Source organism: Pinus tabuliformis, chromosome 9, assembly GCF_031772625.1.
Source record: "Pinus tabuliformis cultivar Carrire ecotype Pingquan chromosome 9, CPIR1, whole genome shotgun sequence".
NCBI lineage: Eukaryota > Viridiplantae > Streptophyta > Pinopsida > Pinales > Pinaceae > Pinus > Pinus tabuliformis.
The window spans coordinates 1,620,958,877-1,621,247,234 of NC_142307.1; the positions used below are offsets into that span (position 1 = coordinate 1,620,958,877).

At 38.9% G+C, this 288,358-nt stretch overlaps 1 protein-coding gene across 2 annotated transcripts; it reads left to right on the plus strand.

Moving 5' to 3' along the window:
* The first annotated feature begins 28,893 nt into the window (after positions 1–28,893).
* Positions 28,894–218,979, plus strand: LOC149155011 (ubiquitin family protein). 2 transcript variants are annotated; one of them, XR_016263238.1, is made up of 8 exons: positions 28,894–29,303; positions 37,408–37,540; positions 134,318–134,397; positions 134,649–134,727; positions 134,839–134,948; positions 135,074–135,138; positions 186,911–187,217; positions 218,391–218,979. XR_016263238.1 is itself a non-coding variant. In XM_089442756.1 (7 exons), the coding sequence occupies exons 1-7, from the start codon at positions 29,214–29,216 to the stop codon at positions 218,482–218,484; spliced, it is 651 nt and encodes a 216-aa protein (XP_089298882.1). In that variant the 5' UTR covers positions 28,897–29,213; the 3' UTR covers positions 218,485–218,979. The 2 variants fall into 2 exon arrangements, 1 of the variants encoding a protein (XP_089298882.1); XM_089442756.1 differs by lacking the exon at positions 186,911–187,217 and having other exon boundaries at positions 28,897–29,303.
* The last annotated feature ends 69,379 nt before the right edge of the window (positions 218,980–288,358 follow it).

Below are 288,358 nucleotides of genomic sequence, written 5' to 3' on the forward strand. Positions count from 1 at the left end.
AAATTTCGCTGAGCACTTCTTTGACATGCTAGAGAGCTTTAGAAGGGTTGTGATGTGTTCAAATTTGAACACTGTGTGCCATAATTCCATAATATATTGTTGATTTATTATTTAATATTGATCCTCCTGTAGTAGGGAGCAGGTCCCTAGATTATCTCCTCCTCCAAATCTTCATAATATGCCCAATATTCTCACAATATTCCACAAAAATAAATAATATTAGGCACAAATATGCAATTATCCATAAACCTTCCTAATGAACATATTAAAGTTAAAAATACATTATCTAATGCAAAAAGAGAGGTTTAATGTGTTGAAGGATGGTGAGATGGGCCTTAATTTATGTCTAATTTAGAGGCCCATCAACAAGGTTGGCATGTATATCGAGATATCTATGAATTCCAAGATGTTTTTCTCCTGAATATTCTGATATATCAATATGACAACTTATCATGCCATTTTAGTCATGAGAAACCAATCACCACTTGATGTGTGGCAAATGCTAATGTGTCCCCTACTAGATGGCATGACTAGCGAGTGCCACATATCACTCATACTTGATCACTTAACATGTCAAATATGATGTTTTCGGGTGACACATGCCATACGCGCGACACTACCATGTCATCCTTCATTTTTTTATTACCACATTACCTATTTTCTTAGTTAAATGGTTAGTTGCCACTTGTCCTATGCCTATGTTATCATAGTAGTTTTTGAGGGGCTCCCGTAATGGTTTTAGAATTTCTTGCTAGGGGGCCTAGACCCAATTTACTTCCAACATGTGGGCTAGGTATTTTACCACCTAGTATTCATTTCAAACCCCCTCCCCCATTATAAATTGAGCTAGTAGGGGTGCAACCGTTCAAGGCTATCGATCCAACATGCCATGAGAAAATGAACACACTCATTATACCTTCGATTAACAAAAAAGAGACCGTCAATTGATGACCCATTTCCAGGGGTCATGCCATATTGGCCCTTTCCATAATGCTACATTATAGAAACTTTCGGGACCCAATATGCTGATAGACTTTTTCCGACTAGCACTCGGTCCTGGCTCCAATGGGGCCATGTGACTAGGGGGCGATATTGGGCTAGCAAAACTCTTTCCCAACACTTCACTAAACAAAAAGGGGAACTCCATCCCTAGAATCCCAAATATTTTCTATGTGAAGGGGCTAAGTCCCCAAATTTCCTAGGCCACTTAAATTTGTTCTTTAGATTTCCACCAACTTAAGAGTTTAAACGGTGAACTCTTCCATATTTATTATCAAATGTTATAAGAAAGCCTTGGCTTCTTGAATCTCTCCTTTCTAATCAAAGATTCCACTTTTACTTTTGGGTCCCATTATTAACAGAACCTTCTAATCCTCTTAGCAATCATAGGGCTTCCCTAGCCTCTCTAGGGCAATCTGGGCTTACTAATCCTAAACTCATAGAGCACTGGTAAATAACCAAAACTAAAAAATAACTAGGACTCCAGACTTATCAATCTTTTGAAACATACCATACATAACATGGATATATAAATAAATTCAAGCATGCTTATAATAATCACATAGTTAGTGTAGCCAAGGATAACCTCTCAAATCATGAAGATACAACACATGAAATTCTCATTTAACATAGATTAAAGGTTCCCATTTCACACAACATTCATATTTATCAAGGAACTCCTCTTAATAGTCACGTGGGACTTGCTAGCTACTCAACACGCTACTCATGCATAATCATTATGAAAGCACTATAATTATCATCCTACCAAGGCACACATACACAATGAATCTATCATATCACTTGAACAAGAAGCATTGAACAACATTTGCATTTCATATGCAAGAGATAAAATACACTTATTTGTTGTTCTTAAAATTGTTGGAAACTGAAGAAGGGACCACCACTCTCCACCCAACTGTAGGCATAACTACACTACAAATTTCTTGCAGCTAACCACACTTTAGTTGGATTCAATTTTCTGAAGGATTCTTTACTCAGGGTTTTTATGCCAAGGGTTCCATTTAGGGTATAGAGAATGAAAGTCAATCACCTACATTGGCTACAGGATAGGGATGCTACCACTCAAGCACTAAGTCTAGGATAATACACAACAAAATATGGTCATTGAGGGCCTACACAACATAAAGAGAGACCCATTCACTGCTCTTTATGGTTTCCTTGGTGATCATCCCTCTTTCTAGTGCTTCACATGCACAAACACAATAAAAGGGGTTGAGTTCTTCTTGGTCTGCCCAACTTAGGCAAAAGGTGCTCTCACTGGTTTTATCAACTATTGCACTTCAATCCTAGATTATGTGATCCAATGTCTAAACACAGGTTTACAGGGTTATAGGTTCACAATGGGTCTAGATTTGCACAGTTCGGGTGTTTGTCTTCAATATGCTACCATACTTTCCTTTGACTTCCAAAACTAACTCAATAACTCTCTTTTCTTTCTTTGTATTAGCACTATTTTATGCCTAAGGAGTTTGGTGTCTCCTTCTCGAGTTGCAAAGTCAATCAGGACTTTGTTGCAAGGTACGTAGCCCATGCTTGGGCGACTGTCGTACATCCTCCCTTTTTCTCTCATAACTGCTTTGAGAAATTGGTAGCTCAATAATAACATCATGGGGTTAGAACATTAAAATTAGGGAAGATTGGAAAACTTCCCAATCTCCCTCACGGGCTTCCTAAACAAGCCATCCTTCTAGAAATTAGGATTCATATAGGAATGTTTGTATTCAACTTTAGTAGTTTCACAGTTAAAACAAAATATATATTTACATCAAATTGTCTTGGCAGTTAGCCATGCTAACTCTCCAGTATTATCATCCTTTAATTACTTTACAAAACTTGGGGATTAGAAAAAGGGATGTTACATGGGGTTCTAAATTGGTGACCATTATGTAAGGAGTGCCTTAATAATATACCCATTCACCAACTGTTTTCAATTAATTTTGGTAAATTTTTTGTTTTACATTTGGCAAATTGAACCTGTTTTAAGGATTGGGTGGTGTTCAAAATTAAACATTAATTAATTTTAATTAATATTTATTTATTTATTAAATTTTGACTTAAAAAAATGATTGTAATGAAGAAAAAAATTCCTAAATTTTTTAGGATAGTTAAATATGTTGTTTTAATGATTTTCGATATCAAGTGAGCTCTACACAAGTAGAAGTAACCACATTTAGGATTTGACTTGAATACCACTTGCTATTTACAACCCACTTCCACTTGAGTTAATTCATTAAGTTAATGACTCTTATTATCTATTACATTGATTATTATTTTCACTTGAACACCCACACAATACATTCCACGAAAGAGGAAGATATTAAACAAGTCTACATATTCATCTATGAAAGGAGGCCAATTAAACCCACATATTTATCTAATAACTAATAACATGTTATGTTATTAGTCCCTGCCTCGCCTCGCAGGGACTATAGTAATTGCCTTGGATTGACATGTGTTGTCTTTCAATATTTTCCTAAGTTTATTACAATTTTATCCAAAGTTTGGAGCAAATGCTTAATATTCTTACTTTCCGTAAATTCAAAAGAAAAAATCTAATTTTCTCGCAATCTTATTTCTAATTTTCAATTGGTTGAGCGAGATTTGATGGGACATAATTCCCCCGGTGGAGGGTGTTTTATTTTTGGTATTTGTTAATGCTTGAAAATTAATTTTAAAATTGAAAAAGGCTAATTTTGTGTGTGGCCATTCCATCGTGAGTGCTTTGAGACTGACAGTGTTATGCTACTGCACTACCCAATGATGTCAAAAATGACGCAGTTGCAGGTCCTTCACGTAAACGAGGAGGGGGGAGAGGGAGGGGGCTACCAACACGGTTGCAGGTCCTTTACATAGGCGAGGGGAGGGTTGTTTGTGTGGAGCGTTCACTATGTGGAGGAAGCTCAAATGTTAAGTAGGCCAAGAATTTGACTTGAGCTTTAAATTCTATGCCACTTCTAAAACATAATCAACTGAGTTTTCATAACTATATAATACATAATTAACTGTGTGTGTTGGGACTCTAACATGGGTATAAAGGATCGGTCCCAATATACTTTTTAGATAACTAGAAGCTCATTCGATCAGTTCTTTCTTTTCCTCATCCATCCCATCCTTCGAGATACGAGATCTAAGTTGCTCATTCGTTTGGTACTGTCGCTCGGGTAATCAATGGATTCATGCCTCATTAACACCGTAGATTAAGTAGAGATTTAATGTACCAGAATGATACCCTCTACTGTGTTAATTTTATACCATATTACGCGCTTTGTAAAGTTTTGCAGCCTGCCACTAATCTTTTATAGGTCTGATCAAATGCTTCAAGAATCAAACGTTGTCAATTTAGATCAGAAGCTCCTCGCATCTTTTAACAATCTTTCATTTTTTCTTTTTGGTCTCTGTAGCATAATTTACATCTCAAGCACATAAAGCACAACAAAACAAAACGTTATTTATAAAATTGAGTCATTATAGAGCAAGCAAAGCAACGCAAAGCATTCAGTATTAAACTGAATCGCTAGAGAGCAAGCAAAGCAACTAGAACCAAAGAATTGAATGACTGTGAGTTCACTTTACTGGCTGCTCTGATTTTTACAGGGTTATGTTTGCTACTTTGTATACACCATACATGATCAATGCGAGTAGAACCCATCACTCTTGCACGTTATTTTATAGGGTTCCATGTGTCCATAGACGTGTCGTGTTATTGTATGCATATACATTCTCAATGCGAGTCGAACCCATAAAACTTCCATAAACTTACTTTCCTGTATGCACAATATACATGCTCAATGTGAATCAAAGCCATTGCCTCTATCATGTTATCGTATGCATATCGTGCCCATGTTATTGTATGCATGTGGACAATTGGAGTAGAACACATCACCTCTTCTCAAGTTATTATGTGCATGTACATGATCCATGGGAACCACACCCATCACCTCTTCTCATGTTATCCTACACCTATACATGCTCAATCGGAGTGGATTCCATCAGAAACCCATAAGCTTGTTTTATTGTATGCATATACATGATCATTGGGAGTCGAAGCCACCCACCTCTTCTCATGATATTAGGCTCAGTGCAAGTTGAACCCATCAAGAGTCTATAAATTTGTTTTATTGTGTGCATATACATGATCAATGGGAATTGAACCCATCACCTCTTACCGCGATTTGTTATCTAGAAGTTTGCGGGAGTTGGAACTTGGACTTGTTTGTGGTAGTCACAATGTGAACAAAACCATGATTTCAAGGAAACTTTGAAGTCATTGAAATTTAGAATTCAATAGTTGTGCCACTCTCTCAAAGTCATCGCATTGTGCGAAGGTTAGACTTTGTGCGGAGGTCCTCTGCACAAGGACCTTCGCACAATGAACTTCCTCGATAACGACATGTATTTCCATAATCAATTGCGATTTGTCTTCAACTGAAATTTTTACAATGCAAGTTATTTCTCTATGAACAAGAACACCATTATTCACTCCCACCAGCAAATTCGCACATCATGGAAAAATAAGTTCCCCGTTCAAAGATCAATAAGTCACTAGAAAATTGAAATGAAAATATTCCTTATGTTGAGCACAACATATCAAAATGAAAATTGTAGTGTGAATGTCTTTTAGGCATAGATACCACCATTTACTCTACAACAAACATTTTACTTTGTCGACCACATAATTAAATGCTTGCGTCGATAGATTTTCCTCTGTAATTGAAGCAGTCCATAAAGCAAAGCCTTCGCAATAGGTGGGCAACCTAGTACATAGATGTCAACAAGAATAATTTGATCATAACAAAATATCAGTAATGACAATAACCTCCACTATTTGTACAACTACCCATGGAAATAACCCAGTGTGGGTTTGACATTTGATCATAAACCTTGTGGAGAGTCGATGCCATCCTATTCGTAAGAGTTCTGGCAAAGATCATGCAGTCAAACTACCTTGGACTGGGCTTGAAAATTATTCCAAACTTGTTTAAATCATAGTGAGTTGCACCAATGTGCATCATCTCCACCACACAACATGCAAGGCCAAATGTCATAGGCCAAATGGATCCCTTCCTCGCCCAATTCACAAGGGCATCAAGCTTCGATATCATATACTATGTTGGCTTCGAAATCCTTATGGCCGAAGGGTTGTATGGAGTCGGAGCAGAAAACAAGGATGAACCTGTCACTTTGGGCATAGTCGGTGCAACTGTATGCAACATTCTTAATGATGAAATGATCCAAATTTATGAAGGAACAAAACGAATTATAGATATAAACAAAAACACAAAGCTACAACAAAAACAAAACTTCAATTCATTCATAATAAAGTATTGGAAATTGTTTACATGCATAATGGAAATAAACTAGCTCAAGCAATGGTAGCTTATCTCTGAGAAGAGATTGTAGAATTTCCTTGCAAATTCACACTGCTAATTGTAATTTACTAAAACAATCGACTTGAATCTGCTCTACTCATCAGTGGAAATAATTAAACGATCACGAAATCACAAAGCATATAAGAAAAAGAATTCAATCAACACATCACACAATGATTTCCTGGGGAAAACCACAGCTAAAAACCCTTGCTATTTGGATATTGCATTAGTCAGAAAATATGACAAGATTACAATGATTTTCTCAAGCTCGAGCAACCTTTGCACTATCTCTATCTTTCTCATTACTTCCTAGGTTGACTTTGGCCAACACTTAGCCAATTTCCTAGCCTTCCAAGCTCCTACTTCCTTGGTTGTTCAATGAAGAATTAAGCCCCTATTTAATAGGAATTTTCATCCATTGCATTGCACAGTTCCTTTAGGATCTTCCTCTGATTGCATGCACTATATGTAAAATTCATATAATTATACAACTGATAGCACACTGCCCTTGAAATCTAATCTCAACTAGATAACTCTCAAACCTGACATGCATGAGTTATTTATGAGTGAATCATCAGTTAACTGGTTGAACACATGAAGCAACACCCCACTGTTTGACCTCCTACTAGTTACTCCATCAGTTGGAACTAGTTTAACTGACTTTAGCTCAGTTAAACTGAATTGATTAATTGCAACTCAAATAAACTCAACCAGGGCTCCTATAAAGCAGGAGACACTCTATATGACTCAAGTTAGACCCTCAACTCGAATAAACTAAACCAACTAAGTCAAATTAACTTAGTTAACTTGTACAAGTTGTCTTGTGATGTGGAATTACAATTTTTCTCCTAATTTAATTCAAGGGAAAATTAAATCAAGATTTTTCTTGTTGCATTTTCAACACTCCCTCTCAATAAGAAAGGAATTCACATTTACCTTGATCTAGCACTTTTGGAATGTACTGCATGCAACACTTCTCACTGTTGTTATTGCTATTGCAACATCTGCAACTGAAAATGATCTGAATGGAAAAATTAGTTTTGTTGTGCTAAATTCCTCTTCAGATATTGTAAAAGTGCTTAAGGATTCATGAGGTTAATTGCAAGTTTTATCATGAGTGTTTGAGTGTTTTTATGTCAATTTCATGTACAAATTAATATAAACAAATGACTGAACAACAAAATATAGCATACATGAACATCACCAAAACAGTATCACAACAGCACATGATGAAGGAGTTCACCCCGCCTGGGCTATGTCTCCTTGGTCCAGCTTCCAATGGCTTGACCCTCTCTATTATGCTCAAAAGTGTGAATACATCAGTTTATAAATGCTCAAATAGCTCTGAAACCTGCTCCAATGGCTCTAGAATGCCCAAAAATGACTATCTAGCCTTTTTCTGCTCCTGAATTGGTCAAAAAACTAAAGAAGTTATGGCTTCCCCTAGCTCTTGCACTATTCGCTCTACAAATTTCCCCAAATCCGGCACTGGTCCTATAATTTCGCCCCAAATTGTGCTAATTGAGTGCCATTTTGCCCAAAATCTGACGCATTTTGTGGGTGCCTTAATTCGGCCTCTAAGGCCTTAACTCTGAAAAACATGGTCGTGTGGAGGCCACATGCCCAAGGGCCAAGGATAACCACCTACCCCCGCCGACCAAGCCCCCAATCCTCCGTCCACAGTCATGTTGAATGCATGCGCCCAGGGGTTGGCCCCTTTTTCGGATGTTGCACCACTTAAGGTTTAAATATATGCAACATATCAATATATAATAAGACATATAGTGGCACATTGGTAGTTGGCAAGGTTTTTTGGATAGAGGTCTAGTGTTCGACCCCCACCCAGTCCATTCGGCCCTTAACAATATTTTTGGTTGCCCCCATGCTGCCACGTGGTAGCCTGTGGTTGGCCACCAATCCACTAATGAAATTCACCCAAATCAAAACCAATGAAACCTTGTCACTTGGCACTACCTGATTCGCTGGAGAAAACACAGTTAGTTGCCACATCACCTTCCACGTCAGCCTGCCACATCAGCAGTACAGATTGTTGACTAGGTTGTCACAATTTTGCCAAATTCACATGTTTTGGAAAACGAGCAAAATATGTTTCTGGGAGCATACGGAGTCTGTTTAGCGCGAAATGAGTTGCGTCGGATTTAGGATGACAAGAACTACGCGGTCGTTTAGGTTCCACACCGATCTGAAAACTTTGAATTTTGAGCAAATTTTTAAGCACCTTATTAGAAAAGCATAAAAAAAAAAAACTAAATCAATTGTGTTTGTAACTATCTACTAGGAGAACTGTGTTGTTGCTAACTTTGCTACTAAGCCTCCTACTCTGCTATCAACACTGCTTTGCACTCCTCAATATCTAACTAGCATCGATCCTCCCCCTACTGAATACCATGGGGCCCCATAACAAGGTAATGATCCATGAGATAAAAAACACCTCAATGGATCATGCCCAAATTTCTGCACCCTTGGGACTATTGCTTCACATCGCCCCACCTCTCACTTGGAGGTATGGTTGCATGTGCTTCCTCTGCCCACTTGGCTTGGAATTTCCCCCTACTAGAGGCATCTCCTTGAGTGGATGTCTCCACTTGGCATCCTCTCTGCTTCTCCAGTTCTAGCTACTCCACAACTTGTTGAGGCTGCTTCTGAGGCTGCATGTTGAGAGGTAATTCATTCTCCCTCTCAAACACCAAATCTCTAACATTTTCCTTGCTCCTCAAGGCTTTCCATGCATATTTTACCTCAAGTGCATACAGGTTCTTGACTCGCACACTGATCTGTTTCACCTATCCTATGGCGATGTGTCAATGAAAACCTTTCCTTTACTAAATATCACATCGTAGCCATGGTCTTCTAATACCGCGACAGGAATAATATTCTTCTTTAGTCATAGAACATACATCACATCTGTCAGTCTGAGAGGGGAGCCAGACTCCCTCTGAAAAGTAACTATACTGATATCGGTCGCGCTATACCTTCCATCATCTCCAGCTCAATGTTCTGCTTGAGGTCTTTCTCCTCCAAGTCACTGAAGAGATATTTATTCTCCATCGTATGGAACGAGGCACCGCCGTCAAGATACCACATGCTTCCCATTATTGTGCTTTTCATGCATGCAATGAGAGTAAAATCAAGTTCGAATTGTGAAACTAGAGTTTCATCTGTCGTTGCTACTGCATGCTCCTTTTTGCTTACTTTCTTCTATGGACATTTCATGGCATAGTGCTCGAATTCATGATAGTGACAACACTTGATGTTGGACAAGTCTTTCTTCTTGCCCTCCTCGCCTTGGGACTTCTTTCCCTTAGCTTTCTTTTCTTTGCTAACTAATGCAAAATCCTCTTTCACTTCTTTGGATAAGGTCCCATCTCTGATGCTTCGTCGAATCTCTTCTTGCACCAAGTTGGACCACAAAAGCTACCACTCTGGAAACTTCTCCCCCCATTTACAGAATCTTAGTAGTTGTGCAAACTCTTTGGAAAGCCTAGAAGTGTTATGCTGACTAGATCATCTTCAGAAACTGTAACACCAACACTTCTAAGCTCATCTCAACACTAGGTGAACTTGGTCAAGCACTTTGCTATTGTGTCGCCCTTCTCCATCTTGATTTTCCTAAGTTTGTCCTTTAGTTCCAGCTTCATGTGGTGACTGGTGTATTGAAATAGGTCTATCAAGGCCTTCCACGTTGCATATGGAGTCTCATTACCGTGGAGGTTTGAGACAATATGATCTTGAACTCCTTCAAGTATAATCCTTCTTGCCTTTGCAACACATTTTATCCACTCTGTCAGATCTTGAGCATCAGCTATTGGAGGCTTAGGAATATCTTTGTCTATGAATTCCTTAAGCTCATTGTCTTCCAACACTGCCTCCATCATGTCCTTCCAAGCAATATAGTTTGAACTACCATCAAGGGCATATTCAAGTCTCAATCCGTAGAACGACATCCTGCTGGCTTTGAAGTATGATACTGCAAATTCGATTTCACCTGCAAAATACAAACTCATATTCTCCTCTTCTAGAGTGATTTCTGCTCTGATACCATGTAGAAATTCCTTGTAGATTCAAACTGCTAATTGTAATTTACTAAAACAATAGACTTGAATCTACTCTACTCATCAATGGAAACAATTAAACGATCACGAAGCATACAAGAGAAAGAATTCAATCAACATATTACACAATGATTTCCTGGGGAAAGCCACAACTAAAAACCCCTACTATTTGTATATTGCAGTAGTTGGAAAATATGAAGAGATTACAATGCTTTTCTCAAGCCTGAGCAACCTCTACACTATCTCTATCTGCCTCACTGCTTCCTAGGTTGATTATGGCCAACACTTAGCCAATTTCCTAACCTTCCAAGCTCCTACTTCCTTGCGCTTTTCAATGAGGAACTAGGCCCCTATTTAATAGGAATTTTCCTCCATTGGATTGCACGATTCCTTTAGGCTCTTCCTCTGACTACATGCACCATTTGTACAATTTGGATAATTATACAACTGATAGTATACTTCCCTTGAATTCCAATCTCAATTGGGTAACTATCAGATCTAACATGCATGAGTTATTTATGAGTGAACCATCAGTTACCTAGTTGAATACATAAAGCAACACCCCACTATTTGACCTCCTACTGGTTCCTCCATGAGTTGGAACTAGTTTAAATGACTTTAACTCAGTTAAACTGAATTAATTAAATACAAATCAAAATAAACTCAACCAGGGTTCCTATAAAGTAGGAGACACTCTACATGACCCAATTTGGACCCTCAACTAGAATTAATTGAACCAACTAAGTCAAATTAACTTATTTAACTCATACAAGTTGTCTTGTGATGCTGAATTATATTTCTTCTCCTAATTTAATTCAAGGGAAAATTAAACCAAGATTTTTCTTGTTGCATTTTCAACAGAGATGTGGTGGCTACATGCCTTTTGAACTATGTTACAATGAGATATGTAAACCATTTTATTATTGAGAAATAATTGAAAACACTAAACATCCAATAACCTAACCCTAGGAGATGAAGCGCCAAAATTTTGTGGGCCCCGTTAGGGTTAGTTGGTACACCAACTTCCGGGTCGTAACTTTGGCATACAATCTTCGTTTGACACATACGATACCTCGTTAGAAATATTTATTTGAGGACTACAAATTTCAACTAAAAACCCATTACATGAACCTTGGGTTTTCCCATTTTCCAAAAACAACGTCATTTAGGGCCTCAAAATGACTTCGGAAGTTTAGAACCTGAAAAAATACCAAAAATAGTAAGTGTGCTACAATTAAGGAAACTTAAAGAAATAGTGGTGGAGGTCCAACTGGAATAGGTCGGTGGCCACCAATATCCACTCGGACCATTCCTCCCCCTTTAGGAAGCAATGGACCCCATTGTATTGAGTGCCTCCATGAGATGGGAAAACTTCTGCTGAACTTGGTACCGGGAGAGCCATTTACCTTGATGCAAGAGTTAGTCAGCTTTGACAACCCAATACAGTTGGATCTTCTGTTGGCGAGTGGTCTTGATCTGTGTGTCTATGATCCAATTAGTTGTGGCTCGTTCCATGCAATTTGGGTTGAGCTCTATTGGTGTTGGTTATTCAGTAATGTCTAAAGTGTCCAACGGTGGTGGAAAGTATGGCCGGCGGTCCACATTGAAAAATGGGTGCAGTCCAAGGAATGAGGGAATGTTAAGCTCAGAAGAATTATCTCCCACAACCTTGGTGATGGTGTAAGGCCCATATCAGAGTGGTCAGAGCTTCTTATGGGCTTCAACAAAGGTGTTCTTTCTGCAAATGAAACCAAACATTGTCGCCCACCTAAAACTTATGTGGCACTTGATGTTGATCATGTCATTGCTTGTAGTTGGTATTGAACTTAACCAAGATCTCATGAACCTGTTGGTGGATGTGCTGGATGCATTTAATAAACTTGGTTGCTTTATCAACCTCATAATGTACATGTGCATATTCTGCTTGTGTAGTCGCACGAGGCATGGCAACATCAATCAAACACAATGGTTGAAATTTCAGACCCACTTGAAAGGGACTACGTCCAGTCGAGTTATGGAGAGATATGTTATAATTATGTTTCACATAGGGAAGACTCTCATCCTAGGTTTGTGGACGCTTGGAGTTGTACATGCGAAGTACATGCACTATAATTTTGTTGAAAACCTTTGTCCGACCATCAGTCTAGGGATGGAATGTAGTTGACTTAGTAAGCTTGGTGTCCAATAATGTCCAGAGGCTCGACCAGAATGTGCTAAGGAACTTGCTATCCAGATTTGATATAATGGTCTATGAGATCCCAAAATGTACCCACATTCGTTCAAAAAAGAGTTTGGTAGTGTCCTTTGTTGTGATACTCTTCTTACAGGTCGCCAATATAGCCATCTTAGAAAATTTGTCCACGACCACAAATACACAGTCATTACCATGCTTGGTAGAAGGGAGTCTAGACAGATAGTCCATGGAGATGGGTTCCTAGGGCTGGATGGGTGTAGGAAGAGGAGTGTACATGCCTTGCTTCTTGATGGTTGGATTGGCGATAACACAGGCAATGCAGGATCTGATATATTTTCCAACATGTTATCAGAGTTTTGGCCAATAAAAATATTTTTGTAGTACGACCACAATTCTCTCCACACCAAAGTATCTTGCAACCCGACTGTAGTGCGCCTCCCAAATCAGCTTGGAACTCTCCCTTGAAGGAACACAAAGGTGGCCCAAGTAGCATAATAATGTGTCATGGAGGTGGAAATCTAAAACTTGCTTGCCACCCACTAGAATTTGGTATGTGGGGGCGAACTCTGGATCATTTTTGTACAGTTGCGACCATCCAGATGTCTCGTGGCCATAAGAGTTGAGAACAATAGTTAGAGCTGCAACCAAGGGCTGACTGAGGCAATTTGCAACATGATTAGTGTTGCACTGTTTGTATTAAATTTTCAAGTGTAATTGTCGCATATATGTAGACCACTTCTAATGGTGATAGTTCTGCAACTTCCCTTATGTCTGTATAAACTAAAGTGGTTGGTGATCTTTGAGGATAACCGTCTCTTTCCCTATAATGTAATGCTTCCATTGTTGGCAACTCTGCATGATAAAATTCATCTCTTTATCATAGGTGGGGTACTTATGAATTGTATCGAAAAGTGTCTGACTATGATAGGCCATTGGATGCCCTTGCTAAGTGAGGACTATGCCAATAGCACAATCAGAGGCGTCTATTTCAATTTTAAATGGTTGTTATAGGTTTGGCAATGTGAGTATAGTTGTAGAGTAGAGGCAATGCTTCATCTCAACGAACACCTTTTGTTGGGACTCGGTCCAGGAGAACTTTGCTTTCGCTCTGCCCTTGGTAACTTGACTCAAAGGTGAAGTGATATGGAAAAATCCCAACATGAACCTTCGATAAAAATTGGCAAGACCCAAAAAGATGTGAAGCTTTGTTAGAGTGGTTGGGGTTGTCCAATCCCAAATGACTTGGATCTTAGCCAGATCCACATTCACGCCTTGCTCATTTATGATGTAACCCATATATCAGACCTAACTCATGCCAAAGGTGCATTTCTCCAAGTTGGCACATAGTTTGTTCTGCCTCGAGGTTTGAAGGACATATCGAATGTGTTGTAAGTGCTATTCCCAACTCTTGGTGAATATGAGGATGTCATCCATATATACGACCACGAATGAGTTGGTGAAGTGCCACAAGATGTCATCCATCAGCCTTGTAAAATGTGTAGGGGCATTTTCCAACCCAAAAGGCATGACAAACCATTCAAAAAGGCCCTCCTTGGATTTGAAGGTGGTATTCCATACATTTGTGGGCTCTATTGAAACCTGGTGATAGCCAAGAATTCGAATCAATCTTACTGAAATATTTGACTCCCTTGAGTTGTTCGATAAGGTCATCAATCCATGGGATTGGATACTTGTTCCTAATAGTGATTTTTTTCACTGCCCAATAATCAATGTAGAGCCTCCAGGTCTCACCATTCTTCTCTACCATTACAATCGAGCTCCCACATGATGAGGAGCTTGGTCAGATGTGCCCTTTTTGCAGCAGCTCCTGGATATACCGCTTGATCTCTTCATTTTCCATAATGGAGTGGTGATATATCAACCCATTGGGTAGAGGTGCTCCAGGAGTCAGATCAATGGAATGCTTTACCTAATAATGCAAGGGTACCCCTATGGGTGAGGAGAAGATGTCCTTGTATTCTTCCACAACCTTATCCACCTACTTCTACTACGTGGAATAACCCTTCATGGGGGCCATGGATGTGGACACAATCGTCCCTTTACGTTGAGAGAGAATCAGAAAGAAAACAAAGTTTCCGGTCTAGGAGATGATCTTACTGCATTTCTTAGCAGAGATCAAAGAGATGGCAATAGGCGAGGCTACTTATGGTATCTTGTGTAACTTATTGCCCAAAGTAATAATAATAGTGCAAGGCTTGGACTCATACACAACATGACGCTTCCACAAGTATGGTTGGCCAAATAATACATCACAAACTTCAAGAGTAGTAACATCACACAGTACCTCATCCATGAAGCGTTTGATTTTGTAGGGAAGACGACACTAATGCCTTATGCAGAGATCTCATCCTTGGTGGAGCCACCTAATTATGTATGGTTGCGAGTGTGGTGTGGTTGGTAGGCCCAGTCACTTAATGAAATTTGTTGAGATGAGGTTCTTTTGGCTCCCGTTATCAATAATGAACTACAATGGAGACCCTTTCACCAATGTCTGTGAGCGGAAGAGATGCTACCCTTCCTCTGGATCTTCGAAGTTGATCTTCTGGACCTTGATGGTGGCAATGGTGGCATTAGGCTCTACCTCAATAATTTACTTCCCCTTGTCATTCCCCTTGTCAAGGTTTGACTCGAAGTCGGAACATGCATCCGACTCGAAGGCTTCAACTCAGCCACTAGTGACTGCTTAACATGACACTCACTTGTGTTATGAGTGGAACTCATGTGGAACTCACACCACTTCTCTGTGTCCTTCTTCGTCTTTGTTGTGCTATTCTTTGTTGGTGGCTTCGATGGGTTATTCTGGGTCATTGTGCCTTGGATTTGTACTTTGTTCAGTGGTTTGGGGGTGCCTTTTCCTTGCTTCAGATTCACAGATCAAAAGTCTCACTTCTTCTATTTAAATTGTTGCTTGATCTTGACAACGTATTGGTAGGTGGCACAAAGCGGGGAGATGTCCAGGAACTCCATATCGTCCTGGATGTATTTTTGTAGATAGTCACGGTACTTGAGTTCCTGATGCCGCTAAGAATCCTTGATACCCAACTTCATGTGAAGGATATGAAAAATATTTGTGAACTTTGGCACGTCTTGGTCCCTTCCTTGCCACAATGTGGTCCATTTTATGTACTTATCTTCATAGCTCCCAACAGGGTGATACTTTTCCTCACTGGAAACTCAGAAATAATTCCAAGTGGGTGCAGATGAAAATAGTGAGGGTTCCCTCTCGTCCCTCTACTCACAGTAGGTTTCCCACCAATCCTTGACATGGGGGGTGGCTTTGAGGAGTGCAAAAGTAATATTTTCCCTATTGGAAAAATCATGAATTGAAAAATATCCTTCCAATAGATTTAACCATTTATCTACGACATTTGCATTTATCTGGCCTTCAAATATGGGAATGTCAAAGTTGACTTGTACCTTAAAGGGAGTGGTGCCTCCAAGGTGGCTGTTGGATGAAAATGCATCACCTGTGGGCATTTGCTGAAGGATCTGGGCAAAGTTATCCATCATCTCATGCCTTTGTCACTCGAGGGCTTCTTTGAGCAATATTTTGAAAGGATCTCCTGTTCCCTCACCTTTCTTTTCTTCCGCCAAGGGAGGCCATCGGGGTCAGCGAGGCCAATCTTTCAAAGGTTCAACCAGTTCAAGCCCTAATTCCTTATACCTTGACCTCATTGGGGACATGCACAGAAAAATAGAGAAAGCGCAGACTTCTCTAATACCACTTGTGAAGGAACATAATGAAATATAGATATAAACATAAACAAAGAGATACAGTGAAAACAAAATTCCAATTGATTAACAACAAAGTATTGAAAATTGTTTACATGCAGAATGGAAATAAACTAGCTCGGGTGATGGTAGCTTATCTCTGAGAAGAGATGTGGCGGCTACATGGATTCTGAACTATGTTAAAATGAGGCTCATAGTATTTTTTTATTATTAGAAATAAGGAAAAACCCTAAACATCCAAAAACCTAACCCTAGGAGATGAAGTGCCAAAAGTTTGTGGGTCCTGTTGGGGTTTATTGGTACACCAACTTCCTGGGGTCATAACTTTGGCATACGATCTTTGTTTGACGTGTATGATACCTCGTTAGAAAGATATATCCAAGGACTACAAATTTCAACTGCAATCCCTTATCATAAATGTTGGTTTGCTCATTTTCCAAAAAAAAATGTTGTTTAGGGCCTCAAAACAGCTCCGGAAGTTCAACACCCAAAAAACTGCCAAAAATAGTAAACTGCGTTGCAATTGAGGGAACTAAAAGAAACAATGGTGGGGGTCCAAGTGGAATGGGCGAGTGGCCATCAATATTCACTTGGATCACGAAACCGTACCTAGTCGAGTAGTTCTAGGAAATAATGTCATTTAAATCTCCTATTTATCTCTACAAAAATGAAACCCTGCACGTTTGAGAAGTAGATATGTAACTTTGTTATAGCGTTGAACCTAAGAGGAAGGAGAAACTCTCTAGATTTGTTCGTTAGATTTTGAAATATGGGGATGTATCTTCCACTGAAAATTGTGGCGATTTGTTCTACACTCAAAATTGTCGTGATTTGCTCTTTAGACTTTTACGAGAGTTGGAACTTGGACCCATTTGTGGTAGAGTCACAATGTGAACAAAACCATGATTTCGATGAAACTTTGAAGTCATCGAGGTTATTTGTTGAAGAATGTAACTAGTGTCGTTCTTCATAATTGTATTTGTCAAAAGAAAGAAAAAGAATTTTTTATTGTAAAAGAGATTGACTTATTAAAGCATGGGTTACATGTTTGGGTCAATGGTAAATATGTCAATAGGTCAAATGCCTCCATTGAAGGCTTCTAGGGTTAATTCATAAGTCCTTGTCCATGTCATAAAATTGTAAGACCCTTATTTGGCTTTGTAAAATTGCAAAAGAAACAAATTTTGTAAGACTAGCCTCCTCCACCAAGTCGGCTTGGTCTCCTCATCAAGTCGGCCTCATAAAAGGAAACCACCACCTTGAAGAAGACTATTAATAGGTGCATTCGACCATTTGAAGAAGTGAATAAAGAAAGTTTGGTTTGAAATCATTGAAGGAAAGAAAGGAGGGTGAAATACATACTTTGAAGGACTTCTTATCGTGAATAAGATTAAGTAAGGAAGTAAGAAGGGCCGAAAATATCTGTAGTGGAATCACGATGATTGCAAGGCCAAGCATGTCTGTCATGGAATCACGAAATTGCAGAACATAAAACTATGAAATTCTAGGACCAAGAAGTTAGTGCGAGCTCCATAAATTACAAGGTAGACCGATATTTATGTTAAGGAGAAGAGTTGTGTTGAATTAGACTGAAATTGGACTTGAGAGGTTGACTTGGTGGAGTGAAGGAAGTCATTTGTCTTAGTCAATGGATCTTGAATGTCTCAATCTGATTTGAATCTATCAGTGGAAGAGTTTGATTGGGCTTTCCCCTTCATAGGGGTTTTTCCCTGGTTGAGTGCCTACATCTTGTGTTCCTTGTTTTGTTCGTGATCTTCATTGTTTGAAATTTATCTTGATGATAAGAATATAATAATTTGAAAGAAGAATTAATCATAAGAAAATGTCAAATTATAAGAGAAATCAAGCTAAAGAATCTAAAATACACAACGCCCTATATTTCTCAACATGGTATCAGAGTTAAGTCTGTAGCATAAGGGCATCGAAGATCACTCTTGTGTGAAGAAGAAAGGGACTTATATCCCTTCCTTAAAGGATGAACTCTTAGAAGGGGAATCCAAGCCCTAAAAGAGCTCATTTTTTAACATAACTACAAGCCTATATATTTGTATAAAGTTGCAGACCTGAGCAAGGATAACAAAGAAATTTGAAACACTAAAAGGATCAAAGTCTCGAGCATAGATATTATGATTGAAAAAGATCTGAACTCTTTGTGCCACCTCAAAAAGCTAAATTCCCTGCAATTTTTTGGATGACCAATTTTATAGTCAAAGAGTCTCTTGAAGTTATAATAAGGAACCGAGACTCAGAGCATAAGTGTGTTTGGAAGAAAACATCTACAAAAGAATAGACACCATAGAACTTGCACATAGAACAATCACCATATATGAAGTTAATTTTAGTTCTTGTATCTATCCTATACAATGGAATAAAGGTCGAATATTGGTATATTGTAACATTTATATATACAGAGGAAGGAGCCTATAAAGTGGAAGACAGGTCGATTATAAGACATGTTTATGTCAACACAAAGAGTAGTCTATAGCAACTCTTCTTTGGAAGGCCTGTGGTGAAATTACAATCAACAAAAGGAATTTATATTGTGAGGATCTAACCAAAGGACCATAGAAATCATTAAAAGGCAACCAAATTTCAAGAATAGAAGCAAAAGGATAAGTCTATTTAAGAATGGCTCATTATAAAAGACTAGTGGAGAATCTTATTGAAACAATTATGAAATTGAAGCAAAAGGAAACTACAAATTGCAATATTTCTGAAGGCAACCCTCTTACCTTAGCATCTTGTCATGACATCTTCAAGATCCAGCTTAAAGGATCAAGGTAAGTAGTTGTAAGGTATGTATAATCACTTTTCTTATAGAGTTTGACTTAACTTCATTAAGGTTTTTTATTCTAGGGTTTGTAACCTTTTGATAAATGTTAAAATTCTCATAACCTCTTATCCTATAACCCAAGCTTGTTATTTTAGAAAGAAATTGGAAACCCTAGGTTTTGTCAAGTAAATGTTGCAGGTACATAAAGAATTATTGATCTTGTGTCATACTTCACGATAAGAGGGAGCTCTTCAAAAAGATGCTTTCACATTCTCACAAAAGCTAAGTATCATTTTTATTTATTTATTTATCTTTATCTTTGTTACTTAATCATTATTCTTTCTCTTGTATCTTCCTTGGAAAAACTAAGAATACAGGTATAAAGATTATAACTAAATTCAAAGGGAGATTTCAAGAAAGAAAATATAAAGAAGCCCTTTATGCTCCATAATGTTTGTAAGAAAAGAAACTCAAGGTATGTCTAAGACCACACAATTTGTAGCTAAAACTTCTTCATTAAAAGGTACGATTATTTTGAAATTTGCCTTGTATTACTAACTTTCTTATGTCTAGGGTTTTGAATCATAAAGATTCTTGTTAGAGTGATTAATCTCTAGATTGAATCTACCCTCATCACACTATCTTTTTCCATTTTTTTTCATTTTGGTGAAACCTTGAACTTTAGGGTTCACTATAAAACCCTATCCTTTTGATGCTTATGGTTTGTTGATAAATGATCATATGATAAAATCCTACTCTTTTAATGTTTATGGTTTGGTAATATCATAACCCTAATCTTTTAGGGTTTGTTATTGACGTTTAGAATATATAATGAAACCCTAGATTCTTAGGGTTTGGTAAATTAGGGTTTATGAACAAGACCCTTGTAATAGTTAAATGTAAGGTCCTAGGAATGAAACTCTAGGTATATGTGCTTCCATATAATTGAAACCCTAGTCTGGTCAAATTGTTGAAGTTTGATGTGTGTGTATAGGCTTTACGATAAAAACACTAGTAAGAGATTGATATAAGGAAATACTAACTAAACCCTAGATATGAAATGCTAACTTGATTGTTGATATACATGATTTAGTTTTATTGATGAAATCTAGGGTTTGTAACAAAACCCTAGTAGAATTCGACATAAAATTCTAGGGCATAATATTGAAATCCATAGATGTAAAATGCTCTCGCTATGTTTGGAATTGATTGGTGATATCTTAGGTTTAATTTTGATGGAATCTCGTGTTTGTGATAAAACCCTAGCAAAATTTGTTGTAAGAATCGAGGGTGTGAAAGTGGTAACCTTTGTTAATTGAAAATCCAAGTATAGTTTGATTTCTTATTTTGTAACCCTAAATGCTCCCATTAATAATGCTAACCCTATATTGATGCTCTTGTATATAAATATTTGTGCTTGGTTATACTTGTTGCTAAAGATTTGCACGTACATAGTCTTCAAGATGTTGAATATATTTGGTGATGACTTGATGATGATGTTGAACATGATGAAAAGAGGGAGTTGTAAAAATCTTGGTGATATTGAAGCATACATCACTGATGACCTTGTTGCCAAGTGAAAATAGAAGAAATGTTGTTCCAAAGGGTTGGATTTCTCCGATGATATGATGATGCGAAAAGAAAAAGAATGTGTGGTTGAAGTTGAGGAATTTATCCGTAATAAAAGCTTGGATAAATAAAATATATGCATCTCCTTAGTTGAGAGGGAGCTTGTTTGAAGAAAAGTAAAACTCCTCCATAGTTGAAAACATTATGTGAAGGCCATTATGATGTTTAAGATCAGAGAATAGCTAAATAATTACAGATGATTAATCATTTATATTCATGAAGTTGTAAACGAATTGGGTGCTTTGAAAAGTGTTGAGTCTGAGTTTGGTGTTGCGGGAAAATTGAAGAAGGAAGCTTTCAATGAGATGTATTTGGATAATACATTAAGAAATATCAAAATGATTGAGGACCCCAAAGGTTTGTGCTAAACATATATGTACATATACATTGAAAGTTTATTATTGATTGGGGTTCTGATTGTGCATGATATCTCCATAAGAAGGTTGAACATTTGAAGCATGCTTGGATTGGTGGATATATATGGTTCAATTGATAAGGAGAGATGAAGCTTCTTGGGGCGACAAGATGCTTGGGAGCACATCTGGTTGGCCTGTAATGATGTCTAGATCCCGAAGTAGAGAGGGTGGTGTTGGTATTGGAGCTATGACCTTGGATACACACCTAGATCCTTGGGTTGGTGTTAGTGTGGAAGCCTAATGGTACCTAAAGTAGCTAAAGCTTGGAACACACCTTAGTCCCACCTGATTAGATATCTTGGTCAAGTATCTACTTTGTAGCAATGCGTGTGTTGTGACTCTTTGTAGAACATATCATTTTGAGATCATCCTTGTACCTATGTATATATGTAATTATGAATACCTCCCTAGTTAAGAGGGAGTGTTGAAGAATGTGACTAGTGTCAGTCTTCATAATTATATTTGCCAAAAAAAGAAAAAGGAATTTGTATTGCAAAAGAAATTGACTTATTAAAGCATGAGTTACATGCTTGGGTCAATGTTCAATATGTCAATAGGTCAAATGCGTCCATTGAATGCTTCTAGGGTTGAGTCATAAGTTCTTGTCCATGTCATAAAATTGTAAGACCCTTCTTGGGCTTTGTAAAATTCTAAAAGAAACAAATTTTGTAAGACTAGCCTCCTCCACCAAGTCAGCCTGCTCTCCTCATCAAGTCGGCCTCATAAAAGGAAACCACCACCTTGAATAAGAATATTAATAGAAGTGCATTTGACCATATGAAGAAGTTAATAAAGCAAGTTTGATTTGAAATGGTTGAAGGAAAGAAAGGAGTGTGAAATATATACTTAGAAGGACATTTTATCATGAATACAATCAAGTAAGGAAGTAAGAAGGGTCGAAAATCTATGTAGTAGAATCACGATGATTATAGTGTTGAGAATGTTTACCATAGAACTACAAAATTGTGGAACATAGAACTATGAATTGCAAGACCAAGAAGATAGTGCGAGCTCCAGAAATTACAGGGCAGGCCAAGATTTCTGTTAAGAATAAGAGTTGTGTTTACTTAGATTGAAATTAGACTTGAGAGGTTGACTTGGTGGAGTGAAAGAAGTCATTTGTCTTAGTCTTGGGTATTGGTTGTCTCAATTTGATTTGAATCTACTAGTGGAAGAGTTTGACTGGGTTTTCCCCGTCATAGGGGTTTTGCCCTGGCTGATTGCCAATATCTTGTGTTCCTTGTTGTGTTCACGATCTTCATTGTTTGGCATTTATCTTGATGATTAATAATTTGAAAGAAGAACTAATCACAAGAAAATGTCAAAGTATAAGATAAATCAAGCTAAAGAATCTAAAATACATAATGCCCTATATTTCTCAAGATTATCAAGGAAGTTCATTGTGCGGAGGTCCTTGTGCAGAGGAGCTCCACATAATGAAACCTCCACACAAAGTCTTTTGACCGTTTTCCGGTTGTGAATCTGTCGACATTTTAACATGTTTTCCAACTATCACATGACAAAGTTGTTCAATTAATTAGTCGTTTAATTAATGAACAAATCATTTAAATACACAGAATTGTCAAAACCTTCCAAGACTCCTCAGAGCCATGATGCACATTCTTGTGACCCACTTTCCAATAAGGATTACATTGCCATGACCATATAGAAATTGTAAAAAAGATACAGAAACTGGTCTGGTCATTGATCTTTTGCATAAACCATAGGTACAATTTGTTATAATGTTAGTATCCAATGAATATTATCATCACGACATGGCGAAGTTTTATGAATTTAACCTAAGTGAATGAGTATCATGTTTAATGGCACGACATATTTTCTATTTTTAGTTAACCACTATTGCACTCGACTCTTTAAAACTTTATGCTTTTCAAACGATTAACAAATTTCAAGTCATTGAATAACTATAAAACTTCAAACTTTTGACTTATGACGGGAAGGGCTGGCTCTTTCGATGTGCAAACTTTGTTAACAACGAGCTACAACTTCTTTGCTACACAAATTTTGCACAACTGACGCGTTTACAAACTCTCAACAAACTCGATTTAAGTTGTTTGTGAGCTCTTTTGTTGTGCACCTGCTCGTTTCTTCCTCCAGACATCGACTCCTTCGCACACAACATTTTGTGATCCATTAGCGTTGTTAGTTACACATTGAAAAATAAAGTTCTTATCGATGTGGACATCAGATTTTTAATTGAAAAATAAAGTTCTTGTCGATGTGGACAACAGATTTCTAATATTCTTGTATGCTGCGAGCTTTGTTCCATCTCTTAACCAGAAGTTCCAATGTAGGCTCCACTCCTCGTGTGAGCAACTCCACTTTGAATATTGGTTGCAATAGTGGTGTTATTGTTGTCTGGAACTTTTAGAGGATTAAGCACAACATATGTGCCTTCGTTTACTTTATGCTTTATTCGTAACATTTTTACACGGAAAATCCTTATGTACTTTATTCGTAACATTTTTACACAGAAAATCCTTATGAAATGAGCATAGGCAATATTTCAGCAGGAAAAAAAAGCCTGTTTTATATTACATAAAAACATTACATATTTCAGATGATAGGGCTATCAAAGCCACTTTGTTCCATAATACTATCTATATTTAGCATGTACATATAACCCCATATTTACATATATACCATATACAAAAAGGAGAGCAAAAGCATATGAAAATACTTATCTCTTATTACCGTGTTTTGCCCATGAAACAATGTAGATTAATGCTACCCGGGTAGGAGAAGGCATCCAACTTCGATAGTATTTGTCATCATATTTATTTGGATGTGTAGTCCTTCTGATGAATCCAACAAGCCCTTCTTTGACATCCTGTTTGCATTCTGGTTGTAGTCCCGACCAATATGTTGTATGGTAGATTCTTGGAATGTGGTCCATAGCTTTTCAATTCGACGTAGCCAACCTTGTAGTGTATTCTATTGAATCTTGTTTTTTCCGATGATATGATCAATGATACAACAGGAATCCCCATAAATATGTATATGAGAGATGTCCATGTATTCTGTGAACCAGAGTAATCCCCACAATGTGATGGCTTCTGCTTTCATGCTTGATCCCCCTCCCACATGCCAGTGTATCCAAAACTCTTGGTCTTCAGAGAACCTAATCCAAACACCATAGCCGTACCTCCCTCCTTGTGATGCCCCATCAAAAAATCTTGCTAGGAAAGCAGTGCGTGGATCCGCCCCCTTGTCAGCCTTATCCTAGTGCGAGCTGCCCTTGTCATTATCAACACTGATCCATCAATTTATGTGAGTAAGTACCATATCTTCTTTCACCTTAACATTTCCGAATATATGTTGATTGCGCCATTTCCAAATCTCCTAGAAAACTACCAAGGAAAGCATCCTCCATCTGTGACATTGAATGCTCCACCATTTTAAACAGTTAGTTATGTTATTGTATTGCACATATGGAATGTTCATGTTAGTAGAAAAATGTTTCCATATGTGGACAGAACAAGGGCATTCCAGAAAAAGATGATTGCTATCTTCCCCCTCATTCCAACATAGGTAGTAGATCCCCGGCCCTTGTCAATTTCTCTTTTGTAGGTTGTCTCAGGTAAGGTTTTTATTTTGCCATGACAACCACAGGAACATGATGAGCTTGGAAGGCATTTTTGTATGCTAGAATTTGTAAAACCAACATCTTTCAGTGAGTTGTAGATTCCTCATGCATAGGTTGAAATAGGTATTCACTACCTCGATCTCCCCAATTTTTTTTATTCCTAGCCCAAGTGATCTGATCACCCCTACTGTAATGGCAAAAACCAACATTCCTCATCATTTCAGTGATTCGCACCCATTCCAGTGCCAATTGTCCAGGGTAATATTTCATTATAGGAAAAAATACTAATATTTTATTATTAATAAGCTTACAAAATTTACAACATATGAAATTCACACTGTGTCAACAACCATGCCATGGATAGTGCCTCACGACACTATTCCATGACAACGACGTGTAGTGGCAACACGCTGCCTTGATTCCTAGTTCTTGGCGGGCTCTTGGACTTGGCTTCATTCGATTGACATTTTACAATAATCAAGAACCACTGAGAAATTCAATGGGTATTGTCTGTTTAATCTCCGTGTTTCTATTGAGAGTGGTAATTTGGGTTGAGTAAGATGGGGCGCGTGGAGATAACATTTGGCAGCTTTGATGATGCATTCAAGTTCTAAGTGATGAAGACATATGTTGCAAAGTTTATCTCCACTTTGCTCTTCGTCTTTGTTGATGTCTGATCTATCATGGCTTACAATTCATTCTCTTTTCTATTGCACTTATTTTCTTGCACCCTCCTTAACGAAATTTGAAACATTTCTGATCACTTTCGAACTCGCCCAAGGTTGCACATCATGCTCCTCTGTGGTGTTTTTAATTGTATCACTTAATTTTATTGGGAAGCGTGTGTGGAGGAAGTTGTGCGGAGGTGGTTGTGTAGTGGAAGCAGGTGTGGAGGAAGCGTGTGCATAGGTGGTTGTGCAGAGGAAACATGTCGGGAGGAGACCGTGTAGAGGAAGCATGTAAGAAGGAAGTTGTGAGGAGGGAGTGTGTGCGGAGGAAGCATGTGCAGAGATGGAAATGCGAAATTTGGCTTTCATTAATTAGTGGTAGAGGCAAGGAGAAAAGTGTGAAGAGGAGGCTGTGCAGAGGAAGTGTGGAGGAAGCATGTGCAAGAATGCAAAATTTTGCTTTCATTAATTAGCGATATGCAGAATTTTGCTTTCATTAATTAGCGACAACGGTAGAGGCAAAGACTATACTACATTGCAACAAGCAAAAATGTAGAATACAAATTATTTGTAAAAAAGAGAGAAAAATTGAAATATTTAACATAATTTCACATGCCTAAGTTCCAAGGGTTTAATTCATCACATCTAGGGGTTATAAGGATCTTTGAAATGACCTCAAATTTTCTAAAATTCTAAAATGATTTGAAACTATGTATTTTATAAGTTTTTTTATTTTTATTTATTTTTTAATATGAAAGGAAATAAGATTTTTCAAACTATATGGATAAAAAATATCATTCATAGACACATTTGTATTGGTTTTAATTAATCATAATATGAATAGAAATACTAATAATTTTATGAACATATTACTTACATAAATAGCATAATATGCGAAGGAAGGTGCGTAACCAATATAAAATTATTTACGGGTTAGGAAAATAAGATTTTAAAAATTTAAAAATTATTTAAAAATTTCAAATATTTTAGGGAGTAGGATAAATAGTTTATATAAGCAAAATAAGATTTTAAAATTTTAAAAAATATTCTAAGAATCTAAATATATTAATCAATAAATCTAATTTGTCATAAGATCTAAAGGTATCTAGTATGAGTGAAAGTTTATCCCATTAAAAATTTATGGGTGGTAATATGATATTTTTTGAATAAGCATAATGAGATAGCTTGCATTCGTACATAATAATGAATGACGATTCTCTCTCTACTAGTTTAACAGTTAAGGTATTATAGATTCTCTCATTGTTTAAAAAATAGTCCTACATAAGGGAAAATCTATGCATTAAAGTAGTGCTCTCTCTAGAGAGGTGGTAAGGTAGTGGGTCTTAAAATGTATAATTGATATTAATGTGTCACACCAACATTACAAATTGACATGTACATGAAAGAACAAACTCTAGGAATAAGATAAATATAGTTTGTCATAAGACCTAGTACGATTTGGTACGGAGTAGGATAAATATAGTTTGTAATAAGACCTAGTATTATTTGGTAGGAATGAAAGGCTGCCCCTTATGAACTACGAACAAATTATTCCAAGTAGTATGACTGTTTTTAGATAATAGTGATGAGGCAATCTACATCCATAAATAATACTCAATGATAATTATCGTTGACTATTTTTTTTATTATATAAATAGAGCGACTATTTTGTATTATATTATAAAGTTGGAAAAACATGGGCAGTACCATTTACATTCAAGATTTTCATGAGCCATATCAAAAAGCCAAAGTAGCCATTTCCTATCTTTCTTATTGTTGCGGGCCTTCTTTTCTAAATTGGTACATTGAAACTGTCCAAATATCTTACAAAATTTCCCCAATAGTAGTTTACACCTACAAAACATAAAAATAAATCTTAGTTTGCCTTAGAGGGGCTTGGGTCCATGTCGAGATTTCCTTCCTGTGGTACCTTGTTTCCAAGGGTTGCAAAGATCTCACCTTCTGTTTTGTAGTGCCTTTCTGTCTGCATATTCGTACCTGGTTCCAACAAGCCTTGTTCTTTCTCCTCATCTGATTCCCAATCCACAACCTGGTTTCTTATCTTCATCATTAATAACTCTGACTCCAATTATAGTAGGCGTCACTCCATTTGTGCACTAAGCCATTCCAATTGTGCTTCGTCGCCTTTGCCCTGTCAACCTTCTCCTTTTCCAACAGTTCCAATCTCCTATCTAGCATTCTGTACATCCCCAGTAGATTCTTAAAAACCTTCTCTGACAGCGTCCTCCAATGCTTGAATTCTTCGGCTATATCTCTATCTGCCATCTCTACCAACGACCACTTCCACAACAAGGTTCTCCACTCTACAACCAACCAGTTGGGCTCTGTCTCAAGTTGTCGTCCAATATTTATTGCCTCCCCTTCTTCCCGAGAGGAGGATTCTCCATCTACCAACATTAATTCCATCTAAGAGAGAGCTGTCACTCCTAATCCCCCGAGTGATGAGTCGAGCTTTGAGCAACGAGAGTTCTTATGAACATTAATGTGATTTGCTTTGATGAACTCCATCTCCCACATGTGCTAAACTTGAGAGGACTACCAAGCTTTTAATTTGGGTCACCTTCTCTTACTGTTAATCCAGGTGTATATCCACTGTGCATGCAATGCCACATGTGGTAGACAAGCTGAGCTATGAACTGTCTTCTCGATCTTTCATTTATGTGATGTAGTGTTTCTAGCGGGTTGATTGCTTTGGTTCCCATTAATTCTACTGTCAGAGAATGTGATTCATTCGAGTTCCCAAAAATCTTTATTTATTGAGTTGGGTTATGGTATTGGCCCAGATCTCTTTTCGCCATCCTGCAATATTATTACTCCTTGTTCTACGCGCTTTTCGCCATCCTGCAATATTATTACTCCTTGTTCTACGCGTGTACCTTGGTTTACCAGTGTGTTTGCCTTCGTGTCAAAGCATATAAGGACAAAGATGAAGTGGATATTTTCAAATTGTGCCACCAACAATGTTATTCTCCAGACAATTGGAGGGAAGTTAGGTTGTGGTCTTGAAGTCGCCTTTAATCCCTACCTAATTATCATCATCGAAACCCTTAGAATCATAAAATTTTTGATTCCTTGATCTTTTACAAATTCTAAACCTTTCTATAATGCCTAGAACTTTGCCTAGTTGGTTGTTGCACATCCTAAACCCCATAGGAAAGTGTATTCCATTTGTTCTTCGAGGCTTTGTAATGCTCCTCCCATAATCCTCTACTAATTTACTCATTAAATAATAATAAAATTTCCTATTATTTTTATTTAAATAATAATTCCAAATTAATATCATTCCAAGCAAAGTGTTATACTAGTAGACTAATGAGTGCAATTGATATCAGTGTCACGCCAACCTACACCAATTGATTTACTCTACACACATACATTGTAGCTAGGGCTGTTACCTCCCCCCAAGAAGACGGGTGTTGCCATGGTCTCCACTCTAAAAGTATAAACATAGAGAAGCGTCCCGAAATTAGAAACATTCAAAATTTCAAAACGCCAGATCCGACTTACTGGAGCAGCTTGATACCACATCGAAACCAGCGTAATTTAACACCAAATCAGAGTTACTCGACCAGCCTGACAACACATCGAAACAAGCGGAATTGACATTTAAGATTCGAGTTCTGCTGTAAGAAACAGAACAGGAGTTAGCTCCGAGAGTCAGTGATCGATATGGAGGAGGAGACGAAGAAGGTTACAATTAATATAAAGAAGATGGGATCAGCTCGGCCTCGTCAATTGCAGATACCCTCAACAATTAAGGTAAGCATTCCCGTTTTATTCTAATGTACATTCTCTCCACGTGCCTTCAATTTCATTATTCCTCACGGCCCCTTCGAATCTTGAATTCGCAGCCCCTCTCACAGAGATCTTTATGGTAGAGTTTAGAAGCCAATTCCGTCCTTTCAACCTTGCTAGCCTGCTGAAGTTCATTCTCAGCAGTTTGCCCATATAATTCTCTATTCATTTTCTATAACTGACTTTTAAATTTGGAGCGTTGTTTCACAGTAGTTCTTATTTATAAATTTTTAGTATAAAGGGTGTCCTAAAGATTACCAGAAATATTTATAACCCATTTCGCCCTAATTTCTTGAAACCAACCTCGACCAACAGACAACTCCGCAAGCTTCTTCTCAAATGTTGATGCCCCCAATTACAACAAACACGGGCTAAATATCTGAATGCTCAAAGTTTCTGCATAATTCACGAAAAAGAAAAAAGGAAAAAGAAAAAAAGAAAGACAAAAAGAACAGGAGATTTTTGTTTTGGGTTCAATGGACCCGAAGAGGATGGACGCCACTTAATCTGTTGACCCAGCAAGCCAACTGATAACAAAGACACGCATAGATGTTCAGCATAACGAGAATACACAGATGAAATTGGCATTGAATAATTAAATTTATTTGAAACAGTCAAGGGGGCTTGTTTGATCAATGAAAGTAGGTGCTGTTAATGCCCACATCAGGGTTGATGTGTTTGCTCCTTGAGGCTTGCTGGTGCTGGTGCTTATGGTTGCCGTCAGGGCCAGGCGCAAGTCCTGGGCAACTTTAATGGAATAGATACCCTGATTACGGCCTTTTAGCAGAAAGCTTCTGATTAACTGGCTACATTATTGCAATACTCTTGGAATAGGCAAACACAAAGTTGCCGAGTCGGGGTAGAAGGAAGCTTTAAAAACAAATTATTTGAAAGACAATAATAGTTCTCCGAAACAGGACCGGCACAATTAGATTGAGTAATGCTCCAACACAATATAAGACTGATAGTAAGATGATGCCATACACTGTGAATCAAAGATGCACGGTATTTTATGCTTTGGTTTTTCGAGTCAAACTGCGTTAAAGTTTTTTAGAGCTTCCGACTATTTGAGTAATCACATTTCCCATCTTCAGGGGAACAGTGGAAACATATGCTTACATCAAAAACTTGAAAGTGATGCAAAGCTGTAAATAGATATTGATTAAGGGTTTGAACCTTGTGCTGAAAAATTAAATTAATTTTTTATTTTTATAGGGTTGGTTTGACGAGGAAAAGCTTGGTTAAATACAACAAAAAAATGGGGGAAGGGTAAGGAATTTGATTGGTTCTGGGGGTGAATTCCATTTAAAAGCCTAAAAGCTGTGAAGAAGGGAGAGGGAAGAGAAACTTAGAAATAAATATTTATTGAGGGGGTGGGGGCAGTGGGTTGGATGGAATTATAGTTGAAAACCGATTAAAACGATTACTTGTGGGAACTGCTGACGGGAAAGAAGGCAGGAAGGGTTATTTTTTTCTCCAGTAGATCGTAGACACATGAGAGCAAGGAGGTTCTTGTATAAGGGGGGTCCTTAACTTATACTGGCGGATGAAGGATCTGATCACTGGAATGGTGGTACCAGAGTGGCTTAACTTGTTCATTGATACGGGTCACAAACGGTCTAAAGAAATCCTTAATTATGTAAAGGAGACGGTGTGATGGAAAGGAAAAACTTTGGGGGCAAGAAAAGATAAGAGCGCATAGATTTGGCAGAATGGAGAGGTAGGCGGAACATGGAAATGTTTTCTATCACTCAAAACTTTATTCTTCAGTGCATAGGGATCAAATGAAAGGATATGTAGGAGAAGGGAGCAGCCTCAAGCAGAACAATTCCAGGGAGGGAGGTGGGACACCAGCTCTATAGCCTTATAGAGTCAGGCTGGAAGACCAGATCTCAGGTACAAGTTTTGACGATCCCCCTGTACTACTTATTGTTGGAGAATCTAGTAGGGCAGCTATTTAAACAATTCTCCTTATCCTTAATAATTGCTTGTGAACTTTAGTTATCTTGTTATTGTTCTTTGTTAGATTTTTTCATCAAACAATTATCAAGAGCATAAACCATGAAGATCATAAAACAATAGACACAAGAATTAGGCTCCACTCTAGGGCAAAACCCCTCCAAGGGGGAAAACCTAGTAAGAATCTTTTCTCTTCTTATAGAATCAGTTCAAATGAGAAATCCAAGACCCAAAGACCAAAGTCAACCTCCTCCAAGCACCAAGTCAGCCCTCCAATAGGATCTCTTCCAAACAAGACAAAAATCTCCTCAAGTCAATGTAGTCAAACTCATCCAAAGATAGTCAAACCTTAGACTTCGACCCCTGCAATAGAAGTTTCAGCCTCCCTGTAATAGAATTTTGGACCTGCAATTATGTCTGCAACTTCGGCCTCCTGCAATCCTGAAATTTTCGCACGTGTGAAATCTTCTAGGGCAGATTTTCTTCGTTTTGACCTTTCCTTCTTTTCTACTAGACCTTTGACTTATTCTTTGTCTTCTTCACTACTTTTTCTTCCTTCTTCTTGTAAAGATCGAACTGCAGAAGTTTGTCCAAATGAATTGAACTCATCTCCTTTATATAGCCTTCACATGTGGTTGAATAGGCCTCTCCTAGGCCAACTTATCACTGGCAGGGCCAACCTGTGCTTGGAGGTCTTTTTGACTTTCCAGACACGATTTTTATTTTTATTTTTTATGTTACAACTTTCCCAAATGTGTCTTATAAAATTGATATTGATTCTCTTGACTCATGACAATAATTCTTATGACATGAAAAACCCTAGAAGCATGAAGAACATGCTTAACCTAGTTGACCAATCAAAAGAAGCATGAAACCCATGCTTGAAAATAATAATTTTTCTTTATCTTTTGTTTGTTACATAAGATATACATAATGACATGAGTACAATGACAATTATGAAGACTGAAACTAGTTACATTTTCCAACACTCCCTCTTAACTAGGGAGGTATTCATAATTGTACAACTGGTACAAGGATATTCTCAAATTGAAGAGTTCTCATAAGAAGAGTCGGATTGATAAGCCATCTTTAAGAATCAACTTCATAACCAACCTTGTCAACATAGTAAGACCTTAACTTGACAAGCTTTATTTAGAGCATAATGCTGGGAGGTTTTACATGAGACACCACACTACCTCTTAAGGTACATACCCCATCCGGATGTTCACTAGGTATGTCCTTTTTGGACTATTCTTATCTTGGATTCCTGATCTTCAAAGAGTATCGGTCTTCTTCGACCACTCTTATCTTGGATACCCTCAAAGAGTGTCGGTCGACTTCCTATCTTGGATTCTTTATCCTCAAGGAATATCAATCAAAGTATAGTGCATGACACATGGAGAATATGATGTCCAATATCACTCCCTCTCAACTAGTGAGGAGATCCTCATTCCCTTTTGATTAGGGAATAGATCCTTGCTCCTTAACTTCCAAGGAGGCTTTTAACTCCCTCTCAAACATAGAGGAGAATTCTTACTTCCTTTAAATTGGAAAGTCACAAGCTTTTTAGCTAAAGAGCTTGTTTTCATAAATACATCAACGACCAGTTCTTCATGGATGTCTTCAAGTACTAGCTGCATCGTTCCTCCTTTTCCTTTGCATCTCATCATATTGAGCTTCTATCCTCCTAGATGTTATGGAGCCATCTTCTTTCCTTTAATCTTGTGATAGGGTTCATGCCATCAATCTTTTATATTACTTTCCTCTAGTCATCATCAATAAAGGCATTATATTGAGCCCACCAAAGTAAGGCTAATCATAGCTCCCTCTAAACATGAAAGTGATCTTCATTGTTATCGAAACATGAGCATTAGGTTATCTTCTTATATTGCTACCTTTCAATCCCAAGATGATGTAGACATCTTGACCACATTACCAAAGCCATCCACTCAATCCATATGTTCTTTGAATTGAGTTCAAAACCAATATTTGTATTTGCCTCAATTGTTATTTTTGTAACATTCCTTCAAGTAGCAGGACTATATACCAACTAGATAACCAATACCAAGAATATCAATATCATAATTACCTCATTATGATGGCCTTTCATCAGAATATCAGATTCTGCTTACTTATTTCTTTTGAGATCAACATCTTTTCGTATGGTCCTTCTTCATTTTGTACAAGAATCCTTCTCCATGCATTCACTTTTAATCATGGTGCCCATGGAACAAACAAAGCTACAATATCTTCCTTGGAGTTGTCATTATCAACTCTCTTTCTTAATGTAGGAGACCATATTTGATGTTGATTTATGCCATACTATTTTGCGAGAGAGTCTTGATATTTAGTTATGCCAAATTTCTTCTTCTAAGCATCGAGTACCCATATGGAAGACTTGTCGAGCACATTCTTATAACCAACTCTTTTTGCAAGATTCTTGTAGGTATGAACTCTACCTTCTAGAGAAGAGTTATTTAAAAACATGCATACGTCTGCTTCCATACAACCATCTAGCCATCTTTTGAATGAACTTGCTTCCATCCTTATCAAAGATAAGTTTCCTTCATAAGAGGGGAAAGACTTTAATTCTGCGTTTCAAACTGTCATTCGACCATCAGCATGCCTTCATCCTTCAAGACTACTATTTCCATACTAGATGGAATACATACTAGTCATGTCATAATGCTTCTTTTAAGAACCTTCCTAAATGATGGTTCTTATTGGAGGATCTTGATGATCCTTCTTTGCAAGATGACTACCTCTAACATTATGTTAGAAAATGCTTGGATGAACTATAATGTGCAATATGGTCAATCTTCTCATTCTTGTAAGCTAGATGATTCCTTCCAAAGCAATTTGATCACGTAGATTCTAATTCCTCTACTATTATATGCTTCTTTCTATGATGCCATGCTTTACAAAAAAACAAGACTCTTCTACAGTATGCAACGGTGTATGCTACTCTACTTTCTAATAAAAGAAAGACAAATTGCAAATGAACATGATAGTGATGGAGTTTCCTTTCGTAGTAAAGACCTTGGGCTCTTCTCTTTTCAGATTCTTCTTAGGTTCTCCCTTTTCTTCAGCTATGTGAGCTTCATTCCTTTCCTTTCTTTTGTTGTTTTTCTTGTTTGGACAATCCCTCTTAAAATGTCCATACTCATTGCATCCAAAGCATTGAATCTTGGGCATATCTTGTTTCCCTTTGGACTTTCCAAACTTCCCTTTCTTCTTCTTCTTGGATTTTACGACAAAGGCTTGAGACTTCTCATTACAGTGTCATCCTTTGCCTTCAATCTTGTTTCTTCCAAGACACATTGAGCCCATAGTTCATCAAAAGGAGTAGTATCTTTTCTTGAGTAGACACTAGTTGCAAAACTGCTCCATTCTAGTGGCAAAGCATTTAGTACACAAGTGGTCATCTCTGAATCGGAGATGACTTCCCCAAGCCCTTGCAACTGGTCCCTTAATTGTGAGATCTTCATGAGATATGTGGCCATATCTTCATTCTTTGATATCCTTGTTTTATATAGTTGATTTCTCAAGGATATTTTCTGACCTGATGTACTTATAGAGTACAATTTCACCAACTTATCATAAATTGTTTTAGATGACTTCAAATCCACAACAAAGGCACTGAGATGATCCTTTATGGATTCAATAAGAATCCTTTATGGATTCAATAAGAATCCTTTGTGCCCTCACTTCTCCCTTCTTGTATCTTGTTAATTCTTGAGTCTCATTTTTTGTGAGCACCAAATCAATCCTCTTCTTCCATGCTAAAAAGTTTGCTGATCCATAAAGTTTATTTCTCTCCCTGCAAAACGTAGCCATTTGATCTATGTATTGAGACATGGAAAATACTATGGTAATTACTTGTCAAACGAGTGTTCTTGTTGATGATGCCTACAATTACTTTGATGCTTTCAAAGCCTTTCAGGAGGCTTCAAAGATGTCCTAGAGTGATGACTTCTAGGATGCCAAAATACTTGATGCTTCCTTCAAAGATGTCTTCCAATGAGCCTTCAAATTGATGACCTTTCAAGAGATAGATTAAAAACCTTCAATGGAGAAGTTGCAATTGTTCCTTTAAAATGATGGAGTGCACTAGAGAGCCTTCAACAAGAGCTTGTAATCTTCTTCCTTAAATGAGAGTTTGATTTTTCTTCCTTAAGCCTTCCTTTGATGAGAGCTTGATGTAGTATCCTTTGAGCCTTTCCTTGTGTCCTTCTCTTATGTTCCTTCTTGCAAATAATGTCCTTCAATGAATGTCTTCTACTTATGCCAACAACAATGATCTTCAAGCTGCCTTCTTCTCACCTAAGCTCTGATACCATGTTGGAGAATCTAGTAGGGCAACTATTTAAACAATTCTCCTTATCCTTAATAATTGCTTGTGAACTTTAGTTATCTTCTTATTGTTCTTTGTTAGATCTTTTCATCGAATAATTATCGAGAGCATAAACCATGGATATCATAAAACAATAGGCACAAGAATTAGGCTCCACTCTAGGGCAAAAGCCCTCCAAAGGGGAAAACCCAGTAAGAATCTCTTCCCTTCTTATAGAATCAGTTCAAATGAGAAATCCAAGACCCAAAGACCAAAGTCAACCTCCTCCAAGCACCAAGTCAGCCCTCCAATACGATCTCTTTCAAACAAGACAAATTTCTCTTCAAGTCAACATAGTCAAACTCTTCCAAAGATAGTCAAACCTTAGACTTCAGCCTCCTACAATCCTGAAATTTTCGTACATGTGAAATCTTCTAGGGCATATTTTCTTCATTTTGACCTTTCCTTCTTTTCTATTAGACCTTTGACTTCTTCCTTGTCTTCTTTGCTGATTTTTCTTCCTTCTTCTTCTAGATTTCGAACTGCAGAAGTGTGTCCAAATCAATCGAACTCATCTCCTTTATATACCCTTCACATGTGGTCGAATAGGCCTCTCCTAGGCCGACTTATCACTAGCAAGGCTGACTTGTGCTTGGAGGTCTTTTTGATTTTCTAGACACAAAAATAAATTATTTTTCATGTTACAATTATGAAGCCCGGAACTAGTTACATTTTCCAACACTTACAACACTTTTGCTAAAGCTAGATGGTAAATTTTGAGAATGCACACATTTCTGAATACTAGCAACATAGATTTTATTATATACAAAGTCTCTTTTTTCCCAGGTAAAATATCCAAGGGAAACTCCTCAGGCACTTCCCTTCCTTCCAAGGATCGTACTTAGGTTAAATCCTAGTTTTTTAAGGGCACAAGACCAAGTCAACAACTCATGAATAGATCAGATCATATATAGCTTATCAACAATTGACTCACTAAGAGAAAACATGTTACAAGGCCAGGTCAACCACTCATGAATAGATCATATATAGCTTATCAACAATTGGCTCACTACCAGCAAACATGTTACAAAGTGGGGTTTGAACAGTTGAACCTAGGTGGGGAAGGTAACAACTTTTTCTCACAGCCACTCAAGCTAAATCCAATTGACATGTACAAAGTCTTACTGTATAAGTATAGCAGACTAACATAAAAAGCTATCTCTCAGCAACAGCAGGAGATTTGAGTGAGAACTTAAAGCTAATCAGATTGGCCATTTTATATCATACTCTGGGAAAAGTTGCAGCCCTTTCCTGCATGTAAAGCTGTGTTATTTGTTAATTTAAATTCTTTTTATATACTCTAAAAGAACACTTAAAGCACAGTCATAAAGACCCAGCTGAAAAAAATGAGTCATATCAAACTTTTACAAGATATTCAAATTAACAAGTTGCAGACTCCAGAGATACTGTAATAGCATTTAAATGTTTCATGCATACCTTAGAAGTTCGCACTTATACACTCTTATAGTGAAAACCGGGAGCATAATGATTAATCTGCCAATCTATTTGATAATTCTAAATTTTGGGCTAAAATATTATGGATTTTATAGCATAATAGTAAATAATTAGAAAGTATTAAAAATTAGTCTAGACGGTATTTTGGAATAATAATGATAAAATTCCACCAAATACATAGAAAAAATTATAAAGATAGTAAATCTTATAGATGGAATAAATAATATTTTCTTGTTCAATACGTTTTTGAAATTTTTCTAGGTATCAGACTTGCGAAGGTTGGTTGGATCAGAGGTCAATTTGCCAGTGGAACGTCTGAAGCTTTTCTTACATGGCGCAGTTTTACAGGACATAAAAAGTGGATGTGAAATGCATGCCAACCTTAATGAGGGTGGTATGTACAAAGTCATTATTTATCTGTTTACACTCTTGGAAAGCGTATCTCTTTTCATAGAATAAATAGAAATAAACTTGATATCCTAGTTATTAAATTTCCCTTTTGTCATGCTCGTTGCTCATGAAGTACTTTGTGCCTTTTTGGAACTGTCACCATGTCAAAGCTTTCCTTAATGAGGGTGGTATGTACAAAGTCATTATTTATCTGTTTACACTCTTGGAAAGCGTATCTCTTTTCATAGAATAAATAGAAATAAACTTGATATCCTAGTTATTAAATTTCCCTTTTGTCATGCTCGTTGCTCATGAAGTACTTTGTGCCTTTTTTGGAACTGTCGCCATGTCAAAGCTTTCTGGGATTATTTACAAGATCTTCACCCGTTTCTCTTCAAGCCCCGTGACTTGGGAAGTGGCTAACATTGGTGATATTTGTTGTTCTTGATCCAGTTTCACTGTTTTTGTTGACTTGTGCATATTTCCCAGATTAAGATCTCAGTTACTAGTTTAAATCGCAAATGAAATTCTCCATAATTCAGAATCAATTATTTAAGATTTTTTTTTCTGAACTTCTACCCAGTGTAAACTCCATTGAACTGTTAACAATTAAGGGTTCTAACAATTGCTGTACTCACAAAGTTGACTAGTTCAATTTTTTGTAGTATTGCATTTTTCCTTTTAACAATGGTATTGGCTCTTTAAAATTTTATTTCAAACAAGTTTACCATGTAATGATACTGCTTGCACATGGGATGTTTAGTGCGCATGGGAAGATTTTCATGTTGTCTTCATATCATCTAAAGGTTGCAGCTTCCTTCAAAAGATCAACTAGCATCCATTTGTGCTTTAGTCCTATATAGAGAATGCCATCAATAGTGTTTTGGACTGGATGAAACTCCTAAAGCCTAGTTATGGTGGTTGTATTGATTCTTGAGTATGTTGTCGCCTGAAGTGTACACTCAAAGTGACAATCTTGAGAGTAGGGGCTGTCACTTTGATCCCTACTCACTCCGTTTAAGCTATCTCCTAAAAGCAGGCTAAGGGGGTAGTCCCTGAACACAGAATGATGAGGAACCTGTTGAAAATCAACAAGTCTAGGAGATACAAATGAATGTCCTAGCAACTTGGTTTAAATTATATGGCAAGTAAGATTAATAAGCACATACAATTAGATTGTTTGAGATATATTAGTGATAAACCAGTGCCTTAGAATTGAGAAATACTTGTACAACAAAGATCAATATGTCAAGTTACTGGATAGACAAGCGCTGCAAGGATGATATGCAAGATCAATCATAGATGAAATGCAAGATCTAACTGATTCTAATCTAAAGTGAAATGCAAAATCTTGGTTATTTTTAGTTAGATGCCTAATCTAAGTGAGAGCCTTCACCTCAATTGTTTTGAAGCAAGTCTCGCACAAAATTGTAGAAAGAAGTCCAGGGGAAGGAGGCTAAGGCCTCATTAACGATACCTACCTTGGAGTTCTAACGATCTAGATGCCTCTGTTCCTACAAGGGATTGCCCGCTAGAGAACTGCAAGGTCACTTGTTTTAACCTTATGCAAGGGTCAAGTGTCGCAAATTGGGAGAGAAGGTGGCCCTAAGTTTCTATCAACCAAGCTTATGCTTGGAGGTAAATTTTAATTATGCACTTCTAATCTAGGATGAGAATGCAATAGTTGAGCCAATTAGAGATTCGCTTCAATGAGATTACAATTATACTTAAATGCCTCAAACCAATTGTAACCTAGATAAGATAATTTTATTAATGTCCAACAAATGACCATAATAGATCAACGGGACTGTCGGTTACAATGATTACATCATGCCAAGCCGGTGGACCAAACGGTCCCCTTTAACATTTCTTTTAAAAAGCAGAAAATACATCTATAATCTAAGTAAATGTAAATGTAGAAGCTAGAAGTTGTCGGCTTCGAAACAAAGCATTGCGATGAAGCAGAGAAGGAGAAGAAGAAGAAGGAGCGATGAAGAAGGGAAGGAGTCTCCTGCACAGTTCCTACTCCTAACATCCGAGGTCGAGAGAAGAAAACTGAGAGAAGCTTGTCAAAGTCTGTTGTCCTGTGGGCATACTGGGCTGTCGCTGCTGTCGCCTGGAGGTTCTAGGGCGCCTCCTAGGGGTGGATCCAATCCTAGAGCACTGGTGTAGTCTAGTGGGTCGGCCCCCTCGGGACCGCACTGATCTGGTCTCAGCGTCTGCGGGTCGGTCAATGGTTCTTTTGGTGCCCCGCGCTGATGGTAGTGCCCTAAAGAAGTCTGTGATCTTCTGCGTGGTGTCCGATTTGGTGGGGGGCTGAAGAAAACAGGACCAAAATCTGAAGGCCTCCTGGAGATAAAGTGCAAGGCATCTTTGATCAACATATCTGAGGAATCTGGTCAAAGTCTGAGAAGACCTGAAGAGACAATGGTGTTGGCATTATGATACTTATGTTGTACTTGATGGCAACCCACTCATCTAAGATGATAAATTATAGTGCAGCAAAGTTCACGCACTTTCATGAAGATAAAAGTTTCTTTCATGTAGAGAAAAGTTCACGCACTTTTATGCAGAGAAAAGTTTATTTCATGTAGAGAAAAGTTCACGCACTTTTATGCAGATAAAAGTTTATTTCATGTAGAAAAAAGTTCACACACTTTTATGCAGAGAAAAGTTTATTTCATGTAGAGAAAGGTTCATGCACTTTTATGCAGAGAAAAGTTTATTTCATGTAGAGAAAAGTTCACGCACTTTTATGAAGAGAAAAGTTTATTTCATGGAGAGAAAAGTTCAAACTTCACGCACTTTTATGCAGAGAAAAGTTTATTTCATGTAGAAAAAAGGTTTGATCTCACGCACTTTTATGGTTGGTTCATGGTATTAGTTCGACAGTTTTTGATCCTATGGTTTTGGCCCGTGGTATTGCATCCAAAAGTGTTGATCTCACGCACTTTCATGGTTGGTTCATGGTATTAGTTCGACAGTTTTTGATCCTATGGTTTTGGCCCGTGGTATTGCATCCAAAAGTGTTGATCTCACGCACTTTCATGGTTGGTTCATGGTATTAGTCCAACAGTTTTTTGATCCTATGGTTTTGGACCGTGGTATTGTGGAAGGCCTAAGACTATAAAAGAGGAAGGAGATCATTTGGCAAAGCATCATCGAATGAATTGAATATCTAATAAGTGCTAGATCTGAAATATTTGTGATTGGGTTATGGTGCAGATCTGGATCTGAATGAAGGAGGAACCTTAGCGCATAAAGAAGGATAAGTTCTTTTGATGGGTCATAATCTTTATGCTTGAATAATAGTATCTTTGCATGTTTTTGATCTGTTATATGAGGCGCATGCTTGATCTATAAATCTGACAATCTGGGTTAATTAGTGTCTGAATATTTGAAAGAAGGAATTATCCTTTATAGAAGAAAAGAATATGATCATTGATACTCTACAATTTCAAATTGATGAAAAAGAAAAATATCTTGAAAAGTTAGAAGGTGAAATTGTTGGCCTTAGAAAAGAAATTGAGAAAACAAAGGCTATTAATCTTAAGTTTGTCAAAGGATCTGAAACTCTGGATGAGATCATCAATGTACAACGTTCTCCGCTAAACAAGACAGGTCTGGGGTATAATGGAGAAACATCTCAAGCATCCACCTCAAAGAGTTATCTTGATGCAGCAAGAAGGAATGAGCAAAAGCACAATGGAGATCACCAGGTAAAGCAGGGATGAATTACATCAAGAACGAACAAAGACTATCAGGTAAACCAGGGGCAATCTGTCTTAAGGATGAACAAAAGCTACAACCAGCCACAGGTAAAATCTTCTCAATTTGCTTCAAGAATGGATGACAATATAAATTACAATCATTTGGCCGGTAGATTTGATAATCGCAGAAGTTTCTTCAATGGGCAATGTTTCTCTTGCCATAACTGTGGTCACAAAGCAGCTCAATGTGTTGCATATAAAACAATCATGACTAGAGAAGCTCAAAAACAAAGAAGTATGATCGGGATTACAAAAAGGACCTATAACAACTTTTCGGCTCTTGAAAATGAAGTTGAATGTTCTATTTGCAATAACTTTGGTCATGAAGATTCTGAATGCAGGAGCAGGTTTCAGCAGACAAAGGAACAAGCCTCAAGCACCAAAACATGGAGAATAAAGGAACCACAAACATAAAGATGTGGGATAGCATTTTATGCAGAAGGACAAGAAAATCTATGGTACATTGACAGTGGATGCTCGAAACATATGATAGGTGATAAAGAAAAACTTGAATCATATTCTGCTTTAGAAAAGGGAAAGAAAGTTTCTTTTGGAAATGATACTCCTGCAGCTATAAAAGGAAAAGGCACTGCTCAGTTAAAAGAAAAGGTCAAAGCTGGAAATGTTTTGTATGTTGATGGATTGAAGCATAATCTTCTAAGTGTCAGCCAGATGTGTGATCAAGGAACCGAGGTGATATTTAGATCAAACGGATGTCGTGTTCGTGATCTTGATACAGGTGAAACAGTGATCAAAGGTAGAAGAACTCCAAATAATCTATACATATTTGAAGAAGGACAACAACAATGCTATTTGAGCAAGGATGATGAACACTGGTTATGGCACCGGAGGTTGGGGCATCTAAGCTTTTCACAAATAAGGAAAGCATGCAAATATCAGGCTGTTCGTGGTCTTCCAGATATCAAAATTCCAGACAACACCATATGCAAATCATGTCAGTTTGGAAAGCAAACCAGAACTAACTTTCCAGAGAAGGAAGGATCAGCTAGCATGCCTCTTGAGCTAGTCCATACAGATGTATGTGGTCCATTTAGGAAAAGGACACCTCGAGGAGAAGAATACTTGATATTATTCATTGACGATTTCTCCAGGTTTGTTTGGTTAGGACTTATGAAGCACAAAGACGAAGCATTCGAGAAATTCAAATCCTTCAAAGCCTTGGTTGAAAATGAATCAGGTTACAAAATTAAGTGCCTCAGGTCTGACAGAGGTGGGGAGTTTACCTCAAATGAATTTTTCGATTTCTGTGAAGAACATGGGATAAGAAGGGAATTCTCTACAGCTAGAACTCCTCAGCAAAATGGAGTGGTGGAAAGGATGAACAAAACAGTCCAACAAATGGCCCGTGCTATGCTTGATGAGTCCGGAACTCCCGCAACTTTCTGGGGTGAAGCTGCATATGCTGCGGTTGTTATTCTCAACAAAACAAATGTCCGAGTGAACAGCACTCAAACTCCTCATGAGCTCTGGTATGGTGAGACTCCTTCGGTAAAGCACTTCAAAATCTTTGGGAGCAAATGCTATATTAAGAATACTGATGAGCAACTTGGCAAACTTGAACCTAGAGCAGATGAAGGCATTCTTCTTGGTTATTCTCCACACAGCAAAGCATATAAATGCTACAATAAAAGACTTGGAAGAATTGTTGACAGCATTGATGTAGTGGTTGATGAAAAGGGATACATTCCTAGGCAAGTAAATCATGAAAATATCGAAGAAGATGAAGACTACCCTCAAAGACAGAATGATGAAGAAGAAGAACCTCAAGAAGCACCAGAGGAACAGATAAGGGTAGAAGAGAAGACTCCATCCCGGTACATTCAGAAGAATCATCCAGAATCTCATATTTTGGGGTAGAAAGAAGCAGGTGTACAAACAAGAAGAACAATTGCAGAAGCTTCAAGCTATTTGGCATTACTCTCCTCCACTGAACCACAAAATGTAAAAGAGGCATGCAAAGATGAATGTTGGGTCAAAGCAATGGATGAAGAACTTGAGCAGATAGAAAAGAACAACACTTGGGAGTTGGTTCCTAGACCAAAGGATAAGAATGTTATAGGGACAAAACGGGTCTTCAAAAATAAGTTGAATGAAAATGGGGAAGTAATTAGAAACAAGGCAAGACTTGTTTGTAAAGGGTATGCGCAGCAAGAAGGAATAGATTTTGAGGAAACTTTTGCTCCTGTTGCAAGACTTGAGGCCATCCGAATGTTCCTTGCTCTCTCAAGCTTTCAAAAGTTCAAAGTATTTCAAATGGACGTGAAATCAGCCTTTCTGAATGGAGACTTAGAAGAAGAAGTATACATTGAGCAGCCAGATGGTTTCATTCTTGGAAATGATCCAAATCTTGTATGCAGACTGAAAAAGGCTCTCTATGGTCTTAAACAAGCTCCAAGGGCTTGGTACTATTGTTTGGACAAATATCTTCATCAACAAGGTTTTTCAAAAGGATCAGCAGATAGCAATCTTTATATAAAAATTGAAAATGACAAATTGCTAATACTTGTTGTGTATGTAGATGACATTATCTTTGGCAGCAATGAAGAATCTATGAGTCAAAGCTTTGCCTTGGTGATGCAGAAAGAATTCGAAATGTCCTTGCTTGGAGAATTGACATATGTTCTTGGCCTGCAAATCCAACAAAAGGAAGGAGGGATCTTCTTGTCTCAAACCAAGTATCTCAAGCAGATTTTGAAGAAATATGGCATGGAAGATGCAAAACCAGTATGTACACCCATGGTCACAGGATGTAGCCTCAGTGCAAATGATGAATCAGCAGCAGTACATCAACCAACCTACAGATCTATGATTGGAAGTCTACTTTATTTGACAGGTACCCGACCAGACATCATGCATGCAGTGGGAATAGTTGGAAGATTTCAGGCAAATCCAAAGGAAACTCATCTTCAGGCAGTAAAGAGAATCTTCAAATATCTTCAAGGGACTCAAAATTATGGCTTATGGTATCCTAGAGATACAGATCTCACACTTCATGCTTATACTGATGCAGATTGGGCCGGAAGCGTGGATGACAGGAAGAGAACAAGTGGTGGTGCATTCTTTATGGGTTCCAGATTAGTATCTTGGTTCAGCAAGAAACAGAGTTCGATTGCCTTGTCTACAGCTGAAGCAGAATATGTTGCTGCTGCATCTTGCTGCACTCAACTCCTTTGGATGATGCAGACCTTGCAGGATTTTCAAATCACTTGTACACCACCCATCTCCATCTTATGTGATAATACAAGTGCAATCAGCATTTCAAAGAACCCAGTCATGCATTCAAAAACCAAGCACATACCAATCAAGTATCACTTTCTCCGGGAACAAGTGCTTGAACAAAAGGTCAAGTTGGAGTATGTTCCTTCTAAGGAACAGGTTGCTGATATACTCACCAAACCATTGCCTAGGGAGACCTTTGAATACCTCAGGCAAAAGCTGGGGGTTGTTGATGCATCATCTTGTTGTTGAATCTCTTCTGATTGTTGGTTGTACGCAAGGTTCATCTGAAGTATATGCGTACATGTGCTGGGTTGCGGATTGGTCAAAGATCGAATGGCACAGGTTCAGGGGGAGCATATCATGCATTGTTGGCATTATGGAGGAAGTACAGAAGGAGATCATGGATGCTGGTCTGAATATTGCTGCAGTACGTCTCTATCTCTCTTTCATGGTCATTTATGGTGTTTGATGGATTATGGTTCTTCTTTGCAGATCTGGTTTATAGTCAGGGGGAGCATGTTCTTAGGGGAAGCATAACCCTTTGCCCTTGATGTCAAAGGGGGAGAGTGATTGGTTGTTGTTGCCATCAAGTCCAAAGGGGGAGATTGTTGGCATTATGATACATATGTTGTACTTGATGGCAACCCACTCATCTAAGATGATAAATTATAGTGCAGCAAAGTTCACGCACTTTCATGAAGATAAAAGTTTCTTTCATGTAGAGAAAAGTTCACGCACTTTTATGCAGAGAAAAGTTTATTTCATGTAGAGAAAAGTTCACGCACTTTTATGCAGAGAAAAGTTTATTTCATGTAGAGAAAGGTTCACGCACTTTTATGCAGAGAAAAGTTTATTTCATGTAGTGAAAAGTTCACGCACTTTTATTCAAAGAAAAGTTTATTTCATGTAGAGAAAAGTTCACACACTTTTATGAAGAGAAAAGTTTATTTCATGGAGAGAAAAGTTCACGCACTTTTATGCAGAGAAAAGTTTATTTCATGTAGAAAAAAGGTTTGATCTCACGCACTTTCATGGTTGGTTCATGGTATTAGTTCGACAGTTTTTGATCCTATGGTTTTGGCCCGTGGTATTGCATCCAAAAGTGTTGATCTCTCACGCACTTTCATGGTTGGTTCATGGTATTAGTTCGACAGTTTTTGATCCTATGGTTTTGGCCCGTGGTATTGCATCCAAAAGTGTTGATCTCACGCACTTTCATGGTTGGTTCATGGTATTAGTCCAACAGTTTTTTGATCCTATGGTTTTGGACCGTGGTATTGTGGAAGGCCTAAGACTATAAAAGAGGAAGGAGATCATTTGGCAAAGCATCATCGAATGAATTGAATATCTAATAAGTGCTAGATCTGAAATATTTGTGATTGGGTTATGGTGCAGATTTGGATCTGAATGAAGGAGGAACCTTAGCGCATAAAGAAGGATAAGTTCTTTTGATGGGTCATAATCTTTATGCTTGAATAATAGTATCTTTGCATGTTTTTGATCTGTTATATGAAGCGCATGCTTGATCTATAAATCTGACAATCTGGGTTAATTAGTGTCTGAATATTTGAAAGAAGGAATTATCCTTTATAGATCTGCACGCAGGTTTCAGGTTGTTGAAGTAGCGTATATCTTTAAATTATGATCTAGCTGCCTCTGTCTATTGCTGCAGTATTCTGGGTTCAGAATTTGGTGTGTGGTTACTGTTACTGTGTTCTGGGTACAGCTGTCAGAGAAGTGTTTACTTGATTCAATGGTAATTGGGAAAAGGAGATTGTTTGATGCAGATATACTTGATGATTGATTGATGTTCATGGATCCAGTCTGAAAATTCATGAAACGTGGTCCCTGGAAGAAAGAGAAGGTTGTAGCCTTCAGTAGGCCAGCACCTACGTACTAGTATCTTGGCTAGTACAAGAGCTAAGAGGGTTGTAGCTCTCTGCAGGTTGTAGCCTGCGTACTGGTAAAGGACTGCACTAGTACAAAATCATTGTAAAAGGAGTTTCTTATTAAAAGAAGATAGAGACATATTGCAGCAGGTGGTTTTAACCCACATTGGGTTTCCACCTTATATCTGGTGTTCTTTTGTGTGACTATTTGCTTTTCTTGTTCCTGCTCATTATTTTATGATACTGACATACAAAGTAATGATCAATATTTGAAGATTTATTCAAAGTATAAATAAGGAAGATATATTGAAAAGAATTTGATAATACTGATTCACCCCCCCTCTCAGTATTATTTCCAACAAATGGAAACGACCTCGAATCTCGTAGTAAGCAGGGCATTCGAAGATGAAGTGTGTCTCTGTCTCTATCTCCTGTAAGTGACAGAGCTAGCAAATCCTATCCGCCCTATCGATGTGGTGATCTGTCTCCACCCGAAGTCTATGAGACCCAACTCTGAGTTGCCCGAGGGGGATTCTAAGGGCATGCATCCAATGCTGGAACGTGTACTGGGGTCTGATGATGAGCCCATCCCTAATCTCAAGGCAATGCTCTGCGTAGAAGGCCATTTTTGGACTCAACCCATTGGGAGGATTGGTCCATGTAGTCTGAATGTATCGTCTGTAAATATCCTCCTTAATGATTGGGAAGGAGGTGGCCTGGAGCATTCAGAGAGTACTGAAAAGGAGGGAGATGGTCATCCTGGATTCCTGAAGCCTCCAGAAGCTCTGTCACACGGGTATACCAACATTTGGATTGGCTTGTCTGCATATGGGCGATGTTCTCCGAGGAGCAATATGCTAAATATGGGTATCTGTCACGACCCTTCCTTGTGTTTGCTAGGCCTCGGAGCCTGTGTAGGAGCGACACTAACCTGAATATCACCTCTAGGCGGAAAGGTTGAGCCCCGAACTCTGCTAGAATGATGTTATGAGGAACTGTCTGCTTGCACCTAATGAAACGACGCAAAAGGGGGGTCTGGACCTGCTCCGCTGAGGCCCAATCTGACTCTAGGAGAGAGGGACCCCAAATCTCTGAGCCATAAAGCATTGTGGGGTGAATCAAAATGTCCATGATGCTCATTTTGGACGAGATGTCCTGGAAATGGTGCCGGAAACACTGCGTCTCTAGAACGGCTAGGGAGCCATACCCTTTGTTGATCCGAGGCTGAAGGGCTGGCCGCAGGCTGAAGTGAGGCCCTGAAAACTGAACTCCCAAATATGTATAGGTGCTGACAATCTCGATCTCTTCTCCTCTAAATAGGAAGTGGAAGTCTGAGGTTTTCTTGACTCCATTGAAGATAATCACTTTGGTTTTACCCAAGTTCACAGTTAGATGCCTCCGGTCACATGTTACCTTTCAACACAAGATTACAAGAATGCCAAATGCAATGAATGAAACACCCCAAGATTATTCAATGAAGCAATACTATTACAGTGGTTTTAATATGCTTATTAGAATAACTCTTACACACATAATGTAGCATTTAGGAACAGAAGGAACTTCAAGATTTTACAAGCACAACAAGATGAGCACGATGAGATTGCTAACAATGATTAAACAATGCAATGCAACAAGAACTAATCATGCAATGATACTTCTAACAAGAGAGAAACACAAGAAATAAGGTTAGTGATCTAACAAGCTATCCTCAAGATAAGAGAGAAACCAATGCAATCTACTATCTAATACACTTCTTAGCACACAATGGTCAAAAGATGAATGCACCAGACCTTGAGAGATATTATTGTCAATTAGATCAGCCCACTGTCAACAAGAGATCAGTCACAAATGAAAAAGCACAAGAGCTAGAACAATGATTAGGACTTTGTAGTTAATGTGTGATGTCTTTAGGTGTTTTTAGGCTTATTATTGTTAGATTTTAATGTGATTAGACCACTTTATGCTTTACTTTAGATCTGATTGTTACGACAACCAACAAACAGGCTATGGTGGGAAAAGGAACAAGGCCTCAAAGCCTTGCGGACTTCCTCCAATGAATGATACACCAAGTAAGGAACCCAAGAGCAATTGAAGTATGCAATATAACTCCTCCAAACTCAAATGCGAAATCTGCAACCACAAGTGTCGGCTTCAGAAATGACAAGATCAGACCTTCAAACCCTAAAAAATTGTTTTTGGACCCCAAACAAGTAGTGAAGCCCTTCCAAAACACCTGCAACCACAAAAATGTTAGCCCTAAACTATTTATAACAATGAATTGGATCTCCAATTGCGTGCGACCAAGGCTAGGAAGGCTCTCTAGCCTTGTGGCTAAGGTGAAAAGGGCCTTTAGGCCTTGCGGCCAAGGCTAGAAGGCTAGATTGATGGGTCAACAAGAGACCAAGCTCACAATCCCTTTCTCAAATGAATGCTAGGCCTGTAAAACCAATGATTAGTCCTCAAAAATAAGTATTTCAAGCCTTTATGGATAAAAAATTTGCAATGACAAACTTTCAATGAGAAAAACACTTGAAACCCTTGCAAAAAAAAGTGATTAAGCCTGCAACAAAGGTTAGACCAGAGAAGAAACAAATGCAATGAATTTGTGGTACCTCCAACCCTTGCATCTAGGTTAGAGGACATCTATTAGGCCTGCAACTAAGCCTAGTGAGCTTCAAAATGCCAGCGGATACCTTCAAAAAGCAATCAATTCAGATTTAAGCCACGAAAATATGATTATATCCACAAATACTTGTTTGCAAAACCTTCACATGATAAACCTTTGTGAAAACCCTGATTTTGCAGTGAAATTATCCCTTCTAGGGTTTGCAACCTCCACAAAATGGCTGAGTATGATAGATCTTGGCCTCTAGAGGCTAGATCTGGCCTCAAAACTTGAACGACCTCTTCCATCAGCTGGATGACTTCCCTGAAGTGTGATTCAATGCCCAAACTATAGTTGTTAGGGTAGGTGAGGGCTTGCTCCTTCCATGAATTCGAATTAGCCTTTGATCTTATGATGGAACACCTGCAAAGTCACAAAAGGCTAGGCTTCCTCCAATATTTATAGATAAAATTCAAATTTGAAAAATAAAACCCCTTTAATTATTTACACTATTAAAAATAAAATACAAGGGTTAGTAAAAAAAATTACAAAATTATGTACAATATTCACAAAATAACAATTACAAGCTCTAATAAGCAAATCTAACTTTATTGCACAATTAAATTTGAAAATAATTTGAGGAAGATAAATTTTTAATGAAATTCCATGGCCAAGTTACTGCATACAACTCGTTAGATAAGCCTTGGGAAATTTAACATTATGGGCTTTTAAACTTGTTGTCTTGGGAGTTGGCTGGTCCAACTGAAGACTTCCTCTCACGCCCAAGATCTGAATATCAAATAATCTCTACACTTTTGAAATGAAGTTATTAGATCACAAGGGGCCAAATACACATTAAAACCCCCAAGATCTAGAGATACTTGCTAGATTGAGTGAGTTAGTACGCTTTTCTAAACCCAGTACCTAATGCAAGATACCTATGCAAATAGGTAATTCAACTACTGGCAAATAAATAATAATTAAGAACTATATTCAGTAGAGCATTAGAGCACGATTCAGAACAACATTACCACAAGAAGCAGAAAAGGAACACCATTGCAAGATAAACCCCCAAAGACTTCTAATATTATTATTGCAAAATAGAAATTACATCCAACAACTTGACTCACAACTTGCTTCAGATTTTTCGTTACAAGACCAGAAGATATCACATCACATCCTCCATATGAGGAGCCTTAGGCTTCCTTATATAGAAAAATGAGAGTTCTAGATCCCCTCCAAGTGGAAAAATGGCTAGTTTGCCCTGATCCAAGGCTTGATCCTTGTCAAATTAATTTTATCCTTTTACAATTGCTGCACAAATCTCCAAAGAATTTGATACCCTTGAAAAATGAGTTGGATGGGTCAAAATCGAACTTCCTGGTGCTTTTGATCCCTTGGAGAATCTTCAAAAAATAGAATTGTCATAACTTGTGCAATTAAATCAACCACCTGGTCCAAGAAATTCGATTTGTTGGAAAAAATAGTCTTTCGTGTCCAAGGAATTTTTGAATCGGGACATTCTTCCTTGGAAATGAGGCCTTTTTAATTTTGACTTGATTTTTCCCTTTTGAAAAAGGTCCTCAATAATTTCTTGACGATTTTTTCCACTTGGAGAGATTATTTTTTTCTCTCATTTTATTTTTTTGACAATTTCTAGCTATCTTTATTTTTATTTTTTGTTTTTGCCCAAAATTAAATAAAGAGACTCAAGAGGGGATTACACATATTTTTCCACCCTCTAAGTGGGTCTAAAAAATATTTTGGCAATGGTGTCTAACTATGAGTAACCATTCACCAAAAATATTCCTAGACAACACTTTTACATCAAGATATTACAATAATCACCCATAGAAGGGGAATTTTACAATAGACACAACCTCTTAGACTCAACCAAATTCTGCGACACAAGACACATGATCTAGTATGATAAAAATACATAGACTCAATAACACTAGGACTCACCTAAGACCTTACCAGAGAATTCCACTCTAGCTTTGGGGGATGCTTGGGAGAAAAACTCTGCTAATTATTCGTGTTTAAAAACACAAATAATTAGGGAGGTTAAAAAACTCCCTAGAGTGAAACCCTTTGTTAAGAATCAAAGGCTTACCTAGGTGTTGTTACATGGCTTAATAGTCATACTAGAATCATTTTTACAATAATTTTGCAGAATTTGGGATTACAATGATGACAATGATTTAAGAATTTTTATCCATTTCTAAATACTTTGCGTCTTGTAACTGTTGGCACAAGTGTGGTCAATTGAGTAGACACTGTTAACGCTTAAATTGGCATCCTTTGCGAAAGTCCCGACAGTGGTGCTATGAGGGTAAACTACTTGGGAAACATACTGCTGTCACCTCGACATGGTTTCTCCTTTACTTTAGGGCAGCTCCTTGAAGCCATTGAGGGGTATCCCAAACTGTGAAACGAACTTGTAAAGTATATCGTTGCAAACACTAAACAATTCACTTCACCAACAAACACCTCAATACAAGTTAGATAGACTAGTGCCAATCAAGTGATAGAATGCCTTTCGAATATTCACCAAGAAGTTACGGCATCAAGCACCACCTAATAATGAGGGTTAGGAGCTAATTTAAGAGTGTTTAAATCTGACATATGATATGCTACAGCGGAAATATATATCAACACTTTGAAATTACTCTAGAGAATAAATACTGTTTACCATACAAGAGTGAAGATTATTGCACAAATAAATGGAAAATGATGTTCTAAGATTAGTATTACCTCTTGATTGTGTGTTGTAAATTGGTCGAGCTTGGTGCTGTCCAAACTTTCTAGAATCTAGATTTATGACAGAAAACGTAGGAAATGCAGATTTTGGACGAGGAAAAGCCATTCAAGAGTGCCTAAAAGCACTTTTAATGTTTGATCTTGGGTGCCTTGACTAGGGAAATGAAATATACATGTAAAACAGCCCAGCAATGATAAAATGCTAGTTCTAATATGAAAATGTGAACAGTGAGATTAACACAAACTTGTATATAGAGGGTGTGAATTTCCATAGGGTCCACTTGAAATTCTCCAAATTAAAATATAAGCAATGCAAACCACTTAGGAGACAAATTTCACTGTTTGATATTGCTACATAACCTTGAATAACAATCCAACATTGAAATATGAGCCCAGGTAGGGTTAGAATGTCCCTTTATGGTTTAAACCCTAGCGTTAGGGTTTCACCAAATCTGATTTATATTGCTGCAATTAATTTCCAGATTTAGTAATACCTTAAAATTAGCCCACAAATAGATAGAATAGACCTTTAAACATAAATGTATGGGGCTACTTTGCCCAAATAGGGTTAGAAATCAATAATTTACTGCAAACCCTTGGACAAATTTGCCTAGAAAATAAAAATAATCTGTTAATTTGTTTTAGACAATGAATAAATATTTTCTGTCAGTTTATCTTGTATATTTTTTAATGTATTTTTGTATTAGATATGACATAAAAGAAAAGATTTGAGTTTTCAAAGTTTTTGGTTTGCTATTGGTAGTAATTTTAAATGCCTTATCTCCAGGGCTTATGGGTTCAAGTAAGATTTCCCTCCTAGGTTGGTATTTCTATGCTTATGGATTAGAGTGAGGGATAAGAGTACAAAGAGACCAAGTAATTCCTTGTTTAATCAAGACAAGCTATGAAAACCAAGGCCCTATAAGAAGGGTTTCCTTAAAGGGAATAACCTTCATCAACAATTGTTAAAATTGGCAACTAGGGCCAAACACCATGTGGGTCATCTTATTTATGGCAGCTGATATTTTTCTTGGATCCCTCTCATCGAGAGGTGTAGGATTGATCTAAAGATCATCCGATTCCGATAAATATTCATCGAGATATGAATTTATTTGTGTTATGGGACAATTCGTCAAGGTTGGCCAGCAACCAAATACCCCCCCCACATGTGCTCAACGTTTTAGTATAAAAGGAGGTGACTTGATAGTCATTTGAACACACACTTCACTCTTGATTTCCCTCCACTTGTTTTGGGTTTTAGTGGAAGAGAAATCTAAGAGGAGGAAGCCCTAGATGTAGGAGGAAAGGAGCCTTAGCATGAAGCCTAAACGCAGTCTTACGATGCCCTAGCTAATCCCAGTCATGCCCTAATCTATACACTGTTTTGGAAGGGTTTGAGACAACCCTTAGATGTAGGAGGCCCTCATACGCTGCCCTAACCTGGCTGTCTAAAGGATGTCAAACCATAGTCTTAGCAAGGGAGATCTAAGGCCTATACACGCTGCCCTAGCCGCAGGTCTATCATGCCCTAGCTGCAGCAAGTAGAGGCAATCTTGCGTGGGAGAAAGAGGTTTGTTTTAGGGTCGAGTTTGTTGTAAGGGAGGCCGAGGTAACTCCCTAGAGGGCCGAGATAAGGGCAGACTGTTTCAGCCTGCGTGGAGGTGTTCTTGGGTGCAAAACTCTTGGTGAAGCGCAGTGTAGGCTGCTGTGGGTAGGCCGCAAGCCCTATGAGCTATTTGGAAGGCAATGTAGGGTGTATTGAGGGCTGTCTATGCCCAGAACAACAGTGAAGGGAGCCACCACTTCTCCAAGGGTAGGCCGCAACTAAGGAGGGCTGTCTTGGTGACTGATTAGGGGCTATTACAGCAGTCAAATATACCCTAACCAGTCACAGTCATAACAACAACAAACACAGACTTAGACACCACTTATTCGCTGTAAGTTAACAGTTCTGAGAAGGCATTTTCGGTGCACATCTTGGCCACAGTCCTGAAGATCACCCACGCTGAAAGGAGAGGTCTCTTCAGATGTTTTATGAGGAGATCCTAATCGCTGTCACAAGAGGTTCTTATCAACAGTTTAGAAGGGCTATACTACGTTGGCTAAAGGAACTGCTACAACAATGAGGAACCTCCCTATCATGATGAGAAGAAGCTCCTATAACACAGATCAACATTGTACATGTTGATGACAGTCTTGTGTGTATCCTAAGACTATGGGATCATAGTCCATCTTGCTGCTGGGCTAGGCCATAGGCCATAGCTAGCAGCTAAAGCAGTGTGACAACATGACAGAAGTAATGGTGCAACATGGTGTAGATCAGCATTGTTGGACATGGTGCAGCAATGGTACATGGGACAACAATGTTACATGATGCAGTACAGTGACGGGTACAGTCATGATTAGTGAAGCATGATGAAATGCAGCATAGTGATGATGGGTGCAACATGGTGCGGCACAATGGGGTGCAACATGATGAGTTGCAACAGAATGAGAGGTGTAGCATGGAGATGGAGTCACCTTGGAGAATCAATTGAAGCTGCATGTCTTCAACTGAGTTCAACGACTTCATGTATCATCTTCTTAAAGATGATCTATGCTTCTATTTAGATAAGTCAAAGTGTTGACTTCTGTTGTAAATGTACTATCTCTCTCTCCCTCTGCTGAACTATTGAAGAACATATAAAAAGAATTGATCAAGAGTTTCCCCACATTGGGGTTTGTCCCTGGCTAGTGTGACATCTCGTGTCCTCTTGTTTTGGCTTGTTTTCTGCAATTTATGTTTATGTTCTATCTGCAATTTACTATTATGCTGATGTGATTGCTAATCTGGAAAAGATATTGAGCTAACTGTGAAAATTGAAATAAATTGCTCTAAGCATAGAACATACCTAAAGTTAACAACAATGGAATGGAATATAATATCACAACCGTTGTCAAGGAGCATAGAGCTAAGCAAAACAAGAGAGTAAGCACTCAACACGCCAAGGAGAATATGTGAGTAACAATCCCTAGTTGTCCTCCCAAGTGACAAAGCCTTGCCACTCAATGAATTGATCTTGCTAGCTAATAGAAGCCTTGAATCATCCACGACAATGTCTTTAGTAACCCAAGAGAATAGCTAAAGTTATAGAGAGTTCAAGGGAGTTGACACGAAAAAATCCAATAAAGATCTTCCATTAATGCTTAGAAAATGTTCTTCAACAGTCCGCAACAATTTCGAATGAGAAGAGGGCCTTTATTTATAGATGAGGCTTACAACTCCTCATTCTTTATTTCTTAATTTTAGCCTAAGGAATTAGTCAAGACTCAAAAGTGACTGGTCATCCACACAGATAAGGAGACTAAGTCAAACATAATAATATGATGCTTTTACATGCATTAAAAAACACGTGTAAGAGAGGTGATGAATGCGACATCCTCCAAAATATCTCCATAAAAGCCTTAAATAATGCTCATTAATGTCCAAAATATATCTCATTTGAATGCCCATGCCCATACAAGTCAATCTTAAAAGAGGATCAATTTGCTTTAGGAGTGCAACATTCCACTTGTAATGTGCTTGGGATGCCTCCTTTAGGTGCAAGTAATGCCCCTCTGCCCACTTTGTTGAGAAATCTAGAGCATAACAATTAGGAGATTTCTCTTATAGAGATAACTACTTGTGAATGCTTTTTACTTCTTTAGATTATGATCTTCTCTTTACTTAGATTATTATTGTGTTCTTCTTCATCAAACAGTTACCAATGTGTTAAATAATAAAGAGACAAGAGACACATAATGTAGGCGATCAACCAAGGCCAAAACCTCTGCCACTTGAGAGGAAAACCCAAACAAATTCTTCTTCTTATAGAGACTTCAATTGACGAATACCAAGACCAAGACCCTTGACCTATTTGCCACTCCAAGGCCAAGACACAAAGCTTCCTCTTCTTCCTTGGGTCAACGATAGTCAAACTGTTTATTACTTCCTCCTACTCGGCTACCTTGCGGTGTTAGGATAGATTTGCAACTTTCGGACTTGATTCAGAAACCCTTAGCACATGTGGATGACCAACTTTGACCCTTGATTATCCTCGCTCTAGAAGGAGACTTCTTCTTGACAATTCGGCTTGAGATCTTCCTTGTTCTTTACCCAAAAACTGTCTTCACAATGTGGCTGTGGTAACTCGTTCTTCCTATAGTAGGTAGCAGTAAATTCTCGCACATGTGGAGTGTACTTAACCCAAAAAGCAGACCCAAAAACATTACCAAAGACTTCACTCTTCCTTTCTTACTCTTCGTTGATCATGAGGCTCCTTTCCTAGTGATTCTCGCACTTCTTATTGCAAACTTCTCCTTGACTGAAATACTGAGTTCCAAATGGAGGCTGAGCTGCCTATTTATAGTGGTTTTCCCATCAAATAAGTCGACTTGAGATGTGGGTGTAGGTTCATCACTTCATCTTGAGGCTGACTTGTTGGAGGTTCTTTTGCTTGGTCTTGGAGGGCCTTTTTACTCTTTTAATAACTTATACAAATATGTAACATGCCCAAGAAGGGTCCTTCATACATGACATTGACTCAATTTGACTTTATGACCAATCCTAAGGGCTCACAATGGGAGCCATAACTAAAAATAAAATTCATTGCTCATGAAACCCATGAGACAAGCATTAAGAATAATTTTATTTTTCTTCTTTACATTAAATACATAAAATCACAATTACACATGACATTATGAAGACCGAACCTAGTTACATTTTTCAACACTCCCTCTTAACTAGGGAGGTATTCATAATGGTACTTGGTCATACTCAATCTAAAGAATTCTCACAAGGAGAGTCGGATTGGTAACCCATTTGTATAGCATCATATCAACCAACATTGTCACCTAGCAAGGCCTTGACTAGCAACTCTATCTCTCCACAAGATCTGAGCTCAATGCTTGCGAGACCAATGATGTATAGACACCCTCATCATTGTCTCTCTCGGAACATACCCCGTCGAGGTTCTCTCAGAGTATGTTCCATTAGGACCATTCTTATTTTGGATTCCCAGTCCTCAAAGAATATTTGTCCTCTACCACTACTCTTATCTTGGATGCCCTAACTCATCCTCAAAGAGTATCGAATGCCAAATGTTTACCCAATCCTCCATGACGTGTCTATCTCTCCCTCTTAATTAGGGAGGATATATCTATTCCAATGAAGAAATGTACTCACTCCTACGTAGGGAATGTACTTAAGCTCCCTCTTGGCTTAGGAATTGGCTTCCTGTTGATTTCTGGTAGCATTAGATGTGCTCTAAAAGAAGATGAGGATCAAGCCAAAATGATCTAAGTCATTGATTAGAAGTTAATCTGGGCTGTTGGTTGTCTAACAAAAAGATATAAGAAGAGGCTTGAGGGGCACTTGGAGAACACACAGAGAGGAGATCAAAAGTTTGATTTTCTGAAGCAGAGCAGCTGTCAGAGAGATTTTCGATAGTGATCTTTTGCAAATAGGGGTTGGGATAGTATCCGAAGGGAAATATTTCCCGATTGGAGAATACTTAGCAGAGAAGAGAGAGAGAGATCTAGGGGAGGCAGTGCAGAGCCACGTAGAGGCAACACAGAAGCCTTGAGGTAGTCTGAAATTTGCTCTAGGGTTCGATTTTTGTAGCTGGATGTCGGGGTGTGAGACCGGGAGAGTAGAAGTCAGAATCTCAGAGGCAAATCGATCGACCGAGAAGAGTGACGCAGGTCCTAGACAGTGTGATGCTGGGCTGACGCAGACACTGCGCAGAAGCAACATAGAGGCAGCGAGGGGCTATTCATTCAAGGGTTGGATCAGCCAGGACTTCCAGTGATAGTGTGAGGTAATCTCACAAATCTCTTTGTTAGTGATATTCTCTGTAACTGGTTTGCCGGGAAGGCATCAAGAGATTGTATTAAGAAATTACTATTGCATAATAATAAAACCCTCAGAGCTGCTGCACCAATTTTCCGCATTGTGTTTTTCTAGGGACATTTGTCCAAAAATAACTGTGTCAGTGTGTAGATGTGTTGTATCTCTTTCCTGTTCAATTTCTTGTTTCCGCTTATAATTTAAATGGTGTGGACTGCAGTGTATTAGTTTCGATATTTATTGTAGGAAACAGTAAGTAACTTGATTAAAAAATTAACAAGTAGGAGAAACTTAATCAGTTGCTACAATAGAAATTTGGGCATCCAAATTTTCACATGGTATCAGAGTTGCAGGTGAAGCAAGAGAGCAGAGCCGGAAGAATCCAACACTGAAGAGGAGGGTTGAAGAGCTGTGTAGGCAGCAAATCGAATCCCTAGAGGGATTGCGCAGTCCAGGCCAGGAGGGAAATTTTTTCGAGGAAGGGCTCTCTCTAAGTGAGTCAACAGAGAGGTAAGACTTCCAGATCGAAGTTTGCCAGTGTCAGAGGGAGCAACACAATAGCTTCAGTGAAGAGGAGGTTTCTAGTGAGACACAGTTTTCTGCAGGCAGTTGTTGGGCAGAAAGACGTCAGAGGGAAGAGAGAGACACGGTTGAGGGAATTCTTCCTCAGAGGACTTCCAGCCAAGGAGTTCGAATTCTCATTTGTTGAGCAGCAGCGGAGAGGGGCAGATCTACAAGCTCCAACAGGGAGTGCGTAGACCAGTCTAGTGCTACGCAAAGGAGAGAGGAGGCTATTTGACTTTTTCGTTTGGCAGGGATGGCAGCCAATGGGTTGAGAGATCAGGATCAGTTGGATGGTGCATCCAACTATGTGATCTAGAAGGCAAGGATGTCGTGCCTTCTGGATGAGCATTTTCTCAAGACCTATGTCGACAACGTGGTAGTTGTGCCCATACATCTAGATCCGCTCAAAAAGTAAAAGGGAGAGATGGCGAAGACAAAGCGAATGATCCTCAATGGAGTGAAAGATCATGTCGTCTGTCACATCGCTGGCAGAGGGGATGTCAAAGAGATGTGGGATGCATTGTCGACGCTGTATCAAGGATCTTTCGAGCAAAAGATGAGATCTCTGCAGATGCAGAAGGGGGAGCGCATTGATCCGTTCCTCACTAAGCTTCAGGAGACTCGAGATGAGCTGGCAGCTGTGGGGTCAACACCTCAAGGTTCCGAGATGGTAAGACTGGTCCTAAATTCAGTATCTGAGGAGTGGCAAGTCTTTGTCCAGAGTATCCTAGGCAGGGCGACTTTGCCAAACTGGGATGAAATGTGGGCAACTCTTAAGCAAGAGGAGCTGAGGAGAGACTTCGTCAAGTGTAAACTTGATGGATGCTGAAATTTGATGACTATAAAAAGTTTCCAACAATCCCAACCCGATTTTAATTTCACCTTATCACTCCTATTCAATTAAATGCCCTTTCCCATAAACATACATTCAACATATAGAATTCTGGAAATGAAATTTTCAGATTAAAACACATGGGATTGTCAACACATGCTGAAAATAAATAAGGACATAACCAGACCAGCAGCACACATAAAAATACACAAATTTTTGGTCAGCTTAGACCCAGGGAAAACCCCTTCAATCTTCTCCGGGGAAAACTTGTTAGAGAGCTCTTCAAATTTATCTATCTTTCAAGTTCAGGAAAAATACATTTTGCAGACAAAACAAAATAGTAAAATACTACTTATCTCTTCAGCCCAAAACTCCTTGAAAACTGTGCCCACTTCGCCTCGATTTTCGTGCCCACTTGAAGATGAAAATATGTAATGTATGGATACGACTGTATGGACTATATGGATTTCTGTACTGTTGTACGGTTTTTTTAATTTTTTTTTCAAAAACTTCTATTGAATGGCGTGCAGCTCACAACATCCAATACTATTCGTATTGTACCTTCTGCTGTCTTCTAAACCTTGATTTCCATGCTCAGCTTTGCCCATAATCACTCTTTCAATTTGCTGCAACAAATTTCTCCTTCAGAACTTTTTTCCAGCTCTCAGCCTCCTTTCTCCAATTTGTTCATGAAGAATGAATGCAATCTTTCATTTCTTTTCCCCCTTTTGTTTCCCTAAATGACTTTTGGGCAACCCTAAGATCTAATGGCTCAGATTCATTTAGATCAAGGGATGAGAATAAATGTGCATTTAATTCTCACTTTCTATTTTTTAACTTACCCATTAAATAAAGTACCCACATTGTACTTTATGTCAAGTCACTTTTCACTTTATAATTTAACATTGACTTTACCACCTATAAAGTCACTTTCACTTTATAAAGTCACACTTAGGAAAATAATTATTTTGGACACTTTTGCCTTGGTAGAGACTAACCCATGGGAAACCACTTGTCCAAGGCACATTAAAAATCAACAACGGAAGCAGCAACAGTGGGTCAAAGCCCAAGGAGGAGGAAGATAATGCAGCGCTCATATCAAGGAACAACAGGAGCAACGAAAAAAGAAGAAAGATGTTTCGAAAATCAAATGCTTCAGGTGTGGTGAATTTGGTCACTACGCAACATAGTGTCCTCTCAGGAAGAAGGACAAAGATGAGAAGCATGATCCGAAGGTTGCAGCCACGAAGATCAAGGAGGATGAGTTTTCCATGACAACCGAGATACCTCCAGGAGGGAGGTGGGCTGATTTAGAGCTGTAGTTCGAAAGAGCTACAGATGGGTAGGATCCTTGAGGAGTCCACCTCTCGGATCAATTCCTTGCTACAGGAGCCCAAATAAGAAGTAGCAGGATGGACCAATGTCAGTTGGTGCAGAGGAGTGAGTTGCAGTGGCAAGGAGCACCGGAGACAGAGGCTTTAGAGGGTCAGTGTAGAGACTAGCAGCAGTCGGACTCCAACAACGTGATGCATCATACTTAACACTTGTTCAGTAATTTGGGATGCTTTTCCATTGTTGATGCAGTAGCAACAATAGTTGGAGAAGATTGCAGTGCAGATGCAGTAGCAGTAACAGTTGGAGAAGATTGCAGTGCAGATGCAGTATTGGCAGTGGCAGTGCTAGCAGCAACACGGATGCAGAATTAAGAGGGAGTTGCAGAACATATACAATGTTGATAGTGGCAGGGTCATCAACAGTACAGATTCAACATTTGTGCAGTAGTTGGTGGGTAGAGATGTTAGACATCAGCAACGCAGAAGGAGATTTTATAGAACAGAGTCATGCTTCAGCAGGGTGCATTTCTAGAGCACATTCCTCACTAAGGAGTGTTGATTTCCAGTAGCATCAAATGTGCTCTAAGTCTCAAAATTTGCAGGGAGGCTTAGACACATGCATTCTCCAATACCCATAAATCGTTTTGGAAAATTCCACTCGGAGACAGTTTTATTAAAATAATTAATTATTTTTAATGGGACCCTAAGTCTAAACTTAGGAAATTAAAATAATTAATGGGTATTAATCTAAACTGTGGGTGTAACTTCTAGAAGAAGACGAGGATCAAGCCAAAATGATCTAAGCCATTGATTAGAAGTTAATCTGGGCCGTTGGTTGTCCAACAGAAAGATATAAGAAGAGGCTTGAGGGGCACTTGGAGAACACACAGAGAGGAGATCAAAAGTTCGATTTTCTGAAGCAGAGCAGCTGTCGGAGAGATTTTCGATAGTGATCTTTTGCAGAGAGGGGCAGGGATAGTATCCGAAGGGAAATCTTTCCCGGTCGGAGAATACTCAGCAGAGAAGAGAGAGAGATCTAGGAGAGGCTGCGCAGAGCCAGAGAGGCTGACATAGAGCCACGCAAAGGCAGCGCAAAAGCCTTGGGGGAATCCGAAATTTGCTGGAGGGTTCGATTTCTGTAGCTCGAAGCCGGGGTATGAGATCGGGACAACAAAAGTCAAAATCTCAGAGGCAAATCGATCAGTCGGGAAGAGTGATGTAGGTCCTAGACAGTGTGACGTTGGGCTGACGCAGACACTGCGTAGAGGCAGCTAGGGGCTGTTCATTCAAGGGTTGGATCAGCCAAGAATTCCAGTGATAGTGTGAGGTAATCTCACAAATCTCTCTGTCAGTGATATTCTCTGTAACTGGTTTGCCATGAAGGCATCCAAAGATTGTATTCAAAAATTACTATTGCATAATAATAAAACCCTCAGACTGTTGCATCGGTTTTCCCGCATTGGGTTTTTCAGGGGACATGTGTCCAAAAATAATTGTGTAGATGTGTTGCACCTATTTCATGTTCAATTTCTTGTTTCCGCTTATAATTTAAATGGTGTAGACTGCAGTGTATTAGTTTTGATATTTACTGTAGGAAATAACAAGTAGGAGAAACTTAATCAGTTGCTGCAGTAGAAATTTGGGCATCCAAATTTTCACACTTCCAAGTTTCTACCAAGTTAGAAACTTGTTTCCCAGGCTCCCTCTTAGCTAGGGACCTACAACAACTCCTTAGGTGGAGATGATGGGACAACTAGCTGCTTGAAGAACTCCTCCTCACGATGTCATGAACTTCTTTTCTTTATTCAGGAGTCTTCATGTTTTGGGACTTCTTTGTAGGGCACAAACCATCCATCACTTTCATCCATGAGTCAATCATGTAATTATTCCTTTCATTGGAAAGTGACCCATCAGTTCCTATCCGACCTTCCTTCATGCCATGCTGCCTTCTTCATGCCATGTTTCCTTAAGGATCTTTCATCCTACTACATGGTCATCAGGGGTGGAAGATATCCATAAATCTTCCCTTGGCAGCCCTGCATAAGCCCATCCAGATATCATTCAAAAATAAAGGAATGAACATTAAATCAAAATTACCTTTGTGATGGTCTTTCATCATGACATCTTCTAGTTCGCATCAACATCCTGCATACATATTGACACATCTCCAAAAGATATATACTGTCAAGGGTCTCTTTCTTTTTCAGACTTCATCAAAGTCTTCATATCTTTCATGGAGATATCCTAGTCAAATCTCTCAGTCCTTGGATGTTGATTGCCTTTTCCATAGTTGCATATTTCATGATCTCTTCCTTTCTTTCTTCACACATTTCCTTCTAGGAACTTCCAGTCATAGTTCCTCCAATTTTGTCAACCACCTCATATATCATATGAGGACATATTATGTTGATTTCATCTAGACAATGTGTGACCTATGCCTTCCTGCATCCTTTCAAGGGAGGAGATCCTTTCTTTTGATCATGCTCTTGAGATAGAACATTTATCCATGATACTTGCAACCATATGACATGACTCTACAATATCAAACACAAGCATACATACCTCATTTTTCCTTTAGGTCATCTTAGACTTCCTTTCAACAGCTTCCTTGATTGAAAGAACTTCAATCCTTGATCTGCTTCACCTCTTTTGTCATCATACCATCATCCCATGAATTCCACAAGTTGGAATTCTTGATGAAACCCTTGCTTCCTTTTGATTGGTGAACCTTTTGACGAAGATTCCAATAGAGGATCTTGAGCATCCTCACACAGTAAATGTTTCCTTTTGACTGATGTATGATAAGGTTTGTATTAGATGGTTTTTTCTTCCTTTTCCCATAAGTACCACTTATGTTTCTGATGAGGTTTGTCAAGAGCTATATCTTTCCATGGGTGACTGCCATAGACTTCCGCTATCTTTCATGCTTCTCTATGATGAAGTCACGAGCTCTTGCATTTAATGCTTTTAGTGATTCATGATAGCCATATCTTACAATAGAAAACTTGAAAACAAGAACTTGAAAAGAACTAGCTGAGGGAGACTATATCAATCATAATGAGATTTTTTTCTTCCTCTTTCTTGGACTTCTTCTTTTCAGCTTCCTCCACTTCTTCGGTGATATGGGCTTCTTCTGTATCTCTTTTGTTATTGTCCTTCTTGAGCGTAGGACAATCTCTTTTGTAATGCCCATATTCTTGACATCCATAGCATTGAATATTAGCCATGTTCCTTTTCTTTTTCTGAGGACCAAACTTTCCAAAATTTCCCTTTCTTTTTGTCATTGTAGCATATGCTTGATTTTGCTCACCTGATCCTACATCAAATTTTGCCTTTAGCCTGGATTCTTCAATCTTGCATAGTGACCATAGATCCTGGAATGGAGTAGCTTCTTTCTTCCCATAAATACTTGAAGTAAAGTTACCCCACTCCTCTGGTAGTGCATTTAGTACTACTATAGTCATTTCTCTATTAGACATGACTTCTCCTAGATCTTGAAGTTGATCCCTGATTTCAGATATCCTCATAAAGTATGAGGCTATTCCTTCTTCTTTTGACATCTTTAGCTTGTAGAGTTCTTGCCTTAATGAGATGACTTCTCCTGCAGTGCTTACAGAATACAACTCTACCAGTTTGTCATATATTTCTTTTGAAGTTTCGAGTTTTGATACATATGGAATGAGGGGATCCTTGATGGATTCTATGAGAATCCTTTGAGCGCTCACTTTCCCTTTCATAAACCTTGCAAGTGCTTGAGCATCTTCCTTTGGAGGTTTGGTGATTGAGCCCTTAACATGTTCCATAACCTCATTCTCAATGAGATTTAGATCTGTCCTTTTCTTCCATGCAAGAAAGTTTGAAGCCCCAACCAATTTGTTCCTTTCCTTGCAAAAAGACATTTTGACAGATTCAAACATAAATATACTTGTGAAGATGCTTCTTCCACTTGTTACCTTCTTGGATTTGATGATGATATAGATAATAGAGAGCTTCTCCTTGAAGAAGATAGATCTCTTCAAGAATGATCTTTGAGTTCAGAGAGAGAGAGATCACCTTAGATTTTGATAATGATGTCCTTGTTGATGATGACTTTTGATGATGTTTTTGATGCTCCTTGGATGATCTTCTTTAAGGATAAGGAGGTCCTTACTTCAACGAGAGGGAGATTGCTTTAGAATCTTTTGAAGATGATGACAACGTCCTTTGCTTCCCTTGAATGAATAAACTTCAAGCTACCTTGATTTGTGGATCTCTTCAAGTTGATGAGGGTCTTTGTGGTCTTTTGATGCTCACTGGAGGTTCCTTAGACTTCCTTTTGACGTAGACCTTTTCTTCGATCTAGGGTTTTGTCACTTCCTTGTAGATCTTTACTTTGCTGGTGATCTTCTTAGATTTGCTTTGATGTCTTTCTTGGGATTTGATCCTTAAGTGTCCCTTGATAAGATGCCTTTCCTTGACTTTGTCACCTTAGCTTTGATACCATGTTGAGAAATCAAGAGCATAACAATTAGGAGATTTCTCTTGTAGAGATAACTATTTGTGAATGCTTTTTACTGCTTTTGATTAGGATGTTCTCTTTGTTTAGATTATTATTGTGTTCTTCTTCATTAAATAGTTACTAATGCATTAAACAATAAAGAGACAAGAGACACAGAATGTAGGCGATCAGCCAGGGCCAAAACCTTTCCCATTTGAGAGGAAAACCCAAATGAATTCTTCTTCTTATAGAGACTTCAATTGACGAATACCAAGACCAAGACCCTTGACCTATTTGCCACTCCAAGACCAAGACACAAAGCTTCCTCTTCTTCCTTGGGTCAACGATAGTCAAACTCCTTGTTACTTCCTCCTACTCGACTACCTTGCAGTGTTAGGACAAATATACATCTTTCGACCTTGATTCAGAAACCCTTAGCACACATGGATGACCAACTTTGACCCTTGATTATCTTCTCTCTAGAAGGAGACTTCTTGACAATTCGACTTGAGATCTTCCTTGTTCTTTACCCAAAAACTGTCTTCACAATGTGACTGTGGTAACTCGTTCTTCCTACAGTAGGTAGCAATAGATTCTCGCATGTGTGGAGTGTACTTAACCCAAAAACAGACCCAAAAACATTACCAAAGACTTCACTCTTCCTTTCTTACTCTTCGCTGGTCATGAGGCTCCTTTCCTAGTGATTCTCACACTTCTTATTGCAGACTTCTCCTTGACCGAATTTCTGAGTTCCAAATGGAGGTCGAGCTGCATATTTATAGTGGTTTGCCCATCAAATAAGCCGACTTGAGCTGTGGGTGAGCCGACATGTCCTTTGGTGTAAGTTCATCATTTCATCTTGAGGCCGGCTTGCTGGAGGTTCTTTTGCTTGGTCTTGGAGGGCCTTTTTACTCTTTTAATAACTTATACAAATATGTAACATGCCCAAGAAGGGTCCTTCATACATGACATTGACTCAATTTGACTTTATGACCAATCCTAAGGGCTCACAATGGGAGCCATAACTAAAAATAAAATTCCTTGCTCATGAAACCCATGAGACAAGCATTAATAATAATTTTATTTTTCTTCTTTACATTAAATACATAAAATCACAATTACACATGACATTATGAAGACCGAACCTAGTTACATTTTTCAACACACTTGACTCCAATGTTTAGCTAGAATAGTTCCAATGACTTCTCCACAAGTGAAATAGATCCCTCTTTAGGTGGACAACTTTCCTTTTTGGCCAGTTAGTCTTCAAATAATGATTGAGTCATCTTTTCATCACCAAACCTCATTAAGTGAGTGCCATGTTGTTTAATTGAGCCAACACTTCATCCAAGTGTGATCCACATCATCATATTAACTTGAAAATTTGAAATTACCCCCACAACTGTCATAGAAGCCCATAGTGTGGGTCAGCCCTCTATATTAATGAAAATAAGCTCAAATACGCCAAAAAGAGGAGATCATAGCATGTGCAAGGTGGTCCATGTGGATGCAACTAGCTCATCTATGCCTTGGACAATGTGACCAATGCCTAAAGAAACATGATATTCCTTGAAAACTGTGAGATTGACTTGGGGAGCGTGAACTTGGGTGAACATGAGTAGAATCACCGCTAAGGACTTATCTCTAAAGTATGGAAAATACATGAGAATAGAGAGGGTCCATATGGGGAAAATAGGTGTGCTAAGCCATGGGTGTGACAACCCTTACAAAGGGCAATCACCTTTTGCATAGAAATAAGGTGAGTAACTAGGGCTCTTGTAAATCACGTGTCTTGGTAGATCCATTCCAAGATGCCCGAATACCTACCCTAGACATAGATGCCCGACATGATGGGATTACCACCAAGGGATAGTCAGTCAGAGCAATTAAACTAAGCACCTTGAGATGGGGACTCAAAGGACTTGCCAATGCCATGACCGTCCACCATAGCAGATCTTGGACACCACTAGACAACACTTTACATCAAGTCATCCCACAAGGCCACATGCATAGAAATCATCATACTTTTGGCTCGTTAGCATGGTGAAATCTCGTGAATTTTTTTAGGGCACATTATAGAGGATTTGAAGTGTAATAGACACAATATAGTAACTCAAATTCTCTTCATTGTACTTTTGGAGAAAGTGCCTTCTAAATTTCTGCCATGTTGGCACCAAACAATTTTTTTCCTTGTCCATTCTCAAAAGTATTGTGGACATGTTACTGACTGATTTAGCAGTCTCATCAAGGTCATCATGAGGTCCTAGGCAGTACCACACAGGACAAGTGCCCACTCTTTAAGCCTAACTATTGCGAAAGGCCATTGTAGGTTTCCCTACATACACAAGTATCTCCAAAAAAATGTTTACACTAGTGCCTAATATATGCATCTAAGGTAGAGGTAGGATAAAATATTTTAACCTTAATAATCTATAAATAAAAATATAATGCAGAAATGATGTAGTTCATCAAATAAAATCAATCAAACTTTAAGACTTTTACCTCTAAATTAACACAGAAAGAGTAATAAATATCCTTACCAAGTATATGATGTTTTCCATGTTTTTGTCCTTGGATAAGTGGTTGTAACTTGTATGTCATCAATTTCCTTGCTATCCTGTAGCTTCAAATCTGCAAAAAAAGTGTAGAAAACAGCAAGCTAATTGCCTTTTAGGGCCACCCACAAAAGTAGAAACACCTCAGATTGGTGGATCTATGGGTGAAAAGGTTTGGGCAGCAAATGTATGTATTATGAAGATATTGACAACGCAAAACTTTAGATCAACAAGTATAAATGGATTGCCGACAAGCTGAAAATCACTTGCAGTGCTTTGGGGTTAAATTCCCCTTTGAGTTAAGACCCAGAAAACATTCCAGCAAGCAAAATAAGCTTGTAATGACTGAAAATCACTTGTTTTTACTTCATAGATTTAAAAATAATGCAATAATATGAAATCTGAAATAACACAAAGGGTTTAAGGAGTGATTATAAGCTTGTAATGGCTGAAAATCACTTGTTTTTACTCCATAAATTTAAAAATAATGCAATAATATGAAATCTGGAATAACATAAAGGGTTTAAGAAATTAGTTATGTATGGTAAATTTGTCGGATCTGCTGTAGAAACTGATGTAATAAATTGCAGATATGCAAAACTTCTCACAATAACCTTGTGAAAATTTGAAATATTAAATATTAATGCATAAAATGAGGAGGTAAATTATCTTGAGGTGTGGAATATATCTAACAGTTAAATCCTCAGGATCTACTAGCTACTAGCTATCAAGATCTAAATTTATGCATAGGCTAGGATTTTATTCTATTTTTGTATTTTCTATTTTTACATGATGGAACAGTAAAGAGATTAAGAATTTTAAATAAATTTGGTTACTATAGTGAGCCTTACCTTTGCATTGCATACCTTCCACAACCTGGATTGCAATCATAACTCCCTCTAAATCAGCTTTTCCTTTGGACTAGAAATTGGGATAGGATTCAAGAGACTATCTTGATTCTCACCCGATCTAGCCTAGAATGTCAACATAAGCTCCTCAATTCCACTATGAAGATCTCCTCATTTGAGATTTTTCAAACCACTAAAACAATTGTAGCACCAATAGGATCACGCCCTTGCTGAAGAAACCCCTTAAAATAGGTTTCAATATATTTAGGACTAGGAAAGGGTGAGGTGAAGGCTTGGGCATAGATCTCCCCTTCCATGTGACTTGTAGCCCCTCAATGGATTGGCCTAACAGCTTTGTGGTAACAAAGAGCACCTATGTCTATTCTATGAAAGATAAATATTATAGCACAACACTGAGAAAAAGGAGCATAGAAAATTCAATTCACACAGTATTTGCACATGAAAAGTTTCTGTTATGGCATCAAATGATCTCACAATTCAATAAAAACTAATGGGAGGAGGACCTGACCTTTTATAATCTTTCTTATAACTGCTAGATAACAGCTAATTTGACTCTTTTCCAAAATAATATTATTTGACTTGTTATCCACATGTTGGAGACTAAGTCACTTTTTACAATAATAATTTTTTTGCATTAAAAATTCACCCACAAGAGGGGTTCGATTTGCTTGATGAGAGAAAACGACTAGTTTGTGTCCACAAAAGGTCCAATGTTCAACATGACCTTTTGACCATCTTCAATGTCCTCTTGAGCACCAATGGTTAGTTTCCACCCACACGTGTGGCTTGGATGAGTGATTTGTTAGATATATGATGCTTTTGACGATTTGACAAATTTGACTCATGGGTTTTGTTTGGAAGAAAATTTACAAATTTTTGATGTAAAATTTGTCTGTGCATGTCAAGTATTGACCCTGATTTTCCACCTTTTGTCCCCATGTGCCAGTTTGCATTTGTTTTGATCAGTTCTAAAAACTACCTTAAGGAGAAAATGCCCTACCAACTTTGTCCAACATTTTGCCTGAGGGAGGTAGGCCATGTCACGAGGATTCCAACGAGCTATCACTTGCCCAATTTGGACCTAGGATGTTACCTATAGGTTCACTTGAATCTTGCCTCGTGTGAGCTGGAAATGAGGTTGATTTTTTGCTTGCATGGGAATGATAAATCCAACATTGGGCTACTTTTGGGCTTGATAAAGGTTGCACGTGAGAAAGAATTCTCCATGCATGTCATACAATGTAGAATATGGTCCATGCAACGTAAATGTAGTTTGCCACCTTTTTACTCATGTACACGTCCCTTTTGCAAGCTGCATTATGCAATAAACATCACTCTTTTACCAAAATTTCAACGTGGCATGTCAAGTAGGCATCGTGATATCATTTTGAACCGCTGTTGAATTGTGGTCTTGGGAGCCCTGTGTACTGGCATACGTGCAATGCCCCCATAAAATATGGAGTGCTGTGAATTGTGAGATTGCCATGTTGAGAAACTAAAATATACTGTACCATGTCCGAAACGATGCATACAGAGTCCAGACTCTATGGCACAACCATGTAAAAAAGACATAGGCGCATAAGACATGGGATGGACTGGACCCCTCCAACTACAATCACCCTTACAAAACCAATGGCTCCCCTAAACCAGGTGTCCCAATAGATCCATTTCAAGGTCTCCGAACCTATCTAGGATGGAAGGATTTAAGAGTGGGGGCTAAAGGGACTAGTTATGACCGACCATCATAGGCTTAGGATACTGTAATACATAACTTCACATGGCCTACAAGTTTTACTTGCATCTTTTTGGACTTACAATGTGTTGTCAAAAATGAAAATGACTGTATGGACCCCTGCTGAAATGTGGGGTAACAGGTTCCTTTTATATTTTCAATAGTTGCACATTCCTAAAACTTCTTGTCTTATCCATTGGCCTTTTCCAATTCCTCAATATTTTTGAATAGACTAGAGGAAATTGAGTTTATAACTAACGGCTTGAGCTTGAGTTCATTATTGACAAGTGTGTGACAAATATTTCTCTGTATTCCCATGTCACTCAGTATCTCCATATTCAACTTGCTAGAATGATTTACTCTTGATTTCTAGATTTATTAGTTGCACTAGCCACATCACATAACTAATAGCCAAGCTCAACCATACGGTTTTTGTGTCCAAAGTACAATTTAAGACATATGTTGGTTCTTTCATCATTGGACAATGCTATCATCTTCCCTCTTTGTCATTGAACAATATGATCATTTGCCCGCTTCGTCATTGAACAATACGATTATCTGTCCACTTCGTCATTTTTAAATCTTTTAGTTTTCAATATGAATAGCTATTTTATGCACAAACACTGTGCTGCAGTCATGGTGCTTGAATTAGAATTGGAGATAAAACCATGGATGAAAATGCCATTTTCCCCACAGTTGGTCAAATGGTTTTTTCATTTTACAGAAAAGATTTATCCTAAATTAGCCTTCAAAGTTTGATCAAACAATTTGAATCATTTATAGTAATAGTATTTGAACAAAAAATTTGAGTCATTTATACTAATAGTATTTGACCAAACAATTTGAATAATTTATAGCAATATTAAGAGTAGCTGTCCTGATGATGAAATTGCAAAATGGCATTATATTTGATTGTAATTTCCCACTTAATCTATCAAGATAGTAGACGCTTCTGGCTAGATTTAACGTTGACATTTTTCCTACTTTTTACATTAGATATAAAAAACTTGGCTTCCTTGGGATGCTTGGAATTTTGGTCCTACTTTGCAAATACAAAGCTTTTATTATTAAAACAAAACATGAAATATTTTACTGGTGGATGATCTGCTGAGGACTCGGGGGTATGATGCTTTTGTTAAGGTGGTATGGATGTTCGTTATAGGCATCCATGTTACTCTTGAACCTTGCCTTTCCTTTGGGCGATCCCCTCCACTTTGATATGTCCTAGTTTCAATATCCACTTTTTCAGGTAAGAGAGATCCATGGAAACTGTTGAGTTTCATATTTTGAAAATGTCTTTAACATTTATATTTTTCTAGCATTAGTGCAAATCCTTGTAGTTGTTGTCCTGAACTTTGACTCCATATGGTAATAGAAAATGTCCAAATGCTTAAGGATCCTCAATACTTGCAGTTGGGGAATCAGATCTGGAAACCGTAGGTCCACAGGTGTGGAGATCAAAAAATAATGAGGGGATCAATTGGAACCATGCAGCTAATCCAAAACCCTGCCAATAAAAGAGACAAACAACACTAAAACAGTGCATTGGAGCTGTGGAGAAGATCAAGTGCACAAGTGAGAGAAAAACCAGCCAAAGAAGAAGAATGCACCAACACTATGTATGGGTGCCTGTAGGATTAAACACCTTACTAAGAGCCAACAAGCTCGATGATCAAAGAAGATAATACAAATGAAGCTTGAATGGTGTGTTTATACCATTCAGGTAGGTAGGGTGCTTTCCCCAGGGAGGGGTTATAGGCCCACTATCAAAGTTGACTAAGTTGGCCTTAGCCACAGCCCAGTAATATAATAAATGAATAAAATATGGCACAGCCATGATTACAATTAGTCTTGCAAAAATCGTGAAATTATCATTGACATCATGATATATCGTGATGTCCCCTAGTCAATGATAATATCGCCCCTAGTCAATGATAATATCACCACAAAATATTGTGATATTTTCTGCTCTCCAAAATATTGTGATGTTTTCAAAAAATTGAGATATTATTGTGAGTTGATAGAAAATATCGCCCGTGTCATGGACAATTTGCCTTAAACTAGTTTTTTCACTTTTTTTCCTACTCATTTTCAAATTAGATGAGGGTGTTTGAGAGCAAAGGAGGTCTCCACAAATTTTCTGAGTTAAAGACTAAAAATAGAGTGTTTTCATTTGCCATCATCAATTTATTTTGGAGTGGGGATTGATTCCCATCAGCTGTTTTTGTATTTGCAGGTATATGTAACAATTTCAACATGTTTTTCCTTTGTTTTGAGATTTTTGATAAGTTTTGCAGTATCCCTCTGTTAAATTATGGTATGTTCTATGCTTAGAGCAGTTTACTTATTTTTTTTCTTATTATCCACAGATTAGCAATCACATATACATTAAGTAAAGTGCAGATAGAACATTAAATGATCAACAGAAAACAAGCCAAGACAAGAGACACAAGATGTGGTGGCTAGCCAGTGACAAACCCCAATGCGGGGAAACCCTTTGATCAAATCTTCTTTTATCTTCAATAGTTCAGCAGAGAGAAATAGTACAAAATCTGAATTTTGTAATTTTATATCAACAGCAGCAAACCCTAGATCAGCAAAGTCAAACTTGGTCAAACTAGTTGAAATTGACCTCTAAAATATTTGGTCAATTTCCGGTCAACTTGTCCTCGAACAGCCTGAAGAAACAGCCCTTGAACAGCCCCAAAAGTTCAGTCAATTTGTAGATTTCTGAAGTCAACTTGCAGCCCTAAACTAGGGCAGTTAACACCGGTTAAACCAAAGGTTAGATCACCTTGATTTTCATGCTAAAAATTGCGGCTTGCCTAGGAGAGGCAACCACACCCAATCCGCACTTTTGGAAGGTCAACGCTGGTTAAAGAGATGACCTACTGCCCTAGCGTCCTTTCTGCGTCTTCCTTGCCCTAGGACGTCTTTCTTTCAGTCACATGTGTGAGAGAGAGAGGCTCCTTTTATGTGTAGGAGAGAGAGAGAGAAGATGAGTGAATTGAATTGTCCAAATGAGGAGAATGCTCCTTGTATTTATATGCAAACGTTGAGGTTGAATAGACATGACTGTTGGGCTTCTGAGCTTACATAAGTTCGCTGGCCGGCCTTGACAATCTGTCCATAATCAAAATAAATTCACATCTCCATAAATACTTATTGGAATCGGATGATCTTTAGATCAATCCTACACCTCTCGATGAGAGGAATCTAGGAAAAATATCAGAAGCCATAAATAAGGTGATCCACATGGAGTTTGGCCCTAGTTGCCAATTTTAACACTCCCTCTCAACTAGGGAGAACTTCATCTGCAATCTGTCAGACTGTTGCTGCTATCCATCCATCAAATGCACTGTCCTGTACAGCTTGACCCTACTCTGCTCTGCTCTGCTCGAACTATGAAGAAGAAGAAATGATCGAGGATGTATCATACCATCCTCCACTGACCTGAAGTCAGTGTCAGAGTGTGAAACACTCTCACTGATCCCAGATCAATGGAGGTCATCCTAGCATAGGGAGTACAGTAGATACAGTGATGCGTCCATCGATAGTACTACTATGGTCCCTATCCTCATTTCCCTGCTCATTGATCAGATGAGAGGTACTTCCCATGAGTCCCAGACTGCATGGGTAGGATGCCTCGACAGGAGAATTAATCATCCTGTCCACAGGAGAACGAATCATCCTGTCCAGTGGATGCCACGGAGAACGAATCATCTTGGCCTATAGGAGAACTAATCATCCTGCTCCACAGTCGCCACGGAGAACGAATCATCCTGGCCCACAGGAGAACTAATCATCCTGTTGCACAGTTGCCACGGGGTGTCACAGGGAAGGTTGAACCTTTACCCTGTACATAGTGCACCACCAGGAGATGGTGAGTCGCCTTGTGATCACATGTTGCTCCAAGAAGTACCTCACGTCCCCTCAGAGCTCCCAGAGCTCAATACATCATACTCGACCCTCATAAGAGGGTCTCTGAACGACACCAAGTCGTTCTCGGAAAGTCAGGAATTTGACCTTTCCTAGGGACTTTGTCAAAATGTCGGTGACCTTTTCATCTGTACCGATATGTTCGAGCCTTATTGCTCCTCGCTGCACCATATCTCGAATATAGTGGTACCTGATATTGATATGCTTGGAGCGATCATGAAATACAGGATTCTCTGATAAATGGATCTCGCTCTGGTTGTCACACAAAATCACGGTGGTATCCAATGTAAAGCCAAACAGCTCACTGAAGAGCTTTCGCAACTAGACTGCCTCACAGGAGGCCATGCTAGTAGTAATGTACTCTGCCTCGGTGGTGCTCAAAGCCACTGACTTCTGCTTCCTGCTCATTCAGGATATCGAGGCAGATCCCAAAAACAACACCCGAAAGTGCTCTTTTGGTGCACCACACTGCCTGCCCAATCAGCATTCGTATACCCAAGTAGTCTCACATCTCCGGCAGTGTATCTCAACCCATGAGTCATTGTGCCACGAAGATATGTCAACAGATTCTTGGCACCAATCCAATGTGAGTGGTGAGGCTCAACCATATGTTGACTCAATGTGTTGACTGCAAAGCATATATTCGGACGGGAGTTCACCAAGAACATTAATGCTTCGACGAGTTGATGATACTCGATAGCATTTCTTAAAACAGGTCCGGCAGCACTACCGCTTAACTTCTTGAAGTCAAGCTCCATCGGGGTAGTTACGGGCTTGCAGTCCACCATGCCAAATCTCTCCGATATCTTCACCACATATTTTCCTTGAGATAGGAAAATCTGCCCTGGTTTCTGCCAGACTTCCAGTCCTAGGAAATAGCGCATAAGTCCTAGGTCTTTCATCTCGAACTCAAAAGCAAGCTCCTGCTTACATTCGTGAATGAGAGGGTCTGCACCTGTTAGAAAGAGGTCGTAAACATATAGCACCAGTATGAGAGGCTTGTCATTTATAACCTTGAAGTAAAGGTTAGGGTCGGCTTCACTCCTAGTGAATCCTAGCTTCATCAAGTAGCTATCGATCCTCGCATACCATGCTTGGGGTGCTTGCTTTAGCCCATAGAGGGCCTTCTTCAACTTGCACACATGAGATTCTCGATCATAAATTTCAAATCCTTCGGGTTGCTCCACATAGACCTCTTTGATCGAACCATGTAAGAACGCAGTCTTGACATCCATCTGATGTTGTTTCCATCCTTGCGAAGCAACAAGGGCTATGATCGAGCGGATGGTGGTATATCGGGCAACAGGTGCAAATATTTTGTCATATTCTATACCTTCCTTTTGGGAGAAGCCACGAGTGACAAAACGAGCCTTATACTTTTCTGCACTTCCATCAACTGCATGCTTTATCTTGTAAAGCCATTTTGAAGTGACAACTGCTTTGTCCTGGGGTCTGGGGACCACATCCCAAACATCGTTTTTCATAATGGACTCATATTCCTCGGTCATAGCATCCTTCCATACTTGATGCTTGACGACATCTGTGAATGACAAAGGCTCATTTTGGATGATCGTGCTCATGATGGTCAGGTATCCCTGATACCTGTTCAGCTTCTTACTTTCACGGAAGGTTCCTCGGGGTGCAATGTGTCCTTCAGCATCATCAAGTGTCCCCCTAAGCCATGAAGGCCTCTTCCTAGAAGAGGAAGGCTCTTGCGAAGGAGGATCAATAGGATCCAGCGGTTCTTCCACATCAGGCATTGTCTCATCTTCTTTTTCCTTCGGTTCCTCGGTGTCAGCTTCTTTAGATCCCCTTAAAGTAGGAAGATTGTCTACCTTGCTAAGAGCCATATCTTCGTCAAAGGTGACATCATGACTAATCTTGACTTCCCTTTGACCAACTACATAGATTCTATAGCCCTTAGTATTTTCGCTATAGCCCACGAAGATTCCTTTCTTTCCAGATGCACCCAATTTATTCCTTTTTTCTTTAGGCACATGAAAATATACAGGGCTTCCAAAAATTCTAAAATGAGATACGTCAGGTTTCTTACTGGTGAACATTTCTTCGGGAGTCTTGGAACCCAATGCTTGATGAGGGCATCGGTTTTGTACATATACGGCGGTATTTGCAGCTTCGGCCCATAGAAACTTCAGAAGTCTTTGATCATGGAGCATAGCACGGACAGCTTCCACAATTGTATGATTCTTCCTTTCCGCCACACCATTCTGTTCAAGAGTATATGGCGTAGTAGTCTCCCTCTTAATGCCAACCTCTTTGCAAAAGTCATAAAACTCATTGGATTCATATTTAGTCCCATTATCAGTCCTTAAGGTCTTGATCTTCTTTTCGGTTTGATTCTCGATCAAGGCTTTGAAGTGTCGAAACCAGGAAAACACTTCATCCTTCTTTTTCAAGAAGTATATCCAAGTCTTGCGAGAATAATCATCTATAAAAGTGAGGTAATATAAATATCCTCCCAAGGAGTTCATAGGCATCATACCGGATATGTCTGAGTGAACCAACTGCAATATATCGGAGGTCTTGCTTTGGCTTGAGGGGAATGGTCCCCTTTTGAGCTTTCCTTCGGCACATCCTGGACATACACCTTCTTGCTCTAATCTGAACTTGGGCATCCCAGTCACCATTTTCCTTACATCGGGTAGAGCTTTATAATGAAGGTGAGCAAACCTCCGATGCCATAGTTCGGATTGAAGAGATGTGTCACAAGACATGACACCCAGCGGACTTCCTCCGACCTGATATAATGAATCAACTCGAAACCCAAGAGTAAAAGCATCTTTAAAGTTCTTTTTCCATACACGTACCTTGCCATTGCTGAAGGCCACCTTGTAGCCTTTGTCTTCCATTGCCGAAATGGACACCAGGTTCTTTTTGAGATCAGGTACATATAATACATCTTGTAAGTGGATGGTATTACCCTGATTCAATTGAAGAGTGACATTTCCTACGCCTTTCACGGGATATTTTGAATTATCTCCAAGAACAATTTCCAGGTTGGTTTCCTTCTCTATCAGATTATAGAGAGCTTCTTTGTAACCAGTGAAGTGCCTTGAGGCACCACTATCAATAAGCCAATTTCCCAGCGAGTCCGGGGGAGTAGTAGTAGATAGAGCTGTTGGTAGATAATATTCATCTTGCTTATTGTTAACAATGTTAGATTCATACTTGGAATTTCTTGCCTTCTTGAATGGTTGTCCTCTTCCTTGATTTCCGACACTTCTTTTACCTCTGCCATTTGACCTGCCATTCCTTTGATTGCCTTGAGAGGGATTTTGATCATCGTCCCGGTGTGAGTCCCTTTTATCAGGGCACTCCCTTGCATAGTGACTAGTTTTATTGCAATTGTAACATTGTCCTTTTCTACCACCCTTTGGTCCAGCCTTTCCTTTGAATTTAGCCCCGGAATTGTTTCTTCTTTTAGTATGAGAAGAAAAGGCAGAGGGATGACCTTTAAGTATGGGCATTTCTTGCTCTTCCATCCTCGTTTCTTATTGAATGCATCTGGCCATTAATTCCTCAAATCCAGGAATTATGTTATTGTTGAGAAGAGTAGTCTTGAATATATACCATTCAGATGGTAGTCCTCCAAGAGTTGTGAGTGTCATTGCATTGTCAGGAATTACTTCCCCAATAGATAGGAGATCGTTCTTGATCTCGGTGATCCTTAAGAAATATGCTTGCATTCTCTCATCTTTGCCCTTCTTAATTTCCTTCAACTCATTTCTAAGAAACAAGACTTGATTTGCATCATTAACTTTAAATAAACTCACCAGTGTATCATAAATTTCCTTCGAGGTGTTCAGCTCGGAAACATAAGCCACCAAGCGCTTGTCGATAGAGTCCTGGATTATCTTCCTTGCTTTGACTTCTCCCTTGGTCCATTCATTCCTAGCAGTAGCGGATGCATTTGATGGAGGCTCAACAATTCCGCCTCTCACATGGTCCAACACTTCCTGTTCTTCTAATGTTAGATCGAGAGACATCTTCCATCCGTGATAGTCAGACTTCTCACGGAGTTTGTTTTCAACAGGGAAGTGTGTTGAGGACACCATGATTTATTTCAAATAGCCTTGCCAACCTTCTCTTCAGTGATTGCTCTTACTCTTGCTCTTGCTTGGGCTTCGTCTTCACCTCACCTTTGATACCATGTTAAATTATGGTATGTTCTATGCTTAGAGCAGTTTACTTATTTTTCTTCTTATTATCCACAGATTAACAATCACATATACATTAAGTAAAGTGCAGATAGAACATTAAATGATCAACAGAAAACAAGCCAAGACAAGAGACACAAGATGTGGCGGCTAGCCAGGGACAAACCCCAATGCGGGGAAACCCTTTGATCAAATCTTCTTTTATCTTCAATAGTTCAGCAGAGAGAAATAATACAAAATCTGAATTCTGTAATTTTATATCAGTAGCAGCAAACCCTAGATCAACAAAGTCAAACTTGGTCAAACTAGTTGAAATTGACCTCTAAAATACTTGGTCAATTTCCGGTCAACTTGTCCTCGAACAGCCTGAAGAAACAACCCCAAAAGTTCAGTGAATTTGCAGATTTCTGAAGTCAACTTGTAGCCTTAAACTAGGGCAATCAACACCGGTCAAACCAGAGGTCAGATCACCTCGATTTTCGTGCCAAAAATTGCGGCTTGCCTAGGAGAGGAAACCACCCCCAATGCACACTCTTGGAAGGTCAACGCTTGGTCAACGCTGGTCAAAGAGATGACCTACTGCCCTAGCGTCCTTTCTGCGTCTTCCTTGCTCTAAGACGTCTTCCTTTCAGCCACACGTGTGAGAGAGACAGAGGCTCCTTTTATGCGTAGGAGAGAGAGAGAGAGAGAAGATGAGTGAATTGAATTGTTCAAATGAGGAGAATGCTCCTTTTATTTATATGCAAACGTTGAGGTTGAATATGCATGACTGTTGGGCTTCTGAGCCTACATAAGTTCGCTGGCCGACCTTGACAATTTGTCCATAATCAAAATAAATTCACATCTCCATAAATACTTATCGGAATCGGATGATCTTTAAATCAATCCTACACCTCTCGATGAGAGGAATCTAGGAAAAATATTAGAAGCCATAAATAAGGTGATCCACATGGAGTTTGGCCCTAGTTGCCAATTTTAACACCCTCAATTTTCTTTCTTTTTTGCTGATTTTTAGTGGATTGTGGGAGATCTACCATGCATTTAGAATCTAGATCAATTTTTTTTGCAATATTTTTGTTTTGATTCTTGAATCTTGATTTTCATTTTTTTCTCTTGGGTTTACTCATTACTAGCAAAAAATGCCAAAAGCTTTGGACCTAAGTTACCAAGATACGGATACGGATCTGTTGCTTTTTTGAAAAGCTAGGATCTAGATACGGTGAGGATACGGCAAGTACAAAAAAAGGTAATAATATTTTTCATATTTTAAAAAACATAGTTCTATATCAAAACCATTTCTTTTTAACATGGTCGTTTACTATTATATTATAAAAACTTCAGCAGAGGAACAAGTCCTGTTACATATATTGGAGGAAGCGAAGCTGAATGGATCCAAAACGGGCACGCAGTCCCTTGATCCGATTCACTAGACTTGAGATTTAAGACTTGGAAGAAATAACGGCTATATTGCCGTATGAACTGTCCTAAGAGCAAGCAGTATTTACAGGGCATAAGAGTTTTACATAAATTGATTCACTGAGTCATCGGGCGGTGGCTCTTTTTTGTCACTGTTCTTTGTAGAGGCCTCCCCTTGCATGCTTTGGGTCATAGTTTTTATGTGGTTGATGGCTTCTTCCAGGTGGTTGCACTTCTCTTTGAGGCTTTCTATTTCCGCCCTCTGTTTTTCCAGCTTTTTCCTCTTGGATTTGCTATCTGCCTGAACTTCTTCTTTGAGCTCATTGAAGTGCTTGACAAAACGAGCAATCATGAAGCAGTGCGCTTTACAAAGAGTGCAGCTGTTGTTGGTGATGACACGGTCGAGAGGATTTTCAGACATTGTTGACGAGCCTTTAATAGTCTTGGATAACTTGGAGCAGAGCTTAAAAGATATGCTGCAGAGGGGAGAGGAAAGGATGACAGCAGTTTTAGAGGGAGCAGACAGGCGGATCAAGTGACTGGGAGAGGGGCAGATCAGGGAAAGGCTCGAGGCTCCACAGAGGGAGCAACTTCTACGAATGGGAACAGAGAAGATGACGTGAGGATGGAGACAAATATACAGGGAAGCTGAGAGCTGAGGAGCGGTGGCTGACGAGGTTGTGAGAATTTGATACAAATAGACAGTAAAACAGTTAGAGAGAAAGACAATACAGTCCCGAAAGATATTATCAATACCTTGCCTGGCAGAGATTGAAGAGCTTCTTCGACTGAGGAGCACTGAGAGCGAACTGGACCAACTGGTGTTCGATCTTTTGGCCACCTGAGACGATCAGTAGGAGGCACGACTGAAGCACAAACCTTTCCCAAGATGACAGAGCGAGTTTGAAGCACTGAACTGGCTGATCTGAGGCACCTCCTGCTGTATATAAACCAACTCAGTAAACGGGGCCTCTGAATGCGTATCGTGCTGGTCAGAGATTTGCCTGTCCCAAATGTCACTTCGAGAATTTCTTGAGCAACCTTTGAGGATTGCTAAGTGACCGGTGCCTAACTTCTGATTGCTTTTGTCACGGGACTCTTCCCAGTCCATTATCCAGTGTAGATTTTCCATGGTCCTGTAGATTTCGCTGACAGAGATTTTGATGTGATGATGGACTTTGTCAGTGGGGAGGGAATCAGATGCCCAAAAGCAAGAGTGAATGGGGAGGGCAGACTTATTGGTGAGTTGACTGATGTAGTCTTGAGTCTCGGGCTCGACTGAGGAGGGAGCCGACTTATGGAATTGGTTTATCATAAGTGTGATCGTTCTCACGGACCTGTCCTGAGGGTCTGTTGACTGCGCTGTTGGCTAGGGAATCCGCCCTGATGTTGTGGTTTCTCATGACATGCTTGTATTGGATGTTCCCCAGCTGATTTGAATTATCCTTGATCCTGTGCTTGATTCTGTTGAGGGCCTGTTTCTTGAAATCTCCCCCTGATGCCATAGCTGCAATCACGATTGTCGAATCACCAATTATGATTGGATTTTTGACTTGTAATTTTTTCAAGATGCAGGTACCTAGAAGGAGACTATAGGCCTCTGCCATATTGTTCGTCATGTTTCCCAATCCCCATTCATAGGTGATGATAACTTGCCCATTTTGGTCTGAGATTATACCCCCTGCCCCTGCTTGTCCAGGGTTGTTTTTGGATGCGCCATCGAACTGGAGAGTGAAATTCTTTTGCTCTTGTATCCACTGTTCAATGTCTTCTTGGGATCCCCTGAGTTTCCAATTTTTTTCCCTTTACCTGCATTTGCTGGAGTCTGCTTATTCTCGGAATAGACCAATTGAAATTTGTTGTACCATTCTTCCTCTTCCTTTTGCCAAGTGGAATGATCGGTTTTTGTGATTGTGTTGGCACTTATCATTTCAGCAACTAGGCCCAGGGTTTTGGCCAGAGTGCGAGCTGGGTTTGGAGTTTGGTTTTTAAAGATGCAGTTGTTCCTAGTGAGCCATATTTGCCAACATAGAGCAGAAGGGATACATTTCCAAAGGCGAGTGATGTTGGATTTGCCTTTTCTTGCATGGGGGTAGCTTTTCTCCCAGTTTCTGTTGAGGGTTGTGAGCTGATTGAAATTTTCTCTGGAGGGCCTCAGAGGGCTGATAATTTGGTTCCAGCAGTGTTGAGCAAAAGGGCAATCTAGGAAAAGGTGCTGACTGCTCTCCTCCTCCGAGCAGCAGAGACAACAAATTGAGGGACCATGGATCCCTTTTTTTTGAGATTTTCAGCAGTGAGGATCTTCCCTTTAAGGAGGGTCCACACAAATTTTTTTATCTTTGGGAGGCATTCGGTTTTCCACACTGTTGATCGAAGATTCCAGTTGTCTAGATTGTTGCTAGAATGGAGGAGTTTATACCCATCTTTTACAGTGAACTGACCTCCGCTAGGATCCCAGATGAAGCTGTCCTGAACAATTTTATTTAAAGGAGCTGCTCCCTTCAGCGTTTTCTTGAGATCTGCCCAATGCCTATTAAGGTGGTTTGGGAGGGGAAGATCCCTCCAAGCAGACCAACAGTTGTGATCCCAAACCGAGATATCAAATAAGGAATGCAAGTTTTTTGCCTCCATCCATAATTTCAGGGGTCTGAACTGCTGGAGGAGGTTTCTTGGCTCCGATCCCATAATTCTATCAGTCCAAAGATTTATTTCTTTTCCATTTCCAGGTGACTTTGAGATATGGTTTTTGATTTGGGGGATGACTTTTTTGATAAGTCTCCAAACCGGGGTGCATGGTCTTTCCACTATCAAATCGTTGAGAACCTTGGAGTACTGCCCATTTAGGTATTTTCTTTTGAGAGCCTCAACCCACCAGCTGCCTTTTTCTATTAGCATTCTCCACACCAATTTGAAGCCCATCGCTTTATTGGTAAGGCTCAGAATTTTGATTGCTATGCCCCCTTTTTCAAAAGGGAGGGTTACCTGATCCCAGCGAACCAAGCTGAACTTTTTTGTGTCTTGTTTCCCTCCCTGCCAGAGAAAGCCTCTCATGATTAACTCTAAATGTTTGTGAATACTGGCTGGGGCCAGAGTAACAGCATATTGATAAATGGGGAGGGCTGAGAGTAGAGCCTTTATGAGGGTGGTCCTTCCCGCAAGATTCAGCCATGACAGCCCCCAACTGTGGAGAAGCCCTCTCATTTTTTCAATCTGTTTATTCCAGATCTCAGATTTGACTACTTCTTTTGCCAAGGGAAGGCCAAGATATGAAAAGTAGCTCCAGTTTCTTTGGGCTGGGATATCCATGATTAAAGAGATTCTTTGCATGACTTGGAGAGAGACATTCCAAGTGTATATTCTGCACTTATTGTTGTTTAGCAATCCCCCTGAGACAGCCAAGAAGGTGTCCAGGGTTCTCTTGAATCTCCTTGCGATTAAGCTTGAGGCGCCACCTATTAAGAGTGTATCATCGGCAAAGAGCGAGTGATTTATTTCTTTTATTCCTCTCGCTATGCTGATCCCTGTTATCTCCTTTTGCCTCCTTAGGTTTTCCAGATGTATACTTAAGGTTTCTGCCATGATGATATAGAGGAAGGGTGAGAGGGGGCAACCTTGTCTCAATCCTCTGGAGCTTCGGAAGTAGCGGCTGGGCCTGCCATTGATTAGGGGAGTTGTCCAAGGATTTGAGATACATTCCATAATGATGCTTATGAACTTGTTGGATATTCCAAACTTTCGGAGGACAACAGCTAAGAATTGGTGGTTGACCTTGTCAAGTTTTATGATCATACCTCTTTCCTTTCTATGGAAACTGCTGTGGATTGCTTCTTGGATCAGAATAACATTGTCCGTTATTTGTCTTTTAGGAACGAATCCTCCTTGGTTCTCTGAGATAAGGGAGGGCAGAAGCTTTTTCAGTCTATTAGCCAGGATTTTGGTAACTATTTTGTAGGAGACATTGCAGAGGGAAATGGGTCTGAAGCGATCAAAGGAGAGGGGGTTAGGGTCCTTGGGGATAAGCGCCAAGTGGGAGGATTTAGTGTAATCACCCATCTTGGTTTTTTTGAAAATGTTTTTGACCATCCTTACAAAGTCTTTCTTTATAATATCCCAGTGAGTCCGGTAGAAAGCAGATGTGAAACCATCAGGTCCGGGGGCCTTGTCCGGCTGCATGCTGAAGACGGCTTCCCTTATTTCTTCCTCCGATACCTCCTGCTCCAGCTCGCTGTTTTGACGCTCATTGATTTTAGAATCGACTGGTTTTAGAAAGTCCACGCTGTCCATATACTGAGGGTCTGCAGATAATAGACTTTTGAAGTGATTGTGGGCAACTTCTTTGATTTCCTCTTGCTCTCTTAATTCTTTCCCTTCAACAGTGATTTTATCAATTTGATTTCCTGCTCTTCTGAGCTTGAGGTTATTATGGAAGAACGAGGTGTTCTTATCTCCCGCCCTGAGCCAGAGACACCTCGATTTTTGTCTCAGCTCCTCTTCCTCTTCTCTGTTCTGCTTGTATAGTTCCCTGAACATTTCATTTTCCTGAGATTGCTCTTCCTTTGAGATTTGTTGATCCTCCTTTTCCTGATTCCATTTTTCTAGTTTTCTGTGTAGCTCGATTCTTTTGTTTTTCTCTAATATTGCATTCTCTTTTGCCCACTGTTTGATTGTTGTCCTTAGGGATTTTAATTTGAATTCCCAGACATAGTGAGGGGAGCCAATGACTTCCGTCTCCCAGCTTTCCTTGATGATCGTGCGAAAGTCCTCCCTGCTATCCCAAATTTTATTGTATTTGAACGGGATTGGGTCGAGATTTCCTATTCTGTCTAGAATCAAGACCACAGGCTTGTGATCTGATGCTGTGGCATGGACGATCTTACTTTTTATTGAGGAGAAACCTGCAGCTATTCTTTCATGAATCAAGATCCTGTCCAGTCTCTCTTTGATGTTATGAATTCCTGCTCTCTTATTGCTCCATGTGAATTTACCATTGCAAGGTGGAAAGTCGATGAGTTTATGGGTTTCTATTATTGTTTCCAAAGCATCTCTTGAAGGGTCAGCAAGGAATTTCCCTCCGATTTTTTCTTCAATGTTCCTTATTAAGTTTAAGTCCCCACCCAAAACTATGTTCCTGTTTTGGCAAGCCAGCAGCTCCGAATTGATAGATTCCCAACAGTATGCTTTATCCCTATAGTGATTTGGAGCATAGATGTTGAGCACTGTAAATTCTTCTTTTGTGAGTTTGTTTTTGAGGTCAGTTCTGACCCACCAGTAGGTTGAATTTTGTCTGATGAGGTCCCATTTTCTCTTATTCCATAGTGTACCTATTCCTCCTGAGGCACCCAATGAATCTGTTGCTGTTCCTGCAAAGCTTTTGTATCTTTTTGTAAAAGTTTGAAAGTCTTGGTTGGACATTTTGGTCTCTTGGATTAGGAAAACATCTGGTTGCTCTTGACTGATTAAATCCCGGGCTGCATTGGATTTTAGAGAGGAGCCCAGTCCCCTACAATTCCAAGAGACCCATATCATTACTTACTGGTTTTTTGGTGAGCCCCGCTCTTCTCCTTTGTCTTTTCCCCGCTTCCTTTTTGCTTGTCCAAAAAAGAGTCCATCGGTTGTTGTGTGCCTGTGGCCATTTCTTTAGCTGCTGTTTCGTCTCTTATTTCTTTATTTGATTTCCTGCCTGCTTTTTTCGGTGGGTCAGAGGTGTAACTTGCTTCTTTGAGTTTGTTTCTTGTTAGGATACGCTCAATAGTAGGGGGAGGGGAGGGGAGGGGCTGAGAAGGGGAAGGGAGAACTGCTAGAGCAGTAACTGAGGGAGAGGAAGGGCGGGAGGAGGGGTCTTCATCTGCCAGGGATTCAAAGGGGTTGGAGGAGGAGGGGATAGGCTGAGTTAGGATGGGAGGGGGAGCGAGGGGGGCAACTTGGGGTTTCGGGGGGGGGGGCGGTTTGGGTTTAGGGCAGACTGAATGGGGTTTGATTTCTTTTTTTTTACTTGCTCCCATGTGCCTTCGCTAGCTTCAGCGTTTTCATTCATTTCATTTACTTTTAGCTTACTACACCTATTAGTAAAATGACCATATTCATGGCATACCTTACATTTGAACGGAATTTGTTCGTAGTCCAGCTGTTGGATATGTGTCCATTGGTCCACTTTGATCTTGATAGCTTCCGACAGGCCTTTTCCTAAGTCGACTTCAACACAGATCCTTGCACAAGCATGCATGTTATCCTTTGGTTCACATCTGTCAATGTATTTTCCCACTGCGTTCCCAATAGCTTTAACCGATTCATCCCCCCAGCAGTGCAGGGGGAGGTGAGGCAGGCGAACCCAGACCGGAACAACACTTGGGATATCCATTTCCGGGTCGAAGTCAGGGGACCATCTGTTCAGGTAAAGACCTCTCGAGTCCATGAAGTAGGGACCGTTTCTGAAGATGAGATTCCGGTCTTCTTTGGTTTCGAAGAGGAAAGTGTAGTAGCCCCTTCCACAGAATCTTATGGCGATTTTCCCTTGAATGTTCGCGTTCCAGTTACGCTCCACCCATTTCTGAACCGCTCTGGGAGAAGGCCAGAGACTAGTAAAATGACCTACTAAACCTCTCTCAGCCAAAGAGATCGCTGCCTTCCTTGGGAGACTAGGAGGAAGAGAGATTTCCGGATGTCAGCCAACTTCTTAACAAACTTGGATGCTGTAGGTCGGATTCTTGAGGAGTTGTTTTCGGAAATGAGAGCAGCAAAAATTTCCGCCTGTTTTTCATTGTCTTGCTGAGAAGGAACAGTCCCAGCCATGGGTGAGGTAGAGGGAGCTCAGACTCGAAACTCACTAGGGGAGGGCGAGGACCGAAAGCTGGAAAGGATAGGGAGGGAGAAGGCGGCCCCGCAGCAGGGGCTGCCGGGTAGGAAACCTGTGGAGGTCCTCAGGAGGAATGCGAAGGGCGAGAGCACAAGAAAAAGGAAAAGGAGCGTGGTTAGTAGCCAGGGGGCGGGCAGGAGAGGGCCCAGCAGCAGGGCTGCCAGGCGGGGGGCCTGCGGGAGGCCAGACGAGGGCCGCAGAGAGCAGGGGAGTAGAAGCGCGGGAGCTCATGTTCAAAAAAAAAAAATTCTATATCAAAACCATTACTAAGTCACAACATTAGAATTAAATCATTAAATAATTTATGAATCTAAACACTGAAATAATGCATGTTGCCTCATACAAAAATGATAGCAATAATACAAAAATGTGTGCCTCATGAATGGCCACTCTATTAATATGATAATATAAAGTAGGTGCATACTAACACACCTATTTTAGTTTGCCCAGTGAGATGGGCCTTCACCCTAGTGTATGAGCCATTTGGAATGCTATTGCTTTCACTACATCTCCATTTGTATGAACCATCCCCAACATTTTTGCCAAGAATTTCCACATACTATCACAAAGGAGATTTTGGGTCTTTATTGATATTTGTTCCTTCACTCTGCTTTATAATTAGATATAAATTAAAACCATACAAAAGTAGCAATATATGTTTTTTAATCTCAAATTAAATCTTAATTAATTAATATATAAAACTATAAATTAAAACATTAATATAAGTTAAATATTAATAAAACTATATATAAATTAAATATATGTTTTAAAATTATAAATTACACATTAATAAATTAAATGTGTATAAATTAAATACTAATAATATTTAATTTATAATATAAATTAATATTATAAATATAAATTAAATATATTACTATTTAATATATTAAATAATAATGTTAACATTTAATTTTTAATATTATATTTGATTTATAATTAACATTATAAGTTAATTTAAATGAAATATTAATAATTCTATATGTTGAATATAATAAAAAATTAATTAAAATTATTAAAAAAACGTAATAAAAAACCTTCCGCCAATGCCTATGCCCTCTCCAGCCGGCGTCACCATCGTTGTGCTGCCCACAACCCCAACCAAGCGACCGTTGTGCTGCTGACCATGTGACGCGCTGCTGACACCCCGACCACGCAACGTCTCAGTTACACCTCTTGCATTGTGTTGCCGCCCCAACCACGCGACGTCTAACAGTGGCTCGATCAACCAACCTCCCGCAGTTCGCTGTGAACGCCCATTCCGTCTTCAAAACCACCGAAATCTGCCACCAAACTAGTTAAATCGTCTCCAAAACACAGGGCAAGGTTCCGTTTGACGCTGAAACGCCACCTTGGTGGATCATACACGATTCGGGCGGATTCGGATCGGATGCAGGGATTCGTGTTTCCTTCTCTTTACCCCCGCAGATTTGGTAACATAGCTTTGGACCCTATGTGGGAATATGGTGATATCAATTATGTGCACAATAGACAAATGTTCAATTGCAGGTTGTTTGGGAATGAAATGATGGGGGAAATCAGCTAGTTGAAAAACTGCCTTACACAAATTCCAGGGCATGAAGTGGGAATATGTTTAGCTGCAACCTCAAAATTATTCCTATTGCCAATAAATCGCCTAAAGATATGAGTAAAAGGAGAGATGGTAGGGAAGTTGTGAGAATTGAGGTTGCAGAAGGTGCAGTTGCAAGATTCAGGGGGCAAGCAAGGATAGCTTTTCTTCAGCTTCATGTTCTACAATGCCCTCAACGACCTCACCTTTGTTGAAAATAATAGCGAGAAAGGGTTCCTTGATTTGTGCCTTAATCAAAGGAACCACAACAAGTTTTTCCTTGAGCATGCACGAGTTCCTATGAGTTAGGAGCTAATTCCTAAAAACTAGGATGAATTCCTAAAAGTTAGGAGTGCAAGAAGCAGTTGACTAGTGCTAATTAGTGGAAGGATGAGTTTATTGCCTTCTAGTGCGAGTTATTTTGGATAAATGCCGAGTTGATTGAGTCAGGTTCCTAAATTATAGGAAGGGTGAGTTAACACAACTAGTGAGCTTTTGTTAACTAGTCAATCAACAGTTCGACTTTCCTCAAATAGAACTTGCCAGTAATAGCCTAATCGAAGTGCTTATAAGGAGGAACAAAGGCACGTTTTGATCATTATGTTGTGAGCACGACTTGGTGAGACAAGACAATAGAGCTCATGGGTTTATGAGAAGGTTGCACACGTTTGTGTGTGGAGCTTGTGAGAGGTAGAGTGTGCAAGAGAAGCTTGTGCATAGATTGATAGAGGACAATGGAGATCAACAACCTTGCAAGGGTTTTAAGCTTAGATCAAGCAGGAAAGGCAAGTGTGTTTTTCAGGTTGAAACAGTTGTATTTGTAAGAGATCAATTGTTTAGGTCTATCAATAAAATTCTCAATCAAGCAAAGGGTTTTCCTAGTTGGGTTCCCTAGAAAAATATTGTGTTTTGCTACTGTGTGACTGTGATTGATTTTCGTTCCTATTCCACTGCAAAGTTTAGTAGAGAAATTTTGTGTCTATATGAAAAGAAAATGTTTTTCAGATTGTTCATATTAGCAGATCAAAATTTTGTGGATTTTCTACATGGTTTCAGAGTTGGGATCAAAATAACGACCAACACCAAGTTGAGAAATCCATCCAAGTGCTTTTCGTCCAAGAGGAAAAAGAAGTCTGAGGTGCCGCATGTCAAGGAACCAAGGTGGAAAGTGAGGGAGGGCGAAGTTAATGGTTCTTCCTCCAAGTCTAATCTGGCCAAGTTGAACTGAGTTACCTTGCAGAGTTCTGGGCATGTGCTTTGAAGGTTGATCTCTATGAATATGGTGCTCAGAACAATGAAGTTTCAAGGCTGCTATAGGCATCTTGAAGAAGGATGTTGACTTGTCTTCTAAGGTGACAAAAGCTAGGAGATGGAGGAGCTGTTCTTAAAGGGTTTAGGACAACAGGCCCTGATGCCCTATTTAGGTTTTTTTCTTAATGTATGTACAATCACCATATATGAACCCTTAAGTTTGTCCAAGCAGTGCATGTAAGGGGACAAAAGTAGGATGTAATGTCTATGGCCGTAACGCTATCATAATGTGAGGATAAGTGGGCAGAATCAAGCAAACTTTGAAGGTTTATGCAGGTCTGTACATGGAGGTTTGAACAACAGTGACCAGAGCTCTAGTTTAGTGGATACGTAATAGACTTATTAGTGATAAGAGGGTTGTGCATGTTTACCCTAAGTTCTAAGCATTAAGGAGCCAGATTGTGGGCATAATATTATGCCCTAGATCAGTCAAGGAATTGACTGTGGGGGCAATTTTGGAGGCCCTGAGGAGAGTGACAATAGGGCTGATGTGTCACAGTCACATGGTAGATTTGTGTGCCCTAGGAGCAACATTCTGGAGCAGCCAAAATCTTGACAAGTGGGTAGTCTTTGAAGTCCTCGTGTACAGTGATCATTGAAGGACTAATGAGCTATTAGGATGCAGAGATGTGGAGCCCTAGTTCAGAGGTTGCAGATGGCCAAACCACTGATAAGAGGGCAGATCCAAAAGACCCAATGAGCAAACTTCTTAGTGGAGCTAGAGGCCGACTAGTGGGACAAATCAGTGCGCCAAAGTTCAGTGACACAAAAGGTGCTGTGATCATTGATAGTGGTAGATTGTGGACTCACAAAACATGGTGGGAAATAATAGGTCTTTAATGTAGGTTCCGCATAGGAAAGCAGGGAAGCCTTTTGGTTAAGAGGGAGCAGCTGCAACAACGGAGAACTTGGTAGTGCAGGAGACAGATCTAGATGGACGCGGTTCTTCTAGGAACACCTTCTTCGCTAAGAGGGAATGTTGACAATAATAACGAGAAAGAGTTCCTTGATTTGTGCCTTAATCGAAGGAACCACAACGAGTTTTTCCTTGAGCATGCACGAGTTCCTATGAGTTAGGAGCTAATTCCTAAAAAGTAGGACAAATTCCTAAAATTTAGGGTGAATTCCTAAAAGTTAGGAGTGCAAGAAGTAGTTGACTAGTGCTAATTAGTGGAAGGCCGAGTTTATTGCCTTCTAGTGCGAGTTATTTTGGGTAAAGGTTGATTTGATTGAGTCAGGCTCCTAAATTATAGGAAGGACGAGTTAACACAAACAATGAGCTTTTGTTAACTAGTCAATCATTAGTTTGACTTTCCTCAAATAGAACTTGCCAGTAATAGCCTAATCGAAGTGCTTATAAGGAGTAATGAAGGCACGTTTTGATCATTGTCTTGTGAGCACGAGTTGATGAGACAAGACAATAGAGCTCACAGGTTTGTGAGAAGGTTGCACAGGTTTGTGTGGAGCTTGTGAGGGGTAGCATGTGCAAGAGAAGCTTGTGCATAGATTGATAGAGGGCAACAGAGATCAATAGCCTGGCAAAGCTTAGATCAAGCAAGAAAGACAAGTGTGTTTTTTAGATTGAAACAGTTGTATTTGTAAGAGATCAATTGCTCATTTTCTATCAATAAAATTCTCAATCAAGCAGAGGGTTTTCCCAGTTGGGATCCCTAGAAAAATATTGTTTTTTGCTACTGTGTGACTGTGATTTATTTCTGTTCCTATTCCGCTACAAAATTTAGTAGAGAAATTTTGTGTCTATATGAAAAGAAAGTGTTTTCCAGATTGTTCATATTAGTAGATCAAAATTTTGTGGATTCTCTACAGTCTTTTTTTGTTCCTAGAACCATAGGTGGTGCACAACCTTTTGTTAAGTTAATGGTTAAAAGCAGTGTTGATAATATCGGTATCGGGAAAATATCGGCGAGGGTCCAGAAAATATCTTATCGGCAATATCGGCGAAAATATCGGCAAAATATCGGCAAATATCGGCAAGCATAAAAAATGCATAATATATTCATTTTTTTTAGATTTTTAAACATATAAAGCAATAACAACATCAAATAAACACATTGGCACATAAATATGAAGAAAACACTGATTTATATGATGTCAAATAGAAATGATACATCAAAGGCGATACCAAATCCTGCTGATCCCTGATAATTGTCCATTCAAGGACTCAAATGTGGAGAACCAATACAAAATAACATCACATATATAAAAGTATCTCATCATCATGAGTTATATATAGCACAAGAAGTAAAACTAGCAGCTATCTATCTGAAATCACTGCCCTCTCCCCCTTTTACAGGAAAACATGATGGGCTGTTTGCCAGGCTTGCCCCTAGTAGTAGGAGGCCCTAACCCTGCCTCTGCACCTAATGTCAAATAATGAGTGCTAGGTATGGGGCTATGCTCTCCTATATCTATAGCAGATGGTGTTGATGTTGATGCTCCCGCAATGTCCTCCTCCTCCTCCTCCTGCTCCTCCTCTGAGTCTTGCTGCTCCTCTGACTCCGAGTCCTCCTCTTGCTGCCCCTGCTCTAATGGATCATCTACCACTGGCTCTAACCATGAAGGTGACTCCTCCAAGAGGGGCTCCTCAGACTCCACCCTCCACGGAGACAATACATCAATATTGTCTAAGCTAAGTCACATGACACGAGGACACGAGACACGGAGGATACGTAAATACGAGTATTCAATATGAAACACAATGACTTGGAAACAAGACACGGGGGACACGTTTTATATATAAAATATATATATATATATACCAAAATATACTTTTTTATCCATATTAAATTGCAGGTTGCAGCTTATCTAATCAAATTAAAATACAATTACTTCTCAAAGTTCATAGTTCACTTTAAAAAGATAAATAGAATCAAAATTTACTATTTAGAAATTAGAATGTGATATGCTTGGTCTTGATTCTTGAATATTCAATGTTCATTGTTCATGTACAACTTACAAGCACATAAGAAAATAACTAAAGTCTAATCCTATTGATTTCCTCTGCCCCTCTTGCGAGAAAATGCCACAGCTTTCCCTTTCCCTCTAGATGTAAATGTTGGTGTTGGTGGAGTTGGCAGTGGAGTTTGCTATGCTCTAGAAGCTGAAGAACTAGAAGTAGGAGCTATAGGAGGTAGACCACGTCCTCTACTGGTGGCAGGGGTAGCCCGGGCAGGTGGTTTCACCTGGAAACATTACAATCTCCCAATCCTGAAATCCTAAAAAACTGATAAGTCTGCTGCATTTTGAATGAAATCTAAAATTCTACTTTCTCCATATGAAATCCAATGAGGCCGGAACCACTCTCAAACATCCTGAGTCATTTCATGGTAATGTTAAAAATTTAAGTAAAAGGATGAAAATGAAGATTAAGGAGAATGTCACTTTTACTTTAAGAATTTAACATTACCATGAATAGCATATCAATTCTAGGGCCTAGAACGCTCAAACCCTCCTTGGCAGCAACCACATAGCTCTCCCCTTCCTTCTCCAGCAATCAAAAATGAAAATGATATGAAAAAAAACCAAAATCGGATTTTTATAGGCTGTGCAGAAATTTTTTAAAGTCACCGGGCGATATTTTCGATTGTCGCGCGATATTTTCCGAAATATCGGCGATATTTCGGAAATCTCGCGATATTTTCAAAAGCCGAAAATATCGCGATATTTTGTCGGCGATATATCGGCTCGCCGAAAATATCGCGATATTTCCGAATATCGCCGATATCTCGGCGATATTATCAACACTGGTTAAAAGAAAGAGGAAGCAAGAAGCTGACAAGGTTGTGGGTAGATATTTTCCATGGAGTGACATTCCTTTCAGCATTGCTAAGAACAACCCACTCTACTAGTCTGTGTTTGATGTTGTTGCTATTGTTGGCCCAAGGTATAAGGCCCCTACCATCATGAGTTGAGAGGGCCTATCCTTCAAAATGAAAAGCTTGATTGGATTCATAGAATGGAGAAACTTAAACAATCATGGGAAGTTGCTAGATGCATCATGACATCAAATCATTGGACTAATTAGAAGGGAAGGACCCTTCACAATATCTTGGTTAATTGTTCCGGGGGACAATTTTTATTAGATTTATTGACACATTTCCACATTTTAAAGGTGCGACATTATTATGTGACTTGTTAAATGTGTTCATTCAAGAGATATGTTTACAAAATGTTGTCCAAGTCATAATGGATAATGTTGCTAATTTTGTCGCTATTGCTAGGTTGCTTATGCTGAGGTATCAAACCTTGTTTTGGACTCCTTGTGTGGCACATTGCATTGATTTGATTTTAGAGGATATGGGCAATGTTACTCACCAAAAGTGGGTAACCCATAATTTTCTCCTATCTCGGACAACCAGCTGGCTAGCAGTCCTACATATTGCTCAACAATGATGATATGCCACATTCCTCCACCATTTGCAAGGGTCATACACCTCTCGCCAACCAACATTCCTCTTGAATGAAGGTGGGTGTCATGAATATAATTCATATAAAAATAATAAATAAAAATAAAAATATAATAAATTAATAATAATAACTAATAATTAATTAACTAATGGTTAGTTAGTTAGTAATGAAGAGGCATGTCTTAGAGACATGACTATTCATGAAAGGGTACTTGCCTAGGATATATAAGCATGCCCTCATTCTCATTTGTAATTATCTCATTTCTTACATCAATTCAATATACAATATTCAATATACAGTTACATGTCTTACAATGAACATTTACATCTTTGAAGTATTTTAAAGATTTTCGCTGCGTATACGACTTTTTGTCGTTACATTGGTATCAAAGCCACATTGGCAGATCCCGACCTTTGGCCATCAACTTGTCGTCGCAACTAATCATTTCACTACACGAGTTGGAGTTTCTCCATTTTTGGTGAGGCCCTTGGCCACTTAAAAAAAAAGGAATTGGAAAAAAGACTATAAAAGAAAAGAGTAAATAATTTTTTTTGTTTAATTAAAATAATAATAATAATAATAATAAAGCCTTTGGCCATTGACATTTCAATGGTTCTAGTAAAAAAATAGTTAGATGTAAATTTTGAAAGAGAACATTCATATGTATAAAAAGGTTCTACATTATTGATAAAAAGTGCATGATAAAGTCATAAGGGAATCTTTTAAAATATCTTTAGAACTATATGTAAGAGAAGTAAGAGTAGATAAGATTATCTTGATTCTTCATTAAGTGGTTTACAAGCTCGTGGTTTTAGCAACCCATGGTATTTTCAAGGTAAAAGAAGAACAAAAGGAATACAAAATCTCTTTATGTGAATCTCTTTATGGAGAAAATTAACCGAGTCAAAGGTACATAAGTGGACATATATTTTATATTATGTCCCAAAGAGGTGAATAACCACGTCTCACTAGGGTTGTAACTTTTTAAAAAGAAAAAAAAAGGATTATAAATATATATAGGAAAAAAGTTTATAAAAAAAATAAAACAAAATAAAGTAAAAAAAATTATAAAAAAACAGAGTTTAAGAAAAAAACAATTGTTGAGAATATATATATATTAAAAAAATTAAATTACCAAGGAAGGTTATCAAGTCAAGAAAAATGGAGCCTAATTCGAAAATAATGAAGGAAGTAGTCAAGACAAAGTCCCACACAACAATCACTATTTTGGACTAAATGTCCAAGTTGTCTAGATGAAATTGGATATACATATATTAAAAAAGGTGCAATTTACGTTGTCCAAGATGTGGAGGATTATTTAGTACAGAAAAACATCAAGACAATGAGTAGATGCAAATAAAAAGATTGAAGGAAGAAATCGCAAAACTTCAACAAATGAATGAATGATCAAAGAAGAAATATAAAGATCTCGAAGATTGGTTTCATGAAAAACCAACAGAAAACAATGAAGAAATTTGGCATCTAATGGACCACAATGAGAAATTACTTTCATAGATAAAAAAGTGCAAGGTTAAGAAACAAATACTAAAACAAGAAAAAGAAAGTTTTGATAAGGAACTAAAGGAGAATCTATCAGAAAAAGAAAAAGAAAAATTGTGCCTAAAAACCCTTAATAAAAAATTATTAGAGCAAATAAAAAATTTAAAAGATAAAGAGAAAGATACTAAGGACAAAGTCAACGATTCAGAAAATGACGAACTTTCACATCTAAGGAATCATAACCAAGCCTTATTTACGCAAATAAAGAAGCTTAAAAGTGACAAGAAATCACTAAATGACAAGTTAGAACAACTTCAAGAAGTAGTATCGAAGTCTCCAGTCGTTTCAGTCCAAGTTGAAGATAAAGAAACAAATACTGATCCAGTCAAAATTGTAACTCAAGTAGAGGATAAACCTACTGAAGTGAAGACACATGCAGAAGTTGCAGTTCAAACGATGGACATTCCAAATGATGATTCAATAGCCAACTCAACAACAACAATGCCTGAAGGAAATTAGGAAACAACCACTAACATGATAAGGGAAAGTCCAACCAGAAGAACTATTTATCAACATCCGAATCACAAGAGCAGACTTTCCAATCAATCTACGTACCAATGTCACTCTGAACATAAACAACAAATTTATGTTCCTAAGAATACTGAAGTTTGCAAAATCTAGTCCTACAATAACTATTCATCACAAATTTTCAGAGATCAGAAGATTCCACAGAAGATTAATCTAGGATGGTCCAATATGTTCTCACTACGACAATTTTGTCTATCACTCAGAGTATCATATTATCTTGTATCAACGAAGATGAAAGTTCAGAGATGAGAAGATATTTTGAGTAAGCTTTGAGGACAAAGCTTCTTGAAGAGAGAGATAATGTTATGAATATAATTCATATAAAAATAATAAATATAAATATAAATATAATAAAAATAAATAATAATTAATAACTAATGGTTAGTTAGTTAGTAATGAAGAGGCATGTCTTAGAGACACGACCATTCTGTAGAAATTTCTCATTTCCCACCCCGGTTTTCAGTTTCTCCTTATTTCTCCCATATAGTTAAATGCCCTTTCCCATAACCATACATTTAACAAGCTGGAAAAAATAAATTTGCTGAAAACACAAATTCTGGAAATTTTACAGAATGCTGGAAATTTCAGAAATAAAAATCAGCAGTAATAAACAGCCTTTAAAACACATTTAAACACTGAGATTTTTGGTCAATGTGACCCTGGAAAAACCCCCCACAACTCTTGGGGAAAACCAGTTTGAGAGCTCTTCTTTATTTCTAGAAAATGCCCTTTTACAGTAGGAGAAATGTTCAGCAAAAAATCAGCAAACAGACTTTTACAACTTATCTCAGCCTTGCTGAAACTCAGCCTTGCTGATACACCACTGCTGATACTCCGCAGCTGTTGCTGTTACACCGCGGCTGTTGCTGTTACACCGCTGCTGTTGCTGTTACACCGCGGCTGTTGCTGTTACACCGCTTTCAGCTGCTGAAACTCCGCTCTCAGCTGCTGAAACTCCACTCTGCTGAAACTCCGCTTTCAGCTGTCCAGAAATCTCCCTTGCTCTCTTGCTCTCCTTCTCTCAATATTCTCATGAAAGAATGAATGATATTTTTCCTCCTTTTCCTCCCTTAACCCAACCCTAAGTGACTTTTGGGTGATCCCTAAATCCAATGGCTGGAATAGATTTAGATCAATGGCTGAGATTAAATGCTCATTTTTTTTTTTCCGGAGGAAAAAAGCGAACTTTTTTATAAGAAATAAAAAAGTTACAAGCATATGAGTTAACATTCAGAGATTAAATGCTCATTTAAATCTCACTTTCTATTTTTTAATTCACCCCACTTTAATAAAGACCCACTTAGTCATTTATTTCCAAAGTCACTTTTCCTTTCTAATTTTTCATTGACTTTATAAAAGTCACTTTAAAATTAGACTTAGTAACTTTATCACTTAAAGTCACTTTTAAATTAGATTTAACTTTATAAAAATTATAAAGTTACTTTAGGAGAAAAATTAAATTCTTTTGGACACTTTTCCCTAGGCCAAAGATCAAAGCCTAAGGGAACCACCTGTCCTCCGGTACCAAATTTCAACACTCCCTCTTACCGAGGAAGGTGTTCCTCACCACACCCATCTTGTCTCTGAAGTAGACATGCTTGCCCCGTGGTAAGGCTTTGGTAAGAATATCTGCAACCTGCTCATCAGTGGAAATATACTCAAGCTTCACAGCTCCCTTCTGAACATAGTCTCTGATGAAATGATATCTGATCCCGATATGCTTTGACCTGTCATGAAATACTGGATTCTCCGTGAGTTTAATGCAACTCTGATTATCACAGTAAATCACTGAAGGTCTCAACGGCTGACCAAATAAGCCAAACAACATCTTGCGAAGCTAGATGGCCTCACAACTAGCTAGACTGGCTGCCATATACTCTGCTTCCGCTGAACTCAGTGCTACTGACTGCTGCTTCCGGCTGAACCATGACACTACTGCTGAACCCAACCCAAAACAACACCCTGAAGTGCTCTTCCTATCAGAAGCACAACCTGCCCAATCAGAATCAGCGTATCCTGCCAATCTCACTCCATCTCCCTGCCTGTAGTCCAGACCATAATCCACTGTCCCCTGCAAGTACCGCAAAATGTGTTTTGCAGCCACCTAGTGAACCTTCCTAGGCTCACAAATAAACTGACTCATCGTGTTGACTGCAAAACAGATATCTGGTCTAGTGTTGACCAAATACATCAAGGAACCAATCAGCTGCCTGTACAATGTGGGATCCACCAACTCGGAATCCGAAGCATGAAGCTTCTTCCAGTTGGTGATCATCGGTGTCGACATGGGTCTACAATCCTCCATGTGGAATCTGCTAAGGATGTCCACAATATACTTCCCCTGCCCCAGGAAGAAATGCCCCTCCTCCTGCCACACCTCCAAACCCAAAAAGTAATGCATCAGGTCGATGTCCTTCATCTCAAACTCCGCCGCAAGATCTCTCTTGCAGTGCTCTATGAGTCTCTCTGCACCTGTAATGACCAAGTCATCCACATACAGCACCATAATGAGAGGCTCCTCACCAATCACAATAAAGTAAAGGTTCGGATCTGCCTCACTCTTTGTGAAACCCATCCCCTGCAAATATGTATCTATCCTGGAGTACCAAGCTCTGGGAGCTTGCTTCAGGCCATAAAGGGCCTTCTTCAGTCTGCACACATGGGACTCCTTCCCATGCACCTCAAAGCCCTGTGGCTGCTCAATGTACACCTCCTCCTGTATGAAGCCATTGAGAAATGCGGTCTTCACATCCATCTGGTGGATCTTCCAACCCATCTCTGCTGCTATCGATATAATGGAGCGTATCGAAGTATATCGAGCCACGGGAGCGAAGGTCTCCTCATAATCAACTCCCTCTACCTGGGAGAACCCTCTAGCCACAAACCTTGCTTTGAATTTCTCAATGCTGCCATCTGCAGCATGCTTTACCTTGTAAAGCCATCTGGAAGTAACCACGGATTTGCCCTCAGGCCTCGGCACCACCTCCCAAACATCATTCTTCATGATAGAAGAATACTCCTCCTGCATGGCCTCTCTCCAGACCTGCTGGCTAGCTGCCTCCTCATAGCTAGAAGGCTCAGAGTCAAGGATGCTGGTAACCATCGCCATATAGCTACAAAACCTCTCAGGTGGTCTACTCTCTCTGACCGGCCTCTTCGGCTCAGCAACAGATGTAGCATCTCTCAAGGTGTCCTGAAGCCACTTGGGCTTCCTCTTCCCTGAGCATGCTTCTCCCATAGGAGAATGAAACTCCTCCTCCTCATCACCATCAGTAGCCTGAAGTCCTGACTGTCTGTCTGCTGTCCTCCTGCCTGCACCTGAACCTGTAGAAGCTGAGGTACCGTGTGAACTGTCCATCAGTGGACTCCCTAGTGAACTGCTCTGCATGCTGCCCGGAGCACCACCCCTCTGGCTCGGCGAGCCACTGCTCACTGATGGACCTGACATCCTCATAGATGTACCTCCGGATCCTCCTGATCCCTGCCCACTGGATCCCTGCGACTGACTCAACTGCTGCTGAGGGTTTGGCTGATCCAGATACTCTAACTCCCGTGACCTCCTGAAGGCCCTGTCCTCCTCGAACTTCACATCCCGTCTGACAACAACTCTCCTCTATGCAGGAATGTAAATCCGAAAGGCCTTTGAGGTTTCACTGTAGCCCACAAAGATACCCTTCTCTGCGGTGGGCTCTAGTTTGGTCCTCTTCTCCTTGGGTATATAGGAGTATGCAATGCATCCAAAGATATGAAGATGACCAAGATCAGGCTTCTTCCCAGAGAAAGCCTCCTCCGGAGTCATGTGCCCCAAGGCACGATGCGGACTCCTGTTCTGCAAGTAAACAGCTGTGTTGCAGGCCTCTGCCCACAAGAACAATGGCAACCCCTGATCATGTAACATGGCTTTGGCAGCCCCTATGATGGATCTGTTCTTCCTCTCCGCAACCCCGTTCTGCTGGGGGTTGTAAGGAACAGTGAACTCCCTCCTAATGCCTGCCTCCGCACAATAGTCAACAAACTCTCCAAGGGTGTACTCTCCTCCATTGTCCGACCTCAGGGACTTGATCTTCCGACCTGTCTGTGTCTCCACAAGAGCTCTAAACTCCTGAAACCGCTTGAAGACCTCACTCTTGGTCTTCAAAAAATAAATCCAGGTCCTCCTGGAGTGATCATCAATGAATAAAACATAGTACTCATATCCACTCAAGGAAACATGAGACATCCGACCGCTCACATCAGAATGAATCAAATCAAGTATCCCAGTCGCTCTGCTGTCACTGCTGGGAAAAGGGGATTTGGCAAACTTGCCCATCGCACAACCTCTGCAAGTATCAAAGTGATCAGTACTGAAATCTGGCACACCTGTAGTGATCTCCCGCAATGTCCTCAAGGCTCCATGATACATATGTCCCATCCTGCGGTGCCAAATCTCACACAGCTCAGAACTGCTAGCTCTGCTGTCGGCACTACTGCTCAATGCCAAAAGGGGCTGGAATGCAAACTTGTACACCTTTGCATGGCGTACACCTATCACTCTAGCTGAATCAGCTGGAGTGCCCCTGGGATACATCAACACCTGTCCTCCCCTGAACAGTACCTCATATCCTCTGTCCTCCAAAGCTGAGACGGTTATGAGGTTCTTCCTCATCCCTGGCACATAAAGAACCTCTGACACCTTCAAGGGAGGTTTGGACTCCCTCTGAAATGTCACTGTCCCCACCCCGACTGCTCTAACAACTCTGTCATCACCGAGAACTACCTCAATATCAGTGCCACTCTCTGAAAGCTCTGAGAAGTACTCACGGACTCCTGTCATATGACTCGAAGCCCCACTGTCCACATACCAGATACCTGAAGATGCTCCGCTAATCGAGGGAAAAGCATGCTCCCTCTGAACCTGTGTGGCAGGTGATCCTGCACTAGAGGACTCACATGTAGTGAACGCAAACTCCCGGTCAAAACGACCTGCAAAGTCCTCAATCTCTGCTGAAGCTGCCACGTCCTGGTTCTTCCCCTTCTTCTTCTTCTTCTCCGGACACACAACTGCATAGTGTCCCATCTTCTGACAATTCCAACACTTCACCTTGGAATAGTCCTTCTGTGTGTTCCCCTGTTTACCTTTACCTTTGCCTTTGCCCCCACCACCGCTTGTGGAAGCCTGCTTCTTCCCTTTGCCTTTCTTGCCTCCTGCCACCAGTGCTACGTCCTCATCCTGCTCAACTGGCTTGGCTTCCCCAAGCTGTCCTTTCCTGATCTCTGTCTGAATGCAATCATCCCAAAACCTCTCCCATGTGGGAAGGGTCTCACGTGCACAAACCCCATCAGCAAAGTTCAACCATGAACGGGGGAGGCCATTCACTGCAATTCGCACCAACTCAGTGGGTGAAATGGCCTCTCCAATCGCTGCCAACTCATCTCTCACATTAGTAATCTTTGTGAGATATCCAGCTGCACTATCATTACCCATCTTAATGTTCTTCAGCTTCTCCTTCAGGACCATTTTTCGGTTCTCATTGGTACTCTGGTAGAGATTGGACAATGCTGTCCACATCTCATGGGCATTGCTCTTTCCTCTCACATGAGGAATGCAATGGTCTTTGATTCCGTCTAGAATCAGCCTCTTACCCTTGTTGTTCTTTTTATTATAAGCAGCCAACTGAGTAGCATCAGTAGGCACAACAACAGGGTTCTGTGTGGTATGCACCATGATATCCCAGACTTCTGCCTCCTCAAAGATACTCTGCATTCTCTCCTTCCAAACGCTGTAATTTGTATGCCCATCCAGCCTATCCTCTACCCTCAATCCCAATGACATCTTGCTGTCCTAAAACTGAAAAATAGCACTGCTGTGGTAAAGATAAAACTGCTGTTTATGAAAAATCAGCTTGTTGGAATTTTCTGAGTGAAAAATCAGCAACTGTAATTTTTCCTTTTGCTGTCCCAGACTGCCCTTCAACACTCAAGCTCTGATACCATGTAGAAATTTCTCATTTCCCACCCCGGTTTTCAGTTTCTCCTTATTTCTCCCATATAGTTAAATGCCCTTTCCCATAACCATACATTTAACAAGCTGGAAAAAATAAATTTGCTGAAAACACAAATTCTGGAAATTTTACAGAATGCTGGAAATTTCAGAAATAAAAATCAGCAGTAATAAACAGCCTTTAAAACACATTTAAACACTGAGATTTTTGGTCAATGTGACCCTGGAAAAACCCCCTACAACTCTTGGGGAAAACCAGTTTGAGAGCTCTTCTTTATTTCTGGAAAATGCCTTTTTACAGTAGGAGAAATGTTCAGCAAAAAATCAGCAAACAGACTTTTACAACTTATCTCAGCCTTGCTGATACACCACTGCTGATACTCCGCAGCTGTTGCTGTTACACCGCGGCTGTTGCTGTTACACCGCTGCTGTTGCTGTTACACCGCGGCTGTTGCTGTTACACCGCGGCTGTTGCTGTTACACCGCTTTCAGCTGCTGAAACTCCGCTCTCAGCTGCTGAAACTCCACTCTGCTGAAACTCCGCTTTCAGCTGCTGAAACTCCGCTTTCAGCTGTCCAGAAATCTCCCTTGCTCTCTTGCTCTCCTTCTCTCAATCTGCTCATGAAAGAATGAATGATCTTTTTCCTCCTTTTCCTCCCTTAACCCAACCCTAAGTGACTTTTGGGTGATCCCTAAATCCAATGGCTGAAATAGATTTAGATCAATGGCTGAGATTAAATGCTCATTTAAATCTCACTTTCTATTTTTTAATTCACCCCACTTTAATAAAGACCCACTTAGTCATTTATTTCCAAAGTCACTTTTCCTTTCTAATTTTTCATTGACTTTATAAAAGTCACTTTAAAATTAGACTTAGTAACTTTATCACTTAAAGTCACTTTTAAATTAAATTTAACTTTATAAAAATTATAAAGTTACTTTAGGAGAAAAATTAAATTCTTTTGGACACTTTTCCCTAAGCCAAAGATCAAAGCCTAAGGGAACCACCTGTCCTCTGGTACCAAATTTCAACACATTCATGAAAGGGTATTTGCCTAGGGTATATAAGCAGGCCCTTATTCTCATTTGTAATCATCTCATATCTTACATCAATTCAATATACAATATTCAATATACAATTACATGTCTTATAATGGACATTTACGTCTTTGAAGTATTTTAAAGATTTCTGCTGCGTATTCGACTTTTGGTCGTTACAGTGGGCTACCACTCGGCAGGTAATTTAACCATTGCAATCAAGTGCTTTTACGTATTGATTTGGGCATTTTAATGTGGATAAAGGGGTGATTTGGTATTTGATCGATCTTGACTGTAAGCTTGTTCTCTCACCTTACTAGGGGGTTTAGTCTTTAGCCCTGGTCCAGTGGGACCTCCTCTAAGGCCTTAGGGATATAGGAGGGGCATTATTTCGGAAACTTGGATTGAAGTAGCATGTCTATAACCATTCCATACTTACCACTTTTCACAAGATATCACATCCATCCTTTGGGTTAAATGTCATTGGTTCATTGGGATATGGCACTCATACATCCACATCCTTGAGTTAGGGCCATAAAAATTTGCCCTGGAGGTTGATGCAGCTACAAGAAAGATAAAATCATAACATGGCTGCAACAAAAGAAAAAGAAAAAGTTAAAATGCAAAAGATGGACGAGACATAATTGGCGTGTGGGAAAAAGTCTAACATGAGCTCTACCCCGCTCATTATCCATGACTCAGTTCTTGAGCACTAGATGTTTGATCTCATAATAAGGAACCCTTGCATGTCCCAACCCCGATGAGCAATAAACTGACTAATCCTTAAGGGGTAAATAAATGTTATATCATAAAAAGTAAGCTTGGACACTTAAGCTACGCTCCATATCAAAGCACTATCAAAAAGAAGTAAAAGGTGCACCAAAGGGGTGGAAAAAGCAGGCCGATGAAAGGGCTAATTCATGCTTCCATGATTGCTCCCTCCATTACATCTATACACTTAGGATGTGGACCTACACTAGTTGGTTCCATGGCCATGGCACTTAGCCATGAAGTCTTCCCCCTTCGTTACCATTTATCGTCACTAAGACTTGGATTGAAGGTTGATCTCGGAAATGTCACCTCCCCTTAAGGGCTAGAAGAACTTAATAGGGTTGATTACCTAGCCACCTCTAAAAAGTTAGGGAACACTTTCATGGGACTTGGTCTAGTTAGATATTTGAAGGTGATCCCAATTTGAAGTATCACTATGCCCTTAGCAATTAAGTATGGTCCACTATGATACATATATGGTCATTGTCTCTCATGAGTGGTTGCTTTCACTTGAGTTCAAGATGGTGTTGTCAGGAGGTTTTTCACAGAGCAACAGAGGCCTTGAGGGCACACCTATTCCAATCCTACTCCACACGATGCGCATGATGTACTACACTTTTCGAGAGCAAGATGACCTTGTAGATGTAGCGTTGCCCTTCCACAACTCAACGTTGGGCACTTTGATAATTCTGATAGTTGATTGATACCTACAACACCCTCAGATGCCAAAACATTGAGCTCACTTTGCTTAGCATTGGAGATTCTTGACAATGTACCCAACAGACTCATCATGCCCCCAGGCTGGCCTTGATACTGTTTTATGGGCATGCCTTGATTCAAAGTTCAGATGATGATGATTAGGGAGGGCTTGTACTACCTCATGAAGCCCAAACATTGGAGAGAGATTGCACCATGTTGTCTTGATGGCACCCAAGGAGAAGATGCAAGGTACCTAGAGCTGGATTTTGGACAAATGGAGATGTTTTGAGGCTTGATTTGAAGATTCTTCCATAATTGATGGTTGATCATGATGGTTAGAGATGCATCTAGCCCATATTTTGCACTTTTGGAGCCTTATTAGCCCTAAAAGGGCATGGCGTCATGTTTAGAGAGGGGTTTTGGCTCACATGTGTGGGCATTTAGTGGCTAATTTTGTTTTATTGAGCTATTGGGTTAGCTTGTAATCCACTTCATGTTCACTCAAAATCAAACTTGTTATAGGGATTTTAGTTGGATTAATGGATGCGATGGACCTCATATAAAAGAAAGAACACTCCATTCTTATTGTTCATGATCATTTGTGGATTTCGGCATCCTTTACAAAACTCGAATTAGCCTTTTTGCTACTCGCTAGTTGTGGATATGTGATCTTTTTGGAGCTATTGCTATTTGAGACTAATTTGTGTATTGGAGATGTCTTTTTAGGATTGAAAGAACGCAATTTCTTGGAAAAATTGAGTATAATGGCAGATTTTTAATGGTTTTTCATGTGATGAATGTAAAGGTTTTTCTATTGTTCCATGTCTAAATGCATATTTTTATTTGAAAATCTTGCTTGATCATTGCATGTCAAATTTATTTTCCTTGAATGCCATAAAAGACCTCCTAGAGAGCTTTCTTCTACTTAATTTCTCCCTTCATAAAAAAATAACTAATGTTTGCAAGTGAAAGCTAGGGTTTTCCCCCTTACTCCATGCATAGATTTGATATCTCTTAAATTTAGCCCCAAAGACTCTATCACCCAAGTAGTGAAAGGCGCTGTGAATCCTTGTGGTGTTTAAAACTCATAAAATATTTATCTTTTTCTTCTTATCTATTTTTCCCAAGCCCTTTAAGTCGAGCCGCTAAGGCTAGGGAATAGGGTTGAATTCAACTAGGCCCTCTATTTATTGAGACTTTTGTAATATGATCTCACCTTGAATGATCCTCTAAACTCAAAATCTAGCTCTTTTCATGGTGAAATTTGTTCTAATAGGGCTGATGTCATCCACCCTAGGAAATTTGTGCCCTAGTTAAACCCTAATCTTAATTAAGGCTTCAACTTGGGGCTTGATTTGAAGGTTTTCCATCCCTTTTTGTTGGTTTCATCATTAGCAAACCTTTTCTTTGTACTTGTATGCCTAGACATTCCTTTATTGAAATATATCTTAAAGACCTAGGTGTCAAATGCCCCTTTTGAAGGCTTTGTATATGGTATGCTGCTCTCACACATTGAGAATTGTGCCTTTGTCCACTAAAGAAGTACCTTTCTTAGCCTTTGTCCTATATCACCTTGAGCCAATTGACTTAGAACATCTTTTAGGTGAACACTGGGAAGCCTCTCGTTTGGTGAAATTCCACTAAAGAGTAGAAGGTGGATTGCTGAGGTGATAGTGGCAGCCTACCTTATTGTTGCCTCTAGGTCTGGCCCTTGCCTTGTGAGGTATCTCACAAGGCCTGCTAGATTTTGAGGCAACAGGCAAACTTTTTTATATTAAGAATTTTGTTGAATTGTCTAGGAGCATCACAAAATTTATATATAATTTGCATTTGTGCTTAGATTGATGAGAAAGTTCACAAATAACAATGAGTTGGTGTGTGTTGTATTTTGCTGTAAATTCATCTCTTCAGTCTCTTCTGACTTGTATATGGGATGTGAAGAGGATGTTCCGTTGAGATGAGTGGCATGCTTTTCATTTAGCACTAAACTGGAAGAGGAGGCCATATGCAGGCTAGTGTATTACTGGGAGAGTTTATGGGTGGGAGTGTAGGAGGTGTGTGGCATTAGCAAACCTTTGGTAAAGGTTCTTTGGTTAGTTGATGGAGATAATCTTGCAATGGGCTACTTGTATAAGGCTATAGATAAGTTCAAAGAATCCATCCATGCCTATTATGAAGGCAAGGCGGATGAGAGATGATAAATGATTATTGATATCGACGGTGATTGATGAGTGATGGAAGAATAGAATCCATCACCCCATTCATGTTGCATGGATCTACCTCAACCCGATGTTCTCTTACTTCTTTGGTTTTAGATTTGATGCTGAGGTTATGGATGAATTCCTCACATGTGTTCAGAGGATTGTGCCAAGTACATAAGAATGTGTAGAGATTTCTAAAAAAATGGGAATACATAGAATGGCCGCTACATTTGTCTTTGACATGGCTGTTCAAGGCAAGACAACCAAAATGTCAGATAAGCTTCATTTTGTTTCAAATCTCAATGTCTCTTCTTCCTTTGTTTCAAGTTTCAATGTCTTCTTTTATTTGTTGTGGATGCTTAGTGGACAAACTATGGCTCAAGACTGCCCAATATACAAAAAAATGCGAGTCAGGTGCTTAGCCAAACATGTAGCTCTTTAGAATGTTAGTGCAGCTGGAGTGTGTTTGAAAAAATACACACCAAGAAGCGCGACAGGTTAAAAATTTTCAGATTAAATTTGGAATTCTTCATAAATTATGATTTTATGCCTCATCACCTTCTAAATTATGTAATGTAATCTATAGTTTATGACCCTTGTACAGGTTGGAATTGCAATGCCTTAGTGATATGGTCTAATGTTTATTGCAATCTTCAATTGTGGGTGAGGCAGCTATAGAAAACACCTAGCATCGAGGCCATTTTGTTTTGATGAGATTGGAATCGCTATTGCATGGAGGGCTTGTTTGCACCTGACAATGTACCTCGAAAAAATGATAATTTTTTTAAATCAAATTGATAAATTTCAGCTGTAAACTTTAGAAGAAATATATCTTATACAGTCACTACAGATCCTCCTCTCATTTTGGATCCATGCATGCCAATCCTAGGGGGTGTCCCTGCCCTTCTATGCATTGAACTTTATCTTTAAATCTGCAAAAAATAAGTTACAAAACACAAGAATTCTGTGTTTGACAGTCACAAAATCACCAAAGAAAATTCGCAAATAGTTAAAATTCGATTGATAGAAATTCCCTTGAGAAATAGATACTAGAAGTGGGAATGTTGATAAGGAAGAGGCACTTGTAGATGATTTAATATAAGTCAAAATACAGGGCAAAAACAATGCTTTGGGTTTGCAATTAAAATTCAGAGATTAGCAAGATGGAAAAGCTGAAAATCAAGCATAAAACATCTTTATTTTGCATTAATTAAATAGTTGGTGGCACTGTAGAGACCAAACACAAAACTAATTTGCTGACAAATCCTTGTTGGACGAGAAAATGTATTAGAAATGAGAGAGTGAATGCTGTAACATGCTGTTGCTCTGATAGGAAAATCGTGTCCTTTGGAATGATAAGCCCTAGGCAAGCTCGAGTTGTCCTCATGCGAGTTCTAGAGGAAAGCTGGGAGTGGAGTGGAGTGAATGGGAGAGAGAGGTAGTTTGGATAAATGAGTGGAGATTGAACTCAAAGGAGAAGTGAGGTCAAACTAGTTAAGAATGAGTTACCATAAGTGAAGTGGCGAGAAGTGGAGTAAGGTGAGTTATGAGAGAGAGAGTTGCACGAGAGAGGAAAGACGAGTGATCAAAAAAGGAGGGTGATTTAAGTGCACATGTTTCAGTCAACTTGGCATGTGACCTAATTAGTTGAAAGAATCTTCCTTGAGATTATCACCACCTACCACCTAGCCTTCCAACTGATACATGCACTCTAGTTATTTCAATTTAACTAAATGCATGCATGCCAATCACATTAACACTTGTGTGTACCTCAAAACACCAAATGCCTTTCCTTGAAGTGGTCATGTGTCGCCGTAGGAAAGATGCCACATGTCACATTTTCAGGTTGCTAGATGTCACTCATGTCTGGCAATTGCTAAAAATAGAAACTCCTTAAATACCCCCCCGATATTATATTCATCGGACTCAATTTTTCGAGGGGAATCCAAAGGTGCATTCAAAATTGACAAGCAAGTACCCTTGTCTCGTACTCCAATAACAAATCTCTCTATTCGTGTAACTTGTCTCTAGAAATAGATACAATCAATTAGAGGACCTTGTGCTTGGAACTTTGTAATGCAAACCAGTGATGATAATATCGGTGAGATATCACCAATAATATTTTCAGCGAGTCGAAGTATTGCCGAGAAAATATCGCGATATTTCCGAGATGTCGCCGATATCTCGGCAAATATCGTGCGGCGATCGAAAATATCGCCGGGTAGGCTAGGCCGCGGCTAGAAAAAGGGAAATTTGTCTTTTTTTTTTTCATTTCTGCTTCTGAGTGTTGGAGAAGGAAGGGGAAGAGTTTTGTGGTGGTTGTCAAGGAGGGATTGAGGATCAAACAATGATTATCACCACCAACTAAGATTTTTTTGTGGATCAAAGATTGAAGAACAATGAGACAAACTTCATTTCTTCCATTAACAGGTATGTTCTTAAAAACTCTTATGTTAATGATTTTTTCATAGATTTAGGGTTATGCTTGCTTGCCTCTTTGCCTACCAACATTTTGTTTCTTTGTTTTTTTTTTTCCATTTGCTATGGTTTTCATGCCCATGAGCTAATGCAAGGGTTTTCTCCATATTTGGATAGCAAGCTTCATTTTTTTTTTCAACTTTCTTATGCACCCTCTTATTGCCATTTTTCATCAACATTGCAAAATGCAAATAATGTAGTAATTTTTTTTAAATGAGGTGGTTATTACTTATTATTTTTTGAGTTGGGGGGGTTTAATGCCATTTTTTTTTTTTTTTTGTGCCCTAGATTTGAATTAGTTCACTACAAATGTCAAATATGCCAAAATCCTTGGACCCATTTTGGGAGTATGGGGAGCCTTTTGGTGGGGCAAATTGGGCACATATATCATGCAAATTGTGTGGGACTAAGATGTCAGGAGGGGCTACGCGATTGTATGGTTTCTAGTGCGGAAGTTATACAAAAAGCTCTTGAAGCAATCGCTAAACAAGATAGAAAGATAGCTGCTCGAGAGAGGGCATTGGTCTCAGATAGGTAGCTGCTAGTTTTATTTGTTTTGCTACATATAAGTTTATAACTTATGATGATGAGATACTTTTATATATGTGATGTTATTTTGTTTGAGTCCTTGATTGGACAATTATCAAGGATCAGCAAGATTTGGTATCACCTTTGAAGTTTGATGTATCATTTCTATTTGACATCATATATATCAATGCTTTCTTCATATTTATGTGCCAATGTGTTTAGTTCATGTTGTTATTGCTTTATATGTTTACAAATCTGAAAAAAAATGAATATATTATGCATTTTTTATGCTCGCTGATATTTGCCGATATTTCGCTGATATTTTCACTGATATTGCTGATAAGATGTTTTCTGGACCCTCGACGATATTTTGCCGATACTGATATTATCAACACTGATGCAAACAACCCTTGACTCATATGCCAATGCCTGAAATCCATCACTAGTCACCAGCAAGATGATCCAAGTTGGCCCTTAACCCTTTAAATTTCTTAGGAAGTAGATCATGTTTTTAGTGCTGAGATCAAGATGCATGTCATGGACTTGGCCCATGATTGGTTATAGGAGGAGGCCTAGTTGGAGGTAGTTGGGGAGAGTACTATAGAGGAAGAGGATGTTCTAGAGAAGATACCTTACAAGAGGTGGCTATTGATACTAGGAGTTCGCCAACACCTTCATTGACTTACACACCACTTGTTGGACTTGGTAATAACACGAATAGAGGATGTTAGAGTCTAGCTTCTCCTTTTTCTAGAATACATTAGAGTCTTGCGCTAGCCCCAAGGCCTTCTTCATCTAGAGGAACAACCATTACCAGAGCCTTTGGGTCTGTGAAAGGGGCAAATGATTAGTTTATTTATCAAATTTCATTGTAGATGACTCATGATGGTGAGATGCATTTATTATATTTTTTTGATAATATTTTGAGGCTTAGGAGTGAAGACTTAGGACACATTTTAGCATTGACATGTGATGTATAATTAGACATCTTATACATCTTATATATCATTTTTTTCATATTTATGTGGCAATGCATTTATTTGATGTTGTTGTTGCTTTAAATGTTTAAAAATTGAAAAAATGAATATGTTTTTTTTTTTAAAGTTTGTTGATATTTACCAAAGTTGCAAACATCATGTTGACAAATATCATTCAGGGCCCATAAAACAACTTATTGGCATCATCCAGGAAAATTTTGAAAAATATCGTTAGACCTGAAAAATACAAAAATATTCATTTTTAATTTTTTCTTAAACATCTAAAGAAACCCCCTTTGTTGCCCCACATATTGACATGAGTGGTAAACATGATCTTGTGTAGATTGGATCGTTTTAGAATCTAGCCTTCTAAATGTTGGAATGTTGGTGGCGGTTGCTTTAAAGGTGTATCTTTTTCTTCATAGATCGTCATTATGGTGGTCACATTTTAGTCACTTTCATTTAGTGTTGCAAGGTTAACCTCTAACATGGTGATGCATTTAGTTGGTTCCATTCATATCCACGTCATTTCCATAGTTTTGCCTAGGAAAATTGCCTATTGCAAGCATATTATGACTTTTTCATAGGTAAATCCACTTTACATATACATTTTTACCACTTCTCACCATTTTTCCTAGGTGATTTGTTTATCACATCACATCTTAATCCTTTTCCTTAGGTAAAGTCTTCAATTACACCCAAGGCTGTGTGGGAGCGCCCCCCTGAATCCGCTCTTGAAGCGTGCTCCTAGCGGGAGCGACCCTGGGAGCATGCTCCTTGCCAATTTGGGAACGATCGCTCCTGTATCGCTCCCCTTCGCTCCAAGAGCAAATTTTAAGTGTGGGGAGCGATTTCTCCCACAAAAAAAAATGCTCCTAATTGGAGGAGAATTTTTTTTGGAGGGAAAAGGAGGGGCCAAAAGAATAAAAGGCCTCCTCCCCTCCCACATTGTATCATTTTCATGAGCTTGAGAGAGATTGAGAGGGTTTGAGCTTGAGGAGCTTGAGAGAAAGGAAGATTGAGAGGGTTTGAGCTTGAGGAGCTTGCAAGGGAGATTGAAGGCTGCCATTTGAGAGAGCTTGGGAGATTGAAGGCACCACCATTGGAGAGCCAAAGTGGTAGGGTCTAATCCCATTCTTTTTTTTTCCATGTAGCATTTGTTTTTTTTATATGTTGAATGAAAGATGTTCCTTTTCCCTACACTTTCCTAATTCCCATTCCTCCTTCATTTTATTGTAGGCAAGAAACTCAAACTTCACCAAACATGATGGGTATATGGCTTAGCCTTCTCTTGTTGGTTCCTTTTTTTGTTATGATGATGGTGGTGGGGAGTAGAAGAAGAAGAAGTGATGAAGATGATGAAGAAGTGGGTAGTGGTGGATTAGGAAACCCTGGAGAAGAGGAGTACCAAGAGGAAGAGGAGGAGGAGGATAATGAGAGTGGAGATGATGATGGAAAGAAAACCAAGGTAGACCAAACTCCCTTGTGGAAATATGTTACTAGGCTTGCAAGAGGGAAAGGGGGTGGAACCACTAAATTTACATGCCCACATTGCAAAATCACTTACACAGGTTCATATACTCGTGCCAGAAGGCATCACTGTGAGAAAATGGCATGGGATGGAACTAAGCAAATAGGAATCAAAACCTGTCTAAGTGTGTCAACACAACAAAGAGCCAAATACGTAACGCAAGAGGAGGGAGCCCAATACAAATATAAAAGATCAAACGGTGAAGTTGAACATGAAACGACTAGTCCACATAGAGTAAGAACTCCATCAACATCCACCCATGGTCATGGATATTGAGCCACAGGGACAAACATCTCTCTAAGGCGTAGAACAATATCAGAATTCCTTGATCAAGGGTGTAGGGATGACGTGGATGCAAAAGTTTTCCGGTTTCTCTTTACATACGGGATCATTTGAGGAAATTTGGTTTTTAAAAGTTAACATTGAATTTCCATGTCATAATGTGTAAGCCAATACAAATCCTTTAAAATTTAAAAGAGATACAGGTGTGGTTAGTCATCGACAATTTTATTAATAATATAATTTATCTACTTTAAGCGTGAATGGTGCCCAAGTGACCCAAAACTATATTAAATATTTAACATAAAATTAATATCTTAATATATAAAAGTTAGAATATCAAGAATATTTTTAATGAAGGGTAAATCATGGGTTGTGTGTTTCTAATGATACATAAATCATGGGCTGTTAAATAAATAAATTTAAATATAAATCTTAAATTTAAATTATCTTTTTTAATTTAAATTTATTCTTGTGTTAATAAATTAATTTAAATATAAAATATAAATATATAGTTATTTTAATAAAAGTACATTAATTTGGGTAATTTAATTTAAAATTTAGATTTACTTTTTTAATTTTGATTTTATTAATTCTTGTGCTAATAAATTAATTTAAATTTAAAACATATATACACAGTTATTTTTGATAAAAGTGACATTTATTTGCATAATTTAAATTTAAATTTACTTTTTTAGTTAAATTTTATTAAATCTTGTGCTAATAAATTAATATATGTGTGTGTTTGTGCGCGCGTTGGTAAATGTGACATTTATTTGGGTAATTTTGATAAAAGTAAAATAATAAAAGTTGACATTGAATTTCCATGTCATAATGTGTAACCCAATCAAAATCCTTTAAAATTTAAAAGAGATACAGGTGTGGTTAGGCACCGACTATTTTTTTAATAATATAATTTATCTACTTTAAGCGTGAATGGTGCCCAAGTGACCCAAAACTATATTAAATATTTAACATAAAATTAATATCTTGATATATAGAAGTTAGAATATCGAGAATATTTTTAATGAAGGGTAAATCATGGGTTGAGTGTGTTTTTAATGATGCGTAAATCATGGGCTGTTAAATAAATAAATTTAAATATAAATATAAATTTATTTTAAATTTTAAATTAACTTTTTTAATTTAAATTTATTAAATCTTGTGTTAATAAATTAATTTAAATATAAAATATAAATATATAGTTATTTTAATAATAGTACATTAATTTGGGTAATTTAATTTAGAATTTAGATTTACTTTTTGAATTTTAATTTTATTAATTCTTGTGCTAATAAATTAATTTAAATTTAAAATATATATACAGTTATTTTTGATAAAAGTGATGTTTATTTGCATAATTTAAATTTAAATTTATTTTTTTAGTTTAAATTTTGTTAAATCTTGTGCTAATAAATTTATATGTGTGTGTGTGTGTGTGCGCGTTGGTAAATGTGACATTTATTTGGGTAATTTTGATAAAAGTAAAATGATAAAAATGATATATTAAAAAATTGTTTACATGACATTATTTTATTAATTTTTTCTTAGATGGCTATTTTTGGGTTGAAATTTCTTCTAATGTACCATTCAATGTTCTTTGCTCACCTTATTGGCATGAAATGGTTGCTGCTATCAATGATGCCCCTAAAGGATACATGAGCCCTGGGTATGACAAAGTTAGAACTGTGGGACTTGATCATGGAAAGCCAAAATAACAAATGCTTTGGGTAAATTCACAAATGCTTGGAATGAATATGGGGTATCCATTGTATTTGATGGCTAGACAAATGTAAAAGGCAAGCCATTGATAAATGTTCTTGGTGTGTCTGCTATTGGTGCAGTCTTCCTTTCATCACATGATTACTCAAAAAAGTTCAAGATTGCCATCAACATTGCACAACCATTAATTCAAACAATTAAAAGTATTGTGCCATACAATGTCATCACTCATAATGCTTCTCATTGTAAGGCAACAGGAGCAATCATTGAGGATAAATACCCCAACATATTTTGGTCTAGGTGTTTGGTTCACACAATGAACCTTTTGATGCATGACATTATTAAGATGAAGGAACCTCAATATAGATGGATTGGTGATTTGTGCAAGAGAGGCAATAAAATGATAAAATTTATTGCCAATCATAGCAATACAACAGGGCTTTTCCGCAGTGAATCAAGGTTGGAGCTATTGAAGATTGCGAAGACTAGATTTGCTAGCTATTACCTCACCTTCAGGCGCCTTTTGAAGGTAAGAGAGTCATTGGCTAGCATGGTATCAAGTCCACATTGGCAGGTATTAAAGGACAGGGCTGCAACTGCAACTGATAGGGAAGATTTTGAAGAGGTGGAGCACATCACTCTTGATGGTCAGTTATGGGCAAGTTTAAGGGATGTTTTGCAATACACTAAGCCCATTTATAACATGATTCCTTTTGCAGATACAGATGCATCGGTGATTGGGGAGGTGTATGAGCGGATGGATAACATGTCGGGGCAAATAAAGATATTTTTCAGGCGAAAGATCCCATCTTGTATGATGATATTCACAAATATGTGTGTGCACAGTGGGATAAATTTAATGTTCCACTACATGCCTTGGCGTATATTCTTATGCCAAAATGCTACTCTCCATCTTGGTTGGGCAAACCTACACCTGGGGGTGGGGTTAGGATCAAACCCCATACAGATCTAGAGTTACAAGTTGGGTATATGGCAACATTAGACAAGCTGGTCCCTAATAGGAAGGAGTGTGCTAGATTGTGTGGAGAATTAGGCAAATACTTCAGTCAAACTGGAGTGTTTGGTTCTTTGCATGCAATTGAAGATAAGGACAAAATGAATCCTATTGAATGGTGGAACATGTATGGCTCCAAGGGACCTTTGGCAAAATTGGCCGTAAAAGTGCTTTCATAGGTTGTTAATACTTCTTTTGCAGAGAGGTGTTGGAGCACCTATAGCTTCACCCATAATGTGAGAAGAAATTGCGTCAATGAAAATGAGGCAGAAAGCTTGGTTTTTGTGCACTACAACTTGAGGTTGTTGACACATTATTATGAGTGAGCTTGTGTTGATAGATCATATATGACTTGTGACAACAACCCAGAGGAGGATAATTTGGAGGATGGAGCTATACATTTAGAAGAATTGCAAGCAAAGCTTTTGAAAGATGATGATGAAGTAACAACAACAACAACCATGCCACTCCCATCATCCACTAGCAGTGCTCAAGCTACACCAACTTTGCCTTTGTTGCCACCTCCATTTGTAGCGTTGCTTGGAGGTCATGTGCCTTCTGGTTCTGGACGTGGTCGTCCCACTATGCGGGAGGAGAGTTCCGTTGCTCATGGATTACGAGAAAAGAAATTAGAAGCTTTTGGTAGAAAGAAGAAATTTATAGTATAGATTTACATGTCTTTTCATGTTTGTACTTTGTAGTACTTTTTATAACTATTGACTCTTTCATATTTATTATGGCATTTTTTGTTAAGAATATATGACAATTTAAGTTTGAAGTTTGAAGTTGGCATTTATAACTCATTGGTAATGAATTATGAATATGATACATCATGAAATGTTTCATTTTCATGTTTGAAACTTTGATATTCTTTGTTATAGTTTGGTTATAGGTAGTGGTTTCAATTACAACTTTAGTGATGACAAATGTTATATATTGAATTTTGGAACTTTGAAACTTTAAGGTTGATGAGAATCGAGATGTTGCAACTTGTGGACGTGTGGTTGATGAAGTATAATTACTAGATGAATGATGTTATATGGTATAATCCATGTTTTTATGTTTTTTATCACTAATTCATCATTCTACATGCTTTTGTTGACATATATGCATCAAAATATATATTATATAAAAGTCGCACCCAAAATCGCTTCCGAATCGGAAGCTTTTGAAAATGTCGCTCACTGCTCCCGCTCTTCGCTTTTGCCCCTGCTCCCAATCATAGCTCTTAGTTTACAAACAGTGTTTTAAATTGAATTTTGGGACAGATTGGTTTTTACATTATCAGAACTGTTATTGTGCATATTGTTATTTTTTGTAGCATCGGATGTGTTCTAGCCATGAAATTTTATGGAGAGGCTAGAATACATGAGATCTCCAAAACTCATAAATCGTTTTTGGAAATTCCACGTAGAAGTGTCTCAATTAGATTATTAATTGATTTTTAAATATTTCCTAAGTCTAAACTTAGGGAATATGGTTAATTAATCAGTATTTGAGATAAGGTGTTGGGTCCCTATAATACTAGTGATTATCCCATTACTATTGTAGTTATACCTCTTATTTATATTGTTATGCCCCATTGCCCCCATATTGTTATTAATGTGCCCATAGAATCCCTCTATTGTTATTTTTGTGGCTTTATATTATTATTGTTAGGTCGGTTGGATTATATTGTGACTCCTTAGACTCCTATATATAGAAAGGAGGTTTTGTCATTTGTATCATCGAAGAATTGTTCATTTATGTAATGTAAAGGAGGTTTCCCCCTCGAAGAGGCTGAATTCTAAGGCGTTGATCTATCTTTTCTTGAGCTGGTTTCATAACATTTGGTATCAGAGCTTTGGATTCTAGGGTTTCGCTGCTCCAAACAGGTCATCGTGGCATTTTCGCTATAACTTTTTTTCTGTGACGTTTCAGAAGTCGCAAAAAAAACCCATTTGAGAAGAAATCACGCTGAACCTTGGGTCCGAATTTCAGAGCTTTTCACGTGATATTTTCGGAGATATGATCTGAGGAAGTTGGTCTTTTTGCAGACTCTTGAATTACACTCAAAACAGGTAACCTGGGGAAAATCGTCATAACTTTCTTTCTGAGCATCGGATTGAAATTTCGTAAGAAGGTATAGAAAGAGGACGGACTGTAGTTTTCTTTTATATATTTTTCAGAGTCAATGGTTGAAACAGTGACACGTGGCACTTCATACAAGTTCGCTCTACTGAACTAGTCTATAATCAGGTCACTGCGGGAGATTGTGCATAACTATTTCTTGGAGAATCCAATTTGGATCAGACTAGTGGCATTGGAAAGAGGACATAGAAGGCTACTACAAGTCACAATTTCAGAACTGGATGATTCGAAATTTCAGAGATACATCAGATTCAATATCAGGCTTCTACAAAGTAAAAAAAGGTGTGTAGTTTTTTTTTTTTTAATTTTTGCATAAGCTTGGTTTGAAGGAATTCAAAGGGCATAGTAAAGCATTATTATCGGTAACTGATGCCCCGAGGAAAGAAAATGCAAACACCTAGTAAGGAACCTGAAAGCTCTAGCATGACTCATGAAGAAGAGGAAGAAATGCTACATGATATATCAAAATTACAAGAACAAGTGCAACAAATGTCACGCTCACAAAAGCTAACAGATGCTAAGATAAATGGCGTGGAATCTAAGATAAAGGGCATGGAAGCTAAGATGGATGATCTGAAGACAGATTTGAAGACAGACATGGCAGATTTGAAGACAGATTTGACAAATTTTCTACAAGAAATACTTACTAATGGTGAAAAGGTTGTAAAGGAAACTCATGATGTGAACAAAAGAAATGTTAATCATGATTCCATAGACTCTAATGTTGGATCGAAGACCCACCATATTCCAAAAATCGATATGAGGAAGTTTGATGGCAAGGATCCCGCCACATGGATATTACAGATGGAGCAGTTCTTCGATCTCAATAATGTGCAAAACACACAAAAGGTACGTATGGCAACTTTATATTTGGAACCAAATCAGTTTGTATGGTATCAATGGCTTTGCTCTCGTAAACAATTTATCACTTGGGCAATTTTTACGGAAGAATTGATAGCACATTATGAGGATACAAAAAGCAACACTTTTTTTAGCCAATTGATAAGTCTCAAACAAAAGGGTTCAATAATGGAGCACATTGAGGAGTTCCAAAAATTGAACATAAGGGTAAAAGATATTCCAGAGGAGCATAGGATTGATGTGTTCATAGGGTCTTTAAAGGATAATATCCAACATGATGTTCGACTTTGGGAACCTGATTCATTAGAGAAGGCATTCAGGTTAGCAAGAAAAATGGAAAGCAAAATTATGGCAACCAGGAAGCATACCACTCACAACTATAAAGACGGAAGTGCAGTTGCCCCTAGTCTTCCACAACCTATAAGGTTGACACCACAACAATTGGAAGAAAAAAGAGCAAAAGGGCTTTGTTACAGTTGTGATAGCAAATACACTAAAGGTCATAAGTGTGCTGAGAAGAAATTATTCTACATAGATTGTGAAGAGGAAGAAGAAAAGGAGCAAGAAAGGTCAAAAGAACAGGATATGCTCCAGGAACAAAGCCTAGATGAAGAAAAAATAAATCCGACCATATCTTGTAATGCATTGGCAGGAATTACCACTCCTCAAACCATCAAGATAGAAGGACAAATCAAGAAGAAAAAGGTGATAGTGTTGATTGATTCAGGAAGCACCCACAATTTTATTCATTGTAGGGTAGCAAAAGAATTGAATTGCTTCCTATATCCAGCACCAGAGTGTCAAGTGATGATTGCAAATGGAGGAACAATAAATTGCTCTGGAAAGTGCCATAATATCAAGCTATCCATGGGAGAATATGTATTGACTAGCCCAATGCTTTCCATTCCAATGGGAGGTGCTGATGTTGTACTAGGAGTCCAATGGCTACAATCCTTGGGTACAATAGCTTTTAATTTTCAAGAACTTTTCATCAAATTTTCTATGGAAGGAAAGGAAGTTGAATTAAGGGGTATTGCAGGGAAACCAGGAAAGATAATCAGCTCTAATGGTATGACAAAGCTTCTAAAAAAGGAGCAAAGAGGTGTAATTGCACAATTATGTTCGCTAGATGTTTCCACATTAGAATCATCTATTTCTCCAGATCTCCAAAAAGTCCTGGACAATCATTCCAAGGTATTTGAGACTCCCAAAGGTCTCCCACCTATGCGTGATCATGATCATGCTATTCATCTGATTCCAGGAAGTGTTCCTCCAAACATCAGGCCGTACAGATATCCCTATGTCCAAAAAAGTGAAATTGAACGTATGGTTGCAGAAATGCTAGAGGCTGGTATAATTCAACCGAGTCAAAGTTCTTTCTCTGCTCCAGTAGTATTGGTGCACAAGAAGGATGGATCATGGCGCATGTGTCCGGATTATAGGGAGCTCAACAAGCTCACTATTAAAGATAAGTTCCCCATTCCTGTCATTGATGAATTACTGGATGAATTGCATGGATCAATTTACTTCACCAAGTTGGATCTTCGTTCGGGATATCATCAAATCAGAATGAAGATTGAAGACATTCCGAAAACAACATTTAGAACTCATGAGGGTCATTATGAATTTTTGGTCATGCCTTTTGGCCTTACCAATGCACCTTCAACATTTCAAGGTTTGATGAATTCAATTTTCAAACCATTCCTTAGAAAATTTGTGTTAGTATTTTTTGATGATATACTAATCTACAACAAGTCTTGGAAGGATCATGTTGAACATGTTGACAGGGTGCTACAACTATTGGAGGAGAAACAATTATATGCAAAAAGATCCAAATGTTTCTTTGGAGTCCAGGAGGTGGAATATTTGGGTCATATTGTATCTCATGAAGGAGTTAAGGTAGACCCTAGCAAAATTAAAGCCATTAAGGAATGGAAAATCCCCACATCCATAAAGCATTTGCGCGGATTTCTTGGGTTGACAGGGTATTATCGCAAGTTTGTTAAGAATTATGGGAGAATAGCAGCACCTCTAACAACATTATTGAAGAAAGATGCATTTTCATGGACTCCGGAAGCAACAAAGGCCTTTGAACATCTTAAAGAGGCAATGTGCCAAGCACCGGTCTTAGCTACACCGGACTTCACAAAAACCTTTATTGTGGAATGTGATGCTTCAGGAAATGGAATTGGTGCTGTTCTAATGCAAGATGAAAGACCCATTGCTTTTGAAAGTCGTCCAATCAAGGGAAAGTTTTTAAGCAAAGCTATTTATGAGAAGGAAATGTTGGCAATACTCCATGCACTTAAGAAATGGCGACCCTACCTAATGGGAAGACACTTCAAGGTAAAAACGGATCATGATAGCCTTAAATACTTTTTAGAACAAAGATTATCCTCTGAAGAGCAACAAAAGTGGGTCACAAAGATGTTGGGTTATGACTTTGAAATCATCTACAAAAAAGGGAAGCAAAATGTGGTGGCAGATGCACTCTCAAGAAAGGATGAGGATGTGGAAGCATTGTTGTGCGCTATTTCTATTATCCAACCAGATTGGATAAATGAAGCAAGGGAGGAATGGAAGAATGACGAAGAAGTGTGGGCACTTATTCGAAAGCTACAACAAGATTCCAGTACGTCTGATACATTTAGCTGGAAAAATGATTCGTTATGGTACAAAGATCGCTTATACCTCTGTAAGAATTCCCAGCTAAAACAAAAGATTCTTATGGAATTGCACACTTCTCCCTTAGGAGGGCACTCAGGATTTTTAAAAACTTACCACAGGGTTAAGAAGGAATTTTTTTGGGATGGCCTTAAATCAGATATTCAAAAGTTTGTGGCAGAATGTTTGGTTTGCCAACAAAATAAAGTTGAAACAATTAAGACACCGGGTCTATTACAACCTTTATCCATTCCAAGCCAACGTTGGGAGGAGGTTTCAATGGATTTTATCACAGGTTTACCCAAGTTAGAGGGAAAGAGTGTCATCATGGTGGTAGTTGACAGACTTACCAAGTATGCACACTTTTGTGCATTATCACATCCAATTAAAGCCAGTACAGTTTCTACTGCATTTATGGAAACAATTCAAAAGCTACATGGAAACCCAAAGATTATTGTAAGTGACAGAGATCCCATTTTCACTGGAAATTTTTGGACAGAATTATTTTCTTGTCTTGGTACTCAGTTAGCTCATAGCTCATCTTATCATCCTCAATCTGATGGGCAAACTGAGATAGTAAACAAATGTTTGGAAGGATATCTTCGTTGCTTTGTATCTGATAAACAGACACAATGGGTCAAATGGTTGCCTCTGGCTGAATGGTGGTATAACACTTCCTTTCATACAACAACAAAAATGACCCCATTTATGGCACTTTATGGGTATCAACCACCATCCATCACATCATATTTAAGAGAAAATTCTAAGGTTCAGGCAGTGGAACATCACATCGAACATCAACAACAAGTCCTCCAACTCTTAAAGGATAACCTCGTGTTGGCACAGAATAGAATGAAACAACAGGCAGATCAACATCGCAGTGAAAGAAGTTTTGATGTAGGTGATTGGGTATTCCTACGGCTACAACCATATAAGCAAATGTCCCTCAAGCAAGCTAAGAAGGATAATAAATTATCACCAAAGTATTATGGTCCGTACAAGGTGTTGCAAAAGATTGGTACTATGGCATACAAATTGGAGCTTCCTGTAGCTTCTCGATTGCACCCAGTTTTCCATGTTTCATGCTTAAAGAAGGTTATAGGTGACAAGCTCCCAGTTCAAACAATATTGCCAGAACTTGACGAGGAAGGAAAAATTATATTGGAACCGGAAGCAGTTATAGAAACAAGAACTCGACAGCTACGAAATCGATCAATTTCAGAGTACCTTATCAAGTGGAAGAACTTATCCGCTGAAGATTCCACATGGGAGGATGAGAATTTTATGCAGAAGTATCCAGAACTACTCAAGCGTTGAGAACAACACTTTTTGGAAGGAGAGGGGCATGTTGGGTCCCTATAATACTAGTGATTATCCCATTACTATTGTAGTTATACCCCTTATTTATATTGTTATGCCCCCATTGCCCCCATATTGTTATTAATGTGCCCATAGAATCCCTCTATTGTTATTTTTGTGGTTTTATATTATTATTGTTAGGTCGGCTGGATTATATTGTGACTCCTTAGACTCCTATATATAGAAAGGAGGTTTTGTCATTTGTATCATCGAAGAATTGTTCATTTATGTAATGTAAAGGAGGTTGCTCCCTCGAAGAGGCTGAATTCTAAGGCGTTGATCTATCTTTTCTTGAGCTGGTTTCATAACATAAGGTGTGAATCATCTAAGAAATGATCCTTGCCATTGATTAAGTTTTAATCTTGGCTGTTGGTGCTCCAACAATGAATTATAAAAAAAAGTTGATGTGGTGATGGAGATCATTTAGTGCAGATATTTAGTTGCTCAAGCAGTGCGATTTTCTTAGTAGCAACAACTCAGCGGAGAAGATAGAGCTAGAGGGTGATTAGCAAGTGGAAGAGGAGAGCAGTAGTATCCTGGGAGGAAGTTTTTCATTTCTCTGAAGAGTCGAAGGAGGGAAGGCCGAAATCTTCAGAGAGCCAGCGTAAGCACTGCGCAAAGGGTGACACAAGCATCTCATCATAGAGGCTGGGGATGCTATTTCAGAGGCAGAAAATCGTTGTGGGGTGAGGACAAATTATCACAATATTTTTGCCACTACTTTCTTCAGATTAGATTGCTAGCTAGGTATCTAAATTATTGTACTCATAATTGCTACTGAACATTAATAATAAAACCCTTATCTGCTGCACCGGTTTTCCCAAGTTGTTTTTTTTCAGGGACAATTGTCCAAAAATAACTGTGTCAAATTTATTGTGTGTATGCTAGAATTTCTCAGTTTCCAACATTTTATTTTCCATAGTATTTTTATGGTGAAAATTGTAGTTGTGATTTTATTCATTATTTACCGTAGCAAATAAATTGCATAATTAATTTTTGAGTGAGAAGAATAATTTCCAGTAGCTGCAATAGATAAAATTTCACATGGTATCAGAGCATTTAAAGCTCTCGTGGAGAATGCGACGGGGAAGAAGATCAAGGTGCTTTGCTCAGATAATGGTGGAGAACATATTGATAAAGACTTCATAGATTTCTGTGCGAAGGCATCGAGAGAGAATGGACAACTCGATATAATCCATAGCAGAATGGTGTAGCGGAGCAGAAAAACAGAACCATTGTTGGGGCTGCAAAGGTTATGTTATATGACTAGGATTTACCCAGATTTATATGGGAAGAAGCATGTAACACGACAGTGTATATTCAGAACAGGACTCCTCATAGAGCATTGGGGAAGAAAATACCAGAAGGAGTCTTCACAGGGAAGAAGCCAGATGCTAGCCACCTCAAAATTTTTGGCCGCATTGCTTATTTTCACATGCCAGATGATAAAAGGACCAAACTAGATTAGACTGTAGAGAAGGGGTTTCTCGTTGGGTACAACGAAACCTCAAAAGTATTCAGAATGTAGATTTCTAGCAATAGGAAGATAGTAGTAAGGCGAGACGTGAAGTTCATGGAGGATCAAGCTTTTAGGAGGTCTCGTGAAATGCCTGTAGGTGATCAAAATGTGTCAGTAGAACCTCCTTTAGTCCAGCAGCATGGGCAGCCAGTGGGACAAGCAGGGGGACAATCACAAAGGTCAAGTACTATGACCAGTACCAGTGTTTCCTTAGGTGCACGAAATCTAGGGAGTTCTCAGCAGATGGAGCAGTAGAGACAAGATGAGGAAAACTTGGCAGAACCTCCCACGACTAGTGGTCAAGGCAGCAGAGAGGCTCGTTAGACATTAAGAGATGCAGAGGAGTTTATTGGAACTCCTAGGACGAGCAAGAGACAACGCAGACAGCCTGACAGGGACCAAGCATTGGTAGCTCAGATTGCAGAACCCTCTAGCTTTCAGGGGGCCGCGCAACATCAAGTCTGGATAGATGCCATGGTAGAAGAGTATAGCTCTATCATGACGAATGATGTTTGGGAGGTAGTGGCCAAGCCAGAAGACAGATCAGTTGTAGGTTCAAGGTGGATCTATAAAATCAAATATGCGGAAAAGTACAAGGCTAGGTTCATGGCAAAGGGGTATGCACAAAAGGAAATGATAGATTATGAGGAAACCTTTGCCCCAGTTGCCAGATACACTTTTATCCGGTCAGTTATATCTCTAGCAGCTCATATGGGATGGCAGATTCACCAGATGGACATGAAGACAACCTTCTTGAACGAGGAGATAGAGGAGGAAGTGTACATAGAACAACCCGAGGGCTTTGAGAGTCAGGAGAGGCGCACACGTGTGCAAATTGAAGAAGGATCTATACGGGCTCAAATAGTCTCCCAGGCTTGTAGCAGATGGGGTTTGTCAAGAGTGACGTAGATCCCAACCTTTACTATTTGATGGTAGAGGATGAGCCCCTCATTCTAGTTTTATATGTGGATGATCTATTTTTGACAAGATCATCAGGGCTTATAGAGGATTACAAGAGGAACTTGGCAGCATAATTTGACAAGAAGGATTTGGGGTTGATGCACTATTTCCTAGGATTAGAGGTATGGTAGAAGGATGGGGATTTCTTCCATGGGCAAGGAAGATACACTACAGACATTCTGAAGAGGTTCAAAATGCAGGATTGCAGACCCATGTCTACACCCATGATTACCAACTAGAAGAAGATAGGTGCATCAAATGACAAGGATGTCGATCCCACCTTGTATAAACAACTCTTTGGGTCTCTCATGTATCTAGTCAACACTAGGCCAGATATTTGCTTCACAGTCAATACCCTTAGTCAGTTCATGGTAGAACCAAAAAGGGTACATTGGGCAGCAACGAGGCATATTCTGAGGTACATTTGCGGCACAGTCGAGTATGGGTTGAAATATACTCAAGAGGATGCCATTAGACTTTGTGGGTACACAGATGCAAATTGGGCAGGCAGTTCAGTGGATAGGAAAAGTACCTCCGGGTACTGCTTCAGTGTTGGATCAGGGATGGTGTCTTGGTGTAGTAGGAAGCAGAAGTCAGTAGCACTGAGTTCTGTAGAAGCAGAGTATATGGCAGCCAACACAGGTACATGCGAAGCTATATGGCTTCGGAAACTGCTAGTAAGCTTGTTCAGGCAGAGGATGGAGGCGTCCAGTGTCTATTGTGATAATCATAGTTGCATAAAGCTCTCTGAGAATCCAGTGTTTCATGACAGGTCGAAGCACATCGATATTTGGTGTCACTTCATCAGAGATTGTGTACAACGAGGAGCAGTCTAGCTACAGTATGTTCCCATAGAAGAGCAAGTTGTAGATATACTCACAAAAGCTCTAAGGAGAGCTAAGTTCATCTACTTTAGAGAACAAATGGGTATGGTGGAGAACTCGTTTCAGTAGCAGGATAAGCTATTTTGGATGTTGTAGTTGCAGCAACAACAAATGAGAGGGAGTTGCAATGTTGACGACAATATGGCAGGGTTAGCAGCAATACAAATGCAACATATATAAGAGTTGCTCAGTAGTTGGTGGGTAGCAGCAGCCAGACATCAGTAATGTAACAGGAGATGATGCAGAGACAGAGTGTTGCTACATGAAGCAACAACGCTTATAAAAGCATAAAAACATAGATTGAACCATATAACAACAATCATCTAGAAGTTATAATCTTCATCAACCACATCCACACGTAAGTAACATGCAACATATTGAGTCTCATGATTCATTAATCTTAAAGTTTCAAGCTTTCAAAGTTCAATATATAACATTTATCATCATTGATCACCAAAGTTGTACTTGTAAGCTAAGTGTCACCATTACAACAAAGAATATCTAACATGAAATGAAATGTTATAAAATGAAATGAAATGAAACAACTTTCAACTTTCACGAAGCATCATATTCATAATTCATTACCAATGAGTTATAATTGCCAACTTCAAACTTCAAACTTAAATTGTCATATATTGTTTACAAAAAATATCATAATAAATATGAAAGAGTTAACAAACTACTAGAAACTAGAAAAGACAAGTAAATCTATTATCTACAGCTTCCTCTTGCCGCCACGAGAAATGTCTAATTTCTGAGCAGGTCGTGGTACTGGTGGTCTTCTAGGAGTCTCCTCCTGCATAGTTGCACAACTAGAACCAGAAGGCACATGCCCTCCACGTGAGGATGTAGATGGAGGCGGCGACAACAAAGGAACAATAGTTGGAACTCGAGCACTGGCATTGCTATTGGATGGTGGGGGTGGCATGGTTGTTGTTGCTTCATCATCATCTCTCAAAAGTTCTGCTTCCAATTCTTCAAGATGTATAGTGGCATCCTCCAAATTATTGTCCTCTGGGTGGTTGTCCCAAATTTTATATGTTGGATCCTCATAAGTCCGATCACAATAATGACTCAACAACCTCAAGTTATAGTGCACATAAAACAAGCTTGCTACCCGGTTTTCATTGAGTCTGTTTCTTCTCACATTACGTATGAAGCTGTAGGTGCTCCAACACCTCTGTGCAGAAGAAGTATTTACAACTTGTGAGAGAACTTTTTTGCCAATTTTGGCAAAAGTCCCATGCCGCCATATGCTTCCCACCATGTGAGAGCATCAAATTTGTCTCTATCTTCCATTGCATGCGAAGAACCAAACAAACAAGTGCAATTGAAGTATCTGCCTAATTCAAGATGTAGATTAGCACACTCCTCCCTATCAGGGACTAGCTTATCTAATGCTTTCATATATCCCTCTTGTACCTCTGGATTTGTATGGGGTTTGGCCCTAACCCTACTCCAGGTGCAGGTTTTCCCAACTAAGATGGAGAGTAGTATTTTGGCATAAGGATATACTGTTGATTTGGGGTAGCATCGGATGTGCTCTAGACCTCAAATTTTGTAGGGAGGCTTGGGCACATGTATTCTAAAGAACCCATAGAGCGTTTTGGGAAATTCGACCCAAAAATGATTTCATTAAAATAATTAATATTTTTTAATGAGACCCTAAGTCTAAACTTAGGAAATTAAAAATATTAATGGGTATTAATCTAATTGTGTGTGTAACTTCTAAAAGAAGACAAGGATCAAGCTAAAATGATCTTAGCCATTGATTAGCTTCTAATCTGGGTCGTTGAATGTCAACGAGAAGATTATTTAAGGGACAACAAATATCGAAACAAATACACTGCAACCTTCACAAAATAAATATTGCGGAAGAAATAAAAATGCTGGAAGAATAGATGCACACACACACAAATAAACAGTTATTTTTGGATTAAGTTTCCGGAAAAACCCAACTCGAGAAAACCAATGCAGCAACTGAGGGTTTTAATATTGTGCAGTAATAAATCTGAGTACAAGACTATTGGGTCTCCAATCTAGCAATCCATATAGAGAAATGACTAACAATAAATCTAGTGAGAAAAATCTCACTCCCACAGGCGATCGACACTGACCTTGGCTCAAGTTGAGCTGCTCTTTGCTGCCTCTGCGCAGTCACTGCGTCAGCCTACACAGTGCTGCGTCCTCACAACTCAGAATTTCTTTCCCTCTCGCTATCTGATCAACTGCTGTCTGGAAGATGGATCCTCTTGGCCTTCAGACTCTCTCTCTGGCTTCTGGCATTGAATCACTGCTTCTCCCCAACAAAATACGAAATCCCCTTTGAAGCATTGCACTGCCTCTACGTGGCTCTGCGCTGCCCCTTTGTGGCATTCACTGCCTCTCTGCAGTGCACTCACTGGTACTGGAAAAAATTCCTTCGGCCTTACTATCCCTGCCCCTCTCACTGCTTCGAGCTCACTAGCTTTTTCTCTGGCAACGCAGCGCTGCTACTTTGGAAATCGATCTGCTAGTGAAATCGAATTGCTGGTGTGTGTTCTGCGAGCCCCATTGAGTTTCTTCTTATAATCTCTCGTTGAGACATCAACGACCACGATTGAAACTTAATCGATGGCTAAGATTAACTAGAACTCAATCCATGTCTTTTTCTAGAAGATTCTCACCATGACTTAATTAATACCCTTTAATTAATCATATTTCCTAAGTTTAGATTTATGAAATATTAAAAACTGATTAATTATTTAATTATGTTGTCTCTAGGTGGAATTTCTAGAAACGATTTTTGGATTTTGGAGAATACATGTATTCTAGCCTCTCCACCAAATTTCGTGGCTAGAACACATCCAATGCTACAAAAACTAACACTCCCTCTTAGTGAGGAATGTGTTCTAGCGCTGCAACCCACTGAAGCAACACCTTGTTTTTGCACCACCTCTTGTCACGCTGCTGATGTCTAGCTGCTGCTGCCCACCAACTACTGCGCAAATCTGATATACGTTGCATCTGTGTTGCTGCTGGCCCTGCTGAACTGCTGCCAACACTGCATCTACACTGCAACTCCCTCTCCATCTGTTACTACTGCAATTGCAACAACTGCAACTGAAAAACATCCAAAATACTGAATCAACTGTGATCAGTATGATGCATCTATCTCTCGAGTCTCTGACTGCTGCTAGTCTCTGCATTGTCACTAAAGCCTTTGCGCTGCTGCTGACTCTTCTTTGTGCCAACTGTACTGCTGCCAATTCGTCACTACGCTGCCTAGTATCTAACACTACTAGCCACTGCATCTGTCACTTTGGCATCTGACTGCACCATCTGACACTGTTCCATCCGGCCACTGACATACTGTGGACTCCTGTAGCAAGGTTCTGATTCAAGAGGTGGCCCTCCTCAAGAATCTTGCCCATCCTGTAGCTCTATGGGGCTAAAAAACCAAATCACCCGACCTCACTCTTCGAGGTATATCGGTGATCATGGCAAACTCTTCCTGAGAGGACACTGGGTGCTACAGTGCCCAAGCTCACCACATCTGAAGCATTTGACCTTGGAAATGTCCTTCCTCTTGCGCTGCTCTTGTTGCCCTTTTGATACAAGGGCCACATTCTCCTCTTCCTTCACTCGCTTCGTCCCACTGCTGGTGCTAGTGCCACTGATGGTGCTCTTCACCAAATCTCACCTCATCTCTTCCTGCTGCAGATCAACTGACATTCGATACCACTTTGACAACTTGTCTCTGCCAAAAATACTCTGGACGAAGACCTACTAGTCTTCGGAAACGCTGTTTAGAGCTAACCGTACAAATTATGTAGGTTGGGGTGCTGACCCTACTATAGACAACTGGTCTTGGACATCTTGAATCCTAGTGAGAAAGGGGTCTATGCTCTCCCCTTTCTGCATCCTTGTGCATCTCAACTTCTCTTCAAGATACATCTTCCGCTGCTTCGAAGATCCCTGGTATAGCGTAGCGAGAGCTTCCCACATTTGCTTGGCAGTATCTTTGCCAGCTATGTGAGACACCACATGATCTCAAACCCCATCGAGAATAAGCCTCTTTGCTTTCGCCATGTCCTTCTTGTAGGACTTCAGCTGATCTGCATCCATGGGTACAACTACCACGTTATCGATGTAGGCTTTGAGATTGTATTCATCTAGATGACATGAAATTCTTGCTTTCCAGATCACGTAGTTGGAGGCTCTGTCCAACCGATCCTGATCTCTCAGCCTTGCTGATGCCATCTCTGCAAAAAGTCGAACTCCTCTTCTCTTGTGCGCAGTTGCTGACCGACTCTACGCACTCTCTGCTGGAGTGGGAAAATCTGCTCACAACTACTGCTGCTCTGCAATGAAAAATCAAAATTTTGGACTAAAAGTTCCCTGTGGAAAGAATTCCCTCAGTGTGTGCTCTTGCTTCATCCTGACGCTATTCTGTACCAGCAAACTGCTGCAAAATAACTGTGTCCCAGTTGAAGATATGCTCTGCAAGGAAAACACTACTTCTCCCTCTGCCTTTGGTAATCTTTGATTTGGAAAATTTATTCTTTGTCGACCCTCTCAAAGAAATAAATTTTTCCTCAAAAATTGACCCTCCCGGCCAAAGAGACTGCACAGCCCCTGGGGTTTCGAACAACTGCTTACGTAGTGCTTTGAAGCTCCTTCTTCTAGCCTGCAACTAAGCTCTCTGATTTCAACCTGTGCTCTGATACCATGCGAAAATTCGGCTAACCCCGAATCCTATTGCAACAACTGATGTTATTTCTTCTATTTGTTAATTTAATTAACCAAATTATTTGCTGTGTGCTACGACAAATATCGAAACAAATACATTGCAACCTTCACAAGTTCACAAAATAAATACTGTGGAAGAAATAAAAATGTTGGAAGAATAGATGCGCACACACACACAAATACATAGTTATTTTTGGATTAAATCCTTAGAAAAACCCAAATTTTAATATTATGTAGTAGTAAATCTGAGTACAAGACTATGGATGCTCCAATCTAGCAATCCATACAGAGAAATGGTTGACAATAAATCTAGTGAGAAAAATCTCACTCCCATAGGCTATCTGACACTGACCTTGGCTCAAGTTGAGCTACTCTTTACTACCTCTGCGCAGTGACTGTGTCAGCCTACACAGTACTGTGTCAGCCTACACAGTACTGTGTCCTCACAACTCAGAACTGCTTTCCCTCTTACTATCTGATCAGTTGCTGTCTGGAAGATGGATCCTCCTGGCCTCCGAACTCTCTCTTTGGCTTCTGACACTGAATCACTGCTTCTCCCCAACAAAATATGGAATCCCCTCTAAAGCACTGCGCTACCTCTGCGTGGATCTACGCTGCCTCTCTATGGCACTTACTGCCTCTCTGCAGTGCACTCACCGGAACCGGAAAAAATTCCTCCGGCCTTACTGTCCCTGCCCCTCTCTCACTGCTTCGATCTCTCTAGCTCTCTCTCCGACAACTCAATGTTGCTACTCAGGAAATCGATTTGCCAGTGAAATTGAACTGCTGGTTTGTGTTCTTCAAGCCCCATCGAGTTTCTTCATATAATCTTTCGTTGAGACATCAATGACCACGATTAAAACTTAATCGATGGCTAAGATTAACTAGAACTAGATCCAAGTCTTTTTCTAGAAGATTCTCACCATGACTTAATTAATACCCTTTAATTAATCATATTTTCTAAGTTTAGACTTAAGAAATATTAAAAACTGATTAATTGTTTTAATTAAGTCATCTCTAGGTGGAATTTTCAGAAACGATTTCTGGGTTTTGGAGAATACATGTATTCTAACCTCTCTACTAAATTTCGTGGCTAGAACACATCCGATGCTACAAAAACTAACATATACCAGCCCCCTTTGTGCTATTCTAGCCCTCAGATATCATTCTCGGATCTGTTCCTTCAATCCTACGAGCAACTACAGTCAACAGCTCGGCCTGCGGCCCTCAGCCTTCAGCCTTGCAGCCCTCGACCCTGCCTCAAAACCATAAATCAGTCCTGCTTGTGGGTGGTCCTTACTAGGTGTACACTGCTACAGACCTACCCATAATCTTATCAACTAGACCTTCAACAGTTCACTCACTGGGACTGGAAAAAATTCCTCTGGCCTTACCATCCCTGCCCCTCTCTCATTGCTTCGAGCTCACTAGCTCTCTCTCCGGCAACTCAACGCTGCTACTTAGGAAATCGATCTACCAGTGAAATCGAACTGCTGGTGTGTGTTCTCCAAGCCCCATTGAGTTTCTTCTTATAATCTCTCGTTGAGACATCAACGACCACGATTAAAACTTAATCGATGGCTAAGATTAACTAGAACTTGATCCAAGTCTTTTTCTAGAAGATTCTCACCATGACTTAATTAATACCCTTTAATTAATCATATTTCCTAAGTTTAGACTTAGGAAATATTAAAAACTGATTAATTATTTTAATTAAGTCATTTCTAGGTGGAATTTCCAGAAACGATTTTTGGGTTTTGGAGAATACATGTATTCTAGCCTCTTCACCAAATTTCGTGGCTAGAACACATCCGATGCTACAAAAACTAACATATACCAGCCCCCTTTTAGCTGTTCTAGCCCTTGGATATCATTCTCAGATCTGTTCCTTCAATCCTGCGAGCAACTACAACAGCAGCTCGGCCTGCGGCCCTCAGCCTTCAGTCCTGCTCAGCACTACCTCAAAACCATAAATCGGTCCTGCTAGCGGGTGGTCCTTTCCAGGTGTACACTGCTACAGACCTACCCACAATCTTATCAACTGGACCTTCAACAGATCTTTGAGGTGCTCGGCCTACCAAAACAGGTCTGCGGCCTGATCTCTAGCAGTCTAAGTCACAGGACACGTCCTCCAAGGTCCCGTGTCCCGTATTTTACGTGTCGGACACGAAAACGGCCCTAAAATGTGTCGAAAACGTTTTTCATCGTGTCCTGTAAAATGTAAAACGTATTCGCCGGTTTTCGTCGTGTCCTGCATCTGATTCCGTTGATAGAAAACATTGCCTGCATAAGCTGCAATTTTTTTTGAAATAAACAAATAATTTTTGAGTGGGGCAGCTTAATGATCAAGTCTAGGCCCTAGTATTGATATGCTATTCATGGTAATGTTAAATTCTTAAAGTAAAAGTGACATTCTCCTTAATCTTCATTTTCATCCTTTTACTTAAATTTTTAACATTACCATGAAATGACTTAGGATGTTTGAGAGTGGTTCTGGTCTCATTGGATTTCATATGGAGAAAGTAAAATTTTAGATTTTATTCAAAATGCAACAGACTTATCAGTTTTTTCAGGATTTCAGGATTGGGAGATTGTAATGTTTCCAGGTGACACCACCTGCTCGTGCTACCCCTGCCACCAGTAGAGGACGTGGTCTACCTCCTATAGCTCCTACTTCTAGTTCTTTAGCTTCTAGAGCATAGCAAACTCCACTGCCAACTCCACCAGCACTAGCATCTACATCTAGAGGGAAAGGGAAAGCTGTGGCATTTTCTCGCAAGAGGGGTAGAGGAAATCAATAGGATTAGACTTTAGTTATTTTCTTATGTGCTTGTAAGTTGTACATGAACAATGAACATTGAATATTCAAGAATCAAGACCAAGCATATCACATTCTAATTTCTAAATAGTAAATTTTGATTCTATTTATTTTTTTAAAGTGAACTATGAACTTTGAGAAGTAATTATATTTTAATTTGATTAGATAAGCTGCAACCTGCAATTTAATATGGATAAAAAACTATATTTCGGTGTGTATATATATATATATATATATTTATTAAATATATATAAAACGTGTCCCCCGTGTCCTGTTTCCAGGTCGCTGCGTTTCGTATTGAATACTCGTATTTACGTGTCCTTCGTGTCTCGTGTCCTCGTGTCATGTGACTTAGCTAGCAGTGTATCTGCTTCCAGCCTTACTCGGTCCTCCTCCCACAGAAATAACTCCTGAACTTGGCTCCTAGTCTTGGCTGCGACTCTCCTCTCTAAGACTGTCTGCAGCTAGGTCCTTTAGCCTCTTCTCTCCACAAGCTCAAAGCCCTCAAACTTGTGATTAGGCCTCTCCATTGGCCTTCTATTTATACTTTTGTGTGAGTGTCTTGGGGTTCTTCTTTGTCCTTCAAGGAACCCTCACTTAACCACTCAACAACAAATTATAATTTAATATTAATTACCTTGGGTTCCAAGCCCACAACTTTGGGTCCAAAACCCCAACACTTGGGTACTTTGCCCAACAAACTCCTTTTTTGTGGGTTTTCTCCACTCGGAAATACCTTCTGAGCTACCTAAATTTCAACACTAGTTTATACCATTAATACATTACATTTTTTTCACCAAGGGAATCCTTTCAGGGAAACCCGCAGATGCTTCCCCATATTTGTGGATGGCATCCCTAGTGAATGCATCACGTAGACTAGTGCACCTCACTTAGGGTGACTAAAACTGGCCTCCTGCTGGCATAGAACTATCGAAATGCCCAGCAACATTGTCAACAACTGGTTGAATTAACCTCGCCAGCTACGATTGATACATTTATATATGGTGGATCACTTTAGTCTTTGAGCATGAACACTGAATACTACTTGAAATTTGAAATCAGGTCTATATTTGTAGAGTCTTGACCTAACTACAACAATAAAGGGCTAGATGAGAAGAGGGATTCGTTCTTAGATTGAAAAAGCATTTCATTAGTATTATTTTCACATCCAAGGTTTATTCTAGTGAATATGTTAATTGCATATTCTGTGATTGTGCTTGAGGCATACCCTATATGCAGATGAAAGTGTGTTTGTTTGAGGCTAAGCAATTTCTTTAGTTTACTGTTTATGTTACTTAGTTGAAGTTACATGGATTTAGTTTGCTGATTATGCCTTGTGTCCTTGAATAATGATGGTTAGCAGACTCCTTGTTGGCTGTTGTCGCACCTAAGCCACCTGCAAAACATATACAGGATAGAGAGGCAGATGATGAAGATGACTTGGTGAGGTTTGATTTATTTACTACAAGTTTTAAGCTATGTATTAAGTAGATTTGTCGAACAGCAGAAGCTTGATGAAGAAATTGCTATGTTTTGGGTTCATGAATTTCAATCCCTTCTGTTCTTTTTCTTTCTAGAAATGAACAACTATTCCTTGTCGCAATATACGTGGTCGTGCAGAGGAGTTAAGTTATGAAGCATTCATGAATTTAGTAGATGCTAATAAATTCTCAATTTTTTCTATGGAACTCTAGCGATTTAAGCTTCCAGAAACAGCACCCCAGTGGGAAAAGAATCTTGTTTTTCTTTTGCAAAGCAAATTGAGAGTACCAGGTATTGATGTGCATCTTTTCTCCAACTACAGAGATTATGTTGGCATTCTTGGTTGTCACATAAGAATGTGACAGAGTAACCTTGTTTTTTTACAATTACTTTGGTGAGTAGATGTCCTGTTGATGGCAATTTTCTCTGTTAGTCTGAAGACATGGGCATTGATTTTCCTGTGGTTTATCGTGGCACCTGTTGCATATAGATGGGATCTAGGACCTATATATGTAAGTTTTGAGCCCAACATAATTCTTTAGATTTCATATTCAAATTCATATATGAAACTTTCCAATCTTGTTCATATATATATATAGACTAACAATGAAATAGTTTCTTTTACTGTCTGTTACAGATTCTTACTACAGCATTCTCTTTGATATTCTTTAATCTTGGGCAGCGCAGACAAGGGGATGCCAGGTACTATATGATAATCCATGTTAAGAGACCAGTGGTTCATCACATTCTTCTACATATAACAGACATGCTATTGCATCTGCCATCGTCCAGTCTTCTATCTAAGCAATTAAACATTGTATTAAGCATTATCATACTAAGATTCAATGCATAATAGGCTGCAATCATTTTCATTCTATTAATATAAATGCTTGAAATGATAGAAACTGTAGCTTGATAAATTTACAAGCTTACTTTTCACACCATGTTTATGAGATGATCTAGTTATAACCTCTTCAGAGAATTATGGAGGATCCTCTCATTGGTTTATAATGAATTATATACTATGGATATATCAGAATATTTTCTTAATGGGAATTAATGTCCTTTATTGATCCACTATTTAAGAACTTGTGACATCCTTGTCGCAGCCAACTACCCAGTAAGTGTTTCCAGGTCCTTAATGTAGTCAACACAAGTATAGTCGGGAGGATTCCAATATATATATATATATCTATGTTGCATGGGGACCCGTCCCCACCAAAATTCATGGCGTTTCTTACGTCCCAACGATCCAGGTACTTTGGAGCTCGTCAGAAATGTCCCCAATTGGCCGGGGACTCCATCGGGGACTTCCAGGCCGTCCCTCGAAAAATTGGGGACTTTTCAGGGTACTTTAGGACGCCCCACAATATCAAGCACATTAAACTTAAAAAAATAAAAAATAAAAAATAAATTTTAAAACCTAAGTCTTAAACTTTGAAGTCAAAAAATTTAGAAACAAATTTTGAAACCTAAACCCTATCGCAACTTAAAGTTATCGACTAAACTAAACCTATCACATACACATTAAACTAAACCTATCGCATACACATTAAACTAAACCTATCACATACTACACAAAACACTACACGGGGACGACGAAGGTATACACTATTACAAAGAAACAACAACGAAGGTAAACACAGGTTGCGAAGGTTGCAAGTAAACACTGAGCTTGAGCAAAGGTTGCATGTAAACACAATTTGCAAGGGTTGCAGGTAAGAGTTGAGCGAACTCTGAGACGACGAGCAAAGGTAAACGTTGAACTGATAACAGCATTCACAAAACACTACACGGGGACGACGAAGGTATACACTATTTCAAAGACACAACAATGAAGGTAAACACAGGTTGCGAAGGTTGCAAGTAAACACTAAGCTTGAGCGAAGGTTGCAGGTAAACACAGTTTGCGAGGGTTGCAGGTAAGAGTTGAGTGAAGTCTGAGACGACGAGCAAAGGTAAATGTTGAACAGAGAACACCATTCACAAGGACAAAGGTAAACAAATTTGAGAGAACTCGAGTGAAGGTCGTAGGTGAGGTAAGAGTCAAGCGACAGGGTGAAGTCTGAGACTCTTAACTTGGGATTTATAATTAAATTTTATTGAATTATTCATGTTTACAATTTACAATCACTACACTCCATGAATTAATTTGTCTTCAATTTGAACTTGTCTCTTTCTCCATGTTTGTGACAAACCTTTTCTTAGCATGAATCTTTGAAATTTCCTTATGCCATAATCACCATGACTTTAATTCCATGTTAAATATATGCAAGAGACAAGCACGAGAGACTATATGATATATCAATGTGCTACTAAATTACTAGTGGTGTTGTCTATATACATAGCAAGTTCCATTATTCATTTTAGGAACCAATCAACTAATTCCTTGGATACATTAACATAAACATCATTTATTATATATAATTTATTTCACTTTATGACATTATTACTTTTATACATAACATTTGTTACTCCTGAAATTAACATTACAATGGCTAACTCATCTTTAATGCTTAATGCTATAAGGTAAATAGACGGGATGGTAATACTTTTTGTGCTCTGTAAATAATAGTGATTCTGAATGATTATGATATACATTACACTGATGACAAGTCCCGCAAGGATCTTAATTTCTAGACTCTTCATTTGGGATTTATAATTAAATTTTGATGGCTTTTTCATGTTTATTGTGTTATTAAATTTTACTTTTAGTCTTTAAAGTTTAATTGCTACTTAAATTTTGAAATGTTTCATCATGCATGATAGAATGATTATGTAGACAGTAGTAGATTGTAGGTTGTAGCAAACTAATAGTACTTCTTAAGTTCTTGACAATGGGCAATGATGAGGAGATTTGTTTTTGTGATGCACAATGATGATTAGATAATATTAGACTTTAGTATTTTATTTTGTAATTTGAATTTCAAAATTAGTAATAGTTGTAATTTTTATATTTTAATTTATCATTTATGTTTATGCTGAATTACTAAATTTTATTTTAATTTTAATTTTTTAATAAATATAACAATTAGTTGCCACACTTGTGGTCCCCAACCCGCCATCCCCTGAAAATTTGTAGGTGCACTCTAGCCGTCCCAAAAACTCATCTGCCCATACCCCTCGTCTGCTCGTCCCCACTGCCAGTGCAACATATATATCTATCTCTCTCTCTCTCTCTATATATATATATATAGATATAGCCCCCAAGGAAATTCTCATGGGAAACCTAAGGGATGCTTCCTCACAATCATGGATTGCATCCCTAGTAAACCCATAGGCGTGGACTAGTGTGCCTCACATAGGGGGAATTTGAATGTGGCACCTACAGCCATGGAACTAGCTAAATACCTAGCAACATTGGCAAATAAGAAGTTGAGCAAATTTTTTGGGCTGAGAGGCTTTCAATTGGACAAGTCTAAGTTGTTTTTTATGTTTAGTGGTATAGGTCATTACTGTCCTTTTGATTATTGTTGTGCTCGTTATTGTTAATGAAGTGTTGCCATTATGTCATTGCAATTGTCAACATCATCATTCTTATTATTGTTCTTAATGAGTCCGTACATTAATATTTGGACTTTGCGTGGCTGTTTCCAACAGTCGAATGTTTTGTATGAAAATCATGCGTCATGAAAACTATGTGAATTAATGCTAATTTTTTGTTCATAAAAGAAGGGAAGATAAAGACATGTGAAGGCAATCAAGTAAAGACAAAAACATGACAAACTTTGGAAGATGTAAAAGAAATTTATTATAACTGTTACAGCAAAATCTAGCAGCCTAGTTCAAAGCCTTGCTAGGAAACCTAGGTCTTAGGGTAACAAATAGATCAGTAACAATTGTGACCTCAATGGCCCTTTTCCTGTTATTCCATGGTCAGATGTTATCTCCACAAAGGAGGCTTCCTTGGCAAGGCTTAGAGGATAGATGACCTAGGGTTACTAAGACAAATGATTCTCTAAGAATCTTGCTAACAATATCAGCTAGAAAGATTTTCAATAAAAGAAGGCTCAAGGGTGATAAGAGGTTAATGGTTATGGAAGAAGGTATTGGCAAAGCCTTGGATGCCAGGATAGGATTTACAAATGTCCAAGTACACTTTCAACCAACCCCAGTAAACTAAGAAAAGGCTTTTATAAGTTAGGGTTTCCACAGTGGGCAGATTTATAGCATGCAAGGCCATACAACAACCAAGAGATAGCCTACAAAGGATAAGTTAAACAAAGGGTTGAAGGATATTAGAGAGCTAAACAAGGGATAGGTCAACAAGAAGCTTTTAATGGCTGAATATGCATAAAAAGACAACATAAACCTATGATGTCAACCCTAAATTTGATAGTAAAACATTGAATAAATGATAGGTTTTGCTTTTAAAAGATTAATCAATGCAATCCCTACCTAAAGGACAGTAACATATAGGAATAAAAATGCTATTAAATGTAGATTTTGACCAAATCCTAACCCTAACTACCACGACAAAGAGAAAGAGAGAAATTAAGAGTGATCAACAAAACAATACTAGTGCCTTAATTCAATTGGGCAATGGAGTCATTAGGTCGAGGTCAAAGTAGGAGGACCTTGGATGAAGAAGGGTGGAAGACAATTTGCTTCCCTCATAAACCCTAGCCACTTCTTTAATAGGAGGTTTAAGGTCAAAGGATGCATGAAAAGAAGTTCCTTTGATGAATTATTGAATGACAAATTTTGCATAAATTTATAGAAACAAGAGTTTGTAAAAGATATTGCACTTTTTAATATGGCTCAGAAATTACATGCAAAATGGAAGAAAATAGCATTAAATTTACAGCATCTTAGATGAAAGTATTTATTGATGTCAAATAGTGAATTGGTCGTTGTTGAGTAATGTTGTCATTGTTGTCAAAGCCCAAATATTAGGGATGATGCCCTAGCTTTGGGATGATCAAAGCATGTGATAATACTTCAAGAAGCCCTAATGAGCAAAAGGGTTTAAGCCCTTAAATGCAAGATTGACATACAAAAGAAAATCAATGAAAAGGTGGTCAAAACCAAAACAAATTCAAGGGAGGAATATATCATCACGTAGCCCCCATCAAGACCTTTCCAATGGTATATGGCACTCCCTCTAACTCCTCATAGTTGAAGAGAAATGATTTTTGGATTTTTGATGCTCCATTTGGATACCCTATCTTTGAATGCATTTTTACTCCATTTACCTAGGTCAAATGAACATATAACATACATGGTGGTAAAGCTTATCCAAAGACTTTTCCAACGGTATATGGAACTCCCTCTAACTCCTCACGGTTGAGGAGAAATGATTTTTGAATATTCCCTATACATTTTGCCCGTTGCACAAGCCAGTCTAGCCAGTGGACAAGTCGGCCTAGTTTAGGCCCCAAATGCACTATATATAGGTGTGAGGTGATCCAAATTGGATCCATGAAAAATTCTCAGAGTTCGATGACTGTATCAAATCATGACAGACTTTAAGAAACTTGTGAACACGAGCTATCAGGAAGGACCTCTGGACGGTGGCAGTTTGTAGCTAGCAAGGAACGACGAGGACCTCGGTCAAAGCGCGCTAATCGAGGCCCATGGAGACCGCGCAGGACGCAAACTAGCAGTGAGGAAGTTCGGATCAGAAAATGGAGGCCATTTCTGATCCGCGATTAGCAAAACCCCTCAAAATGGATTGGCCCCAAGCGCTCGGTCATAAGGGAAAGTCGAAAACTGTGGGAAAAGCGCTGAAATGACAGGCGGTTCCCGCGCTCCAAAATCGACGGAATATCGGAGGCGTTCTGGGCGATAAGCGGAATTGTCAAGAGACCCAGTGATGCCATACAGCGAACGACGCGTGTCCGGCAGATGAGAGAGAAAACCACCTCTCATCGTGGGCTAACGTCCGAGCAAGTCAACCGCGTGATAAGAGCGAACACCGTAGGATCTGGGGGCTCCAGATCTAACGACGGAGATTGCACCCGATGTATGACCAGATCTGGAGGGAGAATTAAGCTGCGGCATATAAAAGATTGAAGTCCGATTTGACCGCTGAGTTGGCGGATGAATCATTACATAGAGTAACCAAAATACCGAACCGTTTGAGGAAAGAGCTGGCGCAGTTCGTAAGAGGACAAGTGGCCACTTCCCTGTAAGACGTTACACAGTGGCGATGACGCAGAGGCAGGGAACTCCAAGCAAACAGTAGCAGGCGATCCGAAGAGGCGGAAGAGGAAGCGAGCAGTCATAATACAGATTGGCTTTAAGCCATGAACAGACAGAGAACGAAAAAAGAGAGTGAAGCGAGAAGACAGTGAAAAGAGAAGACAGTCGAGAAGGAGACAAAGAAAACACAGAGACAGAAGCAGAGAACAGAGAGCCGAGCTGACCTGCAGAGTTAAGGCAACATCGAGTAGACAGAACTAGGCTTGAGAGGTTCAAGCAATCCCAGAGAGGATATTTGTCGGGAACTGAGTACCAAATTGGGCTCATCCCACTAAGACCAGTTGAGGTTGAGACTTAGTAAGAGGGAGTTTGTGCACTCTAGTGGCTTGGGGAATCCAAGAACCACCCTACTAAGCATCATATGTTCCAGGAGACTCAATTCGAGCTCCTCTTTGTAAAAACTCTATTCAAAGACACAATGAAAGAAGGCCACCACTGAAAGCTAGACCGGAGACGTAGCCCAGGAGGATTGGGTGAACTCCTTATTAAATTTTGTTGTGTTCTGTTTTGCTTGCTGTGTTTCTCTTACTGTTTTCCAGTGTCTGTGTATTTTGCAATCTTATCGATCCGTTGCCTAAGATAACATAGACACACACCAACACATGAGTCTGTAATACCTTCATTCATTAATTTAATTAACTGAGATCATTCACTAGTGATTTTCAGATCATGAGGAGGAGGCATTTTAGCAATTCACTTAAGGAAAATCTGGATCTATTGAAACAAGCGAAGAAAGGAAGTGTTTCTGGGGTTCATATCTCATGAACCGGAAGTGAGGAGAGGCCGGATTAGGAAGGAATTTTGGCACAATTTTTGAAGTTCTTTTTGGCATCATTCTTGTAGAAGTTTGGAGCAGATCTTGCAATTATCCTTGGAGAATTTTGGGGCAGATGTTGAAGTCATTCTTATAGAAGTTTGGAGTGAACCCTGATGTCATCCTTGTTGAAGTCTTGAAGCATATCCGAGTTACCTTTTGACGCAGATCAATAGTCTTTTCGAGGCAGAGTTTCTGAGGAAGATTTGAGCTACTAAAAGCACAATCCAAGGTCTGTTCTAAGGCATATCTAAAGCAGTTGATTGAAGGTATGAATTAGAATCTATTTTGTTGCATTGGAGGTTAGAGTTACAATGGCATACTTATTAGAGTAGATCTGAAGTTGAATATGTTTAGGCAGAGATAACAATGATTGTATATTGTTGTATTTGGGTCACTATCCCTGGTACGAGAGCCCAAGAGTTTTTTTCTTTCTTTTATTGTTGAGGGTGGCAGGGTGGTGCTAGGGAAGGAAGTTGTAGCTTCCTTCAGGAGGTTGTCGCCTCCTTCCAGTGTGAGCTAGTAAATCTAGGGTTGTAGCCCTTCCAGACGTAGTTGGTAAACTGAAAGTTGTAGCTTCCCTCAAATATAAATAAATTGTTTATATATATATATATATATCCTATGTTCCTTTGATGTGATGTTATTGGTTAATGCTCTTGATACTATATTGTAAGTTAATGTGAAACATGATTCACGCTCCCTCTAAGTGTTTCCAACAATTGATATTAGAGCAGGTTACCCTCTAATAGTCTAATCACTGGAGGGAAGATCGTGAACAAATATGGATCATATGGAAGGCATCTCTTCAAGGACAATTCTGGTGTTTGATGGAAATGATTATCCACTATGGAGCAATTGCATGGAAACCTACTTGAAGGCTTTAGGAGTGGATGTTTGGCTCTCCATTGTAAATGGCTACAAAGTTCCTAAAAATGCTCCAGCTGATCCTCACGACAATAAGTTGTTCAATTGTAATTCAAAAGCTCTTCATGCCATCACAGGTGGATTGTCAAGAACCATCAAGTCCAAGATAATGTCCTGCACCACAACCAAAGAAGTTTGGGATAAACTTAAAACTCTATATGAGGTGATGATAAGGTCAAGCAGGTCAAACTTAAAAAATATAGAGCTCAGTTTGAAAACCTGAAAATGTATGAAAAAGAAGATATTGTGACCTATTTTCTTAGAGTAGATGAAGTTGTCAACTCCATCAGAGCATTAGGAGAAGAATTTAAAGATCCTTTGGTTAAAAAAAGGTCCTGAGATCGCTTCCCTTGAGATACAACGCCAAGGTATCTGCATATAGAAGAAACCAAGGACTTGACCAAGATGAAAATGGAAGAATTACATAACACGCTTACTGTTGAAGAAAGTGTAACTAGGATCGGTCTTCATAAATGTACTTTTGATATTTGTATTTATTCAAGAAAAGAAATATTATTTTTGTTATATTTATCAATGAGTTTCTTGCTCATTGAAATAGGTCTAGCACATGTTAAAGTGCTATAGGTGAGTCAAAGAGTCAAAAGAAAATGTTGAAGACCTTAAGGGCATGTTACACCATGTATATATTTGTATAAGAGTCAAAGAATATCTCTCCAAGCAAAGTCAAAGTCCTCTCCATGCAACGACATCATCAAAGAAGCAATTCTGATGCAAAAGAAGTGAAGTCGGCCTCAAGTCAGCCTAAAGGAGGGACAATCCTCTATATATAGAGGCTGTCCACTCCTCCAACGACAAGCCTACAATACCTATAAAATCAGCGAGAAGGAAGACGAGTTAAGGGTGAAGGGAAAGCGAGTTTAAGGAGCCTCTAGTGCAGCGAAGAAGGAGAAGTCTAACCAAAGTTGAAGGGACTGTTTTTAGGGTGAAAAACAGTCACACGTGCAAGAAAAGAAGGGCAGTCTGTGGTCATAATAACAACATGATCACAGTGATATATATCTTTTCGTTTGGGCTAGTAACTTAGACCTGTAAGGCCTCCTACTCAAGCGAAGAAGAGGGTCTCTCAAGCGAAGGAGAAAGGAGCCAAAAGTATAAGGGAAACCTCCCACACGTGCGAGAAACTAGGGCTGCAGTGCTGTCACATCAAGTCTGCAACTACACATCAAGAAGAAGCTCAGTTGGACAAGAGAAGGAAAGTATCTTCATAGGTGAAGGATCTCACTAAGGATCAAAGATAAGTCTCTCTTCTAGAGCTCACATAACAAGGTCTATCACTAGTTGCCAAAAGAAGGAGGACAAAGTGCCGAGGAACGAAGTGCCGGAAGGAGGAGGACGAAGTGCCGGAGACAAAGTGCAGGAAGAAGGAAGGACTTGACTTGTGCTTGGAGGATATTCTTGTCAAGGGTCTAGGGTTGTCATTGATCAATAAGAAGCTTCAATAAGAGAGATTTACGAAAGTGTTTTCCTCTCTAAGAGAGAGAGGTTTTTCCCTGACAGGGAGCCAACATCTTGTGTTCTTGTTCTTATGTTTTTGGTAGTAGTTTGATGAAGTAAACACACATGCATTTATAATAATAAGAAGAAGATTAAGCTAACAAGATAAATTGTAAAAGAGCTTCACAAATTGTTATCAAGTCAAGAAGAACCCTACTATACCTAATTTCCCTAGATTCTTCAACACTTATAACATACAAAATGAGAATATATACAAAAGACGGACAATCAAACAGAGAAGCAACCTTTAAAGACACAAAGAAGAGAAGAAATAAAGAACTCAAGCTAGAAGACACACACGACGATGAATCAGATATAGAAGAAGAAAATTTCATCAGGAAGCTTAAAAGAGGAACCGTAAAAAACAAAGGTAAGTTACCTTTTAAATGTTTCAACTGTGGTAGAAAAGGTCTATATGCTAAGAGATGTTCTTTCAAGGAAAATAAAATCTTCTAGAAGAAAAATCTTTATTCTAAACAAGACAACAACTCTTTAGATGAAAGTGATACAAAGGAACCAGATCAGATGCAAGAGAAGCTGTCTTCATAACCCAAGAACGTCAAGATAATGATTGTGATGACGAAGAGGTCAATGCTTCAGACGATGAAGAACCAAATATGGGAATAGATTCTTTTTGGGGACTCATAAAATATTCAAAGACTGAACAGGAAGATGAAGATCTTCAAGAAAAATTGAAGAATAATGAAAAGGAAAATAGCAAGCTTAGAAATAAAAATAGAGAATTGAAAAGCCTGCTTGAAAAATGTGATGAAATTATCTCCTTAAAGGTCCAACTTGAAGAAGCAAATAGAGTTGAGGAAGTAATAAAGACTCAAATGATGAAGAAAGAAGATTGTAAGAAGTTGGAAGAGGAAATTGTGACATTGAGGGCTGAAGTTGATAAACTCAAAAGGAATTTGAACAACTTGCTAGTATTGGATAATATTCTCAATTGTCAAAGATCACCAGACAATAAAACAGGTCTTGGCTATACAGGTGCATCTTCAAGCAATGAGGACAAAATCTCCAAGGAAGAAACTAAAAGAAGTCATGTTGATGATTCCAAGAACACCCATCACAAGGATCAACAATGGATTGAACCTCCTCCAAGGCAAAATAACTTCAGAAGATCATCCTACTCTCCCAGGTATGAAAATATCTTTCTTGGTCATTGTTACTCTTGTGGAAATTTTGGGCATAAAGCAATTCATTGTAAAATCAATACAAGATGCAATTATGCAAGGAGCATGAATGATTATGGATTTAGATCTAGAAATGTCCATGGATCTACCAACAGAAACTACAATCCATTTGAACCACTAATGAATCAAAACATTGTATGCTACAAGTGCAATAATCTTGGTCACAAGGCACGGGATTGTAGGCTTGTGAAAGAGAATGCTCCAATCATGTAGACAGAGAAGCCAACTATGACACGGGAGAAGAGAAAGAAAGAAAATTTCAATCTAGCATTGATCACTGAAGATAAAGAAGATGAATGGTACATAGAGAGTGGATGCCTTGACACATATGACTTGAGATCAAAAAAAATTTGTCAACCAAAAGCGACAGTGTTGCGTTTGGAGATAACTCTTCTATCAAGATATTTGGAAAAGCTATAGCAAGTTTTGTAAGCAAACATATGAAATTACAAAATGTTTTGATAGTTAAGGATTTGAAGCACAATCTTCTCAGTGTTGGCAAGATGTGTGATCAAGGGTATAGTCTCTTGTTTGACTCCCGGAAGTTCGAAATCAGAGAAGAAGACTTACGAAGATTGGTTACAATAGCCACAAGAAGACCAAACAACATAAATGTTCTAGACCAAGCAGGGCGAAAGAAAATTGCAGCGAAGCAAAGGAGCTGAAAGCACAACAAAGAAGGAAAGGACAAGAAGACAGATGTAGTGTTGAGTGCCATATGTTCAGGGGGGACAACCCCAAAGACATAAGTCACCCTTTGCCATTGAGGTCAAAGGGTGAATGGGTAATTGTTGAGTAATGCTATCATTTATGTCAAAGCCCTAATCTTAGGGATGATGCCCTAGCTTTGGGATGATCAAAGCATGTGATAATAGTTCAAGAAGCCCTAAAGAGCAAAGGGGTTTAAACTTGAAGCCCTTGAATGCAAAATTGTCAGTCAAAAGAAAATCAAGGAAAAGGTGGTCAAAACCAAAGCAAATTCAAGGAATGACTATACCATCACGTAGCCCTCATCAAGACCTTTCCAATGGTATATGCGACTCCCTTTAACTCCTCACAGTTGAAGAGAAATGATTTTTGGAGTTTTGATGCTCCATTTGGATACCCTATCTTTGAATGCATTTTTACTCCATTTACTTAAATCAAATGGAGGTATAACATACATGGTTGGAAAGCTTATTCCAAGACCTTTCCAATGGTATATGGAGCTCCTTGTAACTCATGTTTGGGGAGAAATGATTTTCTGAATATTCACTATACATTTTGCTAGTTGCATAAGATAGTCCACCAGTGGGCAAGTCAGCCTAGTCTAGACCCCGAATGCACTCTATATAGGCGGTGAGAAGGAGGCATTTTAGCAATTCACTCAAGGAAAATTCAGATTTCTTGAAACAAGCATAGAAAAGAAGTGTTAGAAAAGAAGTGTTTTTGAAGTTCATAGCTCATGAACTAGAAGTGAGGAGAGGTTGGATTGGGGAGGTTATCTATGTTGGTGTGTCTACCAACAACACTCAACCTCGACTGTTTGCAAACCTACACTGGCTAATCTGACGTGCTAGCGGCTCCTTATGTGCGTTTCTCTATGTGTGGCTTAGAGCTTACTCGATCGACGACTGCACGTGAACTATGCACCGCCGTTGCCCCCACCTTGCCCCACGGTTGCCCGTCATTTCCTTTGCCCCAACCAGCTGTTGTGCTCTCAACCCCACGATGCTTTGCGATGGGTCCTGTTGGCAGTGATATGGCTCCTCCTAGCACCCACAACTAGTGTTATTAAGACTGAATCGATTGGTCTGACTGTTTTAAGGAAAAAATCGGTTTAGACCGGTGCTTTGAACCATTTTTGGCTAGTTCAATACCGAACCGGCTGATGCTGTACCAGGTTAGTAAAGCCATGTAGAACGCAGCAAGCAGGGTCTGTCTTGCTCTTTTTCTTTTAATTTTTGTCTTAGCTGGGGACTAGCCCACAATAGGTGCCTAATATTAATCTTAAGGCCCTACTATTGCTATGAAATTCATGGTAATGTTAAATTATTAAAGTAAAAGTGATATTCTCCTTTATCTTAAAGGATGCTTGAGAGTGGTTCCGACCTCATTGGGTTTCATATGGAGAAAGTAGAATTTTAGATCTCACTCAAAATCCAGCAGGCTTAACAATTTTTCAGGATTAGGGGGATTGCAATGTTTCTTTTCGATTTTTTCATGTATGAGGGTATTGAACCAACATTTAATTAAGAGCACCAATCTCTCTATGTACCTTGATGTTAGTGGCATTATTTATTGAACTCCTCTATCATGATCCTACTAAAAATGTACCCATAACTCAAACATAATCTTGAATTGACATGCTAAGCATTTTTTTATCTTATTTTAATGCTTAGAGGGTGATATTGATGACAAAGATCCCAATATAGGCAACTATTTTGATGATATGTAGGTATTTGTTGTAGCATGATTTTTTTTGGATGCTAGAGGCCATTTAGGTCTAGAGAAGAAAGCATAAAGAAGCTCAAATGTAGAGGATTCTATGCAGAGTACTGCTTCATCATTAGGTACACTTTCATTATGTTTATTTACTTCGCTATTATTGCTCTTGCTCTTGTTATGGGGTCTACAAGTACATTAGATGGATGTAAGGACTTAGCCCTCATACGGAGATTGAGGAGGATGCAGAAACATCCCTTGATTAGATTGGCACTTGAAATGGACAAGAGCCTAGATCTTGAAGGAAGGATTGCAGTCTTCCAGGCTAATGATTGTGACTGAAGAGGCGTCCTATTTAGAGGGAGTAGACCTGTCAGGTTGAATGTAATAGTTTGATGAGATGATGAAAGCAATGTGTTCTTCATGCAAGGACCATTCAAGATGACAAGATGCAATAGTGTTAGATGCTTCCGCGATATTAAGTTCAACAGTGATAAGGAACATGCTCTCAGAGGGAGAAGACTATGATAAGATCCTAGCACCTGTTGCCAAATGTACTATTATCAGATGTATGTGAAATTGGCTTCCTCTATGATGTATTTAAGGAGGAAGCATACTTAGAGCTACCTCAGGGATTTGAGGTGCATGAGTAGGAGACCCGTGTTTGTGGGTTGAAATAATTCCTCTGGGCTTGGTATACTTGGATTCATGGACATCTGATGTAGACTCCAACCTCTTCAAGGTTGAAGGTATGTCTTTGATATTTGGTTTTATATACTAATAATTTACTTCTGACAGGGTCAGATCATCTCCATGTTTTTATCTATAAATTTAATTTTGATGTAGGATCCAAAAGTATAAGACGGCCCAGTCAAAAGATGCATCACTTGGGCAACCCTTCAATCACTATATATTGCCATTTGACCTCATCACTTGGAGCAATTTGGATCACCCACAAGATCATTTGATTTTTGCTCACAAGTGTGAAAGAGAGGGAGTCAAGAAGACCGAAATTTGATCTGTGTTGACCAAGCCTCTTTCTGATTTGTTTGACCAAGTTCTGGGTAGTGTTGACAAAGACTTTCTGGGTAGTTTGACCACAGTTGACTAGGGTTTTTGAGGCAATTGAAGGAGGCTGAAATTCGATCGCTTGACTAGATTTTGACTAGGTTGCAGGAGGTCGAAAATGTGGTTTGTTTGACTAGGTTTGACTCATTGGATATTGTGGTTAGTTTGACCTAGTTTGATTGGAAAAATCAGATTGTATCTCTTGTTGAATTGGACAATTTCTCTAAGAAAAGGTTGTTGGGTTTTTCCCTAGTTAGGGTTTTCCCAGGGTAAAAATTTGTGTGTCTTGTGTTTGGTTGTCTCTTCATGATCCCACTATAATTATTGTTTTACTGTTGAGATTTTCTATGTGTAATTGCTTAATGATGCATGTGACATAAATGAATGAAGAAATCATTGGAAGTAATTATCAGATTAGAATATCATGAAAAATCAACATGGTATTAGAGCTAGGTTGAAGAGCAGCCTTGAAGAAGCCAAGTTTGAGAAAGCTTGTTTCAAGTTATTCTACTAGGGCTTGCTCGCATTAGCCCTCCTCATTTCAAGAGATCAGTCACACAAGAAACCTCAGACTGTTTAGAAGAAGGCTGTTTGAATTTTGTTGTTTGCTGTTTGAGGTTGAAGAAGGATGAAATTCTGTGACAGGGGGCTGAGAAGGCCTCAGTTTAACTGCGAGGGGCCAAGAAGGCCTTAGGGCTAGTTGCAGGGGCCTGAAAGGTCTAAGGAGTTGAGTAAACTAGGTCGTAGTCCTAGAAAGGACCAAGAGGCTTCAAACCCTTGGCAATACAGGACCATGATGCCTCAGAAATGATGGATAGAAGTTGCAAATGATAATTTTTGGTTTGAAAAGGTTATTCAACTGCTCTTACCATTGTTTGAAGGAGAAGCTTGGAGTATTGGCTATAAATATTGCTAAATTTGAAGCAGACTTTGAAGTTGACCTTTGAGGTCACTTGTTGAGACAGGATTGGACATTGGACACACTTGTTTCAAGTGTCATTAACTGATAGGGCATTCATAAGCTATAGGGAAGAAGAGGCCAAGTTCCTCATCAGTTTTGGAGACTGAAATCCTCTTGTAAAGGCCGAGTCATTTTCAGAACTGAAGGACAAATTGTTGCTATTGCTACAATATTTTTGAGGAGGCAAAGCTACTTGGTTTGGAAGGAGGGCTGAGAGCAATCATCTAAAATCTATTGAGTATTTTGTTTGTGCCCTAGAAGAGGGCCAAAACCTCTAATCTATGAACAAAACCTATGGACAAAATTTGCTAATGACTCTTCTATAAAGGAAGTCTGGATCATGTTCGTGCCACTTGATTATTGTTACTTTCATTAAGTATACTTTGGAGATTTGTAGCTATGTTTTGACGTGCAATATTTTGTCCTCGTTGATGATAGTTGGAGGGTGTTGTTTCTTTACAGTGCTAGGCAGTAAAGTTGTAGAATACAACCCCTAGAAAGGCTATAATGGACCATTGATATTTATACATTTTCTTAGACTGATACCAAGATGGAACACCATTGATTGATTGATGACATGATGGATTTCATCACATATGCAGAGGCATGGGGACTCTATGGCACATTCTTTTCCACTTATGGTTTTGGACATTTGGACATAAAATTGATGAATTATTTCATCTATATTGGCTACAACAAGAAAATTTGCACATGACAGTTTGTTGGACTTACAAAAGGTGTAGATGAAATTTGGAAATATTAGGGTTTGTAAACCTTAGAAGACTAGAAGTCTTGGATGAGAAAGCCATAGGGTTTGTGGATAAAACCTTAGAGCTAGACCTAGATTGATGTTTCTGTTGAAAGAAGAAACCCTAGCTCATGCCAAAAAGGAAAGGAAAGCAACATGTTGATGATGAGGATGAGGATGAACATTTCTAGCTTGATGAGATTGCAGATGGATTTCAATGATTTCTGCAAGAAGGCAAGGATCAAGAGGGAGTTGACAAATCCCTCCAATCCTCAGATCAAAAGATAAGTACTCTATGTCTTTCTTCCTTGTTCATTGCTTTAATTTTGGTTAGCCTCTTGTCTTTGTATCTTTTTCTTGGTTATAATCATTTCTTCCATGACCTCCTAATGAGGGTTGCAAGTACATCGTGAAGGTTGCCCAGGCTTTGGCAACAAATGGAAACATCAAGAAGAACGAAGCAAAGTTTTTGACAAGACGTCTCTCCTAAGATCAAGCATAAACTCAACTGGAGTGGTTTGTTTACAAGAGGGGGAAATTGTACTAACATCTAGAACCGTGCTAGATGACCAGAAGAGCTCCTAGTTTAGAGGGAGCAGGCATGCCAACAAGTTTGAAGGATGCCATAATGAAGGAAATTGCGCTGAGACCTGAAGGGAAGTTAGTGGAGACTTCCAAGTGGATCTACAAGATCAAGCATACGATAGATGGTAGCATAGAGAAGTATAAAGCGAGATTCATGGCAAGATGGTTCTCCTAGAAAAGGGGAGGGGACCATGAAGTGACATTTGTTCCAATTGCAAAGTACACTACTATTAGAATTATTATTTCTATTACTTTTGTTATGGATTGGAGATTGCATCAGATGGATGTAAAGGCCGTTCTCCTCAATGGTGTGATCGAGGAAGAAGTGTACATAGAACTACCTCAAGGCTTTGAGGTACATGAAAAGGAATTTCATGTCTACAGACTAAAGAAAGCTTTGTATGGACCTTGGGCATGATATTTTCAGATTGATGGATCCCTGATGAGACTTGGTTGATCTTGTTATTAAATGACTTGTTTTTGACAGGAGTAGGAGAACTCATGTGATCGAGGGAGCAACAATGGCAAGAGGATTATCTTCCGTGATAAAGGGAGCAATCAAGCCCTACTTCAATGTCCGAGGGAGTTGACCTTTGAGTTCGGGATGAAGGATCTTGGTTGGATACTTTACTTCTTGGGACTAGAAGTGTGGCAGAAACCGGGTGAGATCTTACTTGGTCAAAGGAAGTATATTATTACGATCGTTTAGAAATTTGGGATGATGGACAACAGTCCATGGCCACTCCCATGGTAACCAATCTAAAGAAGCTAAGTGTTAGAGGGAATAACCAGGATTGCCACAACAAGATTTGTTTCATTGTTAAAGGGAGCACCCTGTCAGGGTGACCTGAAAGCAACTGTGGTGATGGATCCAGTGAAGGAAGCTGATCAGTTTATGGTTGAGTCGAGGCATGCGACACAACATATGTTGAGGTACCGATATGGTATAGTTGGATATGGATTGAGATATGTCTCAAATGATGAAGTACATTTGTAGGGACATACAAACTCAAATTGGGCAGAGTGCTGAAGACAAGAAGAGCACATCATGATGATGATTCAGCTTGGACTCTGCTATGATATCTTGGATGGGCATGAAGTAGACATCTGTTGCACTCAGTGTTAGAAAATCTGAAAGGCAGAAAGATTTTCTTATACTTGATAGTTACTTGTGATGTTCTTGATTTCTTGTTAGGTTTCTTTATATCTTCTTTCTTTTAGTTCATCAAGAAATTACCAAAGTAATAGCACATAAATCAATGGACACTAGATATAGGCTCATAGCCAGGGAAAAACCTCTCTAGGGGGAAAACCCGTTAGTAATTCTTCCTTCAATAGTTTTCTGAGATATTCCTAGACTCTAGACGTTGATACACTCTTTCCTCCACACCAAGTCAACCTTCTTCTTCTCTTGCAAATGATGCTACTTGACTTGGCAGCAGCAACAACAGTAGCAACACTTTCTTCAACCTAGCAACTTCGACCTAGCTTTGGAGACTACGATCTTCACTGAAAGACTTTGATCTTCTCTCAGAAACTTCAATCTTGGCCCAATTCAGCTTCTTGGGGTAGCAACTTCCAACACCAAAGACTTTGAACTTAGTAGCAACAACATGCAACAACAGGCTACGACATCAACTAGAGAACTTCGATATTCCAAACCAGGGCACGAGAGAGAGAGAGAGATAGATGCACCAAAATTTTGATTTTCCTTCCTTCTCTTAGACCCAACTCGCACTCCTTTTTCCTTCTTTCCTCCACTTCGCACTTTTTCCCAGCTTCAAGAGATATCAACTTGTGTGTTGTGAGTGTGCTTCAAATGGAATTCGAATTGCTTCATTTATAGTCCTTTGGTGAGGTCGTATAACCCTCTTTGAGGTCGACTTGATCATCTTAAGGCCGACTTGGTGTGGAGGCAACATAATTCATATTTGACTCAATACTTAACCTTTTTACATGATTCAAAAGCCCAAGAAGGGTCTCTTTAAAAGTACAATGACTCTATTAACTCAGAATAAATCCTAGAAGTCCTCATTGGGGACTTTGACCTAAAACATGATGACCCAAGCATGAAACCCATGCTTTAATATGCCATAATAATAATAATACAAATTCTTTTCTTTATTATTTTGACAAGTACATTACATGATGACTCAAATACATTTAATGAAGACTGAACCTAGTTACATTTTCCAACACTTTGGACTGTAGCAGTTGAGTACATTGCAACTTGTTTGGCAAATTAAGAAGCAGTATGGCTTCAGAAGCTACTCGCATGATTGCTTCATCAGGTACAAGAGCCGATTGTGATGACAGGTCAAATCACATTGAGATCATGGTACCACTACACTTGGGACATGGTACAGAAGGGAGTAGTGAGGCTCCAATACATTTCTACAAATGAGCAGGTTGTTGACATTCTCTCAAAGCCTTTGTTTCGGGATGAAGTTTGTTTACTTAAGGGACACGCTTGGAGTGGTTGAGAATGGGCGGTGAATATTGAGCGGGGGGTGAATCTAAGACAATACATGAGCTTTTAGGTGGAAACCCTTATGGGAGAAAAACCATCGAACACTTCTTATAGGTCTTCAAAAATTTACATCAATTAGGAAGCTCCAACTTCCAAGATTCTCAACATCAACTGAAGGAGGCTCCAACCCCCTGGTTTACAGGCTCCAACCTGAAGGACGCTCCAACACCCTGATTTACTAGCTCCAACTGGAAGGACACTCCAACGCACTGGTTTACCAACTCCAACTGGAAGGATGCTTCAATGCCCTACGCAGGCTCCAACCTGCCATAACACCACCTTGCCACCCTAAAGTGTTCTCAAGCTTCGACCTAAAAGAGACTCCAATCTCCTGCTTTGCACCACCCTGCCGCCCTTCAATTCACCATAACGGACCACATTTCACAATTTTCAGACCAGATCCACCTGTGCTCAATATCAAAATATCAAAGCAAACTGTTGTCTATGTCGATCTACGATACTTTAACTAGGTCATCAACTTCCTCTGCTCAAACCCTAGCAACATAAGTAACTCTATCAAGTCCATTGCCACAACAACTTTTCTTAAGTCATATACACTAACAAACCCTAGTCGAATACACAACCATACATAAACTGATCAATCATCATAACAAACTCCGACTCCTTAGCCGTGCAACAAATTTTATTGTACAATGCTTTCTTGCTAGCGAAACCCTAACAATGTCTTAACAATACTTTGACAAATATATTTAGCTCACTGACTTATCTTCCCTTATGCATGTCAAACCATTATCAACAGGTCCTAATACAAGCTCTTTGCTTCAGTGCAATAGTTAATTGTTGGTACGTACATTGACACTCACCTGTAGTAGCATACATCAAAGTGAAGGGTCCCTGTAATGTACAGACTCTAGCAGTGGCAACATATAGCTTTTTTGCTGATTTTTTCAATCTTAGTCATAGATATCAAACGAGCTACACAAATACTTTCACAATAATGCAAGGCTCATGGCAGAACACTGTCAGTGACAGGAATTCTGTCCTTGCTGTCCAATATTTTGTCCTCGTGATATTAGCATACCCATGTTACTGTAACAATGATACACATGTAGACACTTTGAAGATCTATTTGATGCTTCAACACACATGTCTTCTGATGGAATATCCCTGCTATGTTTGGTCCATAAACCTATGACACTAGCAACCCTTGCATTATCAAATAATTTTGTCAACAAACCCGACCACAATAAGCTTCCATCTTCTATCATCAAGATGCACTGATCAATCCCTGCAAAACATTGTCAGACAAATTCTGTATGCACAACAACACTATCATTAGTTCAACCCTATAGAGTATAATGCTACAACCACCAACACAATGGATAACAATACATTGTGCTTTGCTCTCTGTAATATCATATTTGACAAACTCAACTAGCATATAACCAAAACTCCACTTATCAAACACAATCATTCTCTGCTTGGAAGCTGTAACTCGCTTTCTACTCAAACTCAACTAGCATATAACCAAAACTCCACTTACCAACCACAATCAATCTTTGCTTGGAAAGCCCACCCTGGCAGCTCAAAACTATGATGCACAACAACAATCTAGCGCATGACAATTCCGAAGCCCAAGAAGGGTCTTTTTGAATGTACAATGACTCTATAAACTCAATATAAATCCTAGAAGTACACAATGGGGACTTTGAATAATATAATGATGACCCAAGCATGAAATCCATGCTTTAATAAGTCATTGTTACAATAATAATATTTTTTTTTCTTTATTCTTTTGACAAGTACATTTCATGATGACTCAAACACACTAAATGAAGACTGAACCTAGTTACATTTTTCAACAATTGGCCATGTGAGCATCAAGTTTGGGGGTGGGCCCCCTGTCAAGGATTACCCAACCATATTGCCAAGGCTTACTTGGCTAGTGGGTTGAGTGAGTGCCTCATAGCATCCAACATGTACCTTTACCATTCTATAGCATGTGATGACATGTGGGAATGGTAAATGGGCCCAGGGTTTCACTATTTGTCAGGGGGTACCTAACATGGTTCCAAGTGACGACTTGGTGGGTTGGTGAAACAAGGACTAGTCTTGTGTCAGGGGGTACCTGACCAGCCAATGGGTAATTGGCTTGTGGGTGACTAGATCCTTTGCAAAGGAGATGTGACTAGTGGGTAACTAGATCCCTTTGCATGATGTTGATGCAAGATGCTTTCCACGTGGGTCTGGAATAAAACATGAAATGGATGGATACATTAACATAAATAGCTCATTCAAACTTTTCTTAGGATGGAGAAATTTTTCAACAAGAGAACATCTGAAGAAGTCAAGGCGAATACCTCCCTAGCTAAGAGGGAGTGTTGAATTTTGATAGCTGTGGTCAATATTCTTCAATTATAATAGCCCACAAAAATAAAAGAGAATGAAAATTTTAATTTGGATTCAAGTTAGCCTTGAAAAGAAAATTAATTGGAGGGAAATTTAAATTAAATTTAAAATTTGATTTTCATGTAGGCTCCAAAAATATAAGTCAGCCCAGTCAAAAGACACATCACTTGGGCAACCCTTCAATCACTATATATTGCCATTCGACCTCATTACCTACAACATCATCTGATTTCTGTTCACAAGTGCGAAGGGGAGAGAGATAGTCAAGAAGACTGAAATTTGACTTCTGTTGACCAAGCATTTTTCTGATTTGTTTGACCAAGTTTTGGGCAACGTTGAACAAGACTTTCTGGGCAGTTTGACCGCAGTGGACTAGGGTTTTTGAGGCAGTTGCATGAGGCCGAAAATGTGGTCTGTTTGACCAGGTTTGATTGGAAAAGTCAGATTGTATCTCTTGTTGAATTGGACAATTTCTCTAAGAAAAGGTTGTTGGGTTTTTCCATAGTTAGGGTTTTCCCAGGGTAAAAATTTGTGTCTCGTGTTTGGCTCACTTCATGATCCCATTGTCATTATCTTTTTACTGTTGAGATTTTCTATGCATAATTGCTTAATGATGTATGTGACATAAATTAATGAAGAAATCATTGGAAGTAATTATTAGATTAGAAGATCAAGAAAAATCAACAAGTAGTACAGTGAAAACAGTAAGATCATAAAGAGACAACAATGCACAATAGAGACATCAAATTTTCCTTGGGAAACCCTAACTTGGGAGAAAACCCAACAACTTTTCTTCTAGGAGAAATTGTTCTTCAAAAAGGTTCACGATTACATAAATTGTCTAGAAATTTGTGCCAAAAACCAAGTCCAAAATACCAGTCAAACCTAGTCAAATACCAACCAGTCAATGCTGGTCAAACCACCCAAGAATAGAGAAGTCAACGTTGGTCAATTATTAGAATTTTGGTCTGTGGGCAAGCTCAGGCTTGTGGTCAAAGGCCTGCGGTCAACTTCGGCCTATGGTCAAAGTTCGAATTGTGGTCAATGGTCAACTCGACCAAACTTGAGCTCGGTCAAACCTTAGAAAACCTTTTTCAAACTTTAGATAATTCACTCTTCTTTTGTTCACACGTGCAATTGTCTTGTGTAGAAGATGTGTTGATGAGTGAGTGGTCGAAATGAGGATGTCTCTTTGTGTATTGATACTTGTGTAATGGGTGGGTTTTGACCAAGGGTCACACCCTTTCATGGTGGGGCCGACTTGACTACATAAAAATTCAACACTCCAAGGGTGATGTCATCATCCAAAAGGTGTATCTCTCCACAAAGAGGTGCAAAGGACAACCTAAAGGATGTATCTTATCCCATAAATCATGGATTTCCACCCAAATGAGGTGGCACATCATCAACATAGCTCTCCAAAGCCCATGTCATCTTTCATGTTGTCATAAAACGAAGAACTAGGATGTCCTCTAGCTAAGGCATGATGTCATCAATGTAGGAGCGTCTACCCTTCCAAAGGGATGCCAAGTGATTAACATTGTCAATCACCATCAAGCGAAGTGCAATGCACATCAAGAATGTACAATGCCAGCCTACAGGTGTCCAATCATTTTAAGGGTGCAACATATCTCAAGTCAACATCCTAGCACCAAATTTCAACATCCAACAATATGTAGTTGGAAGCAAGTCACATGGTTTGTGCTAAGTCCTCATCAAGGCCAATGCTTCTCAAATGAGCTCCAATGTCCTCCATCAAGTGTCTTGCGTCATCATGAAGTGTGGTTGGACATGCTTTACAAAGTGTTGGAGGAACCTCACGTACCCCTCAAGGAACCCTCACTACACCTATAGGAATAGTCTAACAGGTATTGAAGGAACCAAATGATATCAACATCACAAGTACAAGAATCATAAAAGCATCAAGGTGGACCACATTCAATATTAAAGCCATCAAAGTAATTCACACAATTATCATCTTCAAATGTCCAACTAGCTTATGATTGTGCACAAGTTACCACACTTAGGCATGGAACGGTTATCACATTGTTGATTTTTAAGTAGCTTGGGAGGTACTCCAAGCTCCAGGGTTCAGTGTTTGGAGGTTGGAGCACCACAATAGGTCATTGTGGGCTTGGAACCCAAGGTTGGGGTTTTGCACCCATCGATGTTTGGGCCTGTTGACCATTACCGGTCAACTACCCATGCAGTACGCCCCCTTTTCTTTGCAAAAAGGGGCAACACTTGATCGACGGGTCCGTGCCATCCTGCAGTCATCAGCAGCTTGATCATTTTAATTGTAAACCCAGTCTGCATGTATGAATTGTAAATAATCTTAGCAGATATGAGTCGTTTATGTAAAATTGCCTAGGTGGACCTAACTTTCTAATGATAATCTACGTCCCGGAAGGTTTTTCGTCTCACCGATCTATGATCGGCAGAGTTTTCCTTCAGCCTAACCCCAAAGCCGGGATGCATTTTGTTATTAGAACTTTAGGAGAATCCTAGTGTGTTAATCTGCTAGATTATAGTTGTGTCGCAGAACTGGGTGATTTATGAGGGTCTATGATAAAGGGGTTTTCCCCCTTAAGATGTAAATTGTAAAAGTCATGATGTAATGTGTCTTGAGGGTTGGAAAATGTTTTAAATCCCCTCATGAGTCCTAAGTCCTAGGTCCTAGTTGATGTTTCCAAAGGCTTAGTTCAATGATCCATTTAAGAAAATAAACAAAATAATAAAATAAATAAAAATTAAAAAATTAAAAAATTAAATAAATAAAAAATAATAAAAAAATTATAAAATAAAGCAAAAACCCTAAATAATAAAATAATAATATTTTGAGTGAATGCATGCAAAGTATTACTTTTAATAATAAGTTAACAATTTTGACGGATGAGATTAAGAGATGTCTTGATCCTCATCGACGGTCGAGATCATTTCGACATGGATCACTCGAACTAGCCGTTGGGATCATTTCCTTTAAATAGGGTCTTAGGGGGTCATTTCAGATCAATTGGATCTGTGAGTCTGGTACTGAAGAAGCTCTCTTGTAATCTGTTTTCTGGTTAATAAAAGAAGACTTTGGGGTCCAAATCTAGCTGGTGTTACTCTCTGGAAATGCTGTGAGATTGCTTAATTTTCTGCATATTTTATTTTTCAGCCATTAATAATAGCTTATTGTAGAGTATTGTGAGTACAGGTATCTTGTTCACTTGCTAGGGTTTGAGTGGTGTTAGGGTTTCTGAAGTAATGGCAGGTATCTCCATTACTTTTTGAAATCTAGCAGCATTTTTGCCCTCTTTACTGATGGTTGAAGTGAGCTGTGCAGGAAAACTTTTACTGAAGAAGATTGCCGGGCATTAGGGGAAGTTCTCAGCTGAACCAGCCAACTCCCGCAAGCATTTTTTGCTGAGCCCAATTGGATTTGATCCTGGGTCTATCATTCAGTTTATTTTTCTTAATTTGCATGAGAGATTTTCTGAAGTTCTTCACAGTGAAAACCTGAAATTTTTATTCTTTAAAATATTTCTGTGCTTATTGGTGAATCTGGCTGTTAAGGGGCCAAAATTTGTGCATTAATCAGTTTTTCTAGGGTTTCGATTTTTGCTTTATACAGTTGTTATTAGAATTTAGGGTTTTTAGGTTAGTTTCTGACATTTTAGGCTTTCTTTTCTTTTTTGCAGGTACAGGGTTAGCTTTTCGGTAGCAAGGGTTTTGCAGAGGCTGCAAAGTATACATTAATCCTGGGCTAAAATTTTGGGGCGATCCATTCATATATCGGTGCATTGGCTGAGTAATCCCTGTCAACAGAAAAAGGTTCTCTCTGCGTATGCACAAGGAATCATTCCCATCTGCCATCAAACGAAACTGCTGAATGCATTAAGGAAAAAGCACGTGAGGGCATTGATCTATACTGATTAAATCCTTTGACGTTTCGAAATCATGTGAACCGTGGGCGTATCCCTTTTACTGTTCTGCCCTCAGAGATCAGCTGCCACATGCGTTTTCAGAAATCGCATATTTTTGTGAACTGAAGCACAGTCGCATTTCTGGGGTCTCATGCATGATCCTGCCCATAGTATCACTTCTATTTACCTCAGCGTGATCCTGTGTTGAATGTGTCGGCAAAATTTCATATACGATAGTATATTGCAGGAGACAGCGTGAGTGAAACACGCGGATGGGTCAAGCAATTCACGAGTGGTGAGGTAGTAGATCTAATCGTTCCAAGCCCTCAGATTTCTGGATAATCGATGAACATTTTCCTCCATCAAAAGGTATAAATCGAATATGTCAGTGCCTGTATCCACGCTGTTCTCCGGTTGACCTGCGTACAAGCGAAGCAAAACCACTGTAAGCCAATAAATCTGTGTATCAACGGGTCAGAAAACGATTCAAGTCCAGTCATCTTCTTCACGTATGCTTGCGTGTTATCGGTAAGATCGATTTTATTTTTCCCTGTCGCCGTCTTATGCTATTGCATCACGTATTTCAGTGATTTCAGGGTTACAATTTTTCTTTTCGCCGTAAGTGTATCACATTATGCACAGTGGATTGTTTTGCAGCGTTTTATTTGGTTATATTTTAGTTACTTAGGTTATACATTTTATTTAGATTAGATAGTTCCGTCGTTAATTTTAGATTTAGGTTTCGTTGAGTTGCAAATAGATTTTAAATTTTATCATTTTAGATTCTAGTTTTAGGATATGTATATATTTGTATAGTTAATTCTTAGGTTATGTTTGATTTTATTTTTTTTAGATTTTAAATTAAATAAAAGTAGATTTACGTTTCGTTTTCATTTTTTAGTTTTAGTTTCATTTAGTTAAATGTATATATGCCTTAGGGTTTAATTTTTTTATTTAACAAAAAAAAAAAATTTTGAAAAGCATCGTGGATTTTTTTGCCAGTTTCAGTCTTGGCTCGGGAATTACCTTGGTCTCATCTTTATGCTGAGGTTGAAAATTTTAACGAGGGAATTAGTGTTTAATCTGATTAAATTTTCATCTGGTGATTAATTGCATGAATGTGGTTATTCAAGGTACTTTATCTCTCGAAATCTTAATTTGTTGGAGTATCACTAAGTCATTAAGCATTTTTCTCGTATTTGATAAAAGTTAATTTTCGCTTCAGGCTTTGGTCATAAATGATTGCTCCTAATGAGATCATATTTTTGCAACATCTGGTAATTAAACGATTAAACATTTGCCCCACAAGGCACTGGTCTTTTAACTTCTAAATCCATCTAGTGCTTATCATATCGTGTCTCCCAACCAACTGGTCGGCAGTTGGTCTCCATCATTTCATAGGGTCTACCCCCCTTAGCCGCGGGAGATAGGCTTAAACGGAGGGATCGGGGATCAGAGTGACAGCCCCCGGTCTGATGGTTGTCGTGTCAATCCGCGCGACAACATTTTTTGGCGCCGTTGCCGGGGAAATTGTTTTCTCGGCGTTTCAACGACAATCTTCCTTCTCATTCTTATCTTTTCATCTGGCCTGGCAATGCCAACATTTTTTGGCGCCGTTGCCGGGTACAAAGTTTTTCTGTTCCTGGAGTTTCATCGACATTCATCTTCTCATCTTTCTCATCTCTCATTTGAGCTGGCAGATTCGACCTTTTGGAGTTATCATTTGGATCTTTTATTGCCTTATTTTCGTCATATCATCATCATCTCTTCGGTGTGTTTCTTGTTTGGGTGGCGACTCCATTTTCTCATTTTTCCCAAACAAGAGCCCTTCTTTATATCTGCTTGTTGTTTGTTTTCTGGATCTTAGAATCAGATTCATTGTTCAAGTGGCGACTCCACTTCTTTCATCTATTGATTTTCTTGAGCAGAGATCTCGTTTTATCATCCATTTAATCCCTTATTGTTCATCTTGGATTATTCATTTAAACCATGTCGTTTTACTGACCGTCTCCATGATTTTCCAGAGGAAGCCATTTCTAAGTTACCTATTTTCTCGGGTGGTGATTCAATCGCTGTTAGAAGGCATCTAGGCTTGTTTACTCGCATAATGATCATATATTGTAGACCCCCTCAGTTTAATCATGAAGATATCAAAATGCGTCTATTTGTCCTTTCTTTAGAAGATGATGCTTTGAATTGGTTTAACAATTTTCCTAAGGATTCTTTCACTTCTTTACAAGACATTGTCAATGCTTTTAAAGATAGATATGGTTATCCAAACAGCTTGCCTTCTGCCCCTAAAATTGTGCAAAAGAAAGAAAGTAATCTTATAAAAGGTCCAGCTGTTGAAGAAAGTTTTCAAGATCAGAATGTGTCATCCACCGGAAATATCGCAGACCAAGTTCATGATAGTGGAAAATCAGGGACAAATGACAATGAAAAGGAGGAGCAAAAGCAAATTATACAAGATCTAATGACGCTGGTGAAAAATATGGAGAGCAATCAAAATAATTACGTTAATGATGTCAAAACTTTATGCACCCACCTGGAAAAACGTAATAGGGAGATGGAGATCATGCAAAATCAGCATACTAAAGAAATTGAGGCCATGAAGACTAATCATGAAACAGAAATTAGATTCATGCAAAGCAAAATGTCAGGCTTAGAAGAAAATATGATGACCATGAAAGCTGATCATGATAGGGAAATTGATTCCATGCAAAACAAGTTATTAACTATGGATGAAGAAATGACTATCATGACGTTCAATCATAATAATCAGTTGGCTAACATGCAAGGAAATCATAGAGAAGAAATAAATTCCATGCAGCATTGCTTGATGGACATAAAGGAAAAGAATGATAAAGTAATAAAAGATATGGAAGAACACAATGCCAGGCAAATCAGTGATATAGAGGTTGAACACTCTAGTCAGATGGATGCCATTAAAATACAAGTTCAAAAGTTTCAACAATGGTCAGAGGATAAGAGAAACCAGGAGACATCAATAGATCAGGAGCCTTCTCATTTATCGCAACAAGTTCCATCTTATTATGAGGAGGTCATTGGTTCGATTGAAAGGTGGTTAATTGAAGGTGATCCAGATAAAATTAAAAATGATAAAGATCAGATGCAGGATAAGGAAAGACATGTCACGCATATCTCACATACTTCATCTGATAGCTTTGAAACAGAAAGTTACATGTCATCAGTAATACAGCCTGCCACAAAGAAAAAGCGCAAGAGAAAGAAAATGAGAAGAAGATTTGATGCATCAGACGGTCGTGAGCAGCTTGATTTTCGGATAGGAAAAAATCCTACCATATGCAGAATTGGACATGGCACATCCGACAAGCAGCCGACAGATTTGCCTGAAAGTAGGCAAATGCTCAGTATACACTATATTGAACACATCTGATGCCATGGGGCATCCTTTGTATTGTATTTCTAACCCTACTTGTCATTTCAGCATTTTCATTTCGGTTTTAGGATTAGATCTGCTTTTTTAGATAGTTAATAAATGAAGAGCTTTTATTTATCCTATGCTTAATGTATATGATGATTTTTGGATGGACGCTACTTATTTTTGTGTTGTATGGATGCAGATTCTGGATTCTCACATTCCTACAGAGCAGCAACGTGTCCCCAAGTAGAGCCAGATGTTGACCATTACCGGTCAACTACCCATGCAGTACACCCCCTTTTCTTTGCAAAAAGGGGCAGCACTTGATCGACGTGTCCGTGCCATCCTGCAGTCATCAGCAGCTTGATCATTTTAATTGTAAACCCAGTCTGCATGTATGAATTGTAAATAATCTTAGCAGATATGAGTCGTTTATGTAAAATTGCCTAGGTGGACCTAACTTTCTAATGATAATCTACGTCCCGGAAGGTTTTTCGTCTCACCGATCTATGATCGACAGAGTTTTCCTTCAGCCTGACCCCAAAGCCGGGATGCATTTTGTTATTAGAACTTTAGGAGAATCCTAGTGTGTTAATCTGCTAGATTATAGTTGTGTCGCAGAACTGGGTGATTTATGAGGGTCTATGATAAAGGGGTTTTCCCCCTTAAGATGTAAATTGTAAAAGTCATGATGTAATGTGTCTTGAGGGTTGGAAAATGTTTTAAATCCCCTCATGAGTCCTAAGTCCTAGGTCCTAGGTGATGTTTCCAAAGGCTTAGTTCAATGATCCATTTAAGAAAATAAACAAAATAATAAAATAAATAAAAATTAAAAAATTAAATAAATAAAAAATAATAAAAAAATTATAAAATAAAGCAAAAACCCTAAATAATAAAATAATAATATTTTGAGTGAATGCATGCAAAGTATTATTTTTAATAATAAGTTAACAATTTCGACGGATGAGATTAAGAGATGTTTTGATCCTCATCGACGGTCGAGATCATTTCGACATGGATCACTCGAACTAGCCGTTGGGATCATTTCCTTTAAATAGGGTCTTAGGGGGTCATTTCAGATCAATTGGATCTGTGAGTCTGGTACTGAAGAAGCTCTCTTGTAATCTGTTTTCTGGTTAATAAAAGAAGACTTTGGGGTCCAAATCTAGCTGGTGTTACTCTCTGGAAATGCTGTGAGATTGTTTAATTTTCTGCATATTTTATTTTTCAGCCATTAATAATAGCTTATTGTAGAGTATTGTGAGTACAGGTATCTTGTTCACTTGCTAGGGTTTGAGTGGTGTTAGGGTTTCTGAAGTAATGGCAGGTATCGCCATTACTTTTTGAAATCTAGCAGCATTTTTGCCCTCTTTATTGATGGTTGAAGTGAGCTGTGCAGGAAAACTCTTACTGAAGAAGATTGCCGGGCGTTAGGGGAAGTTCTCAGCTGAACCAGCCAACTCCCGCAAGCATTTTTTTGCTGAGCCCAATTGGATTTGATCCTGGGTCTATCATTCAGTTTATTTTTCTTAATTTGCATGAGAGATTTTCTGAAGTTCTTCACAGTGAAAACCTGAAATTTTTATTCTTTAAAATATTTCTGTGCTTATTGGTGAATCTGGCTGTTAAGGGGCCAAAATTTGTACATTAATCAGTTGTTCTAGGGTTTCGATTTTTGCTTTATACAGTTATTAGAATTTAGGGTTTTTAGGTTAGTTTCTGGCATTTTAGGCTTTCTTTTCTTTTTTGCAGGTACATGGTTAGCTTTTCGGTAGCAAGGGTTTTGTAGAGGCTGTAAAGTATACATTAATCCTGGGCTAAAATTTTGGGGCGATCCATTCATATATCGGTGCATTGGCTGAGTAATCCCTGTCAACAGAAAAAGGTTCTCTCTGCGTATGCACAAGGAATCATTCCCATCTGCCATCAAACGAAACTGCTGAATGCATTAAGGAAAAAGCACGTGAGGGCATTGATCTATACTGATTAAATCCTTTGACGTTTCGAAATCATGTGAACCGTGGGCGTATCCCTTTTACTGTTCTGCCCTCAGAGATCAGCTGCCACATGCGTTTTCAGAAATCGCATATTTTTGTGAACTGAAGCACAGTCGCATTTCTGGGGTCTCATGCATGATCCTGCCCATAGTATCACTTCTATTTACCTCAGCGTGATCCTGTGTTGAATGTGTCGGCAAAATTTCATATACGATAGTATATTGCAGGAGACAGCGTGAGTGAAACACGCGGATGGGTCAAGCAATTCACGAGTGGTGAGGTAGCAGATCTAATCGTTCCAAGCCCTCAGATTTCTGGATAAGCGATGAACATTTTCCTCCATCAAAAGGTATAAGTCGAATATGTCAGTGCCTGTATCCACGCTGTTCTCCGGTTGACCTGCGTACAAGCGAAGCAAAACACACTGTAAGCCAAGAAATCTGTGTATCAACGGCTCAGAAAACGATTCAAGTCCAGTCATCTTCTTCACGTATGCTTGCGTGTTATCGGTAAGATCGATTTTATTTTTCCCTGTCGCCGTCTTATGCTATTGCATCACGTATTTCAGTGATTTTAGGGTTACGATTTTTCTTTTCGCCGTAAGTGTATCACATTATGCACAGTGGATTGTTTTACAGCCTTTTATTTGGTTATATTTTAGTTACTTTAGGTTATACATTTTATTTAGATTAGATAGTTCCGTCGTTAATTTTAGACTTAGGTTTCGTTGAGTTGCAAATAGATTTTAAATTTTATCATTTTAGATTCTAGTTTTAGGATATGTATATATTTGTATAGTTAATTCTTAGGTTATGTTTGATTTTATTTTTTTTAGATTTTAAATTAAATAAAAGTAGATTTACGTTTCGTTTTCATTTTTTAGTTTTAGTTTCATTTAGTTAAATGTATATATGCCTTAGGGTTTAATTTTTTTATTTAAATTTTTTTTTTTTTTTTGAAAAGCATCGTAGATTTTTTTGCCAGTTTCAGTCTTGGCTCGGGAATTACCTTGGTCTCATCTTTACGCTGAGGTTGAAAATTTTAACGAGGGAATTAGTGTTTAATCTGATTAAATTTTCATCTGGTGATTAATTGCATGAATGTGGTTATTCAAGGTACTTTATCTATCGAAATCTTAATTTGCTGGAGTATCACTAAGTCATTAAGCATTTTTCTCGTATTTGATAAAAGTTAATTTTCGCTTCAGGCTTTGGTGATAAATGATTGCTCCTAATGAGATCATATTTTTGCATCATCTGGTAATTAAACGATTAAACATTTGCCCCACAAGGCACTGGTCTTTTAACTTCTAAATCCATCTAGTGCTTATCATATCGTGTCTCCCAACCAACTGGTCGGCAGTTGGTCTCCATCATTTCATAGGGTCTACCCCCCTTAGCCGCAGGAGACAGGCTTAAACGGAGGGATCGGGGATCAGAGTGTCAGCCCCCGGTCTGAGGGTTGTCGTGTCAATCCGCGCGACAACACGGCCAAAACCATGAGGGATTTTCTACATGTGAGTGGAGATGATAGATGATGGCAATGATAGTCCAATGCAACGAAAATTATTGAAATCTGAGTTGTAGAAGATGAGTATTGGATTTTTTAATGAAGTTGTGGGTTAATGTGGCACCAAATGGAGGTATGCTTGACTTTTTTGGAGTGCCACAAGTCATGTCTTAACACCGCATGAGATTGTATATATAGAAGTGATGTTGGAGGTAATTCCTCCATATCCAAGAGCATCAAGTCTCATCTAATACATCGCTGGGGTAGCCGCATGAGTAGAAGACCTAAACGTGGGAGAGAAAAGCCATTTTAGGGCTATTTTGGGTCTCACTATAAGTCCAACTCATTGCAGGAAGGAGGACTCATTGCAAGAGAGTGTTGAGGGTTGTTTTGGGTGCGGTTTTGAGTGTTAGACCTCTATTTTGTTGAGCCACAGAAATCCATTCATCACAGGCAGCTGAAATACCCATTTGAGCAGCCAACAAGGGAGCCACAGTCATGTTCTGAGATTGGGAGATAGGTCGAGTATGTTGTGAGCGCTGGAAGGTCTTAACTTGGGTACATTTCTCCTGAGACAGGTAGCGTTGAAGGGATGAAAGAAGATAGAGGTAAGCCACAGATGTTAAGGAAGGTTTTGGAGGCAATTAGAGGAGCTGAAGTAGGCTGTTGTTACCCCTAACCAGAACCAAAACTGACAGCAATGAATAGACCTACAAACAAGGTATGTATTGATGAAGTATTTGTTGATTTGATGCTAGGGATGGTGTCCTAGTGTGGACATAATTGTTTGCAGCCTGTGGGAGCCAATTGGAAGGCTTGACTTGGTGGTTGGGTGCCTTTCTTGGGAGCAGATTTCACAGTGGAGTTTTGACAGTTGTATTGGGCATCATTGGTTGGAGGGCAATGTGTTGGTGTCCAAAGTAGCCCTAGATCAACGTGACAAGAAGGACATTGACAACTGTGCGTTGGGTGAAGGATTGAGCCTAATGTGTAGCTCTTTGATGGACGAAAGAAGCTACTAGATTGGCAGATTGGAGCTCAGGTATTGGCCAACCTAGAGGAGTAGATTGGATCAGCTTGTGTTCATTGTAGCAGTGATAGGTGGCAACCCTCTTGGAGTCTCTATGTGTTCTTTCTTGATGGACTAAACGACAGCTAGAGAGCAAATCGAAAGCGAAGAACCGACAGGACGAGATACGACATAGAGGTTGTGATTGTGCACTAGAGTAGCAAGATTGTCATTGTATCTTGTATTCTTGTACTTGTGGATATTTGAGGGCCATTATCCCTTGTATGAGAGCCCTAGATTGTTGTATTATATGTTGATAATATAACGGAGTTGGGTTACGTATATTGTTGTTATTGTTTTATTGTGCACGTGATACTGCATTATATTATTCCATTGTGTAAAACAATTTTGTTGAGATTCTTGGTTTGGTAGCGTCATAGATTTAAGATTCTATCCTAGACACCAGGGTTGTGGAAATTCAACACACATGACCTTATTAAGTGCTTTCAACTTGAAGGGGAGGAACGATTCCTAGGCTGACTCTTTCAAACTATAGGTGCAAATGAGAGGTGTTATGCCTTGGTGTTTACTTCATGAAAGGTACCATAGTCTTATATTAGGCTATGCAAACCATCATCCATGATTGCCTTTGTCGAGGGTGTTGATTTTTCCACGACACTTAATAATCGGGTTTGAGTCTAAGATCACATTCACAAACACACTCAAATGCCACAACACAAGCACTTTGCACAACAAAAAGTATAAAGCAGTGAATCAATCTCGTGCACATGACAATTTTTTTAACCCAAAACTTGTTATATTACAAATCTTAATACGACAAACTCAGGGCTCTTGTATAAGGGGTCATGGCCCTTACATACAACCCTGATACAAGGCACAACTAGGGCTTGGTATCAACAACTATGAATGCAAATGTTTCCCTGAACAAAGTACTCTTGACTTACTTGCTGAAGGAGCTTACTCAACCCTTTTGGTCCATGTACCTTGAACACGTGTGGCAAGTCCTTTGCCTCCTCTTATGCTGATCACTACAACTTCTGCAACTTTAGAAAACTGGCATCTCCATTCGTCCAATCTGCCACTATCAATCCTCTTTGCTGCTCCAAAGATGACTTAACTTAGGCTCATCAAACTGCCCTCTAGCTGCTCTCCTGCTCCACCAAGATAGTCAACTCATAGGGTCTTCAACAAACTGCACACTAGCGTTGATATGGCTCCTACAACATCACTGCTCTTAGGGACTTCCACATCTGCCCTCTTATCAATGATTTGCACCATCAAATCATTGAACTAGGGTTACGACAAACTGCCCACTAACCATCTTCCTACAACTCCTAAGAAGACAAAACTTAGTGCTTCTTGCATTTCCCACTTACAACCACTATACATCCCTCAAGATGGTTGATTTAGGGCACTTTGGATAACCCACACAACAGTGACAAGACTACCATCTGCCACTGTACTTAGGGCTTCCAAGTCCACTTTCCAATACACTTGGAACAACCCTCTAATACACTTCTTCTTCAACTGTAACAATTCACTTCTACCCTGCCTTTTTGTGCTCTTCTTGTCCTGAGATCTGCGGCTTAAACACTGTACAATATCTAAGACAAACATTGGCCTAAACACAGGTCAATAACAGTCCCATCTCACTGTACTCTTTTTGCCTTATCATAGAGATTATCCAGCGCTCGGTCCTCTCCATAGGGCATATACATGAGCAAGCTATGTTGCATGGGTTCACGAACCCGGGGGTCGGGTTCTCAAACCCGTCCCGGGTTCTCATCCCCAAGTACTGGATTCGGTTACGGGTTCTTCTTAAATGAACCCATGAGAATCGGGTTCTTCGTTAAAAAAATTTGGGTGCGTTTGACTTGTAACTTCTAGGGTACGCCGAACCTTGATAAAGGGGATGTGGAACCCCAAAATCAGGTTCTTTAGGGTTATTTGTTTAATGATTTTTGAAATAAAATTTTAAATAAAAAAAATCGTGGAAAGTCAAATGACAAAAGGTGAATACATAACCCATAAAACCTAAAATTGGTTCACTCTTCGACAACAACATTTTAGTCTTTGATGACGACATTTCGGTTGAGATAGTGAGCATTCGGTTTGATTGACGAGCATTCCAAAAGCTACATAATGTATCAAAAGACCGTGACATTCGATTGAGACATCGAGCATTCAGTTTGTCAACAAGCATTGAGACGACGGGCATTCCCTGGAGTGTTTGGGGCATTCGATGGTGTGTGTGCAGGTGACTGGAGGTTCCCACATAGACGCAATCCACAAAGACGCAATCCTTGTTTGAAGATTCATGGGTAGCTCTTGAAGTTTCATAGTGCGGCATGAATTAAAATTTAAAATTCAATTCTAATTTCTGCGTGTTCACTGTTCAGTTTTTGCATAACAAAATTAATAAATTACAATTTAATTCTAAATAGTAAATCGACCCATGATGTCAAAGATGGGAAAGCTTCCTTATGACGAGTATTAGAATCTTGAAGCAACCACAATAAACAATCCACTGCCATTTATTGCGATTCCAAACTCTTGATTTTCTACTCAAAATAGGAGTAATCTCCACATTCTCTCATGGCTAACCCCTCGCACACAAGACATCACTTGCTTTTCTAATCACTCTTTTTAACTGTTTTTTTTTTGCCAAGAATGTGACTTTTGGCCTTCTCTTTCTATACTAGAGTTTTGGGCAAAATTGGCTTGGGGCCATATTCACAAGTAAATCAAACTCATTTTCTTTGACCTTTTTTACCCTAGTTAACTTTAGTAGTAATTTTTCAGGTAATTTCCTCTTTCCCAAGGCTTCCTAAGCACTAGATTTCCCCTTCTTCTTCCTTATTGTCTTACCCTATAACGAATTAGTGTTTAGTTTGCTAGTCATCTAAGGAACTGAGAGATACTCTAATTTTTATTTGTGGCTATGACAACTGATTGGCTGCCTGCTGCATGCCCATTTTTAATCATAAATAGCCAGGAAATTGTTGCATTTTTTGTGACAATAAAGAAATCTATTTCAATGAAAACTTATAGAAGGAATATGCAATTTCAATTTGTTTTATGACACCTCTTCAATTTAAAGTGCAAACTCGTAGAGATGAAAAGGGACAGAGCGTTTCACAATTCGTACAGATATCATGTGGAGTTGATAACTGTGTTGTTTATGGCAAAATTGTGTTATGTAAACTTCATAATTTAGGCACCCGTAGTATCTGTGGCTATTGTGTAATATCACAATTACTTTGACAGATATGTGAAATTCAAATTATTTTATTTGTAGTAGTTCTAGTCATAGAGAAATCTTTACTTGTAGCTTCTTGTTGTCCATTAAAATTTAAAATTTATTATTTAACTGTTTAACCTCTATTAACATAAATTTTACTTTGAACTTTGTTAAACATATTGTCTTCCAAAATTTGCAAAATAAAAAATGTCTTCATCAAATCCACAATATTCACTTTGGAAATATGTGGATAGGCAAAAACCTCCAAAGGGTGTTGGGGGGCATCAACAATAAAATGCAATTTCTTTTAGCTTGAATGGAAAGGGAGCTATAATAGAGTTAAATCTTATTTTATGCAGATACCAAGGAAGGGTGTTGATGCTTGCATTGGAGACCCAGATGATCCCACTAGACTCCCTAGTGCACAAAGAGAGAAACAAAGGGGTGATGGTAAATAGGCAATAAAATCTCCTAGCCATGTTGATGAAAATGACGACTCCAGTGAGGAAGAATTACCTTCTAATGATGAAGTTCAAGTGGGTGATGAGCATGTGTCATCTAGAGCATCAAAAAACACTACCACTCAAGCATGCAAGAAGCCTAAACTGGGTGGCCTTTATGACATGTTTGATGTGAAAGGTAGGGAGGGTGTTGATCTTGCAATAGCAAGATTTTTTCTTGCATGTGGCATTCCTTTCAATGCAGCTCGTTCTCCCTATTTTGAGCAAATGGTTCGTGTTATTAATGATGACCTTTCAGGGTATAAAATCCCTGGTTATGAGAAGCTTTGAATTGTGTTGGTGGACAAGAAGAAAGCCCGTCTTGATAAGACAATGGCATCCTTGAAGACATTTTGTAGTGTAGATGGATGCTCAATTGCCATGTATGGATGGACTGATTGTAGGAATCGTCCATTGATAAACATCATTGTCTCTTCTTTGTTTGGTCCTTATTTTTTTAGGGAATTGATTATTTTGGTCAAGAAAATGACACTATGTTCTTGAAAGACCAATTATGTCATGCCATTGTAGAGGTGGGGCCATCCAATGTTGTTCAAGTTATTAGCTCCAATGTGCAAAGCAACAAGGGCAATGGTTCAGAAGGAGTACAAGTTAGTGACAAGTTTCAACTTTCAAGTTTGATTTATTTTATATTTAAATTACATGAATTACATTTTTAATTTTGAGTACAAGTTTGATTTGTTTTCTAATTTTTAACAATAAACATTTTGATTTATTAATATTTTAATTTTGTCCTTGATGTACCCAAGCATATTTTTTGGACACCATGTGCAGTGCATTCTTTGAATAATGCATTGAAGGACATTGAGAAAATTGAATGGATTCAAGCATTAATTGAAAATGGCCGCAAAATTCAAATGTTTATATGCAACCATCATCAATCACAAGCCATTTACCGCAAGCATGCCAAAATGGAGCTTCTTAAACCAACAAATACCAGATTTGCAACTTACTACATTTTACTTAGGTGACTTGTGGAGATGAAGGAGGCTTTATCTGCCACAGTTGTCAGTGACATGTGGGACCAGTGGAAGTTATCTACCTCAGATGCAGCTTTGGAGGTGAAGAGGTTGATTTTGGATGATCATTTTTGGGTTGATGCCAAATTTGTTGTGGAAATTATAGAACCAATTTGTGATATGATCCGCTATGCAAACACAGATGGTCCATGTTTAGGTGAGATTTATGAGAACATGGACTCCATGTGTGAGAGGATCCAAATCATCACAGATAGGAAGGATCCTACTTTATGGCCACAACTGAAAGAGTTTATACATGGGCGGTGGAATAAACTGAACACCCCTCTTCATATGTCAACTTATGCAGTTAATCCAAAATGGTATGATCCCACAACAAGAAGGAGGCCTCCTTCCCAAGATAGAGAGGTGTTCAAGGGGTTCTTGACTGCTGCCAAGAAAATTTATGGTTGTACACAAGAAGCCTCTGACATACGATCTCAGTTTGCCCAATTTTTACGAGGTCAAGGTGTTTTTGGTTCATATGCATCTTTGGCCAATAGACGCAAGAAGAAGGATCCAATTGATTGGTGGTGGCTTCATGGTGTTGATGCTCTTGACTTGCAACAATTTTCCATAGTTACTTGGACAGGTAGCTAGTTTGGAGTTGCTCTTCTTATTTCTCAATTAAATTTTTGTATTAAATTTTCATTTTAGTTTTTATTTTTAAAATTTTAATTAATTTAATGGGCTTCCCCTAATATTCTTGAGTTGCAGTAACTTTCCATATGGTTACTTGGACAGGTAGCTAGTTTGGAGTTCCTCATCTTATTTCTCAATTAATTTTCTGTATTAAATTTTCATTTTCATTTTAGTTTTTATTTTTAAATTTTAATTAATTTAATGGGCTTCCCCTAATATTCCAGGTAGCTAGTTCTTCATCTCGTGAGAGGAATTGGAGTACTTATGCCTTTATCCATTCAGTAAAGAGAAATAGGTTGGGCTCAAAGAAGGCAGAGAACTTACTGTACATTCATAGCACACTTTGTCTCATATCTCGAAAAGACCCTGGGTACAAGGAGGGTCCTTTCAAGAGATGAGACCAATACACAGATGATGCTATGTTTGTGGACGAGGCGATACAACCAGATGGCCTTATTGAGCTACCTCTAGTTGCTATGGATGAGCAAGAGCCTCAAAATGAGAGTGATTACTACCTGAAGAGCATGCTGACTGAAGATCTAAGTGACGCTAATGACATGGATGCTGATAATATGGCTTGAGGAAGCCATTGTTCACTATTTTATAATTTAGTATTTTGAAATTTCCTAGTTTATGTTTGGAGATGCCTTAAGGCAAATTTTGAATGTAGTATGACAATGGACGTATATCGTGATACTTATTAATATGTAAATGCTAAACTCCAATTTTCACTTGATATCAAGCTAGACATTTTGTAATTTCAATGTGAAAGTTGAATGTTCAATGATGTACATGTTTAAATCTTTAAAGTTTAAATCATAAATATTTTAGTTTTCTTGTTTAAAGTTGGTAAATATACAAATTCATATATATATATATACACCCTTGACGAACCCACACACCATGTTTCAAAAAATGACGTCCCCGTCCCCATCCCCAACCCCATCCCTAACCCTGTCCCTGCGTTTCTTGGCAACATAGTGAGCAAGCAAACACTGACATTCTAGGGCAGATTCTCTTGACTGTTAGGCATAATATGTGTTGAAAATGTAACTAGTTTTGGTCTTCATAATTGTTGTACTCATTTCAATATGTATCCTATGTAACAAACAAGAAAAGAAAAGAGAAAATTATTATTATTAAAGCATGGGCTTCATGCTCATTATTGATGGCCTTTTAGGTAAAAGCATGTTCTTTGTGCTTCTAGGGTTTGTTAGGTGTTAGGATTTATTGTCATGAGTCAAAGGAATCAACATCATGTTTATAAGACCCTTCCACGACAAAATATATTTGTAAAAATAATTATTTTTGAGCCTAGAAAGTGCTAGAAGCTCCAAAGTACAAGTTGGCCCTAGGAACATCAAGTCAGTCTAAAGGAGGGAATTCGACCCCTTGAGAAGGCTATATAAAGAAGTAGTTTGACCTCATTTGGAGTCACTCACTCACACAAGTTCGATCTATCAAGAAAGGGTTCGATCTGAAGCTAGGAGAAGCAGAAAAGAAGAGCGAAGGTCTTGGAGAAGGAAGAATGACAAAAGTTATTGTTTCTGGGCTTTATGTCTCTCACATGTGTGAAGATCTAGGGTTTCTGGTGTTGTAGAAAGAGGTCGAAGTTGCAAGTCCGAGTTGTAGTAGGACCAGGTGCAAAATCTTGTAGCTGGGAGGGAGAAAACCCTATATTGACCTTGTTGACCTTGGGAGAGTTGTTTTGCTCTAGGAAGGTTTCAGGAGGAGGCTAGATTAGGGTTTCCAAGAGACGCTGCAAGGCCAAAATTGCAGGGTTGAAGTTGTAGGACAAGTTGCAATATCGAAGTTGTAGTGTGTAGTAGTTTGGTGCAGAATTTGGAAGGAGTTAAGGGTTGACATGGTACTAGGAGAAGGACTTGGTCTAGTGTTTGGCTCTTTGTATCTCATTTGAAACAAATTCTAAGAAGACAAGTTTTTTTAGGTTTTCCCCTTGGAGGGGTTTTTCTGTTAAAATTGGCAACTAGGGCCAAACTGCATGTGGGTCAGCTTATTTATGGCAGTTGATATTTTTATTGGATCCCTCTCATCGAGAGGTGTAGGATTGGTTTAAAGATCATCCGATTCCGATAAGTATTCATGGAGTTATGAATTTATTTTGATTATGGAATTATTATCAAGCCAACCAGCAACTTGAGTAGGCTCAAAAGCCCAATAGACATGCCTATTCATCATCTACATTTTAGTATAAATATAGAGGACTTCAAGTCATTTCAACACACACTTGGGATCTCTTCCTCTCTCTACTTGTCTTTGGGTTTTAATAGGAGAGATCCTAAGGGATAACGCTGACCTGATCCAGAAAGTCGGAAAAGCCGAAACTGTCAGAAAAGCCGGAACTGTCGGAAAAGCCGGAATTGCCGAAAAAGCCGAAAAAGTTGGAACTGCTGACACTGCCAGAAAAGCCGGAACTGCCAGAAAAGCCGGAAAAGTTGGAACTGTTGGAAAAGTCGGAACTACCGGAAAAGCGGGAAAAGCTAGAATTGTCAGAAAAGCCAGAACTGTCGGAAAAGTTGAAAAAGCCAGAACTGTCGGAAAAGTCGGAAAAACCGGAACTGTCGGAAAAGTTGAAAAAGCCAGAACTGTCGAAAAAGCTGGAACTGCTGGAAAAGTAGGAAAAGCTGAAACTGCCGGAAAAGTCAGAAAAGCCGGAACTGCCAGAAAAGTCGGAAAAGCCGGAAAAACTGGAACCGTCGAAAAAGCCAAAATTGTCAGGAAAGCCAGAACTGCCGGAAAAGCCAGAACTGCCGGAAGAGCCAGAACTGTCGGAACTATCAGAACTGCTAGGAACAACCGGAACTGCCGGGAAGGCAACATGGTGCAGCAATGGCACATAATGTAGTACAGTGATGATGGGTGTAGCATGGTGCAGTGCGGTGAGGTGCAACATGATGACGAAATGCAACACAACGATAGGTGAAGGAGTCACTTTGTAGAATTAGTTGAAGCAACATGTCTTCCACTGATCTCATGTGTCATCTTCTTAGAGATGATCTATGCTCTTATTTAGATAAGTCAAAGTGTTGACTTCTATTGTAAATGTACTATCTCTCTCTTTTTCTCTGCTGAAATTTGAAAAACATAAAAGAAGAGTTGATCAAGGGTTTCCCCACATTGTGGGGTTTGTCCCTGGCTAGTGCCACATCTTGTGTCCTCTTGTCTTGGCTTGTCTTCTGCGATTTATATTTATGTTCTATCTGCAGTTTACTTTAATGCTGATGTGATTGCTAATCTGGAAAAAATAATGAGCTAACTGTGAAAATTGAAATAAATTGCTCTAGCATAGAACATACCTAAAATTAACATTTTCCCTGCCTGAGAGCCTAATATCTGTGTCCTCTATTGTTGCAGTTCATGTTCTTTATATTTGTTTGATGAAAGATCTAACTAAAAGAATACAAGAAAGCTAATAAGTTCACAAGCAAATATTAAGATTAAGGAAAATAAGATTAATAGTTTCCACTATTGATTTTCCAACATGGAATCAGAGCTAAGGTGAACAAGGAAGGCAACTGGAAGGACACTAAAAGGAGTTAGTTGTCAAGGGGAAGGGAAAAGAAAACTCTGAAGAAGAAGACTTCAAGAATGATTTAAGACTCATGAAAAACCGAGAAGTAGGGTTTCTACAATGAAAGAAATCAAGTCTACAAGCTCGCATCAAAAGAAGATTTGAAAGGAAGAGTGTTGATCTCTCTCTGAAAGAAGATCTATTTGGAAGGAATCATGGAAGTTGTTCTCTGAAGACTCTTCAAGAATCTTGAAGGCATCAAAGAAGGTGGAAGACATCATCAAGGAGAATCACGATCTCAAGTAGGTAACATTGTATTACATCATGCTTGAATCTTCAAGTCATATGGGTTCTTTCTGCAAAGAGAGAAACAAGTTCATTGGGGCATCAAACTATCTAGCATGGAAGAAAATAATTGACTTGATACTCATAGAACAAGAAGTAATGGAATATGTTACTAGGGAAATTATTGAACCTAAAAAAGATAAGACACAAGAACTAGCAAAGTACAAGAAAGGGAAGTAAGAGCTCAAAGGATCATAGTTGAATCAATTAAGGATTCTCTTATTCCATTTGTTGCAAATTTGAAGACTTCCAAGGTCATGTATGACAAGCTAGTGAATTTGTATTCGGTAAGTACAACAGGTCAAAAGATGTCGTTGAGGAACAAGCTGTACAAAATGAAGAAATCAAAGGATGAGGATGTGGCATCCTTTCTCATGAGAGTCTCTCAACTAAGAGACCATCTGCAAGGACTTGGGGAAACAATCACTGATCCTGAAGTAACCATCTATGCATATTGGAAGAGTCAAGGGTCAAGGTCAAGGATGATATTGGATCAGAGGAGCAATCTCAAGCCTTTCTAGTACGAGTCAAGAAGCTGAAGAAGGGGAAGTTTGGTAAGTCCAAGAAGAAAGACATGTCCAAAGTGTTTTGGATGCAATGAATTTGGACACTTTAAGAGGGATTATCAAAACAAGCGGAACAACAAGAGAAAAGAAAGGAGTGAAGCTCATGTAGCCGAAATAGTGGGAGAACCTGGGAAGAAGGCAAAGAAGGAAGAAGTGAAGGATCTTTACTACTAAAGAAGGTTCACTGGCTATCAGGTACTTTATGAAGACTAATATTTCCTTTAGGATAATATGTTTTGCATAACATCACAGAAAGAAGCCTATGATAGCAGCATGTCTAGAATTTACATGATAAGTTGCTTTGAAGCGATAATCTAGATAGATGTATAGATAGACCATTTTTTCGTAAAGCTCATCCATTGTCTAACATTATGTTAGAAGTTGTCATTTTGCTTAGTTGAATAATCATGATTTAGGAAAGATCATCATTTTGGAAGATCTTTGTAAAAGCATCATGACAAGGTTAGTAGACATTCCATGTAATGTGGAATCATTACTGGTAAAATGGATGAAAGAATGCAATGGGTCAGGATACTGGCTCTTTGTGAGATATATGAATAGCTGGATGATTGCATGAAAGCATAAGAATGCACGATGGATAGAAAACTTTGGATAAGATTCATATAGAATCTTGTGAAGAGAAAGCTGGTCATAAAAATATGCTTAGGTATATGGATATTTGATAAGATTTGACTTAAGGATGTATAAAGAATTTAAGACTTTCTCTAGAATATATATACAATAATGATTAACATCTAGTATGGTCTCCGGAAAGAAAAGTTGTAACTTGGTAATCAAGTTCGATCCTTTGGCACTTTGATGCATAAAGGAAGATTCATATGGAGATGGATCATAAGGTTGTTGATGGAATGAGAAGGTCATCATGATGAGGTAAGTCTAATTTGTTTATGATTTGGTTATCTGGTTAACATATTATTTTTCTACTTGGAGAATGTTGCAGGAATATATGATGGCAGTTGAGGCAAGTTCAACTGTATGGATACAAGATATTGAGAGAAGCTTGATATCTGGTACCTGGAAACTGTGAATGCAAGATATGGACATCTTGGGATTAAAAGGTAGCATTGTGAGAAGATAACCTGAAGGTCAAAGAAGATGACTTTCATAAGGAATTCATGGTCAACTTGAAGTTTAGGAAGGCTTAGTGTAATGCCTTCATGTCGAAGAAGAAAGTGATGAGCAAGAAGATTGGCCTGGAACCTGTCACAAGATTGAAGAGAGAAGGTGGCTTCATGATACCTTGAAAGAAAGAAAGCTCGATGATATAGAGGAAAGGGGGAGACAGGCACCTAAGGAGAATTGGTAGCTGATACTTTTATGAAGACAAGTTGTAAGGCTTGTGATAGTGACTTCCCAAATAGAAAGGAAGTCGTAAATATCCTCCGGATTTAATTGTTGAAGAATCTAGGGCAATTTAACATTAATGATTCTTCCTTCTATGATAACTGCTTAGGATTTCTTTTGCTTACTTGAGTTAACTTCTTTATGTTAGTGTGTTCTTCAATCATCAAATGATTATCAAAACAAGAAGATCAACAAAATGCAAGTACACAAGATTTAGGCTCTAAGCTAGAGAAAAACCTCTCCTCTTGAGAGGAAAACCCTTCAATCTCTTCTTATAGATATTTAATTGACGAATGCCAAGACCCTTGACAAAGATACTTGACACAACATTACCTTCAAGACACTTGTCACTATCTCATGCACTCTTCGGCCTTCATATCACGGTCTTCTTTGAACTGTATCACTTCAGTCCTTCTCCTTCACACTGTTATGTCACTGTCACTTGGAGATTCTCGGTCTCCTTTTTCTTCACAGTCCTATACACAGTCCTCAGCTTCTAGTGATATCTTCCTCCGGTCCAAGAGAGCCTCCTCTGACCTTGGCCTTTTGTTCAACGATTAATATAACCCTTAATTGTAATAACACTGTCTTGTGACAATAGTCGTTCCTTCGTTAATGTGACGATTATAAGATAGACTTAGCCCGAGAACTTCTTGAGATATGTACACACTTCCTTGCTGTAATAGTCCTTCTCTTCTTCGTTGTTGGATTAGAGAAGTCCGAGATTACTTGTCGTTTATGAGGTGAGGTCACTCCATATATATAGTGACTTATGTTTGCAATTTAGGCTAACATGAGATCCTCGAAATAAGCCGACATTTCCTTGAGGAGAATACTGTCTTCCTTTTAGCCGACTGCAAGAGGGATAGTGACAATGTCTTGGAGTGCAATTTTGACATGTGTAACATGACTTCATGACTTCTCTATTATATTTATGACAAGACAACAAATCCTAAAGACATCAAGAAGAAGTCTTTGACCTATGAAAAACACTTCTTGCTCATGAAACCCATGATGCAAGGAATACAATAAATATATTTGTTTCTTCTTTACATAAAATCATAATTACAAGTCATAATGAAGACCGAACCTAGTTACACTTTCTTCAATCCTCCCTCTTAACTAGGGAGGTATTCATAAATGGTACATGGCTATTCTCAATACTGAAGAGATCTCATAAGAAGAGTTAGACTAGTGAGGCATCTGTATAGCATCATTATAACCAACATTGTTACATAGCAAGGCCTTGACTAACAACTCTATCTCTCAATAGATCAGAGCACAATGTTGGCGAGATTAATGATTATAGACACCTTCATCATTGTCTCTCAAGGTAGGTACCCAACTAGGTGTTCACCGAGTATGACCTTCTAGGACTATTCTTATCTTGGGTCCCCAGGCCTCAAAGAATATTTGTCCTCGTCTACTCTTATCTTGGATGCCCTACACATCCTCAAAGAGTATCAGATGCCAGATGATTACTGAATCCTGCATTCTTTCTTCCAAAATGAAGACAAGAATGATGTGTCTATCTCTCCCTCTCAACTAGGGAAGATATGTCAACTAATCCAAGCTTGTTTCTAAAATACACAAGCTTCTTATTGGGAATATATTTTGTCAGAATATTAACAATTTGATTATCTATGGGGATATATTCCAGCTTCAACACAACATCTTGCACTAGCTTTCGAATGTAGTGGTACTTGTTGTTTATGTGCTTCGTTTTCCCATGAAATATCGGGTCCTCAGATAGTCTTATACAACTGGTATTATCACAACGTATTATGGTAGGGTCCAACGGTCTTGCAAACAGATCAGATAACATCTTTCTTAACCAGATTGCTTCCCTGCTTACTTCATAGTCTACAATGTACTCGGCTTCAATACTACTTAATGCTACTGTCTCTTGCTTTCTGCTCATCCAAGAGACCATGGAGGATCCCAGGCTAAAACATCCTCCTGTAGTGCTTCTTCCATCCTTCTCACTACCTCCCCAATTGGAATCAGTAAATCCTTCTAGATGAACATCTTTTCCTTTTTCGTACTTTAGGCAATAGTGGATGGTTCCCTATAGATATCTCAGTATGTGCTTGGAAGCTATCCAATGATCATGTCTTGGCTCTATTTGAAACTGACTGAGAACATTCACTGCAAAACATATGTCTGGCCGAGTATTCACCAGATACATCAGAGAGCCAATTAGTTGTCTGTACTTAGTAGGATCCACTATACTGGATTCATAATTTCTTAATATTTTCAAGTTTGTGATCATCGGAGTTGTCATGGGTTTGCATTCCATCATATCAAATTTCTTTAGTAACTCAATCACATACTTTCCTTGTCCTAGGTAGATTTCATTCGGTTCCTGCCAGACTTCCAGTCCCAGATAATAGTGCATAAGTCCTAGATCCTTCATATCAAATTCAATTGCCAACAATTTCTTACATTCTTGAATTCTTTCTTCAACTCCAATTATTAGAAGATCATCTACATATAGAAGAATGATGACAGGTTCATCATTTTCTACTTTGATGTAGAGATTGGGATCTATCGTGCTTTTTTTGAAACCCAACCTTTGCAAGTATGCATCCATTCTGGCATACCATGCCCTAGGAGCTTGCTTGAGGCCATAAAGTGCCTTCTTCAATCTGCAAACATGAGTTTCTCTATCCTTTACTTTGAATCCCAATGGTTGTTCTATGTAGACTTCTTCATCTATGGTACCATTCAGGAATGCTGTTTTGACATCCATTTGATGCACCTTCCATCCCATTGATGCTGCCAGAGATATCAGAGATCGGATCGTGGTATACCTTGCTGTGGGAGCAAAGGTTTCTTCATAGTCAATGCCTTCTTCCTGAGAGAAGCCTCATGCCACAAATATTGCCTTGAATTTATCAATGCTTCCATCTGCAGCATGCTTGATCTTATATAGCCACTTAGAGGTTACCACTGATTTGTCTTCCGGTCTTGGGACAATTTCCCAAACTCCATTCTTCATAATAAATTGGTATTCCTCATTCATTGCATTCTTCCATTCTTGATGTTTGGCTGCTTCTTCAAAAGTGGAAGGTTCATCTTCAATGAGCTTTGATATGTATGCTGCATATCCTGAGTATCTTTTTGGTTTCTTGCTTTCCCTGAATATTCTACTTGCAGTGTGACCTTCTGCTTCTTGAAGTGTAGAAGTTAACCAGTTAGGTCTCTTTCTTCCTTCAGGGAGAGTGATTGGTTCACTGGGACCTTCTTCTTCATGATGAGAGACTTCTCCTTCCTTAGTAACTTCTTCCTCAAATATAGGAAGATCCTCCTCATCAGAATCGGATGGGAGATCCTTGGATTTCTTGAAGGCAATGCTTTCATCAAAAATTACATCTTTGCTTACTTCTATTTGATGTCCTCTAAGTTGCAGGAAACGTGCCCTAGGGGTCCGTTTCCGGCCGGAAACGAAACGGAAACGCGTTTCCGTGCACCGTACGGCCTGGAAACGCGTTTCCGGCCGTACAGGCACGTTTCCCGAAATGGAAACTTGCCCGTACGGCCGGAAACGCGTTTCCAGGCCATACGGGCCCCGTTTCCCCAAAAAAATGAATTGTTTTTTAATTTTTTTTTTTTTTTTCTAATTAGTTTTTAAATTTTTTTAGGGTTTCTAAGCTGTTCTAGAAGCTGTTTTAGGGTTTCTAAGCTGTGACTTGTCTCTATATATATATATATTATTATATATATTCGCGTTTCCCCGTTTCCAAAATTTGGGGAGGTCGCGTTTCGTTTCGCTTCCCCGTTTCGTTTCGCTTCCGCGTTTCCCCGTTTCGTGCAACTTAGGATGTCCTTCTTTTATGTAGATCCTGTAGGCTTTGGAAGAGTTGCTATATCCAACGAAGATTCCTTTCTTGCTTGCGGGATCTAGCTTCTTTCTTTTGTCCTTGGGAATGTGAATATATACAGGACACCGAAATATCCAAAGATGATCAATATTATGTTTCTTCCCAGTGAAGACTTCCTCTGGAGTTATATTGCCAAGTGACCTGTGAGGACTTCTATTTTTGATGTACACTGTAGTCTTCATTGCTTCCCCAAAAATTTTGGTAGATCTTGATCATGGATCCTAGCGTTGACACTTTCTTCTATAGCTCTATTCATTCGTTCAGCTACTCCATTATGTTCGGGATTGTATGGAACTATAAGCTCCCTCTTAATCCCAACCTCCTTACAGAAAGCAATGAGTTCTTTGGAAGTATATTCGCCTCCATTATCTGATCTTAGAATCTTTATCTTTCTTTCCGTAAGATTTTCTACCTTTGCCTTGAATTCTTGAAATTTTGTGAATACTTCGTCCTTGGTTTTAAGTAGATAAACCCAAGTTTTCCTTGAATGATCATCAATGAAGGTAACATAATATAGATGACCTCCAAGAGATTTAGACATGGGACCACATACATCAGAGTGGATGAGATCTAAAATCTCTTGAGCTCTAGATGTACTATTTGCAAATGGTTTCTTTGCATTCTTTCCCAGGGCACAACCTTTGCAAACTCCTTCATGATCTTCTTTAAGATTTGGTATTCCATTTACAATGGAGTTTAGAGTTGGTAAAATCTTGTAATGGAGATGGCCCAATCTTCTATGCCATAGTTCACACGGATTTATCTCAATGTGGACAAGTGCTTGACTTAGAGGAGATGAGAGTTTGTATAGTCTTCCTTCTCGAACTCCAATAGTTCTAGCTTTTTCAATGCTTGAATCTTTAGCCCAAACTACTACTTTACCATCTATAAAAGCAACTCTATCTCCTTTTTCTTTTAATGATGAAACATAAATAAGATTTTTGCACAAACCTGGAACATATAGGATGTTATTGAGATGAATATTACCTCCACCTTCTAGCTCAAGTGATGTAGACCCAATGCCTTTTACTGGATAGCTCTTGTTGTCACCAAGCTCCACCGAGTATGAAGATTTTCCTTTGGATAGAGTTTTGAGTTGCTTGTGATATCCAGTCATGTGCCTTGAAGCTCCACTATCTATTACCCATATGTTCTCATCTTGAAATGTTCTTGTGAGAGCTGAGAACAATCCTTCATTCTTTGAAGATTTGAGATCTTGGGAAGAGAAGAGTTTATTCCATATTGCTTTGAAGTTTTGCTTGATTAGGCTAGCCTTTTCATAATATAGTTGACTTTCTTCATGCCCTGTATGAACCATAGCTCTGATACCATGTTGAAGAATCTAGGGCAATTTAACATTAATGATTCTTCCTTCTATGATAACTGCTTGAGATGTCTTTTGCTTACTTGAGTTAACTTCTTTATGTTAGTGTGTTCTTCAATCATCAAATGGTTATCAAAACAAGAAGACCAACAAAATGCAAGTAATGTAGGCTCCAAGCCAGGGCAAAACCTCTATGTTAGTGTGTTCTTCAATCATCAAATGGTTATCAAAACAAGAAGATCAACAAAATGCAAGTAATGTAGGCTCCAAGCCAGGGCAAAACCTCTCTTCTTGAGAGGAAAACTCTTCAATCTCTTCTTATAGATATTTAATTGACGAATACCAAGACCCTTGACAAAGATAATTGACACAAGATTACCTTCAAGACACTTGTCACTATCTCATGTGCTCTTCGACCTTCATATCACCATCTTCCTTCTTCGCATTGTATCACTTCAGTCCTTCTCCTTCGCGCTGTTATGTCATTGTCACTTGGAGATTTTCGGTCTCCCTTTTCATCGCAGTCCTATACACAGTCCTCGACTTCCACTAATCTCTTCCTTCGGTCCAAGAGAGCCTCTCTGACCTTGGTCTATTGTTCAACGATTAATATAACCCTTAACTGTAACAACATTGTCTTCTGACAGTCTTCGGTCCTTCGCTAATGTGACGATGATAAGACAGACTTAGCTCGTGAACTTCTTGAGATATGTACACACTTCCTTACTGTAATACTCCTTCTCTTCTTCACTGTTGGATCAGAGATGTCTGAGCTTACTTGTCGTTTATGAGGTGACTTGTCGTTTATGAGGTGAGGTCACTCCAGAGTCCATATATATAGTGACTTATGTTTGCAATTTAGGTTGACATGAGATCCTGGAAATAAGCCGACATTTCCTTGAGGACAATACTGTCTTCCTTTTAGCTGACTGCAAGAGGGAAAGTGATAATGTCTTAGAGTGCAATTTTGACATGTGTAACATGATTTCATGACTTCTCTATTATATTTCTGACAAGACAACAAATTCTAAAGACATCAAGAAGAAGTCTTTGACCTTTGAAAAACACTCCTTGCTCATGAAACCCATGATGCAAGGAATACAATATATATATTTGTTTCTTCTTTACATAAAATCATAATTACAAGTCATAATGAAGACCGAACCTATTTACACTTTCTTCAACATTAGGAGGGAGCAAAGGAGTCTCCTTGAATAGGAGCAAGGTTCTATTCTCAAGATTAAGGGAGAATAGGGATGTCCTCTCGATTTGAGAGGGAGCGATGTTGGACATCACATGTGCATTCTCCTCTTCATGTGATGAAGAGATAATGGCGAAGGATTGGATAAGTCTTTGTGGCTTCCTTGAGGATATAAAATCCAAGAAATAAAAGGTACCGAAACTCTTTGCGGATGGGACAGGTATCCAAGAGAAGAGTGGTTGAAGAGGACCGATATTCTTTGAGGACTCATGATTAGAGATCCAAGGTAAGAATAGCCCTAAAAGGACATACCTTGTAGTCATCTAGATGGGTATGCACCTTGTAGAGGTAGTGCAGTATCATATGTCAAGCCTCCTAGCATAATGCTCTTGATTAAAGTAGAGCTTGTCTAGTTAAGCCTCAGGGACAATGCTGGTCACAATGATGATTCTTACATTATGGCTTATTAATTCGACTCTTCTTTTGAGAACTCTTCAGTTTGAGATATGTTGTACTCGTTGTACAATTATGAATACCTCCCTAGTTAAGAGGGAGTGTTGAAAATGTAACTAGTTTCGGTCTTCATAACTGTTGTACTCATTTCAATATGTATCCTATGTAACAAACAAAAAAAGAAAATAAAAAGTTATTATTATTAAAGCATGGGTTTCATGCTCATTATTGATGGTCTTTTAGGTAAAAGCATGTTCTTCATGCTTCTAGGGTTTGTTAGGTCTTAGGATTTATTTCCACAAGTCAAAGGAGTCAACATCATGATTTATTGTGATATGAAATAGAGATTTAGGCCTCTCGGCCCCTCCTCCTTTAGACACCTCGATGAACCATACTACAACCCTCTCTTTGCGAGGTAAACCAGGCGTTTCGGCCACTCTGTTCATGCCCAAAATAGGCCTGCGATATTCCTTCCATAGTCCAGCGAAACCTTAGGAGAACTCAACTACTTTAGTATAGAAAGAGACCTCCTTAAGTGCCTAGCAAACTTGGACAAAGACCTTCCTCTATTGCTACGGCTTCATGAGGTTTCTTCGCTTGGCATCCTAAGATGATGTCCCACTTGGATGGATGATCAAATGAGCCTCATCTCTTCCTTTCTTATAGTATTCTATGAGGGCAACTACTAGCCCTCAAGGGACATGACATAAACCCTAGCCAACTTGAGTTTTCTTCATGAAACCCTAACTAACATTAGGATTTTTTTTTTCATTTGATCTTGCCACAACATCGAACCCTTAGGTGCCCCTCTTGATTTTGATGGTTAAAAAATTATTTGTTCACTTGGTTTCGTGCCCACAACTTTGGGTGCAAAACCCACTTGTTTACATTACCCACAAAACCCTTGAGGGTCAACTTTTCCCAAACCCAGTACCCTACGGTTGTGGAAGTACCTCGCAAGCTACATAAATCAGCAGATGGAGCACTCAACTGCTTGAGTTACCTTCATTTGCCTTTGTTTTCCAAGCCCCGAATCTTACTTTTTTATTTCTTGCTTTGATATGGCTTGTTTAGCAAGTTGTATTGATTTATTAAGTAATAATAATAATATAATTGCCCTTTAATGATGGTTACTTTATCACTTCATCAGAGTCGGAATGTTTTATGAGATTTCCTTTTACTTTGATAGGTGTACCGTGTGATATGGATGGATACTCTCGGGGACGAGTGGCTATATAAGAGGGGGTAGAGCTCAAGCTAAAATTGGCTTTTGCTTGCTTTACATCCCTTGCCATTCTTTTGCATTTTGACATTTGGCTCATGCTTTTTCTTTTCTTACAGTTGCATCAACCTCAGGTATATTCAACCCCTTCTTCTCATAGGACAAGGCCAACAAGGAACCAATACGAGCAACTGACAACAACTAATCAAAAGGTGGGACAACAGACAATTGGGAATGATCACAAGAATACGTATGAATAACATGGAGCACTACTGTAAGATTCCTCTTTGGAAAATGTCTGAGTTTTAGTTTGTTTTCAGTGTGGTATGTCCTCAATCAAATGGGGTTTCTCTGATGTAGGTGAGTTTTATGAATCTATTCTGTTCATACTGTTTTAAAAAATTCCCATAAGCCACAACAGTCTCCAAACAAATAGTTTTGTGAACTCATTCATAATGTCAGGAATTTAATACACTGAAAAATAGACAAGAGAAGCTACAGGAAGGCGTTTTTTTTTATTTAACAGTTTGAATATACAGAGGACAAACTTGAAAGGTAAAACCTGGTTATGAGGAAATCACTTAGAATAAATTCAGGCAGGGACTCTCAGACTCCGAAACGCTGGCCCAACACTGCCTCAGGATATAAACTTCCCATGAAACAGAGGTACAGGCTCCCTACTTGCAACGACCATGCATCACCAGCAGACCATATCATCAACTGTCATTAAGGTATACACTGCCATTAAAGTGAGTCTCCAACACGATGGAACACCAGTAATAAACCTCGGATCTTAACCAAATACATAGCAAAGTGTACAATGCTGGCCTCCTAGACTTATATCAGTCAACAATATACTATTTTGTGGCCCCCACAGTGTAAGAATAATCTCCCCGCATTAGTGTAATCACAACCACATTCCATAGAGGTGATACATTTGACCAAAGTCCCAGTTGATTCTCTGGGCTTGCCCCAAATCTGATTATTTGGCATCCACACACCAAGAGTAGGCCCCACGTCCAGCAGAAGAGTGTACGACCTGGGTATGACAGAGAATGGGTCCCAGAAATAGCACGTTCAGCTTAGTCTCCTACATGAAGTCCATAAAATACAGGAAACTTGTTCAACAGTTGAAATAGCTCGTGGTTTTGTCCAGGTGCTCGAGTTGCTCTTCCCAAGAGGAAATTCGAGCCATTTCCCTTCACAATTTAATGACCATGCTGACAGTAATGCTCCCCGGACTCAAACTTGACCTCTGTTTGCTCTTGAATTCGATTTCCAAGGCTCCAAAACGGAGCTTGTTCTCTCAGACTGTAATGAAGCTTACCTACCTGCAAAATGATATAGAGAATATCCAATAAGTTCTTAAAATCAACTGATAACACATGAGTACTTCATTTTTTTTTTTTTTGTAAATTTTGTTCCCCATTGAAGCTCAATGTTGAAATTTGAGTCATTTTACTCTCAAACCCAAACTAGGGTGTCTAGTTTCAACACCAAAGTTTGCTATGACTGCTAGGGTTTCAAAACCCTAAACTTCTCCTTCAAACTCTTTCCAAGATGCCTTTCACCAAAACTCCCCAATGCACAAATGAGGAGAGTCTCCTCATTTTCCTTCTTTTATGAGTTTAGGGTTGCCTTTTCACCTTCCCTTTTTATTAAATCAACTTTTATAAAGTCACTTTATGATATTTCACTTTTATAAGTTAAAGTGAGTTTCACTTGCCTAGGGAGTATCACCCTTTCTCCTTTTTGGACTTTATAATGTTTTCCTTAGGCAATTTAAGTCCCCTTTATTAAATATTTCCTCGCTTTAGCCTATGGAAACCACTTTAGGCTAGTGGACTTCGTCATAAGCTTCCTAAGTGGTCGGGGACATTACAATCCTCCTCGCCCAAGATTGCTTGTCCTCAAGCAATTTCAATTCTGGATGTTTGAGCACTTGTTCACCCTACCAGGTTGAATCTTGTACTGGTAAATCTTTCCACTTTATCAAGAACTCCTTGATTGTTCTGTTCCGTAGCTTCCTCTCTCGTGTATCTAGGATCTTTTCAAGAACCAAGACCAATTCTCCTTCCTCATCCAACGGTGGAAGTTCTGTGGAAACAACAACGTGCTGCCCCAAGGCCTTTTTAAGGCACGAGACATGAAAGACGTGAATTTTACATCCTTCTGGAAGCTCAAGTTCATAGGCCACTTCTCCTACTCGTCTCAAAATCTTGAATGGCCCGTAGAACCTAGGTTTCAACTTTTCCGCCCCTTTGGTTTTCAATGATGACTATCTGTGGGGCTGAAGACGGAGGTATACCATATCTCCCACTTCAAAGTTGCGCTCCACCATATGCCTGTCTGCATACAATTTCTATTGATTTTGAGCTATATGTAGATTGTCCTTGAGGACTTTTAAAATGTCTTGGCTCTCCTAGATCCAATCTTTGGCCAGTGGTGCCCAACTGTCCCCAAATATCCTGTTTGCAAAAGTTGGGGTGTCATATCCATATAATGCTTTGAAGGGAGTCATGCCAATGGACATGTGGAAAGTGGTATTGTAGCAATGTTCTCCCAGATGCAACCACTTCACCCATGTCTTTTGTTGGTCGGTCACGTAATTTTTGAGATAGCCTTCCAACCACTTGTTGACTATCTCTGTCTGCCCGTTAGTCTGTGTGTGGTAGCTAGTGCTCAAAGTTAGCTTAGTCCCCACAAGTTTGAAAAGATCTTGTCAGAAGATGCCCATAAACCTGTTATCTCTATCACTGGCAATGGTTTTCAGCAACCCATGCAATCTGAAGACCTCCTTGAAGAATAACTCGACCACCTTTGAAGCTGAATATTTTGGCAATATGGCAAAAAAGGGGCAAATTTTGTGAGCTGATCTACCACCAGATATATGCAATCCTTGCACTGTACTAGAGATAAGCAGTGATAAAGTCCATGGAAATGCTCTCCCACTTCTGCTCCAGGATGGGGAGGGGCTGCAACAAACCTGTTGTATGGGTGTGCTTTGTCTTGTTTTACTGGCAAGCATTACACTCCTTCACAAATTTTAACACATCCATCTTGAGGCCTTTCCAGGTGAACCTCTCCCTAATTTTCCTGTTGGTCTTTAGATATCTCAGATGTCCTGCCAATGGTGAGCTATGAGTTGCCTACATGATTCTCTCTGAGTTTCAATTCCGGCACAAGATAAATCCAGTCCTTATAGTAAATAATGTCATTCATAACCTGATACCTAGGCTTTAGAAAATGCGTGTTCCAAGAGCTAAGCTGTGCGGGTAAAAAGGAGAGGAGGTTTTTGATATCGACATCACAGTTCAATCCTTCCAGAACCTCACAAGCAAATTTATTCGTTGAATATTCTACTAGCAACAATGACTTACGATCTTTAGTCATCTCTATGAGTGAGAAAGTGGGTGGCATTCTCGATAGGGCATCAACCACTATGTTATTCTTGCCCTTGACGTACTCTATCTCAAAGTCGTAAGCCTGCAACTTACTTATCCACTTTTGCTGCCTCTCACTCAATTCTTTTTGCCCCATGATGTACTTTAGGTTGTTATGGTTTGTTTTTATCTTAAATCTACTCCCCACCAGATACTGCTTGAATTTGGCCAATGCATGCATTATGGCCAACATTTCCTTGTCATATATCAAATAGTGCAACTCATAATCTCTAAGATTGCGACTTTCGAATGCTATGGGGTGCTGATTCTGCATAAGAACTGCTCCTATTCTTGTCCCTGAAGCGTCGCATTCCAGCACGAATGGCTAGGTGAAATCAGGTAAAGCAAGCACAGGGAAAGTGCTCATCACCTCCTTCATCCTCTTGAATGTTTCCAGTGCTTTCTCCGACCAGCTGAAGTCTCCCTTTTTATTGAGATCTGTAAGAGGAGCTATTAACTTTGAAAACCCCTTTACAAATTTCTTGTAGTAAGTGCAAAGACCAAGGAAGCTCTTCAGCTTTGTGACATTCTTCAGGGTGAGCCAGTCGATGATTGCCCGAATTTTTCTTGATGCACCCGCACCCCTTGATGACCAATCACATGCCCGAGATAGAGCATCTCTATCATGCCAAATTCACACTTGGACTCCTTTGCATATAATTCCTTTTATTCCAGAATTACCAACACCTCGTCCAAGTGCCTCAAGTGGTTACCGTAGACCTTTATGTCATCGAAGAAGACCAACAAGTACTTCCACAATTGCTTATTGAATACATGGTTCATACAGGAATGGAAAGTTGCGGGAGTGTTGGTTAGCCCAAATGGCATAATAAAAAACTCATAGTGCCCATAGTGGCACCTGAACGCTGTCTTCGGGATGTCTTGCTCCTAATCCTGGATTTGATGATAGCCAGGACGAAGATCAATCTTCGAAAAGTATTTGGCCCCTTTCAATTCATCTATCAACTCATCGACCCTTGGAATAGGATATCGGTTCTTGATTGTTTTCTTGTTGAGAGCTTCTTAGTCTAACACATTTGTAAGGTGTCATCCTTCTTCTTATCCATAACTACCGAAGAAGTGAACAAACTAGAGCTCGATCGAATATGACCCAACCTCAATAAATCATTTATTTATTTTTCTAACTCATCTTTATAAATCTTGGGATGTCGATAAGGAGTGGTTATTACTGCCTGCACACCCTCCTTAAGTTCTATGACATGTTCAAAGCCCTTGTCTGGTGGCTTGCCTGGAGGAATATCAACAAAAACTTTATGATGTTTACGAAGTAATACCTGAATATCGGCTGAGTCTTGCTGCGGTTGCTCTGGCTGCCTGGTATCTATAATAAGGCACTCTACTGCCCACTCGATATCACCTCGCCTCGAAACTTCCTCCATGTGGTTGGATGATACAAGCTTTGGTGGGTATTTATGCATAGCTCTTAAAACTACCCTCCTACCATCTACTGGGTCGTTGAACTCCATTTCCATGTTCTACTTCCCGATGTAGTAAAGCCACTGACATCTCAACACCACATTAGCATTCAATACATGCACCACAAAGAAGTCCTCTGTCATTGTATAGTTCCCCATAGTGAGCTGTAGCTTGGGAATGTACCTGTTGCAGTCCATCTGATGTTTCCCTGGAATGACTACTGTAAAGCCATCGAACTCCTCAGCAAGAGTTCCTCTCCTTTCCACCAACTTTGCATCTATGAAGTTCTGAGAAGCTCCACTGTCAACCAGTACTGTCACCTTGTGCCCATCTATGACCCCTCTAACTCCGAAAGTGTGATATCTAGGGAATCCTGACATAGAGGCCAAAGTAGGAGCTCTGCCCTCTGCATGCAAGGACTCACCTCCAATAGTCTGGTGCATCTGCCCTTGTACGACTGTACCGATCCCTGTACCTATCCCTGTACTTGCTCCTCACCCCCATCATCACTGTCACTCTTGAAGTACACCTCAATGTAGCGAGCCTTGTCCAGTTTGTCTTTGCCAACACAATTGTGTCTTGGTGTCCATGGCTCCTGACAGCTGAAACACAGTTTCTTTTCCTCAGCTCTTTTTGGGTCTCCTCATCCATCTTTGGTTTCCCGGTCCACTCCTGAAAGGGCTTGACCTCTTTACCCTTCCGAGGAAAAGAAGGTTTAGGAGTGGATTTATTTTTGGAAGCGACATCTTGTAAGTCCCTGATTTTATTGATTGTCGTACGAAGTGTGGTGGGTTCAAAAATCTTGACTCATCCATGTAGAGGTTCTGCCAACCCCTCTATGAATAGCATCGCCAATCTGGCCTTTGAGCTATGTTACCAGAAACGAGAAACGGGAAACGAAACGAGAAACTAAAACGATACGAGAAACGGAGTTTGGAAGTTTCGCACTCAAAAAACGAGGAAAGAGAAAATGAAAATAAAAATAAAAAATACAACTTTATTTTCAATTTTCAATATAGTTTCAACTAAATTTCCAGCCCAAATTTTATTAAAAACCTAAATAATTTAAATAAGAAACTGATGCTTAGCAAATTGACTATTAAATGGATACATTCTTATGCGTCCTAATCAATTAAGTGTATACATTTTTATGCATTTTGGGCATTCAACTAATTATTGTTTCCTTAAAAAAAATTCCAAATAATTAGATATATATATATATATATATATATATAAACAATAAATAGAATTTGCAATTAAATGTGAATTTCTTGAGCCACATATAGAATAGTGTTTAAACTATGAATTTTAACAATATATATGTTAAAAGGAAAACAAATCAACTAAAAAAGGGACAATAGTACAGAAATGATCAACTTTCTATATACTTGGCATAAGCCTCCAGGTTATTGAATAAATACATGAGTGAAATCTACAATAAAGAGTGAAAATACAGGGCTGAGAATAACATGCAAAAGAGCAAACTACCACCTATAAAAGATTTCCCATAAAACATATGCACCCGTTAGCTAAAATAACCGTAGAAAATGACGTTTCCGTCTGGTTTCCATTTCTTACACGTTTTTTACGGGGAACGGTGGCAACCGTGCCGTTTCTGGTAACATAGCCTTTGAGATATCTGTGACCATGACCGCCAACCTCCAAAACTCTACAATATAAGCCTCCAAACTACCTATCTACTTGAGCTGTGCCAACTCTCTAAAATGAATCTTCGGATCTTTCCTGTCAAAGCACTCAATAAGCCTCTGAGTGAACTCTGTGTATGAGGTGATGCTGCCATGCCCCAATGTCACCAACCCATGGTACCACCACTCATGGGCCTCACCATCCAAGTGTAGGGTGGCCAATTTGATAGCCTCCTCTGTCATATGATGCAGCTGAAAATAAGTGTTCAATTTTTGTACCCATGATTGAGCTGAACATTTGGACGACCCATCAAAATAGGGGATGGTCACCTTCCCCAAAGTTTTCTGCAACTCCTAATTCTGCCTTGGAAACTTCTGAGATGGTTTGGGCTTGCTCTTCAACTGAAGGTGGCAGAAATCAATGAAGCTTATAATGGTGCTGAAATCCCATCTAGTGCTTGGTACTGCTCCATGTAATCTGCATAAGGGATTCCAAAACCAGCCTACTCTGTTAAGCCCTTTGCAATCTCTTGTACAGATTGAAGCATATTGGGATTGGCCATTTTACTAGCAGTGCACGATTGGTTCTGCACACGAGTACGGGCCTGACTGCCTTCAACACTGTTGGACCCTTCCCCATTCAGTGGTTCCTTCCTAGTGGAGACTCTTGTGTTTGACATACCTTTCATCAAGTCTACCATCTCCTTTTGGCCCCTTGCTAAGTCATTTATTGCATTTAGTAGACTGTTAAAGGCTTGTTCTGCCTTGTCAGCCATATCAGGCTCTTCAATCTTAGGTGTTCCCTCTATCTCTTTCCCCTTTTCTGGTGTCTCCTCACTCTCCGTGTCTGGAATATCTTCTTCAGTAAGGGGAGTTGGTTCTCTGTAAGTGTACCTCCTATATGTTATCCCTGTATAAGGGTTTTCCTCTGTCATGAAATTTCTAGCAGACTACCCTCAAACCATAATAGTCACTTGAAAACCCACAGGCTGAGCCAAGACTAAGGCTCTGATACCACTGTAAGATTTCTCTTTGGCAAATGTCTAAGTTTTAGTTTGTTTTCAATATGATATGTCCTCAATCAAATGGGGTTTCTTTGATGTAGGTGAGTTTTATGAATCTATTCTATTCATACTGTTTTAAAAAATTCCCATAAGCCACAATAGTCTCCAAAGAAATAGATTTGTAAACTCATTCATAATCTCAAAACTGTAATACACTGAAAAATAGACGAGAAGCTACAGAAAGGCGTTTTTTATTCAACAATTTGAATATACAGAGGACAAACTTCAAAGATAAAACCTAGTGATGAGGAAATCACTGAGAATAAATTCAAGAAGGGACTCTCAGACTCCAGAATGCTGGTCCAACACTGACTTAGGATATAAACTGGCCATGAAACAGATGTACAGGCTCCCTACGTGCAACGACCACGCATCCCTACTTGCAACGACCACACATCACCATCAGACCATATCATTAACTGTTATAAAGGTATATGCTACCGTTAAGGTGAGTCTCCAGCACGTTGGGACACTAGTAATAAACCTCCTCTTAACCAAATACATGACAAAGCGTACAGTGCTGGCCTCCTAGACTCATATTAGTCGACAATATACTATTTTGTGGCCCCCACAATGTAAGAATAATTTCCACGCATTAGTGTAATCAGAACCGCATTCCACAAAGGTAATATGTCTGACCAAAGTCCCAATTGATTCTCACGAACTTGCCCCAAATCTGATTATTTGGCATCCACGCACCAAGAGTAGGCCCCAAGTCCAACGGAAGAGTGTACAACCTGGGTATATACATAGGATGGGTCCCACAAATAGCACGTTCAACTCAGTCTCCTACACGCAGTCCATAACATATAGGAAACTCATTCAGCAGTTGAAATAGCTTGTGGTTTTGGGCAGGTGCTCGAGCTGCTCTTCCCATGAGGAAAATCGAGCCATTTCTCTTCACAATTTATTGACCATGCTGACAATAATGCTCCCCGGACTCAAACTCGACCTTTGTTTGTTCTTGAATTCGATTTCCAAGGCTCCAAAACTGAGCTTGTTCTCTCAGACTGTAATGACGCTTCCCTACCTGCAAAATGATATAGAGAATATCCAATAAGCTCTCAAAATCAACTGATAACATATGAATACTTCAATTTTTATCATAAATCTTGTTCTTCATTGAAGCTTATCGGTGAAATTTGAGTGATTCCACTCTCAAACCCAAAATAGGGTGTCTAATTTCAACACCGAAGTCTACTATGGCGGTTAGTGTTTCAAAACCCTAAGCTTTTTCTTCAAACTCTCTCCAAAACTCCCCAATGCACGAACGAAGAGAGTCTCCTCATTTTCCTTCTTTTATGAGTTTAGGGTAGCCTTTTCACCTTCCCTTTTTATTTAATCAATTTTTATAAAGTCACTTTATGATATTTCATTTTTACAAGTTAAAGTGACTTTCACTTGCCTAGGAAATATCAACCTTTCTCCTTTTTGGACTTTATAATGTTTTCCTTAGGCAATTTAAGTCCCCTTTATTAAATATTTCCCCGCTTTAGCCTATGGGAACCACTTTAGGCTAGTGGACTCCGTCATAAGCTTCCTAAGTGGTTGGGGACATTACAACTACCACTATCAGAGCCTCCTATTTGTGCCTCTCCTAGACATTGAAGAAAAGACCCTAAGGTCGGACACACTAGACTAGGGACATATGATAACCACCAAGGTGAAGTACGGGAACAAGTACACAACCAATAACGGTCTATTATCCAATTTCAACTTGTGATCCATACTAGAATACATTAAACATTAAATCAAACATTTGAATGCAAAAATGGTTAAAGCACCTCACAGTAGATGACCCACCTTCATCAGACGAGTAGGCTAGATCGAAACATTAAATGACCCACCATAGCTAGAGGTTGTACTGCACGAAGATGAGATCGTTTATTTATTTTTTGTTCCAAATAATTTTTGTTTTTTGCATGAACGCACTCAAAGTCAGAAAAATTGCACTCACACCCACAAGCATTGCAAGTTTGACTCATGAATTTTTCTAACTTTTGCAATTGAGAATATTGGCTACCAAGTGACTACCACCAATGTGTTGTAAAGACACACTTAGTTCAACAAATTAGATTGTGACTTTGGCTAAAGATTCAGGTATTTAAAATTTAAACCACTGAACTTAAAAAAACTTCGGAATTTCTTACTTGATTGGTCCACATCTCTTGAAAATTTCGATCTTTTGCTAGTTTTTCCAAATGTATGCATTGCTCTAGTGAAAACACTGATCTGTGGATGTACTTCTATCTGCTCAGTCTCATCAGGGATCATATTTTCCGAGCACTCGTACAATCCATCTTTGATCTCTCTAGTTTCATTTGTTGATTTGGGATAACATCGGATGTGCTCCAGCCACCGAAATTTGGTGGAGAGGTTGGGGCACATGAGATCTCCAATACCCAGAAACGGTTTGGGCGGATTCTAAATAGATCAAGAGATATTAAAATAATTAATATTTTTAATGGAGTCCCTAAGTCTAAACTTAGGGAAAATAAAATATTAATGTGAATTAATATGAATCTGTGCTAGAATGGTCCAAAAGACATGGATCAAGCTAGATCTAATCTTAGCCATTGATTAGGGAATTAATCTCGGCCGTTGAGATGTCAACAAAAAAAGTATAAGAGGAGGCTTGAGGGTCACTTGGAGAAGACACCAGAGTGATTAGTCATTCTATTCTCTAGAGCAAGGTTTGCTAAGAGAGATAGAATCAGTGATCGGGAGAGCAGCTGAGGGGCATTGGGTACAAAGAAGGCAGAGATTGTGCCGGGAGAGCAGCGCAACAACCAAGGAGAGTGACGCAGAGCCAGCAAGGGCTCACGCAGGGCCATGCAGAGGTAGCCAAGTGCTGCGCAAAGCACCAGAGAGGCCAGCATGTCTGACGCAAAGGCCTAGAAAGCTGATGCAGGGCCAGCGTGAGACAGAGAGGCGATGACGCAGTCCAGATTGGGCAAACGCTGGGGTTGCAGAGCAGTTTTGTGTTGAGAAGCTGCCGGAAGGATTTTCCGGGGTTTTAGCCAGGAGATTTCTCTCAAACTGTAAGGTATAACTGCTATGGAAATTCTCTGTTGGGTAGGCCAGTTTCGGCACCTAGATTGTACTCTGATATTGCTTAATAAGAAAACCCTTAGATCGCTGCACCGATTTTCCCAAATTGGGTTTTTTAGGGGACATTGGTCCAAAAAATAATGGTGTCACGTGGTGTGTTTGTTCTTGTTTCTTTTAGTTGCTGATCTGTAATATGTTGAGCATGCACTGGTGTTTATTTTCAGTATTTACTTTGTAAATAACTTGTTAAAGAAAAATAACAAGTAGGTAGGAATAAATTAGAAAAAGTGCATGAAGGGTTTCTAAACTAAGTAAACTTAGAAACTTCAACATGGTATCAGAGGGTGATTGCAGATCACAGGAGGACTAAAAAACATCATCCGAGCAGAGCAATAGCAGCGGAATACAGCTATCTCAAGGTGATAGAAGCTGTTTCTAGTAGCACAGAAGCCAAGAAGTGTGACGTAGAGCCAACCAGAGCCACGCAGAAGAAGCCGGGAGTTGCACAAGGCCTCAGAGAGGCCAGTGTTGCTGCCGCAGAGGGCCAGAGGGCTGACGCAAAGCCATCTGGGGTGACGCAGAGCCAGCATGAGGCAGAGAGGGGTTGACGCAGTTCACAGAGAGGCAGTTCCTGGAGTATAGAAGGCTGCAGAAATATTGCAGAGTGGAGCTGGTGAGGTACTGTAGTCAGAACCATACCTGACAGAGCAGGGCTAGAGGAGTTGTTACCGAGGGTTTCTAGCCGAGGACCCTGGATCAGCTGTGCAGTTGCAGAAGAAGATCAGAGTAGGGGGCATCTCGACAAGCGGCAGAAGGATTTCCAGGAGGGAAATCAGGACTCAGAGGGAGTCCAGAAGAGAACTTCTAGACGGGAAGTAGAGACTCAGAGGAGTTGAACAGAGAACTTACAGGAGGGAGGTAGAGGAGCGTCATGGCACTACACAGAGTAAAAGACTAGGATAGACTGGACGGAGCATCGAACTTAGCAGTTTGGAAGGCTAGAATCTTATCAGTGCTTGATAGGAATCGTGTCAAGAACTTCGCCTTGAAGGTTATAGCTATCCCAGTCGACCCCAATGGTAACGACAAGAACGGAGAGGCAATGACGAGGGTTAAGGATCATGTGGTACCACATATAGCCGAGAAGGAAACAACAGTTGAGATGTGGGAGGCCCTCAAGAACCTGTACCAGCATACTTTTGTGCAGAGAAGAATGCTGCTCGAGAACTAGATGAGGTCGTATCAGATGAAGAAGGGTCAATCGATTGACACCTTCCTCGGAGGATTGAATGAGATCTGAGACCAGTTGACTGCTATAGGAGCGACACCGGATCAGGAGCTTATGGTGAGGACAACCTTGAATGCTGTCTTAGAAGGTTGGGAAGTGTTTGTCCAGAGTATCCTGGGCAGAGCCACTCTCCCACCTTGGGACGAGATGTGGGCAGCTCTTCGCCAGGAAGAGATCGGATGATAATCGAAGACAAGTAGCAGCAGCAAAGGGGTCAAGGTCAAGCAGGAGGAGGAGGATGTGGCCCTAACATCTGAGGGAAAGTAGGAGAAGCAAAAGAAAAAAGATCTCTCCAAGATCAAGTGCTTCCACTGTGGGGAGATGGGTCATTATGCGACCCAGTGCCCAAGGAAGAAGAGTAAGGGAGAGTCTTCTGAGACTAAGGTAGTGCCAACACGGGCAGAGAAGGAAGTTTTGACAGACGATGACTGTACCATGAGTGCACACACGCCACTTGAACGGAAGTGGGGAGACATCGAGCTGTAGTTAGGCAGACTACAGGCGATGAGGGGCAGGATCCTTGAGGTACCTAGCCTCTTGGATTAGACCTTGCTACGGGAACCCCGACGAGGAGTAGCAGGATTGGTTGAGTGGGTAGAGACGGATGCAGATGGAGCGACAGAGAGAGCTACAGTGCAGGAGTCCCGAGACAATGTAGAGCTAGCAGGCTGCAGCAGTGCGAGAGGCACAGGAGTGTTGCACCAGTGCAGGAAGGCACAGAGAGGTGTGCAACGGTGTGAGATGCAAGGAGTTGTTGCGGCAACGTAGAGGTCAGAGAGGGAGCACTTGTCAGCGGCAGAGGGAGCTTCAACATTAGAGGGTGTTTCTAGTCCAACAGGGAGGTCAGTTGGGACATCAATTACTTAGTTCTCAGTAACTGAGTTGCAGTGCAGCAGTGGGCAGCACGATGCAACATGATGAGAGGAGGTGCAGTGCGGATGCAGTGCTGGGAGAAAGGACCAGTAGCAACACAGATGCAGAGGGAGCTGTCGTACAGATGCAACAGTGGCAGTGGTAGAACCATGGGCAGCAGTACAGGGGGCAGCAGTGCAGAGGATGTTGGGCAGGAAGGCCTAGCATCAGCACAGGTACTGATGCCAGATGATCAGAGTAATACTTAGTGAGGAGTATTGCTAGATCACAGTTCTCGCTAAGAGGGAGTGTTGATTTGGGGTAACATCGGATGTGCTCTAGCCACAAAATTTGGTGGGGAGGTTGGGCCACATGAGATCTCCAATACCCATAAAGGGTTTGGGCAGATTCTAAACAGATCAGGAGATATTAAAATAATTACTATTTTTAATGGAGTCCCTAAGTCTAAACTTAGGGAAAATAAAATATTAATGTGTATTAATATGAATCTGTGTTAGAATGGTCCAAAAGACATGGATCAAGCCAGATCTAATCTTAGCCGTTGATTAGGGACTTAATCTCGGCCGTTGAGATGTCAACAGGAAAAGTATAAGAGGAGGCTTGAGGGTCACTTGGAGAAGACACCAGAGTGATTAGTCATTATATTCTCTAGAGCGGGGTTTGTTAAGAGAGATAGAATCAGTGATCAGGAGAGCAGCTAAGGGGCATTGAGTACAGAGAAACAAAGAAGGCTGAGATTGTGCCAGGAGAGCAGCGTAGCAGCCAAGGAGAGTGATGCAGAGCCAACAAAGGCTCACGCAGTGCCACACAGAGCTAGCAGGTGCTACGCAGAGCACCAGAGAGCCCAGCGTGTCTGATGTAGAGGCCCAGAAAGATGCAGGGCCTCCTGGGGCAGACACAGGGCTAGCGTGGGACAGAGAGGGGCTGACATAGTCCAGATTGGGCAGACGCTGGGGTTGCAGAGCAGTTTGGTGCGAGGAGCTGTCGGAAGGATTTTCTGGGGTTTCAGCCATGAGATTTCTCTAAAACTGTGAGGTATAGCTGCGAAGGAAATTCTCTGTTGGGTAGGCCAGTGTCAACACCCAGATTGTACTCTGATATTGCTTAATAAGAAAACCCTCAGATCGTTGCACCGATTTTCCCTCATTGGGTTTTTCCAGGGACATTGGTCCAAAAAATAATGGTGTCATGTGGTGTGTTTGTTCTTGTTTCTTTTGGTCGTTGATCTGTAATATGTTGAGCATGCACTGGTTTTTATTTTCAGTATTTACTTTGTAAATAACTTGTTAAAGAAAAATAACAAGTAGGTGGGAATAAATCAGAAAAAGTGCATGAAGGGTTTCTAAACTAAGTAAACTTAAAAACTTCAACATCATCTTCTCGTAACCAAGCTTTGTAACGATAACTTGGTTTTAAGAATTAACTAGCTAATTGTATAGGGTGATCGAGTTGACTTTTACATCTATTATCAATGATCTACAAGATAGGTCCATACTTAGATATTCTATTCATGTAGGCTTCTTTATTTGCTCATTTGCCTAATCCATAGCCTCATAGATGTAACCCATATCCATTTTTCCCCATCCACCAACTACAACATGAACACCTTAACAAGGCGATCTCCAATTTTGACAACCTTTGTTGCTTTTTTCGAAGGGTGTTCTCAATAACTTTCTTAAATCTTTCTGGTGTCTTTTCCATTTTGTTTGTGAGCCCATTGCAATCCCTTAGATTCATCACTTGAAGCCGTTTTTTTCAAGTTCTGTACTTTAGAAGGGAGAGATTGCAATATGAGGAAGTGTGTTGCAACTTTTTTAATGGTAGGCGTAGCAAGGTTCTTGCCCCTGATGTTTTTCCCCATTAGGCTCAATACCCATGAGTTGTTGTAGATGTATTTTGTGATACATTTGGCATGCTCTACAATATTCTTTATCCTCAAGCATGAGGTTTATGCACTGTGCCACAACTGGTGTCCAAAATATGGTCTTGTATTTGGCCTTAAGCATTTTACCAACAAGAACTTAGAGGCATTATCTATGATGATCTAAACAACATTTGTCTTTGCCACTAACATAAGAAATGTTGGGTTGCATCTTTCTCTTTGTTAAATGCATCAACCAATTTCAAAAACATGGTTCCTTGAGTGCAATAGACAAGGGAATTTGTGATTGTAGGATTCTTTTTATTAGTCCATCCATCTGAAATGATGGTACAACCTGTTTGGTCCATGGATCTTTAAAAGTATTCATCTATTGATGAAATTTGTTTTTGCAAAAGCTATCCCTTCAAGTCATGCATACAAGGACCTTTGAAGCCCTTTTTGGTAGCAATAACACAATCCCACATAGGTTGGTGATAAGGTGAACAAAAAGCATTGAAGGGGATATTTGTGTCATACCACCATCTAGCTATGTATTCAAAAACAACATCATCATATAGCTTCTTCCAATTGTTATATAAGGTGGGCTAAGTTTGATTTGGTTGAGAGGCATAGTAGAGGGGAGGGAAGATGTAAACTAACTTTGAATGTTCTTCTTCTTGGAGGTTGGCTTTTAGGAGGGAACGGACATAATGAAAAGGGTCCCTAACTTTGGTAGAAGAAATGGAGGAAGAGCCTTCAAATTCAAGACTAGGATTTGCTTTCATTGTGGCAAGTTGTCTCTTCCTCCCTATTTGAACATTTATCTCCATTAGCCTATCCTTGTCTCCTCCAAATTTCTTGAAGTGATTTTGCAATTCCACTCGAATATGTCCATTCTCCTCTAATGGTGCTTGGCATGGAACAACTTGGCCCCTTATACTAGCCAAGTGTTGTTTCAACCTATGAATCCGTCCCTCTTCTCTTTATGTGTTTCTTGTAATATTTACAATACATATCATCAACAAGATTAGGATGGATCTATGTAGGGTCTTTGACTCTCGGGGTCATGTTATTTAAATGGAAAGAAATATGCAAATTCAGATATGCAACATTGAAAACCCTAGCTTAATATGCAAAGTTCAAAGTTCAAACTATTAGAAGGTTGAAACTTGAAAGTACAAAACTTTAAATACAGATTTCAGATTTGCAATTTAATGAGAAAAAAAAAATAGGGGCAGGTTTAACTGTTAACATACCTAGGAATGAGAAGAATGCATAGTGGGCACAAGAATCTGGGCCACAATGCTTATAGCAATTTACTTCAATTTTTCCATATTAGCTCAATATCAATTCCAGATTAGCAATCACATCAGCGTGATAGTAAAGCGCAGACAGAACATAAACATAAATATTAGAAAACAAGCCAAGACAAGAGGACACAAGATGTGGCGCCAGCGAGGGACAAACGCCAATGTGGGGAAATCCTTGATGAATGCTTCTTATATTCTTCAATAGTTCAGCAGAGAGAGAGAGTACAAATACATAAATCTGAGATTTTATGACAGCAGTAGCAAGATCATCATTCCACTAATGATGACAGTTCTGACATGCAATCCTGAATTGCTATGACAGTCTTCAACCAATGATAGTACTTGTAGCATGTTCCTTGACAGTGAAAAGCTGCTGATCTGATGAGGGCATCTGTGGCTGTACTAATCTTCCTTCACAATCTCCCAACCGTCCAATAGAGCAGCTCTAAGAAACCCTTGCTATGGTCTATGGCCTAGCATATAGCAACACAAAAGTAAATGTCCTTATAACCTATGTCACAGGGTTCGCCGAATTTGAACCTTGAGGTTTAAAATTCGGCGAACCCAAAAAAAAAAAATCAAATTCGTTCAGGTTCGGCGAACCTCAATGAATTTGAACTTGATAGTCGAACCCCAAATTTGAACATAGAGACGAACCTGAAGCCCAATTTTATAATTAAAAAAAAAATTAGGGTTCGAGGTTAGATTTCAGGTGGTTTTTGTCAGTTGTTTTAAGGTTTATGAGAAAAACCATGGGCAACACATGATTTTCTCTTGTTCCGCTTCCCACCAATTAGTTTCCTGCGGTGGACACTGGTTTGGCTTTATTTACCATGGTTGTCAATAGATTTTCACAAGCCAACTTCATTATGAGTGTACTCGCTCTATTGTGCTTAGTGCTTCCGCTGTGTGTTGTATTCTCTGCAATTTCTTGAATTCAATTTCTAGATGCTGCTTGTCCCTGCCACCTGGAGCGTGAAGTTAATAGTGGTCGTGATTTGTGGCTCGTGGGTGCTCACTGCTACTCATAGTTTTATTGATTGATTTTGATTTTTTATTATTTTATGTCATATATATATATATAGTCAAACTTAATGCCGAACCTCATACGAACCTCATCAGAAAATTCGAATTCAAATCGAACTTAATTGTTTCCGAACTCGAATTCGAACCCAAACCATGTGACATAGCTTATAACAGAGATATAATCATCATCGATGCTTCTACAAGGTCTGAGATAAGTTTGAGTGCAGACTCCTTCACCACACAGGTTTACCTTATGACTGTGACTTCCACTTGCAAGCATTCCCATACCTGGAACAACCTTTATCATAGTGCTAACATCTACAGTCAATGAGCTGTCACCTACAACTATCTGACTATGCTTATTATTGATGTGCTGAAGCTTCCTTTGGCTGTGACTTAGCAACCCTTCTAGCTGTGGACTCTTGACAGTTCATAGGTCTTCCATTAGCCTGCGATCAGACCTCCTCACTGTTGCTAAGGCTTCTCCTTTCAACGAATAATGGTTTCTTCTAGGCCTGCGTTTAGGGCAGGTTTAGGACAGCAAATAGGAGCCTCTTCTTAGGCCTCCTTTTGCAACATATAAAACACTCATTGACTGCATCCTAGGGCACCCTTAAGTGCTGCGGTTAGGAGCCTCCTCTAGCTGCTATGAGTCTCCTTAGATAGCGTGTAAGGGTCACCCTTAACTGCAGATTAGATCACCCTTGAGGACTGCGGCTAGGGCAGCATAGAGGCCTCTTGAGACTGTGGATTAGGGGACTGCATCTAGGGCTAGGACATTGGCCAGATCTCTGTGGTTAAGGATCTTCCTTGCTGCGGCTAGGGTAAGGTTAGATCCCTTCCTTTAGGACTGCGTATGGGAGTCTTCTAGGATAGTGGATAAGGTCTCTTCTAGACCTGCGATTAGATCTCTCCTTGCTGCGTTATGGAAGCCTCCTTCACTGCGTTTAAAGCCTCTCCTCCATGACAGTGTTAAGGTCTAGGGCATCTCCTCTAGGACAACGTATCCTCTTTAGATCTCTGCTACCACCAAAACCCAAAGACAAGTGGAGAGAGATCACAAGAGATGAGTGACCAAATGACTTGAAGGCTACCTCTATTTATGGTGCAACGTTGAGGTCAAGTGGGGGTAATTTGGTTACTAGCCGACCTTGACGAATTGTCAGATAACACAAGTAAATTCATATCTCCATGAATACATGTCGGAATCGAATGATCTTTAGATCAATCCTACACTCTCGACGAGAGGAATCCAAAAAAAATATCAGTTGCCATAAATAAGATGACCCACATGGACTTTGGCCCTAGTTTCCAATTTTAACACTTCCTCACAACTAGGGAGAACTCCATCTGCTAATCCATCTGTCAGTCCGTACAATCTCTGCCATCAATGCAGTGCCCTGCACTACTCTGCTGAACTATGAAGAAGAAGAAGTGATCGAGAATGTATCATACCATTCTCTACTGACCTGAAGTCAGTCCCAGATAAAAGAGTGTCTCGTACCACTCTTACTGACCCGAAGTCAGTGCTGATAAAGAGAGTGTGTCATACCACTTTTACTGATCCAAAATCAGTTCCAAATAAAGAGAGTGTCTCATACCACTCTTACTGACCCAAAGTCAGTTCCAATTGACCCCAGATCAGTGTCATCCTAGCATAGGGAGTATGATACTACACGATGCATGCATCAGTAGTGCTATGGTCCCTATCCTCATTTCCCTCCTCATTGGCTAAATGAGAGGTACTTCCCATGAGTGCCAGACTGCATGGGTAAGATGTCTTGGCAGGAGAAGGATGAACCACTCATCCTGCCTACATGTTGCCATGGGGTATCCTAGGGGAAGGCTAAACCACTCACCCTGTACGCAACAAATCTCTAGGGGAAGGCTAAACCACTCACCCTATGACTGTGTCTCTATAGGAGAAGGATGAACCACTCACCCTATGATTGTGTTTCAACAGGAGAAGGATGAACCACTCTTCCTGCCTACATGGCAAACCACTAGGGGAAGGCTGAACCACTCACCCTATGGTTGTGTCTCAGCAGGAGAAGTATGAACCACTCTTCCTGCCTACATGGCAAACCACTGGGGGAAGGTTGAACCACTCACCCTATGGTTGCTCATCGCTCCAAGAAGTGCCCCATGACCCCTGGAGCTCCCAGAGCTCAATATCCATATCAAACAGGATCTTCATGAGAGGGTCTCTCCACGACTCTTAGTCGTACTCGGAAAGTCAAGAATTTGACCTTTCCCAGGGGCTTCATCTAAATATTGGTGACCTGCACATTAGTCCCAAAGTGATGGAGCCCTATTGCACCTTGCTGTACCATATCCCAAATAAAGTGGTACCTGATGTCTGTATGCTTGGAGCGATCATAAAACATGAGATTCCTCAACAATCAAATCCCACACAGGTTGTCACAGAAGATCACGATGGTATCCAGCACATGTCCAAACAGCTCATTGAAGAGCTTCCAACACCAGACAGCTTCACATGAGGCCACACTCTCAACGATGTATTCGGCCTTAGCGGTGCTCAAAGCAACCTCCTTTTGCTTCCTTCTCATCCAAGATATCGAAGCAGAACCCAAAGAGAACCAACACCCAGAAGTGCTCTTGTGATCCTCCACACTGCATGTCCAATCAACACTAGAATAACTATGCAGCCTCACAGCGCTAGCAGTGTATCTTAATCCATGAAAGATTGTGCCCTGAAGATATCTCAAAATATTCTTGGCACCAATCGAGTGAGGCTCAACTATATATGAGCTCAACATGCTCACTGCAAAACATATATCCGGACGAGTTCACCAAGAACATCAATGCTATTATGAGTTGACAAAAACTTAGAGGTATTTCCCAAATCAGGTCCGACAACACTACCGCATAACTTCTTAAAGTTAAGCTCCATCGAGGTAGTCACGGGCTTGCAGTTCACCATTCCAAATCCGGAATCCAACTCCCTCTTACTTTTGCAAATGAGAGGGTCTGTACCTGTCAGAAAGAGGTCGTCCTCAAAAGGTACCAGCATGAGAGTTCTATCATCCTTAACCTTAAAGCAAAGGTTTGGATCGGCTTCACTCCTAGTGAATCTTAGCTTTATTAGATCGCTGTCAATCCTCTCACACCAAGCTCGGGGCGCTTCCTTTAAATCATATAGAGCTTTCTTCCACCTGCATACATGATATTCTCGATCATGAATCTCAAACCCCTCGGGTTGTTCCACATCTGTGGTCTTGCTATTACATGAGGGGAATGGTCCCCTTGTAAGATTTCCTTCGGTACATCTCAGACACGTACCTTCATGCTCTTCTTTGAATTCAGGGATCCCTGTTACCATCTGTCTCACGTCGGGTAGGGCTTTACAATGAAGATGGGCAGACATTCGGTGCCATAAAAGAGATGTGTCACACGACATGGTCCCTATTGGACTTCGTGCAACTTCATACAAATTACCAACCCTGAACCCAAGAGTAAAAGCATCTTCAAAATTCCTTTTCCAAACACGTACCTTTCCATCGATGAATGCCACCTTGAAACCTTTGACTTCCATTGCCGAAATGGACACCAGGTTCTTCTTGAGATCAGGTACACAAAGAACTTTTTGTAAATGAATCGAGTTACTCTGATTCAATTGAAGAGTAACATTCCCTACACCCTTTACGGGATAGGTGGCATCATCTCCAAGGATAATCTCCAAGATTGTTTCCTTCTCTATCAGATTAGAGAGCGCTTCCTTGTTTCCGGTAAAGTGCCTTGAGGCACCACTATCAGTAAGCCAATTTCCCAACAAGTCTGGAGGAGAGGTACTGAAGAGGGCCAATATAAGATAATATTCCTTTTGCTTTTCTTTATATCTGGAGTTCCTTTCTTTCTTTTTCCTGTACCTGTCATTCCTTTGATCATGGAAGATGTCCTTGGAATGATTGTGATCATCATCATGTGATGTGTCCCTTCTATTTCGACACTCCCTCGCATAATGGCCAAACATATTTCAAGCAAGGCATCTCCCCTTCCTTCCACCCTTAGATCCAGACAGTTTAGGTAGGCCACCAGACGCTTGACAATGGAATCTCTGATAATCTTCCTCACTTCGATTTCATCACCGATGAAGCCGGTGCATTTGATGGAGGCTAAGGGATTTTACCCTTCACAAAGTTCAACATTGCTTTTCCAATGTCATATCCATAGACATTTTCCATCCGTGATAGTCAGACTTTCCACGGAGCTTGTCTTCAGCTGGGAAGAGGGACGGGGAACCCATTGAGCCTTTTCTCCTTTCCAACTATCTTCAGTGATTGCTCTCTCACTCTTGCTTGGGCTTTGTCTTCACCTCAGCTCTGATACCATATTAATTATAGGTATGTTCTATGCTTAGTGCAATTTACTTCAATTTTTCCATATTAGCTCAATATCAATTCCAGATTAGCAATCACATCAACATGATAGTAAAGTGTAAATAGAACATAAACATAAACATTAGAAAACAAGCCAAGACAAGAGGACACAAGATGTGGTGCTAGCCAGGGACAAACCCCAATGTGGGGAAACCCTTGATGAATTTTTCTTATATTCTTCAATAGTTCAGCAGAGAGAGAGATAGTACAAATACATAAATTTGAGATTTTATGACAGCAGTAGAAAGATCATCATTCCACTAATGATGACAGTTCTGACATGCAATCCTGAATTTCCATGATAGTCTTCAACCAATGATAGTACTGTAGCATGTTCCTTGACAGTGAAAAGCTGTTGATCTGATGAGGGCATCTGTGGCTGTACTAATCTTCCTTCACAATCTCCCAACCATCCAATAGAGCAGGTCTAAGAAATCCTTGCTATGATGCTATGGCCCATGACCTAGCACATAGCAACACAGAGGTAAATGTCCTTATAACATATATATAAACATCATCGATGCTTCTACAAGGTCTGAGATAAGTTTGAGTGCAAACTCCTTCACCACATAGGTTTACCTTATGACTGTGACTTCCACTTGCAAGCATTCCCATACCTGGAACAACCTTTATCATAGTGCTAACATCTACAGTCAATGAGCTGTCACCTACAACTATCTGACTATGCTTATTCTTGATGTGCTGAAGCTTCCATTGGCTGTGACTTAGCAACCCTTCTAGCTGTGGACTCTTGACAGTTCATAGGTCTTCCATTAGCCTGCGATCAGACCTCCTCATTGTTGCTGAGGCTTCTCCTTTCAATGAATAATGGTTTCTTCTAGGCCTGCGTTTAGCGCAGGTTTAGGACAGCGGATAGGAGCGTCTCCTTAGGCTTCCTTTCGCAACATATAAAACACTCATTGACTGCGTCCTAGGGCACCCTTAAGTGCTGCGGTTAGGAGCCTCCTCTAGCTGCTATGGATCTCCTTAGATAGCGTGTAAGGGTCATCCTTAACTGCGGATTAGATCACCCTTGAGGACTGCGGCTAGGGCAGCATAGAGACCTCTTGAGACTGCGGATTAGGGGACTACGTCTAGGGCTAGGACAACGGCCAGATCTTTGTGGCTAAGACTCTTCCTTACTGCGGCTAGGGTAAGGTTAGATCCCTTCCTTTAGGATTGCGTATGGGAGCCTTCTAGGACATTGGATATGGTCTCTTCTAGACCTGCGATTAGATCTCTCCTTGTTGCGTTATGGAAGCCTCCTTCACTGCGTTAAAGCCTCTCCTCCATGACAACGTTAAGGTCTAGGGCATCTCCTCTAGGGCAACGTATCCTCTTTAGATCTCTCCTACCACCAAAACCCAAAGACAAGTGGAGAGAGATCACAAGAGATGAGTGACCAAATGACTTGAAGGCCACCTCTATTTATGGTGCAACGTTGAGGTCAAGTGGGGGTAATCTGGTTGCTGGCCGACCTTGACGAATTGTCACATAACACAAATAAATTCATATCTCCATGAATACATGGCAGAATCAGATGATCTTTAGATCAATCCTACACCTCTCGACGAGAGGAATTCAAGAAAAATATCAACTACCATAAATAAGATGACCCACATGGAGTTTGGCCCTAGTTGCCAATTTTAACAAAATCATTACTTTTCAATGTTGCTCCAAAGCTCCAAATGCTCAATGAGGTACGAAGCAAATGGGAGGGGTGGTCTTTTGGTAGAGTTTAGGTTGCTTGGAATTAGGTTTTAGGTAATTTTTTTAAACTGACTTTTTCATGTATAGAATGTCATGTGGGGTCCTAGACAGTTTTAAAAACTGACCAACATGAATCGGAAGCTAGTCAAATCGGTTGGTTCATTAGGCAATCGGGTCAAACCAGGCAAAAAACCCGGTTAAAGGACCGACTTCACTAAAAAATCACAAAAAATGGACCAAACTGGCCCGTTTATGGTCAAACCAGCCTGTTGCATAAGAAACTGGCCGGTTTATTGCTAGGCCAGCTACGGGCCCCACAAAATGCAATTTTGTGAGTTTTGAAGTTGTTTTGAGGGAAATTTGGGGTTGTTTTCCTCCAAAAACAACCCATCCAAGAAAAGCATGCCTACCCTCTCATTTGCTTGACACTTCTCAATCCTAGCAATGTTGGCAATTAATGGTAATGATAAATTCTTAAAGTAAAAGGATGAAATGGAATTTTTAACATTACCATGAAATGACTCAGGATGTTTGAGAGTGGTTTCAACTTTCAATCTCAATTGATTTCATATGGAGAAAATAGAATTTTAGATTTCACTCAAAATTGAGCAGACTTAATGGTTTTCAGGATTTCATGGTTTGGAGGATTGCAATGTTTCCATTTGATTCTATCATGCGTGAGGGTATGAGATTGGCATTTGATCAAGAGCATGAAACCCTTTAAGAACCTTGATGTTGGTGGCATTGATTGTTGAATTCCTCTACCATGGCGTAACAAGAATGTACCCTTCACTCAAAGGAAAACAACTAGTTAGGCATGCTAATATTTTTCTACCACATTATAAGGTTGAGGAGATGAACCCTTCACTCAAACCAAAATCATTGGTTAGGCATGTTAAACTTTTTCAATTTCGATCATGTTATAAGGTTGAGCAATCCAAATCTAAAGACTTTGAGCTAGATGATGTTGATGTATCTCTTGTTGATGATCCCATTTCTAGTAGCGCTGAATCAATGATGAGTTTCATGAGTGACCATGTTGATTAGTGATTTGTAGTTTTGATGTCTATTTTTGCTACTACTACTATTACTAAAGTTGTAGAGGAGTTTTAGGAGTCCTCAAACTCTGAGCCATATTATTTATGTAGCTCATGTTGATGATCCCTTGTCTAGTAGTGGTGATGAGTTTGATCATGATGAGTGATCATGTTGTTGATTACTGATATGTAGACTATGAAAATTCTTGAACCAAAATCCCTACTGCAACAACATATGATATTACTCCTATTTGTTAAATTCCTGTAAACAAATTACTTGCAGTTTCCTATGGAAAATATTGTAATACATACACTGCAGCCCTCACTTAATTAAATATTATATAGAAACAAGAGACTGACCAAGAAAGAAAATACAACACAATAGACATCGTTATTTTTGGACAAATGTCCCTGGAAAAACCAAATGCGGGAAAATCGGTGCAACAGATATGAGGGTTTATTATTATTAAGTAGTAGCAAATTTTGAATAAATCTCTAAATACCTCTCGGGTTATTCAGTTACAGAGAGAGAAATACTAGTAGAAAGATTTGTGAGATTACCTCACACAATCACTAAGAAAATCCCGACTAATCCGGACACTGGATGAAGTGCCTTTGGCAGGCCCTACGCTGCCTCTGCGCAGTCCTCACGCAGTCCCTGTGTCAACCTCTCTAGACACCACGTCACCCAGTTTGCTGCCCAAAGTCCCTGCTCTTAGCCTCCTAGTCTCACATCTCAGCTCTCGGCTTCTGAAATTGACTCTGCCCAACAAAATATTGGACTCTCTGTCACCCTCTGCGCTACCTCTACGTGGCCCTTCATGGCCTTGCGTGAGAGCTACTAGATCACTCTCTGCCTCTCTCTGTTGATGATTCTCTGACTGAGAAAATCTCTCTTTTCGGATGCTATCCCTACCCCTCAACTGCAAGAAATCTCCTCGATCAGAGCTTCCTCCTGAGAACTTATCACTTCAGAAATTCGATATCTTGATCTCTCGGTGTGTCTCCAAGTGCCCATCAAGCTTCCTCTTATAATCCTCTTGTTGATCAATCAACGACCTAGATTAGATTCTAATCAATGGCTAGGATCATATTGACTTGATCTCCGCCTTCTTCTCGAAGTTTCACCCATAGTTTATATTAATACCCTTTAATTATTTTAATTTCCTAATTTTAGACTTAAGGTCCCATTAAAAAAATTAAGTATTTTAATAAAACTCTCTAGGTGGAATTCCTAAAATGATTTTTGGGTATTGGAGAATGCATGTTTCTAAGCCTACCTGCAAAATTTGGGACTTAGAGCACATCCGATGCTACCAGAAATCAACACTCTCTCTTAGGGAGGAATGTGCTCTAGCAATGCCTCCCACTGAAGCATCACCCTGACTTCATAACATCGTCCTCTACGTTGCTGATGTTTGACATGCTGTCCACCAACTACTACGCTGCTGCTGTAACTATATTATCGCTGACACTGCCACTGTCAACACTGCATCCGTACTACAACTCCCTCTCAAGTGTTGCATCTGTGCTACTGCTAGCACTGCCATTGCCAATTGCCATTGCACTGCAAATTGTTGTTGCTACTCCATCAACAATGGAAAAACATCCCAAATTACTGAACTAACTGTGTTCAATATGATACCACGTGAATGCTGCTAGTCTTTGCGCTGACCCTCTAAATCTACTGCGCTGCTGCTGACCTCTGCTTTGTGCCATCTGCATTGCTGCCAACTCTGCTCTGCGCTGTTCAATCTCTGGCGCTCCTAGCCACTGCAACTGTCTCCCCGACACTCCTCGGCACCATCTGACACTAATCCGTCCTGCTACATTTGATCTGGGCTCCCTTAGCAAGGAATTGATCCAAGAGGTGGGATCCTCAAGGATCTTGCCCATTTGTAGCTCTTTTGAACTACAACTCCAAATTAGCCAACCTCCTTGCTGGAGGTATCTCGACTATCATGGAAAACTCCTCTTCCTCAATCTTCGCGGGCGCAACCTTCGGATATTGTTTCTCATCCTTGTCCTTTTTCTTGAGAGGACACTGTGTAGCGTAGTGACCCATCTCACCACACCTGAAACACTTGATCTTCGAGACATCCTTCTTACTTCTCCACTGCTCCTACTGTCCCTTCGATGCGAGGGCTGCATTCTCCTCCTCCTACTTGGGCTTCGACCCACTGTAGCTGCTTCCGTGAAGTTTAAGCTTGACTAAATCTCTCCTCAACTCCTCTTGTTTTAGATCTGCCCACATCTCATCCCAATTCGGCAAAGCTGCTCTGCCCAGGATACTCTAGACAAAGGCTTGCCAGTCATCTGAGACAGAATTGAGGGCCAATCTTACCAACTCTGAATCTTGAGGTGTATGCCCCACAACTGACAATTCATCATGGGTCTCCTGAAGTTTCGTGAGGAATGGATCCACACGCTCCCCTTTCTGCATCTGAGCAGATCTTAGTTTCTACTCAAGTTACATCTTCCATTGCTCGGAAGATCCCTGATATAACGTAGACAAAGTGTCCCGCATCTCCTTAGCAGTCCATCTGCTAGTGATGTGATAGACCACATGATCCTTCACTCCGTCGAGGAGCATTCTTTTTTCCTTTGCCATCTCGGCCATGTATTTCTTCAACGGATCTGCATTTGCAGGCACAACCACATGCTGTCGACATATGTCTTGAGGGCATGCTCATCTAGAAGGAATGACATTCTTGCCATCCAGATGACATAGTTGGATGCCCCATCCAACCTGTCCTGATCCCTCAAGCCACTGGTTTCCATTTCTGCCACAAATGTCGAAAGTCTCCTCTCTCCTTCGCGTTGTTGTTGGGCTAGCCTACACATTCCCTGATGGAGTTAGTAAAATCACTGCCCCTTGCTGCTGCTCAGCTCTAGAGAATTCGAATTCCTTGGCTAGGAATTCTTTGAGGAAGAAATTCCCGCAACCGTGCTCCTCCTCTTCCTTATGATGATTGTCTACCCAGCAAACTGCCTGCAGAAAAATCTGCATCCCACTAGCTATCCTCACGTTGAGATTTCAGCGCTTCTCCCTCTGCCCCTATAAAAACTCGATCTGGAAGCCCTTCTCTCCGTCGACTCACTCGGAGAGACACTGCCTCGAAATTTCAGCCCTTCGGCTAAGAACTGCGCAAACCCTCTAGGGTTTCGAATTGCTGCCTCCTGCAGCTTTTTGATCTCCCTCTTCTGCTTAGCACTGGGTTCTCTGGCACTACTCTTCTTGTTCCACTTGCAGCTTTGATACCATGTGAAAATTCCTGAACCAGAATCTCTACTATAGCAACTGATGATATTACTCCTATTTGCTAAATTCCTTTAAACAAATTATTTGTAGTTTCCTATGGCAAATATCATAATACATACACTGCAACCTTCACTTAATTAAATATTAAATATTATGCAGAAACAAGACACTAAGCAAGAAATAAAATACAACACAATAGACACTGTTATTTTTGGACAAATGTCCACAGAAAAACCCAATGCGGGAAAACCGGTGCAACAGATCTGACGGTTTATTATTATTAAGTAGTAGCAAATTTTGAATACATCTCTGAATACCTCTCAGGTTATTCAGTTACAGAGAGAGAAATACTAGTAGAAAGATTTGTGAGATTACCTCACACAATCACTAAGAAAATCCCGGTTGATTTAGATACTGGATGAAGTAGCTTTGGCAGGCCCTACACTGCCTCTGTGCAGTCCTCACGCAATCCCTACTTCAATCTCTCTAGGCACCGTGTCACCCAGTCTGCTAATCGATTCGCTGCCCAGAGTCTTTGCTCTTAGCCTCCCAGTCTCACATCCTGACTTCCGGCTTTTGAAATTGACTTTGCCTAGCAAAATCTCGGACTCCCTCTCACCCTCTCCATTGCCTCTGCGTGGCCCTTCGTGGCCCTGTGTTAGCCTTTGTGTGAGAACTCTTGGATCACTCTCTACCTCTCTTTGCTGATGATTCCCCAACTGAGAAAATCTCTCTCTCTCTCCAGATGCTTATCCTTGCCTCTCCACTGCAAGAAATCTCCTTGATTAGAACTTCCTCCTGAGAACTTCTCACTTCAGAAATTCGATCTCTTGATCTCTTGGTGTGTTCTCCAAGTGCCCATCAAGCTTCCTCTTATAATTCTCTCGTTGATCAATCAACGACCCAGATTAGATTCTAATCAATGGCTAGGATCATATTGACTTGATCTCCGCCTTCTTCTAGAAGTTTCACCCACAGTTTATATTAATACACTTAGGGTCCCATTAAAATAATTAATTATTTTAGTAAAACTTTCTCCGGGTGGAATTTCCCAAAACAATTTCTGGGTATTGGAGAATGCATGTGTCTAAGCCTCCCTGCAAAATTTGAGAATTAGAGCACATCCGGTGCTACTAGAAAACAACAGACTTGTAGTAGGTCAGTGGCCCCATAGCTTAGAGCATTGTTTTCGGACTCTAGAGGCCATTTAGAGCCTCATTGATTATGTATTTTGTTGTTGATATGTATTGCACTCGGTGCCATTTGGATATATTCACTTTTACATGGTATATAGATGAAAAAATCTTGCATATTTTGTCTCTATTGGTTTGGAATCATGGTTTTAAATCTTAAAAATAGTTTTTTTTTTTTTTTAAGCTAATTATTTAATGTATTTTTTTAAAGACCGGTTCATTGAGATCTAACCAGTCCTGGTTTGACTGGTTCTTGTTTGAAACCTGGTTTATTAGGTGGACCGGTCCGGTCACTGGTTCCGGTTTTTAAAACTATGGTCCTAGACCAACTCTCTTGAGTAGATATAGACTCAACTGGATTGGGTTATTTTGGTATTGTACTGGCCAAGTCATTCCTGGTGTCGGCTTGTTTGGTACCAAGCCAGTCCCCTGAAATGAGCAAAGGGATGAGTTGACTCGGTTAGGGATCAACTTGGTCAACTTGGCTGAGCCTGAGTCCACATGGACTGATTTTTAAAACGTTAATTGTAATTTATCAAAGATGATTTGACAATTTTCTCAAGAGAAAGGAATGCACATTTTCACCAACTTCAGAAGCTTTGTGAAGGAATTGTGAAGAAGATTTGAGGGACTTGGTTGAAGATCTAGCTGGAGTCAAGAAGTCAAGGGCATTCCAATTTGAGGCTTATCATCTTTTTTTTTTTGTATTTCATGGGTGGATTTGATTGCTGAAGTTACTCTTCCAAAACTGTTCTAATAATCTCTGAAGTGGGCAATTCTGCTCCAATAAGAAGAGACAAGCTGTAATAATCTTTGAAGAAGGGCAATTCTGCTCCAATAAGAAGAGATAAGGCTGAGGTGTAACTCTCCTTAGTAGTTTTGTTTTATTTATTTATTATAACTCCTTATTTTATAAATAACCTCCTTATTACTTGCTGTTATCATTATTTAGTAAATATATATTGCTGCTTTCATTTCTGCATATTGAAGGGCTGTTGCTATCTTCTCTTGTTTATGGTTGCACGTTATCTATTGGCTGATAGGTAGTTTTTGTTAGGTGGCCTTTGGAAGGGCCCTTATTTTAATTTCTAAATATTAAAAGAAATCCACGTGGCTGGTTGGAGCATGTTATTGTGCTGAGAGGTGCTTTCTATGGTACAGTATAAGGAGTTGTGTAATTCCATCTGTGTTCAATGTTGAGTTGACATGTGGCACTTTAAAAAATAATAAAATATTAAGTAAATAAAAAATATACAATTCTAGCCTTAATCTAGAGCTATATGTATATTTTTCCTTAGTTTTAATAAAGAAATTATGAAACATTACTACATCTTGCCCTTTAAAGATCATAAAAGCATAGATCCACAAAAGAAACATGAATGATGTATGGATCTCAAAGGTTATTCTTTTTATTTTTATTAAAGAAGCTGCACAAATTTAATCCCAATGGTCATCTGATTTCTCTGAATGTCTTGATGGATAATGACAAATTATGCCAAGATTAGAGATATTTGCAGCTTGGTTTCCTTTATAACAATGTAGATTCATCTTAACTACGTATCTGTCATGTGCCGAGAGGGATCAAATCCTTTGAGGTGCCAGCCTTTTTATATTGCAAGAACTTGATGAAAGGTTTGCACCTCGAGGGATTTGATCCCTCTTGGCGCATGATAGATTTGGAGTTAAATTTTATTTGTGTTTGTTAATAGCACAAATATGCCCTCTTTCATTCTTTTTGAACCCTCTAAATCATTGATCTTGATTTCATAGCTCAACAAAGAAGACATTGGTCTATTCTTTCACCCATTTTATCTGAAAGAAATATAAAAAAATAACCTTTTCTAGGGCTTCTCCCTTCGGGCCAGAAAAGAAATGGCTTAAAGTTGAAAGAAGTACTGCTTTGGTATCATTGATCTCTCAGTGCTGCTAAGGTTGCACTTTGTTAAGGGACTGTATAATATTTAAGTGTATGTTTAGGAGGTAACAAATAGGAAATTCTTGTGCCACAATTCAATCCATTATGATCGTCACATCTTTGATGGAAGAAGAACTCTCGCTTGTGGGCTACTTTCATATTGTTATGCTGTTGAATATTCATTAAATATTGAGTATTTTTTATAGGCTTTTAAAGACAAAGCATTTAAGGATGAAGGTATTTGTTGTATGCTAATAGCATGTTAAACGGTGAGCGTACACCCACATTGGTAGGGCATGCCTTCTCTTTGGGCATTTACCATTACAACCTCCTCTCCCTCTTTCCTCGGGTGAGCTGATTTGGAGAATGCCCTGGTTTACAATGACTGTTATGAGTGAAATTATAAGTGGGTGAACCATGTTGATTAAGAATTTGTGAGTGTAGGTGCAGATCTCCCAATCCAAGGTGAGAATGTGTTTCAGCTAACAAGCAGGAAATTATGTTTGAGCTCTGAGCTTCGGTTGCTGAAAATGAAGAAAATAGGATCAAGTTGAAACTCTCAAATGAGTAAACGAATTGATAGAGCAATCACTTCTGATAGTTTCATGAGCATCCATGTAGATATTGGGTTAGCAATAAAATTTTAATTTGGTAGAATATAAGAAAATATTTAGAGACAAAGAGAAAGGTAAGTTCATTACTCGTTGGAAGAAAAAGTAAACATTTTAGAAGCTGAAACTGAATATACAATGCTTATTCAAAGGGCATGCCAATTGCCTGGTCCAAACTAGGGTATTTCTATGTATATAATATGATAGTAATTAGTTTAATCTAGTATACATGTGAATTTTGGACACAGATTTATATGTTTTGCATATGTGCACAAACCTCTTCTGATATGAGCTTCTTTATTGCCATTGCCCTTTTGCAGTGCATATTCCATCTTTAATGATGGTTTCAGGGAGCTACCTGGGACATTGAATGCAGAACGTTTGGACAGAGACATCAGGGCGGGACAGTTATAATCTTGATCTTGGCTGAATCTTTACCATTTACAACTGCTGTATTCTGTATATCAGTTCTTTAGTATTTGTCAGCAGTGATTTCCCTAATTTAACTACTTGCTCGGATCCTGGAAGTATACCATCAGTTCCATTCATTTGTTTTAATGTATCTAGTTGTCTTATATGCAAAATTTGCTCAGCAAGCATCAATGTGGCATTGAAGGAGGATAGTATTAATGTGGAACGAAAATCCGTCATCAATAGCCATGGGAAAACATCCACTGTTTATTAGCATAGTTTACTTTTAGAGGTTCTCGGATTTATCGTGTAGTGTGTTGATGTTCTTATAAATAAATATTTGTGTGTTGCTGTCCAGAGTCGAAGGCAGTTATCTATGCCATCTTGCCAAACCAATTTGTAAGAGTCCTTCAATTTTAATGGTCATATTGTACTGCTAACCATCTATACAAAGATAATGTAACATGTTCTATGGTACAAATGCATTCAACTTATTCATGCTGTTTTTGACACTTTTATTTGAGAGCTGAGATGTGGTGTGACTATAACATGTTGTATAACGTGGTGGTAAATGTTTCAAGAATATGAATTGCAGAATTATAAGTGTGTCTCCCATGGAATGGGTGTTTTGGGACTGAAAAACTCACCTGCTTATTGCCATAAATTTCTGTTTTGTCCACAGTTAAGGTTCAGTGAGTTTTTGGTGTTCCAAACATTTTCTTTCGAGTTGCAAGAATCTAAGCATAACCCAGTATTTTGTTAATTTTCATTTCATAGTTGGACTCCTTTTGGATTTGCACATTTGGTTTTCTTCTTTGAGAATCTATATAAAATAATAGAAGAGTCACAAGCAAAGAGTCACGCCCCTCGTCCTAGAGATATGAACACAAATTTTATTAATTGTAAGGATTTAAACTCTGGTCGTAATGGGAGATGATTTTAAGCTATAATCTTTAGTATTCATTTCATTATTGTCTTATCATCCATAATGTTTAATGCCTTTACTGATATTTTCATTTCTTCAACAGTAATTTTTAACTAACTACATTTTAAAATTATCCAGTGACCAGATTAGTTTGCTCATGCTTGAGAGTAGTAGCTGTACTATATATAGTTGTTACACTATTTATAGACGTCGTTAGCTTCAACTTATTCACTGACTGTAAAGTTTGTTCTCATAGCTGTACTATATATAGTAGTTACACTATTTATAGACGTCGTTAGCTTCAACTTATTCACTGAGTATAAAGTTTGTTCTCATATAATTAATAATGGTTTTAGGTCTATATAGATGGTAAGAGCTATTCTAGAATCTAACTCAATAAAGAGTGGTGAAAAGTGAGTGGAGAGGACAAGGAGAGTTTTTTTTTTTTTTTAATTCTTTGTTTCATTTCATTGCTTTATATTTCCATTATTCAAAGAACTTCCAGAGCTATTCTGAAAAGGTATTTAGGTGCGATCTAATTGATAATTATTATAATCATAAGCAAGCATATTCTTGAAACGCGGAGTATCCCGCCCTTTGGAAGTGGAAGTATTAGATATCTTAAATTTGTGTGAATATCAGAGTTCACAGTTACAAGGTATAATTCTTTAGCAGTTCAATTTATTTTACTAACTGAGCTTTGTTGATTCATTATTTATGGCATATTTTATGTAAATTTAACTGGCAAGTTGGATGGTATTTTGCATTTTGGAAATTTAAGATATGTAAAATGTTACTGAAAAGATGATGCAAGAGCATCCTGGGTTTTTGGCAACCTGCAAACACACAAAAATAGTGCCAATTTTTGTTTTTGTTTTATTTAGTGTTATTATTATTCTTATTTTTAATTTGCTTTTTATCAACAAAAAGGGTCTAATATTTTGATTAGTGCATTCTCATATCTTGGAGCCAACATGCACAAATTCCTTGATTTATGTAGTAACAAGGGTTTAGTATTTTGACCACCGTTCAATCAATACTTATTGCAATAACAAGGGTTTAATATTTTGACTACTGTGCAATCAATATTTGTGGAGTGAGTATTGAATTTGTATGTTATAGATGGTATCTTCCTCTAAATTTCATCAACATCTTACGTAAAGTGTGACGGAAAACTTGGGAGTGTATTCCAAGCGCTCATATTTTTGCAAGTTGTCTTGACAAGTCATGGAGCTTGAGTATTTGGAAGTCAAGAGTGATTATTGTATATGAAAATATGGTATTAATTAAATAAAGTGATGGAAAACTTGGGAGTGTATTCCAAGGGCTCATATTTTTGCAAGTTGTCTTGACAAGTCACGGAGCTTGAGTATTTGGAAGTCAAGAGTGATCATTGTATATGAAAATATGGTATTAATTAAATAAATATTTGGGTTATTCCAAGAAATAGAACGATTTGGCAATTGAAAAATGATCATAGTTTAAATATTTGAGAGTTTGACATAATGACGACTTTCGACTTTCCATGGTTTGTGTTTTTTTGTGGTTGTAAGATACTCTCTTGGGGTACCTCAAATTCTTCCCTTAAAATTTCTAAGTTTTCAATGGCACATTTAGTCAAACAGTTTGAAGAGGTTTAGTTGTAGGTGATTTTCCTGAGTTTATTTGAAGGAACAAACATCATATCAACTAAACACTCATGAGAAGCTTCAGTCCAACAACATATTTTTTATTAAAACTCGGAAAATGCATAGAGTACACCAATAGTGATAAACACAAAGATATTCTTTAATCTGCGAGCTGATATATTTTTATAAAATGATAACAACAATAATATGAAGAACCTGGTTTATATAATCAATATGTGAGGACTTCTCCCATAGGTACAATGAGTAGTTTGGTTTCACTATGCACATAACACGTTCCCTTGACAACCCACGAACAAAGGTATCAACAACAACAAAACTCAATGACACGCATAGGTCTGATATGGCTGGTAACTCGACCCCTTTTAGTCTACTACAACTCACTGAAATGTTGCCTTTACTCTGATAACAAATGTCTTTCCCGCGTGTGCTTTAGCGAGTCAATCAATGCAAGCCAACATGCTTCCTTCCAACCCAAAACTCGACCAACTTGGAGAGTAAACCCACAAACAACAATGGAAGTCACCCTCAGTTGGAAACAAAAGGAAAACTTGACCCAACACCATGATAGTATCATGCTCCAATAATGAGAGATTCAACTCACTATGCAAAAATATTAGCGACGAAACTTCAGGACAACTCAACCTCTTCAAATGGGGCTCGACTAACAAGATGAAACACAAAATTTAGCCTCTAGCAATGGAAAATGACCCTTGAATTCATGGCAACATTTGTCTCTTTTAGAATGTGCTTTCAACTTGTAAAAGAGAATGATAAACTCAATTTTAGAAGATAAAATCAACTGATAACACATTTTACCTCCATTATTTTCTACAAATTTTCTTCTTACTGGTAGCACAATGGCGAAATTTGGATGATTCCGTTCGTGATTCTGCTCTAAACCAACCAGGGTGTATAGTTTCAACATCGAAGCTAGCAATGATGACTAGGGTTTTTCATACCCTAAACTCTTTTCCAAAAGCTCTCCAAAAATCCATTTTTTCTCAAATGAAAAATGATAGAATGAAGAGAGACTCTTCATTTTTCCCCTTTTATAACTTAGTGGTCACTTTTGCTAATGAAGAGAGACTTTTCACTTTTCGCCTTTCATAATTTAGTAACCACATTTTCCGCCATTTAACCTTTTTAATTTTACAATAATTTTAAGAATTTTGCATCTTGTAAATTGAAGGTGACTTTTCATTAGGTTAGGATATGACCCATTTTTCACCCCTTTAACATTCATAATGTTTTTCTTAGGCGAATCACGTTACATTAATTAAAATTTTCCTAGTATTAGCCTACAAGAACTTTATTAGGCTAGCGAAACCTCGTCTTATTCCTCTTAAGCGGTTGGGGACATTATAGTCCTCCCTGCCCAAGATTGTTTGCTTTTAAGCAAACTTAAGCTGTAGAGGTTTGAGCACTTGCTCACCCTCCCAAGTGGCACCTCAACAGGGAAATCCTTCCACTTCACTACGTATTCCTTCATGGTTCTATTTCTCAACTTCTGCTCCTTTGTCCCCAGAATCTCCTCCGGAACTAGAATTAGTTCTCCTTCCTCGTCCAAGGGTGGGAGCTTAGTAGAAGTGACTACATGCTGCCCCAAGGCCTTTTTGAGGCACAAAACATGAAAAACATTGTGAATTTTACATCCTTAAGGAAGCTCAAGCTCATAGGCCACTTCTCCGACTCATTTCATGATTCTACATGGCCCATAGAACCCGAGTTTCAGTTTTTATTCCCCCTTTGTTTTGAGTGATGACTGCCTGTGTGGTGGAGGACAAAGATATACCGTGTTGCCAACTTAAAAGCTTCGCTTGATCCCGTGCTTATTTGCATATACTTTTCGCTGCTTCTAAGCCATTTGTAAGTTGTCTTTGAGGACTTGTAGGATATCTTGGCTCTCTTTAATCCAATCTTTAACCAAACGGGCATGACTATCCCCAAATACACAATCTGCAAATGTTGGGGCATCATAGCCATATAGTGCTTTGAAGGGTGTCATACTAATAGACATGTGGAAAGTGGTGTTGTAGCAATACTCCCACAGATGCAACCACTTTACACATGCCTTATGTTAGCTAGATACATAGTTTCTAAGATAGCCCTCCAGCGTATTAACTATCTTAGTCTGGTCGTTAGTTTATGGTTGGTAACTAGTACTTGGTGTTAGTGTTGAATTTCCACGATCTTGGGTCTAGGTTAGAATCTTAAAATCTCTGATGCTACCAAACCAAGAATATCAACAAGAAGTACCTTGCACAACGGAAAATATAAAGTAATAAATCACATATGCACAAGTATACACAAATTCTAACAAAATATTGTACAATAATGTACAACCCAATCTTCGTTATATTAAACCAATTCTGAATAATACAACAGTCTATGGCATATAAGATACAATGACAAACATGTTGAACAAACTCTATGCAGTATCTTCTCCTGTCGGTCCTTCGCTTTTGCATTGCTCACTAGCTACCCCTTAGTCCTTCAAAGGAAAACACATCGAGACTCCAGGAAGGTTGCCATCTCACACTGTTGCAAGTCACTTCTGTTGCATGTATACGGGCTGAACCAATCTTCTCTCTAGGTTGACCAATTTTCGAGCTCCAATCTGCCAGGCTAGCAGTCACTTTTGTCCATCAAAGTGGTACTCATAAGGCTCCAAACTTCACCTAATCTTCAGCTATCTTCATCACTTCAAGACTGCTAGTCTAGGGCTACTTTGGGTAGCAAACACACTACCCTCCACCAGACCAATGGCACCCAATCCAATCATTGCAAGATCTGCTCCTCTGAAGGCTCTCGATCGCCAAATCAAGCCTCCAAATTGGCTCCCATAGGCTGCAAATGAAACCGATCCAAAACTAATCCAAAACTTGGATCCAACACTACAAGAATGTCTTCAAAAACATACTCTAGCCCATTATTTTGAGGTCTAATTTGGTTGTAGCAACCTAGGGCCCAGTTAGGGCACACCATAGTGCCTTAACCAACCTTCCTTTGCGCCCAAAACTGCTCCCAAGAGGTGCGGCTTCCCTTCCTTGAGGGGTCGAGGAGTGTTGCTCTAATTATGGGTTGTTCCAACCCTGAACTAACCCTCGGTCTGCCCTCAAATCCTTGCGGCATGCTACAACTGGCCTCCTCCAGGCTTGCGACAGCCTTACAAGGGTCTACCCACCCTTAAATGGCCCTCAAATCAGTCCTCAAGGCTACGGTCCTCTAGCAAGACAACTCGACCCTCCCTCTAGCACTCAGTCACCTTGAAATAGGCCTCAAACAACCCTCTTTCTCCCACACTAGTTTGCCTCCTTGCTACGACCCTAGAACAAAAAATGTTGTCTCCTCCAACGAGCTTCTCTCTTGTGTTGTGTTGCACAAAATGGATGAGTAATGCCTCCTCTCACCTCCTATATATACACATAGAGAGGGCTCCTCAAAACATCTAACAAGGGCTTGTACAACTGTCACATGCCTTCTTAACACCAAGCCAACCTAGACTCCTCATGTGCAAACCCATACACATACGTCTAAAAATCATAACTTCATTTCTAGAACTCTGATTTGAGTGATCTTAGAAGCGTTGGAATAATCACACCAAGCTCTATCACCTCAAATTTTCCCATGCTCAAATTCTTCATGGTTTTGGCTTAAGTCCTGATGGGTGAAAAACCCCAAGCTTGGGTTCCAAGCCCACAAGTGACTCTTGTGGCGCTTTGCCCTGCAAACCCCGGATCTTAGGGCTTGGAGTACCTCCTAAGCTACTAAAAAATCACGCTCCCTCTTAGCGAGAGATGTACTTCCAAGACTAGGAAGTAACTCATCATCATCATCATCATCATCACTACTCGCAACACCTGCCCAACTCTTGGCGCTCACAATTGCAACGATCCTTGTTCTGTGAACTATGCCTCTCTTGGAAGTGTCACTGTCACTGCTGGAAGCACCCTGCTTCTTCTTCTTTTCCTGTATCGCTTTCCAATCCTTCCATGGTTCCTTCTTGGTAGTTGTAGGAGCACTCTTGTTCCCCATTGACCACACGCTCTTCTTGGGTTGCAAAGTTTCCCTCTGACTCTGCAAGCTCCCTCTCAAACTTGACTCCTTCTAAGTCTCTGGAACCTGGACCTTCTTCTCGAGAACCTGTACCTGCTCTTTTGAAGCCTACACTTGGACTTGCTGCTCTGGAACCTGCTTCTCATGATCCATAGGCTTGCCCGTCAACCTTTATAGACCATGCTCTCTAACTCAAAGCACGATACCAGCGGAGCTAGAGCCTCTAGGCTTGAGTCTTGCCTTCTCATCCTAGAACAAGACCTCAAACCCCTTCTTCTCGATCATCAAGAGAGAAATCACACTATATCTGAGTCCTGGTACAAACAATACATCCTGGACCTGCATCACTCATCCTGTCTCCATCATGAATGGCACAACTCTCGATCCTCAGATCTCCTTTTGACTCTTGTTACCCAACGCCATGTGCAACTTCGAGTCCCATTTAACTAGAGTCTCAAAAACCTCTGTGACCTTGTCTTATGTTTCGTCGCACCACTGTCCACGTACCATCCATCGTCATCGATAGTACCCTGTGAGAAATGAGAGATCATAGCAAAGTCCTCCTCCAATCTCTTGGTGAGATCATCTATCTCAATAGAAGTGGCAACATTGACGACCTACTTTCCTTTCTTCTTCTTGTCATTGCCCTTCTTCTTCATCAGACATCTCGACGAAAAATGACCCATCTCACCACAATTGAAACACTCGACCTTACTCAAGTCCTTTTTCTGCTTACTCTTCATTAGTGTTGCAAGTGCCACGTCATGATTGAAAATTTTCTTCTTTGGATGAAGGTCCTTGTCTCGCAACTCTTCCTAAATGAAGTTGCCCCATAGCCTATTCTAGTCTGGCAATTTCTCTCTGGAAACAATCCCTTTGATGAAGGGTTTCCATTCCTCGGTGAACCCTTTCAAATCAATCCTCACCATATTTGAATCTAAAATAGTCACATCGACGACAACAAGCTCATCTTTGACCTGAGACAATCTCGTTAGATACGAAGTCACTCCTTCACCCTTTATCATCTTGGTGGACTTCAACTTATCCTCCAATACCAATACCCAGTTCTCGTTCTTATTCTGGAACAAATTCTGAAGAGCCATCCACATCTCATGTGCGGTGTTCTTCCCAGACAAATGAGGTATTAGGGAATCCTTCACACCATCAAGGATGATCAATCTCGCCCTTGTATCCAAATCCTCGTACACTTCTAGCTCCTTTGGGTCAGTTGGCTTCTTGATGGCTTTCTCGGCAAACTCCCAGATCCTGTTGACCTGCAAGACCAACTTGATCCTTTCCTTCCATGGACTATAGTTGGACAACCCCTCCAACCTGTCCTCATACTGGATACTAGCCTACAACTTCGACATTGTCACCTACAATGTGACCAACTCCCTCTTAAGTTGTACTTCGTTGTGCACAACTCTGATTCACTGACTTCCAAAGTAGCTCAGACACACTTTGATACCATGTTGAATTTCCACGATCTTGGGTCTAGGTTAGAATCTTAAAAAATCTGATGCTACCAAACCAAGAATCTCACCAAGAACTACTTTGCACAACAGAAATATAAAGAAGTAAATCACATATGCACAAGTATACACAATTTTTAACAAAATATTGTACAATAATGTACAACCCAATCTTCATTATATTAAACCAATTATGAATAATACAACAATCTATGGTATACAATATACAATGACAAACAAGCTGCATAGACTTTATGTCGTATCTTCTCCTGTCGATCCTTTACTTTCATACTGCTCACTAGCTGCCCCTTAGTCTTTCAAAGGAGAACACATCAAGACTCTAGGAGGGCTGCCACCTAACATTATTGCAAGTCACTTTTTCTGCATGTACACGAGATGAACCAATCTGATCTCTAGGCTAACCAATTCCCAAGCTCCAATCTTCCAGGCTAACTGTCAATTTTGTCCATCAAAGTGGTACTCATAAGGCTCCAAACTTCACCCAATCTTCAGCTATCTTCGTCACTTCAAGGCTGCTAGTCTAGGGATACTTTGGGTAGCCAACACACTGCCCTCCACCAAATCAATGGCACCCAATCCAATCACTGCAAGATTTGCTCCTATGAAGGGTCTCGATCACCAAATCAAGCCTCCAAATTGGCTCCCATAGGCTGCAAACAACACTGATCCAAGACTTGGATCCAACACCTACAAGAATGTCTTCAAAAACATACTCCAGCCCACTATTTTGAGGTCTGATTTGGTTGCAGCAACCTAGGTCTAGTTAGGGCACACCACTGTCCCTTAACCAACCTTCCTTTGTGCCCAAAATCGCTCCCAAGAGATGCGGCTGCCCTTCCTTGAGGGGCCAAGGAGTGCTGCTTCAATTCTGGGTTGTCCCATCCTTCAACTAACCCTCGACCTACCCTCAAATCCTTGCGGCATGCTACAGTTGGCCTCCTCTAGGCTTGTGACAACCTTACAAGGGTCTGCCCACCCTTAAATGGCCCTCAAAATAGTCCTCAAGGCTGCGGCCCTCTAGCAAGACAACTTGACCCTCTTTCTAGCACTTGGTCACCCTGAAATAGGCCTCAAAGAACCCTCTTTCTCCCATGCTGGTCTACATCCTTGCTATGCCCTAAAACATAAATGTTCTCTCCTCTATCATGCTTCTCTCTTGTGTTGTGTTGCATAAAATGGATGATAAAATGCCTCTATCTGACCTCCTATAAATACACATAGAGAGGGCTCCTCAAAATGTCTAACAAGGGATTTTACATCTGTCACATGCCTTCTTAACACCAAGCCGACCTAGACTCCTCATGTGAAAACCCATACATAGACTTCAAAAAACCATAACTTCATTTCTAGAGCTCCGATTTGAGTGATTTGCGAAGCATTGGAATCACCACACCAAGCTCTACCACCTCAAATTTTCCCATGCTCAAATTCTTCATGGTTTTAGACCAAATCCTGATAGGTGCAAAACCCCAAGCTTGGGTTCCAAGCCCACAAGTGACTCTTGTGGCGCTTTTCCCTCCAAACCCTGAACCCTAGGGCTTGGAGTACCTCCCAAGCTACTCAAAAATCAATAGTTAGGTCAGTCCCCACAAGTTTGAATAACTGTCGCCAGAAGTTGCCATAAATCTACTATCTCTATCACTCATGATGGTCTTCAACAATCCATAGAAGCAAAATACCTCCCTGAAGAACAACTTGACCATCTGTGCTACTGAATATTTAAATGGTATGGCAAAGTGCGTGAACTTCGTAAGTTGGTCCACCACTACATATACGCAGTCTCTACCCTATATTTGAGGTAACCTAGTGATAAAATCCATGGAAATGTTCTACCTTTATTCACTTAGGGATAGGGAGTGGTTGTAGCAACCTTGCTGAATGAGTATGTTCAACTTTGATTTGCTGGCAGACACTGCATTCCTTCACAAACCTCAACACATCCATCTTGAGGCCCTTCCAAGTGAACCTCTATTTGATTTTCCTGTAGGGTTTTAAGTTTGCTGAGAGTCCTGCCAAAGGTGAGCTATGAGCTGCCTGCATAATCTTCTTCTCGAGCTATGATTTTGGTACTAGATAGATCCATTCTTGTAGTAAATGATGTCGTCCATGACCCGATATCTATCATGTTGAATCAATCCTTCCAGAATCTCACAAGCAAATTTGTTTTTGGAATACTCTCCAAGCAACATTGACTTCCAATCATTTGTCATCTCCATGAGTGAGAGAGTGTGTGGCATCCTCGAAAGGGCATCCACTACTGCATTGTTTTCCCCTTGACATACTCAATCTCAAATTCATTGGCCTATAATTCGTTGATCCACTTTTGTTGTCTCTCACTCAACTACTTCTGCTCCATGACGAACCTCCGACTATTATGTTCTATCTTGTCTCTGACCCTGTTCCCAACTAAATATTTCCTAAACTTGGCCAATGTCGGCATAATGGACAACATTTCCTCATCATCAATTGAATAATTTCGTTCATATTCTCTAAATTTGCAGCTCTCAAACACTATGGGGTGATGATTTTACGTCAAAACTGCTCCTATTCCCATCCTCAAAGCATCACATTGCAACAAAAATGGCCGAGTAAAATCTTGCAATGCTAGCACATGACATGAGCTCATCATTTGCTTCATCTTTTCAAAGTTTTCTTGTGCTTCATCGGGTCAACTGAAAGCCCCTTTTTTGGTGAGGTTCGTTAAAGGTGTTGTTAGATGTGATAATCCCTTAACAAAATTCCTATATTATGTGTAAAGATTGAGGAAGCTCTTCATCTTAGTCACATTTTTCGAGGTAGGCCACTTAATAATAACCTTGATTTTCTCCTAGTGCACTTGCACCCCATTCCCTCCAATCACATGCAATAAGTAGAACATCTATGTTATCCCCAACTCACACTTGGATTGTTTTGCATAAAATTCCCATTCCTCCAGAATCTCCACTACCTCATCCAAGTGTTCAAGATGTTCCTCCCAAGTCTAGCTGTAGATAAGTATGTCATTAAATAATATTAGAAATTACTTCTATAGCTGTTTATTGAATACATGGTTCATGCATGATTAAAATGTTGTTGGTGTGTTGGTTAACCCAAATGACATAACCAAAAACTCGTAGTGCCCATTGAAGGTAGTGCTTCAAGGTGTCCTGCTCCCGAACTCAGATATGGTGGTAGCCTGAACGAAGACCTATCTTCAAAAAATATTTGGTTTCCCTCAGATCGTCCATCAATTCGTCTATCTTGGGGATGGGATACCGTCTTTTGATTTTCCTCTTGTTAAGAACCCGATAATCAATACACATCTGCAAGGTGTTGTCCTTCTTAGCCATCACCATTAAAGAAGAGAAATGACTAGAAGTTGGCTGAACATGACCCAACCTCAACAACTCCTAAATTGCCTTCTCAATCTCATATTTGTAAACCTTGGGATATCAGTAGGGGCTGGTGATGACAACTTGTACTCCCTCCAATTCTATAACATGTCTAAAACCTCTGTCTGGTGGTCTACTTGGAGGAATGTCAGAAAACACTTTCCGGTGTTTACGAAGCAATAGATGAATGTTGTTTGGATGTTGTCGAGGCTGTTTCGACTATATGTTGTCTATCATGAAACACTTGAATTCCCACTCAATGTCACCCCGCCACAATATTGCTTCCATGCTGTTAGATGATACTGTCTTCTGTGGATATTGTTTCATGGCTCTCAAAACTACCTTCCCGTTGTACACTAGATCTGTAAACTCCATCTCCATGTTTCGTTGATTTTAGTATACATCTCAATGTAATAGAACGACTGAACTCCTAGCACCACATTAGTGTTTGGTAGATCCACAATGAAGAAATCATTTATCACTGTATAATTCCTCATCGTTAGCTCCAGCTTGGGGACATATCTATTGTAGTCCATCTGATGGCCTCCTAGTATGGCTTGTGTGAAGCCATCAAATTCCTATGTCGAAATATCTCCGTGATCAAACATGGCTACATCTATGAAGTTATGGGAAGCCCCACCATCAATCAATACTATCACCTTGTGCCTTGCCAGAACCAGGTCCACATAATGTTACGTTGGGTTTGAGAGTTATTTTATATTAAATAAGGAAAGGGTCTTTTGCCGAGATATTTTGAATTTGTGTTTGTGGAGTTTTGTTTTCACACACAACTTTGGAAAGTAAAAGCAAGTGTAACAAGTAAAGGAAGGGCCACCATACAAAAGGGAGAATTCTGGGAGATGATGAAATGATGATATGCTTAGTCCAACACAAGGAAAGAATGCCAACAACATCAAATGAGCAGGAAGAAATAAATATTTTTCTATCTAATTGTTTGGATGGGTTTGAATTTGTAGGTACTGAGTACCATGGACTTGAACAATGTGCCAATGATTATGAAGAATGTAGAACCTCAAGAGGAACTAAGCTATGATGACGAGGAAAAGCAAGAGGAATTTGATTCAGAAGGTGGACAACCTCAAGGAATTGTTACAAAAGGAGGTGCAAATTTATCTCATGAAGATAGTGTGGATGAAGGCCATGATGAGGCTTAGACTAACATTCTCTAAGTTAGTGAGAGGAAGATTTACCTCAAAGGGATAATTCACTGGTTATGTCTTCTCTTATTTTGTGTTTTTTGGATTATTTTTGAAAGGATTTTGTCGTGGGTTGAAGACCAATGGAAATTGGGAAAAGAGAAGAAATTGTGTGTTTTGCAGATTTATGTAGGAAGAGTTGGTGAGAAGCACTCATCACAATGTGTTTTGGTTGATCAAATTAAATCCAAAGGAGCCCAAGAACAAGAAGACAACCGAGAGTTTGTTGTTAACGAGGAGACACCACCGTGTCAGACAAGCAAGGAGAGACAAATAATGGACCATGAGAACAATTATGAAGCGGGGTACATAGAAGTACCTCAAGGAAAAGAAGACTAATGCAAAGATGAGAAGATTTAAGTGGAGCAAGTTGTGGTTCTATGGAGAAATGACAAGAATGTCATCTAGGAAGTTCCAGGAGATAGCGAAACGGTTCAAGCAAAAACTCATTTTCCTAATGAGATAAAGATCCATACACACAACCAAATTCCAAGACATAGAAATTTTTTCCATAACGTGTTTGTTGTATGTGCAGGTGTGATCAGAATTCAGAATCATGGGAATAACAACATTCAACCTTTTGTAAAGCTAGCAAAGAATCTAACATGGAAACCATATATTGTGAAGATAAATGAAGAAAAGTGGGAGACGACTCTTTCAATTCCTGTACAAAACATTGTTGAGGAAGAGGACTGTAGAAAATGTGAAGCTGTAGTATGAAAACAAATTTTGTACCAGGAGTAAAACTGAGCAGACCATTCAAAAAAGAAAGAAGAAGATTGCTAAAATCATAATTGACGATGTAGAGGAGGGACAACAAGTGTTGTCAAGAGAAGAAAATGGGAAGGAGCATGGCGATTTAATTCATTTGCAAACAAGAAATAAGGAACATAATTTTATTTTAGAAGAGAGCCAATAGTTTTCCATGGTGTTTTGTTGAAGGAAACAATAAGGAGGAGTTTTGCTAGTATAGGTACATTCAATATAAGGAGGTGGAGAATGAAATACTACAACCTTGGGAGATGTTCACGGGGACGATTGAGAGCCATAATTTACCAACGAGGAAGAAAAAATATGTAGCAGCAAGATGGAAGATTGGATGTTATGCAACCAACTCACAAAATAGAAGAAAGAGATAGATCAACGACTTCAAAAGAAACCTCTTCGAGGGGGCAACCTTCTTTACATTACACAAAAGAACAATTCTTGGATGTTACAAATGACAATACCTGATTTTTATATATAGGAGACTAAAGGGTCACAATATAATCATAGCCGACATAACAATAATAATTTAAAGGCACAACAATAACAGCAGTTGACTTCTATGGGGTACAATAATAACAGTATGGGGACAACATGGGCACAAGAATAACAATAAGGGGCTAAAATGACAATAATAATAAGACAATACACTAATATTATAAGGACCTAACATGCTCCTCTCCTTCAAAAAAGTGTTGTCCTCACCGCTTGAGTAGTTCTGGATACTTTTGTATAAAATTCTCATCCTCCCATCTGAAATCTTCAGCGGGTAAGTTCTTCCACTTGATGAGATACTCTGAAATTGATTGATTTCATAGCTGTCGAGTTCTTGTTTCTATGACTTCTTCAGGTTCTAATATGATTTTTCCTTCCTCGTCAAGTTCTGGAAATATTGTTTGAACTAGAAGCTTTCCACCTATAACCTTCTTTAAGAATGAAACATGGAAAACTAGGTGCACTCGGGAAGATGCAGGAAGTTCCAATTTGTATGCCATAATACCAATCTTTTGCAGCACATTGTACGGACCATAATAATTTGATGATAATTTATTATCCTTCTTAGCTTGCTTGAGGGACATTTGTTTGTATGGTTATAGTCATAGAAATACCCAGTTACCTACATCAAAACTTCTTTCGCTGCGATGTTGATATGCTTGTTGTTTCATTCTATTCAGCGCCAAAGTGAGATTATCCTTTAAGAGTTGGAGAACTTTTTGTTGATGCTGGATGTGATCTTCCACTACTTGAACCTTAGAATTTTCTCTTAAATATGATGTGATAGACGGTGGATGATATCCATAAAGTGCCATAAATGGGGCCATTTTTGCTGCAGTATGGAAGGAAGTGTTATACCACCATTCAACCAGAGGTAACCATTTGACCCATTGTGTCTATTTATCAGATACAAAGAAACAAAGATATCCTTCCAAACATTTGTTCACTATCTTAGTTTGCCTATCAGATTGCGGATGATAAGATGAGCTATGAGCTAACTGAGTACCCAGATAAGAAAATAATTTTGTCCAAAAATTTCTAGTGAAAATAAGATCTTTGTCGCTTACAATAATCTTTGGGTTTCCATGTAGCTTTTGAATTGTTTCCATAAATGCAGTAGCAACTGTACTGGCTTTAAATGGATGAGATAATGCACAAAAGTGTGCATACTTGGTAAGTATATCAACTACCACCATGATGACACTCTTTCCTTCGGACTTGGGTAAACCTGTGATAAAATCCATTGAAACCTCCTCCCAACATTGACTTGGAATGGATAAAGGTTGTAATAGACCCAGGGTCTTAATTGTGTCAACTTTATTTTGTTGGCAAACCAAACATTCCGCCACAAAATTTTGAATATCAGATTTAAGGCCATCCCAAAAAAATTCCTTCTTGACCCTGTGGTAAATTTTTAAAAATCCTGAATGCCCTCCTAAGTGAGAGGTGTGCAATTCCAGAAGAATCTTTTGTTTGAGTTGGGAATTCTTATAGAGGTATAAGCAATCTTTGTACCATAAAGAATCATTTTTTACAGCTAAATGTATCAGATGTACTGGGATCTTGCTGCAACTTTTGAATGAGTGCCAACACTTATTTGTCATTCTTCCATTCGTCCCTTGCTTCTTTTATCCAATCTGGTTGGATAATAGAAATGGCACAAAGAAATGCTTCCACATCCTCATCCTTTCTTGAGAGTGCATTTGCAACAACATTTTGCTTCCATTTTTTGTAGATGATTTCAAAGTCATAACCCAACATCTTTGTGACCCATTTTTTCTTCTCTTTTGAAGATAATCTTTGTTCCAAAAAGTATTTAAGACTGTCATGATTTGTTTTTACCTTGAATTGTCTTCCCATAACGTCGCAATTTATTAAGTGCATGTAGTATTGCCAACATTTCATTCTCATAAATAGCATTGTGTAATTTTTTTTTTTTGATAGGACGAATTTCGAAAGAAATGGGTCTTTCTTCTTGCATTAAAGCAACACCATTTCCATTTCTTGAGGCATCACATTCCACAATAAAGGTTTTTGTGAAGTCTGGCATAGCTAAGACCGGTGCTTGACACATTGCCTCTTTAAGATGTTCAAAGGCCTTCATTGCTTTTGGAGTCCGAGAAAATGCATATTTCTTCAGTAATGTTGTTAGAGGTGCTTCTATTATCCCATAATTCTTAACAAACTTGCGATAATACCCTGTCAACCCGAGATATGCTCGCAGATTCTTTATGGTTGTGGGGATTTTCCATCCTTAATGGATTTAATTTTTCTAGGGTATACCTTAACACCTTAATGAGATATAATATGACCCAAATATTCCACCTCTTGTACTCCAAAGAAACATTTGGAGGTTTTTTCATATAATTGATTCTCCTCCAATAGTTTGAGCACTTTGTCAACATGTTGAACATGATCCTCCCAAGACTTACTGTAGATTAGTATATCATCAAAAACTACTAACACAAATTTTATAAGGAAGGGTTTGAAAATGAAATTCATCAAACCTTGAAATGTAGAAGGTGCATTGGTAAGGCCAAAAGGAATGACCAAAAATTCATAATGACCCTCATGAGTTCTAAATGTTGTTTTCAGAATGTCTCCAGTCTTCATTATTATTTGATGATATCCTGAAAGAAGGTCCAACTTGGTGAAGTAATTTGCTCCATGCAATTCATCCAATAATTTATCAATGGCAGGAATGGTAAATTTATCTTTAATAATGAGCTTGTTGAGCTCCCTATAATCTGGACACATGCGCCATGATCCATCCTTCTTGTGCACCAATACTACCTTTGACTAGGTTGAATTATACTAGCCTTTAGCATTTCTGCAACCATACTTTCAATTTCACTCTTTTGGGCATAGGGATATCTGTAAGGCCTGATGTTTGGAGGAAGACTTCATGGAATCAAATGAAAAGAATGATCATGATCACGAATAGGTGGGAGGCCTTTGGGAGTCTCAAATACCTTGGATTGATTGTCCAATAATTTTTGGAGTTTTGGAGAATAGATGATTTTGGGCGTGGGAACCTCTAGAAAACATAATTGTGCAATTACGCCCCGTTGTTCTTTCTTTAGAAGTTTTGTCATTTTGTTAGAGCTGATTATCTTTCCCGGTTTCCTTGCGATACCCCTTAATTCAACTTCCTTTCCGTCCGATTTTTTTCTAGAAAAGTTGTTGAAAATTAAAAGCTACCGTACCCAAAGATTGTAGCCATTGTACTCCTAGTACGACATCAGTACCACCCATAGGAATGGAAAACATTGGACTATTCAACACATATTCTCCCATGGATAGCTTGTTATTATGGCACTTTCCAGAGCAATTTATGGTTCCTCCATTTTCAACCATCACTTGACACTTTGGTGATGGATATAGGAAGCAATTCAATTCCTTGGCTATCTTACAATGAATAAAATTATGGGTATTGCCCGAATCAATCAACACTATTACCTTTTTCTTCTTGATATGTCCTTCTATCTTGATAGTTCGAGGAGTGGTAATTATGGCCAATGCACTACAATATATGGTTGGGTCCATTTCTTCTTTCTCTAGGGTTTGTTCCTGGTGTGTATCCTCTTCTTTTGATGTTTCTTATTCATTTTCTTCCTCCTCTTCACAATCTATGTAAAATAATTTATTCTTAGCACACTTATGACTTTTAGCGTATTTGCTATCACAACTGTAACAAATCCCTTTTGCTCCTTTTTGTTCCAATTTTTGTGGTGTCAAACTTGTAGGTTGTGGAAGGTTAGAGACAACAACACTTCCATCTTTATAGTTGTGAGTGGTAGGCTTCCTTGTTGCCATAATTTTGTTTTCAATTTTTCTTGCCAACCTGAATGACTTCTCCAATGAATTAGATTCCTAAAGGCGAATCTCATGTTGGATGTTATCCTTTAATGTCCCTATGAACACATCAATCCTATGCTCCTTTTGAATATCTTTTACCCTTATATTCAATTTTTGGAAGTCCTCAATGTGATCCATCATTGAACCCTTTTGTTTGAGATTTATCAATTGGCTAAAAAAGGTGTTGCTTTTTGTATCCTCATAATGTGATATCATTTCTTCCGTAAAAATTTCCCAAGTGACAATTTTTTTACGAGAGCAAAGCCGTTGATACCATACAAACTGATTGGGTTCCAAATATAAAGTTGCAATGCGTACCTTTTGTGTGTGTTGCACATTATGGAGATGGAAATATTGCTCCATTAGTAGTATCCATGTTACGGGATATTTGCCATCAAACTTACTCATCTCAATCTTTGGAACATGGTGAGTCTTCAATCCAATGTTAGAATCTAAGAAATCATGACTAACATTTATTTTGTTCTCACCATGAGTTTCCTTTACTACCCTTTCGCCACTAGTAAGCATTTCTTGTAACAACTTTGTCAAATCTATCTTCAAATCTTCCATGTTGCCTTTAAGATTTTGTTCTATACCATCCATCTTAGCTTCCATGCCATCCATGTTAGCTTCTATTCCATTGTTTAAACCATCCATCTTAGCTTGAATTACTTTTTGTGAGAGCGGAATTTGTTCCACTTGGTCTCTTAATTTTGATATATCATGTTGCATTTCTTCCTCTTCTTCATGTATCATAGTAGAGATTTCATATTTCTTACTAGGTGTTTCCATTTTCTTTCTTTGGGTCATCAATGCATGATAATTATGCTTCAAAATGCCCTTTGAATTACTTGAAACTACTTTCTCAAACAAAACTTATGCAAATTTAAAAAGAAACTACACTTTTTTTTTAGTATGAGCTCTATCTTGAAACGACTATAACTGTGTAATTTTGGATCTCCAAGTTCTAAAATTTTGGCTTATGATATCCCTCAGAGTTCTCTTTCCAACCCCACAAGTATGATTGCAATTGGATTTTCCAAGAAATAGTTATGTCCAATCTACCGCGATGACCTAATTATAGACTGGTTTAGTAGAGTGAACTTGTACGACGTGCCACATGTCACTGTTTCAACCTTCGGCTCTGAAAAATATACCAAATAAACTAACTTCCGTCCTCTTTCTGTTACTTGTTTCGAAATTTGAATCTGATGCTCAGAGAGAAAGTTATGAATATTTTCCCAAGGTGAACTGTTTGAGATCGAATTTCGTAGCCTGCATAAACCCTAACTTCCTTTCCTCATATCTCCGAAAATATAGCTTGACAAGATCTTAAATTCGGTCACAAGGTTCATCACGATTTTTGCTCAAATGGGTTTTAATTTTAGCTTCCGAAGCCAAGGTGAACTGTTTGAGATCGAATTTCGTAGCCTGCATAAACCCTAACTTCCTTTGCTCATATCTCCGAAAATATAGCTTGACAAGATCTTAAATTCGGTCACAAGGTTCATCACGATTTTTGCTCAAATGGGTTTTAATTTTAGCTTCTGAAGCTTTGTAGAAATTGTTTTATAGATAAATGTCCACGATGATCGGTTTGACGCAGCGAAACCCTAAAATCCAAAGCACTGATACCAATTGTTATGCAACCAGCTCACAAAATAGAAGAAAGAGATAGATCAACGACTTCAAAAGTAGCCTCTTTGAGGGGGAAACTTCCTTTACATTACACAAATGAAAAATTATTGGATGATACAAATGACAAGACCTCCTTTCTATATATAAGAGTTTAAGGGGTCACACTATAATCAGAGCCGACATAACAATAATAATGTAATGGTACAACAATAACAATAGTGGAATTCTATGGGGCACAATAATAGCAATATGGGGACAACATGGGCACAAGAATAACAATAAGGGGCTACAATGAAAATAATAATAAGGGAATACACTAGTATTATAGGGACCTAACATTGGACATGATGGTTGAGGAACAAATGATGTTGATAAAGGGAGTACCTAAGGTATGGTATAATGGCAAGAAAAGGATGATCAATTTCAACACTTTACTGACTGGGGGTAACTACATGATTAGTCTAGAAAAGGTGAAGCAACTAGAAAGTAGAATTTGGGGTCGAGGAAGGAAGAGTACAACCAACATCAAGATGACTGTGCAAGATTGCCTCAACAAAGCTAGTGATGCAATGCAAAATCAAGTATAGGATCTTGGCAGATTGAAGTCAGGGCTGGAGAAATAACATGATCATATATTTGGGCAACAACAACACTTTCTTTGGGATCCTGGAGGTTTTTTGCAGATATTTGACCAGGAGGTCAAACTTTTTTCCACCTTGGGAGTTTGATGCAAGAGCATGAGCCTAGGAAGACACCATTTTGTTTAAGACCAATTTATTTAAGACCCAAAGGGTCATTTAAATTATGAAGGGGATCTTATTTTTCACGTTTTTATTTTGTATAAATTGGAAAATAGGAGAATTTGATGTAAGGCAAGGTGTCTAAGTTCTAAACTACTTGGCTCTTAGGTGAGATTATGTAAAAATAACAAGTGTTAGATAAGTTGTTAAGTAGATTTAGAATGCTGGGAAGTTGTCCAAATAATCTTTGTTTGTAAAGATATTTCTTTGAGCAGCCTTATTGTACATAAATAAGTGTGTACAATAGTCTTAGAGGAGTTAGAGTTAAGGAGGCAAAGCGAAGGAGAGAGGCTTGAGAGTGAGAGAGGAGAAATGAGCAAAGCAATTCCAAATATATCTGGGCAGTGAGTCCAGTGTAAGTCCTCTGTAATTGTTTGCTACTAGATATAAATTCGTTATTCTCTGAATGATTGGTTCCCTATCGAAGTATGAATTGATGCTTGTGTCGGTTCATCAAATATACTTGTGGTAAAGGATTAATGTCGTTTTGTGCAATATTGTAGCCTCTGCGTCTAATCCTTGATAAGGAGGAGATGGTAATTGGCCTTAGTGGCATTGACCGAATTTGTTGATTGCAGGGAAAAGAAAGAAAGAAAGGAAATTATTTTAACGTCGACGAGGCTAAATATATCCTATGGGACAAATTACTTCTTCATCTTCTTGATGTAATAGACCTTTTTTCTGTGAAACCTCATAATAAATGCTCCCAACTTCTTGACAAATCCCTTGCTAAATAGATTATCCCAAGACCTAGATGCCAACATATCTGCACAACTTTCCCTGTTGCCTTTGAAGGCCGCACATTCTAAACTAAAATTCTTTTCTGTTTCCACTTTTCCTGAAGAACAAAAAATGCATACGCTTTCCTCCCACACTTCTTTTGGCTTTTTCTAGCACCTTGTTTTACAACGGAGTTGATGAGAATTAGTCTTTAACTGAGCAATAAGAATTTTGGCTCTCCAAGAGATATTGGCCTCTATGTATGCTTTTGGTTGATGACTATGAGTGGGATTAAACACTTCAATATAGTAGTTTTTTTTCCTTCCTAGCTCCTTATCCCAAGTACACTTGTGGAACTTATCCATAACAAAAACCTTTATCTCTTTGTTGTTTATGGGACACATGTTTAAGCAAATACCCCATTTACTAAACCATTTGTTATTTTGTTGGATCCAAGTCTTTTTTCTATTGCACAATATGTCATTAAAGACAACCTTAGGTCATCTACCCTCTTCCATTTGCTCAATTTTTTTTAAATACCTTATGACTCACACTATAGCAATTGCTTCAATAGGTGCAACCCCTATTTCACTTAACAATATAGCATAAGGAACTGCGCTTTTAATCTTGAATTTGTTTGTAATCAAACACTTCTGAATTTTCTCAATTTGTTTCCACTGCATGTTGGATGTGCTACTGGCCCATAGTTCACAACCATAGAGAATCACCAGAATCACTAGAAGCCCAAAAAGAGTTTGAGTGATCTTCTAGTCCCATAACTCTGCCTCTCTACACCTATTTTGAAAAGATAAAATACTTTCCAACCCCCTAAAGTTCTTTTCTTTCTACAACCATCCCAACTTAGATTTTTGTTGAAGTCAATTCCGAGGTATCTGTAATCCGTAACTTCTTCCAGAACATTGTCTTCAAAGTAGAACTTACACTAGTTATGTTTTATTTTTTAGAGAAAACGACTACTTTCGTTTTGCTGATATTGACTTGCATCCCCACACTTCTAAAAAAATTCTCAAGGGATCGTAAGTGCTCTTGCAAACCAAGAGCCAATTTAGTGATCAGAATAAGGTCATCTGCATACAAAATAAGCCTTATAACAAACTTGCCCAAATAGATAACATCACCCCCTTGCGAATTTAACCACTCCTCAAGCTTGTCGATATATAATAAAAAAAGGCTAGGAGACAGTGGGAAACCTTGCTTGACCCCGATATCGCTTCTAAAACTTTCAAAAATTCCTGGTGAAGTTCTAATTTTGACTTTCACCTCTTCATACAACCTATGCAAAACTGATCTCAAATGTTTAGGAACCCCAAGTTCCTCCATTGTGTGCCAAAACTTATTGCTGGGAACCGTGTCAAATTCTTATATGAAATCAATAAAGCAACAAAACACTTCTTCCTTTTTCTCCCAAACCTTTTCGATGATGTTCCTTATAGTTATACAATAATCAACTGTGGAATGTTTAGGTCTAAAACCTACTTTCCCTTTAGCACGCTTATCTCTTTCTTCTGCTCACTTGCTAATTTTAGTTTCTAGCATGCTTCCAAATAGCTTTGCAAACAAAGGGTTTATCATTATGGTCCTATAATTGGAGGGATTATTGACATCACTGCTCTTGAAAAGAGGTATTTCCAAACTAGCTGTCCAATCTGTGGGCAGTACTTGTTGTACAATGTTGTTGAATCTTTTTGTAATGTGAGGTGCAAGAATATTTGAGCCCCACTTTAGATATTTTTCTTGGAGTTCAACTAAATCTTTTGCTTTTCCAACACCCTACTTCTTGATACCCATCTCTACCTCTTGCACTTTGAAGAGTTCAGTATCAATGTTGACCAAGGGGGGAAGGTCAACCTTGGGATCCTGCTCATAGAGTTGTCTTGCATAGTCAAGCCATTTAGAAGCTGTAATACTATTTCCAGTTTTTATCTTTCTCGGTTGGATCTCCTTCTAAAATAATTTGGGATTATTTTTCCCAAGGAAAATTAGTTCTTCCCTCCTTGAAACTATAAAATCAACCTTTTTCTTGCTTAATAACTGCTTGTAAGCTTTGAGCTTTATGTTATCCTTGTTTGACGCTTTCCACATTCTCCTACCTTTTTTCATTCCTTGTCAAACTAAGCATTATTAACCAGAAAGAAATTTGTTTCATACTTCTTAATTTTTTTCACTCTACAAGTGCGCATTGAATTAAATGTGTTAATTCATGACTATGAAGGCTGTGAATTGTGATTTTCTCCTTCTTGAAGAGCCTCTCTAGCGTCATTTTGAAGGTATTACCGTTTTCTGGAGTCAAAAGAATTCTGCCCTTTGGGAGATTTTTTTGGACGTGTTGAATGTTTTATTCTAATTGTTTATTTCCAATCCAAGAGAAAATTAATAAATTGGCTTGTGATCTAATTTTAAGTCCCAAATCTGATCTCCAATCAAAACTTCCTCCATTTTCTCATACAAACCATGCGAGAAAATTACATAATCTACTACACTTGCTCGATTGTAAATATTGCAAGTGAAATTACTGGACTTTGCCCATCTAGTCAAGCCATTACAAATGACTAAATCAAAGGCCCCACATAGAGTAAGCAATTGTTCACCAAAGAGATTGCAACCCTTATCCTCTGAAATTCTTTCCCACTGATGATTACTCTCTTCCGTAAGCCAAATAGGGTCGCAGTCTTCTTTACAACAAAGAATGCTAGCTTGCTCACTTGCAATCCTAGCATTGAAATCACCCACTATAAGGACTTCACCTAGCTGAGAATATGTTGCAAAATCTACTTCTGAGGCTACAAAGGGATCTTTGTGGTCAAGCCCTCTACCTTTGTAGATTTTTAAAACTTGTGACTCAAAATAACATGCTGCAATTCTGATGTGGTTTCCATTTTCTGATATTTTAAACCAAATTAATTGTTTATTTGAGTCTTCTCTTTCTAACTGAATGAGGCGACCTTTCTCCCTCACTAAAACCATGATATCCTTGTGCCCTTTTCCATTTCCTATTTCTTTTTTCCACACTGCCATCTTCTAGTATCCTTCAGACAGAGGTGTCTTGCACCCTTCATGCTCATGTGTTTCTATGAGGCAAATTATGTCTCTATATTCGACAATAGGCCCTAACCCAGGTCCTCGTCTCCATGGGTAACCTATGTAGTTCAAACAAACTAATCTTAATGAAATCTGGGTATGATTTGATTGCTATTTATTTTGACATGCAAGACTCACATTTGAGTCTTTTTCCCTGCTTTCACATACTGACGTTGCTTCCTGATTTCCTATTGAAGGGTTTTTCGCCTCTTCTTTATTACCATCTTGCTGCTATGTTTTGGAAGGAGGTGTAGAAATTTTGAATAAAAAACACTTATTCACAGAGATTATCCCGATTATACATTATTGCGGAATACATGCACAATACATAATCTCCTCTACATTGATCATCAATTTAGCAGCATTAAAAACAATGAAACATCAATAGCATGCACACATTAACATAGTATGTAACCTGGGGAAAGATTACAGCTGAAAACCCCACACTATCTGTATATTAATGATTGAGAACATGTAACAATACACAGTACAATACTCCTCTCAAGTATCCAGCACTACCTCCACCTGTTACACACAAAACTAGCTCAGATCCGAACAAGTCACAGGTTCAAATCTCCTTCGCTGCTTTGCCTGCCTCTATTGCACAATACCAAGTGAAAATCACCCACACTGAAAGTCACATGAGCACAGGCTATTTCACTGGGCATATACTGCACAATCCTCATGGGCATACTCAATCCATTGATTGTGCAAGATCTCATGCACAACTATAGTCACAACTGATAGCAATCTAAACCTCTAACACCTGTCTCCACTGAACTGTACATGCACTAAGTTAATTGATGTATTCTTCAGTTGCATTATGAGTTAATAAGTAGTGAATTAATTTAATCAATTAATTCACATCACTCATCACTAGTCTATTTGCAGTTAGACTAATTACAACTAGTTTAACAAAGTCAAACCGAACACAACTCCATCAATTTTACATCCAACTCCACAGAACTCACATGCATGAGTTCTAACTGAAGTCCTCCATGCAATAGCTCAACTGACCCACAAAGAAAGCATATTTCCTTCTGACAGCTGCATGTGCCACATCTATAGCTCAAACTGAAGTGGTCCAAGAGGATAAGATAATGTTTATAGTCTAAATATTAATATGAGATAATAATATTTGACTTTTCTATTTTTAGTTTGGCAGTCTAAAAATAGACTTTGATCACTCCGCTGTGAACCAGAAATAGAAGTCCATCTATTTTTCCCAACATGACCAATCATCCATAAACAACATCCTGCAACTCATAGACCATGATCCATATGTCTAAAAATAGACTTTGCGCCAAAAATACCCTGCGGGCCCACTTAGTGAAGGCGACTTTTTTCCACTAAGCTCCATCATCTTGTTGCATTCTCAACAGGAAGTCCAAATTGCACTATCACAAATTTACCTTTATAAATCCATGCTCTCTTGCTTTCATCTCTTTCTGCCCCAACCTTTAACATTTCCTCCCTCCTTTCCTCCTATTGTCTTACAGTTAAATCTTCTTCTAGAAAAAAATGAGAACCCCTCAAAAGATGCTTCTTGCCTAGAATGATATATTTATCACGCAAGCTAGGCATGATGACTTTTATGGGCCTGTCTCTCTCATCGTTAAACTTACCCACCCTCCATGCTTCAAATGTTATATACCTAGGGGGGATAATATGGGGTACCAAGGGAGGTACCCAAGGTAATAATATAATAATGGGATGGGCCATAGTAATAAATAAGGTGGTTAACCCATATCATGTAAGGGACCACAAGTAGTTAGTAATAATGTAATGGGCCCATGGTATTAGTCGATGGTATGAGGGAACCATGGTATTGTATGTATGAGGCCTATATAAAGGCTAGAGACTCCACATGAAGGAATTGTCAAGGAATAATGTCAAGGATTATTGTATGAACAAGCATATGGCATATCAACTTGTATTTCAACAAACATCAACAAACATCAAATATTTTTCCTTGCCATATCAACTTGTATTTCAAGAAGTCTCTTGCAAGGTCAAGAGTACATTCATTTTTCCCATAGTCTTTCACCCCTTTAATAATTATGTTTTCTGCTCTATTTTGTCTTTCCTTGCCTTCTCTATCCTGCATGTTGTCAACCCAAATGTTTGTTTCTCCTTCCTTATTAGCAAAATTGCTAATAACTTTAACCCAAGTTATGGAAACTTTGGTGGAATATCCTTTCCTTTATTTTCTTTCTTTCTCTTCATGGTTGTCTATTTAGGCAATCGTTTTCCCTTTATCCCGGGATGTTTTCATATTCACCACCTCTGTACTTTCCACTACAGATTTCTTTATGTTTTCCACATTTGCCTTCATGCGTTTCCATTCTGTCTTCCCTATCAGTGGATCTTCCTGTAGCAATGCCACTTGTTCTATCAAAAATTTATTTATTTTTGCTAAATCCTTGTTCTTAGCTATTATTATATGAATTTTATGATCTATTTCCTGGTCTTTAGCTTCTAAAACCTCCAACCTTTGTTTTTCATTTAATAATTATTTCACATAAAGATCAAATGACTAGGTGAGAGGCGTGGACGTGGGACTATAGAAGGAAGAATCATAAATGACTTTTACTTTGGACTTCTTGTTGCCACATGCTTGTAGAGGGGACTTGTTTGAGTGCTTATTGCGAATGGCCCGAGTACTTTCCCTTTGAGATTGTTTTTTCCTTGTCTGCTCCCATTTTAGACATGCTAGTCATCATTTTAAAATGCTCTAATATTGTTTGGCATTGACCCAAACCCACTTCCAAACCACGTAAACAATATGTGTTCTTGTTTTGTATTTGTTTCAGTTTTCCATTCAGTTATTTTGCTTCTGTGTGTGTATGCCTAAAATGCCAAGAATGCCTATATCTGAGGCTTGAGGATCTTTTGACGAGAAGCATAATTTTTCTAAGATTGTGTGGATTGTGCTTTCTAAATGAATTTCACAGGAATAACTTAATCGCGTTTGTTCTGCGGTCAGACCATTTGTTATACCTATAAGGTACAAGCTTTGTGGCTAGGGCATTTCAAAGTCGTATGTTGCAAATTTCATGCCCTAAATTTTGACTAGTGGAAATCTGAATTGGGTCAAATTTTCATGCATTAGCTTTTGGCATATATTGGTCCCTTTTGATACAGGTGTCTAATTTCAGTGATTTGCTGGGCCACGTTTATAAATAGATCATACCTTTCTCTTGATTCCTATGACTGCGGCCTTAGTTTTGAGTATTCTATCTCTGTGATGTGGATTATAATCCTTGAAACTTTCACTAGATTTAACTCTTGTCTATTCGTGTAGCTCTGTATAATTATTGTGGATTGTTCCTTGATAATGTGGTTGATTTGTGGAAAGTTCTAAACTGCAACTAAAATTCAACATCAATATACAATGGTGTCATCGAAACAGTAGCACAAACCTACGACTTAGCATACTTGAGTGTAAATCAAGTTTTTCAAATGTCTGGAAAGATAATTGACATGCGCTCAAATTAAGTTTGCATATCTATAATGTAATCTGAGCTCTAGATCTATTTTATTGTGAAGTTGCTCCAGTGTTGATTGAGAGATTATTTGTGGGAGAAAAAATATGTAGTGTCTTCTTTTAGCCTCAAGAAGACTAAACCCTTGATGACTGAGACAACATGGATGAGTATATTGATTGTTGATATAGAAATTAGACTATTGGGTATCTTAATTTGGATTTGAGATTTTATATAGGACGAGATTGAGAATTATGAGCAAAGATATTCCTGGAACGATGTCCTAAGGACTCTCATTGAAGTAACTATTTGTGGCTTGAATCCTAGTGTGAATTTTTTAAGCATAGATTGATATCTTTCACAAAAGGAAATTATGTGTAGGCTTGAAAATTGCAAGTGTTGTCTCTACAATCTATTGAAAAAGGGTTGCTTGACACTCTAAAGGGTGATGCAGTCATGTACATCCTTTTAAAGCTATTGTAGAAGTAAAATCTTTGTATATTGTATTGTTTGGATCTATCCCTTGATAAAATAATTGAGCTCTTGTTGTAAGCACCTTTCTAATGAGTGAATGTAAGATGATGTGTGATACAATAGTAAGACAATGCTGACAAGAAAAGGTAGTAATTAGGGTTTGACCTTGTTGGAAGTAAAACATTGAAAAATGCATCCTATAGACCATATGACAATGAGCTTTGCGGTAACTCTATATGTCATTAATTTAGTATGACTATGGCTCTAATTTGTATGGTGGCAATAGATGAGTGACAATAACCTATGAACAATGATACATATACTTCATAGTGACATAAACTGTGTGGTTGTTGAAGACTATGATCGATGACATGTGGTGCATTGATGAACTTAATTAGGACTTGATGACAGGTGGTCAGAGTTTGACATCTTGTGCGGAGACAAATAAGTTGTTAAAAGTAGATGATGACAAGGATAACTATCTCTGGTTGAATGGAGTTACCATGATAACATTATTTCGATGATATATGTAACCATGATGAAATGATGACAATGATATTGTGTTTGAAAAACAATGTTTGCCGTAACCTTATGTGGAAAGTGACCTAATAGTAGTAACCTAATATTTGACCACAACTAGGAGGCATAACAGTGAACCTATTGGATGATGGTGACATTCTAGTCTTGATGAAAATATGCTAGGGATTGATGGACAAAATCAGCCTTGATTACTTGAGCAATTTATATTAGCACCAACATTGGTGACAAACATACCAGAGGCAACAATAAAATAGAAGCCGATAGTAAGAGCAGTGTAGTGTAGTAGAGGCAATGTGGAAAACAGATAGTGAGTGTAGCAACAGAGGCAACGCTTATGGAGTAGATTGTAAGGGGGGCTGAAGACTCTTGACTTGATCTCCGAACACCTTCAGTCCTAGGGAGTTCTATACATCCTTCTAGCTTGGCTGGTAAATTGTGTATCTAACTATACTTAATGAAAATCTTGTTTGGATGACATATTTTGTGTATTTTTTATTTGATGTGATGTTTATGATTCTATCTTGATGAATGCTCTGAATGTATAAAGATTAATTAACAAATTGTGAAAAAAAGTGAAATGCTGATTCACCCACCTCTCAGTATTTCCAACACTTAATATTTCCAACAACAATAGATAACCCGTCTCGATCATTCCTCCTCAGGTCACCTTTTGATGCACCACCGAGATTAACTCCGACTCCATACCTGAGATGGAGTTTGCATGTTTGGTAAATACGACAAAATGACTTAGCGAACCCACGTTATTGAATTTAGTTCATGTGCATGTGGAGTTTAAACTTATAATATATATAAATGAGGGATGTTATATAGTAAGTGGTGCAAAGAATATAAACTTTTAAATTTGTTTTATGTTTGTATGGTTCCACATTTAAATATAAAATGGTCCACATAACATTATGTTGGGTTTGAGAGTTATTTTATTTTAAATAAGGAAAGGGTCTTCCCCAAGAGCTTTTGAGTTGTGTGTGGAGTTTTTTTTCGAACATAGATTTGGAAAGTAAAAGAAAGTAGAACAAGTAAAGGAAGGGCCGCCATATAAAAGGGAGAATCCTAGGAAAAGATAGAGCATGCCATCGAAGGGGCCTGTTATCAGCCAACTCCTTTAAGTAAAGCTCTGGATCCTTCCTGTCGAAGTGCTCTATGAGCCTCTGAGTAAACTTAACATACGAAGTGACGCTAGAGTGGCCCAATGTTACCAATCCCTAGGTGACACCACTCATGTGCTTCACCATCCAAGTATAATGTGGCTAGGCTTAATCTCCTCTTCCTACACCATCTGATGTAGTTGGAAATATGCATCCAACTTCTGTACCCATTCGTGAGTTGAGAATTTAGATGACCCATCAAAGCAAGGAATGGTCACCTTCCCCAACATTTTTAGTAGCTCGTGATTTTGCCTCAGCCTTATGAGCTACCTTAGGCTTGCTTTTTATTTGGAGGTGGCATAAATCTATGAAACTCATAGCAACTTGGAACTCATGTCACAAGGTTCTATACTGCTCCAAATAATCCACATAAGGGATCCCCTGACTCATTTGCTCTGTCTGGTCTTCTACCGTCTCATGTATGAATCGAGGCATGTTGGGTTTGGGCGCTCTGTTATATAAGTGTGAATGTCTTTGCATGGTAGTACGGGCATGGTTTCCCTCAAAATTGTAATACCCCTCTCCATTAACATCATCCTTCTTGGTGGATGTCCATTTTTTTTCCAACCTGCTCATCAGATCCACCATCTCCTTTTGGCCCTTAGCCTCTCATTTAGTGCACTAAGAAAGTTGTTGAATGCTTGAGTTTCCTTGTCCCGCATATTTGGCTCTTCTTTTTTAAGTTTCTCTTCTACCCCTTTTCCCCTTATGGGGGTTTCTTCTTTATCTCTTCTCTTCTCTCGAAACTCTTCTTCCCAAATGGGAGCAATCTCCTTGCCTTGATAACTCCTTTTATAGGTTACCCCACTGAAGTGATTGTCTTTCGAACTCATGAAATTATTGATAATCTTCCCTTAGACCCCACTACTATCCAAGAACATTCTCTAATACCACTTTAAGATACCCCCTTGGGGTACCTCAAAGTCTTCCATTAAAATCTCTAAGTTTTAATCGAGTTTTTAGTGGAACATTTAGTTAAATAGTTTGAAGAAGTTTTGTTGTAGATTATTTTCTTTAGTTTATTTGAAGGAACATACATCACATCAATTAAATACTCATATGAGAAGATTCAGTCCATCAACATATCTTTTATTAAAACTCAAAAAATCCACAGAGTACACCACTAGTGATAAACATAGAGATATTATTTAATCTGAGAGCTAATATATTTTTAGAAAATGGTAACAACAATAATATGAAGAACCTGGTTTATATCAACAATATGTGAAGACTTCTCCCATAGGTACAAATAGTAGTCTGGTTTCACTATGCACATAACATGTTCCCTTGAAAATCCACGAACAAAGGTATCATCTGCAATAAAATTTCGCTGCATGCACAAGTGTGATATGACTGGTAACTTGACCCCTTTTCATTTGCTACAACTCATTGAAACATCGCATTTAGTTTGATAACCAATGTCTTTCCTATGTGTGCTTCAGGGAGTTAATAAATGAAAGTAAGCATGATTCCTTCCAATCCAGAACTCCACCAACTTGGAGAGTAAACCCATGACCAACAAAGGAAGTCACCCTCAACTGGAAATAAAAGGAAAACTTGACCCAATACCATGGTAGAATTGTGCTCCTCCATGTTGGAAATTCTGAGACGGGGTGAATCAATATTTCTTTTAATTTCACAAGAATCAGTAAGAAAGATATGTTGTTCAATAATCTTTGGTTATGTATGGTTTACATAAAAATTTACTAGTTGAACTCAAAAGAAGTACAATACTCCCCAAGAGATTTTACTAGCAAGGCTGGAAGGAAGCAAATTATCCTTGGAAGAGTTTGGGCTTTCGTACCAGGGACAATAACCCAACTACAATGTTCCACTCTCATTGTCACTATTTCTATTACTACTCCGACTATTCACTACTGCCACTGCTCGAACTATTTGTAGTCAATGCTGCAATTACTGCTTCAAATGACCACCGCTGCTACTACTGCTCCAACTTTCCACTGCTGCCACTACTACTACTACTACTCCAACTGTCCACTGCTACCATTGCTCCAACTGTCTACTGTCACTGCTACTACTACTTATCCTACTTTAACTATCTGTTGTCACTACTGCTACTACTGCTCCAATTGTCCATTGCTTCCACTGCTGCTACTACTACTCCAAATGTCCACTACTGCTATCGATTCCACTACTTCAAATGACTACTGTCACTGCTACTACTACTTCTCCTTCTCTCACTATCTATTGTCACTACTGCTACTACTGCTCCAACTGTACGCTACTTCCATTAATCCAACTTTCTACTGTCACTGCTGCTACTACCACTCCTTCTCCAACTGTCAGTTGTCACTGCTTCTATTGCAGTCACTACTCCAACTAAAAACATCCTCAACACTCTCAATGTCATAAAGATCACTATGGGTTACTATTGTCATCAAGAACTCTTGAAGGTCACTGTTGTGGAAACAATCCATACATCAAAGTGACATCAAACTCAACTATTACATAGGTCACGATCTCACTGTCTTTTAGATCACTTCCTAATGGTCTCATTGTCATTTAAATTTTTGTCAACACAATTATTGTTTCACTATCAACAAGGTCGCTATTTCACTGTAAACAATGTCACTGTTAACATGGTCATTGTCTTTCATCAAGGTTTTGGCACAATCATGTACATCAAGAACACTACTATCATCAAAGTCACTTCTTTCATCGAGGTTCTAAAGAAAACTTTCATACAACACTTTCATTAGGTATGTCATCCTATAAGTTCACTGCGATATACTATGTAGGCCAAATATCATTGTGACACCTTTTAGTCGTATATCACTCACTTCCACTTGTTGCCATAATAATATTTACATTTTAAGAATATCTGTCGCTATCACAAAAAGGTTTTATTGTCATAAGGAATTCACCATACTATCGTGGAGGTTCTGTTAGCAAGTACACTGTCATAGAGAAGATTACTCTCACAAGGTTATAGTCAAATCAATCATATTCTTGTCATATACGATGCCACCATAAGGAATCTTCCATTCTATCATAAGGGGATTGTCATGGATGGAAAATGACAAACATCACTATCAGATAAGGACTACTATACAAAGACACTGCCAAAAACTTCAGAACACAATATCGAAGGGTGATAATTCTGGATTCATGCTTCAATACAACTCTTATCAAGTATAAAGAGACATATCCATTTTTAAAAAAATAGTTCATATCTTCAAGGGTTTCTGAAATGCTTTAGATAGGAGTGCCATGTCATTCATTAGATCATTGGTTAGGGCCTTTTAATTTCACACCAAAACATAGAAAAACTCCACTAATATGACTTCATACAATTGAAGAAAATTACATGAATTGTAACTCGATAGATCTCATAGGTTTCAATCTCACAATCCAGCGAGTTATATTGCCCATCAAGCGAAACCTTAAGAGTTTGTATTACAATGATCTTCCAAATGAGGATTGGAGAATCTGGTTAGGGTACATGCTGTTGAATGATGGGATGATGCTACAAACAAAACTTCTAAATTTTTTATCTTTAGGTAGGTTTGAGACTTCTCAGTGTGCTTATGCTATTTGTTCACTTTTAAAACAAATATGTAGATCATAGTTTACCAGATATTTATGTCTCATGAGGGCCGCAAATATCACAGTTTTGACTTAATTTTTAATCCCTTAACTAGGACATGAATGTTCAAATGCAAAAACAAATCCGAAGAAGAATAATTGGAGCTCCACAATAGCAATAGTTATGAGGACTACATGATGACTGCAAGTTTCAAGGTGATGCAAGTTCTACCTGCAAGGAAAACTTCAGAACCTAACGAATCCAAGAGAAAACCACCAAATACAGTTTCATGATGCACATAAAGCACATCAAAATAACATATCAAAACCATCGATATATCTTCATGTCTTTAATTCTCTAGAAGGACGAAAATCAAATAGAAAATGTGAGCTCTTTCATAGTATTCGAGCCATGCCACTGTGATACCACTGTAGATGCTATGTTACAAGGAAATGAACCACAAATCCGTTGTGTTAGAGGAGCTTCAGATCATAGTGAGTTATAGCCCTTCAATTTAATGCAATATACATGCTCAAGGAAACATGCAAGAGAGACTTTCAATGAAACCCTAGCCAAACAAAGGAAATAATGACCAAAAACCCTCTTTCAATCTCCTAGCGGTAGGACTATTTTAGAACTCCTTCACAACGCCGAAAATCCAGAGCAATATCACTTGAGTGTTGTATGATGCCTAGGAGATGCATTGAGGTGCCTTTATATATTATGTGAAAGTGAAGTCGACTATATCTCTTTAGTAGGGAAAGCCACATTCGATTCAAATTGATGGAGGGGATTTTTTTTTTTTTTTTAAATTTAAATTTCAAATAAACCGCAAGATTCCCACCAAATTTTGGCCTATTAAAATTTGAAATAAATTGACTTTCAAGGACCATGATAATTTAATAAAATTATTTAACTTTTATATAGTAAATGAACCTTTAATCCCTTCAAACATTGAAGGTCTCTTCCATATTGTAGATACGAGCCATAGCTAATCGTGCATTACCACATCATCATACCTTTAGGGTTATCGACCATAATTAGGGTGTACCAAATTTGACTGGGAATATCTCACCAACCGTGAGGACCCACGAAGCACTCCACATATTAACATAATCAACATGATGAGGAGAATCCAATGGTGATGGTATTCAAGGTAAACTCACTGATCTATTGCTTCAAAAAATTCAACAAATGTGGGGTATGTCCATTATTTAGGGAATCCAAACCCTAGAGCTAGGGTTTCATCAATGCATCATCTCATCCATGATAACCAACATACCAAGGAAATTAATGATGACATCTTGCACCTGCTGCACCCGCTTTTAAATCAATGGAAACATACTCAACATTCTCCCCCTTTGTCATTGATGTCAACACACCGATCATCTCTTGGCATGTTGCATAAGCTCCCTTGACTTCATGCTTCTCTTCATTCCTTTCCAAGATTCTCTCCCCCTTTGAAATCAATGGAAAAGGGTGGCTGACATGCCCTTAATGATATCTCCTTTTGTCATGGTTCCCCCTAACAAAGTGTCTCTTGTTGCATCATCTCTCTCATTACACGGGCTCCCCTTGACAATGTGCCTTCCTGCTGCATCATTTCTTCCATTATACAGTCTCTCCTGTTGCGTCATGTCTTCTAATTGTGCAAGAATTCATTGTGAAGTCTGTTTTCTTTTCTAGACCCTAGTGGTGTTGTGTTCTTTCCTGGTGATTGTACTTCCTTTCTAGTTTTGCGAGGTCCACATCAAGTTGCTTCTACAATCTCGTACAAAATGGCCAAAGTTGTGACATAGGTATCACTCTAAATTTGGTCTGAATAATGAAGCAAAGTTGTTGTAAATTATGCTATGATAGACATATAGGATTCTGGATTTTCTTCTAGACAATATGCCTTTAGGGCTTTGATAAAACCCTCTATCATTACTCCTGTTAATCCCCTGCAATCTCTAGCTTTATTTCCAAAGTTATAACATGCATAGCGATAACCATAAAATGTGCCTACATACATGGGTGTATAGTGTGATGATCTCCTAAAGGTGTCTCACCCTTGAGAATATATTTTCTTCTCTCCACTTGTGAGTGCTCTACTATGATTTGGTCTCTTGACTGCATCATCTCAACTTCTTGAGGAATCCGTCTTCCATCTTGTGGTGTTGGATGACTTGTGAAAAACTTTGACTTTGGGCTTCTCTTTATTTTTTGCAGCAGGCTTATTTTATTCTTTGACAAGTGGCTTCTCTTACTCTTTGGAGTGAGACTTTTCTTCATGAATCTTATTTCCATCTTCGTCATGTGACATCTCTTCCTCTGTGACATCTTCATCCTTGCATCATGAGGACTCACCAACATATCCAATACCTATCTTGATAAGTGGTGATATTTGGCAATTGAGAATGTCATCCAAGACCTAATAGCTCCTCAATTTTTGTTTTATTTTGTCCACTTCTTCTCTCAAGGTGATGATTTCCTATTCATGTTTAAGACAATCTTCTTCCTTCCGCTTCAATTTATTTCTTATGAATTCCTCAATCATTTTGGCTTCTTCGAGTTCCCTCTTCAAGGAGGCGATTTTCTTGCCAAGTTATTTATCCTGCTTGTTCCATTTCTTTGGATTTTCCTTTTCATTGAGTTGGTTTGTTAAGGTATTTTCTCTATTGTTTGCCTCTTGCAACATGCTTTTGAGGTGATCCACTTCCTTCTTTGCTTCATCAAGTTCATGATCATTTTTTGGCATTTTTTGTTTCTTAATTTGATCTTGAAGCTAGGTGATTTCAACTACAAAACATCTCCAGTTATTGTAATGATTCATTTTCTCCTTCTTCATCTGTTCATGTTTTGAACTAAGCTTATTAAACATAAATTTGTTCAAATCCATCTCCTCTTCCACCTTTTGAAGTTTTTCTTTGAGGGAATAAACATCTTCAAGATTAGCAACCATCTTATCTTCAATTGCAGTCTCCACCAATCAACTCCGAGTGCTACGAATTTACCTTGAAGAGGTTAAGATTCAAAGAAGGACCTGCTCTAATACCAATTGTTGGAAATAATGAGAGGGGGGTAAATCAGTATTTCCTTTAATTTCACGATAGGTTAGCTTCTTTTAAAATATTTAGAGAAATAAAACAACCATGGAAGAATATCACATCACAAGAATCAGTACCACCAGAGGGGAAACTCACCCATTCTACTTCCCATATACACAATTTTCACAGAAATCAAAATCTAGAGAGCTATTACTCATAACTTCTACCATACCTTTACCATGAAGTATTCGAAGGCCCTTCTCTCCAATATGTCCAAGCCTTTGATGCCACAACATGGTATTCTCTCCAGAGACCACTAGATTTTCTGCTCCACTTTCAGGAACCACAGAACTGTTGCACCCGTCAACAACTGTGCTACCTTGCAGCTTGTATAAGTTTCGATCCAAACTCCCCGCATCAATACTAGTGCTCCCCGAACCATCTTGCAGGTATCCTTCTCGAACACTATTTTTACACCTGCATCATCCAACTTGCTTACAAAAATCAGATTTCTGGCCAATGCAAGAATATGTAGAACACTTGGAAGTGTTCTAATCCTTCCACCTTGCAACTTCAACTTTACTTTTCCACGACCAATGATTCTAGCCTTCCTATCATCCGCTAAGAAGACATCACCACCATCGTATTTCTCATACTCGCAGAACCATTCTCTATGGGGAGTGAAGTGAAAGGATGCACCTGAGTCAATCAACCATTCCTCATGATCTACATGTGTACTTGAAGAAGCCAAGTATACATCCCCACCTTCATCTGAGGTGGTTTTCGCCTTTGTAGAAGGACCACCATTAGATCCCTTTCTTTTTGTCAGGAGCTTTAGATTTACAGTCCCTTTTGTAGTGCCCTTCCTTTCAGCATTTCCAGCACACAACCTTTACAGGTTTTCCTGGAGATTTAGATCTCCCACTCGATGACTTATTGTTGTTTATGTTCTTGGACTGTCCTTGTATAGACAAGGCATCACCATTCTGTCTCTCCATATTTTTTCGTCTCATCTCCTCCGTCAGCAAGGATGAGACTATTTCATCAAACTACAAGGCAATAACATTGCTACCTATTGAAATAACCAGACTATCCCACGAATCTGGTAGGGAACACAACAAAATGATGCACTTATCTTCATCGAAAATTTTAATATCAACAGATGCTAACTGACTTATTACAGTATTAAATGCGTTCAGATGCTCTGTCACCAAGTCTCCATCTTTCATCCTCAAGTTATATAGCTTTTTCCCTAGGAACAATTTATTCACTAGAGACTTAGATTGGTACAAAGTCCCTAACTTGTCCTACAAAGCCTTCGCCATAGCTTCCCCTGATATATTCAATAATACTGAATTTGAGACACACAATTGTATTGTGCTCTTTGCCTTCCGATCCAACTTCTTCCATTCTTCATCGGATACTCCCGTTGGTTTAGTACCCGGATCTACCGCGATCCACTGATCTTTATCCACCAACAGATCCTCCATCTTGAGTTTCCACAACTCAAAACTCTGACCATTAAATTTCTTGATCTCTATCTTTCCACTACTCGCTATATTCTTTCACCACTAGAATCGATCTCGTAGATCTCCCACTGAATAGGGTCTACCATAGGCCCGAGCGAAACCCCTCAGCAACAAAGGTGTCCCCTTGAAGCCAAAACAACTCTGATACCAAATGTAGGTTTTAACCCCATATAGAAATTACCTGCATACGAATTCTAAAACACATAAAATAAACAATGCGAGAGCATAACACATAAAACACATATACACAGAGATTTTCCCTTGGATCCCAAAACTGGGTTTACCAGCTTCATTTTTGATTATGTTCCTTTCAATGTTACAATACATATTTATACATGTCGAAGCATCCAATACCATGGATCGAAAACCATCGCATCCAAAACCATGGACCAAAAACCATTGTGTCCAAAAATTTGTGCGAAAATCATGCACAAAACCATAGGTGGGTCTGCCCAACCTAACATAGGTTCGAAAACCAAAATTTTCTGGGGCGTTGCCTTGGACCCCATAGAGTGGGGTTACCTACATCCCTCAAACCCCCTGTGACTCCCCCCGCTACGCAATCGACACAACGAAGGGGGGGGGATCCGCCCCCTTTCTAACCCCCCGGTTAACTATGTGGGCTAGTCGTGGAAAGAATATAACACAACCCAACATATAGTAGTTGTTGGCTATATGATTTGTAGATTCTCTAAGAAACTTTGTGATTATAAAAGACTTACGAACGTTGGTCATCTATTCAAAAACATTTGTAGAGTTTGTTCTTGAATGTTTTCACTTCGCTAAATTTAATTTTATAACAGGTTGTGTGTGAATTGACTATCAGTGGTTTAATGCATTTATAAAGCTTTTGCATGTCGTGGGTGATTTTCTGTGTGAATTTTCTCAGAGTCCCATATCCACCACATCAAAAGATCCATAGTTTTTTTTTTTTCAACGAAATGGTTAGGGTTTGTATTTATATTAAACTGCTTATAAGTCCTTTTACATATTCAATTGATTCTCCTAATTATGGTTTTACTCTAGTCTAAAAGACACCTTTGTTTCTAATACACTTCCTACCCACTATATTTATGAACTCACTACACCTAAAAATATTCCAAACAACTCCTACAACTAGTATATATTTGCGGTAAACATTTCAAAAGAGAATGAAAGAAATTAGCCTAGAGGTGACAACTCTTTTTTAGCACTATTCTCAGTAGGTGTCTCATCCTCATGCTAAAGCTAGTCAAGAACAATAAGCTGATGAGATCTCGCTTCTTCCAAATTTTCAAGCCTTTCTTGGCATCCTATGAACTTCTTTTGACTATAGCTTCAAGTTTTTCCAGAAAAAGATCCATCATATCCACTTTAACTTGAAACCCTTCTATCTTGATTTGGATAAGACTAATCTTTTGATTAACGAGAAACATTTGAGCTCGGTTCTCAGTAGCCAAAATTTCCCCTTGGCGATTCAACAGAGATAAAATGTGATCCATGGTGGTTGTTATGTTGTTAAGCTGGATTTATATGTTGATGTTCTCCTACATGACTGTGTTCTGTGACATGCCTTCCATTTTCTCTTTTTCCTTCAACCAGAATTTTCACCAGTGGGATGACTTATCCAAATGTGAACCATTTCACCAGAGAGAAAGACCTGACATGTCTTCTAAGTTATTCTGCCTGTGGTTGCCACTCCCTTCATATCTTTCTTCCACTCCTAACTATTAATAATTTGACTATCCACATTAATACCACTTCCCAACAATCCCCATCCTAAATCTTTTCTTCTGAAATTCATTGTCGTCTCCATTACTATGTTGGTGATCAAGCGTGCCAATTTAAACTTGCAAATGGAGGATTCCATCTAGATCTCCCTCATGCACTTACTAATGTTGGATCTTGACCACCATCTGTGCTCAACCTTGAAATTATACTCCTTCCTCGGCCAAGTGTATGAAGGGAACTCGGTACCATCATTCAAGTAAAGTTTTCGTTCTTCTTCTACACATTTCAAAAGGATCGCCAATTGGGGAAAAAATATGGCATGTAAACAAAGGGACTCCCAATATCCCATTATTCCTTTACTTATTCTTTGAACATTTATTTCATAATGTACCTGGTTTGTTTTCTAAGGGCCATGGAAAAGGTTTAAGTAGACAACTTCCATTGTCGTGGGATAACATCCCTTGATTCAAGGAAACACCTTCCCTAGCTAGAGCATCTGCTTTGGCATTCATATGCCTTTTAACATGATAGAACTTAAGGGTATCAAATTTTCCTATTTGGTTGTTAATCCTCTGTAGAATTGGGGATTGATCATAAATGGAGGTCTCTTTTAGTTTATTCACTTGTTGGATTACTATCACAGAGTCCACGTAAACCATAAAATACTATATTTTCCTTAAGATAGCCATTTCTAGTCCTCGCCACAAGGCCAAAAATTATGCTTGGTTATTTGTAGTACTCCCAAATCCCCAGGCATACTAGATCTTGGTTTCTTCATTGGGGTGATTGTTGAATATGTTGTCATTGATGTCAAAGTGGGAGAACATGTAGGATGTTGAGCATGTACCAGATGTTGAGTAGGTGTAGGATGTCAAGAAGGTGCCAGATGTCATAGTAGGGGCAGGATGTCGTCATTGATGGCCTTGGTATGTTGGTTGTCATGGATGCAATGACACAACTATGAAACCCTAGCTCTAGGGTTTGGATTCCCTTGATGATGGACATACCCTGCACTTGTTGAGGATTTTTGATGATGAATATCATTGAACATGACTTGGAGACCATTATCATTGGATAACCTTTGTCATGCTAATTCCATTGAAATGTGGAGCTTCTAATGGACCTTCACGATTTGAGAGACATGCTAGTTTGAAGATGATGTACCCAAATTGAGGGTAAAACCCCCAAAGGGCTATTGATGTCGCAACATTCGACTGGCTCCTAAAAATGGAACAAAATGATGTAGCAACCATGGAATATAGGCATTCATTAAGGAAGAATAAAAATTATAAATATCCTAATTCGGCTAGGGTTTTGGACCAAAAATTATATGGTCAAATTTTCTATAAGAAATTATGTGGTAGCTAAGCTATGGTGATCTGAAATTTATCCAGGACAAAGAATTAAAGGTATTACAGACTAATGTGCATGGATGTGCCTTTGTTACTTTATGCAATAGATCGATAAGATTGTGAAATACATAGACACTGAAGCAGTTATTCAAAACATAACAGTAAAACATGTAAACACAACAAGTTTAATAAGGAGTTCACCCAATGCTCCTAGGCTATGTATCCTGGTCCAACCTTTAGTGGTGGCCTCTCTATTATGTTTTCAAAGTAGAATTTTTACAACAGTGAGCTCAATTTTAGTCTCACTCAACAGATATAAATCAGTAGGACTGGACTTGGATCCCCCAAGTCTCTGGAGTACACAGACTCTCCTTACTGAAACTCGACCTCTATTGGTCACAGTAGTATGAGCCCAATCTTAATCTCATACATGACAGGTAAGTACAGAGGAGTTTGCTTGAACCTCTCAAGCCCTCTCTGGAGTACATAGACTCTCTCTGACTCTATCTGGCTCGATGCTGCCTTCAGGTCAGCTCGGCTTCTTCTCTCTGTTCTCTGCTTCTTGGATTTCTGCCTTGATTAACTCACTACCCCCCTTTGTTTCTGTCAGTTCATGGCTTTAAAGCCAATCTGATTTTTGATTGCTCGTTTCCGTTTCCCGGCGCTCTAGTTCTGCTTCCTCTCTATCCATTTGAATTCCTCTGTTTTGCATCATCATCACTGTGTAACGCTTCATAGGGAGGTGGCCACCTATTTAATAATGAATTGAGTGTCAGTTCTCTTGAAATTGTTTGAACGGTCGTTATTTCTGTTTGCTCCAAGATTTCCTGTGAAATAAATCTTTTGCTAACTCATCGTCCACGTTGGACTTCAAAACCCATGTAATCTTGCTTTACAACCTGTCAAATCTGGTAATTTATCGGGATGCGCCTCCATCGTTGATCTAGGCCCCCCAGATCCTACGGTCATTGTTCATATCGGGCGGGTAAGTAGCACGATGTTTAACCGTCCGATGTGAGCGGTTTTCTCTCTCTTACGTCCGACGCGTGTCACTCAGTGTGTGGCATCGGGCGGGACTTAGTTGAAACTACTTACCACCTCAAGGCCTTCCGATATCCTGTTGGTTTTGTGGAATCCATGGAACCGAATTTATTACTTTTTCGCATTTCATAGCCTTTTCGGGTCCGGGCGCTTCGGGGCTTTCCTTCACTGAGGGGGTGGTATCAGAAACCACCCCCGTTTCTTGAATTAGCCTCTGGTTTTGCCAATTCACGCTAGCGCATGTTACCATGGGCCAACGGTCTGCATGCTCGATCGTAGGTCCTCATTGCTCCGCGCTGATCACAATTGCAACTATCACGAGGATTGCTTCTAATAGCTTGATCTTTCTAAGACTTGAATTTGTTTAGCATAATTTGAATGAGTTTATGAAAACTTAGAGAGTGTTTAGGATCCAATTCGGATCACGGCCTTCCCACTGAAAAATATTTTGGACCACCAAAAGTTTGTTTTTAAGCATCAATCAAGTGAGGGTACTGATTCCTCGCTTGCCCAATTTCTATCCATTTCGCACTGCTTGGCTTTGAACCTTTGAGTCCAATCCTGAGGTACTCAACATCCCCTCTGTGCGTAGTTCTCACCTTCCTATCCAAAACTGTATCTTCCTGCAATTCATTAAGATATTCAGGCAACAGATCATCAATAGAAGGCAACTGACTCTGCTCTTCGGGATCTTTAATTAATGAAGGTTCAAATAATCTCAAGCTGTCTGCATTAACAATTGAGTAGATGTGCATGTAGGCTGGTAAATCAAGGTGAAAAGCATTCTCACCAATTTTCTCAAGTATCTTGAAAGGTCCATACCTTATTGGCTTCAACTTCTTACCTTCACCTTGCATTCTGTCTTTGCTGATGTACAACCAGACTTGATCACCAACTTGGAAAATATGCTCCATTCGATGCTTGTCGTGCCTTGCCTTGTACTTGGCTTGGATATTTTCCAGCTGTTCCTGTACTGCCTGGTGAATCTCTTGGATTTGTTCGATGAACTTGGTTGCCTTGTCCACATCACTGTGTCCATCAACCATTATGTCTTTACCAAAGATAAAATCCAAGGGAGACCTTGGTGTGAAACCAAAACAGGTCTCAAAAGGAGATCTCTGTGTAGAAGAATGTTTAGCTTGGTTGTAAGCATGCTGCACATAACATAAATGTTCATCCCAAAGCCTGGGATGCTTACTGTAATAGCCTCTGAGCAACTGGATCACTGTCTTGTTGACTACTTCTGTTTGGCCATCTGTTTGTGGATGAAAAGTTGTGCTCTTCTTCAGCCTGGTGTCCATGAATTCCCACAAACTTGACCAAAATTTTCCAAAAAATCGGGTATCTCGATTAGATATAATGGAAGTGGGTAATCCAAAATGGACCCATACATTATGAAAGAACAAATTTGTAGTTTGTTTAGCTGTAATCTGTTTGTTACAAGGTATTAAAATACACATTTTATTGAACCTATCCACAACAACATATATATAGTCATGACCTTTTCTAGATTTAGGTAGTCCTCCAATAAAGTCCATGGAAACACTTTCCCAAGGATGAGAAGGAACTGGTAGTGAAGTGTAGAAGCCTAGTTTTCTGTTGTTGGGCTTGCTTTTAGCACACATGGTACACCCTCTTACATATCTAGAAACTGTCTCATTCATTTTTGGCCAATAACAAAATATTTGCAGCTGTGCAACTATTTACTTACACCAAAGTGACCTGATATTAGAGAAGTGTGTGCCTCTCGAATTATCTTTACTCTTTCTATTTGAGGAATGCATAACTTTCCAAAATGATACAAGAGTTGGTCCTTAACATGATAATCCAATTCTTCTACTTGTTTTCCATGACTTAAATTTGCATATACATCTTTAAAATCTATATCTTGAGCATACTGTTCAATGTAGCTTTCATGCAATACTGAAATTATGCTTAAATATAGTGGATGCATTTATGATTGGTTTGGACAACATATCTGCAACTTTATTGTGTATGCCCTTTTTATATCTGATGAAAAGATGAAACTGTTGTAGAAAACCAATCCATCTATAGTGTCTTGATTGCTGCAACTTAGTTTGTGAGCGCAAATATTGAAGTGGTTAATGATTAGTGTATATAACTGTCTCTTTTCCCATTAAATAATGTTTCCACTTTTTCACACTCTGGACTAATGCATACAATTCTTTATCATATGTGGGATAATCAACTACTGCAAAATTGAATGTCTTAGAATGATAACATATGGGTTTACCTTGCTGCATCAACACTGCTCCCATGGCATAGTCATTGGTATCTGTTTCAATCTCAAATGGTCTTTGAAGATCGGGCAGTGCTAGTACTGGTGCTGTAATAATCTTTTCTTTTAAGGTGTCGAAGGCTTTCTGCTTTTTGCATCCCCACTGAAACACCTTGTTCAATCCTATTAAATCATGTAAGGGAGCTGCAATCAAGGAAAAGTTAGAAATAAACTTTCTCCAATACTGTGCTGCTCCTAAGAAGCTTCTAACTTCTGTAGTAGATTTGGGTTTAGGCCAGTTTACAATGACTGCAACCTTAGAGGGATCTATCTTCAATTCACTACCCCCTACAATATGACCCAAATAATTCAAAGATGTTTTGCCAAATTCACATTTTGAGAGCTTAACTTAAAGATTCTCTTTCTTCAAAACATCTAGAGTCTTCTTGACATGCTTTAAATGTTCTTCCCATATTTTACTAAATATAAGAATGTCATCCAAATATACAATGACAAAATCATCAATAAAAGGTCTAAGTACATCATTCATTATTCAAATGAAAGTAGCAAGAGAATTAGTTAAGCCAAAAGGCATAACCAACCACTCATACAATCCCTGCTTTGTTTTGAAAGCAGTCTTCCATGCATCTTGCTCTGCAACTCTGACCTGATGATAGCCACTATGCAAGTCCAACTTGGAAAAATAAACAACTTCCTTTAATTGATCTAATAGATCATCTATGCGAGGAAGGGGATAACGATTTTTGGTCGTTATCTTATTCAGTGCTCAGTAATCAATGCACATTCTCCATGAACCATCTTTCTTTCTCACCAAGACAGTTGGAGACCCACATGGTGATGTGCTAGGTCTGATGAACCCCTTCTCAAGCAGCTCCTGTACCTGCTTCATGATTTCTGCATTTTCTAAAGCGGACAACCTTTTATACCTGTGGTTGCGATTGTTGTTTCATCTCCTGAGTTTGACCCCAAATCCTTTTGAATAGCTGCAATAGTATTCTTCTTATTTCCCTCGAACTTCTTGGGTCTCAGCTTCGGATGCAGGATCTAGTAGTGTTCATCATCATGCCCATCCTTCTTACAGTGAGTGCATGAAGACTTGGTCCTTTGTACAGTATTGGAATTCCTCTCTTTCCATTTCTGTTTTCTTTTCTCCTTATTCTTGCTTGCAGTGGGTTTTGATGATCCCCCAACTTCTGGGTTCACATTCTTTCCTCTAGCCTCTAGATGTGTAGCTTGAACAGATACCTCATCTATGGTAGTGGTATTAAACATGAGAATTGTGTGTCTTAAGTAGCTGTGTAGACCACCTATATACTTCAGCATAGTTTTAGGTGAGTCTAAAGAAATTCCTAGAATCAAAGCTCTTTTCCTAAATTCTTGAGTGTAACTTTGTCCACTTTGCCCTTTCAATTGGTGAAGAGTTTGCCAACTCATCACGGCTTGCTGCATATAGGCTAGTGGATAGAATTGCTTTTTAATTGCAAAAACAAATTCACTCCAGACAGAAAGAATCTTACCATGCTTCTTCATGTCAGCTTGTGTCCTGCCTTCCCACCATACCAAGGCAGTGCCTCCAAGGTGTAGGCTGGCCAGATGAATCTTACTATTTTCTGAATCAATGCTCTGCACTCTGCAATAAACATCAATCTGTCTAATCCAATTATCCAGCTTCTCTGCATTCAACTCTCCATCATATATTGGTAAATCAAATTTAACATCTAATTTAATCAAAGATGTCTTCTTTTTGTTTTCAGGGCTACTAGGAGGAGTGGGAAGTTTTTCTTCTTTCCCTTTGCCTTTAGAGTGGTCATGGAGGAAATATTCTTCTGCTCCTTTATCTTGTTTGGATTTTGATGAATCTTCCTCTCTACCTTTCTTAAATTCTCTATACATTTCCTCTACCATGGCTCTCATGGTCATGAAACTATCCATGAACTGAGGGTCTGATTCCAAGGGAGTTTCTTTTGACATTTTCCTCTTAGGATAGACTCTTCCAATTTCAGGGTTAGTTTCAACCAACTCTCCTTCTCCTAGTTTAAGCTTTGATCTAGTTAGCATTCAACAACAAAATCCAGCACAAGCTTGTCTAACCTTAGTAAACTTGAGCTCTGATACCACTTGATCTGGAATTTATCCAAGACAAAGAATTAAAGGTATTATAGACTCATGTGCATGGAGGTGCCTATGTTACTTTATGCAACAGATCGATAAGATTGTGAAATACATAGACACTGAAGCAGTTAGTGAAAACATAACAGTAAAACATGTAAACACAACAAGTTTAATAAGGAGTTCACCCAATGCTCCTGGGCTACGTCTCCTGGTCCAACCTTCAGTGGTGGCCTCTCTATTATGTTTTCAAAGGAGATTTTTTACAACAGGTAGCTCAATTTTAGTCTCACTCAACAAATATAAATCAGTAGGACTGGACTTGGATCCCCCAAGTCTCTGGAGTACACAGACTCTCCTTACTGAAACTCAACCTCTATTGGTCACAGTAGTATGAGCCCAATCTGATACTCATACATGATAGGTAAGTACAAAGGAGTTTGCTTGAACCTCTCAAGCCCTCTCTGGAGTACACAGACTCTCTCTGACTCTGTCTGGCTCGATGCTGCCTTCAGGTCAGCTCGGCTTCTTCTCTCTGTTCTCTGCTTCTTGGCTTTCTGCCTTGACTAACTCACCGCCTCCCTTTGTTTCTGTCAGTTCGTGGCTTTAAAGCCAATCTGCTTTTTGACTGTTCGTTTCCATTTCCCAGTGCTCTGGTTCTCCTGCCTCTCTGTCCATTTGAATTCCTCTGTTCTACATCATCATCACTGTGTAACGCTTCACAGGGAGGTGGCCACCTGTTTCATAACGAACTGAGTGTCAGTTCTCTTGAAATTGTTTGAATGGTCGTTATTTCCGTTTGCTCCAAGATTTCCCATGAAATATGAATCTTCTGCCAACTCATCATCCATGTCGGACTTCAAATCCCATGTAATATTGCTTTACAACCTGTCAAATCCGGTCATTTATCGGGACGCGCCTCCGCCGTTGATCTAGGCCCCCCAGATCCTACAGTCGTCGTTCATATCGAGCAGGTAAGTAGCATGACGTTTACCCATCCGATGTGAGTGGTTTTCTCTGTCTTCCGCCGGACGCGTGTCACTTAGTGTGTGGCATCGGGTGGGACTCGGTCAAAATTGCTTACCGCCTGAAAGCCTTCCAATATCCTGTTGGTTTTGTGGAATCCATGGAACCAAATTTATTACTTTTCCGCATTTCATAGCCTTTTCGGGTCCGGGTGCTTTGGGGCTTTCCTTCACTAAGGGGGACGCCTTGCGATACGCGATTAGTGCTTTAGCGCTAATCACGTATTAGAAACCACCCATGTTTCTTGAATTAGCCTCTGGTTTTGCCAATTTATGCCAGCGCGCGTTACCATGGGCCAATGGTCTGCGCGCTCGACCGAGGGTCCTCGTTGCTCCGCGCTGATCACAATTGCAACTGTCACGAGGATTCCTTCTGATAGCTTGATCTTTCTAAGACTTGAATCTGTTTGGCATAATTTGAACGAGTTTATGAAAACTTAGAGAGTGTTTAGGATCAAATTCGGATCATATGGTATAAGCCAAAGTATATTTTATTAAAGGATTAAAGTTTATTCCTTGGGATTAAAAATAAGTTTTATTGGGCCCTAATCATTTGATGATCCAAATAGCTATTAGAGACTTGGACCATATTGGCACCACTACCAAGTCGATCTTGATTAGATTTTAAAATTTGAATTTTAAATCAAATCATATTCCCTCCAAAAGTAGTTAGTTGAGCTTATTTGAGGGACTCTCAAAAACTATATAAATCACACTCGTCAAATCAGAACAACATCAATTTTGAGATTGACATACCTCTAAAATGTTTACGAAGCTGTGGAGAAACTTTCCTGCGACCTTGAAACTTTCCTTTTTGATATTGGTTGGGGTTTCACTGGGAATATATTTGTGTTTTACAGGTGATGCCTCTTGAAATGTGACAACAAATGATGTAATTATGGGTAAAATCTTACTTTTTACTACCAGTTAGTTTTGTAACGAGATTCATAACGAATAACAATTATGCAATGAAGGAGATGCCCATATGAAAGTGGTGAATCCCCGAGAGGATGTATCATGGAGAATCGTTCTTGATTAATAAAGATTTCCAATCCCTTGCCCCGTGGAGGTTTCCTTGACACACTGTTAAGTTTTTACCATGTAAATCATTTGTGTTCTTGTTTTGTATTCGTTTCAGTTTCCCATTTAGTTATTTTGCTTATGTGTATTATTTCATTTGTGTGTGTATGCCTAAAATGCCAAGAAGTGGTAACAAAGCTTGAGTTGAAAGCTGTTGAGTAGGGTTGAAGAACCGTTGTGATTACTGGTTGAAGAACCATTGTTATTGCAAAGAGAAAGGGTGATGCTCCGGGCGCTGTTGTGAAGGGAAAAGGAGATAACAATTTAATAAAGGGAGTGGTTAGTCAAACGCAGCAGAGCCGTCATTTTTTTTAAAGAAGTCCAGGATCAAACTCATCATGCAGAGACCCTGCCGTTGGAAAAGGAAGAACAATCAACATAGACCCTGCTGCTGCAACCACTGAGAAATGAAAAGCCTGCCATTGTGAAGGGAAAATCATTGTATTTTTCAGTCACGCGGAAGAATGCAGAAGGATCTATGCCGTAGTTTGAAGAAGATTGGGTCTTTTTCTTTTGTTGTTCTCGATTGGTAAAGAACCCTACCTGCTGGAATAGGAGTTGAGTCGGTTCTCTAAAGTTGAGCTGCCATTGTTGGAGAGGGAGGAATGCTGTTTGAGAGGGCACTGCTGATAGAGTGCCGCAGAGGAGAAAGGGAGTGTCATGCCTGATGCCGCAAAGGGATCATTTGAACATTGGTCGTTTGTTGGTTTGATAGGTGAAAAGTAGGAGAGCCACTATTAAAGAGAAAGGAGGACGCAAAACTGTAAAATATGGGAAATTTGTGCAAAATAGTTTTTTTGAAAGAAAAATTTTCCAAAATTTTTTGGGTTCAAAAACTAATGAAAATTTTCAAAAAATTGTTGTAGGGTTTCATTAATTGAAGGAAAGAAATATTTTTATTTTTATTTTTTTTCTTTGGGAAAGGAACAAAATTCATAGGCTCGAAAACTAGTTAAAATTTTCAGAAAACTGTTGTAGTGTTTCATTAATTGAAGGAAAGAAAAACAATATTTTCTTTGGGAAAGGAACAAAATTCATGGGCTCAAAAACCAGTGAAAATTTTCAGAAAACTGTTGTAGGGTTTCATTAATTGAAGGAAAGAAAAACAATTTTTTCTTTGGGAAAGGAACAAAATTATGAAATTCATGGAAATGAACTCTGAATTTTTTTTGAAGTAACAAAAATTGGAGTAGGGTTTTTGTTCATTTTTTTATCTGAAATTAAAAAAAGGGAAACCCAAGAAACCAGAAATTTGAAAACCCTAGCTAGAAGAAGGGAAATCATAATATTTTTTTAAGAAACCCTAGTTGAAAAAGAAAACCCTAGGATGAAGGATTTGTAGGAAGAAATGACAAAAATGATGAATGCAAAGTTCGAGGTTGAGAAGTTCACGAGCAAGAAAAACTTTTCTTTATGGAAACTAAAAGTTAGGGATTTTCTTGTGCAACAAGGGCTGCACAAAGCATTAGACGGGGTGAAGAAGAAACCTACTAGCATGACAGGTTCAGACTAGGAGGACTTGGATGCGTGAGCTCTTAGTACCATCAGGTGATGCCCGGGGGATGAAGTTCTCTTCAACATTGTTGAGGAGAGTACAACTGAAGGTTTATGGGAAAAAATGGAAAAACTGTATATGACAAAATCGTTAGCCAACAAAATTTATTTGAAAAGACAATTGTACAGTCTTTGGATGAAGGAGGGTACACAAGTTGTAGAACATTTAAATGTTTTTAATACACTTATTTGCCAATTATCAGATATGGAAGTTAAAATTCAGGAATAAGACAAAGCTATAAACTTGTTGTGTTCTTTGGCCGAGTCATGGGATCACTTTGCAACTTCAATTAGTTTGATCATTGTAGATTCTTTGAAATTTGAATCAGTTGTGGGAGCTCTGTTATCTGAAGAAGTACAAAGGAAAACTAGTATCGAAACATCTGCACTAGAAGCCATGATAGCCAGAGGACGATCAAAGGAAAGAGGAGAAAAAGCAATGGATTCTTCCAGATCAAAATCAAAGGGAAAGAAGTTTAAGGAAAAATTCTAGTACTGCAATAAAATTGGACACCTCAAGAAACACTGTTGGAAATGGAAAGAGTCTGAAAACCCAAAGAAGAAAGAAAATTAAGTTGATTCAGGTATGATTGATGAAGTTTTATCTGCTGAAGAATTATGTATGGTAGACGAAACTTTACCTGTATGTAATATCTCTTAGAATGTTGAAGATTGGCTGTTAGACTTTGGTGCTTCTCATCACATGAGTTCGCACAGAAATTGGTTAACTTCATATGAAGCTGTAAATGGGAGTTCTGTGTTTATGAGTAATAATGTATCCTGTTAGACTGTTGGGATGAGAAATATCAAAATTAAAATGTATGATAATACAGTTAGAACATTACCTAATGTTAGACATGTACCTGAATTGAAGAAAAAATTGATTTCTTTGGGAGTATTAGACTCAGATGGTTATAAGTTTATGTGTCAGAATGGAGTACTGAAAGTCTCAAAAGGTGCCACAGTTGTTATGAAGGCAAAAAAGTTTAGAAATATCTATAGACTCAAAGGAAGTACTCAGGTCAGTGAGACAGTGATTGTGTCAGAGAAAGAAGAAGAAGATACTCGCCTATGGCATCAATGATTGAGTCACATGAGTGAGAAAGGCCTTTAGGTACTAATGAACTGCAAATTACTTCTTGATGTGAAATCCTTGAAGTTGGATTTCTGTAAACATTATGTGTATGGAAAACAATGTAAATAAAGGTTTAAAACTGGAAATCATAATAGTAAAGAAATTTTGGACTATATTCATTCTGATCTGTGGGGACCATCTCCTATTGTATCTTATGGAGGTGCTTTATATTTCTTAACATTTATTGATGATTTCTCCTGGAAAGTTTGGGTCTATATGTTGAAAAGGAAAGCTTATGTATTTAATGTTTTTAAACATTTTAAAGCAATGGTGGAAAAGAAACAAGAAAATCAATTAAATATTTGAGAACTGACAATGGTGGTGAATTTACTTATCTAGAATTTGAACAATACTATAAGGATGAAGGAATTGTTAGACATAAAACTGTTGTTTATACTCCTCAGCAAAATGGTGTTGCTGAACGTATGAATTAGACTCTAATGGAAAGAGCCAGAAGCATGATCAACAATGCTAACTTGCAAAAGGCGTTGTGGGTAGAAGTAGTATCCACTGCTTTTTATTTAGTTAATAGATCACCTTCAGTTGCAATGAATTGTAAAATTCCCGAAGAAGTTTGGTCAGGTTAGTTTTGTGATTATTCACATTTAAGGATTTTTTGTTGTGATGCCTATGCTCTTATTCCTAAAAATCAATGTTCAAAATTAGATCCAAAATCGAAATGTTATATCTTTGTTGGGTATGACTATGCACTGAAAGGATACATGTTGTGGGATCCTCCTTCACAGAAGATAGTCATTAGTAGAGATGTAACATTTGATGAATCTTCTCTTTTAAAATCATATGATGGAAAAATTGAACAGGAATAGGTATCACCAAGTCAGCAAGTTCAGTTGGAGACTAGATCTTTTTCAGAAAGTCGAAAGGAAGGAGAGACTTATGAAGGAAAAGGTGAAGAAGATGCAAGGGAAACTATGGAAGTTACAGAAAAAGTTCAACAACCAATCACTCTAAGAAGGTCTACAAGGGAAAGGAAAACACCCAAAAGGTATGAAGCTTCTGCTTCATCTTTTGCATTGATTACTAAAGATGGGGAAACTTCTTGTTATCACGAAGTAGTGGATGATGTAGATAGCGGCAAATGGAAAGGCTATGGAAGAAGAAATGGATTCCTTAGCCAAAAAAAATAGTTGGGATCTTGTAGAACTTACTGAAGGGAGAAGTGTTGTTGGATGCAAATGGGTCTTGAAATTGAAATGAAAAGTTGATGGAAGTATCGAAAGGTATATGGTGAGGCTGGTAGAAAAAGGGTATTCTCAGGTTAAAGGTATTGACTTTCATGAGATTTTTTCCTTAGTCGTAAAACTTGTTTCTATTTGTACTGTGTTGGCACTAACTGCATTACTTGATCTTGAGTTATAACAGTTAGATGTTATAACAACTTTTCTACATGGTGATTTGGACGAAGAGATATATATGGAACAACCAGAAAGTTTTGTACAAGGTCACAACAGAAGATTAGTTTGCAAGCTCAGGAAATCATTGTATTGCCTGAGGCAGTCTCCTAGGCAATGGTACATGAAGTTTGACTCCTTCATGGTGAGCCAAAACTTTATTAGAAGTGAGTATGATCATTGTGTATACTTCAAGAGTTTCAGTGGCATATTCATTATGTTAGTTTTGTATGTTGACGATATGCTTATTGCAAGCAAAAACATGGAAGAGATCAACAGGTTAAAGGCGCATATCTCTAGGATGTTTGATATGAAGGATCTTGGAGCGGAAAAACATATCTTGGGCATGGAGATACCCAGAGACAGATAAAATGGAAATATTGGTTATCAAAACAGAAGTATTGGAAAGAGTACTTGAAATCATATTTAATGGTAGTGAAGGATTAGTCTACGGATATGTGGATGCTGATTATGTAGGTGATTTGGACAAAGGGAGATATACTACAAGATATGTATTTAATCTTGCAGGTGGAGAAATTAGTTGGATGTCAAAGCTTCAAGAAACAGTTGCATTTTCCACTACCAAAGTAGAGTATATAACTTATTCAGATGCCAGTGAGGAAGCAATTTGGTTAAAGGGTCTACTTGATGAGAATGGAAGGACGCAAGAGAAAGTGAATGTATTTTGTGACAGTCAGAGTGTTATGCATTTGACTACAAATCCATCTTATCATAGCAAGACCAAGCACATTGATGTAAGTTATCATTTTCTGAGACGCGATCGATGTTGGAAAAGTAGCTATCAAGAAGGTCCATACATAGGAGAATTGTGCAGACATATTTATGAAGCCAGTTACGATAGAGAAGTTGCGATGGTGTTTGGCTTTTCTTGGCTTTCATAAGAGATGATGAACGGACATGGGCAAGGGATTAGGAAAATTTTTGTCAAGGTGGAGTTTGTTGAATTGTGACAACAAATGATGTAATTATGGGTAAAATCTTATTTTTTAATGCTAGTTAGTTTTGTAATGAGATTCATAATGAATAACAGTTACGTAATGGAGGAGAGGCCCATATGAAATTGGTGAATGCCTGAAAGGCTATATCATCGAGAATCATTCTTGATTAATAAAGATTTCCAATCCCTTGCCTCGTGGAGGTTTCCTTGACACACTGTGAAAGTTTTACTAGGTAAATCATTTGTGTTCTTGTTTTTTATTCATTTCAGTTTCCCATTCAATTATTTTTCTTCTATGTGTATGACTAAAATCCCAAGAATGCTTATATCTGAGGCTTGAGGATCTTTTGACGAGGAGCATAATTTTTCTAAGATTGTGTGGATTTTGCTTTCTAAATGAATTTCACAGGAATAACTTAATCATGTTTGTTATGCGGTCAAGTTTGTGACCATTTGTTATATTTATAAGATATAATCTCTGCGACTAGGGCATTTCAAAGTCGTATGCTGCAAATTTTGTGCCCTAAATTTTGATTAGTGGAAGTCTGAATTGGGTCAAATTTTCATGCATCAACTTTTGGCCTATATTCCTCCCTTTTAATACAGGTGTCTAACTTTAGTGATTCGTTGGAACGATGTCCTAAGGACTCTCATTGAAGTAACTGTTTGTGGCTTGAATCCTAGTGTGTATTTTTGAAGCATAGATTGATATCTTTCACAAAGGCCAATTATGTGTAGGCTTGCAAATTGCAAGTGTTTTCTATGCAACCTATTGAACAAAGCTTGCTTGGCACTCTAAAGGGTGATGCAGTCCTGTACATCTTTTTAAAGCTATTGTAGAAGTAAAATTTTTGTATATTGTGTTGTTTGGATCTATCCCTTGATAGACTAATTGAGCTCTTGTTGTAAGCACCTTTCTAATGAGTGAATGTAAGATGATGTGTGATACAATAGTAAGACAATGCTGAAAAGAAAAGGTAGTAATTAGGGTTTGAATTTGTTGGAAGTAAATCATTGAACAATGCATCCTATAGACCATTATGACAGTGAGCTTTGCAGTGACTCTATATGGCATTGATTTAGTACGACTATGGCTTTATTTTATATGGTAGTAATAGATGAGTGACAGTAACCTGTTAATGGTGATAAATATACTTCATAGTGACATGAACTGTGTGGTTGTTGAATACTATGACCAATGACTTGTGGTGCATTGATGAGCTTAATTAGGACTTGATGATAGGTGGTCAGAGTTTGACATCTTGTGCGAAGACAAATAAGTTGCTGAAAGTAGATGATGATAGGGATAACTATCTCTGGTTGAATGAAGTAACCATGATAACATTATCTCAATGATAGATGTAACCATGATGCAATGATGACAATGATATTGTATTTGAAAAACAATGTTTGCAGTAACCTTCTGTGGAAAGTGACCTAATAGCAATAACCTGATATTTGACCACAACTAGGAGGCATAACAGTGAATCTATTGGATGATGGTGACATTCTAGTCTTGATGAAAATAAGCTATGGTTTGATGGACAAAAGCAGCCTTGATTAATTAAGTTGTTTATATTAGCACCAGCAATGGTGACAGACATACCAAAGGCAACAATAAAATAGCAACCGACAGTAAGATCAGTGTAGTGTAGCAGAGGCAACGTGGAGAACATATGGTGAGTGTAGCAGCAAAGGCAAAAATTATCAAGTATATTGTAAGGGAGGTAGAAGACTCTTCTAGAATCGATCTCCGAACACCTTCAGTCTTGGGGAGTCTATACATCCTTCTAGCTTGGTTGGTAAATTGTGTATCTAACTATACTTAATGAAAATCTTGTTTGGATGACATATTCTATGTACTTTTCATTTGATGTGATGTTTATGATTCTATCTTGACGAATGCTCTGAATGTTTGAAGATTAATTAAAAAATTATGAAAAAAAGTGAAATGATGATTCACCCACCTCTCAGTGTTTCCAACACAATATTTCCAACAACGATAGATAACATGTCTCGATCTTTCCTCCACCGGTCACCTTTCGATGCACCACCGAGATTAACTCTAACTCCCTACCTGAGATGGGGTTTGCATGTTTGGTAAATATGAAAAATTGACTTAGAAAACCCATGTTATTGAATTTAGTTCATGTGCATGTGGAGTTTAAATTTATAATATATATAAAGGAGGGATATTATATAGTAATTGGTGCAAAGAATATAAACTTTTAAATTTGTTTTATGTTTGTATGGTTCCACATTTAAATATAAAATGGTCCGCATAACATTATGTTGGGTTTGAGAGTTATTTTATTTTAAATAAGGAAAGGGTCTTCCCCAAGAGCTTTTGAGTTTGTGTGTGTAGAGTTTCGTTTTCGAACATAGATTTGGAAAGTAAAAGCAAGTTGAACAAGTAAAGGAAGGGACGCCATATAAAAGGGAGAATCCTAGGCAAAGATAGGGCAAGCCATCGGAGGGGCCTACTATTAACCAACTCCTTGAAGTAAAGCTCTGGATCCTTTCGGTCAAAGTGCTATATGAGCCTCTGAGTAAACTCAACATATGAAGTGACACTGGAGTGGCCCAATGTTACCAACCCCCAGGTACCACCTCTCATGTGCTTCACCATCCATGTATAATTTGGCTAGGCTTAATGTCCTCATCCTACGTCATCTGATGTAGTTGGAAATAGGTATCCAACTTCTATACCCATTCGAGAGTTGAGCATTTAGATGACCCATCAAAGGAAGGAATGCTCACCTTCCCCACTGTTTTTAGCAGCTCGTGAGTTTGCCTCAGCCTTCCGAGCTACCTTAGGATTTATTTTTATTTGGAGGTGGCATAAATCTGTGAAACTCATATAATCTTGGAACTCATATCCCTAGATTCTATACTCCAAATAATATGCATAAGGGATCCCCTGACTCATTTGCTGTGTCTGGTCTTCTACCGTCTCATGTATGAATTGAGGCATGTTGGGTTTGGGTGCTCTGCTATATAAGTGTGAATGTCTCTACATGATAGTACGAGCATGGTTTCGCTCAACATTGTTATACCCCTCTCCATTAACATGATCCTTCTTGGTGGAAGTCCCTTTGTTTTCCATCCTGCTCATCAGATCCACCATCTCCTTTTGGCCCTTAGCCAAATCATTTAGTGCACTAAGCAAGTTGTTGAATGCTTGAGTTTCCTTGTCCCGCATATTTGGCTCTTCTTTTTTATGTGTCTCTTCTACCCCTTTTCCCCTTATGGGGGTTTCTTCTTCATATCTTCTCCTCTCTCGAAACTCTTCTTCACAAATGGGAGTGATCTCCTTGCCTTGGTAACTCCTTTTATAGGTTACCCCACTGAAATGATTGTCTTTCGAACTCATGAAATTATTGATAATCTTCCCTTAGACCCCACTACTATCCAAGAGCATTCTCTAATACCACTTTGAGGTACCCCCTTGGGGTACCTCAAAGTCTTCCATTAAAATATCAAAGTTTTAATCGAGTTTTCAGTGGAACATTTAGTCAGTTTGAAGAAGTTTTGTTGTAGGTTATTTTCTTGAGTTTATTTGAAGGAACATACATCACATTAATTAAATACTCATATGAGAAGATTCAGTCCATCAACATATCTTTTAGTAAAACTCAAAAAATCCACAGAGTACACCACTAGTGATAAACATATAGATATTATTTAATCTGAGAGCTGATATATTTTTAGAAAATGGTAACAACAATAATATGAAGAACTTGGTTTATATCAACAATATGTGAAGACTTCTCCCATAGGTACAATTAGTAGTCTGGTTTCACTATTCACATAAAATGTTCCCTTGAAAACCCACGAACAAAGGTATCATCTGCAATAAAATTTAGCTGCATGTACAAGTGTGACATGATTGGAAACTTGACCCCTTTTCATTTGCTACAACTCACTGAAACATTACGTTTAGTCTGATAACCAATGTCTTTCCTATGTGTGCTTCAGGGAGTTAATAAATGAAAGTAAGCATGATTCCTTCCAATCCAGAACTCGACCAACTTGGAGAGTAAACCCATGACCAACAAAGGAAGTCACCCTAAGCTAGAAACAAAAGGAAAACTTGACCCAATACCATGGTAGATTTGTGCTCCTCCATGTTGGAAATTCTGAGGGGGGGTGAATCAATATTTCTTTTAATTTCACAAGAATCAGTAAGAAAGATATGTAGTTCAATAATATTTGGTTATGTATGGTTTACATACGAATTTACTAATTGAACTCAAAATAAGTACAATACTCCCCAAGAGGTTTTACTAGAAAGGATGGAAGGAAGCAAATGCTCCCTGGAAGAGTTTGGGATCCCGTACCAGGGACAATGACCCAAATACAATGTTCCACTCTCATTGTCACTATTTATATTACTACTCCAACTATCCACTGCTGCCATTGCTCCAACTATTTGTAGTCAATGCTGCTATTACTGCTTCAAATGTCCACCGCTACTACTATTGCTCAAACTGTCCACTGCTGCCAGTACTACTACTACTACTCTAACTGTCCACTGTTGCCACTGCTCCAACTATCTACTATCACTACTACTACTACTTATTCTACTTTAACTGTCTATTGTCAATACTGCTACTACTGCTCCAATTGTCCACTACTTCCACTGCTGCTACTACTACTCCAACTGTCCACTACTGCTATCGATTCCACTGCTTCAAATGACTACTGTCACTGCTACTACTGCTTCTCCTTCTCTAGTTATCTATTGTCACTATTGCTACTACTGCTCCAACTGTCTGTTGCTGCCACTAATCCAACTATCTATTGTCACTGCTACTACTACTACTACTCATGCTCCAACTATCAGTTTCCATTGCTTCTATTGCAGTCAGTACTCCAACTGAAAACATCCTCAACGCTCTCAATGTCATAGAGATCACTGTGGCTTACTATTGTCATCAAGAACACTTGAAGGTCATTGTTGTGGAAAAAATACCATACATCAAAGTGACATAAAACTCAACAGTTACATAGGTCACGATCTCACTGTCTTGTAGATCACTTCCTCACGGTCTCACTGTCATATAAATTTTTGTCAACACAATCACTGTTTCACTATCAACATGTTCACTGTTTCACTATAAACAATGTCACTGTTAACATGGTCATTGTCTTTCATCAAGGTTATTGTCACAATCATGTACATCAAGGACACTACTATCATCAAAGTCACTTCTTTCATTAAGGTTCTAAAGAAAACTTTCATACAACACTTTCATTAGGTATGTCATCCTATAAGTTCATTGCCATATACTATGCAGGCCAAATATCATTACGACACCTTTTAGTCACATATAACTCACTTCCACTTGATGCCATAATAATATTTACATTTAAGAATATATTTCGCTATCACAAAAATGTTTTATTGTCATAAGGACATCACCATACTGTCATGGAGGTTTTTTTAGCAAGTACATTGTCATAGAGAAGATTACTCTCACAAGGTTACAGTCAAATCAATCATATTCTTGTCATATACAATGCCACAATAAGGAATCTTATATTCTATCATAAGGGGATTGTCATGGATGGAAATTTCCAAACATCACTATCAGATAAGCACTACTATACAAAGACACTGCCAAAAACTTCAGAACACAATATTGAAGGGTAATAATTCTGGATTCATGCTTCAATACAACTCTTATTAAATATAAAGAGACATATCCACTCTGCTCACAAATAGTTCATATCTTCAAGGATTTCAGAAATGCTTCATATAGGAGTGCCATGTCATTCATTAGATCACTAGTTAGGGCCTTTTAATTTCACACCAGAACATAGAAAGAAACTCCACTAATATGCCTTCATACAATTGAAGCAAATTACATGAATTGTAACTCAATAGATCTCATAGGTTTGAATCTAACAATCTAGGCAGTTATATTGCCCATCAAGCGAAACCTTAAGAGTTTGTATTAAAATGATCTTCCAAATGAGGACTAGCGAATCTGGTTAGGGCACATGCTATTCAATGGTGGGATGATGCTGCAAACAAAACTTCTAAATTTCTCTTTGGGTAGGTCTGATACTTTTCAAGCGTGCTTATGTTGTTTGTTCACTTTTAAAACAAATATATAGATCATAGTTTACCAGATATTTATGTCTCATGAGGGCTACAAATATCACAATTTTGACATAGTTTTTAATCCCTTAACCAGGACATGAATGTTCAAATGCCAAAAAAAATCCCAAGAAGAATAATTGGAGCTCCACAATAGAAATAGTCATGAGGACTACATGATGACCGTAGGTTTCAAGGTGATGCAAGTTCTACCTACAAGGAAAACTTCAGAACCTAACGAATCCAAGGGAAAACCACCAAATATAGTTTCATGATGCACACATAAAGCACATCAAAATAACATATCAAAACCATCGATATATCTTCATGTCTTTAATTATCCAGAAGGACACAAATCAAATAGAAAATGTGATATCTTTCATAGTATTCGAGCCATGCCATTGTGATATTCACAGTAGATGCTATGTTACAAGGAAATGAACCACAAATCTGTTGTGTTAGAGGAGCTTCAAATCATAGTGAGTTATAGCCCTTCAATTTAATGCAAGATACATGCTCAAGGAAACATGCAAGAGAGACTTTCAAGGAAACCCTAGCCAAACAAAGGAAACGACGACCAAAAACCCTCTTTCAATCTCCTAGCCGCAGGACTATTTCAGAACTCCTTCACAAGGATGAAAATCCAGAGCAATATCACTTGAGTGTTGTATTGATGCCTAGGAGATGGATTGAGGTGCCTTTATATATTATGTGAAATGGAAGTCGACTATATCTCCTTAGGAGGGAAAGCCACGTTTGATTCAAATTGTTGGAGGGATTTTTTTTTTTTTAATTTAAACTTCAAATAAACCACAATATTCCCACCAAATTTTGGTCTAATAAAATTTGACTTTCAAGGACCATGATAATTTATTAAATTTATTTTCTTTTATACAATAAATGAACCTTTAATCCATTCAAACATTGAAGGTCTCTTCCATCTTGTAGATACTAGCCATAGTCAATCGTGCATTACCACATCATCATACCTTTGGGGTTATCGACCACAATTAGGGTGTACCAAATTTGATTGGGCATATCTCACAAACCGTGAGGATCCACAAAGCACTCCACATATAAACATAATAAACATGATGAGGAGAATCCAATGGTGATGGTATTCAAGGTAAACTCACTGATCTATTGCTTCATAAACTTCAACAAATGTGGGGTATGTCCATTATTCAGGGAATCCAAACCCTAAAGCTAGGGTTTCATCAATGCATCATATCATCCAATGTAACCAACATACCAAGGAAATTAATTATGACATCTTGCACTTGCTGCACCCGCTTTTAAATCAATGGAAACATACTCAACATTCTCCCCCTTTGTCATTGATGTTAACATGTTGATCATCTCTTGGCGTGTTGCATAAGCTCCCCTTGACTTCATGCTTCTTCTCTTCATTCCTTTCCAAGATTCTCTCCCCCTTTGACATCAATGGAAAAGGGTGGCTGACATGCACTTAATGATATCTCCTTTTGACATGGTTCCCCCTGACAAAGTTCTCTGTCATTGCATCATCTCTCTCATTACATGGGCTCCCCTTGACAATGTGCCTTCTTGCTGCATCATTTCTTCCATTATACAAGCTCTCCTTTGCATCATGTCTTCCAATTGTGAAATAATTCATTGTGAGTCTATTATCTTTTCAGACCCTAGTGGTCTTGTGTTCTTACCTGGTGATTGTACTTCCTTCGTAGTTCTGTGAGGTCCACATCAAGTTGCTTCTACAATCTCATACAAAATGGCCAAAGTTGTGACATAGGTAGCACTCTAAATCTGGTCTGAATAATAAAGAAAAGTTGTTGTAACTTATGCTATGATAGACATATAGGATTCTGCCTTTTCTTCCAGAAAATATGCCTTTAGGGCTTTGATAAAACCCTCTATCATTACTCTTGTTATATCGCCCACAATCTCCATCTTTATGTCCAAAGTTATAACATGCATAGCGATAACCATAAAATGTGCCTACATACATGGGTGTATAGTGTGATGATCTCCTAAAGGTGTCTCACCCTTGAGAATATATTTTTTGCTCTCCACTTCTGAATGCTCTACTATGATTTGGTGTCTTGACTGCATCATCTCAACTTCTTGAGGAATCTGTCTTCCAGCTTCTGATGCTGGATGACTTGTGCAAAACTTTGACTTTGGGCTTCTCTTTATTTTTACCACGAGGCTTCTTTTCTTCTTTGACAAGTGGCTTCTCTTAATCTTTGGAGTGAGACTTTTCTTCATGACTCTTCTTTCCATCTTTGTCATGTGACATATCTTCGTCTTTGACATCTTCATCCTTGCATCATGAGGACTCACCAACATAGCCAAGAGCTATCTTGATAAGTGGTATATTTGGCAATTGAGAATGTCATCCAAGACCTAATAGCTACTCAATTTTTGATTTAGCTTGTCCACTTCTACTCTTAAGGTGATTATTTCCTATTCATGTTTCAGACAATCTTCTTCCTTTTGCTTCAATTGATTTCTTATGAATTCCTTAGTCATTTTGGATTCTTCGAGTTCCCTCTTCAAGGAGACAATTTTCTTGCCAAGTTATTTATCCTGCTTGTTCCATTTATTTGGATTTTCCTTTTCATTGAGTTGGTTTTTTAAGGTACTTTCTCTAGTTTTTGCCTCTTGCAACATGCTTTTGAGGTGATCCACTTCCTTCTTTTCTTCATCAAGTTCATGATCATTTTCTGGCATTTTTTGTTTCTTAATTTGATCTTGAAGCTGGGTGATTTCAACTACAAAACATCTCCAATTATCGTAATGCTTCATTTTCTCGTTCTTCATTTGTTCATGTTTTGAACTAAGCTTATTAAACATAAATATATTCAAATCCCTCACCTCTTCCACTTTTTGAAGTTTGTCTTTGAGGGAATAAACATCTTTAGGATTAGCAACCATCTTATCTTCAATTGTATTCTCCACCAATCAACTCTGAGTGCTACAACTTTACCTTCTAGAGGTTAATATTCAAAGAAGGATCTGCTATAATACCAATTGTTGGAAATATTGAGAGGGGGGTAAATCAATATTTCCTTTAATTTCACGATTGGTTAGCTTCTTTTTAAATATTAAGAGAAATAAAACAACCATGGAAGAGGGTCACATCACAAGAATTAGTACGAATGATATGTTGCTCAACAAGCTTTGGTTATGTATGGTTTACATACAAATTTACCAGTTGAATTGGAAGGAAGCACAAGACTCCCCAAGGGTTTACCAACAATGTTGGAAGGAAGAAAATTCTCCCCATAAGAGTTTGGGCTCTCGTACTAAGGAAAATGACCCAACTATAATGTTCCACTTTCACTGCCACTGCTACTACTAATACTCCAACTATCCACTGCTCCAACTGTCTGTTGTCACCGTTTCTACTACTACTTTTTCTCCAACTATCTGCTGTCACCGCTGCTACTACTGCTCCAACTATCCACTGCTACTGCTACTGGTCCAAATGTCCACGGTTGTCACTGCTACTACTACTGCTCCAAATGTCCACTGCTGCCACTGTTCCAACTGTCTGCTGTCACTGCTGCTACTCCAACTTTCTGTTGTCACTGTTGCTAATACTGCTCCAACTGTCTGTTTTCACTACTGCTAATACTGCTCCAACTGTCCACTGTCTCCACTTCTCCAACTATATGTTATAACTTACTACTACTACTTCTCCTACTCCAACTATCTATTGTCACTGTTGCTACTATTTCCACTGCTTCAACTGAAAACATCCTCAACACTTTCAATGTCATAGATATCACCATGGCTTATGACTGTCATCAAGAACACTTGAAGGTCTTTATTGTGGAAAAACTGCCATACATTAGAGTGTCATCAAACTCAACTCTTACATAGGTCACAATCTCATTGTCTTGTAGATCACTTCCTCACAGTCTCACTATCATATAAATTTCTATCAACAAAATTATTGTTTCACTGCCAACATAATCACTATTTCACTATCAACAAGGTCATTGTTCCACTAGCAACAATGTCTCTATTAACATGGTCACTGTCATTCATCAAGGTTATGCCACAGTCATGTACATCAAGGACACTACTATCATCAAAGTCCCTGTTGTCATTAAGGTCTTGTAGAATACTTTCATACAACACCTTCATTAGGTATGTCATCCTGTAAGTTCACTTCCATATACTATGCAACCCAAATATCACTGCCATACCTTTCAATCATATATCACTCACTTCCACTCGTTTCCATAAGAATATCTCCATCTAAGAATATATATTACTGTCACAAAAGGTTATATTTACATAAGGACATCACCATACTGTCATAGAGGTTCTATCAACAAGTACATTGTCATAGAGAAGATTACTGTCACAAGGAAACTGTCAAGACAATCATATTCCTGTCATATACAATGCGACCGTAAGGAATCTTCCATTCTATCATAAGGGAATTTTCATGGAGGGATATTTCTAAACATCACTGTCAGATAAGGATTACCATATAAAGACATTGCCAAAAACTTTAGAACACAATGTCAAAGGGTAATAATTCTGGATTCATGCTTCAATACAAACCTTATTGAATATAAAGAGACATATCCAATCTCACAAATAGTTTATATCTTCAATGGTTTCACAAATGCTTCAGATAGGAGTGCCATGTCATTCATCAGATCACTGGTTATGGCCTTTTAATTTCACACTAGAACATAGGAAAAAACTTCACTAATATGCCTTCATATAATTAAAATGAATTACATGAATTGTAACTCGATAGATCTCATAGGATTGAACCTCACAATCCAAGTTGTTATAGTGTCCATCAAGCGAAACCTTAAGAGTTTGCATTACAGTGATATTCCAAATGGAGACTGGAGAATCTAGTTAGGGTATGCGCAATTCAATGATGGGATGATTCCACAAACACAATTTATGAATTTCTCTTCAGGTAGGGCTGAGACTTCTCAGTTCATAGTATACTAAATATTTATGTCTCATGAGGGCTGAAAATATCTCAGGTCTGAGTTAGTTTGAATCCGTTAACCAAGACGTGAATGTTCAAATTCCAAAACACATCCCAAGAAGAATAACTGTAGCTCCACAATATCAATGCATCATCTATTCCATGACCACCAACATATTGAGGACAATATTGATGAAATCCTACACTTGTTTCATTGTCTTTGACATCAAGGACAACATACTCAACACTCCAATAATGAGAGATTTAACTCACTAAGCAAACATATCATCCATGAAAATCCAGGATAACTTGGCCTCTTCAAATGGAACTCAACTAGTAAGATGAAACACAAGACGTGGCCTTTAACAATGAAAAATGACCGTTAAATTCATTGAAACCTTTGGCTCTTCCAGAATGTTCTCTCAACCTCTAAAAGAGAATGATGAGCTCAATATTATAAGATAAAATCAACTAATAACACCTTTTACCCCCATTATCTTTTGCAAATATTCTTATTCCTAGTAGCACAATGGTGAAATATAGGAGATTTTTCTCTCTAAACCAACTGGGGTATATATTTTCAACAATGAAGCTAGCGATGGAAGCTAGGGTTTGTTAAACCCTAAGCTCTTCTCCAAAATCTCCCAAAAAATCCCTTTTTCTCAATGGAAAAATGATAGATTGAGGAGAGACTCCTCATGTTTCCCCTTTTATAACTTAGTGGCCACTTTTGTCGCTATTTTTCCTTTTTATTTTTATGAAGTCACTTTAGGAATTTTTCATTTTATAAATTGAAAGAAATTTTTCATTAGCCTAGGATATGACCCATTTTTCATGTTGAAGAAAGTGTAACTAGGTTCAGTCTTCATGACAATGTAATTGTGGTTTTTTTAAACAAGAAAATGAATTTATTATTATTCCTTGTTGCATGGGTTTCATGAGAAATAGGTTTATTTATTTAGTGGCTCCCATTGAGAGCCTTAGGATGTATTATTAAGAGTCAAAGTCATGAAAAGCTCTTCTTGAGCATATATGTAATGTATATGAGTCTATCTAGTGTGTAGATTAGCTCTCCATGGAAAGCACAATCCTCTTGAAGAAGGAAACAAGAAAAATGATGTAAAAATCAATCATGTCAGCCTTTAATGAATTAAAAAGAACAGTCATGTCGGCTAAATAACAATACAAAACATTTCACATTGTCATGTCAGCTCAAATTCATAGGTAGACAAATATAAATATGCGGCTAGAGTCACCACAGAAACACAGATTTTCGGACATACCTCTGCAACTTCGGATAGCATAGTAAGTGCAAGAATCTCGGACAACCATAAGAGTAGAGACATTTCGGATAAGTAACTCAGATTCTGTCAGATGGGTACATGGATCTAATCATCACTACAGGAGGATACTGTCTCATGGGAAACTTCTGTGAGAAAATTATAGTCTCAACCCATCTATGATGATAATCTCGGTGTAAGAATACAGTCACTGTCTCGGTATAAATAAGATGATAAAGATCATAGTGCTAATAATTTTCTTGACATATCACATGGAGAAGATATACTCACTATCTCAGCAAAATTGTGATCTCACAAGTAATACACTCTCATCATACTAAATGCAGTCAAGACCTCAACATAATGACAATCATGGTATCGATCATAATGCTAATGAAGACAAGGTCATAAGGAATATTTCAGTGCATTAATGAAGACATGGAATCAAGGTCGTGATGAAGATCTCAATGAAGGAGTAGTCATGGTGCAACGAGTGGTGCAGTAGTGATGGCCTCAATGGTGAAGCAACAGTGTTGATGATGAACTCAGTAGTGACAAAGAAGAGGATTGGTGTCTTGGTCCTGGAGTGGCATAATAGGTCAAGGGTCATGGTCTTGGTATTCATCAATTGGAATCTCTATAAGAATAATTTTGTGTGGGCTTTCCTCTCCAAGAGGGAGAGGTTTTGTCCCTGGAAGAAAGCCAATATATTGTGTTCTTGTCTCTTTGTTTTTGGTAACTATTTGATGAATATAAGAAGAAACACTCTAATAAGAACAAGTGAAGATTTTGCTAAGAAGAAAAATTAAAATACCTCACAAATAATTATCATGCAAGAAGAATCTCATTAACTCTTAATTTCCCTAGATTCTTCAACATGGTATCAGGGCTAAGTTACTGAAGTCAAAGGAAGGGCAACAAAAGAGACATACACGGATTCATATTCAAGAAGGGAATCAAAGAAAGTTAAAGGGTTTTGTCAAGATTGAAGGATCAAGTCTACAACCAGCAGTCTACAACAACAAGAACTTTTTCTCCACAGTTATCATCAAAAGGCCACCAAGGAGCTTACCAAAATGTATACAAAGAAAGGTTACTCAAAGGACCTTAAAATCAAAGATCACATCATATTGGAATAGGTTGAAATCCTAGAAGCAGTCCTAACCTACACTACAAAAGAAGGAAAAGCATGTTGAAGGCAAGAAGGTAGTGTCATGTTTGAGGTTATAAAAACAAGCAAGGATCATCTCCTTGCCCTAGAAGAAGATCATCCAAGGAAGCAACAAATCATCCTCATCAAAAGGAGAAACCTTTTCTATTAAGGAAAGGATCTCTCATTTGTAAGAATGTCATCCAAGAAGAAGCTCTAATATATCTTCTTCAACCATCATCAAAGCAATCAAAGTGAAGATTTCATCTTCAGATGACAAGTAAGTATCTTTTCAATCTACAATAAAGTTTGGTTAAATGACTTCATGATTGCAAGGAAATATATAGGTTGATGAGTCATGAAAATTCCTTGCATGAAGGAGGATAGAAATAGTTCTCTAAGTAGCTGAAGTCATTGAACATATCAAAATGTCTCCTCTGAATTTATGGAAAGGGATACTTATGAAATATCCCATCATATAGAAATATTGGAGACATCAAAGAGATGTACATGATAAACTCATTCTCTAAAGGTGCAAATGAAATTTGATCTACATGAAAGTAAAGGTATCAAAGGATGTAGGATATCTTCATAAGGTCTCATCAACAAGACCAAGGAAGGAAGATAACGATCATTGATATATAATTCAATAACAAATAATCAAGGTAACAAATATCCATGGGAATATAAAGTTACCTCATTCGAAAACTTATGGTCTCCATGCTAAATAGAAATAGACAAGTTGATGGCAAAAGTATTGAAGGTTAAAGGACTAAAACATGGGCAGAAAGGAAAGGGAAGTTTGGTCCTCAAACAAGACATAATAGTATAGTTAAAATTATGGAAATATTACGGAAGCTCATATCACCGGATAGATGGAGGAAGCTGGAGATAAGAGCCAAGGAAAGAGGGAGTAACAAATCTATAATATGATTAATATAATATCCCTCACAAAAGGGTCCTATCATAAGATTTTGTTGTAAGATATGACAATGATAATAAGATGCATCATTGCATCATGGAAGCATTAGAAACAAGAGCTCATGACATCACCATGGGAATCATGAAGGACAAAATCCATGGCAAAAAAACATGAGGATAGAGCTCTTGGGAACCTCAATGGACATTGAAGGAAAGGAAGGACTCATCCAGGACAAGGCTCATCATACATCAAAAGGAAACATCTTCCAGATGGGGATATACAATATCCTCAAGATTCTCTAATGGAATCCTCATCGGAGGGTTCACTAATCTAGAGAGGAAGCAAGTGTTTCATCAGAAACTCCAACTTATGGAACTCATGGATGATGTTATGGTGACATAAGAGAAGAAGCAAATCAAGGGGTTGAAGACACTTCAATCAAGGAAGCTGCTGAAAGAAGCCTAGATGACCTAAAGGTAAAATGAGGTATGTATGTTTGTGTTTAATATTATAATGTCATGTCGTATGGTTGCAGGTAACATGGATCATTACTTCTATCTTGAGAAGCATGATCAAGGGAAAATTATCTCCTCCTCTGAAAGGATGAAGGAAGGGATAATTCATACTAGATGAAATCAACATAATATGTCCTCCTATGAAGCATGAGGTGGTTGACTACAATTACAAAACTTTGATTGAAATTTGTTGGGAATGGATTGTGTGAGGAAGGAAGAGATCGTTAGATAAGCCACCTTGATGAAGGCGATCAACATCCAAAAGACCAAGAAGAATTAACTAGGAAATATCCCGGAAAGATATGAAGACTCTGATGGAAAAGATGAAGACCCTTGACAATGGATATCTCTGGGAGATGTGTCAGCATGTATGTAGGATGCTGATACTTACAAGAATATGTCATGATGAATAGCCATCTCGTAATGCTTTAATATTATTATTTGATTTCTTGAATAATATCTAGATAAGTTCATGCATGGATACTCGGACAAGAGTTGTGAATACAAGTACAAATAGAATTCATATGATGGATAGAAGAATCATGATGAGAAAGATGTAGTCAGATGATGAAGGTTCTAGATATGAAGAAGGCCACTTTCCATGAAGAAAGGGATGACATGAAAAACTAAGGAGGAAAGCGATCGATGGGTGTTTCCCTACAAGGAAGAAGCTCAACTGAATTTCATGACATCAAGGAGAGAAGTTGATCAAGTAGTTGAAGGACCCACGAAGAAGAAGTTGTCGATGTATATAAGAGTCCCTAGCTAAGAGGAATCTCTAACAAGTTCCTTATTAAAAGGGAGCTTGGGGAAGTTCCTAGTCAAAGGGATCTTGGGCATATCTTCCCCAATTGAGAAGGAGAGATAGACACAACATTCTTGTCTTCAATTTGGAAGAAATAATGAAGGATTGGGTAATCATTTGGCATCCGATGTTCTTTGAGGATGTGTAGGGCATCCGAGATAAGAATAGGCAAGAGGACCAATATTATTTGAGGGCTGGGAACCCAAGATAAGAATAGTCCTAGAAGGTCATACTCAGTGAACACCGGAGTGGGTATGTACCTTGAGAGACAATGATGAAGGTGTCTATAGTCATTGGTCTCACCAACATTTTTCTCTGATATGATGAGAGATAGAGCTGTCAGTCAAGGCCTTGCTGTGGAAACAATGTTGGTTACTATGATTCTATACAGATGGGTTACTAATCTGATTCTTCTTATGAGAAATTATTCAGATTGAGAATGACCAAGTACCATCATGAATACCTCCCTAGTTAAAAGGGAATGTTGAAGAAAGTGTAACTAGGTTCGATATTCATGACATTGAAATTATGATTTCTGTAAACAAGAAAATGAATTTATTATTATTCCTAGTTGCATGGGTTTCATGAGAAAGAGGTTTATTTATTTAATGACTCCCATTGGGAGCCTTAGGATGTATTATTAAGAGTCAAAGTCATGA

Excerpts from the sequence above, each read along its gene's own strand:
- LOC149155011 (XM_089442756.1), top strand. The coding sequence starts at position 29,214 with ATGGAGGAGGAGACGAAGAAGGTTACAATTAATATAAAGAAGATGGGA. Across the intron at positions 134,728-134,838 it reads AAGCAAATTGAGAGTACCAG|ATGTCCTGTTGATGGCAATT; the intron begins GTATTGATGTGC and ends TTTGGTGAGTAG. Across the intron at positions 135,139-218,390 it reads CGCAGACAAGGGGATGCCAG|TGCATATTCCATCTTTAATG; the intron begins GTACTATATGAT and ends GCCCTTTTGCAG.